Genomic DNA, 255,438 nt, shown 5'->3' with positions numbered 1-255,438 from the left:
TCTGTATCATGTTTCCATGACATTTCTGTAGTACATCCTTTTAGTTAGTTTGTTTGTAGACATGGAATGTCTCTTCCAAGGCCTGTATTTAGCTAAAAACACCACAGGATTTATTTCCACTTACATGTTCCATCCTCCCCTTCCTGCCCCACAGTGACTTTTCCTGGCATTCCACATTAACCATAAAGCAATTATCCTGGTTCTAGGGCAGGATCTGCAGGTTCATTGACAGCTGTCAGGAATGGCCTGTTCTGGGGGATATGGAGATATCTTTAACCCCTCATGGAGAGCTGTTTGATCCTCACGGAGATCTCTTGAATCCCTCATGGAGGTGTTTTTAATCCCTCACAGAGTTATCTTTTATCCCTCATACAGATCTCTTTAATCCCTCATGGAGAGCTGTGTGGTCCTTCATGGAGATCTCCTTAATCCCTCATGGAGGTCTCTTGAATCCCTCATAGAGAACCGCCTGATCCCTCATGGAGAGCTGTGTGATCCCTCATGGAGATATCTTTAATCCCTCACGAAGATCTCTTTAATCCCTCATGGAGAGCTGTTTGATCCTCATGGGGATCTCTTTAACCCCTCACAGAGAGCTGTCTGGTCCCTCATGGAGATCTCCTTAATCCCTCATGGAGATCTCTTTAATCCCTCATGGAGAGCTGTGTGATCCCTCATGGAAATCTCCTTAATCCCTCATGAAGATCTCCTTAATCCTTCACGGAGATCTCCTTAATCCCTCATGAAGATCTCCTTAATCCTTCACGGAGAGCTGTGTGATCCCTCATGGAGAGCTCTTTGATCCTCATGGAGATCTCTTTAATCCCTCACAGAGAGCTGTCTGGTCCCTCACAGAGAGCTCTTTCCTCCTGTCCATTGGCACTGTCTCTCCCCCAATGTCCCCTGGTGGTTCCCCAGCAGCCCCAAGAGCAGGTGCTCACCATCCCTGGTGCTGTTTATTGATTAGTAGATCAATTCCTGGGATGAGCCATGGCTCAGGTGCACTAAAGCACCAGAAGGCTGTTCAGGCAGTGAGCAGAGCTGGAATAACCCAGCTCCTCTGCAGAACTGTGGCACTTGGATCTCTCCCTTCCCTTTTCCCTCGGTTGGGGTTCCTGGCACAAGCTGGGTGTCCCTGTGTGTCAGCCAGGCCAGCCCTCAGTTCCTGGGGGTGATGAAGCCACTGCTGCTCCCTGGGTGCCTGATTTTGGCTTGGGAGCAGATGATCCTGTTAGCCCTGAGCAGCTCCTCAGCCTGGGATGGCTCTGCAGAGCAGAAATCACTCAGTGCTCCTCACTGTGTCCCCAGAAATGGGCTCCATGTGGCCAGGCAGGAGTCACGTTTGGCTAAGATGAGCTGGCAGCTTCCCCGAGATGGAAAGAAAATATTGGAATGTAATAAGGAGCACTATAAAGCCTGGCATTAAATAAATATTAGGCTTTGGCACCAAATGGAAGACGCCAAATTTCCAGCTGCCCAGGAATGTCATCTGAGGTATTTGGCTCACTTCATCTCCACAATTTAAAAATCATTTGGGCTGAAAAAGCCCCAGAGTGCTGTCCATCAAAGTGACTTTGAGGATGGGTTAGGATTGTGCAGAACAATCCTCCAGGGTTGCAGCCCAGCCTGGTTTCTGTTCCCTGCTGTGGGATCCCCTCACCCCAACATCCTGCTCCAAGCACTGCCCTGCCTCTGGGGGCTCTGCAGAACCTGTGACAGAGGGGTGACAGCAGAGCCTGGCCCCCAGCCCTGTGCACAATTCCCATGAAAAGCCTGGTTTGAGGTCACTCCTGGCTGTGGCTGCTTTTTGGCAGGGCCTGTTTGGTGAACTGCCCCGAGTTCTGTGTTTACTGATGGGAACAGGGTGGAGATGCTGCTGTGATTATAAATACATCCCACATCCTTCCAGCCACAGATAAAGCAACTCCCCTGCTCTGAACCAAGAGGCTCCAGGTCAGCTTTGAGAGCACCCAAGCTGTGTGATCCATGGGCTGCAAGATTCCCTGGTGGCAGACAGAACATCCTGGAAAAAACCCCAAAGCCTAAACAAAGCAGCCTCCAGCAAGCTAAATACAGGGATACACAGGAAAAGCTTTTAATCTTGGAGAGACAGTCATAATTGTCTTCCTCCCTCTGAGGAAAAACCAGAATCCCATAAAACATCTTCCTGCCCAAGATGCTGTCTGATAATGGGAGAGGGGAAGTGAGAGAGAAGGGAACACCTTGTGAAGAATGAAATCCTGGGCTGGGATGGAGGACATGAATACAGAGCACACCTCCTGCTCACAGAAAAACAGCCACAATCCCTCCAGGAGGATTGCAGATGAGCAGCATCGATGTTGCATTTAATTTTCTTTCCCCTGTCATGGGCAGTTGTTTTCCTCAGGATCAATAAACACTTTAATGCTGGAAATCCCATCAGGAGAACAATGAACTGCATTAAAAATGTAAATCCCACTGAAATAAATTCACTGAGAAACACCAGGTCAGCTCTACAGAGATCAGAGGGGGAGATCTGGGGCTCGTGTCCATGTGGAAATTGTGCTCAGGTTATCTCTGGGGCATTCAGAAGAGGTTGGGCTCTTTTTCCATATCCTAGGATCATATTTTTCCCTTGTTAAATGCCTCCAGAGCAGCTTCACCAAATCTCTGTGCTTAGGGCTTGCAATGAATATCTGTGTGGTTCTTGCTCTTGAGTGTCAGATCTTGATTTGATCATACAAGATTTCACTTCATTATTTCATTTCATACTCAAGTTAAAATCTGGATTTTGGGGTTTCCTATCTCAGCTTCCTCCAGTTCCTACTAGCTCTTCAAGCTTCCTCCAGTTGGAAATTCCTACCAGCTCTTCCAAGGGTGTTTTGTGCACACAAGTCAAGGTCTCATGCCCAGATCCTGACCTCAGCAGCACCCACACATCCCTAAATGAATTTCTAGCAGCAGCAGCAGCAGCAATGCCTTGTTCTAAGACAAATGCAGGCAGATGTGGCTGAGGCTGAAGGGGAGCATTAAATGTTCCTTTTCCAGCAAGGCTGGGCATGGTGGAGCAGCCAAGCGCCCTGTGAAAGTTGTTCCTGTGAGCTCTGCTCTGGTGTCCAAGAGCTGAATTCCACCCCCCGTACCTCCAGACTGATTTTTCAGCATCATCCTTCCCTCCTGAACAGCTTTATGGTGGAATAATTTCAGCTGTACAAGGAAAAAGAGAAAGCAAAACAAACCTTGAGTCAGACCCTCACCTGAGGCAGCCTTGAGAGGAGCCAGAGCTGCCCCAGCCCTGTGTGTGCTTCTCACCAAGGCAGGAGCTGCTCTCAAGGTGTGAAAGCCTCTCCCAGCACAGAGACAAGCAGCTGCTTTTCTGTCAGCTCCATTACTTCTTCATCCTAAATAGCTGTAGCATGTTCAGGACACTCCTCACACTGCAATCTGAAGGCAGAGCTTGAACCTTTCAAAGCTTCAGGAGGGATTTCAGCTTTCCCTTGGTTTCCTATTTTACCTCTTGTTATGTGTTCCAGCAGGAACAACGCATCGTCCTTCTGCAAGGCCTTTCATTTAATGACTTCAAAATGCTTTGAAACCATTTGACTTTATAATAAGAACTGGGTCAGTTCTGCCTTCCTCATTTTGGAGATGAGGACAAACAGGTAAAGAGGTTAAATGGTTTGCCCTGCAAAAAGGAAATGTATGTGTAGCACACTTTGGAGGAGGGCTTAAAAATTTTGGCTCTGTTGCCTCTGTGCTCATCACAGGAATGAATTTCCTCCTTGTGTGACCATTCTTTCCTCTGTGATTACTGGCAGGGAGGCTGCCAGCCAGAAAATTGCAATTAAAGGGATCCCAAAGAAGAACAACACTGCAAAGCTGAGTCTATCTCTACAACACATGGGAAGAATGATTTAGGGGAGGTTTTGGAAGAGTAAGGGGATCAATGGGGCTTCTTTTGGAAGAGAATGGGTTCACTGATAAACTTCAAAAGGTGTCAGGGCCTCCCAAAGCAGCCTTGTCCCTGCTGCCAACAGCACAGGGCAGAGCTGCAGCAAGACCCCAAACTAGAGGGGATTTACCCCATCAAAAGCTTGTAGGAAACTGCAGAGCCAGTGATAAACCTCATAGGGGTTTCTCCTCCCCATTTCTGCTTTTTTTCATGGCTGTCCTGGGCTGTAAGGTATAGTTTTGGGCTGTGAGTTCTGTCCCCATCTGTCAGGGCTGGGGCAGTTCTTTGCTGTTCCTGGGGCAGTTTTTCCTTTATCTCTCCCCCAGCCAACCCTCCCTCCAGGAGATCTCTGCTGTCCATGGCCACTGAGTGTCCCTGCAGGGCTGATCCAATCCCAGCATCCCATGGGGAGATGCTCCGCCCAGGGGAGGAGCCAAGCATTCCTACCTGGATCCAATCTGAGCCTGGCCCAGCACAGCAGCCTTTGCCCCCTGCATTGCCAGAGGAGCAGCTTTCTGCTGCCCTGCATGGCCAGAGGGAGCCCAGGCCCATCTGCAGCAGCCCTGGAGCTGCAGAGGAAAACTCCCCCCTTGTGCAGGATCCCTGCTGCAGCAGAGCCACAGCTGGCACTGCAGGAGGGCTGAGCCCCCGTGGATGGGGCTGGGACACCCCCTGGCACACAGGGGGCATGGCATATTGTTGTTTTTTATTATTGCATTTTTAATTTTTTTTCCCTAATAAAGAGTGTTATTCCTACTCCCGTATCTTTTCCTGAGAGCCCCTTAATTTCAAAATTATAATAATTCAGAGGGAGAGGATTTACATTTCCCATTTAAGGAGAAGCTCCTGCCTTCCTCAGCAGACACCTGGGTGTTCAAACCAGGACAATGGCTCATCACACCCTGAGTGTGGCACTGATGGGAAGAACATCTCTTTGGGCATCTCTTACTTCAGGGCCTCATGGTCATTGCTGTTTGCCTGGGGCTGTGTCCTGCACACAGGAGGGTGTGCCAGAGGCTCTTTCCATGGGACAGGGAAGTTTGCAGCCATCCCAGCTGAGGGGGAATCCCAGGTGAGAGCTCCCAAATCCCCTGTGTTGGTTTTCCCTCACAAAGGAGTCACAGGCTGGGGAAGCAGGAGCAGCTCTGTGTGTCAGATTCACCCCCAGCTCCTGTGGCTGTGCAGTGACAGCAGGTCAGGTGTAACTCAACAACATTTCAATAAAGCCTCCACAAATCTCTCAGGGAGCCTAAAACAGAGAAAAACAAATGTGGTTTTGCTAAAAGATCTTAGAATTTAAAAAAGTAATCTGCATTTATTTACTTCCTGTCCAAGGCTGCTGCAAACTGAGATGCCCTTGACACCACAGGGCTGAGTCACAGAATACCTGAGGAGTTCCTGAGAAGAAAAGTTACTTATTAAAAATGACCCCATGACAGCTCCTTGATATCTGCCTGTATCTGGCCTTCACCTTGGGCTTGACTTCTGCTTCTGTTTACTTGCTGTTGTGCCTGCATCACATCTGCTCTCAATGATCAGGTCTTGAGTTTCTTGAATTATGAAGGAAATTCCCCAATCCAGTGTCTCCTTTGGGATCACCTCAGTCCCATTCCCAGCAGCATCAAGAGCTTCTGACAGCAGTGCAAACCCTTGGAGGAGAATCCTCTGACAGAAAAGCACTCTCAGGCTGAGGATGGGCAAATCCACACCCCAAATTTTGGGTTGGGTTTGTTCCTGCACGTTTTCTTCTTGCTTATCTGAGCAGTGGGATGATATGGGCTGGGCTGGGTAAAGGAGAGAGGAGAGGAACAAAGGGTTCAGGCACCACTGCTGGTCCTGGGGACCCCAAACCTGGCCCAGGTGGGACCTCCAGTGAGGGGCAGTCCCTGCTGTCCCTGCATCCCCACATCCCTCTGCAAATGAGTTTGTAGAAAAAGTTTAGAAAAGTTTTTTTTATATATGTTTGGTTTTAAGAATTTTTTTTAGTATTTGTTTAGGGACTGGTTAACTGTAAGGTACTAAGTTGGTTTTTTAATATTTAATTTTTACAGATGATTAGCTTTAAATCATTTGCAGTATGGTATAGCAAAAGCTGATAGGCCAAGAAACACTTATAGTGTATTGTAATTAAGAAATAGCTAACTTCTAATTGTAATAATGTAAATTATAACATCTGTAGTATCTCACCCTTCACATGAGACTAAAATAAAATAAAAGTTTTTAAAACATCTCTCAGTTGCCCCATCTCTAAGTCAGAAAAGGACAATCTGACACAGCCCAGAGCCCCTGGTGCTGCTCAAATGCAGCCCCTGCTCCTTGTGGTGGCAAACACCCACCAGATGATGGTCTGTGCTCTCCTGCAGGGCACAAAAACCTCTGCAGAGCCAGCTCAAGGCTCTTATCTGAAATCTAAAGAGCAACACTCACATGAGCAAACCCCAGTTTTATTATCCTAACAATTTTCCTGCCCTCTGGGTGGGTCCTGGCAGAATAAGGAAGAAGATGAGGTCTCCAAAGACATGACAGGTTTTTCTTCCTTTGGAAAAAATCCATCTTTCCCAGCCAGGCACCCAGAGCCAAAAATGGGATTTCTCATCCTAAAATTGAGAATGTCCAATCCCAAAAGTGGGATTTCTCATCCTAAAATTGAGAATGTCCATTCCCAAAAGTGGGATTTCTCACTCATCCTAAAATTGAGACTGTCCAATCCCAAAAGTGGGATTTCTCACCCTAAAATTGAGAATGTCCAATCCCAAAAGTGAGATTTCTCATCCTAAAATTGAGAATGTCCAATCCCAAAAGTGGGATTTCTCATCCAAAATTTGAGAATGTCCAATCCCAAAAGTGGGATTTCTCACCCTAAAATTGAAGTTGTCCAAGGAAGGACATTCCATCCAGGAGGAACAGCAGCATGTTCTTATCTAGACACTGGAAGGGGAATGGTGGCAATTTCATCTGGGACTATTGTGGAACAAATATTTAACAATTGTCACCATTTGCACGTTGTTTATTGCAGGTTGTCCTCCAGCAGGCTGAAGGACAAAAATAAAATAAAAATAAGGATTCTTCCCCTGTGACAGTTTACCTGCTGTCCCTGCTGTGGTGCCAGGACGGGATCAGGGCCTGCCCAGCAGCTCCAGGTGGATTCAGTTCCCAAAATGCCCTAATTCCTAAATGTCCATTTAGGGAGTGGATTCACTCCCTAAATGCCTCCTGGAGCTTTGCCTTGTGCCAGATGATCATTTAAGGGCAACAACAGTGTTCATTTTGAACTACTGCATCTCAAACAGCAGCAAAAAAGAAAATAGATTATATCTTTAAATGCCAACCTGGACAAAATTATTGAATTTTAATTAGGTCAACATGTGTCAACAACACAGAGCTCATTGATTCTTCCACACTTTTCCTGTTCCCAGGCACGAGACAGAGGAGACAGAGGGGATTTTTAGGTGGGATAATTGAGCAGCAATTTAGGCCTGGAAGGTTCAACCCCTTCTCCGGACCAGCCCAGCTCCAGCTGAAATATCATTATTGCTTTTATAGAAATTTGGTAATTAGTCAAGATCTGTCCCTGCACATCACCCGTTAAATATTTTCTCCCTTCTATTTGTGAACAAACAAAAGAATTTTTCCTGGTTCAAAATGTGGAGGGAGAGGAGGAGGAAGCCAGGAAATCTGCAGAGCAGAGAGAGAAGGGGGAAGGCCACCAGCATACAAGTTATTACCAGGGCTCAGGATGTGTTATTTTACTTGCAATAACCAAAGAAACCAGCTAATAAAGGAAAATTATGTTTTAAAGGCAGATGAAAGGTAGTCAAGGAAACACAATATCTTCCCTTCTCTCCTGTCTAGCCTCAGGAAAAACACATCTCTGATCCTGATGCCATCGTGATAAAATCAGAGTTTAGGAATATCTCTGCCTGTGCTGCTGGTAGATTATTAAAAGGATGAGAGCTGTTCCCACTTGTGTGGCAATTTCCATCCCTGCCCACCAGGGCCAGCCTTGTCTCAGGGAATTGGGCGCTCAAGGGTTTCATTTACAGGGCAGAAAATGATCTGAAGGATGAGCTGGGGATAAATTGCCATGTCTGTGCTGCTTTCAGAGGGGAAAACTGCATTAAAACTGGGATGTGGCTGCAGCTGAGAGAGGGGAGGGGTGAGGGCACAAACAGGAGCCTGGTGTGGCCTTTCTGCAGCCTTGGTGCTCCTGCTCCTGGCAGGGATGGGGAATGGACCTGGCACTCCATGTGGGGATGGAATGGGGTGGGGGTACAGCCAGGAGCTGCCAGCAAGGCCCTGCCCTCCCCTCTGTGCACAGGATCTGGGCAGGGATTTAGGATCTAGGGATGGATTTAGGATCTAGGGATGGATTTAGGATCCAGGGATGGATTTTGGATCTAGGGATGGATTTTGGATCTAGGGATGTGTGGCAGCACTCTCTGGCTACAGACAGCAAACCACAACTTTCCCAGGCATTGTCCTGGGGAAGGCTGTGAGATCAGAGAAAAGCATGAGAAATTCTTATCTTGCTGCACCTGGTGTTGGGAACATGTGGAATGTGTAACAGAGATTTGTTTACCAAAGGGTGGTTTCTAAATTGGCCACCAAATTAGTGTTTAGATTCAAGGACCAATTGGGTCTACATGTATTGTGACTGTCTGGAAGCAATGGGTTTCTCAATATATATAGTAAAATAAAATAAAATAAAATAAAGTGATTGATCAGCCTCCTGAAAAGCATGGAGCCAATTATTACCATTATTTCATGGAGCTAATTATTACCTAGGTGGGAGCCTGTGGGGACAGGGATGAATTGAAAATCTAGGGATTAATTTAGCATCTAGGGGTGAATTGAAGATCTAGGGAAGACTTTGGGATCCAGGAGTGCATTGAAGATCTAGGAATGACTTTAGGATCTAGGGGTGAATTGAGGATCTAGGGATGAATTGAGGATCCAGCTCACCTTTGTTCCACCACCCAACATTCCCCCTGTTCCTTCCTGGCTGGATAAGTCTCTGGGTAGGGATTTTTTGTTATCCTTGTGCTTTTCCCTCAGCTTTGCCTTGTTGTGGAAAATGCCCCTTTTTGGTGTCTGACAGTCCCAAAACACCTCGGGGCTGACTTGGAGGAGGAGAGGGCAGTCCCTGGTGTGGGAACTGCCTTGGGGTCACGTTAGAAAGGAAACATTTCCAGGTTTGGGGCTGATAAAGCTCCATTGTGACGCTGCCAGTTTCCTTCCAGGGCTGCCAGCACGGCTCCAGCGCGGCAGGAAACGGGGACGGGGTGGGAACTGCCCAAAACATCCATGGAATATTTGACAGATGAGCTGAGGAGAATCCACAGGGAAGCAGGGAGAGAAGGGCAGGGCTGGGGTAACGGGGCAGGGAATGGGGGCTGAGGTAGCTGTGAAGGAGTTTCTGACTCTTAAATAGGAGCAGAAAGGTGATCACTGCCCTCCCCTGAGGTGGCACTGCTCCTCCATGCCCTGCTGGCTGTGCCTGTCCATGCAGGGAGCCCCAGCCAGGCAACAATGTGCTCTGGCTCCATGATTCCAGCAGGCTGAACCAATGCTTTATTAAGCTATATTATATTACAATAATACTATACTGTACTATAGAGATACTAAAGAAAAACCCATGGCTGTCCCAGACTGTCACGACACAGCTTTGACCTAATTGTCCCATCAATCCAAACAATCATCAGCAGAGTCCAATTAACAAATCCCTCTGGGTAAACAATCCCCATAACACATTCCACATGTGCCAAACAACAGGGGCAGCGAGTAGAGATAAGAATTGTTTTCCTCCTTCTCTCTCTGAGCTTCTCAGTGCCTTCCTCAGGAACAATCCTGGGAGAGAGAATGATGTCTGTCTCTGTTCAGGGAATGTGAATAGCACAGTATGCCCACTCTGCCCTGGCACCACCACCCTGCCCAGCACCCTCTCCTCCCTCAGCCAGAGCCACCGGTGGGGCTGAAGGGCAGCTGAGGAGATCCTGAGGAATGACAACACATTCACATTTCCACTGCTAACACACCCAGGCAGCACCAGAGGCCTCCATGCAGCTTTGGCATTCTTTTCATTACATTTATTAATGATTTTCGCCTGTTTGAAGAGCACCCAGCATTTCCACCCAGACAATGGTGACAATAATGTGGGGGCTGGCAGTGAGACAGCCACAGTGAGTAATTCTCAGGGCAAATTGTTCACCCCAGCTCTCCAGCCAGAGTGGTTCCCAGCCCAGGTGGTTCCCTGCACTTGCAGGATGGTCCCTGTTCCTGTGGTGCCTTGTTGGCACTACCTAAAAACAGAGGCCAGACCAAATTAAGCATTAAAAAAGTGATTATATTTATTGAAGGGCCTTCAGGTACATTTAGGGCAGACAAAGTCCCCCACAGGCTACACCCAAACTGGACCACAGGTCACAGGTTTTCACACTTTTTTTTGGTCCATTTGCACATTGGGATTAATTTTCCAATTCCAGCTTCAGCTAATGAAGTCATTTACCCCAAGTTTGCTCCCCCATAACTCACTTTTGTTTCCATCTCTCAGAGTCTGTGACAGTGAGGTGTCCTTGATTCCCAGGCCTGGAGAGGAATTGTTGTGTCTGACCAAAATATGAAGACAGTAGCCCACACTGTACGTGGAGTTTAGAGTTATACAGTAATGAATTGCAGGATTACAAATATATGGAAGATATAAAAGCTCAAATCCTGAAGCATCAGTGCCAGGGATTGATCACTTCCCTGTAGCTGACACAGAAATTCTCTGCTGGGGAGGACACACATCATTGGCAAACTGCTCTGAGCTCCTCTTTTACTCCTCTGGCTTTTACTCCTCACAGGCTGGAGAGGGGCTGGGAACACAAACCCTGAGAGGAGCCCCTGAGGGAGCTGGGGGTGCTCAGCCTGCAGCAAAGGAGGCTCAGGGGTGCCCCCATCGCTCTGCACAGCTCCTGAAAGGTGCCTGTGCTCAGCTGGGGCTGGGCTCTGTCTGCAGGAACTGACACAGCCAGAGCACACAGCCTCGAGCTGTGCCAAGGGAAATACAGGCTGGGTATCAGGAAAAAGTTTTTTACAGAAAGGTGATAAAGTCGTGGAATGGCTGCCTGGGGAGGTGGTGCAGTCCCCATCCCTGGGTCTGTTTAACAAAGCCTGGATGTGGCACTGGGTGCCAGGGTTTGGGTGAGGTGTTGGAGCTGGACTGAACTCGATGATCTTGAAGGTCTCAACCCTGTGATTCTGTGATTCCTCAGCACCTTCCCTGCTTCCCCCTCACTGATGCTGGGATTGAGGGTCCATCAGGAAGCCCCACAAGTGCCCCAGCCAGCAGGACCAGGTGCATCCCAGCTATCCCAGCCAGCTGGGAGACCGCACAGCCCTGGAGCCTTCTGTGCCCCAGAACTGCCACCCCCAGGGCAGAACCCCTGGAATTGCCCTGGAATTGCTGCAGGGAAGCCGAGGGTTGCAGAGCACCTGGAGCAGCTGCTGAGTAAATGCCAAAGCTCCCAGAGCCAGGTGGGTCCCCAGAGCAGCTGGTCCCACCTGCAGAGCTGAGAGGGGCCCAGCAGGCTGGGGAATCGCTCTCTCAGGGTGAGAAATGGGCACTGCTGGCCTGGCCCCCTGGCACTGCAGGCAAACCATCCCTCCTGAGCAGCACAGGGACAGGGGGAGGGAAAATTGCACTTTAAAAATGAGCTGCTGCAGGCAAGTCCCCAGCATTCTTCTTGGGTTCATTTTTCCAACTTAAACAAACATGTAAAAAATGAGATTAATAGGGGAAATGTTTGGTTTTATTAAAATTCCATGTGCTCAGACGATTAATCAAATCAAGCTTGATCATGAGCCGTGTGACACTGAATAAATGACACAGAAATTTCCCCAGTAATCAGGTGGGCAGGTTACAGTGAGGGTTTTAAATGACATAGGGATTTTAATATATAATTTACATATTAATATATTAAATATTTGACTATATATTAATATACATATTTCATATATATTTATGTATATTAATATGTGTTCATAAGATATCAGTAAATATTTAATTATTTAATTATTTAAATGAAAAGAATTGTCATAATATTATATTATATTATATTATATTATATTATATTATATTATATTATATTATATTATATTATATTATATTATATTATATTATATTATATTCATTTAATTGTACTATTTAATATTATATTTAATATTTACTATTATATAAAATTATATATTTAATATCAATATACAATGGAAAAATATATTGTATAATTAATTTTATTGAATATATTGAATATATGTTAATATTTGCCCCATCCCTGGACGTGCTGCAGAGCAGGGTGGGCTCTGAGCAGCTCAGTCCAGGGAAGGTGCCCTGGCCTTGGCAGAGTTTCCAGGAGGATCTGCTCCGTGCTCTTGCCAGGCACAGGTGAGCCTGACTGGCCTGGAGTTCCCAGCTCCTCCTCTTCTCCCCTCTTTAACCACGGGCTCCTGTTCCCCTTTTCCAGGCAGTGGGAATTCACTGGATTGTCACAAATTCCTGGCTGTGATGGGACCTGGCTCAGCTGCCCCAGCTCCCTCAGGCTCCCTCTCACCAGCCCTGTGGATTTGTGTGTGACCTTCAGCTTCCTTGGATGTTCCGACCTCAGATTTTCCTTCGTGTCCCCAGCCCTGACTGCCTGCAGGGTGTGCCTGGGGCACCGAGTGTCCCTCTGCTGGGATGTGCCACTCCTGGAGCAGCTGATCCTTGGAGACCATCCCAGCCCCTCTTCCCCCCGGGCTTTGTGCCAGCAGAGCCCCAGAGGGGCCAGATCTGCTCTCCTGAAATCCAGGATAAACTGCTCACTGCCCCAAGGATCCCAGCTCCACCATTTCCTGCATTGCAAACCAGAGTGGGAACAGAAAATTGATGTGATAAAAGGTTGGTGAGATGGACATTTCTGATGTGCCACGCAGAAATACTCTGCACTTCATTAAATTATTCCTTCACTTCAAGGAACAACATTTAAACTCAGTAAGATTAGGAATTTAAATGACTTCAAGAGAGCTTCATTTCTCAGAAAGCACATTCAGGCACACGGTGACATTTAATTTCTTAGCAGGCTGCAGAGCGAAGCTACAAAATTGGCCACAATTAACATTTCCTTAAAACCTGGCTCCAGCGTTGCAGGGATTCAAACAATGGAACCTCAGTCAAAGGAATAATTTCCTCACTGACTTTGCCTCTTCATTTCTGCTCACAAAAGTTTTCTGAGCAGCTCCCAAACAGCTGCCAGTTCTGTGCAACACCTCCATTCTTCCCTGGGAGGTACCAGGTATGCATCAGATAAGTTTTATGAGTAATTCTCACTCTTTCCTTGCTCAGTTCTATATTTAGAGTTTCTGCTGCAGTGGCTAATCTTGAGGGGAGGCTTAGGTCACCCATTGCTATTTCCATTCTCTGGCTGAGTGCAAATACACAATTCTGAGCTCAGACTCCACTTCAAACGCCCTCTAATTCCTGCTCATCTCCTCGTCCTCTTCAGCACTGGGCAGAAAGGAATTGAAAAGGAAAGTGTACAAATATTAATTGACCTCAGCACCATTCTGGGCTGCTAGGGCAGATATTTGATGTACTACACTCCCAGTGCTGATTTTAAAACCAGAGGATACAAAAAGCTGAAGTGACATTTAGAGGGAGTGGTTGGAAACTGCCTCTCAACTTAGAACTTAGCTTTGCCTTTGGAGAGCAAGCTTAGATGTCCAGCTTAGATTGAAAATATTTTCTTTTTAGACATCCATATCTGCATGAAACGAATCCTGTTTGAAGTAGAAAAAATCCCCCAAAAATCTCAGACAGCATTTTGTTGAAGGAAGTTTCCTATAAGAAAAAAAAATATAATTTTAGCAGATACATTTCAGCTTCTGGAATCTATTTTTGCATCGCTGCAAATACATCCTAACCCTCTATATTTTGTCTGGGCTCAGCTCTACAATTTTGCTTAGATTTGCTCCCATTCCTTCTCTCTCAGCACAGATCACAGAGCCAGGCACAAAAATCCATTTACATCCCAATGATCCCTGATCCCAGACCCTCTGTGGCTCCTGAGGAGCCCCTCTGCAGGATCAGCCAGATTTTAGGGGGTAAACTCCACCTGAAATGGAGACATTGCAGCTCAGGAGGTTTCCCTGCTGGTATTCAGGGCTCCTCATGGAATGCCAGCTCCATTCCCACTGCCTGGAAATGTCAGGGGCCATGTGTCTCCACAGGGGCTCCCCAAATCCTCACTCCCTGTTCCCAAATCCTCACTCCCCGTTTCCCCAAATCCTTGCTGCCTGCTCCCCAGTTTAGATGCTGAACATTTCAGGCTGCAGCATTTGACTCAAAAGTCAACAAATAACCAGCATTTAGGGTGCTGCTCCACACTGCTTTAGGAGAGAAATTCTCCCTTGAGCTGTGAAAAACAAAGTGTTGGACAATTTCAGCTTGAATTCCACCCCTGAGGGGAGGTTTGGGAAGGAGCTGGGCTGGGCTGGGGCTGCTGAGGGGCTGGGGCCTGCCCTCAGGGGTCAGAGCACACCTTGGAGGGGTCCTGTGGGCCAGAGTGATGCCTTGGGAACTCCTGGAACAGAGGCTGGGCAGAGTTAAAGGAATCAAGTGGGGATTTATTGAAAGGCCTTCACAGGATTCACCTTGGGCAGCACAAGAGCCCAGCCAGGGCTGCACCCAAGCTGGATGAGGATCACGAGTTCTCGCACTTTTATCAGTTTTGGTCCATTTCCATATTGGGGTTAATTGTCCAATTCCAGCTCTGGGTTAAGCAGTCCCATCCTCCCAGTTTGCTCTCCTCAATTCTCTGTTGTTTGCACTTTTTGGGCCTGGAGCTGGTGTGGTGTCCTTGGTTCTGGGGCTGGAAAAGGATTGTTTTGTGTGACTGAGCTGTGAGGAGAACTTGCTGACACTTTATATGAAGCTCAGAATTATGAACTAATGCAGTACAGAGTCTGGAAAACATGAAAACTAAAACTGAAGGCATCAATAGGACATGGGTTTGGAGGCCCATGGGAGGAACCACAGCCATCCTGAGGACCTGAGGGTTCTCCTTCCAAGCCTCCCCTCCAGAACAGCCCCAGGCAGCCGTATGGGGGGTGAGGGACTGGGGGATGTGTGTGACACTGGGGTGGACACAAATCCAGGCTAGGAATCCAAATAACTCCAGTGCTGGTGGTGATCTGTGCCCTGCCATGGGCCGGAGTGGTGCAGAGATGCTGCAATTCCTGCAGGAATAGCTCCCAGAACCTTTGGCTGTTTTCCTGCACTGTCTGTGAGCAGACACAGGGTTCTGGTTGTTTTACTGGGGGCCACATCCTCCCACTGTTCAGATAAAGCATTCAGGCACCTGAGGGAGCTGGGCCTGTGCAAATCATGATGGAATTCCTTGAGGGCCCAGGGCTCTGCTGGCTGAGCCCCTCCTCACTGCCAGCTCAGGGTGCATTCATCCTTTACTGAGGGCTTTACTAACCTGCAGTAGCTGTTTTTGTCTGGGCTCTGACACATTTTTTCTAAAAACTTGCAGGATTTGAGACTCATGAGCAGCTCTGTGCTGGGGCAGTTTGCTCAAGGCCCCTCTGGAGGGTTTGTGCTGAGCTCTTCAGCTGCACTGCCCTTGCTGTCCCCCTGTTTGTCTGTCTGACCTCTTTTTTCTGTGGTTTCCTCCAGTAGATAAAATCAGATTTATGCAAAAACTGTTTAGAAATTGCTCAGCTGTGTCTAAGTAAAAAAAACCTGTGCAGGTGTCCCGGCAAAATAGTGGGTTCAGCTTGAGGGGCTGCCTGGCTGCTCAGTTTGGGCTTTAGGTGGTTTTTTGGGGTTTTGTTTTGTTTTTGTTTTGGTTTTTGGTTTTGATATTTGGTTTTTGGTTTTTTTGTTCACTTGTTTTTGGTGGTTTTAGGGTTTTTGGGTTTTTTTGTTTTTGTTGTTGTTGTGGTTGTTGTTTGTTTGGTGGGGTTTTTTGGGCCTTTTTGGTTTTTTTGCTGTGTTCAAGGAAGTTTCTGGAATCCCTGCTAGAAAAAAAGACATGGAATTGTTAACCAATATCAGAGTCTAGTGCTCTGTAAGTTGAAATGCTCTGAACCATTTTTATTGTGCTTATACGCTGGAAATTGCAGCCCAAACCATGGTGATGAGCTGGAGAATTTTTTTCCAAGAAATCTCCTTTGGTAGAGATGAGGTGAGGTGAGTTCAGCACAGAGCCAGCAGCTCTCAGATTAATGGATTTGTTCAGAGGGTGAGGAGGAGAATTGGTGGCTGTGACTCACTGGCCAGGCCTGTTTGCAGAGAACTTCCAAAGCCAAGATGTGCAAAAGGGAAGGGGGTTGGTGCTTCCAGCTGTGCCCAGTGCAGACAGGTCAGGATCCCACAGGGAGCTCAGCAGGAGCTGAACCTGGCTGCTGCTGCTGCTGCTGCTGCTGCTGCTGCTCCCACACTTCTGCACAACCCAGGGCCTGGCCCATCGTTGTTTCCAAGCTTTTTGGAAAAAGAAAATTGATGGTGAGAAACTGAGCAGCACAGAGCGTGGTGCTGCTTCTCAGGGGTGGATCAGAGCAGAGGGCGAGGAGACAAAACCCCAAATCCTTTATTTCTTCTGCCCTGCCTATCCTTAAACAGCAGAGGCAGGGCAGGTGGGGAAGCTGGGGTGGTTTGGAGGGAGGGAACTGCAGCCCTGCCCTGCAATGTCCATTGCTCTGAAATGCCCATTTGTCACAGACATGTTTCTGAAAAATCCTTTCCTTAGGATTTTTTCTCCTGAGAAGCTGGGAGGCCTCAGGAACAAAATGTAAACAATGGTTATCTGCTGCTGTGGAATGCAACAGGTGCATCTGGGATTGGTCTCATGTGGTTGTTTCTAATTAATGGCCAATCACAGCTGGCTTGGACTCTCTGTCCCAGCCACAAGCCTTTGTTATCATTCCTTCTTTTTCTATCCTTAGTTAGCCTTCTGATGAGAACCTTTTCTTCTATTCTTTTAGTATAGTTTTAATACAATATACATCATAAAATAATAAATCAGCCTTCTGAAACATGGAGTCAGATCCTCATAGCTTCCCTCTTCCTGGGACCCCTGTGAACACCATCACACCCATTGTCCTGCAATGCCCATTGCCCTGAGATGCCCATTACTCTGAATGCCCATTGCCTTGCAATGCTCATTTCCTTGAAATGCCCATTGCCATGAAATCCCATTTCCCTGAAATGCCCATTGCCATGAAATGCCAATTTTCTTGAATGCCCATTGCTCTGAATGCCCATTGTCCTGAATGCCCATTGCCCTGAATGTCCATTTCCCTGCAATGCCCATTTCCCTGCAATGCCCATTGCCTTGCAATGCTCATTTCCCTGCAATGCCATTTCCCTGAATGCCCATTTCCCTGAATGCCCATTGCTCTGAAATGCCCACTGCCCTGCAATGCCCATTTCCTTGAATGCCCATTTCCCTGAATGCCCACTGCTCTGAATGCCCATTTCCCTGAATGCCCACTGCTCTGAATGCCCATTTCCCTGCAATGCCCATTGCAGCTGGCACCAGGGCTGCCCCACTGATGCCAGGGCATGGATGGGTGAGGCCATCCCTGCTGATGCCAGTGCAGTGACTGTCACCCCACCCTGAGCAAAACCACCCAGCCTCTCCCACAGCATCAGGACAGCTTTGTTCCTGTTTTACAGGGAAAATGGAGAGGGAGGGGGAGGCCATGGTGAAAATGGAAAGACCTGCCATGATTCTGAGTTATATTTTAAGCTAATCCACATAAGAGGGAAATATTAAAAAAAAATGGGGACAGTGTTAAAAAATATTCAATCTGTTGCTCTAAATAAAGTGCAGAGTGGACTTTGGATAAACATACCTAACCAGCATGTGATTAATTAAAGAGGAGATTTTCTCACCCAGGTGTTCCTGGAAGAATGCAGCATTGCCATTTAAACCCACCAGTTTCTGCTCTTTGTTAAAATGCTGTAAGTCAGAAATCACCTTGCAGCACTGTGGGTGCTCTTGGCTTGCTTAGTTCAGCACAGAATTTCATGGAGGGACAGGAGGGAGTTCAGCTTTTTATCCTGCAAAATGACCACTGGCACACAAAATTCCAAGAGTTGCTTTCAGCCAGCAGTGGTTTCAGATTTTCAGATCAGAGTTAAGAAATTCTTCCAGCAATCTGGGTGTTTATCAGTCAGTTTGGAAATAAAAGAAAAGTTATTCTGTTTACCAGTCCATGAGTGAGTTTCCCAAAGTCCTTGTGCCCTGTTCTGGGAAATAAAGTGAGATGAGAACTCAAGAATTCCCAGGGCAACAGGCAAGACATGCCTATGGAAAGGAAGGAATTGGAATAAGCTGAGGAAACCTTTGTAAGCTGAGAGTGGATGTGGATAGAACAAAAGTGTTTAGGTGGAAAGAAGGGGTTTGTTAGGAGCACAATGATATGTTTCTCTTTGGGGCTGTTCCCTTTAGGAATTGTAGGGAAAACTGACCTTAGAACTTTGCAGAATAAAGAGCTTTGATTTTCCTTTTTTCCCCTCTCACTGCTTTTGAGCCCTACATTTGTGTTTGCTGCAGGAGGTTCATTGTTGTTCCTTGTTTCCAGGGCTGATTTATAGAATAGGCTGCTCTGGAGGGCAGCCAAGGATGAAGGAAATAGTTAAAAGTGCAATTTGAATGGAGAGGGGAGTTTGGTGGTGTGTGGCAGAGCCTGAGGATTTTAGGTTTTAATGCAGTGCTGTCCACCCAGAGCTTCCCCAGCCCAGCTGTTCACTGCTTGCTCCTCTCCAAAACAATGATAAAAATGGATTTTAAAATTATTATAAAAATCACAGAGCTTCTCAGTGGCCGGGCGATGAGTGAGGGGCTGCCCCAAAACCTGCTCCACAGCCTTGTTCCTCCAGAACAGATCCCTGCAGGGCCAGGACAGGACAGGGGGCACCTGAGCCCCCTTTGCTGCCAGGCTGAGAGAGCTGCCCTGAGGGACCCAGCAGGGCTGGCTCCCTGCAGCACTGACAGCTGCTTTAGAAAACTCCATGGGCCAGCTCGTTTTAGAAAACTTCATGTGTTGCAATCCCCGGATACTGCATTCATGGGCCCTGCTGCTTTTAGAGAACTTCCTGCTCTGGCCCCCAGCGTGGGTTGTGCCCAGTGCAGCTTGCTGGGTGAATCCTGCCAGGTGCATTGTGGCTGCTCAGGCATTCTGTGTTCCAGAAGTTAGCTCAGCTTCTCTCAGAAACTCTCTGGGGCCAGTCTCCAGGCAAGGTTCAGCATTTCAGTCTAATTCAGAACCCTTTTGTCCCTTTTTCCATCCTTCTTTATTTACTCCCCCTTTTTTTATTTTTTTCCTTTTCCTGCCTGTGGAAGTGATTGAATCTGATTTTCAGATTCAGTTGAATCAGTGATTGAACCTGATTTTCAGATTTGTGGCAGGTGGTGGAGAACCAACCAAACTGAAGCCCTGATCATTTCCCTCCTTTGCCACGAGGGCTTTTCAGTGATCACACAAGTGATCAAACTCTTGTCACCTCTTGCTTCCCTGTGTGTGACTCCTTTGCAATCCCTGTGCTGCACTCCACTTTGGCACAAACTGTGTGGCACAGCTCTCCTTTGAGATTTGGAAGCTTTTTGGGGTGTTTGGGGAGGATTGAGCATCCTCATTGCCCTGGAAAGCCACCCAGGTGGGTGGGGAACCTCGCAGGAGGGTTTTCCCAAAGAGGGGCACAGGGGTGGCTCAGGTGGCACCTGGCTGTCCCCAGAGCAAGGCTAGGGATGCCCTGGGTGATGCCAGCCCTGGCAGATCCCTGCAATTCCCATGGGATGACACACTGCTGCTCTCCCAGACACTTTTGGGAACCCCTTGGCCACTTCCATGGGTCAGGGCAGCAGTGGCCACAAATCCCTTCAGCCACATCTGCAGCTGTTCATTGTGCTGAGGGAAAAGTGAGCAAACTCTGCAATGCATTAACCTTTGTCCCAGTGATGGGAATCTCTTGAGCTGTCCCTGATTCCTGGAAAGCAGCTCTGGTACATTACAGAATTAATTCAGCATCTCCTGTTTTCATCACTGAGTGTCTTTTCCTTGTATGATGTTCTGCTTCTTTTCTCCAGTGGATGCATTGCCTGGTTTTTTATTTTCTCAGTACTTAAGAGTGGAAAAAATTGAAGATTTTTCTTCAGAGAAGTTCTGCTAGAGATGCTCTTGAGATCCATCCTGCTCTGTCTCATGCCTGACATGCACCAGGAGTAATTGAGGAAATTTTTCTGCGTCAATGGCAGTAAATAATCAGTGTCTGTTTTCTCCCACAGAAAATGATTCCTGGGCTTGTTTCAGAAACTGAAGTGACTCTTGTTTCCTTGAAAGGAATTATATTAAATGGCTGATATATTTCCACCACTGCTGTTGTCAGAATCACATTCAAGGACAGGATATGGGGATTTAAAAAAATAATTTAATAACACAGAATTGTTTGGCTTTGATCCTCAATAAGGATTGTGTGAACTGCTCTGCTGCACACTCGGTCCCAAATAAGATGGCTCAGGGAAACTCAATGGTCTTCAGCAAATTTACTTCATTTGCAGCCACTCCTGATCCTTCTCCCAGTCATTCCCATTTCCTTTGACTCACAGGCTCATCCTGTGTCAGGATGTTGTGTGGGCTCAGCCTCTGTCCCAGCCCCCCACTGCCCTGGGGATAAATAAAGATTTATTTCTTTGTAAAAATAAATCTTTATTTAAGGGAAATCTCAGCCCCAGACCCAGGGCTGAGAGCTGCCTGGAGCAGCTGGGGACACTGAGGTGCTGCTGGGGCTGGGTGGGACAGGGGGTCCTGCTCTGTCAGGAGCCCTGGCTCTGCACCCCTCATTTCCCAGGTATTTTCTTTCAGCATCTCCAAAGGACAGGGATGAGCAGCCTTTGCAAGCCTGGCTCTGGGGCTGCATCCTTCATTTTCCAGGTATTTTGTTACAACATCTCCAAAATACAGGGGTGCAGTGCTCCATGCCTGGGTCTGGGGCTGCATCCCTCATTTTCCAGGAATTTTGTTACAGCATCCCCAAAGGACAGGGATGCAGCTCCAGAGCCAGGCTTGGAGCACTGCACCCCTCATTTCCCAGACATTCAGTTGTGACATCTCCAAAAGACAGAGGTGCAGCCCTTCCATCTCCCTCTGATGCTGAGAACACCTCATCCCACAGAGGGTAGGAAGAGCACAAAAACTGCTTGGAACAGCATTCCAAAATTCCTGGTGTGACCATTAGGGCAGAGCAGGAAAATCAGATGATTATAAGACAAGCACAGCATTCTGATGTTGGATTAAGCCCTTTTCTGACCCAGGGATGGCGCAACTGAGAGGAGTTTTAAAAAACTTTTATTCCATTTTCAGTCTCATGAGAAGGGTGAGACAGCACAGATGTTATAATTCACACCATCACAATCAGAAGCCAAATATTTCCTAATTACAAAATACTATAAGTGTTTCTTGGCCTATCAGCTTTTTCCGCACCATGCTGTAAATGCCTTAAAACCAAAAATCTAAAATGATCTCTCATGGGTCCCTACAATATACCTTTCATAGTTCTATTTCTCTGAAGTATCCAGTCTTATTTACAAAACCATCCTTTGAAACTGGTTTCCAGCTCCATTTCTCTCTCAGCAATGTCTGTCCTGTTCCATGGCATTTCCAAGTCAGCATTTCTTATCTCAAAGTTTACAGATTCACACCATATGAGCCTTCTGCCAGGCTTTGAGAATCCCCTATAAATTCATTTCCCACATTCTGAAATAGCAAAAGATGGAGTTTCTAAGAAGTTTCTCTCCAGGTAACTGAGGGCTCTCAGGTTGGAAGGGGCTCCTGAAGCTTCACCTGCTCAAAGCAGGACCAACTTCAGCCATGGATTGGGGCACGAAGCCACCACATGTCATGGTCCCCGCTGCTCCCAGCTGCTTGGAGCAGATCCAGCCTGGTGGGAAATTGTAGGTGGATGAGTCGAAGATGAATTGCATTTTCTGTGTCATAAATGCTTCTCCCTCTTGGGTTCTTTGAGGAAATTCCTCCTGTGGACACATTTTAAAGTGACAAAATTAAGGCATCTGCTACTTCTCCACTGTCTGTTATGCCTTTGTATTTTGAAATTCACTTCCTATGGTCAGTCAAAATATCAGATTATTAGATTTTGGTTCAACTTCTTCCTGTCCATGTTCCCCATCAGGCCCCTCAGTGGCTCCCTGCAAAGTGTGAGGCTTTTCCTGCCTCAGGGATAACTCGCCTGGTTTTGGTGCTGCCATCAAAAGTTTGGGCTTTGCTTACAAAATCTGATGTACCGCAATGCTCCTTTTAGGCCAAACCTTAAATATTCCCAGGCTGCATAAAGGAATTTCCTCTGCATGGCAGCTCACCCCTTAAAGGCCTGAAAATTCCCAGTGGGGAGGTGGAGGGTTGGGTATGGGTTCTTCCAACACCGTGATCCTTCCTCAGGGAGCTGCAAGGATCTGTGAAATTCTGCATTTCAGAGGGTGCAAAGTCAAGTTTCTAAGAAGAAAGTGGGAGCCCAACTGAGCTTGAGGTGTGCAGGGACAGCAGGGGTGCCGTGCCCAGACCTGTGTGTGCTCCAGGGCCAGAAGAGAATTTTCAGTGGCTTTGGTTTGATATCTCCAAATCTGAGCTCCCTGGTGCTGCCCAGCAGAGTGTCTTGGTTTGGAAAGCCAGGAGTCTGCTAAGGAAGGCAGGAGCCTCCCCTGACATGGAAAATGTAAACCCTCCCCACCCCTCCCAATTGCTATAAATTTTAAATTAAGGGGCTCTCAGGCAAAAATATGGGAGCAGGAAATAACAGTTCTTTAATAGGGAAGAAAATAAAAGGATAAAATAAACAATGCAGTACACTAGAACAACACTGACAGAGTCAGAACCCAGCCTGACACCCTGTGGGTCAGGGTGTTGGCAGCAGTGCCATTGGAATTGTGGCTCAGCCCTCCTGCAGTGTCAGGGGTGGTTCTGCTGGAGCAGGATCCTGTAGAGAAGGATGGATTCTTCCTCTGAAGATCCAGGGGAAGGAGAGGCAGCTGCTGTTCCTCTGGGGAATCCAGTGGAGAAGCCGTGCTGGTGTCTCAAAACCTCTGGATTATATCTGGGTAGGAATGCTTGGCTCCTCCCTCTGGGCTCACATCTCCCAATGGGATGCTGTAGTTCTTATCAGCCATGCAGGGACATTCAATAGCTGTTATCAGCAATGTCCCCTCCCGAGGGAGGTGTGATTGTGGTCACTCAGAGAGAGAGATAAGGCAAACTGCCCACTTGACAAAGGCAATCTGCCATACAGATGGTAATGGAAAACATCTTGCCTTGCAATCTTCAACCCAGGCTGGTGCTGAGGAGAGCAGCAGGAGCTCAAGGAGGCAGAGCAGAGGAGCAGAGCAGCAGCTCCAGGGCTGGGTGCATCTCTAAATGTTAAGGGAGAGGCTGGGCACACACAAAAGGTCAGCACTGCCCAGGCTGGCAGTGAAACAAAGGCCAACTATTTTTAACTTCAAGTGGGAAGCCTAAAGCCATGAGCTGGCCTGATTGCAGAAGGCCTTGGCTGTGGTGCTAATCAGAGCTGATGCATAATGAGAGCCCTGGCTGCTGACCCAACCCTGAGAGCTGCATCCCAAACCTGCCCTGGCCACCCTTCACACCTGGGGATGCTGCAGGTGGGGCCCAACCTCCTGCAGTCCTGCAAGCGCTGCCCCAAAAATCCCTCCTTGTCTTGGAGAGTTACAGTGAGAGACACTGAGTTTGTGACCCAAAGTGGGGTTAAAGGACACAGATAATTTGCTTTACTTAGCAGTGCCCCACCTGCAGCTGGTCACTGCCAGGGGGTCAAAACCCAAGAGGGATGGCTGGGCAAATGGGACAGGTGCCATAAGATCCACAGGAAAGGGATCTCCTGTTCTTCTTGCAGAATCCAGGGCTCCTTGGATCTGTCCTCTGCAGGGCACTAAGTTTGACTCCAAGGATATTTTCAAAAATCAAAGTAGGTGTTTTCCTTTGCAGACAGATCTGCAGGGACCCTGTAATGGACCTGCCAGCAGGAATATCAGCACTGGCAGGACAGGGTCTGCACCAAGTTCTGGTCTGGGATAATTTCCTAACTTTTCTCGATGCTGCTTTAGAAACTGGGCTGCACTTGCAGGTCTCTGTTCATTTCTTGTTTCTGGTATTAACAAAACCTCCTGAGACTTCTTGGTGAACCCTCAGGGTCTGAACCTACTCTTGGGAGGGTAAGCAGTGCCAAAGCTGCACCACACTTCTGACAGTTCAGCTTTTCTGCTCTTGTGTCAAAAAGAAAAAAGAAAAGGCAAGACTGGAGCAGCCTTATTGCCCCTGATCAGTACTTGCAGCAGGGTTTTTCTCAAACTGATGGGGGAAATATGGAATATTTGCCTGGTTTCTGGGCTGTCTGGCAGTGCTCAGCAAGGTTTCCCACTGCAGCAATAAGAGCCCACAGCTGATTTTCTGTGCAGCTGTGGAATGGGATCACTTCCTGATTTTGTCACTCCAGAGGAATGAGAAGACTTTTCCTGAGAATCAGCTTGTAAAGCTCTGTTTGTTTCCTTGAGATTGCTGAGGGCTGGGGACACAGGGTGGCTCCAGAGATCCTGAGCCCATCCTTCCCCTGGGATTCAGCCTTTCCCTGGAAGTGCCCTGTGTGGGTTGGAGTGCTCTGGGAGGTCCCAGCCTGCAGCAGGGCTGAGCTGGGAAGGGATTGTGGCCAAATCCATCAGTGCCCCCAGAGCAGCCTGGCCTGGCTGTGTCCCCACAGGCCTGCTGGGATGGGAGGTGTCACAGCGAGGGGTGGCAGCACCCAAAGTGACCCCAGGGGACCCCGCAGCTCCCACCCTCAGCTGCTGAGCCAGCCCTGCCTCCTGCCATGCAGGTGGCCCCACAGCCCAGGTGACCCCACAGCTCAGCTCCAGGCCAGCCCATTCCAAGGGGAATTCTGCTGCTGTTCCTGTGGTGACTCTGTTCAGATTGGTCCTGCAGGGAGCCTGCACAGCTGCTGCTGCTGCTGTTTCCAGATGTTGTGACACCCTCAGCCTGTTCCCTTTTCACAAAATGGTTTCCCAAAGCCCTGTGGCAGCTTTGGGGCCGAGCTTAGTGTGAAGCTCAGCCACCCCATCCCTCAGGATCTAAGGAGTGTCCCAAACTCCTGAGCACCTCCAGCAGAGTTCTCTCTCTAATTCTCTGCACTGCCACATGTTTGTGAGGAAATCAGCCTGTTCCCAGGTTGTCAGAGCACACTGAGGGCATGGACACATCTTATTTGCAGGATTTCTCTGGCCCCAGCCATCCCACACACTCTGAGCACTTTGGGATCCCAAACTCCATCCCAATGGAGGTGCTGCCCTCATTTTCCCATCAGGGGCAGAGATGTTCTGTGGTTTGTTGGAGTCATGGAATCACAGAATGTGCTCCCACCAGGATCACCCAGCCCAGCTCCTGGCCCTGCAATGGGGGAAATTAATTTGTAGGGAAATGAATTTGTAGGGGATTCTCCAAGCCTGGCAGAAGGCTCACACAGTGTGCACCTGGACGGAAACTTTGAGATAAGAAATGTTGACTTAGAAATGCCATGGAATAGGACAGATGTTGCTGTGAGAGAAATGGAGCTAGAAACAAGTTTCAAAGTGTCCTGGTTTGGAAAGCCAGGTGTCTGCTGAGGAAGGCAGGAGCCTCCCCTGAAATGGAAAATGGAAAATGTAAACCTCCTCCCTCTGAATTATTATAACTTTGAAATTAAGGGGATCTCAGTCAAAGATATGGGAGTAGGAATAACAGTTCTTTATTGGGAAATTAAAAAATACAAATCACAGAGAATCACAGAATGATGAGGTTGGAAGAGACCTCTGAGATCATCCAGTCCAACCCATGCCCTAACACCTCAACCAGACTCTAGCACCAAGTGCCATGTCCAGTCTTTTTTTAAACACATCCAGAGATGGTGATTCCACCACCTCCCTGGGAAGAGCATTCCAATACTTTATTATTCTTTTGGTGAAAAATTTGTTCCTAATATCCAACCTATAACTTCCTTGACATAGCTTGAGTACTAGCAATAGTACAAACCACAAAAAAATCCAAAAAACCAACCCACAGCCAGAGTCAGAGCAGTCCCTGCCCCCTGTGTGCCAGGGGGTGTCCCAGCCCCATCCATGGGGGCTCAGCCCTCCTGCAGTGCCAGCTGTGGCTCTGCTGCAGCACGGATCCTGCACAAGGGGGGAGTTTTCCTCTGCAGCTCCAGGGCTGCTGCAGATGGGCCTGGGCTCCCTCTGGCCATGCAGGGCAGCAGAAAGCTGCTCCTCTGGCAATGCAGGGGGCAAAGGCTGCTGTGCTGGGCCAGGCTCAGATTGGATCCAGGCAGGAATGCTTGGCTCCTCCCCTGGGCGGAGCATCTCCCCATGGGATGCTGGGATTGGATCAGCCCTGCAGGGACACTCAGTGGCCATGGACAGCAGAGATCTCCTGGAGGGAGGGTTGGCTGGGGGAGAGAGAAAGGAAAAACTGCCCCAGGAACAGCAGGGAACTGCCCCAGCTCTGACAGATGGGGACACAACACACACATTTTACTGTCCACAACACAAACAATGGCCTTACAAATAAGACTGGATACTTCAGAGAAATAGAACTATGAAAGGTGCATTGTAATAGGACCCACGAGGGGTAATTTTAGATTTTTGGCTTTAAGGCATTTACAGCATGGTGTGGCTAAAGCTGATAGGCCAAGGAACAGTTATAGTGATTGTAATTAGCAATTAATTGGCTTCTGATTGTGATGGTGTGAGTTATAACATCTGTATTGTCTCCCCCTTCTCATGAGACTGAAAATGGAGCAGAAATTTTTAAAATGCCTCTCAGCTGCCCCATCCCTGGGTCAGAAAAGGGTTTCATCTGACACTGAACAAACACCCCAAAAATCCCACCCTGTGCATCCCTGTGAGCTCTCAGCTTGGGATGTTCTGGATTTTACTCTTCCAGGTTTCACCCCGGCTCTGCCCTGGTGTGGAGGTTTCCTGTCCTTCAGAAATCCCCACACGTGGGGGTTGCACCTAAACCCTCTCTGTGCTCTTGGGGAAAACCTCCAAACCAGGTCCAAGCTGCATCTCCAGCGTGTCCTGCAGTGTCCCCTCACCCCTGGGCACCCCCAGTGCAATTAACAGCAATTAAGAGCAGCAGGGGGAGGTGCCTGTCTCCATTACTCTCCCAGCCTTGCAGGTTGCAGCTCCAGATCCCAGCAGGGAGGGGATGCCACGGGGAAGGAGCTCTGGTTAAAACAGCCCTGGCTGCTTCCCAGAGAGCTGCAGGATTAATTAGGGCCGTGGACAGCCTAATTCAGCCCTTAATGAGCCCTGGGAGATAACAAAAGCTGGGAAGGAGCAGCCCTGGAGCAGGGCTGGATTAGGAGATGGGGCACCCTACAGCACCTGGGAGGGAATTGTGGAGCAGGAGCCTGTGGAGTCTGGGCTGTGGGGGCAGAGCCCCTCTAAATGCAGATTTCACCTGCTAAAAAACAAGATTTGAGGTGTCTGTAGTGAAAGCTGCAAAGCCAAGTTCTTGGGTTGAGATTGGAAAGAGAAATTAAACCTCTCCAAAGGTGAGATCAGTGTTCATCTTGTTTGGAGGACTCTGGAGCTTAAAGTTCTTCTCTGGGCAGTGATTTTGGGCTGTGATCTGCCCTTGTTCCTCCTTGTTGTGTGGGAGCTGGGCTGACACCCAACACAGGAGCCGCTGAGAGATAAGGTCAAAAAATGCAAGGTAAAAAAAAAAAAAGAGAAAAAATGAAAAAACCTCAGAGCTGATCCTGCAGCCTCCTCCCAGAGAATCCCCTGCACCTTTTTGTCCCTTCAGTGAGCAGAGCCTGGGGCACCTGGAGCCTTTGTGGCCCCTTCCCAGCACAGCCTCCCTCTCTCGGAGATTTGCTAACTGAATATGCTAATATTATTATTATTATTATTATTATTATCATTACTACTACTACTGCTACTACTATATGCTGAGTATTTATTATTATATGTAATAATATATATTATTACTATATGCTAACTGAATGTTTAACTGAATTATTCTGAACTCCAAGGTGAGATTTCCTTTTTGGGGGTGTCCTGGCAAAGCTGGGGTTCCTCAGTCCAGGGGAACATTCCCAGCTGCTCCGGCTGCCTGTGGTGGAAGGAATTCCTGCCCAATTCCTGCCCCATTCTCCCCCTGGAGTGAGGGGCAGGATCTGGCCTTGACTCACAGGCTGCAGCATCAATGGTCTGCTTTGAGCCTGATGGAAATTTGGTTTTCTCCCTGTTATTTTGGGTGAGAGCCGTGGTGTCATGCAGATTTTCCAATCCAAACTCCCCCAAATTCCGCAATTTGGTTTTCTCCCTGTTATTTTGGGTGTGAGCTGTGATGTCATGCAGATGTTCCAATCCTAATTCCCCCGTGGCATTTCTTCTGAGCCAGCAATTTTCAGGAAGCAGCTCCTGCAGTCTCATCTCCCCCATTCCCAGCTCCCAAACCATTCCAAAGAAGTGCAGCAAAAACTGGGAGAGTCCAAATCAGAGCTGAAGGAATGAAGCACCACTGAACTGCGCTCACCCCACACATTTTTCTGCTCCAGCTCTCCCGCATCAGCTCCTGGCTCCCTGTGAGCACTGGGCAAAAGGGGAATCCTGGATGGAGAAGGGAATTCAGACCCTTCTCTGCCTGTGCCTACTCTGATCCTCAGCCCTGGGCTGGCAAGTTGCTGTACAGGTTGTGAAAAATGTGTATTTTATGATTGGCTTTTTGCAAATATTAAAATGAATATTATATGTGTTGTGTTAGAAAGTTATGCTGTATTAATTCTCTTAAGTAGTGTGGTAAATATAGTTTTAGGTTACAAAAATTGTTAAAATAGAAACTATGCTGTGTGAGATACTTTTTTTAAATAAAGGACTTGCAGTGAGATAGCAGCCACAGGACACCTGAATCTTTCAGAGAAAGGGAATTTATTGCTCCATTATCAGAAGAAACGAACTTCTTCCCGCCTCGAAGGTGCTGTCAGGATTCAGAGGAAGAAGCTGACACTGCCCAGACAGAATCCTGTGTTTGAATGGAATTTATGCATCATGAATGAGGTGTATGAATATGCAACAGGCTGTTGTTTTTAAGGGTTAATCCTCTGTTAATGTGGGTCCTTTTTCGGGCTTGTGCTGCCCAGAAAGAGGAACCCAGACGTCCATAACTCTTTGTTTTTACTGTCTCATATTGTCCTAATTCAAATTGTCCAAATTATTATTACTCTAATTGTATTACTATTTCTATAACCATTTTATTACTATTAAACTTTTAAAATTTTAAAAGCAAGTGATTGGCATTTTTAACACAGGTGTTTGTCCTCAACCAGTGACTCTTGGCATGGTCTCCTCCCAGCCAGGAGGGGATGATCCCTCTCTGTGTGATGGGTGTGATGTGTGTGTCCACTGAAAGGAAAATAATGCTGCCCTGTGAATTCCCTCTGGATCCTCTGCATCTCCCTTCCAGCTGAGTGACTTTTGTGGATGCTCTGCTGGGTGGGTTTGATCAGGGCAGCAGGATGGAAACAACTCTCTTCTAAGCTCTGGAAGAGTTTTTTATTCAATTATTTCAAATTAAAAACATGGGAAGGCAAATCCCCCTTCTCCCCCAGCAGCCTCGAGCCCTCAGGTCTGTAAGAAGCACAGAGAAATAATTTTATGTGTGAATTTGGCTCCCTGCTCCCCCCAGACAGGGAAATACCTGCAGAGAGGCTGTGGAGCCAGGAGGGAAAAGGGAAAGAGAGAAGGAAAGGGAGGAAAGGAGAAGGGAAAGGGAAGAGGAAGGAGGAAGGAAAGGAAAGGAAGGGAAGGGGAAGGGAAAGGAAGGAAGGAAGGAAGGAAGGAAAGTGTCCAACAGGAAAGGAAGGAAGGGAAGGAAGGAAGGGAAGGAAGGAAGGAAGGAAGGGAAGGAAGGGAAGGAAGGAAAGGAAGGAAGGGAAGGGGAAGGGAAAGGGAAGGAAGGGAAAAGGAAGGAAGGGAAAGGAAGAAAAAGTTGCAGCTTTGTCATGAGAAAACTGAGTAGAGAGCTGGGTTTGGGTCAGGAATTCCTGATGCCAATGATGTATTAGGGGATATTTTCCTTTTTCCTCCCCTCCTGCTCCTCCACTGCTTTCTCCAGCACCTCTCTGCTCTCACCTTTTGAGAGTACCAAGGCCCTGAAGGGCTGTGGTTTATTGATTTCCCTCTGGGATTCCTTTTCCCTGGGTTTTCTCAAGTGTTTTTCACGTGGAGAACAAACCCTGCCTGGTACTTTCCTCCTCACCAGGGTTTGATGGCATTTCCTGGGACAGAAATGCAGGCAAAAATAATTAGCAAAGCTCCCAGCAATAACAAACTGTGCAAATCTTTGCCCTGCAATTCCACTGTTTGGCATTATCAGGGAGAAGAAATGTGAAAATGGTAACACTCTTTAATTCATTAACGTGCTAATTGATTTCACAAAATTAGTTTGCAGGCACTAAAAGCAGTTTCTCTTATCTGCTTTTCCTGAGCTGCCAGTACAAAGCAGAAGCAGAAGTAGGGAAGACACTTGCACAAATAAATGGAAATAGTGATACAAAAAACGTTGCCTGAAAGCAAAAATCAAATTCTTCCCTGTTCTGCTGAATTTGGCATGCATCAAAAATACAAATTTTCTGCATTTCCAGCACTCTGAGAACAAAAGGGCCAATCTTTTACCCCCCATTAGCAACAAGCACTTAGGGGGCAGGGACAGGGAGCAGCCCAACTGCCTGGATTTATTTTATTGTCAGAAACCCCCTCATGACTGTTTGTCAGAGATCCCAGCTAGGGAGAGAATGGGGACAAAGAAATGAAATGGAGTTGTTGTCCCCTCTTGCAGTGGTGTTGATTTTTGGTGTTGGTTTCCAGCTCAGGCCCTCTCTGGATGCTTCCCTGGGGAATTCTCTCCAGGTGTTTTTTGAGCACAGATGGACAATGGAGAAACCAAACCAGCAATGCAGCAACAAGGGCAATGGTTTCAGAGTTCCCCTGGAATGGTTGGGGTTTGCCATCACTTTCTCAGCAGCTTTGCCTGGATTTCTTAAACCAAAGGCTCTGCTGCTCTTGGGGAGAAGAGACTTCTTCCCCTGCTCTCCCTCTGACCCACAGCCAGAGGGTAAAAATGGTGCTCTTGGAAACAGGAAAATAAAATGCAGATTGCTCATTTTGAAAGAAAACATTTTATTTTTTCTCCCATTTTAAGTGAAGATGGGCTTTAGTAGAAAGGAAGGGAAGGGATTTGTCCTCCCATTGCTGATGGAAGCAGAGGTGGCTGGGCAGGCACTGCCAGGCAATGGATGCTGCCCTCACTGAAATAAATCTCAATTTGCCTTTCATGGCTCTTCTCAGGTATTTTTTGCTGGACATTTTTCAACAATCCAACCAGTCTGGGTCACCTCTGGGTCACCTTTGATTTTGGGAGGTAGTTTGGGCTGCCATGGGGCTGCATTGAGGGTTTCTGAGCACACAGGAAAAGTCAATCCTGGCCCTTGCACCAGGAGGGTTTGCTCCCATGGTTTTCCAGCCTGGGAACAACCTGTCCTGCTGGGAATGTGGAGCTGAACCTTGGGATTGGGGCTACCATGGAGCTTCCGACTGTTTGGGGTTTAGGAGAAGTTCAACCATCTGAAAGTACATCATCTGAGCATTTGGCATGATGAAAATCTGGAGGAGAGAGTATTGAAAATTTACTTTTCATTAACAGGAGCTAATTAAACCGTGCAGCCAGCACTCTCCGTACCCAGAGCAGGCAGCCACGTCTATTTTGAGCTTTCCCTTCTCCTGCCAAGCCCAAGTCTCCAGACCAGCTTTATTTTTCAGTGGGAACTGAGGACTTTGGGACAATGTCAAGCATCACGCTCTGGATCTGCTAATTTGTGGCTGGGTTGTGCAATTCTTGCCCAGCTAATTTTAGCTGTGCCTCGCAGGGTGAGAGTGGGACAGCCTTGGTAAGGAACAGGCCACAGGAGCAGCCCCCAGCTCCGAGATTAATTGTGCAAGAGGCAGCAGAACCCTGGGTAAGGCTCATGTGATGGAGCCTTTCTTTAATTCTGCCTCGTTAATGTGAGCTCTGCTGCACTCCAGCTTTCCTGAGGATATCATTTATAACACACTTGCTGCCCAACAACCTTTTCCTTCTCAGCAGCAGAACCAAACCCCTCCTGTGGTTCCAGCACAAAGTCTGGGAAAAGGGAAAAAGGAAAAGGAAGAAGGAAAAGGGAAAAGGGAAAATGGAAGAGGGCCTTTCTCCTGGCTTGTTGTGCCATCATCTCTTTGCCGTCATCCCCTCGCATCTTTGTTGGATGTGGGCTTTGTTTTCCTTGAATAAATTTATTTTTAGCTCACTGAAGTGCACTTGAGATCCTCTCCTTCCCTGGCAGCCTTGTTCCTCCTGCAGCATTTAGGGGAGGGGGGATTTGAAGCTGCACTGAAACCCTTGTGGTGCCTGGGTTGGAGCTTTCTTTCCTGGCAAAGGCTGAAATCCTGGAAGCCCAGAGTGAAACCCTGAGAAGTGAGGATAAAGGGGGAGTAGCCAACAAAACCAGGATTGAAACTGGGGATCTGTGGGTGTCCAGCAGGAGCAAACCCTGACCCAGCTCCTCAACCAAAGCACCCCCTGCTCCTGCCCCTCTGCTCAGCTGTGGATGGACCCAGGGGTGAGAGCTGCTCCAGGCCCTGCATGCCCAGGGTGCCTTTCCAGGCCTCTCCAGGAGAGAGCCTGGGGAGCCAGCTGTGTGTCCACCCCTGCTCAGTGTCCACCCCTGCTGTGTCCATCCCTGCTGTGTCCATCCCTGCTCTGTGTCCATCCCTGCTCTGTGTCCACCCCTGCTCTGTGTCCACCCCAGCTCTGTGTCTGCCCCTGCTCTGTGTCCACCCCTCCTTTGTGTCCACCCCTGCTCTCTGTCCATCCCTGCTCTGTGTCCATCCCTGTGTGTGTCCATCCCTGCTCTGTGTCCATCCCTGCTCTGTGTCCATCCCTGCTGTGTCCATCCCTGCTGTGTCCATCCCTGCTCTCTGTCCATCCCTTCTCTGTGTCCATCCCTGCTCTCTGTCCATCCCTGCTGTGTCCATCCCTGCTCTCTGTCCATCCCTGCTCTGTGTCCATCCCTGCTCTGTGTCCATCCCTGCTCTCTGTCCATCCCTGCTCTGTGTCCATCCCTGCTCTGTGTCCATCCCTGCTCTCTGTCCATCCCTGCTCTCTGTCCATCCCTTCTCTGTGTCCATCCCTGCTCTGTGTCCATCCCTGCAGGACCATGAGGCCAGAAACGCCTCAGAGGGGCTGTGCTGCCACAAATGCCCAGCTTGGGGTGTGAAGGAGGCACCAAGGGGCTCTGAGCTGTGCTGTGTCCCCAGGTGTCCCTGCCCAGCGCTGGGATCTCTGCCTTTGGTCACAGCTGGTTTGGGAGCCCCCAGGCCTCTGTGTCTGGCCCCAGCCCTGCAGTGATGTCCCTGAGGCCACCCCAGCCCAGCCCTCCCCAGCTCCAGCACTGCAGCCAAACAGAAATGAGGATTTTCCAGAGCAGCTTTAATTCATTACGAGCCACAAGTCAAGAGGAACATTTTTTAAAAAATTCCATATATTTTACCTAGACAAGTGTTCCCATGTCATTCATTCTGCCTTTGCTGCTGAGGCTTTTTCCAGCCCCTCACAGCTGGACAGAGCTGCTGGTGGCTCTGCTGGCAGCTTCTCCATGCTCAGTTCCAGCTGAAGGATCCCTCCACAAGGTTTGGGTAGAAACCCTCCCAGCCATGGTTATTTATTGGAACATCTGTTTGCCCTGGCACAGGGGCAGCCCAGCACAGCATTTCTGTTGGTTTCCAGACTCTTTGCACCCCTGCAGACCCCAGTGAGCAGCCCCTGTGTTCACATGGTGTGGTTTGGTGCAGGGATGGATAATCCTGGCACTGAGGGCAGAGCCCTTTCCCTGTTGCCCTCTTGGAATTTCTCCTGGGAATGGCAGAGGGGTTATAACTGGGTGGGGGATGGAATTCAGACATTCAAACTGGCATTTCTGCAGCAGTTTGGATCAGCCTTTGTTTGTGTTTGTGCAGGAGGAGTGTGGCCTTTACCCCCCTTCACCTGTCACCAATGTGCCTTTTTATGAAAAGCCAGGAGAATCACAGGATAAAGCCCAGTGCTGAGCAGGTTTCCCCCCTCTCATGGCTGTTATCTCTGGATTTTTGGCATTCCCTGAGTGCCAGCCACCCCCTGTAACCCAGTTTCCACCCCTCCCTCCCAGGGACTCTGTGTGGGGAGTGGGATGAGCTCTGGGGTCAATGTGGGCTCTGCTGGAGCAGCCTCTGGGAATGGGCTCTGATTTCTTCTGCAGGAGATGCCAGAGCTCAGCCCCTGCCAACCCAGCCTGGCTTCCCTGGGCTGGGAATCCACAGTCAGCACGTCCCAGATGGAAATCCAAGCACCCATTTCCCTTTGCCAGGGAAGTGTTGTCACCCCCCTGCTCCACAAACCCACCTGGGACCCCCACCCAGCCAGGGATGTGTTTGATGGAGCCCCGTGGAGGCTGAAAGCACTCAGCTGTGAGCAGGCAGCACAATCCAACTCTTTAATGGTGCATCCACACAGGAGGAACGGGGGAACACAAGCCTGGGCCAACATTTCTGCTCCTCTCCATCCTTCTCCTTCTCCCCTAGCTGCCCAGCAGGCTGGGCATGGCACAGCCAGGGAGGGGCTGGGTACAAGCCTGGGGTGCCACAGTCACCAGGGCACAAACCTGGGGTGCCACAGTCACCAGGGCACAAGCCTGGGGTGCCACAGTCACCTGTCCCAGCAGCAGCAGCAGGAGATGCAGCAGGGCTGGGGCTTGGGGAGCTGCTCAGTCCTTGGCAAGGGCAGCCATCCCTGCTGGGCACAGCCAGAGCCCGTGGCCCCCCTGGCTCCCAGCAGTTATGGGTATTTATTGTATGAGCTCCTATTCTCCTTTCCTGGTCCAAAGATTCGGGATTTCCTCTGAATTGCGTGAAACCACCGCAGCAGCAGGGCTGGCCAGGCACTCCTCTCGTGCTGCCCTGGATCTGTGGGGGAGTGAAACTTTGAGGAAAGCAGAGTGATGGTCACATAGTCCCTGAAAAAGCTGTGGGACAAGGCTGGGTTAAGGCAGTGGGGACAGCTCCCCTTGGAGCTGCAGGAGGAGCGTGGCCTTTACCCCCCTTTACCTGTCACCAATGTGCCTTTTAATGAAAAACCAGGAGAAACACAGAGTCAGGACAAAGCCCAGTGCTGAGCAGGGAAAAACCAAAAACCCCTCCCAGTTCCCTGAGCACACAGCCCCACCCTGGTAATGAACCATCTATGGGGATGGGAGGGCTCCTGGGCACTGTCCCAGGCATTGGTGTCACCTGGGTGTCCCCAGAGCCCTCTGCAGTGGCCATGGACACAGCACAGCAGAGCTGGGCTCCAGCCAGGCCAAAAAATAAATCACAAATCAACTAAAATAAATCACAGAACACAAACAGTCTGGTTTAGGACAGATAAGGCAGCAAGTGACAGAGATTTTGACAATTGCACTATCAGTGCAATTTGCTTGTCTTGTCCTTTGCTGATTTAGGGCCGTGTAAAAACCAGGCTCTGTAAAAAGCACCCACTTTCTGTCACCTGAGCTCTGTGCTGTCAGGCTGCTCTTTGTTTGGCACAGAAAAAGCACAGTTTGGCTGCTGAGGAGTTAAACCAGAGCAAATGGCCCTTTGCTCTATCCAACATCCAAACTGAGCACAGAGGACTGTTGTGATGGCTCAAATGTGTGGAAAGCAATTCCACTCCAAGACGGGTTGCCATTCCTCAGACTCAAATCTCCCTGCACAGGAGAGACTGATGAAGGAAAAGCCATCAAATGTCCAGGTCAGCAGCACCAGACTGAAATGAAACCAGGCTGGGCAGTGCAGCTCTGCCCAGACCATTCATCTGGAGGAGCAGCAGTGACAAAGGACTCTGTGACACAGCAGCAGGGACTGACTCCTGTAAATGACTTCTTTGTTCAAACCTGCTGCTCCCCTCACATTTCTGCAGTGCTCAGGGTGCCAACCCAGCCTCTGTCAAACCAGACTTAAAGACTGCTGCTGTCTTTAGGATGAGGCTCCTCTTAAGTCCCAAACCACTTCCACCCAGGGCAGACCACACTGTGGGCAAGGGCCAGCTGCTTTTTGATCTCCTGTGACCTTGCAGAGGTTTGAATGCACATCCACACCCTCTGAGGATTTACTGAATAAAAGCTGAACGGCTTTTGTAAAGGTGAGCTAAGAAGAGAAGCAAATACACCAATAGATCCTGTAATTGCTTCTCCAGATGAAAAACAGAGAAGGAAACTTCTGTTCTGAAGTTAACTCCACTGGCCATGAAGGCAGCCTTGAGTGTCTTGGAGATGATTCTCAGAGGTTATTTATAAGTGAATTTAGTGCCAGGATTTGTGGTGGAAAAGCAGATCCTAGCAAAAATGTTCCAGCTGTGAAAGAGGAACAAGGCCAGAGGGGCTCTAGGTGTGTGTTATGGGTCTGAGTGTGTGCAGAGCTCTGTGGGTGTGAACGGGATCTGCTTGTGAACAGAGCTCTGGGTGTGCAGAGCTTTGTGTGTCCAGAGCTCTGATTGTCCAGGACCTGTGTCCAGTCCTGTGTGTCCAGCTCTGTGTCCATCCTCTCGTGTGTCCCCAACTCTGTGTCCAGCCCTGTGTGTGTCCCCAACTCTGTGTCCAGTCCTGTCTGTGTCCCCAGCCGTGTGTTCCCCCTCCTGTCCCCCAGTGTCATTCCCAGCTCCCCCCCAGCAGTGTCACATCTGACAGGTGCCCCAGACCAGGCACTGATGATTTCCTTATGAGACATGTGTGTTCCTGCAAGTGTGGCACCTTTAACACGCTCTCCTGAATGCAAAATAAATCCTCCCCAGTGCTCCCTGTCTTGTTTTGTTGGTATCAGGAGAAGAAGAAAGTGCTCTGTGTCCTCAGACAACACACAGGCCACCCTGGTTTTGGACAGGGAGGGGCTGGAGGGAAATTTGGGGATGTGCCTTGAGGGGCTTCTGAAACAGGGAAAGCTTCTGAGCCATTTCCAGCCTGGGAAAGGGCTGAGCACAGAGATCTGTCAAACCTCCAAGAGGTGACAAACTCCTGTGGCTCTGACAGGAGAAGGTGCAAATCTTCACCAGGATGAATTTTGCCTGGAGAGAGCTGGAAGAAAAAAGGATGTGAACATTAAAAGCATTTCAGAAATACCTTCTGTCTCTTTCCCGTAGCAAAGGTGGGAGGTGCAGACAAATAAAGACAGTTTCACAATTTGTACCTGCAGCTTAGTGGATTATATTTGTATTTAACAGCTCCTGTCCTTCCTTAGCAGCTGACTGTGGAACCCTTGGTGGACAGGGCTTGGAAACACTCTGAAAATGCCAATTATTCCTATTCCATCTCCCAGCATATGCAATTTCAGTCATTCCTTATAAACCAGCACAGATGGTGCATTACATGCTTTGGGATGCTGCCCTGCTGCTGCACTTAGTGCAGAACCTGGTGCTGCTTCTTAGCTCCAGAGTAATAAGAAAATGGATTGTTTGGGGTGGATTGGGATGTGTAATCCCTGCAGCATCACTCAGGCTGAAAATCTCATCCCTTAAAAAGAAAAAGCTGCTGTGTAACACCACGGACACACACAGGGATAACCCAGAGCTGGCTTTGCCATAGAGCCCTTCCCAAACACTCCTGCCATTCACAAACACATCCCTCACTCCAGGAGGAGCCAGGCCCACCCTGCCCAGGGATGTTCCCAGCTCTACACAAGTTCCTGCACTCCAGGTGAGGCACAGACACACCTGGGCTGTCACCCTGGAACACCCCCAGCCTCCCCACAAGAGAAGGGGGTTGAAATGGGTTTCTTTGGTTTTGCTTTTTGTTTTATGCAAGCAAAGTTCGGAGCAGCTGAATGCTGGCTGGCTGGAAAAGCTGAAACCGAACAGATCTCACGGGAGGCAGAGTTTGGCCATCAGCTACAGGCAGCAGCAGCGTTCCTGGCCATGGAGGGCTGGAAAAGCTGAGGGGGAAGCGATCAGGGCTGGGAAGGGCTGCAGGGCAGGGAAGGGCTCCTCGGGAGCCTCGGCGGTGCTGCTGTCCCAGAGCACACCCAGAGCTGGGTGCCTGCGCTCCTGCTCTGGGCCCATCCATCTCCAGCGGGTCCTGTGCTCTCCCGTCCTTCCCCACAGCTCCTTCTGCAACCCTGGGGAGAGCAGAACGTGGAAGGCTCTGCTGGCCTGCACAGACAGCGGGGTGGCAGCGCAGGAGCTCTCCGAGGGCAGGTTGGAGCCGCAGTTTGGGTGTGCGGGCCCTGCTGTTCCCTGCTCCCCTCAGGGACACCCTGAGGGAAACAGCAGCGCCGGGAGAGGGGGCCCCGGCACAGCCCCAGCGGCCTCTCCACTGCAAGCAAGGCAAGCAAGAGATAAAGCTGGGCTGGGGGCGCTGCTGAAGCAGGAGGCAGATGGGAAGCTGGCATGTTTGAGGCTGCTCCTGAAGCTGCTCAAGGCGCGGCCCCGCAGGAGCCTTGGCACCGCTTTGCCTCTCCTCCCTCATCCTCTCAGAGTTCCTTGGCCTTTGTGGGTTTTACTGCCCTGATTGCTTCCCTCGCCTGTGCGGGATGTGTGACAGAACGCTGACCACTCCTCACCCCGACAGGGAGCCCAGAGCAGAGGGGGACAGGAGGAAAGCGCTCCCTGAAGGAACAATCCTGGCCGGGATTATTTCCATCACCCGGCCCCTGTGCCTGAGGGACATCGAGCACCGCTCCCAACCCCCTTCTCCTGGTCATAATGGCATTTTTAGGCTGTCTAGAAATACACAGCTCACCTGCCTTACCTGGGAAATGCCACTGAGGTTGCAGAGAGCACTTGGCTTTTCAGGGATAAACCCCATTCCTTGTCCCAGGACAGGACCCTCTGCAGCAGGGCCGAGTATGGCCAGGCTCCCTCCCCTCAGAACCCACCCTGCTCTGTTCCACTGGCTCCGAGCTGCTCCTGGGCTGCTCACAGCACACCTGGGATGCTGACAGCGCCCCTGGGATGCTCACAGCACACCTGGCCTGTTTACAGCACCCCTGGGATGCTCACAGCACACCTGGGATGCTCACACCACACCAGCACACCTGGGATGCTCACAGCACACCTGGGCTGCTCACAGCACCCCTGGGATGCTCCCAGCACACCTGGGATGCTCACAGCACACCTGGGATGCTGACAGCACACCTGGCCTATTTACAGCACACCAGGGATGGTCACAGCACACCTGGGATGCTCTCAGCACACCAGGGATGCTGACAGCACTCTTGGGATGCTCTCAGCACACCAGGGATGCTGACAGCACTCTTGGGATGCTCACAGCACACCAGGGATGGTCACAGCACTCCTGGGATGCTGACAGCACACCTAGCTGCTCACAACACCCCTGGGATGGTCACAGCACACCTGGGATGCTCAGAGCTGCTCACAGCACACCTGAAATAGTCACAGCACACCTGGGATGTCTGTCTGTCTGTCCCCTGGGGGCTGGGAGCCGGGCAAAGCAGGGACAGAACGGATTTAACCCCGTGTTTGATCCGAGCTGCACTCGGAGCAGCCCTTGCCGGGGGTTCTGTCCTCACCAATTCCCTCGGTTCACAGGAGGGCACACAGCAAGGGCAGGGGGATTTTGCCAGGACAATGCTACTTTTTGGTGGCACAGACTGTCTCAGTGGCCATGGGAGCTCAGCCCACCCATGCTCAGCCTTGGGAGAAGGGTGACCCCGCTCTGAGGAAAATGATGTAAAATGCCTTCAGATGCCTTTTCACTTCTTTTTATTTAATTCCATAAATATTTTCATAAGGCTCAGTGTCTTTACAACACTTTTTTAAACACTTTTTTTTTGTTTTATACACACAACTTTGACACTTGTTTGACAGGGTCAAACAGTCCAATATAAACAAAATAATAAAACTGGCAAGTGCGGATCAGCTGGGTTACCAAAATCCTTTTTTTCTTTTTTTTTTCTTTTTTTGCTCTTACTGTTAAAACCCCAAAAGCACTAAAATATCAGTATTTGGCTTCAAACTAGAATTTTAAAAACCTTTTTTTTTTTTTTTTAAATTCTCTGCTACAAGTCCCTGTCGTCATAGTGCCTTTAAGCTCCTACAGACTCTTCTTTTCTTCTTAAGGAAAAATAAGCTTGGTGATGCCATGCAGAACTTACAATAGCTACTAAATATACATGTTCCCTGAAATGTAGCTGCAATGAAAAGATGACAGAGCATAAAGAGAACAAAACCAGAAACCCAAAGCACCACAGTGTACTATCAATAACATTGCAATGGACGGCTGGTGCCCATCCAGAAACTGAAACAAATTTCAAATATATTTCTCTATGTAGTATTTTCTATTTACAACTGTTAGATGCACCTAGGTTGGTTCTTGTTTGACTTTTTGGAGAGGGTGGGGAGGCGAAAGTCTTGAATTTAGATCCTCTGTTCTAGTGTCTAGGTTAAGGGTAATGCATGTCATTTACCTAGGGAAGAGGGTTTCTTTTTATTTTTTATATATATATATATATATATAGATTCAGCCAGAGAAATACCGTAAACAGTTAAGTTTGTTACAACTCTCTTGTTTCTGCACATGGAATGGGAAGTGGGTTCCTCCTGTCTGGCATTGGAATGAAAAGTCTGTACCAGATGCTCAGTCAAGTCACCCCCGTCTGCATGGGCGCTGCTCCCAGCGCTGTCACACTCACGCTCCAGCCCTGCTCCCTGCTGGGACAGCCACAGCAGGGGCTCAAGTGGGACCCAGTGCTGGTTCTTCTTTGTGCCAATGCTCCATCTCCTGCAGCACCTTGGCAATTTATGGAGGGGGAGAGCTTTCTTGAAGGCCCGAGAGCCAAGCCCCTCGTCCCTGCGGCCGCTGTGCCAGCGCCAGCGCGAGCGGCGCTGCCCGGGCGGGCTGCCCACTTAACAAAGAAGCTGCGAGTCCAACAAGTGGCCTTGTCAGATCTTGATTTATGATGCAAATAATGGTGTGGCGGTGGTGTTTCTTTTTTCCTAGTGCTGAATATTTAGGAAGCATCTTCTCATAAAAATTATGGATGTCTCATTCTCACTCTCTGAGGCACAAAACAGTAAATGAACAGGCTTAACTAATGTGCTTGTTACTTGGTTGTTTTTTTTTTTCCCTAAGCAATTAAAAAGGCAAAAGGAGTAAGTGAAATTTTCATCAAGTTGACAACATTTTGGAATCTCTCTCTTTCTCTCTCTCTCTCTCTCTGCCTCTCTCCAGCCATTCAGAAATAGTAAAACATTTCAGTTAACTGACGAGAACCCATCTCATGCACTGCTTTAAATACCCACTCTGTTAAAGAAACAAAACAATATTTGCTATGTATCCCACATTAAAATCTAGCCATAAAAATGCAAAGATACAAAAGAGCATAAAAATAATTTCGGATATAAAATGGGGTTGCTTCCTACTTGGGATTCCTGGTGTTTGCTTGCTGCCTGTCACAGAGGGGCCACTTCTCCTCTCCAAAACACTAATCTGGCTTTGCTGGTTATTGATAGTTTCTAGATTATTCAAAAGTATAAGAGAGATTATTTTTGGATTTAAATAAAAATAATGCCGCCTTTGTGACATGCCCTGAAATAAAACAGGCTCCATGGAAACAATGAAATCACACTCTCTGATCTTCCCATTCACTTGGATTTCTTGGGGGCAAAAAAAATAAAGCCAACAACAACAACAAAAAATAACGTATCTCCATGCTCTTTGTCCTGGGGTGCTTATGTGGTGGATCAGATTCCAAAGAAAATGACAAATACCCTGATCAATCACTTCGTCCCACATTTTCAAAGGAGCTTGTAGAACAGCTCTGCAAAGATTTCAAGTTCATCTTCTAAATCTGGTTAAACAGTCTCATTTGCCCTAGGAAAAAAAAAATCCTCCTTCTGACAATGGTCTGTTTTACAAGCTTAACCATAAGCTCCTGCACTTGCAAACAAATGTACTTAAGGCTGAAATTGTAGGAAGGGTCTTTAAAAATAGAGCTGTGAGTCTCCAGAGGGAGAAAAAGAGAGAGAAAGAGACCTGGAGGCTTGGGCTGGTCCATGAGCCCCGGCCCACTGCCAGTGACACCTCCGGGGGACACAGAGGGGCCTGGACTGGACCAGCACCAGCTGGGACTGGGCACAGAAGCACGGCCACGCTGCCCAGTCACACCCACAGCTGCTGCCAGGAGCTCTCAGCTCCTCTGCAGCTCGGGCTCAACCTCAGGTGGGCTCTCCAGGGCTGGGGCGAGGATCCTTCCGCTAAGGGGGCAGAGCTTGGGGGGACCCAGAGTGGGGTGGGCACTGAGAGCGGCCACTTTGGGGCTCCCTTTTGGGGCTCACTTTTGGGGTCACTGCTGCTGCAAATGGCAATTAGTGCTTCGTTAGGTGCTGCTGTGCAGGCTGAGTGTGGCCAAAGGATGGGACCTTAGTTCCTGAAGACAGAAAACTGGCCGCTTGTCGGAGCCTCGGAGCCAATTTTCCTCTCTGCAATGGAGGCATGAAGCCATTGGGTTTTAAGCTTTTATCTTTGCGTGGAAAACAAAGATAGGAGTGGGCTTTTCAAGTGTCTCAGCTTGAAAAGAAAATAAATCAAAGTTAAGCCCACAGAAACAAAGCAAAAAGAAGAAAAGCCCCTGATTCTCTTTTCTCCGTCTTACTCCGAGTGTGAACAAATCACACTGAATTGAGAAAAAGACAAGTGCTTAAAAAAACGCAAAAGATGAACTGAGCAAAACCCATCCCTCACTTCCTATATAGCTGCTTGCCCTTCTGCTGGGTTTCACCTGCCCACGAGAGAACAGTTAAAGCCAGAGAAATACTGCGCAGCGGAGCGGGAGCACAGGGAGCACATCCAGACAGGCACGAGTCAGACGGGGATGCAGGACGGGGACAGCGCCCGGGCTGGGGACCAGGACAGCCAGGGAGGGACAGAGAGGGAGGGACAGGGAGCAGAGACCTCCCAGCACTCCAAAAAACAAACAACACCCCCCCATAAATAAAATCAAAGGAAATATACACCGATGTAGTCCATGAGGAAGTTCCATGACGGAGTCACACAAGCGAGAAAGCATTCTGGGATGCCAATGACGACTCGGATGGGAATGAAGGAAAACAGGAAAAAAAAAACCCAACAAAAAGAGATGTCCAACCAATGGAGTAAAATAAAATAAAACAGGTCACATGGTTAGAAATCATTGGTGCTTCCTAGTATCTAGTAGCAGATTACTTCCCAAAAACAACAAAAAAAGTTTTTGGTCCTTCTATATATATACATATATGTATATATATTATTATTTTTAAAATGTGTGTATACATATATATATGTATATATATTTAGTTGCAACAGTGCTTCTCCGAAAAAAGGTCCATCTATAAATATAATTTTATTTATTTTTATTTTTTAAATTTTAGTTCTTTTAAGTTAAAATTCTCCATCTCTCTAGGTATTATTTTTTGAATGGTGTTAACCTGCTGAAGTTTTGCCAGAATGGTGCCTGGCTGCGTCTGGGTTCGGTGAACTCGAAGACCTGGGACTGGGATATGCCATCTGTCACCATGTATTGTCCCTGATTTAATGGATCCTGGGGTGGTGGGTAGGCTGGAGGAACCGACTTGGAGTAGCTCACACCTGCATCGATGATTGGGGGGAAAAAGAAACAGATCAGTCAAAGAGCAATTGGGTCAATAGTCGTTCTTCGTCATGCTACTGCTCCTTACCACTCCTTATCACTCCTTATCGCTCCTTATCCTTATCCTTAACCAGTCCCGCACGCCAGGACATGCCAGGCCTGGCCAATCTCCAATCTCAGTGCCTGCCTGACCTCTCGGCTCTGAGGCTGCCTCCCTAAGCCAAAGCTCCAAGGCTGGGACAGGATCCATTACTTTTGCTGGGCAGAGCTCTGCCCGCCCTCATGGAAAAGTCCTGTGCGAGGCAGGAGAGCCGGGACAGGCCCTGCCCCGCGAGGCCAACTCATCCTGCTCCCATTTAACAACTCCTGTTCCAAGCTCCTGCTCACCCTCCCTCCCAGCTCTCCCTGGAGAATGGCCTTGCCCCAACATGCCCCACTGACCAGCCCCGAGCACGACCCCGAGCACCACCCCGCTCCGGTTCCCACACAGAACGGAGCAGAGCTGCTGTGGAAGAAGCCCTACCCTGCGGGGATGCACCTACACAGAGGGCAGCTCATTCTTTAGAACACTTTAGGACTTTTCCATAGGGTTTGTTCTCAATTCACCAATCTGGTTTCAGCCCAAAAGCGGCCGCACACAATGCAGAAAAGGCTGAGTCTGCTCAATCCAAACTGGGAGCAATGGATGGACTGGCAAGGCTACGCTTTTAGGGCTGAGGTGTTCAATTCCCACACAGGTGAGGCACAGCTCCTGTGCAGGAACAGAGAGAGGGGATGCTGCCCTTACAGATTTCCCACGGAATGAGGGGGCTTCAGCATCCTGCTGTAGAGGATGGTGAGTAAAGGGTGACTGAAGTGGAACAGAAGGGATGTGTGTCACCACCAAAGCGCAGCCTACGGGGCACAGTGACACAGTCTGGATGTCCTTCCCCACAAAGACAACCCCTCCTTCAGCCTCGGGGCAGCGGGGCCAGCTGGAAACCATGACTCCAGGAAGGAGAGAGGAGCAGGGCTGTGGAGCAGCTTGCTGTAAGCTCTGGCCATCTCTGGATCATGCAGAACTGCTCTTCCTTCTGCAGGAGGGGGCCGTCGCCTCCCCAGGCTTTAACCACAGCAGCGAGGCCACTGTCCCCAAGCAGCTCAGTGTCCTCATCTGGACAGCGGGATGGCATCCCCCACCTACCTCACAGGAGGGTTGTGAAGCTAAATTAATTAATGTTTGTAAAACACTTTGAGATCCTCGGCTGGGAAGGTGCTGGAGAAGGCAAAATACGGTGATTAGCGCCCAGGAACCAGAGCAAGGTGTGCACAGCAATGCGGCTCCTACCACACACAGACACACCAGCGCTGGCCGGGCAGGACGGCGGCACACGACGGGCACTGACACACAGGGAAAGCCTCACGAGGGCACCCACAGAGCTCACCCACCACACAGCTGGGCCAGGTGCTGCTGGGCAGGCAGGGCCTCCTTGGGGTAGGAGCTAAGGCGTGACTTTAGGGAGGAGAATTGATTCGCTTCTCCCTGCTATGGAATTTACCAATGAAGGGTGAAAATGCTCAAAGATGGAGATGTCTTGAGTACATCTAACTGATTTCTCCTTCTTTACTGTATTTTGTGCAGCTCTCTGTCCACTGTAGAGAATAACCAAGATCATTCCTCACAGTGGGCAAAAACTGCTCTGTGATTCACACTCATTACCCTTTAATGAATTCATCACAATTAGCAGTTCAAAATTACTTGGAAAGACCAACCTGGAGATGTTCTGCATCTGTACCTGCATGCTGGAATAGTTACTCATCAAGGACTTCTCTACTCTGTCTCCCCAAGTCTTGTCTGCCAGCTGCAGAGCCAAGGGCAGCCCCAGGGCTGTGCTGGGGTCACACCTGGGCAGGGGCAGCTGCAGGAAACCTGACACAAATTCTGCACCACCCTCCTTGGTACAGAACTCCAAGGAACAGCTTGAATTTCAATCACTGTGCAACTGAAACCCACAAGGGCAGGGCACTGAGCCCCTCTCTGCCCTCCCATCCCATCTCCAGGCTGGCCAGCGAGACCAACTGCAGGGGACAAACTCCAGCCCTGAGCCCATCCAGGAGTGTCAACCTTCTCCTACAGGCCAATTTTCCCAGCAGAGACTGGTGAGGGATTTTAGGATCCGTGGGACTGTTAGGATCTGTTACAGGTCCCTTTCACGGCTAGAGTTGGGAAATAAATCTGCTTTGGCTCTGAGACTGACCACAAATTACCTTAAAGGTAAACAGCCCTCGTGCCACTAAAATTACTCATGTTCTGCAACAGCAGAGCTGTGAATCTAAAGCTGCTACTGGGGGGGAACACAGAAATTGTTTTTAGCTTTGGAAGTCCTTGAAGCCACCTTGCTTTAGTGACATGGTCCCATGGCTTTGGCATCCTGTGGCTGAGCTCTTTACTGCCTCTAAATCAGTTTTGAGGATGGTGAACTAATGTATTTTAATGATGATACAAAATGCTAGGAAGTCTCCTGGATCAGCAAAATGCTGTGCACTTGGAAAGCTGAAGAAGTAGAGAAAGGACAGTCTGGCTGATGTCCACTGACAGCGATGGAGTTACTGCAAGGAATGGAACCCATAGTCTGTCTTCTCCAAAAGGGAAAAGGGCAGACTCCCCTGGCCAGATCACTTCTAAACCCCACTCAGTTCTTTCCCAAAATTCCTGAAAAATGTCTGTCCTTGCTGGAAACACACCCATGCACAGCTTGCCCCCTCCCTCAGGAAAGCAGCTCTTCCCACAGGTGTGTGTCTGTGTGGCCTGTGATCTGGGCTACTGGCATCAACATCTGGGCAACTGGCATCAACATCTGGGCTGGAGGAATGCCAAAAGCTCCTGGCTGGTTCTCCTGGCATAAGCAGCTGAAGGTTTCACATTTCTCTTGTTCCTCCAATGGCCTGAAGGATCAAACGTGTGGATCTCACAGACATGCACCCTTGTTGTGTGTGGGACATGCAAATACAACCGCTGTGCTCTGGTCATTCCAGAATGCATTTCCTTGTGGAATTGTGAGACAGCACTTTGCCATAGCCTCAGGTGCCCCAAGAATGATTTCTCTGTTTTTTTTGGACACACCAGTCTTCTGGAGAACAGAAACTGGGAGGGCAAGATTCACCTAATCTGCACATCTTCCAATCCTGAGAAAGAGCAGTTCTGGAAAAGATCTGGCAGGCAGGTATTGTTCTGTTCTGCCCTGAAGTGGTTTGTTCCCTCATCAGAACTCGGGGCCATCGTGCAAAATTGTCTCTTGAGGGATATTTTTTTAATATGCAAAGCCATAACTCCGCTGCAATTCACCAGAAAGAGATGGGCAAAGCTCTTTTCCAAGGCAATTTTGGGCAGCGTGGCGAGTGGAATTCAAAGCACAAAGGGAAGAATCAATGGGTAAGGAATGATTTCCAGGCACAGCAGCCAAGTGCACCCCACGGGCAGAGCTGGAGCTCCTTCTGCTGGTTTGTGCCTCATTCTGCAGCGCGGCTGCAGCTGCACCGAGGGATCGCTCACAGGGCGGGGCTGCGAGAGCTGCTCACGACGAGAACAAGAAAATTCCCAGATTCATAATTTGGCTAGACAAAACTGGTGAGAGATGCTGCGCTGTCACTTGAAATCATGTCTTTTTATAGCACCAGGCAACGTCACTTGGAGCCTTTTGGATTTCTCAGCTCAGAAGGAAACAATTAAAAAGATTTAAAACTGTCTCGTTTTTCCCTTCTAGGTTGGGGGGATTTTTCTGGGTTTTTTTTTCCAAAGTGTCTCTTCTCTTTGGGGTTCCAACACGATTTGAGCAGCACGTGAAGCATGCTGGTAACCCACAGGCAATCCACAGGGACTCGTGCAGACAGATCATCCAGCAGGACAATGCCCCTCCCCGGGCTCACACGACACAGACACGGAGAACACGCACATCTCCTCCACACAACCATGGAAACTGCCTTACAAGCTGCTTACTCCATCCTCCACCTAGGAGATTTCGGCTTATCCTTTGATCAGCAGCTGTTTGCCAGGCTTTGCCCCCACCCTGCTGTGCAGTCCCTTGGTGCTCATGAGCCAGGGCTGGGGAGGGGACAGTGACATCGCCACCCCTGCTGGCAGTGCTGCCTGAGGACCCTTCCAGCTCCCTCAGAGCTCAACAGCAACTTGCATCTTTCAGGAAATGCTCAAAACCCCCACAGACTCAGTTTCCTCCTGCATACTGTACCCCACACGCGGGGAAGCCATGGACACACCTCCAGCACTAATTGTTCTATGGTTAATTACTCCTGTCACAGCAACGAGTTTAAGTTAAAGGAAAGAGCAGAACTGGCTGGGAGGGTCCAGCCCTTTGCCCTCTTCAGCACATTTCAACAGAGGATCTCAAAGCACTGCCTGGGCCCCGTGCAGGGCTGGCAAAGGACGCTGTGTCTGGGGCTGGCTGTCCCCAAGGTGAGGATGAAGCTGGGAACAGGAACCCTCTGCCTCCCCAGGCACTCCTGACCAGCTGGATTTCCTCCTTTTACACCTCCCTGCTCAATCACACAACTCTCACTTTGCTGTACTTGCCCAGCTCCAGAGGAATTTCAGTGGTGCCTCAGGCACAGCTCCTCACACAGCCAGGATTTCTCTCCAGGCCCTGCTATTCCCAGGGATGGTGAACATGCCTTAGCTCCCTTTGCTAACCATGAACCTCCCTTCTCTGCTCAGGAGGGAGAGGGCTGGCTGCAGTTTGAGAAATGCAGGAGGAAACAGTCATCTCATGTCCTGATGTTCCCCAGACAACCACAACATCTACCTACACACACTGAGCTAACCTGACCTTCTGGAGTCTATTTATCAAGTCTGCTGCTGCAGCCTGATGTCATTAGAGCAGCCATTAAGATAATGATCCCTCGTGTGATAAGAAAAGCTAATCGAGGCAAGATGGAATAAATGATACTGGGGCTTTATCCATCAGAGCTGGGTGAAAAGCAATTCCTGCCATCCTGTGTTTGTACAGCCTGCCTCTCCTCCAGGCTGATCACACAGCTCCCTCCCTGGGTTTCCTGACAGGGAAGGATCAGTTCACACCTGGAATGCTGCTGCAGCTTCTGGGGAGCAGCTCCTTCCTAAAATTCCTCACCAAACACGAGGTGCAGGAGGATCTGGGCTCACAGACTTATTTCAGTGGGAATTTCAACATGTCATTGATGTCACCACCTTGGCTCTTCCCACGAGGGTCATTAACATCTCACCAAAAACTGCCCTGGGGGATTTGCTCAGCAAATGTCACCAGTACCATCCTCAGAGACCCCTGGATAAGGATTTATTCCTCATTTGCCTTAGCTGGTAGATCTGACTGGGTCCTGGGGGAGGCTGAGGATCCCAGCTGGATTCCAGATGCCATCAGTGGGATGATGCTCGTGGACCCACTGGTAGGGTCTGGATTTTACAAGAAATAGGGTAAACTCTGAGATTGTCCTGAATCTGTGGGGAAATACCACTAACAACACGACCAACTCCATTCCTTCACCTCCTGTGCTGCCAAAATAGGGAAGTGCCCCTGATTATCCGAAAATGCAAATGCCCCTCTTTGTTTTCAAGCACTTGGGCTGGGTTGCTCAGGCTCCCGCAATCCCCCGAGGCTGTGCCTACACGTGTGAATCGATGGGAAAGCAAGGCAGGGCCACGTCAATCTCCTCAGCAAGGGAGATGCGATAAAATGGGATTAAACAGCTGAGAGGAGCACGGGAGGGAGCCTGGTCAGCCCTGCCGGGGGAGCAGAGGTGCAGAAATGTGGGAAGTCAGAGAAGCTGTTGCATGTCTGGGTCAGGGTTTTTATGACAGAGTTGGCTGTGAGCTCTAGTGATCAGAAAGGAATAAATTAACAGGAAAATCCAGTGATTCAGAGGTGTTTGGTGACAGGCCAAGGCAGCTCATGCTGGCTGAGGATTTAACCCCTGCTGGGTCTGCAGGGCTCAGTGTTCACGGGCAGGTTTAGGGGCAGCATCTCAAGTGATGCTGACTGAATCTCTGCTTCCCTCATCCCACAGACCTGTCAGGGCTGAAGGCATCTCCTGGGGGAAGGGTGCATAGGGCAGGGAGAGGAGCTGGGTGTACTGTGGGGCTCAAGAGCTCTCCTGAGGTGGGAAACACCCCCAGCTCACATTAAGGTCACTTATTTAAATCTCAGCTGACATTTCCTTTTCCAGAGGTGGGCAATGGTGCTCTAAGAATGGAGTCTCCTTCCCGGAAGGATCTCTAATTCCCTGACACCACTGGCTGGAGGCGGCTAGGAATATGAACCATGATCTCTTCTGTGGACAGGCTGGCCTGAAAGGGTCCAGATGTGGACAGAGGTGAGGATTAGAGAGGGAACTGAGTGTTCCTGCAGGCTGCAAACACCAACCCTTGGAGGGAGGATCACAAGTGGCCAGGGAACAGAGGCCCGTCATGGAGAGAGGCACTCCACGAGCTTCAAATGCTCAGAAATGGAAAAATGACCCTGGATTAACCTTTGTCTACACTAGGAAAGGACTGGAGATCCACAAGGGATCCATTCTGCAGGCAGTGACAAGCACGGTGCTGGCAGATAGGCCAGTGCCACCCTTGTGCTGCCCTGTCCCTTGGTGGGAGCCAGGCTCTGCACAGGACCTGCCAAGGGCTGCAGAGAGGGACTTTGGTGGTTTTTCTAAGATAAAACAAATCAATTTCTCCTCTTACTTCACTATTTCTAGGAGACACCAGACTGAATTCTGTTCCCACACTGCCACTGAAGGGCAGAACCAAGAGGCAAAACCCTGAACAATCAATGCAAAAGGCAAACAGCAGCCACCAGCCCTTTTCCCTGTCACTGAGGTGCAGGGCCAGCACCACCCATCCCCTGGGTGTCTAATGGACTTCTAGAAGGCCAAAAATTGGTTTAATGCTGTCTTAAGGCACCTGGTCTAATATTGATTGTTATGTCCTGCCCAATCCAATAAGGAGTGCAAATCCTGGGATGCTGCCCACCATTAAGTGGGTCTGGCAGGGAGCCTGGCCCTGCACACATTGCTGGGCACACCTGGGAGCCACGAGGGGGCTGCTGCCCCCCACAGCACCCTCGGCTGGGCATCAAACACTTCTGAAAATACTCAGAGAGTGTTCTCACTTAATCACCTGGATAGAGGTCCTGGTAGTTTAAAAAGCAGAGTTTTAAGGTTTCCTCTCAGCTGCTCTCCCCCTCTCCTGCTGCAGCCAGCAGAGGTTTAAATGCCTCCTTCTCAAACACATGCCAGCCATCTCCAGAGCAATACTTCTGGGAGGTGTGGTACAACAGTGCATGAAATAAGCAGCAGTTTATACTATTTGAAAAATGTTTTTCTGCTTCACCTCTAACAAAGTTGATTGCATTTTCCATTTCACCTCCTTCACGGCTTTTCTCTCTTCCTTAAGTGTTCTGTGACAGGGGAATTACCATGGTTTCCCATTTAAGAGGTGCAGGGAACAAGTGAGATAATCTAGGAACAAGTCTGTAATAGTCATCCTGTGGCACAGGAGCTGGGCTGGCAGCACCTCGAGCTGTCAAGCCCTGCTGCAGCCACTGAGACCATCCTGCGTTTAAATAAATAAATACATCTACTGAATTCAGTGACCTATTCCTCCTTCTGAAGGGCTTCCCTGCTTTTCAGGTATATCTGATGCTCCAAAAGCAGCTCCAAGCCCCTTCCCAAGGCCCTGCAGGAGGGCAGAGGCAGCAGCAGCAGCCCCTGGCACAGGCACACCTGCAGCCCCAAGTGCTGCCAAGGTCTTGGCACAATAAAACACTGTCAATATCTGTAAAATGCATAGGGCAAGAATTAAAAAATCAGTCACCAAAAACCAGCTCTCAAGGGTTTCCTCCTACCTCCCTCTTCTGAGCAGTGCCAGCAGCTCCCTGCTGTGGCAGCCTCATGCCTTTTGTTGGGTCGTGGGCACAGGACAAACCCCAGGGTAACAAAACTAAGAGTTCTCAGTGTCAATATTTAATTTAATCAACCTGAGACTGGGCTATGACCACCACAGTGTAGGGCAAAGCTTACAGAGCTACCATTTTAATTACCCTTTATTGTTTTTCAGATTTCACATCCTAAAACCAACCAGGCTGTGCTTAACTCAGGGCTGGGGTGTGACTGAACTTCTGTCTGGCTCGAGGACTTAATCCCATAAAAAGAACTGCCAGTGCCACAGCCTAGGCTCGTTCTTCACTACAGAAATGCTGACTGCTGGTTTAGGAGCTAATGAATTTCATAGTCCGAGAAGCCCAAGATAACAACCCCTCCTTTTTCATCTCAGAGAGAAAGAGAGAGAAAGACAAAGAGAGCAGACAGAGAGCAATTGCTGTGTAAGACACCAGTCCTGTCAGGCAGATTGTATTTGTCAGGATGCAAGTCCAGTGATTTACGTGGGAATACTGGCAGGCATGCTCAGGCACCTCTCCACTGTGTCACTTACTGGCTGAACAGTACAATTATTAATTAATACCGCTATTAATTAATAATAAAATGAACTGAACAGCAGCAATAATTGAACCTGGTTTTGTCATGGCAGTCATGCAAGTCAGGCTCTCTCATGGTGCAGCTCCACGAGCCCTGTGGATGCTCCCGTGCTGAGGGACAGACATGCAGGTGCTGAGGGGCTGTGACAGGGGACACTGTGAGGCACCTGGGCCTGCTCTGGGTGTGCACACTCTGAGCTTAGAACATCTGGCCAGGAGAGTTTTCAGAGAACATCTCAGGAGACAACAGAAGAAGTTAGTAGAGAGGAGAAGACTGATGACAATGGAGAGACACAGCAAAAACCAAGGAGTTCACAGCTGGCCTGGCAAACCACTCCAGGACCAGCAAAGCCAGTAGACAACACACAGGTGAGGCAGAAAGCAAAGAGCTCCTTCAGCTTCTGCAAACCCCCCAAAACATCTGCACAGAGCGGGGACCAACCTGCCTGCACCTGACCTGAGCCAAGCCTTGAGGAGCTCTCTCTAAACCCACTTGTAGGCCTACTTGTGCTATGGTACTTTGGTAACAAATCAATACATCCAAGACTGTGTGAAACTTTGGAGAACTTGAGGAATGAGCTCTCTGACCTTCCCTCTGTGTTGAGTATTTCAAAACCTGTAGCTGCAAGAGTTATTGCAAGAGAGAATTAAGCTGGCTTTGGCCAGCTGAGGCTCTGCCTAACACCAGGCAGGGCACTGCTCAGCTGGCTGCAGCCTGCCTGGCTGGGGAAATGAATCTGACATTCCAGAGGTACAGTGTCTTTACTAAAATCCTTTATTTCCTAGAGTTGATGCTACTGTGCTGTCTTAAAAAAGTTACAGGCAGCCCCAGGAAAGAAGAGTGTCCCTTTCCTTTCCAGCAGCAGGAAAGGGGTACTCCCTCCCCAGTTCCAGCATTTTAGCAATTTTTTTTTCTTTTTTTTTTTTTTTGCTAATGGGAGACTTTGGGAATTAGCAGAACCTCTACACACCTCCGCACTCACTCCCATTTCAGCCTGAGATAAACAACTGAGATAGATTTCTGCCCCCAGGGACAGCTTCTGGACATCAGACTGGAGACACGAGATCAAATTCATCTCTGGTGCAGTTCCACTGGCTTTCAACCACCTCTGACCAGAGATTAATTTGGCCCACAGATACATTAAGGAAGGATACAAAGCACAAACGGTATTTGATATAAAAAGAGAAGGGAGGGGAAGTTGAGGGGATGCTGGATCCCAGCCCAGCAGGATTCAGCCCAGCCCGCTCCACCCTCACATCACCAGGCACAGAGCGTGTTGCCGGTTACCTTTTTGCTTACTGACTTTCTTTACTGTCATTGCCGCTTGCCGCTTTTGATTCTCAGAAATTTCAAAGCCTGCAAAAGGGAACACGGCAAACACAATTCAGAAGGTTGCTCACAAAGCCTCACTTCCTTTTGGGGAGGGGGATGCTCTGCTCTGTTTGCAAACAGGGAATGCTCTGGGCGTTCTACTGAAAAGCAACTCTTGGATGCTCTGCCCTGTTTGCAAACACGGAATGCTCTGGGTGTTCTACCAAAAATCAACTCCCCTTGGCCTCCTTCTAATCTCACTTGTGCAGGGGCTGGATGAAAAGTAAGATTAGAGACATTTTTATTTCTATAGTGTCATAAATATGCCCAGTGCTTTAGAGCTGAACAACAAACTGAGCCTGGACTGACACTGGTCACAGTCAGTTTAGGGGCTGGTGCAAGGGAAGGGCTGTCACTGACTTTGCTGCCTCCCTCTGCATGAAACATCCCTAACCAGAGCAGGAGGATGCAGCCAGGAGACCCTGGAGGTGGATGGCCAAAGACTTCCCTCTCTCACACACCCACGGAGCTCCAGGCTTGAGCTATGGGCAGAATTTGTTTATTGAGGGCCAAAAAGAACAATAACTGAGCTGGAAAGAGACCTATTTATGACTAGGAGAGCAACCAAGGACATTTCAACAAGGTTAAACTGTAATTCTACCACAAAGAAAATATGGGCTCCTCCACACATTGGGGCTGAATTAAACACTACCAACAACCTCCTTTCAGATTCATTTCCACATTCCTCACCTATCTTTTCATCTTCTTTTACCATCTTCCTTTCTTCTCTGAAAGCTCTAAGCCATCGTAACTTCTCCTCCAGTTTCTTGGCAAAGAATAAGTGCATTTCCTCAGTCTCCTTGTTATGCAGTTTGAAGGCATTCTTCATGCTGACATTGAAGTCATCATCTCTCCCATCTTCTATATCCACCACTTCATATTTATCCATGTCTATGCGCCCTTTGTAATACAGGATATCCCTTCGGATCAGATCCTGCACAGGGAAAAGGAGACAGGGATGGTGGTGAGAAATCATGGAGAGCCTGGGCTCAGCAGGGAATTCCTGGGAGAGCTGAGGGACAGACGAAAGTGATGTGAAACCTGGTCAGGTCCTGCAATTCCTGGAAAAGCTGAGGAAAATAAAGAAATTATGGTGAAACCTGGTCAGATCATTCAGTTCCTGGAAAAGCTGAGGGAGAGAAAGAAGGGATGGTGAAACCTGGTCAGGTCCTTCAATTCCTGGAAAAGCTGAGGAAAAGAAAGAAGGGATGGTGAAACCTGGTCAGGTCCTTCCAGCCTCACCTCTGTGAACACGCCTCTTGTTGGCCAAAGAGGACAGACCATAGGCAGAGAGGAACAAAACACCATCCCTGAGCTGCAAAATTCAGTTTGTAGGCACAAAGAAATGCCTCTGAGTAGGTGCCATGTTCCAGCATTTCCACATGGGAGGTTCTGCTCCTCAGGGTAAGCAATGTGAGGCCAGGCCTGGCAGGGCCCAGTAGGCTGCGCACACACCTGGAGCCATCACTGCTCTGGCAGCACAGTCCAGATCTGTTTTCCACACACATTCCCACTCCCATTTGGGACTGTAAAACACTTTGAGATCCTCCTTCTGCTTGGGGCCCATCTCCCATTCACACACAGCTCACTGGTGAGAAACCTCCCTGATTCCCAGCTCAAAGCACTCCCAACCTGCCTCTGGTCTCATCCCACCCTGGATTTAACCTCTTGATCCAGCTTTTCTCTCCTTGGTAGTTATAACCTTTTCAACCAAACCTTTTCATGCTCATCTCCTTTCTCAGTTGGTTATTCCCTGTTTTTCAGCAACAGCTCATTTCTCTGCATTGGGAAGGGAAAAGTAAATTCCCCATTGGCCCCACAGCTCTGTCCCTGTTATCTCAGATAACAGAAGATGATCATCAGAAAACAGAATGTTAATTCTCTAGTCATGGCCACACAAGGCGATTCAATTTATTTAAAACCAAATTCAGCAAAACAATTAAGATTTACTTCCTCTAACCACTCTCAAAAGTATCTCAATATTTAGGTATATTAAATCAATTTAAACTAAACAGCTTTGGATTTTTCAGAGTGCCCTAAAGATAAATGCTATGTCAAAGGATTCATTTGAGAGGAAAAATGAAGGCAATATACAACATTTATTTATTGAAATAATATTTAGCAGTGAGGCTTTTTCAAGATAAGCAGTAGGTATTATTTTATACAAATTAATCTTGGAAAATAAACTCCACATCATAATGATTTAGCAAACTTGCTCATGAATCTGTCAGACAGTATTAACTATCACAAGACTGGCCAGAAGCTCACAGGCTTTAAATCCTGACTCCTTCCTCTGGAATGCTCTGGGCAGCAGGGGAGGAATTCCATTAACAACTATCTTGTACAGAAACCTTCCTCTGGTGTAGACTGAAATAGTGATAGTCCAAAACATAAGAAAAAGCTATTTCAGGCTGAATAGGCAACAGAAAACAATTTCAGTCTTGTCCTAACTTAGGCAATTGTTTCTTTCCCTCGGTGCTGTGGAAAGGCTGCAAGAGGCACATGGAGCTGATCAATCAGTCAATGCCACACATGGTGTCTGGGGCTTGTTCTCACAGAGAACATTTATCTGCACCACTTTCTCAAAAACACCTGACAGCAAAGCTCTCAGCAGCAAGGATGAGCTCCTTCCATCACTGCACAGCAGCTGCTCCCCTTCCCACTGCTGCTGAGAACTCCAGAACCAGCCCCAACAGACCACACTCCTGTGAGGATGGAGCCAGTGCCCCTTTCCAGGCCATCTTCATGATTGTGGAGAGATCTGTTCATATTCAGGAATCAACAGTCACAAGCTCTGAAAATCCCAGGCTCTGTGCACTGCTTGGGCAGGATAATAAACAGGACCAAAGGAACAGAGCCAGCCTGTGAACAAACCTGTGACCAAATCTCTAATCCTACAGATTAATAATTTCTTCATTTCTCTCATTTTTATTCTCTCATTTATCCCTGGATAAATTGGAACTGTTGGAACCCTGGATGCTGAGAATTTTAGAATTTTTGTGCTGTCAGCCCAGAAAGTTTAAAATTCTCAGCATCCAGGGTTCCAACAGTTATCCAGGGAGAAACAAGAGAATTAGAAGGAGAAAAATGAAGAAATTATTAATCTCTAGGATATAGCTTTGTTCACAGGCTGGCTCTGTTCCTTTGGTCCTGTTTATTATCCTGCCAATGGCTCAGCCAGGGTGACCATGGGCTGCTCTGCACTGGCCAGTTCTGAATGTCACACAAGATTATTTCTTGTAGTTAAATCAGGCAAGACCAAGAAAATACAGAAACCCCCAAAAAACCCTCTCAAAACCTTATCAGTGGGGAAAGGCCAAAGAAATGGAGCTGTTTAATGTAGAAAGGCCATAACTAAAGAGGAATGTGCTGTTGGTATTCCAGTATGTGAAAGCTGCTCCTCTTTTAAGGGGGTTGGTGATCAGTTATTCTCCATTTTGATTGTGGCTTGGCTTAATTTACCAAAAGGGAGAACAGGATTAGAAACTTGGGGAAAAAAATGTTTTTATCTACAAGAGCAGTTAAACCCTAGAACAGACAAAACAGGGAAGTCTTGGGACGGCATTCCTGGGGGATTTTCAAAAGAAGGTTAGACAAACATCCATCAGAGATGATGTGAGTGTGTTTAATCCTGCACAGGGAATAGCTGCTCTCCTGGGCTCCTGCAGCTGGATGGAGGGAGAGGAGCAGCCAGATGGGGCAGGGCTGGGAGCAGTGGGATGAGCAGGACCTGGGGCAGAGTGGGGCCAGCAGCAGAGCAGCAGTGGCACAGACCTGCAGCCTCTGCAGAGCACCCAGCCTGCCTGCCTGCCTCGAAAGGAAATTGATGCATCTGGGTCATTTGCACTTATTTGTCTAAATATGATCTTTTTTTACCCTACAGCTTCTACGATTTCCTTTTCTTCCCCTCGCTGAGGTTAATTAAGCTCTTCTGAATAATGCTCTGCAGTCTGTTCACGTAATCTGTACTGAGGATTCACAGGGAGAAGATGAAGCCAAAAAAAGTGGTTTGACAGGAGCACAAAGCAAAGTTCTGACACGTTACATAAGCCCCCCACAGCTCTGCTCTCGGGTGCTGGGTTTTGTGGCCATGCTTGGGGCTGGCCCTGCCTTGGGACCTGCCTGGGCCACCCCCTCTGTCCCCACCCCACCACTGTCCCCTCCTGGAAGGGGGAAGGTGAATTCATGTAACTGTGCTTGGAAGGAAAGAAATCTTTGTGGCCATCATGAGGAAAGCAAGGCTGAGCTTTATTGGGAAATCTGGACACTGGGAGGAGCTCCCACAACCACTTATGCTCCTGTTGGAGTGGATTTAGAACCTGCAGGAAGGATTGAACCTGTAAATCACTGTTCAGTAGCTCTTTGAGTCTTGCTTGTCTTCTGTACTACTTCTGCTCTCCAGTTTTCATCTCTAACTTTTTTCTGCCCCACTAGTGCAGAGCACAGCTCCTTGTGCCTGGCACTGCCTGTGGGAGAGGAAAGCTCAAACCCCCCTGGGACACTCCAGGGAAAAAAAATACAATAATGACAAGGAGGGCAATCTGCAGTCACCAGTGCAAAATGGCATCAGCAAAAGCCATTCAGGGTTGCAGCAGCACAGGGCACCCAAGGAGGAAAGGAGCCCTCCAGAGCCTTTCCCATCCCTGTGGCTTCCTCTGGATGCTCTCCAATGGCTAAATATCTTTTTTGTATTGTTCTGCCCAAAACTGCCCCAGCACTGGAGGTGAGGCCACCTCAGGCCCAGGGCAGAGCAGGACAATGGCCCAGCACAGGGCTGTCCCTCATGGCTCCAATCCTCTCCTTGGCCCAGGACAGGGATTTCCCTCATGGCTCCAATCCTCTCCTTGGCCCAGCACAGGGCTGTCCCTCACAGCTCCAATGCCCTCCCTGGCCCAGGACAGAGATGTCCCTCATGGCTGCAATGCCCTCCCTGGCCCAGCACAGGGCTGTCCCTCACAGCTTCAATGGCCTCCCTGGCCCAGGACAGGGCTGTCCCTCATGGCTCCAATCCTCTCCTTGGCCCAGGATAGGGATGTCCCTCATGGCTCTGGGGCACTGCTGATGTTCTGTAAAGCTGCTGGGGATGGAGGGATGACCCCTCCTGCAGCAAAGGGCACCCAAGGAGGAAATGAGCTCCTGAGGGGACCTGGCCTGGTCCCAGAGCTCCATCCCATGTGTGCAGCATTCCAGGAGTTCCACATTCCCCCATTAACTCCTGAGTGTGGGGTGTACAGGGGTGCATGGGGAGGCCTCAGGCATGGGTTTGGATTTAGGATGGTGCCTTTTCTCAGGAGCTGTAGTTTACCCTGTGCTGGGTCACACTCCACTTCTCATGCACAGAACAAATCATCTGTGAAGCACAAATAGGGAAAGAGCCATTTCCAGCCTGAGTCATCAGATCCCTCTCAGGAGCTGACAGGACAGGAGATGCCAGCCCCAGAATCATCCATTACAAGCTCCTCACTGCATATGTGGGTTATTGGTGCTCCTGTTTATCAAACCCTGCATATTCCAGTGCCAAAGGAGTCTCACAATGACTCGAGGAGGGATTATGTGCTCTGAGGGCATGGATGCAGTCAGGCTCTGGGAGGGCAGCTCCTGGGGTTCCAGTGAAATGACATTCATCCCTCAGCCCTTCCCCATCTCTATCATGGGATAGTGATATTTATTTATTGTACAGATCAATGGGGAGCTCTAAGTAACCAGTGAGACACACTGGAGGGCTCTGGTGGTGGATCTCTAACAGCTCAGAGCTGTGTGGGAACAGCTCAGTATTCCCCATGCCTTGGGATCAGAGCTGCCAGAGCCCAGGGAAGCAGAGGAGGCCTGTGGGCAGCACAGCACAGCCCCTCCAGCCTGAGGGGCACAGGAAGCAGGAGGAACAGGCAGCACGGTGGCTTTTCCAACAGGGATCATCCCTCCATCCCCAGCAGCTTTACACAACATCAGCAGTGCCCTGGAGCCATGAGGGACAGCCCTGTGCTGGGCCAGGGAGAGCATTGAAGCCATGAGGGACAGCTCTGTCCTGGGCCATTGTCCTGCTCTGTCTTGGCCTGGGGTGGCCTCTCCTTCAGTGCTGGGGCAGTTTTGGGCACAACCATATAAAAAAGACATTTAGCCATTGGAGAGCATCCAGAGGAGGCCACAAGGATGGGGAGAGCATCCAGAGGAGGCCACAAGGATGGGGAAGGCTCTGGAGGGGTCTGGAGGAGCAGCTGAGGGCCCTTGGTTTGTTCAGCTGGAGGAGATTGAGGGGAGACCTCAGTGAGGCCTCTGCCATCCTCCCAAGGGGCAGCAGAGGGACAGCTCTGATCTCCTCACTGGTGACCAGTGACCACCCAGGGGATGGCCAGAGCTGTGCCAGGGCAGGGTTAGGCTGGAGATCGGGAAAGGTTCTGTCCCCAGAGCGTGCTGGCACTGCCCAGGGAATGGGCACAGCCCCGAGGCTGCCAGAGCTCCAGGAGGGTTTGGACACCAGCGATGCCCAGGGTGGGGTTGCTGGGGGTCTGGGCAGGGATGAAAAGCAGCAAGCCCTGCAGATCACCTCAGCAGAGATGAGTGTCCCCAGTGCCCAGGGGACAACAGCCAGCCAAGGATGAGGCTGGCACAGCCCCACCCTGGCCAGCCCTGCCCTGGGAGCAGCTGCCATGGAATGGGTGATGACAGCGAACAGTTGGTGCTGGAATTAGGCAAAGACTAAACCAGGGCTCCCAGCACCTGCATCCAAACACCAGCTTATGCTCTGGGAAAGGCAGAGCTTGGGAAGAGGCTGAGTTGCTTTTGCACTGAGTTGTGGGTGGGTCTCAGAGCCCTCTCTGTGATCTCCCACTGCTCTGGGCACTGACTGCAGAGCAAAGGAGCAGAGTTTTCCAGCGTACTCCTGCAATTTGTCCTGATTTTCCTGCTGGCCTGCTCTGTCTCCTCCCTGTGCCCAGGCTGCCGTGGGCAATGAGAGCATGGCACGCTGCCACTCTGCCATGTCCTGGGTAGCTTTAGTCATGAAGGCTTTCAACCTTCTTTGACTTTTAAAAAAAAGATTCTGAGCCTACATTTTTAAAGTCAAATTTACTTTACAGAGACCCTTTGATGAAAGCAGCCTAGCCTGCTCTCCATGAACACCAAGGGGATAATTTTCTGTAGCACTTGTACATTTAATTTAACCCTACAGTGGCTGAGTGCTCAGATGGGACAGTAACAGTGACACATGGTGGAGCTCAGGGCACCACATTGGGCCTTCAGTCCAAATGAGACCCTAAAGCTCAATGAACACTTTGGAGTGTTTTTGTCCTAAATATTCTTGATATCAGGAAATAAATCCAAGCTTTGCTAAGAGTTTGGATGCCAGAGCTTTGCTCTGAGCCCTTGGACACAGTATCTAATGGCATCACCAAAAGCCATCAGGGGTTTCAGCAGCACCCAAGGAGGAAACGAGCTCCTGAGGGGACCTGGCCTGGTCCCAGAGCTCCATCCCATGGGTCCAGCATTCATGAGGGCTCTGATGGTGGATCTCTAACAGCTCAGAGCTCTGTGGGCTGGGTTGAGGGAAATGGGCTCTGCTCAGCCCAGCCAGGAATGAGCTAAAGGATGGATCCTATCAGGGACAGGGGGATATCAGCACCACCTCCCCAAAGCCCCCTCAGCCACTCACCTCCCACCCCAAACCTGCCAGGAGTGTCCCTGGGGAGCTGAGCTGCTCGATCTTGGTAACTCCTCCTGCACAAGGCCAGGGGAGGGAGGTCAGCACATGCCTGCCCAGTTATTCAGCACATCCCTGCCCAATGCTTTAGCACTGCCCAATTCTTCAGCACATCCCTGCTCAGTTCTTCAGCACATCCCTGCCCAGTTCTTCAGCACATCCCTGCCCAGTTCTTCAGCAGTGTCTGGCTCCTGAGCAGGGAGGAGACGTTGGACTCATCCTCAGCAGCTCCATGGAGCTGCACTGTGGGATCCCAGAGTGTCAGTACTCAGCACATCCCTCTGGGTGTCCAGAGTTGCTGGGACCCCTGCCAGGGGGCTCAGAGACCCTGGCACACAGCCCAGAACACCTGTGGGTTTGATTATGACCCCTGGAGCAAGTTACCAGTTTTGTGTGAAGACCTGAAAGCCACAGAAGTTTAAGTAGTGTAATAATAAAATTATCACTGGGTGGAAAAGTAGATTTTGGGGTTTTTAGAATAGGGGTTTTGGGGACAAGATGGAGGGACTTGGGCATGTCCAGCCTTTCTCCTTCTTCTTGGCCTCCATCTTCTGCTGTGATGGTGGCACTTTTGGATTGGTTTAGAGTAGAAGCTCACTGTCTAACATAGGTGATAGGTATTGGGAAGTAATTGTAAACATTGTACATGTGGTTTTTAGTATAAAGCCATAACACTGCCCTGGGGGCCGGCAGAGTGCCTGGAACTGTCCTGCTGGATGGACCTCGGCAGGGCAGGAGAAAAATTTTTATAGATAAGATACAATAAACAACCTTGAGACTGAGAAATGAAGAACTCTGACTCATTCTTCGAATGTGTGGGCCAAAACAGAGACTTTTCACATATCTTGGGGCAGCAATACACTGCAGAACTGCCGAGACCAGAGGGGAGGGCTGGGGCTCAGAGCGTTTGTGGCAGTGCAGTTCTCACTCCACGGATTCAGTGGAGCAGCACTGGCATTCTGGTGCCTTTTCCCACCCTTGTTCAATCCCTCTGGCTGCAGAGCAGCCCAGCAAGGGCCTTTCCAAAGGACTGAAGGCAGGAGGAGATGTATAGGGATGTGCCCCTTGTTGATGGAGTGACCAAATTATCCTTTGTCTACTTAAAAAGGAAAAAAGCCCAGAAATTTCTCTCCTCAGTTGGGTAAAAAGTCACCTCATAGGACCTGGGGTACTTCACCTCAAACTTGAGGAGAGCCAATTGGACAAAAGCCAAAAAGCCCTGCCTGGGCAATTTTCTAGAAAAAGAAGAGAACAAAGGAACTAATGGCTTTTGTGAGGTGTTCTATCAGGAGCAAGAACCTCTTGAGCCTGGCTCAGTTTTTCTCTGTAAAGAGCTTTGTTACTTTGCCTTTTATTAAAACTTTTCTGTTTCCAACAGTACCACAGAAGCCAACCTGCTGGTTTTATGCCATCTGAGCTATCTCAGGTGTGATACAGATCTCCGGGAGCTTATGAGACCTGGCTGGAGGAGACCATGTATCACATCTGGGAAACCCTTGTGCAGCCAGGTCACAGCTCTGCTGCTCCCAGGGGCTTCACATGCTGCTGATGAAAGGCCACAGCAGCAGCAGGGGTAAGTTTTCAGCTCTGCAGGTTTGCCTGTGGGCCAAATTTACACCCACTGCCATTCCAGGAGGGGTAAATGAAGCACAGAGTGTTCTGCAGAACATCCTGCCAATCTGTACGGTCACAGGAGGCTAAAACAAAGACTGGATGTGGCAGTGGTTTAGTGGAGGTGTTAGGGCATGAGTTGGACTAGATGATCTTTAAGGTCTCTTCCAATGCAGTCATTCTGAGAATTCTGTGAATTCTGTGAACCTGATCCCTGCCCAGACAACCACAGAAAGGTGGAGAACTCCAAATTCAGCCCTTTCTGGATTTTAGCACCCCTCCTGCCGGCTCCTCCAGTCCCATTGGATCCTGCTCTTCCCTCTCTGCTCCCCGAGGCAATGGAAGGGCAGCAGGTTCCAGGTCAGCATTGAGCTCCCTGTGACACTGACATTGTGGGACATTGTGTCATGGGCCCCTGTGGCATTGTGACATGAGGCCCTGGGACACTGTGACATGAGCCCCTGTGGCACTGTGACCCAAGGCCATGGGACATTGTGTCATGGACCCCTGTGGCATTGTGACATGAGGCCCTGGGACACTGTGACATGAGCCCCTGTGGCACTGTGACATTGTGGGACATTGTGTCATGAGCCCCTGTGGCACTGTGACATGAGCCCCTGTGACACTGTGACATTGTGGGACATTGTGTCATGAGCCCCTGTGACACTGTGACATTGTGGGACATTGTGTCATGGGCCCCTGTGGCACTGCTCAGGGCACGTCACCTGCCCAGCCCTGCAAGGGCTCACCCGACATTCCAGGCTGTGGGACCACTCACAGCAATGTTTTCTTCCCTGAGTATCCCTGCCTGAAAGCTGCAGTGCTGTTTCATATTTGGTTTTAAATGCTGGACTTGCCTTCCTTGGCTGTCTGCTGGCCAAGGGACTGGTGAAGCATCCAAAGTCCCTTCCATGCCCTGTGGTCCCACAGAAACCTCCTGCCTGCAGGCAGCCCCAGCTGGACAAGAGCACAGGGGTCTGTCAGCAGGGCTGGGGCAACCCTGCTCTCTAAAAACTTCATTTCACACTTTGTGACCAAGCCACTGTGCTGTTCTCTTTGGTTGTCTCCATGCCCACCTCATGGAATCATGGAATGTCCTGGGCTGGAAGGGACCCCCAAGGATCCTCAGAGCCCAGCTCCTGGCCCTGCACAGGACACCCCAGGAATCCCCCAGCCCCAGCAGCAGGCTCTGCCTGTCAGGCCAGCACTGAGTCTCTCCTGAGCTGCTGCAACCCAGCCTGGCCCATTTCCCCACCGCTACTGCTGGGCCCAGGCCTGCCCCAAAACCTGGCATTTTGTGGAGATCTGTGTTACTGGGAGAAAAAGAGAAGAGCTGGGAGGTGCTGATGAAGTCAAAAACCCACTTAAAGTAATAAGAACTGTCCCAGGGCTGCTGTGTGTTTGCAAACAAGGTTTTTGGCTGCTCCCACCGGCCCTCTTTAGCCTGCAATAAAAGCAGGGCCGTTGTTGTGGTGCAAAGATCACGTCAGTGTTTCCAACAGAAGCTACATGGGAGCTAAACCTTCTTCCACTGAAAGCACTCAGAAATGTCTCTTTTATCTTCCCATTTGGAAACCTGGACTGCAATGGAGCCTGACAGGATTGTTTTATTTACTCCATCTCCTGTAGCACCGCTATTTCTGGCTGCCTGTCTGGCTGCTGCTATTAAACTGGTCTCATTTTGCTTCCATCCAACCTGCTCTGCTCAGGCAGCTCAAGGGAAGACAGCAACAGCAATAAACCACAAGCTGGAGCTTGCATTGCCTCCTGATTACAAGAGACACATAAAAAGCACAAATGAAAACTAAATGTGTTTCATGCAGTCACTGATCTTTCTGCACTGTCAGAAAACACTAAAGGGGCCCCATCGAGGACTGCTCAGCTATTGGTGAAAGAAAAGTGGAATTTAGAGCAGTAACTCTGTTAACCCTTCCTACTTCACACTGTCATTCCCAGCCTCATGCCACAGAGCCCTGGAGCCCATTGGGGGAATTCAAATTATTACCCAGAACAGAAAAAAGAAGATCCTCATCTGCTGAGAACCTCAAGCATCCCCAAAGTGATCACAATTAATGCTCTGTGTCACAGGCCTGGATGTTAAGTACCATGATTTGCAAATCCAAAGCATCTCCATGTCAAACTCTCTCAACTTCAGGGTGATAAGGAAAGTGGACCCTATGCCTTTAAGGCAACATCTTTTAGTGTTACCATCATCCAGGATTGCCTTCATTTCTTGGTAATTGCGGCCAGCATCCCAAAATAGGCATTTTTGTCCTGATTATGCACATATGGCAAGGCACACTGAGGCACTGCTTGTTCCTGCCCAGCCTATTCCCTTCTGCCTTCCCAACAGGCAGCTCTGAATTAGGGTCTCCAACCAGCTCCTTGGAAAAGGCACCTCCGTGTCCTCATGCCCACAGCAGTGTCCCAGCCTCAGGAAACATCCATGGCAGAGTTTCACATTGATCCAACAGCTGAAAGTTACCTGGCTTTGCAAGGAAAACCTGGATCCTGAGCTCTCCCAGTGCCTCTGGATCAGGACTGGTGTTTCAGCATCAGTTTGTGGAACCCTGGAACAGCTGACAAGGCCAGCTGATCAATCTCCTCATGATCTGGCACCAGGAGAACATTCAGTGATGATGTTAGGAAGTGACCAGTGGCAAAATCTAAGCCAAAGACACTTATCTGAAAGGCTTGGAAACTATTTTTGTGAAAATGATCCCACACAAGTTGCTCAGCAAGGTGTTTGCCAGCAGGGAGAGGTGCCTGCCACAGTGTCAGCTTCTCCCTGGAAACCTCAGTGCAGCTTTCCTGCTTGGAACAAAGACTTCAGTACACCCACAGTGGTGGAAATAACACCTGCCAAGCACATCTGAGTGCAGCCCTGGGTAATTCTCATTTCCCAAGCCAGGTCTCTGTCTGAAGGTGTGCTGGTCATGGAAATGCATCCAGGAATTCCCAGTCTTGCAGCAGGTGGCAAAAGCAGGCAACAACCAGGTGATAATGTCAGGAATGATCACCCTGAGAGTTATTCCCCCTCACAGAAATGCCCTGGCCAGGTGTCCAACAAAAAAAGCCCTGAAACTGTGAAACATTCTCAGACACTGAGAGAAAGGGGTGGCAAAGCCTCTGGAGAGCAGGACCCGAGCAGAGCAGATGGGATTTGCTGGAAATGTGTTACCTGCAGCTGGACACTGGGAACACCTGCACAACCAACAGTGTTCCTTCCTCAGCCAGGGAACATGGATGGGCCAGCAGGGAGACCCCTCATCCCCCTCTGCATGAACTGCGAGCAGGGACCTGCAGGGTGAGCCCAGGGGGAAAGGTTTGGGGACAATCAGCTCACAGGGAGTGCCAGCAGCAGAACTGTCACAGATTGATATCAACTGTCACAGTTTGATATCAAATTCTGTCCCAGCAGAACTCCTGTATCACCTCCCCACCCACAGGATCCATCTGAATCACCAGGGGATGCAAACACCTTCCCAGGTGAGGAAGGAGAGGAGGATGTGCAGGTAACTGCAGGGAAGATCTGGAGGACAGAGGGATCCTGTCTGAAATCTGTGTTTGCCTCCTAAAGCCACTCAGGATATCTCCCATGCCTTCATCAAACTGAAGCATCTGTGGCATATTTAAATAAAGAATTAGATCCTTATTTCTATTAAAAATCTCTTTGGGCCAACAAAGAGATAAAAATCACCATAATAATTTTTTAAAAGTATTTTCATATAGACTGTGTAATGATGAAGGATGTATCACACCTATTAATTTATTACACCTGAAGAAAACCCACAAATGCAGATTTTCTGAAGATTCACTGAGATGTGCCATCCTAAATGGTTCCAAAGCTGCTCTCAGGGGGGTGTGGATCATATTCCACCCCTCAGTTTTGGAGCAGGGGATAAGGAAGGCTGGCCCCAGATTCCCAAACCTTGAGGTAAATGGTGCCTCCCTGAGGGCCCCAGCCCTGAAGCAGAGCTGATCCTCCCTCTTGGGATCTGTCAGGGGGTCAAGACAGCACAGACTATACACCACTCACATTTATTTTATATGTGGGATATGTGGTCCCAAAATGGAGCTAAAATTCCTCTGAATCCCAGACTTGGACACTCACTCTGAATAAAGGAAGTGTGATCAGGATGGGAGAGCCCAGCTGGAGCCTCATCTCCCCTCCCAGCCCAGGCTGGAAAGCAGCAGCTGCAGATTCATGCTGGGAACAGACACAGAGGGAGAACTGCAGTGGGGTCTGAGCCTGTGCCCAGGGGTCACCAGAGGGGCTGCCCTGTGCCCTGGCACCCCAGACACACAGCCACACACAGCACGAGGCCCTGGTGGGTCCTGACACAGAGCCAGTGGTGCTGCCAGGCAGGGCCAGAGCCCCTCACAACCCACAGGGGTTCCAGGCAGCACCTCCACAGCCCCAAATGCCTTTGCCATGCAGAAGGGAGCAGGACAGTGAACCACTGGCACTGGCTGGACTCTGATGAACCCTGCAGGCCCCCAGCAGCCTGCTGTGAACTGCTGACCACTCTCCACTCGTGCTGGTGACCACAGGAATCCCAGCAGAGTTAAGGGAATGCTCAATACCTCTCTGGAGCAGACCCAGTGCAAGGCAGACTGGATGCTGCCTTCTGAATGGGAAATTGAGGGTTCCAGTCAGAGAGCAGGAGGTCAGCACTAGGAAGGGAAGCAGCTGTGCCCCCCAGGCTCACTGCAGCTCTGCCTGCTGCTCTGGGGCTGTTCCTGCACAGCAATGAGGGCTGGGGGAAACAAGCACAGGCATTCCAGAAGGCAGAACTTCAGTCAGCCATGACTCAGGAGAAGCCAGTGCCACCCACTGCAGTGCCCGGGCTGTGGAGGGGCAGTGATGCTGTGCTGAGTCAGGAGCCACCCACGTGCCCACCCACGGTGCCAGGGCCTCCGGGGGGTGCCAGGCTCAGCCTGCCCTGAGCCCAGGGGCTGGGACAGGAACACAGCCCTGTGCTGGCCCAGGGACACCCCGTGCACAGCTCTGTGTGGCTGCAGGAGTGACAGCACACCCTGACCTGTCACAGCCAGCCCTGAGGAGCTCTGTCCCTTGCTGTCACACACGCGTGGTGGCAGTGAGCTGGGGTCACCTCAGTGGGACACAGAGCTGCTGCTGGACAGTTTTTGTGGATCACAGCTCACCTGCTGCCACTAACACCATAGCACAGCATCCTGCATTGCCCTCACTCCTCCCCCATGGGCTCCTGTAAAAACCCAGCACAGCAGAGACAGGAGGATGAGGCTTCAAAAGCCTCTCCCCAAGCACCAGCACAGACACCCAGCACAGCCTGGCTGCTGCTCATCACCATCTCAATGCAGCAATTGGGCTGTCAGCCCCAGTGCCAGGTTTTGTAGTTCATACAGGAATTGCAGGGCTATCTAATCCCAGATCATACACTGCAGCCAAAACCTAAAACGAGAAGGGAGGCAACGAGCCAAACCAGGGGCACATGAGATAAAGGCATGAAAAGAGCAAGTGGAGGCTGGATTTGCTATGAGCACAAAAATCCCTCTATCACAGAGTGCTCCCCACCCTGAGCATGCAGATTGTCCTTCCTCAGGGCTCTCCACATCCTCCTCTGCACGTGCAGCCAACAGCCCCCGTGCCCTGAAAACCACTCTGCACTGGCAAGCCTGCCCACAGCACGCCCTTAGCTGTGTCCTTACCTTCTTGCAGAGAACCATCTGGTGATCAAAGAGAAAGAAAACTCGCTGCTGGTTCCGTCCATAAGGCTGGTAAATCCAGGACATCTCTCCCGTGTAGATCAGCTCCGAGCTGCGGTCCAAGATATCGTCCCCCTGGAGGGCACAGGGAACCAGCCTGAGTAACTGCACTGACAAGTCTGCCTTTGTACAATGGGCAGAAGCAGCAATTTTGTAAGATTTTGGCCCTTCTGCAGCTCTCAAAGGTACCCCATCTGATTTCAGCCCAGAAACTGGGATTGGGGATAATTCTGAAGGAAGGGGAATAAATGAAGGAGGTGTGGATGCTTGAAACGTGGTCACTACAGCTCCCACTGCAATGGGGAAAGAGCTGCCCCAGACACTGCCCCCACTCCCCTCTCCAGGTCCCCCCAGACCTTGGATCTTGCTGCAGGTGCTGGTGGCATCAGGAAAACAAAGCCTTTTCCTCCTCAAAGCCCACCCCAGAGACACTTTGAATTCAGGGCACCAAATTCCCTGCACGCCCTCCTTTAGAAGAGCATCCCAAGGCACTTCCCCTCCTGAAATCTCCAGCCAGCCACAAAAGCCTGGGACACACTGGGGCAGCAGTTCCCCACCTCTGAGGCTGCCAGAACTCAGCCCTCTGGATTGCTGCCTCTCTTCTCACTCATGCAGGCACTGCCAGTCCCTTCTCCCACAGCTCATTAGAGCTCCCCACCTCCAAAATCCTGTCAGGACCACCCTGGTTCCTGTGGCAGCCCCAGCCCCCCGGCTGGCCAGGCCTCCCTGCTGGCTGCCACAGTGCCCTCACCCTTCCCTGCCTCCGGCTAACGCTTGTTTTCCTCTCCCGAGTTTTTTTTAAGGATTCATGAGCAGATGGTCTTGAAAACACAGTGCTCTCTCTCCCACTCTCTGAGAGAACAAATGCAGTCACCCTCCACTAATTGGAATGAGCTGGACTTTTTAAAAAGTTAATTAAAATCTATTTATTAAAAATGGGTGAATTCACCACCACCTGCCCTGTGGGCATCTCGGCAGAGCACTGTGGAAGGAGGTGGGATGGCTCCAGCTGAAAGGTGAGGCAGCACTCAGGAGCAGCACTCAGGAGCAGCACTCAGGAGCAAGACTGAGAACTCTTTTTTTTTTTCTTTTTGGCTGCGAACTACTGCAGTTCTGGCTTTGATGCCAAGCTGGAACCGATTTCTGGGCCGAGAGCATCCCAAAAATCCCAGCAAACAGCTTGTGGAGGCTCAGCCAGCTACGGGGGGCACCTAGCTAGACACACACTTGTGGTGCTGCTCTCACTTGCAGGTGCCAAGGCAGCCAGGAGTGCCCCCCCTTCCTGGTTCCGTGGTGAGGATTTCAAACTGCTGCTCAGGTAAATGTGTAATTAACCTCTCAGCATTGATTGGGAGCGACCGCCTGTGTCCCCGGGCCCTGTGACAGCAGCAGCTTCATTAAGTCACTGCATCACCAAGCTGCAGCACAGACTCCAAATGGCCTTAGCCAGGGCTTTATGCACCTCCCTGCCTCCCTCCCGTGCCTGTGCTGCCCCAGGGGCCAAGGAGGGATGGACACAGAGGGGCAGTGCCCCCAGGGATGGGCTGTGACCACCCAGAGCCTCAGCAGGGTCACACTTCAGCCTGCTCACAGCCTGGGGACCGAGTGCTGCTGCCACAGCTCAGGGGGACGTGAGCCCCAGAACCCCAGAAACCTCTGCAGGAAACACACCAGCCCCAGAAACTGCGAGATTTCCTGGCTACACATGAGCTTACATGAAGAAGATTCCCACAAGCCTATGGATGGGAGCTTTAGGAGAGGGGGCGAGCTTAGGAGAGGCTGGCTGCTAAAAATAGAAAGTCAGCTTTGTCTTTACTCCTGTGGTAGCATCTGAAGCCTGAGGACACACAGAGGGCTCTGTAAACACTTCTACTTGATTAGCTGAATCCAAACTGTGTAGTCCCTGCAAGCAACATAACCCAAAAACATCCAGATCCGAAATGATGGGATTTGTATTGCATTTCTTATGTGGGGAAAACAATTTCTATATCCAGTCTCTAGGCCAGAAATAGCTGATTTCCCACTTGGGGTGAGCAAATTGGGAAATACAGATTGCACAGAGTTTGGGACTGGCACGTGGCTGTCAGGAGCAGCGTGTCCAAGGTCCTGCCCTGCTCCTCCAGCCTGGGCTGCTGTGCCAATTCCCACAGAGGAGCCTCAGGGCACATCCTCTGAGCCTCCACAGGCTTTTCTTGTCCTGACACAGCTGTAGCTCTCTGAAGAGCACAAATTGTCTCCTCCTGGTCCCCACTGGGGGCCCAGGGGGCAGTTGCAGGGTGGGGACAAAGAGGGACATTGGCTGCCCCAGCACACCTCGATCCCTGCTCCAGACAGACATCCCCAAACGTTTGTCCCAGTCCCACGCCTCCAAATCTCTACAGAACCAGGAAAAAAATGCCTTTTCCTTCTCCATTTTTTTCCAGCTCCCACAGAGGCTGGATCATCTGTATCCTTCTGTAAGTTAAGACAAACCTGCTGAAAAAGGAAAAGGCTGAACTTTGAGTTGCTCTGAACTGACAGCCATTCAGCAGAGCACAGCAGCAGAGTGGCCAAGAGAAGCCCTGACTCCTGACACCTTTTCCAAGCTGACTTTTGTCACAAAAGCCTCCAAAAACCCCTCAGCCCTCCGCAGACACATGCAGGTTTTCAGAGCACATCCTGCAGCACCCAGAGGGCAGCCAAGCCAAGCTGACTCCCAGAGCCAGGCAGGGCCCCTGTGTGCAGCAGTGGGAGCAGGAGGCCCCAGCTCTGGGCTGGCTGAGCCCCTGGAGCCCGCAGTGACACACTGAGTCCCCAGGCCACTCCTGGCTGTGACAGCTCAGGGTCAGCTCTGCTGCTCCTGCTGCCTGGGAAGATGTGGATGCTCCCCAGTGCTGCTGCCCTGGCCATGCCCTGTGATGGGCAGCTGGCAGGAACACAGAGCTCGGAGAGTGCCATGAAATAAATGGGAGCAGCAGGGCAGCAAGGCAGGGCTGGCTCTGAGAGCTGCCCCCCTTCCCAGACACCTCCTTGGGCTCAGGAATGCCCAGAGCCCCCAGAGCTGCCCCTGCCCTGCCCTGCTGGGCACCAGGAGGGATCTGTGCCCTCCCCAGCTCCCAGGGAGCCAGCAGGGCTCTCTCGTGCCTGACACTGCTGTTCTGCAATTAGAGACTGACAGGCTGATTAGCACCCGGGGCTACACTGAGATCACACAAAGGAGCGGCAGTGAAATGTTGTCCTTTTCAACAAGCTCAGTTCTGATACCTTCTGTTGCTGGGGGGAACAAAATAAAAGAAGGAGAAAAAAGAAAGCTCCTTTTCAGTCCCTGCCATGGTGGTTTTTTCCAGGAGGATTTCTCATCAGGCTGCCCTCACTCTGGTGTTCCAGGCAGCTTCTCTTCGTGGCACTCTTGGATTCACTGATGCAGTAGCAGGCTCAGGCCAGTGATTATAGATTACATAATTAAGGGCAGCAAGTCTTAATTTAAAGGACCCGTAAATAACAGGAATGGGAAGAAATTTAAAAGGACAATGCTCATTAAATTTCTCAAATATATATATATTTCTCCCTTCATGGAAATGTAATACTCTTGGAAGCTGCCTTATTGGCAACCCATGAGAATCTCTGGTAGAAACATATAAATATCTACACAAACCAAAGTAATCTGTTTAAATAGCAAGTTCAAACCCATCCAGGCTGATGAGCAAGGCTCTGTCCTCTGCCAAACCTGGTTAACTGTCCCCTGTTGGATCAGGGACCTCCACAGATCTCCTCCCAGGGAATGGGAGCCAATTTTTCTCCCTCCTGTGAGAAAAAACTGGGCTGAAAGGGAGGAAAATGCTGCTGGAGATCTGGAGATGGAGCCTGAACTGCTGCAGTGATTGCTGCTTCATTTTGTTTTGATGCAGTTCAAGAGCTGTGTGAAAAGGCATAAAATTGAGCAATTCCAGGTGTGCTGAGGCACAGACCTGTTTTCCATCCCCACACCATCCATACAGGGCACTCAGGGAGGCTGTGCTGAGCCCTGCCCATGGGAACAGAGCCCAGATCTGCCCAGGAGCAGTGGCACAGGTGGCACAGGTGGCACAGGGGGCACAGGGCTCCATGGGCTCACAGGATCCATTTGGGGAGCAGGAGAGAGGGACCAGGAGCAGAGGGAAAGGCAGGGATGTATCTCTGAGGGGTGTAAATACAGCCCTGGCTTTGTGGAAATCTCTTTAAATCCTGCACTGTGTATGTGTGGTCTTGAATTTGTGGGGTTTTCAGATGAAGGAAGGAATGATGTATTTGATTTTATGGTTTTGAAGGTTAATTTATTATTTTATGATACTATATTATATTAAAGAATACTATACTAAACTATACTAAAGAATAGAGAAAGGATAACTATAGAAGGTTAGAAAGATAAGAATGAAAACTTGTGACTTCCAAAGTCCTGACACAGTTTGACTGTAATTGGTCATTAAGTTAAAACAATTTACATGAAATTAATGAAACAATTACTTGGTTGGATAAACAATCTCCAAACACATTCCACATGTGAGCACAACACAGGAGAAGCAAATGAGATAAGAATTTGGTTTTTTTTTTCTTCTAAGCTTCCCAGGAGCAAATTTTGGTGAAGGGATTTTTCAGAATACATGACAGTGACACGTGGAGCTATTCCCACCAAGCTTTGAGGGCTGGAGCTCCCTCGGAGGGCAGGGACAGGGAAGGGGGAGAGCAGCAAAGGCTGCCCAGGATGCTCTGGCTGCCCCCTTTGAAGGCAGCTCTGTGTGGAGATTTAAATGTCACAGCTCTGATCCGAGGGTGTGTCACCCTGAGCAGGGGGACAATGCTGAGCGGGGAAATGGAGCTGGAACATCAGGGAACACTTCAGACCTGAAAGGGCTCGGTGGGAGGTGGTGGAAGCCCCAATTCTGAGCCATTACCAGCTCAAAGCACCGCGGGACTGGTGTGGGCAGCACCTCTCCGGGTCTGTTTATATGCTGGGAATTCAGGTTACAAAATAAATAAGTGAGTCACACGTGGCAGCAGACCAAGGCAGGCTTCTCAGGCAAGCCCACATTGCCACAAATTACACAGGAACTCATCTCAGAGTGGGATTATTGCTGATTTACAGCAGCCAGGGAGATCAGAATCTTCCCTTACAATTCTGCTCAGTCATTTCTTGTCTAAAGATGCCAAAGCTGCCAATAATTCCTGAAGACTTCAGGCCTGGCTGTCTCCTGTGCCAGGTCACCCTTTCCTGGTCCCACTGGAAATTGAAACAATCACATCCTGCTTGCAGGATTTCTTGGGAAAAAACTCTGGCTTTGCTTAACTCAAGGATATTTGTAATTTTCAAATACTCACCCTGAAATTCACCACCATGGGGCCACACATGTGATAAATTTTTATCCCATGGAGGGATAAAAAGGATTCCTAAAAAATGGGATTCAGTAAAACCCCTCTGCTTAAAGCAGCTTGGACACACCCTTACTTTTCCTATTTGTTTTAGGATTCCCAACATCACCTCTCCCTGCAACAAACTGTGCACACATTTCATATACCAGAACATTTCAGATATTCCCTCACAAAGTATTTTTTATTTGGTTGGGAATTTTTCCTTCTTCTTTAAAGAATCTTTTTCCACCATCTCCTGACAAAACATGGGTAAATTTAGAAATGAAAACTTCAGAGCAGAGAATCAGCATCATCAGTCTCAAGATGCTGAGGAAAAACAGACATTCCTCCAAATGAAATATCTCCACATGCTGCAGCATTCAGCCACTGAAATCAGTTGTGAAGTGCCAACGTGGTGGGAATTTGGGATTAGCTCTATCTTGTGTCCTGCCTGCATTCTGGGTGGAAAAAGTCTGAACTGGTAATTTTTTATGGCTGGTTCCTGTTTTCTTGGGGTCAGTGCTGTTTCCAGGGGGTCTCAGGAAGGTTGGGCTGTGCCTGTGCTCTGGAGCCACTGGGATGGACAGAACAAGTACAGAAAGGTCAGATTAGAGCAGGAGCAGGGCCAGGAAAGCTGGGAATTACACTGGGGATCCCTCTCTGCTCATGGAACTCCTGGACAGGCCTTGTGGCAGCACAGCACTGACAGCAAACACCAAGTGGGAGCTGATCTCCTCCTCAAAGCAGACCTGTCCCTTCCCCAGAGCCTGGAGAGGCTGGGGACACACTCCAGGAGGACCCTGCTGGACCCAAAACCGCACAGGAGCCAAAGCTCTGAGCCCTCAGGGCTGGCTGAGGAGCCAACCCCACTGCTCCATGTCCTGGGGACATCCCTGGAGCAATCCCAATTACATCCCTGCAGCCTCCAAGGGGGGTTTGGGGTCTGCAGCGCCTCAGGAACACCTGCACACATCTCAGCACATCCAAGCACTTCCCAAAGATCCAATCCTTTCATTTCTCCCACTCTCTTCCTGCATTACACTGTGGCTCACTCCTGGGTATTTTGGGTTTCTGTGCATCCTTCTGGCTGTTCCATGGACAGCTGTGCAGTGGGGGCTGGATCTGGTGATTCAGAGCTGCTTTAGAGGAAAGAATCAAGCAGTAAAATCCTCTGCTGGGTCCAACCCTCATCCTCTACTTTCTCATCAAAACTCTGTGACTCTTCTTGATCCAAAATCCAGAATAAAAAGGGCAAGGAAGGTGTTTTTCTTTGACACTTTCCTTGCCCTTTTTATTCTGGATTTTGGCTGTGTTCCCATGGGATTTCTGAGCAGAGTAGCAGCAGGCTGTGCTACGTTATGAGAAGCTGAAGGATGCTGCTGCAATAATGTGCTCAAAATCTGGAATAGCTGAAAAAAGCCTGGAAGAATAATTTGGCAAGTGCCTGAGGATGGGATGGAGATAAAGAATGGGTACTGCTAAGCAGGAATGAATTATCAAGGACAGGGCTAAATAAAAATGAATTATCAACTGAGCTAATGGAAGAGAAAAAGCAACTGCTATTCCATAGATCCTGTGTGGAGGTCACCTTGGCTTCCCTCTCACACATGAATATTCACTGGCTTGGAATGGATCTGTTGAGACAGAATATCCATCCTGAACTAGGTAAAGTGTCTAGGAGAGGTAAAGGGTCTGTGGAGCTAAAGCTGAAGGAGAGGCCGCGTTCCAGAGACAGCGAGGAGACAGAGAAAGAAAAACAGAAAAACCACGAGGTCAATCTGCCCCGACCTAGGAATTCCTCCGATAAAGAAGAATTAGTGCTAAGTGTCATGCAAGATGAATATGTATGAACTTATTGTGAAACTGTATGCATATGCATTTGGAAGGGGGATAAAAGGAGGTCTGAAATCTTCAGGGGTACGCATGCCCTTTTGGGGAGTCTTGCGTCCGGCGCGCGTCGTAATAAAGCATACCGGGCTTTACAACTTTTACAAGTTGTGAGGTTTCTTCTTTTCTCCGCAAAACATTTTGGCGAGCCAAGGCAGGAGTTCTCTGTCCCCGCGGGGGCAGGGGGGATAGACGGACCTCCAAGGCGCGCCCCAGGATTTTTTCCTGGTGGGGCTCCGCTTGTCTCAACTTGCCACCTGCGAGGACAGACAACGACCCGCTGGCCTGCGGAGGAGAATACGGTATGTATGGGGCCCCAGGGGGGAAGAACAAGGAAAGAACAAGGGAATTAACGACCCAGAGACGTCTGGGGATCAGCCGATAGAGCGGCCGATAGAGCGGCCGATAGAGCGGCCATATTAGAGACGGGGTTCGTTCCATCGTCGTCCTGATAGAGCAGGACTGCCAGCGGCTCCGGGGTAAGCTAGCTGCAGCTGATAGAGCGGCTGTATTAGAGACGGGGTTCGTCCCCTCGTCGTCCTGATAGAGCAGGACTGCCAGCGGCTCCGGGTGTAAGCCGGGTGAACCCGTGTATGCGTGTATTAGAATTCAGATTCTGATAGGGCAGAGCTGAATTCGCGTATGTTTCTTCTGTTTGTGCGTGTGTGAGTGGTGTCCGGACACTGTGTTGCTGTATGGTTAATGTGTGTGGCCAGTGCACTGTGTTTGTGATCGTGCAGGTGATATGTGTATGGTGTATAAAAGAGAGTAAATCTACAGTGCCCTACAGTGCGGGGATGGGTCAGTACTCCCCGTGTTTGAAGCAGCCGAGTGAGGCCAGAGGCGCCGGCTGCAGCAGGCTGCGGGGGCAAGGAGAGAAGTGCCTGCGGAGAAGTGAGTGGAGGAATGTCAGTGATGGTATTTATCGTGTTTGAATGTAGTGATTTGTGTAGATTTGGTACATTTTAACCGTGAGTATGAGCTCAGAGAGTTCCTTTGCCTTGGATGTTTGGACTTGATCTCTAGACTGTGTGCTGTTATTTTGATTGTGTCCAAAAAAAATTGATTTGAGTAAATGCCGAATTATGGTGTGCTGTGTTGTGTTGAGAAAAGTGAGCACTTTGAGAAATATGCCCTTTCCCAGTGATTTTGTGTGGTGATTTTCTTCCGCTGCATTGTGGTAATTTGATTCTCAGACTGTATAGTGGTGTTTGTAGAGATTTTAAGATTTTGTTGCAACAAGAGTAGTATTTTACATAGGAGAGCTATAGTACGGTGATTTATGTTTAACTTCGATAAAGTGAGTTAAAGGAATTCCAAGAATTCTCCCCCTCACAGCAATTCAAGCCATGGCTCTAGTGAATTTGAGATAAGGGGGAGGGGGGGGAGTGAGTGCGTGTGTCTGTGTCTGCAGGTATATCAGAGTTTTGGCTGTGACTAGCACAGCCCTTTTGCAAAGCAGCAAAACAAGTGTAAGTAGACACAGTGCCTTAATTAGATTGTGCAAGAAGAGAACTAGAAAAGACTGATATTTTGTAAAACAGAGTTTATATAGAAGAGGTGAATGAGATGAATTAGTTAATGAGACTTATGAGATTTATGAGACTTCAGTTGGTACTGCAGTAAGTCTTTACTGGAAACAATCTGCTGTAGGGATTTAAAGTTCTCTGTAACAAACAGAATAGCCTCCCTTTGTGAGCAATTTCGGGGAGCCTTTGGTACATCAAGAGGCTAGCAGGCTGTGTGAGGTGACAGTGGCTGCGCCCTGGGCACAGGGACAGCTCTGGCTGCCCTGTCTCCCCAGGGAACACGGGAATGGCCTGTGGGCAAAAGCTGGATGTGCAGGTATTATTGCAGTGCGGTGTTTATGAGAAACACTGGTATTGCTGTTTTGCTGTTCCAATAAGTGTCAGGGTACACGCCCCGAGTGTAAATTAAAAGTTTCTGGTCAAGCGGATTCAGAACCTAAGGTCTTAGAGCTTGTGTGTAGGAATCACATCTGATACCTGCCACCTGGAGCTGTGTGTATAGGAGGAAAACTGAGAAACTACTGTGAAGGTCTGTAAAAAGGTTTGAATGGAAGCGGGATAGGGCAAGAAGAAATAAATAATAAGAACTGACCAGAGCAAACAGGTTCCTAAATTAGCCCCTTTTGGGAGGGGCTCATTGGGAGGAGGTTGCCAGTAAGAGCAGCTCAGATAATAAAAAGATTTATAGTGCTTCATTGCTGTTAGTACTGTTTTATAATAGGAAGATAAATGGGATAGTTTTTGTATGCTGAAATGTCTTTTGTTTTAAGAAATCACCCAGAATGACAAAGAGACTGTGAGATCAGACTGCTCTCTGGTCTTGGCCCCTGAAAAGGAAAACAAGGCAAAGAGAAAGCAAATCAAACATGTTGTTCAGCATGCAGCATAAGATAGCAACGTATGAAATCAGGCAAGGGTTATCACGCTGAAATGCGAAGCAATCACAGTTCGCAAAATGAGTACATATGATTTGTAAAGGCTTCCTCCCAAGGTAAGGGAGGAGGGGTAAAAGTAACCTTCCCAAAAGGGAAGAATTTTTGTCAGCACAAGGGTCATGTGTTCAGTTTTAAATAAAGCTTTAGTACCTGTGGAGAATGTTTATGTTGTAGTGTGGGGAATGAACAACTGGCCAGTCTGAAAAGGCATACTTTTGCAAACCTTTAAAGTAACATGTGTACTATGTGTACCTAAAAGCTTTTGTACAATTCGCTCAATTTGCTAAACATTCTCAAATGAGAAAAGTTACTCTGGAGGCAAATAATATAAAGATGTTAGGCTTAATATTAACAGACACTGAAATTAAGAAAGACATTAGTAAGGAGATATTAGAATAAGTAAATAAGTGTTTTCAAGGGTATGGGCCTCTGCTGCACCAGGGAGAGTGAAAGATGCTCCCCCATGGGATGCTCCCCCATCAAGCTTAATGAAAGAACACAACCAGTGAGAACTGAGTAGTACCCTCAAAAGGAAGGTAAGGAAGGAATCAGTCCAATAACTGGTAGTACTGGATTAAGGGCTGTCAATAAGATAACACAGAATTTGTACCCTGTGGTAGCAAATCCATAGACCTTACTAACTTGTTTAACACCTGAGCTAACCTGGTTCACTGTTTTAGGTCTAAGAGATGCCTTCTTTTGCCTCCCTATCCATGAAGCCAGCCAGAACATTTTTGCATTCAAACACAAGCTCACACAGTCCATGTGCCTGAAGGCTTCAAAATTCTCCACTCCGATTGGAGAACAGCTTGCAAGGACCCAGAGTCCCAGGAAGCTCCACAAGAGGAAAGGAGGCTGTTGCAGTACATAGATGGTCTTCTAGTAGCCACTCGGACGAGGGAAGCAAGAGAAGCCTGGACGGTAAGCCTTTTGAATTTCCTAGGACTCCAAGGACGCAGAGTCTCAAAGAAAAAGGCACAGGTAGTGAAACAGAAGGTAATCTACCTGGAGTAAGAAGTGAGTGCTGAGCAGCAGACTTTAAGGCAGGGAAGCCCTATGCCAAACCCTGAACCCCAGACAACGAAAGAACTCCAAACCTTCTTAGGCATGGCAGTGTAGTGCCAGCTGTGGGTTCATAATTGTGGACTGTTCTCCAGACCCCTCTATGCTCTTATTGCCAATGGGAACTGAGATCTCCAGTGGACAAGAGACACCACACGGCCTTTCGCCAGCTAGAGAGTCCCCTCATGTCGGCTCCAGCTTTGAAACTTCCAGATGTAAGTAAAGCATTCTTTCTATTTTTCCATGCAAGGAATTGCTCTGGGAATATTGGCTCAGGACTTGGGTCCATACCGGAGGGCAGTTGCTTACCTCTCTAAGCAACTAGATGCAACAGCCAAAGGATAGCCAGGTTGCCTCAGAGCTGTAGCAGCAGTTGTGCTGAACATTCAAGAGGCACACAAGTTTATCCTGGGACAAAAATGACTGTGCTAGTGTCCCACACAGTGTCTGTAGTACTGGAAGTAAAGGGTGGCCACTGGCTTTTCACCAGAGAGGTTTCTGAAATACCAGGCCATCATGGTAGAGCAAGATGATGGAGAGATAGTGGTGACTAATATTGTCAACCCAGCTTCTTTTCTCAGTGGAATCAAGGAGAAGCAGTACACCATGATTGCCTAGAGACCACTGAAGCTACCTACCCCAGCCGCCCAGACTTAAAGGACACTCCTCCGGACGATGCAGAGACCTGGGTCACTGACAAGAAAGCGACATTGCAAAGTTCACAGTGACTACCTGCAGAGAGGTAATAGAGTCTGGACCCTTACCAACAGGTACCTCTGCACAGGATGCTGAGATAAATGCATGGACCCATGCCTTAGAAACAGCAAAAGGCATTCAGAGTTGTGCATGCACATGGAGCCATCTGGAAGGAGAGGGGACTGCTGACCTCACAGGGAAAGAAGAGACAATCCAGCTGCTGGAAGCAGTTCGGCTACCTGAAAAGGCATATTAAGGCACACCAGAGAGTGAGCTTAAAATTGGGGGAAAGAAATGAGCTGGCGGATGGAGAGGCAAAGAAAGCAGCAAAGGGTGAGGTACAGATTTTCCTCGAAGGTAAGCCATAATACAATAATACTAATCAAAAGAGACGTACAACTGCAAGGGGTGGGCTACCATTGAAAGAGAGCTAGTAATCCCCTCCCATTTTCGTGGTTACTAGTGAAGGAAGGGCACTAGAAAACACACTAGGGCCTAATTACTTAAAGCCTTTTATAGAGTGTGGCTCCTTTCTCAAAATGACCGAGGCTGCGAGTGATACAGAGTGCACTGGAATGAAGTGTTGACTTTGAAGTAGTAATTCCCACAGGCTTTCTAGAACACACATCTGATTGAAAGGACTGTTGTATCATTGTCAGGAATCTATATGCCACTATCACTCAGGTGAGCTGATAATGTGATCCTTGCCTCCAGACTAACCTCAAAATACCCCCGGGCCAAAACTTGGTCAGACTGGGAGAGGCCATGGGCCTGTATAGCAGTGGCAAATCAACTTTTCAGAACTCCCAAGGAAAGGGGGGTATCAGTATTTACTGGTATTAATAGATACATTTTCAGGGTGGCCAGAAACATTCCCCACCAGAACTGTCAAAGCTCAAGAGGTGACCAGATCATTTTTACAAGAGATAATACCACGCTTCAGAGTTCCAGCCACAATATCCTCAGATAAAGAATCACCTTTCATTTCCAAAATAGTGCAACAGATTAGTAGCCATCTGGGCATAGATTAAGAACTTCACACCCCATACTGCCCCCAATCAAGCGGCCAGGGGGAGAGAATGAATCATTTGATTAAGCAGCAAATCGTAAGACTGGGGCAAGAAGCTCTTCCACTAGCACTATTGCAAATTCAAACTAAACCTTTTGAGCTAAAGGAATGCTGAATCCTTTTGGAATGCCTTATAGAAGACAATAGAATACAAGGGGAATGTCCAGAATGTCCACTTACATGGTGGCATTAAGCAAACAGCTCAGAGTAATTGAGAAACTTGTGGCTGGAACTCGGAGCAGGGAGTTGGATAGCCTGGGGTTGATGTATATGTTAAGTCTCTTACAGAGAAGACTTCGGAACCACAGTGGGAGAGACCACTGCAAGTACCTCTCACCACCTTCACTGCAATCAAAATCAAGGAGCAGAATGCTGGATCCATCACTCTCGGGTGAAGAAGGCCCAGAAGCCCCTTCAGGAGTGACACCAGGAGACAATGAACTGAGACTAAAACTTATTCGGGCAAAATGAGTATATTGCGGTCGGGAGTAGCTCATACTTTAGTGTACAGAATTGTTTTGTATGGAATTATAACTGAAGTTTTAGAACTAGAGAGTACCTCTACCCAAAGCAATGCTGAATGGCCTTGGTCCCTGGCATTTAATCAGTATACTGGATCCATAGGAAAACCTTTTGAGATAAAGAAGGTTTATATTAAACATATCTACTGTAGTAATCCACGAGAATCAAGTATGTGAGCAGTAAAAATAGCAAGAACAGGAGCTGTAAACACTTCAAGGAATCTGAAGAGAAGAAATCAAAGTAAAGTGCTTAGTCATCAATAGGATGGCTTATGAGAGACCAGATGTAATTAGTGTCTGAACCTCCCCTGGTGTATATGAGCACCAGGAAGTCTGTGATGACCTAAGTGAATCAGACTGTTGGTGTAATTTCACCCTGACACAGCCTGTAGAAGTGACCTGCCTTTGAGCTCAAGTTACTGTCAGATTTTCATTTGAATTCAAAGTGGACACTGCACTTTTTACCACAGCGGGGCCTTATAAGGTGATTTTCCTTATTTATAGCTATCCCTTTTCCTACTGAGATTTGGATCAGTGATTGTCCCAGTCTGAGGTGGTTGGATTCTGCTTAAAAGAGGTAGAGAGAGAGAGACCCCCTCAGAGCTCAGCAGCAGGCTGTAGGATTTTGAGCATCACTTTTGTGCTGAGTGTTTCAAATAGCAGAAACCTGATCCCAGTTTCTTCTGAGGCACTGCAATGAATTTAGGCTTTTCTCTCAAGATTTCCCCTCCATTATCTTCTGCCCTGAACACAGTCCACAGCTTGATCTTAGCTAAGGGCAAGGTGGGTGACCAGGAGAGACATTCCTGCTTGCCACACATCTGGGAAATCAGGTGCTTTGGAGGGAGAGAGAGAAGTTAAGATTCCCTGAAGTCTCTACATTTCAGAACAAACATCTGTCTCAAGTATGACCTAAACCTCTGTCAGATACACTTGTGAAGTGTGTCTGAATTTGTAGTAGGAGCCCAGCACATCCCTCTGGCAGGGAGGGATGATCATGGACAGAAAGCAGTTCCTGTTCCCCATAACAAACATCTAACTGGCATATTAGGGACAAGATTAGGAGTTTTAAATAGAATTGATTCAGAAATACTGATGAATAAACTGGCTGCTGCAGCAGGTAGCCTAACAAAATTGAAGCAGCCTTTATAGTAATCTCTACTGGCATTAGGAACTAGCCAGTGACAGATTTCAAAAGTACTGTCAAAGTAAAGAAGAATGAACAGGCCGGGGACCAAGACCACAAATTGATAGTAGAAGCACTTAGTATAGTTCAAGATAATGTGTCTTTAGCTTTCAGTTGTATACAAGCACAGTTATGGATACAAGCAACAGCAGCTCTGATCATATAGGAAAGGGGTGAAGGTAATTTTCCAGCTCAAATTCAGAAAATTGAATGAGATAATGCAATTGATTTTGAAAAGAAGTTTTAATCCTGGTAGATTATGGTGAATTTCACCTATGATCCTATTTCTAATGTGGCCACTGCCTTTGTGCTTACCATATGTAATGCCACTGTTTATGTTATCCATCCCATCATTGCCCTAAGATTAAACCATGAAGAAACAACACTCTATCCTTCAGAACATAGAGTGTGGGCACAAAAAGATGAATGAAAAGTGGCAGGTAGTAAACTTAGAATCCTGCATTACTAGAGAACAAATGAGATTCATTTGTGAAAGCAATACTGCTAATGCCCAGGATGTGTTTGGACACTGAACAGAGTATTTGTCACTTTGAAATTCATCCAGTCACTGACCAGAAAACTGTGCTCGTATATACTGGAAAAGGGTGCATGTTTGAGAACTGTTTGTGCTGCTGTACAAATTAATAGCAATGATGTTATTCTGTCTAGTAGAAACCATTCTAATCTCTGTATTTGTATTTGTAATTTTGTTAAGATTATTGGGTGTGATTTTTCGTATTTGGTACCAGTAACATCCCACCAGCTGATTACAGCCAATTACACAATGTATCACAGACTACCACCTACCCCTATCGGGGTGAACCTTACATTGGTAAAACAATTAATTAAGCACCAAGACCTATTAGAAGTCTTGAAAGAAATCCGAGAAAGTGGAAAGAAAACCTTAATTACTGTCCAACATGGTACAAAAGAAATAACCAGAGTTCTACAAAGAATAAAATACGGATAATCACTGGTGAGATGTGATCTTTGGGTGATCACCAACTGCAAATGGAATCTTTGATAAGTTGTGCCACCCTATTCTAGTTTTACTAATATTAGTTAGGATAAGCTTAGGATTATCTATTACATTGTTAATTTGGAACTGGAGAATGCTACAACGAATAGCTGTACTAACCTCTTTGTCAAATGTACATGGTAAAGCGCTAAAAGACACTTATTGTCGTGGAAATTTTCCTTAAGTAAAAGAATTTACTTATTTCCTAGGAAAGGGGGGAATGAGACAGAATATCCATCCTGAACTAGGTAAAGTGTCTAGGAGAGGTAAAGGGTCTGTGGAGCTAAAGCTGAAGGAGAGGCCGCGTTCCAGAGACAGCGAGGAGACAGAGAAAGAAAAACAGAAAAACCACGAGGTCAATCTGCCCCCGACCTAGGAATTCCTCCGATAAAGAAGAATTAGTGCTAAGTGTCATGCAAGATGAATATGTATGAACTTATTGTGAAACTGTATGCATATGCATTTGGAAGGGGGATAAAAGGAGGTCTGAAATCTTCAGGGGTACGCATGCCCTTTTGGGGAGTCTTGCGTCCGGCGCGCGTCGTAATAAAGCATACCGGGCTTTACAACTTTTACAAGTTGTGAGGTTTCTTCTTTTCTCCGCAAAACACTGTCCTTAATGGAGATTTATTTACAGTGAGGGGCTGGGAGCTGCTCACAAATGACCCCCATTAGCTCATCCCATGGCACACTCCAGGGCTGAGCACGGAGCTGATGGTGCTGTGCCTCCTGCAGAGCACTTTCCTCATTCTGGAAATGAGTCTGCCAGGCAGTGAGAGATGTTCCTGAGCAGTAAAACAATCAGACACATTGTCTGTGCTCTCTGCTCTCCCAGCCAGCCACAATCCCAGCTCTGATTGCTGCATTTATGTGTTTTATTGTGTGTTTTATCACCAGATCCAGGGTGATAAACCTCCATCCTCCATCACAGCAATGAAACTAGCCCAGCCAAGGAGGACACAGGTGATGCACCTGTATTTCTCTCCCTCTCCTCCCAGCCTTCGCAGATCTTTGCCAGAAATAAATTAATTAAAGGATGAATGCCTCTTTCCCACACACTCATTTCCACAGCATGATCCCCATGACTGGAATGTGGAGTTATTTCAGACTTCACAAGTGAGGAAGCAGAAAGGCTGCTCCATCACTCTGATTATCTCCTTGCTGAACACATGGGCTGATGACAACAGCGAGAGGATTTACAAAAACGTTTGTCCTCAATCTGCTGCAAAACCCTATTTATGGATTACTTCCATACAATGATTTTTAAAAATCAGGGACGAAAAGAAAGGGAGAACATAATTTTAGTATGGCTTTTCTTCCAAACACATGGCACAAATGTAGAGACTGAAGGCCTGTTGGTGAGGAATCCTTCTGCTGACTCTGCCTTCCCTGTGCCTCTCAGCTCCTTAATTACACCATCACTACACACAGGGCTGCTTCAGAAATATCTTTAAGTGGGATGTCATTTATAAAATGCAAATAACATCTCTAACTGCAGTTTAACAGTTTGGCTTCCAGTCATAAAGCAATCACCAGAAGGATTTTCTTCATTTTCTTAACCTCTTGCAATTTCCAGAGCTTTTTGCTACGTCTTTCCCTCCCTCCTCCCCAGTGACCCAGCACAGAGGCAGAATGCACAGGGGGTTTGCTCCAAGTCTCACCTACTACCAGCACTGCAACCACAAAAGTCACTCCAGGTTGCTAGTGATGAAATTGGAACTGGATTTTCTTTAGGGCACCGTTAATGTTTAAGCACCACCCCGAAGTCGCGACTGTGCCTTCTCCATGCCAGGCTTCATCCCAACCCATGGGAAATGAACTTTAGGGTTTTAGATAACCCTAGAACAGCCTGGAGGTTGCCAGGCTGGCAGGGCAGGGTTACTGTACCTCCCAGTCCAGGACAGAGGCCTGCCACTGAGCGATCTTGTCGATGTTCTCCAGCCTCCGCTTGCGCTCGTTGATCTGCAGGGTGACGTTCCTCATGACGGCGAGGGCAGCGGCCACGTACCTGTAGTCACTGCACACACAGGGAAAGGCCATCAAAGGCACAGCAGGACATGCCCACGAGTCTGTCACAACCTCACCAGCCCACAGGGACACGGGCACGGGTGACCCCTCAGTGCTACAATGGGATTTTTCCAACAGGATTGTCACGACAGAGCAGCTCGATGGAAACTGGAGCTGGGAGCCCAGTCTGGCCTCAACCACCCCAGCCCTTTGGGTGAGCCCTCTGCAGCCTCAAGGAGCCCAGTGAAGAGCATTCTAAAGACAGGCTGAACACTTTTACAGCCTCTGTCTTTGGGCATGGATTTTTCTGGTTTAAAATGAACATTTAGACAAAGGCCAGAGCACCTTCCAAGCCCCTCCCAGAGCAGTCACCCCATGGAATTCACTCTCACTGCAGATTTCAGGTGAGCAAATCAAGCAACCCTTATATTTTTTTTAGCCTGCACAGCCCTGTGAGTGCAGTAACACAGAGTGAGAACAGGCTCCTGCCAGGGCCGCTGAGGATGATGATCAGTCTTTTCAAAAAGTGATGCTGAAATCAATGCCATTGATTCCTGCCCTGTGCCTGCTCTTCTATTCCAAGGAGCTGCAACGTTCATTTCCACTGGGGAGACAGGCAAGGCCAGCTGCCACAACACCACCACAATGTATTATTAACTTAAGGGCTGCTATTGATTGCTGACTAATGAGAAAAACTGCCATCTTGGGCAGCTGCAAGGGGAATGGCTTTATTGATTATTGCTAAGGATTGTGCTGGTGACAGCTAAAAGAGGGGTGAATACTGGGAATTAGATCCCCCCTCCATGTGTTCCCAACAGGATAAATACTAAGAAACAAGCACACTATGATATACAAAAAGTATTATTTGCTCAAGGATAAATAAAATATTGTTTATCCTTGCTCAGGTGAAATCTTGAGCTGAGTTTTCATTTCTTCTTTAATTCTAATGTCAAAATTCTAGGTGTGGTTAAAAGCAATCTCACAAATTCCAGGACAGCAGGACTGGGCCTTCAGCAAAATAAAGGAAAATAGAGGATGGGCTGCCTGATAAATCCTATCCATCACAGAGAGGTCTGGGTGAGGACGGACCTTAAAGCCCTTTCAGCTGCACCCCCTGCCATGGGCAGGGACACTTTCCACTGTCCCAGGTGCTCCAAGCCCCATCCAACCCAGCCTTGGGCACTGCCAGGGATGGAAGGGATCGTGCTACACAATGAAGAACTTCTTGTGCCTCCCTTTGTGTGAGCATCTGTGTGAAGGCAGTGCTGGTTGTGCGAGGCAGGAAAGGAGCTGTGCCAGGGGGGCATCAGGGTGGCCTGGAGAACATCCATGAGCTCTTTAGGGAATCAGGGATAATCTGGGGAGGCAGGGAGAGGTGCAGGGTTTACAGACAGTCACCAATGATCTCCCAGCAGTGATGCTCATGCCCAGAAGGGAGGGCACTCCCTGGCAGAGTCTCCTCATGTAAAATGAGCTGAGTGAACGCATGTTCCTACATTCCCAACTCCAGCTCCCTTCTGCTCTGGGAATGCTCAAAATTCCAGCAAGCTGCACTTAGGACCTTCCTATATTTAATTAATATTAAGCTGGAGTGGATCTTTAAGAGGTGAACAGATGTGGCTTTGTGAAAAATTCAAAGGAACCAGGCTGCAGACAGGAGGGAGGCTCTGAGCTCAGCCCATCCTGCCTCTATGCAGAGTGGGACGGTGCCAGCTGCTCATCTTGGGAATGCTAATTCCCTAATTCCAGGGAGAAAACCCCAGCAATGTTTTCCTGTCATGCTGTAATGAAGAAAAGGCTCAGGACTGAACTTTTTGGGCTCCCAGCCCATGTCTGTGGCAGAGCTGGCAAAAACTTAGAAGAAAAAGACAACAGGAGCAGAGCATTTGGCCATGAGGCAATAATAGGATCCCATTAACCATGAGATGAAGGCAAATAAATGGTTTGTCAATTCTGTTGGGGCTGCAGTGGCCACTTCCCAGTGCTCCATCAGAATCCAAGCCTAGATCCTTGCCAAGCATCACGTGCTATCTCTGGGGAGCCTGCTCTGGATGCTGGATTCAGCACTGTCCTGACCTGCTGCAGGGAAAATCCACAGCTCTGCAGGTGTGGTGGCAGTGAAAAGGAAGGCAAAAAAGAAAAGAGGACATGTTCCTCTGTTAGATGAAGCTCACATCCCTGCTTTCCCTGGGATCCTGTGTTTTCCCATGTTCTGCCTCACTCCAGGGCTGGGATGTGGCACCACTGTGCAGCCACAGGTTTCTCCCCTGTGCTGTCAGAGCTTCAGGGGTTACTCCTCCCAATGCAAGGTGAGCAAACCTCCCCCTGCCCTCCCTTCCCAGAGCACAGAGGAACAGAGACATGGAGTGTCCATGGCAATCCAGTGGCACAGAGCCACCCAAGTGCTGCTCCCAGGGCTCCTCAGAACACGACTCTGTGATTCCTTAACAACATGGTGAGTTTAGAACACCCCTAAGGGAACAGGAATGTGCTCCCAAAATAACCCAACCCTGGTGTTATCACACTGCCCACATCCCCTTTGCTGTGGCTCCCAAATAACTCACAGAGGGTCATTTGAAACACCCTGCTGGTGGGAAGCCACATCTGAGCTCCCAGCCAGGGCTGTGGGTCCTCCTGTGGCTGCTGAAGGGGAAACCCAAAACCTGTGGGATCCCAGAGCTGCCTTCTGATACCCCGAGGTTCCCATGAGTCCATTCCAAGTTTGATTTGGTCTTTGGAAAAGCAGGAATTGGATCTGAAGCCAAAGGCTTGTGCAAATTGGTGATTTGGGGCTACCCTGAGTCCCTCAGACTTGTGGGTCAGGTCAAAGCAGATCAATGCATCTCTGCTCCCATCACACTTCTGCTCTGGGCCTGGGAAAAACAAGCCATCAAACACTTGCAGAAGTTTCTGAAACATCTCTGCTCTTTTCTATTCTCACTTGCTTTTAAATGGGTTTTGGAAAAAGTAAGAAAATTGGCAGGGCAGGAACAAATCTGCTCTCACAGGGCCTGATTTTTCTTTCACCTTATTTTCACAGCAGTAAATCCCAAGTGGTATCACAGGCACTGCTCCTGATTCACACTGTCAGGCAGCCAGGCTGATTGTCCTCAGCAGCAGCAAAAGAGATGCTGGAAATTTTGGGAAGCAATCAAACTGCAGGTGCTCCTCTGAACCCAAACTCCACAGCAAAACCATGGATGGGACTGGGCTGAGAAGCTGAGCAGGTTTGGAGCTCTCCCCACATGAGGCTCCAGCTGCAGACCCTGGCCCTGTGCTCACTGTGTGCCCAGGGTCTCCCTGGGAGCAGGGAAGGAGCCTCTCAGACCACTGAATGCTAATTAGGTAATTTTTCCAGTGTAACTGGTAGCATCAGAAAGTACATCCAAGGGTAATTAGTTCACATGTCTGATTAGAACAGAGCTGAGTGTGTCTCCATCGAGAATTGCTGCTTGGAGAAGACTGAACTGTCTGCTAACCCTTTGTCCCGCTCCTGTTTATCTAGGATGTCACAGGGACAAGAGCTGGACAGAAAACCCAAGCTCTGTTGGGAAGGAGCACTGGACAGAAACCCCAACCCCTCTGTAGGGAAGCAGCACTGGACAGAAAACCCCAAGCACTGGAGAGAAAACCCCAACTCCTGTGTAGGGAAGGAGCCCTGGGCAGAAAACCCAAGCTCTGTTGGGAAAGAGCACTGGGCATAAAACCCCAAGCCCTGTGTAGGAAAGGAGCACTAGACAGAAAACTCCAACCCTTGGGTGGCAAGAAGCCTTGGACAGAAACCCCAAGCCCTGTGTAGGAAAGGAGCCCTAGACAGAAAATGCCAACCCTTGGGTGAGAATGAGCACTAGACAAAAACCCCAACCCTTGGGTGGTAAGGAGCACTGGAGAGAAAACCCCAAGCCCTGTGTAGGGAAGGAGCACCGGACAGAAAATCCCAAACTCTCTTGGGAAGGAGCACTGGGAAGAAACCTTCAACCCCTTTGTAGGGAAGGAGCACTGGAGAGAAAAACCAAAGTCCTGTTAGGAAAGAAACCCTAAGTTCTGTGTAGGGAAGGAGCCCTGGACAGAAAACTCCAACCTGTGGGTGGGAAGGAGCCCTGGACAGATAACCCCAGCCCTGCAGGGAAGGAGCCCTGGACAGATAACCCCACTCCTGCAGGGAAAGAGCCCTGGATAGAAACCCCAAGACCTGTAGGGAAGCAGCACTGGACAGAAAATCCCAACCTTTGCCTGAGAAGGAGCACTGACTGGACAGAAAACCCCAAGCCCTGCAGGAAAGCAGCTCTGGACAAAAACCCCAACCCTGCAGGGAAGGAGCCCTGGGCAGAAACCCCAAGCCCTGTGTAGGAAAGGGGCCCTGGACAGATCCCCCAGCCCTGGACAGATCCCCAGCCCTGGACAGCTCCCCCAGCCCTCCCTGCAGGGCACAGCCCTGTCCCCGTGCCCGCAGGGTACCTGTGCTCCTGGGCCGTGTACTTGAGCAGCTCTGCCAGCTGCAGGGGGTACTTGCAGATCTTCTGCACGGGGGTGAGCAGGAAGCCGTCGATGGCGATGTCGATCATCTGCTGCAGCAGGCGGCACGCCTCGAAGAAGTGCTGGTACCTGCTGTCCTTCATCAGCTTGGAGAGCTCCATGCACGCGTCCAGGTGGTTGTTACAGTACTCAGAGTAGATCCAGAAGCCGTCTTGCTGTGAGGGCAGGAGGAGGAGGACGGGTCAGGCAGAGACCTGGCTGATCCATGCTCCACCAGGGCTGGGAAGGGCAGGGTTCTGTGGGACCTGTGGGGCTGGTGGGCCCACAGGGAAAGGAACCACAACTCTCCCCTGGAGGGAGAACCCTTCAGGCCACTAGGGTGAGAAAAAGGACATGCAGATTCAACGTATCCCACTGGCCCTGGTGTTCTGCCCTGCCCCTCAAGATCCCCATATAAACCCCTGCTTTCCCTGCCTCAGTGGCTCCTTCGTCACTGAACCTTTCAGGAAGAAGCTCAATGAAGCTCTCCTTGGAACCCCACACAAAGACCCCATCTCTCCTTCTGTGTCTCCTGCATCCCAGAAGAGCTGAAATCACCCAGCATGAGCACAGATGTGCCTGTGCCCCCCAGGTGTCTTTTTCCAGACCCTTCTTCAGGGAGGTCACAGCACTCTGAACAACACCCACCACAACAGGGATACTGGGAGAAACTCCTCATGGGAGGTGGGGAGGCCACGGGATGGAATTCCCAGAGAAGCTGTGGCTGCCCCATCCCTGGAAGTGTTCAAGGATGAGCTTGGAGCATTGTGGTCTGTAAAGGTGTCCTGCCCACAGCAGGGTCTGGAACAAAATGATCTTCCCAAGCCAAACCAGTCTGGATTTCCAAGAAAGCACAGTCCAAGCAGGAGGAAAGACAGATCCTACAGTGCTCCTCCTGTTTGGAAGAGGTGCTGGCAAAGGAGGGACTGCACAGAGGGCCCTGCACTCTGACACAAACCTGAGGTTTCTGCAGGTACAGGTGTGTTCATTGAGCCCTGCACAGAGCTGTGTTTGCTCTCAGCTTCAAATCCTGCAGGGAGGGTTGAAAGGCACAACCCAGTAGAGCTCTGGCTTTTGGTAAGACAAGAGGACAACCTTGTTATTTCTAGAGCTCTTTCCCTGAGCCTGAAGCACCTGACAAGTGTTTGGGGGCTGCGGATGTTTGAAATTCCCTTTATCAATGGGGAACTCAAGGCACTGTGTGGATTTCCCCAGGAACAGCGCCCCAGAAAACACTAAAAACAAACAAAAAACCCACTGACACATGTGATCCTCCACCTTTTGGACTGGTCTTACAAGTTTTCTGATGTCTATTTTGTTGGAATGTCCTTTTTCTGCCTTCACTGACCACAGACTGTCACCTTTAACTTGGGCTTGATTCATCTGGGCCATGCAGACAAGGCAATGAAAGGGCAGAGAAGATTTCCCTGGGCAGGAGATGGGCACAGCCCAGCCCCACAAATTAACTCTGAGACAGCCCAGGTCACAGGCAGGTGTTGCAAACCAGCCAGTTCCACCCAGCTGTGGTCAATGCCTTCTGAAAAAAGGACAGATTCTGTTTAGCCAAGACATGCCTGCCCAGCAATTGCTTCTCAATCCCTGAGGGTCCAAACAAGCTGCTTCTCTGGGAACAGGGATCCAGTGTCCTTCCCATCCCCAAAGCTGACCCACGCATGCACTGACAGCTCTCTCTTCCTGAAGAAAATGAGGAACAAGATGCTTTGGAGATCTCTAAACAGGATCTAAACATCCTCACCCCTCAGTTTCCCAAATGGTTAAGCAGGGACAATTTATCAGGAGTTTATCAGCCAGCTCTCAGCCCCTGTCTGGTGACAGGCAAGTGTCAGATCTTCCTCCAAATCTCAGCAGCAATTCCTGCTATTGTCACTATCAATGAATTGACAGCACAGCCTCAAGTCATGACATCTGAGTTACTGATTCTCAGCAAGATTTCCTACATCTTCCCAGCACAGAGGTGGAATGTGATGCTGCTTTCTGCAGGCTCTGATAAGAACCAGCCATGTTAACACCTCATGCACCTTCTCAGAGGAAACCCCAATGAGAGACCCAGGGATGTTTAAAAGATGCTGTGAAACTCTTTGGGGATGTCTTGCTGAAGTTTCAGGAATGTTTGTCAGGAGTTTCCCTGATAAGCAGTGAACTGCTGCCCTGACACAGCACAGGAGCTGCTCCCCTCTCCCTCCAGGAAAACCTCCAGCTCCAGGGCTGGCATTTGTTTGACATTTCCTGCCATATTTACAACATTGGCCAATTTATCAGCTCCTGCAGGAGGTGGTTTACGGAACAGTATGATGGGCCAGGCACAATCCTCCAGTATCTTCCAATCCATGTGACTCAGGTGTACTGGGGGTTATCCAACTGCATATCCAAGCTCTCCCTCCTCTGTATCTCCCACAGTACATGGAGCAGCCCCTGATCTGTTACCAGAAGAGGTTCCTGCCTTTGGGGTTTTCCCTCCCAGCCATCCTGGAGGGACAGTGGCAGTGCACTCACGTGTTCCAGGAAGCAGGGCCCAATCTCACTGAGATGGGGGTCCTCGTTGTTGTACTGCTTCTCCAGGTCCCGCACGAAGCCCATCTGAAATCTGTAGATGTCCTCAATGTTCCCAAAGATGATTTTCAGCTGCTCGTCACTGAACATGTCCCTCCTCTTCCGGCACTGCTTTAGGTAACCCTGGGAGAGTGAGAAAGGAGGATTTGCAGAGAGCAGCCACAGCCAGGGCACAGCCCCAAGGAGGGGAGCGCAGTGCTCCTGCAAACCCCACTGCCCCCAACACCTCCTGCTGTTACAGACTGCAATGCAAGATGTTTTCCACTACCATGGCACATTACCTTTGTCAAGTGGGCAGTTTGCCTTATCTCTCTCTCTGAGTGACCACATTCACACCTCCCTCGGGAGGGGGCATTGCTGATAACAGCTATTGAATGTCCCTGCATGGCTGATAAGAACTACAGCATCCCATTGGGAGATGTGAGCCCAGAGGGAGGAGCCAAGCATTCCTACCCAGATATAATCCAGAGGTTTGAGACACCAGCATGGCTTCTGCACTGGATTCCCCAGAGGAACAGCAGCTGCCTCTTCTTCCCCTGGATCTTCAGAGGAAGAATCCATCCTTCTCTACAGGATCCTGCTCCAGCAGAGCCACCCCTGACACTGCAGGAGGGCTGAGCCACAATTCCAATGGGACTGCTGCCAACACCCTGACCCACAGGGTGTCAGGCTGGGTTCTGACTCTGTCAGTGTTGTTCTAGTGTACTGCATTGTTTATTTTATCATTTTATTTTCTTTCCTTCCCTATTAAAGAACTGTTATTTCCTGCTCCTATACTGTTTGCCTGAGAGCCTCTTAATTTAAAATTTATAGCAATTTTAAATTGCTATAAATTTAAAATTTATAGGGGTGGGGAGGGTTTACATTCTCCATTTCAGGGGAGGCTCCTGCCTTCCTTAGCAGACTCCTGGCTTTCCAAACCAAGACACCTACCCAGGTCTCCTACAAGCACTGCTGCCTCCCCATCATTCCAGTGGCTCAGCCTCCACAGAAAGCTGTGAGGGGCTGTTTGAGCCTGCTCTGATTTCTCCTTTCAGCCCAGTAATCAGGACAAGGAAGCAGTTTAGTTCCATCAGCAAGTTCTGTTTAGTATCTTTATCAACCACCTGGATGGCTGATGGAGTGCACCCCCAACAAGTTTGCAGCTGATATGCTGGAGGGTGGGAAGGTTCTGAGCAAATCCCCTCATCCTCCCACACTTCACCTGTCAGGATGATCATCACTGAATCACAGAATTTTTAATGTTGGAAAAGACCTTTAGGATTATCAAGTCCAACCAGAATGATTTAGACTAGAAACTTTGCAAGGCCAAATCTCAGATGTTGCAACTGGCCTGGTCTATTTAGCAGCATCCTGACTAGAAAGAAACAACACAGGGGTCATCAGGAGATGACTGTGCTTACTTTGCTTGCCTTTATTACATAGGAAGGGGGAAAAATGAAGGGAAGAAAGCGCCAGCAGCTCCAGTGGAATGGCTAAATTTGGGAACTCGGGATGCTTAGTCACACTGCCAGCTGGTGACATGCAGCTGCTGGGCCACAATGAACACTGGAACCCTGCAATGAACTGTCCTTCAGCCTCACCATGTGGTTCCTGGCAGGGACAACTTCAAACATGAATGAGAAATGCAACTCTGGCCGACCTGGCCTGGACCCAACCTCTGCCATGTGCAGCTCAGCTTCAGCTGCAGTCACCCTGAATTTCCTGGCTTTTCAGCTGAGAAGTTTGGGTTATGGAACACCTTCTACACTTCCTGATCTAGGTCTCTCTTCCCCCAGGAGCTCCTTGATGACTCATTTCCCTGGGTTTCCCCTCTGATTTTCCAAGGCCACAAGGAATGGGAGCACGCTTCCCACGCTGTGGGATGGTCACAGGGCAAACCAAAATCCAGACTGGGGAGAAATGACACAGAGCATCTCTCCAGGCAGATTTTTCTGTTTAACTGATGATCTCAGAACAGCCTGGGAAAAAACCCAAGGAAAAAGCCAGGAAAAATCCCTCCCTGTGCCCATGGGGCAGTGTCCCCTCCCTGTGCTCCGTGACATCCCTCCCCTCCTGAACACAGGAATGTCTCCCAGCCTCGGGGCTGCCATTGGCTGCAATTCCCATCCTCACTATTCCCACCCTCCCTGTGCTGCTTCATCATTTCTCTGGAATCACGTGTCTGGAGGAGCTGAAGCAGCACATTTCTGTGCAGGCACCTCTGAAAGCACAGGGAGAATAAAGGAATGTGAGGAGTTCCCAAGCCTCATCCTTTCTGTGTGTTTGAAGGTGGTTTCCAGCACCAGACAGGAAAAGGAGACTGAGGATTCATCCATAACACGCAGCAGAGGAGGCTGCTGCAGAGTTTTTCCAGTAAATTTATTTCTGTTACATAAAACAATGTCATCTTCCTTCTGCTCATCCCGTCAGGTTTGCTCAGAGAAGGGAGAGCTGACTGATGAGCAGATGTTGGAGAGTGTTTTGCTCAATGATACCTAAAAATAGGTGCCAAACTGTCTGGCTTTAAAGTACTTTTCCATGTAATCCCTGAAGTATAGGCCAAAGTTGGGCAGGACTTGCAGGAGGTTAAGTGCTAAGTTTTCTTCACCCCACAGTGGGCTTAGAGACAGCCAGGAGAGGTGGTCAGTCCGTCCCGCGTCCCTCCCCACATCCGTCCACTCCATTCCATCACATCTCAATCCATCCATCCATCATCCATCCACACATCCATCCATCATCCATCCAACCAACACCCTCCAATCCATCCATCATCCATCCAACCAACCATCATCCATCCATCATCCATCCAACCACCTCCATCCTTCCATCCATCCATCCATCCATCATCCATCCATCCAAACTCCATCCATCCATCCATCCATCCATCCATCATCCATCCAACCATCCACCCATTCCATCCATATCTCATCCATATATCTCATCCATCATCACACTCCCTCCATCCATCCATCCATCCATCCATCCATCCATCCATCCCTCCTGGTGCTGGCCAGCTCCTGAGCTCCCTGCCTGGCCAGACTCGTGCCGTGGGTGTTGGAGTAGTCACAGGGTGTGCAGTGACACAGGAGCAGGGACTGGAAATGCATCCTGAAGCAGAGGGGAGCAATGGGAGGGCTCTTCATCATAACCCCCCAGGAACGACCTCACATCCTCAGGTGCCTCCCTGGGGTCAGGATTTGTTATTTGTTATTCACTGCAGCTAAAAACAATAACCACACACAGCTAAACTCAGCACTAAACCAGGCTCAGCCCAGCCAGAGCTGCTCTGCCATCACCTCTCACACCTCATCCTTCATCCTACACCTAAAACACCCTAAAACAAAGAGCCCTGGGAAGAGGGGAATGTGCCACTGTCGGAGCAGCTCACAGGGGCTGTCTGCTGCCTGCTCGTGCTATGGCACAAACAGCAGCCCTGCCCATCCCACCAGGGCATGGGGCTCCAGTCCAGCCCAGCTCTCCCAGTCAGTCCAGCCCATCTCTCCCATTCCAGCCCTGCTCCCACCCCGCTGTTCCAGCCCTAGCTGACAGAGCTCAGGGAGCCTTGCCCAGCAGAGGGATTGCTGGGATTAGACTGAGCATAATGAGCCTCTCCAGCAAGGCACAGCCCATCGTTGCACAGATGAGAATGCCCATTTCAGCCTCCTCCCTGCTTAGCTGAATCATTTCCTGGTGCTCTACCTGCAGGTAAGATTTATCCCCTCAATCCCAGTCTGCATCACACAGAGCAAGGATCTCTGGATCTCTCCTGTCTGGGACACATCATTAGGGGCAGTAAATCAGTGCTCCCCCACTGCAGCTGAACCTGTCTGCACCTCCTGAGAATCCCAATTGGCAGAAACATGGTGACATGGCTGGAGATGCAAGTCAAGGTTTATTTTTGTTTCTTTTGTTTTTGTTTCCAACAAAAAGTGCAAATGCAGGAAAAGAAACAAAATGTGGAGAAGTGTCTGCAGTCTTCCCTTCTCCAATGCAAAGCTCTCTGACTGAAATAGCACATTGAAATTAAGCTCATTTGTTCCCAAATTGAAATCCCAAGGCTCTTCCATATTTGAAAAGTGTCATAGATGCTTTTTGGATGGCTGCTCTGCCTTGCTGGGAGAAAAGCAGCAAGGATGAAGGGAGGAAGACATTCCTCTAAGCACCATCCCCAGGGGGCTTCACCACATTGACTGGGCACAGGCTCACTAAATCCTAAACATTGCGAGGGATGAGCCGAAAGCCATCCCCAGACTTTGATTTCAGGGCTCACAAACTTCTGCCTCTCAGTGATAAGGACATCTCCACACACAGTGCCCAACTCTGACACAGCCGCGTGTTCCCCTTCCCAAACACCCAGCACCACAGGCTCTGCACCTTGGGCTCAGCTCAGGGCACTAATCCTGAACCTAAGGGGTTGTAGGGGTTAATTCTAACCTAATGAACAAGAACCAGGTTGGGGATTTGTGGGGACAGTCACTAAAGTCCATTGCTTGCTGGTTCCCTTCTTCATTTCCCATGGTGGGAACGTTTTGCCCTCAGTCTCGCCATGAAAAAGGCAAATGGGGGCCATCCTGAGCCAGGGGAAATTGTGAACCCGACATGAAAGGCACAGATGACATGGGTAACTGATTGGTTTAATTACAACCTAATTTCCTCAATCACAAGTTCAAAAGTAGATGGCACTGAGTTTTAATTAAGAGGGCTGCTTGAAGGATCTCAACCTCATCATGTTTTAGTCAAAGAGCTATGGAATAAAGGTCAGGAAATTGCACTTTTGGTTAATACAAACTAAAGGAATTATCAGATCCAGCAGGAAATTCTCAGAACTATCAATACATATTGACAGATGCTGCTCCTCCATTAGACACAGTCCTCAGACACTTCAGCTTGTTCCCAAATCACCCAGGGACAAACCCAGGCTCAACCCTTGCAAGCCCCTCACCATGGGCAGGTGTGCCCCAGCTCCAGGTACCTCACAGATGTCCCTGAGGGGTTTGACATGATGGGGACAGACCCAGGCCAGCCCCATGTCCTGTTCCCAGCCCAGGTACCTCACAGATGTCCCTGAGGTGTTTGATGTAGTAGGAACAGCCCCAGGCCAGCCCCCAGAGGTTCCCCAGCCCCAGATACCTCACAGATGTCCTTGAGGTGTTTGATGTAGTGGCGCTCGGTGCTCATGATCTCGTTGATGACGTTGGCTCTCATCTGGTCGCGGTTCTGCACGGTCCTGCCCAGGCACAGGCAGTCGGCGCTGGGGTCCAGGTGCCCGTTCTGCACCTCGCTGGTTCCCTCCTCCACGCCATCCTCCTGGTTCACCCATAGCTGGGGACAGAGGCAGGCACAGGGATCACTGCCAGCAACAATAATTCCAGGGCTGCAGGGCTCTGGGAGATGTTGGATCCACCCATGGAGGGTGCACAGAGCTCCCAGCCCACCCTGCCCAGTTCCATACTGGTGCAACCAGCCCCAAACACTCCCCACACACTCCCCATCTCCTGGGGATGGCAGTGCTGGCTGCTCTGACCCCAAATGTGAAAGCCCCCTGTGACAGGGTGAATGAGTGAATGAGTGAATGCTCCAAGAGCTCGCAATTGAGAGTAAGACAGGGCAGCCTGAGGAAACTGCAGTGCTGGTGGCAAGCACACTGTCCCAGCTCCTGCCACCCCCAGCTGAACACAGGATCCTCTGGGAGCAGGGCTAAGCCCTTCCCAGGGGACTGATTCCAGGTGATGTGTCCATATGGATTCCATACGGAGATATCTGGCTGCTCCAGAGATCTGAAGTGCACATCAGCTCTGGGCTGTGCTTCTGGAGCTCTGTGACCTCCCAGGCTCTGAGGGAGCCCTGATTCCATTTCTCAGCAGCTTTCCTCATCAGCTCACAGGGACAGCCTTCCTGGCTCAGGCACATCTCAGCAGCGCAGCACTGGGATCCCCAAAGCATGGCACCCCAAAGCAGAATGGACACCCCTGAGCAAGGGTCCTAAACCTGGGGGCTGAGGGCAGCTTGGGACAGGTGCACTGGGCACTGAAAATTAGAAAAAGCAGTGAAAAATGATCTGTGTGTTCTCAGCACACTGAAGCTGCCTTCCAATATCAAATAAAAAGCATCCATAGAAATTGCAAATTCCACCTCTCCCCTGTGTGTCTGAACCAGCCTGTGCTCTGCACACACCATACGGATCAAGGGCTCCTTCTGTTACCTTTTCCCACAAAAGCTGCTTCAAATAACTCTGATTGACTCCAATTGGGCTCAGGGTAGTTTGTAAACAAACATTAAATAAAACTTCGAGCTGACAGAAATACCTCTGTCTTTCACAGACCACCTCAGCTGTGATGGAAATGAGGCAATTTCTCTCCTCAGTGTTTGAAGTCCCCAAATCCTGGGGACTTTCAAACTAAAAATACATTTTCCTCTGAGCAGTGGAACTGTCCACACACAGAGTACAAGCAAACCAGGCAGCATCATTAACCTGATCTTCAGGCTTCCTTTCAATGTTAATAGTGTTTCCCGCTTCCCCATTATTCAGTTTAAACTGGGCTTTGCACAGATTGTAAAGGGCAGTGTTCCTGTAAATGAGGAAAGTAAAAACCTCCAAACCTGCCCCTGCTCCTTCCCTGCATTCCCAACCAGCAGCTGTTCTGCTAAACCACCTCTTGCAGCTCCCACGTTCTGCCCTCCCACAGGGAGTTGTAAAGGCCAAGAAAGAAAAAAAACAAACACCAAAAAACCCAAACCCATCTCTTTTTTAGCAGGATGTTAATGATGCTGTAAATCTGGGGGATCAGAAAGGGGTTTTGTAGGATTTCTGTCAGCACTGGGAGGCCTGGCTGAGCCCTGGGTCACTGTGAGGGAGCTGATGATCCAATCCCACCAAATACAGTGGAATCCAGCATGCTGAAACAAATGGCTCTTTTTCAGAAAAACAAAAAATTTCTAGCCCAAAATCTGGCTAGAAAAGTGTCTCTTTCAGCAAGCCCACCCTCCTCTGGAAGAGGTTTGGGGTCCACTGAGGCAGAGCAACACCCCATGAACATAAGCAGTGGTTTCTGCTGGAAAAGAAATAAAAATTAAATAAAAATTAAATAAATTAAACAAGTGTTGATGCTGAGCAATGTCCCTGTTAGGGTAAGGACCTAAGGGGCAATTACTGATAGCAGTGCCACCAATTTCAGTGCTGGGAAAACCTGGGGGCACTCTGAGAAGGGAAAATGGGTGCTGGGAAGGCCAGAATGGCACAGGGAGTCGTGCAAGGGACATGTCCTGGTGGCAGCTCCATTGGCATTCCAACAAACAGATGTGAAAATCCAGCAGGAGCAGTGTGGGGATTAAACCCTGTTGGTTGAAGTTTAAAATACCTTCCCACCCTGCTTTTCCCCTCCTACAGAAAGGGATTTTGCAGCCTTCCCAAACCCAACAGGAACAGCCTGTTACCAAGTTTGATGACATTCCTGCCAGTTTGGCAGCAGAGCACATTTTTAAAGCTCTGCCTCCTGGAGTCAGGTGATCCTGAGAAAAAATTTGATTTTCACTTAAAAAAAAAGCCAGAAAGATCTAATCATTACAAGGCATGTGTGTGTAAGCCTGAGTCATGAATCCTAAAGGCTTTGAAACTCCAAGGCAGATAGCAAACTTACAAACTTCCAGGATTCCTCAAATTCAGGCTGCCTTTTGTGCACAGCAGGAACACTCCCTCCTTCCTCATCTGCAAATCTCAGGAGTCCTGCTTTCTTCTTTAATGAAATTTTTGCTCCTTCCTGCTAGAATCCATGTTCCCAAAAGGAAAAAAAAAATTACATTTCTACTCTAGATGACTTCTGCCTTAGATTAAAAACAAATGCAACAATTTTATCAGCTCCAGAGGAAGCTGAAGGTGCTTCCACCCTGCACCCTCCAGCCCCTGCTGCTGGAAGGATGAATCCCACAGTGCTGTTCAAACACTCCTGTTTCCATCTAAACCTCGGAAGTTCTCTGAAATTCCAGCAAGGATCCTTCTTCCAGGGCATCATTTGAAGTTGGGACCATGAGTAATAAAAGCTGAGGTGCAGTGGCAGCTGTGGCACTGACCTTGGGCCAGTCCCTGCAGCTGGAGGAGGTTTCCTCACCCAAACCCAGGGTTAACCATGGAAAATGAAAATATTCCAGGGATAATCATGGAAAATGAAAATATTCCAGGGATAGTCATGGAAAATGAAAATATTCCAGGGATAATCACGGAAAATGAAAATATTCCAGGGGTAATCATGGAAAAGCTGATGGAGCTGTTGAAATATGGGCTGAAATGCATGCCCAGACTCTTGTTCCCACCCAGGAGCTGGGTGAGAGTGGTGAGCCAGCCCTGGGTGTTTGCACCTGCAGCTCTCAGCCCTGGGGGGAGCTGGGCCGTGCTGGGCCAAGGGGAGGTGGCACTCCAAGGGTTAACTGTGCCCCTGGTCCCAGTGCCACCAGCCCAGGCTGGATCCCTGGGCCTCAGTGATGGAGTACAGGTGACAGTGAGGGGGCACAGCCACACTGGGGAGATGCTGGCCTTGCCCCAAAACTTCTGCAATGTCACATTGAGTGATTTGGATAAAGCTGCAAATGCTCCTGTTTTAACCCAGCACCTCTGACAGGGTCATCCCTCTGTTCCACACACCTGGGGCTCCCAAAAATGCCTGAATTTCCCTCCCTCCTGTGGGGAACAGCTGAGATCACACTCCTGGAAAAAGGTCTGTGTGCTCCCCATCTCTCCAAAGGGACACAAAGGCACAGCTGTCCCTCCCTCTCAGTGCAAGTATCTCTATTCTTAGAAAAGAAACTTAAGAACTCTTGTTTTTCCCAGTTTCATCCCACCTCAGGATGGGTGGCTGCCATCCCTATGGGGATTTCCAGGGATAAATAATAAATAATAAACAGTAATAAAATAAATACAAACAATAATAAATCCAGGGTCTCTTCAACACCTCTGCAATGGAAAACATCAGGGGCTGTAAAATAAAACAGCACTGGGAGGGCTTCCCCCCCCAGGCCATGAAAAACACCCAGCAACCAAACCACCAAGCCCTGAGAGCCATTCTGAGCACTTTGTATCAAGAATTAATCAAAAGAAATCAGTAAAAACTACAGGAAAAAAAATCAAGTTGCATAATGCTGGTCCTACGTGATGTTCCCATTGAGAGGCCCCTCCATGTGGAGAGGAACAGACTTATCATGAGGCTCCAAGTCCTGTTCCAAAATTCAACCCTAATTGGGAAGTCATGACCAGCTCTTGTGTAATGCAAGAACTTGCAGAGGCAGATAAAAGTAAAATAATCACAGAAAAAAGGCCCTTTTCCCTCAGGAGCACTTCTGGGAGCCAGGGAGAGCTGGTGGCTGCATTGTGCTTATTCATGTTCCCCATGAGTGACATCCTTTGGAAAGGAAAAAAGGGAGAGCCAGGGAGCCCCAGGCCAGGCAGGCTCACCCCAGGGCCCACAAGGAGAAGATTCCTGGAAAATCTGTTCAGGCACGTGGAGGGCAAGGAGAGCCTTCCATGGGGAGAGCCACCAGAGCTTCCCTGAGGGCAGAGCGTGCCTGACACATCCAGTGACCTGGGACAGGGTGTGACAGAGCCCAGAGCCCTGCCAGGGCCTGCAGGGGCTCCAGGAGAGCTGCAGAGGGACTGGGGACAAGGATGGAGGGACAGGACACAGGGAATGGCTCCCAGTGCCTCAGGGCAGGGCTGGATGGGATATTGGGAATTGGGAATTGTTCCCTGTGAGGGTGGGCAGGCCCTGGCACAGGGTGCCCAGAGCAGCTGTGGCTGCCCCTGGATCCCTGGCAGTGCCCAAGGCCAGGCTGGACACTGGGACACCCTGGGACAGTGGGAGGTGTCCCTGCCATGGCAGGGGTGGCACTGGATGGGCTTTAAGGTCCCCCCCCAACCCAAACCAGTCTGTGATTCTATGATATAAAATTTCTGTAAATACAATTTATCAGCCTGCAGCTTTACCCAAATGGCACTGGGCCAGCAGCACTGCCCTCAATCATTGCAGATTTACCCTGCTCAGTGCAGGCACTGGATGGAGAGGACTTTTCCCTTCAACAGGCACCAAGGCCTGATCACCTCATAATGATCAGAAAGCACAACAAAGCAAACATGTTAGCAGCCAGCTGGATGATTAACCTGCTGCCACTGGATATTCACAAGGACACAACCAGAGATAATGTGCCATGCTGGATTCTCACTCCCAATTAGCTAATGTGGCAGATTAATGACACACACACATCCTTCAGAGAGCTGCTGCCATCCCAGGGAATCTGGATTGTACAGGACAGGGGTTACAGTGCCAGAGGCTCCAATAACCTGAGAAATCCATGGAAGCACAGAGCCTCAGGACTCTCATCCAGCCTCCACCCTGCCCTGCAGCAGAGCAGCTCCATTCCCACAGGATCTGCTCCTTGTCCTGCCTCCCTGCCTGCTTCCAGGGCTGTGTCCTTGTCTGCAGTCTCGTGCAGTGTCACACTCTGTGCAGTGTCACACCCCCGTGCAGTGTCACACCCTGTGCAGTGTCACACCCTGTGCAGTGTCACACCCTGTGCAGTGTCACACCCCTGTGCAGTGTCACACCCCTGTGCAGTGTCACACCCCTGTGCAGTGTCACACCCTGTGCAGTGTCACACCCCTGTGCAGTGTCACATCCTCACCCTGTGCAGTGTCACACCCCCATGCAGTGTCACATCTCTGTGCAGTGTCACACACCTGTGCAGTGTCACACCCTGTGCAGTGTCACATCCCCACCCTGTGCAGTGTCACACCCTGTGCAGTGTCACACCCTGTGCAGTGTCACATCCTCACCCTGTACACTGTCACACATCTGTGCAGTGTCACACACCTGTGCAGTGTCACATCCCTGTGCAGTGTCACATCCCCACCCTGTGCGGTGTCACACCCTATGCAGTGTCACACCCTGTGCAGTGTCACACCCTGTACACTGTCACACATCTGTGCACTGTCACACCCCTGTGCAGTGTCACACCCCTGTGCAGTGTCACACCCTGATCCCTGTCCATCCCCAGCCCTGTCCATCCCCAGCCCTGTCCTGTTGTACTGCACTAAATAGTTTATTTAGTTGTCTCCCGGGCTGGGAATGTGGATGCAGTTTGCTGGGAAGCCCAGAGCATCTCCTGCATCCTCTTCCAGGACAGGGAGCAGCACATTTGGCAGCAGAAGAAAGGCAGCTGAAGCAAGGTGCTTTCACCTCCCGTGGCCCCACCACTCTTTTCTTCCCCAGCCTGAATTTCTCCCTCAGTAATCTGCCCCCAGCCTCGGTGCCCTCCACACCTTCCAGCCCACAGGCTCTCTTCTCTTTCCTCCCTCCAACTGCCCCCAGCTTTAGCAAAGCCTCTTCAGCTCTTCTCCTCCCTAAAACTCTCATTCCCAGCCTCAGAAATTCCATTTACCCAGTTGAGAAACACCCTTTAGTCATTTCGGGAAAGGAGAAAGCAGGGGATCCTGTAGGGACAGCTTCAGGCTCTGTATCCCTAAAGGGGAACAAGAACAGCTCCAGAGAATAGGCCCTGTCCTCTCTCCCTAAAATCCAAATTCACATTCCCAGGGGCTGCAGCTCCAGCAGGGACCAAAAGCTGCTTGGACACTGCAGCAAACTGCATGTGCTCCATCAGAACCCCAGGAATCAGGGCTCAGCCCCCCATTTCCCACAGCCCAAGCCATGTTGGCACACAGGAGGGAAGAGCAGCAGCTCAGAGCTCCCTCAGAGCCCTGCCAGGCTGAGGAAGGGCAGGCCCAGGGAAGGGGCTCTGCAGGTTTGTGCCTGGAGGGGCTGTGCAGATTCCTGCCTGCTTTGCCTGACTCAGAGAAAGGCCTCAAACCTCTGGTTTAGCCCTCCAAACTCTGGTTTAGCCCCTCCAAACTCTGGTTTAGCCCCTCCAAACCAGCCTGTCCAGGGAAGGGCACAGTGTGTGACCCTCTGGGGCCCTGTGTGGGCTGCAGGTGGCACAGGGAGCCCTGGGGTGCTCCTAAGCTTTTAGGAACCCCAAACTCTGCAGCTCAGCCTGTCCCCAGCAGTGCTGCCTGTGTGGGCCCTGCCTCCAGCAGAGCTATATGTGAGCTGGATTTGCCACAGGAGAATCTAATCTCCTTCAGAAGGCTCTGACTGCAGCTCCATCCTCTTTCTTTGGGAAATGTGATGGCCCTGGCTCTGAGGGAATGCTAATGCAAGGGCTGCAGAGGGGGAAAGCAGGTGAGTGATGAGCTCAACAAGATACAATCAGATTTTACAGGCAAAAAGAAGCAGATGGGGCAGCAAAATGGAGAATTACACCTGCAACACAGAGCTAAACCCCCCTGCCCAGTAAAGGCACGAGCTGCCAGGCACTGGGACCAGGCTCTGGGCTCAGAGTCTCCTTCTCCACAGTGCTTTAAAAGCTCACTCCAATTTATCCAGCACTTCTCCTTTAGCAGCAGAAAATAAAGTGGGTCAAAGGCAGCTTTTCAGCAGGAAAATCAATCTAAAATTACAACACTTGGGGGAACCAAGGCAGGGGTGAGAGAGAACATGGAGCACTGCCACCCCTGCACTTCTCCACCCCTGCACCTTCTCCTGGAAGAGGAGACCATGAGGGTTTTATAGCCCCTCCTTGCTCCTTGGCAGGGCCATTTCTTCCCCTCTTCAGTCACCAGGCACCACAAGAAGCTGCAGTAAAAGCTCCTCAGCCCCAGTTTTGCTCTTTACCTTGGCTTAGCAACATAAGGAAAGGAGACTCAGCATTGCTGAAGTGAGAAGAAATATATTCTGCAAGCTCAGTCTGGTATCCAAAGAGACCAAGGAGAGCTCTACACAGGAATAAATCCCCCTCTCTGCCCAGGACAGGGGCACTCTGCCATGTCTCTGAGGAGAGATTCCACTGCACAGCATCCATAAGCTTTACTCTTTTTATTTCTCTTGCAGTGGAAATATGTCAGAGCCCAAACATTAAGCCATTTGATTTCTTGTGTTTGGAGTGTCTCACCTGGGCTATTTTGGAGCCTTGATGAGAGGCTCTGCAATCAAAACTTTGCTGTGCTTTCTGAAGGAGACCTCAAGGTACAACAGTGGGTCCATGGGCAGCCCTGGACTGTAATTCTGTGCTGTAAATCCCTCCCAACACTGAGCCTGCTTTTCTGAGCCAGTGTCAATGTGCTGGTTATGCAAAAACTCATCTGGAGCCCATGATGTACAGACAGCCCAAGGCTCTGCCATCCACAGAGGGGGGAAAAGTGGCATTTCCACCACCAGAATGTGAAATCTTGTTTGAAACTCCTGCTGTTTTTTCTCAGCTGTACCTCCCAACCTGTCAGAGCACTGGGAGCTGACAGGATGTTCAAAGGCACAGTGCAGCCACCACAGCTGTGCCCTGTGGGTGTCCAGTGTGCTCAGAACAGGCACTAAAATACACCAGACACCTTCACCTGTCTAAACCCAGCTTGTTGCTGGGTCTTAAATTTAGTTCTGGAGTTCTCATCCACCTTTCTGACTTAGGGGTGTTCATGACCTTCTCCCTGGGTGCAGCAGCTCCCTGCAGAAACCATTCACCATTCCCTGCTGGCTCCAAATTTTCCTTCTCCTGTGCTGTGCTTTCTCTTCTCCCAGATAAACATTGCTTTATCCATCCAATTTCTCCTTGAAAGTTCCTGAGCTCCCAACCCTCTGTGGTTTCCTCTCCCCACCTTCCTTCTATCCAAGCCCCAAGGTACTAAGAGGATTAGTGCAGGTGTGAGCAGGGAGACAACAATTGCTGTGTGTGCAGGGAATTCAGGAGCCTTTTTGTTTGCCACCCCTGGCTGTCATGTAAAGGAGGCCAAGGGAATCAGCAGGTTCCTGTTTTCCTCTCCACTTGCAAATGTGAAGTTCCCTGCTATGAGATTTCGTGAGTGCCAAATGCTTTGCCAAAGGTTTTCAGATGATCTGGCTGGAGAGCCAGAAGCGTCAGACAGCTCATTGCAAACTGGGTTCCCAGCCCAGTTTTGTCCTCAGAAGTGATTCAAAGGACTTTGAGAGGAGCCCAACTGTGCAGTGATCTTCTCCTGCACTCCTGTTAGTACTTACAAGAGGCCTGAAGTCTGAAATATCCTGAAATTAATCCTATTTGGCTTTATACCTGTCTGCTCTGTCTGACATCCCTCACTTGAATACTATTCATATTCTATGCAACATATTGCTCCCTTTTCCTTCTGTGCTTGCAGAAGAGAAATACAGATAGAAAGAAAAGCAATTATTTTGCAAGTAAAACTAGAACCACCCAGGCTAAATCAGGCCGTTTTCTGGCATCATCTTAAAAAAGCAGGGCTCAAAGTACAACAGAGAAAAACGCAGCCTGCTCATGATGTGAGTGATCATCTGCTCTTCTCGCAGTTCTTTCATTCCTTATTCAGCTGCTTTGGAAACCTGAGGGGCAAATCTTTCTCCCCAGCCTCCCTTCAAGACCTGCAGACAAAATGACCAGAACTGTTGTTTTTAAATATTAATTTTCACTAAGGCAGCAGAGCCAGGCACTGCTCCCCTCTGGGAGGGGAAAGGGCAGGTGTCCGATCCCTGCTGCCCTCAACAAGTGATTCCCAGATGGAAGAGCCAAGCCAGCCTCCTGCAGAGCTGATGGAATACTGGACAGAACAGGCAAGAATCCTGCCTGGTCAGGCTGTTCTGACCCTCAGCACCAAGGATGAGCATCCAGGATTTGTTCCAGACATTTGTCTGAGATTCACTGATTCCTCTCCCCTTTGTTCCCCAGTTTCTAAAACCACCTTCCCAGCCTTTGCAAAGTGTAGGGAGAGATGGGGAGTTCAGCCAAGACCATGATCCATGGGCTGGGGCCCTAAAGACACTGGTTCATTTGTTTTTCTGGTGTGTTTTTAAAAAAACAGAACAGTGTTTTCCAGACTATTCTTAAACCTCCTGCAGACTGTTTGTTTGTGACACCAGACCAAAGGGCTGTTAAATCTTTTCCCCAGAATCACAAAGAAATCAGCACTGGTCTGTGCACTGAGAGGTTAAACTGGCCCAGAATATTTCAGTGTTTAAATTAAGCAAACAAAATGAGATTGTTCTGTTCAGCCTTTCCAGCTGCAGCACAGTGTCAGTGACACAGGTGAGAGTGTTTCTGCAAGAAGGTTTTCACCTCAATCACACATGACACAAATCCATTTTCCAGACTTGTTGCCACCATTGGCTCCAGGGTCAGACTTAAAATACCAAACACAATTTGTTATCCCAAAATCCCAAACACAATTTGTATACCCAAAATACCAAACACAATTTGTTATCCTGGGCCATAGTAACAGCATGGACTTTTTTGGGCAGCCCAGCTCCAGTTCCAGTCATGGATCTCTCCCTCTTGGCACTGGCCATCAGAGGGGAAACAATTGTGTGCTGGAAAGGCAGCAGCAAGCAGAAACCTTCTTTGCTGCCCATGTTTTGGACAGAAAGCAGGCAAAGAAGTGAGAATCAGCATCAGTGAGAACAAACACAGTAAAAACTGAGTGAGAGGAATCCCTGAGCATGGGCAGGGGTTCCTTAGGGAGTAAAAAGCAGAAAATCACTCACCCTCACGAAGCTGGCGGGAAACCATCCCTCCTCATCGTCGATCTGACCCCACCACCAGTCCTTGTTGGAAGCATCCAGGACCTTGATGACGTCTCCTGCTTTAAACGCCAACTCCCGGTTGGCCATGGTGACGTGATCCCATACTGCCTCAGCACTGACAATGGAACCACCACTGATCAGCTTGGGGAGAGAAAGGCACAGTCAGGGAATGGCTGCAGCCCCAGCCCCTCACATGCACAGCAGCACAGCAGCACAGCTCGCAGCCAAACCACATCTCCATGGCAGCCCCACCCTGCCCTGCCCTGCCCTCATCCTGCTGCCAGCCATGCCAGGCAAGCTCCAGGTGCTGTGTCCGTGTCCCCCAGGCCTGGCACCTCCCCTCCCACTCCATACAGGCACATCTGCCAGGGACAATTCCACTGACACAATGTGCAATGCCCAAAAACAAGCAATGGTGTCCTGCAGAGGAATTTTCACTTTGGTTGAAATGTCAGAGGCTTTCCATGCAGATCCAACCAAAGTTAGTGCACGTATTTAGAAGGGTTTGTTCAAAGTTAGTGCACATATTTAGAAGGGTTTTTTGAAAGTTAGTGCACATATTTAGAAAGGTTTTTTTGAAACTGGAGGCTGCCTGTTTTAGTGCTGGTGATGTACTGACACCCCTCACTTGTGACACACTGCTGACCTGCCCAGCCCCGCCTGCAGCACAGCCCAGGGCAATCCTGCTGCTCCAGGCTGTGGGGAGAGGCTGCATGGAGCAGGTTGTGGGCCCTGGACACTGGATGAGGCCAGCCTGGTGTGTGACAGGACCTCAGGAGCATCTCTGTGGAGCTCATGGAGCCTCAGAGGTGCACCAGCACAGTCCAGGTCCCCTCTGTGACAGCCATGGAACTCCTGCTCTGTGCTGGCAGGAGGGAACATCCCAGCACTGGTGCCTTCCACACCACCATCCACAGCCAGGACACCCCTGCCCCTCTGAGTGACAGCTGTGTGCTTTTAACAGAGCAATAAATTGTGTTTATGTGTTACCCACTGCAGGCACTCTGTGCTGAGCACCGAGGCTGCCCCAGCAAACACAGATTTTCCCCATGTGCTAATCAGAGCCATCCTGGTCTCATTAGTCTGCCACTGAGACACCCTGACCATGGACTTGGGCTGCCTCCAAGTCCCAGTTTGAGCTCACAGGGGCAAAGCTCAACCCTGTGGCCATTCCAGACCTTGCTGTGGTGAGGCTCTGAGAGCCCCCTCAGCTGGGGGAGGAACACAGGCACACAGACAATAACCCCTCACTGTGGGTGTGCAAGTGGAGAAGCTCCTAATGCAAGTCTGGCATCCCCAAACCCCTGATAATCACTGCCTGCACAGTGAGAACCTCAAGGAAACCTTTCAGCACAGCTCCAGGTCCTCAGCATCAACACAGAACACTGAAGCCATCCAGACAATCCAGTCAACAGATTAAAGGGCCTCATTTACCATTTGCCTTGGGCTGGCTCTCCTTTACAACTCTGATCTCCTTGGCTTTGGGACAGCTGGAGCTGCAGTCCCAGCCCTGCAGTTGTGGAGTCAGCCACACAAAGCAGCCAGACCTACAAGGCTTAACCTGGCAGTGCCTTTCATCCTCCAAACCCACACAGATCCACTCAGAGGGCAGCAAAGCAAAGCTGTGCTCCTCCCACCTCCACTTTGACAAATTGTCCCTTCTAATTCAAAATCAGCTGCAGAAGAAACCTTTGTCCCCTTTGTGTGTCATACAGGGGATTGGCCACACCAGCCTCACAAGGTCCTGGACCAGGCACAGAAGAAGCCCTGAGGGGATGGCTGAACTCCTGGCTGAGGGCACCTCCTGCTTCACTGAGGCGCCATCCCACATCTGGGCTTTTGAGACACAGCTGGAGGCAGCTGGGCACCACAGGGTCCCTCCAAACCAGCAGCAGCTGCAGTCAGATGGTGATGGACCCCCAGATCACCCCAGAGCTGGCTCAGCAAAGCAGGAGAGCCACATCTGGAGAAGTTACAGTCACAGAGACTGACTGTGACCCCAGTGCAACAGCTGGATGCTCAGAGGTGTTTCAGTGCCTCCTCCCAACCCATTGCTCTGCTCCCAGTCAGGGGTCCTGGATGGTCTCATAAATAAGGATCAGTTTAAGGCACAGAGACCCCCAGGACAGATCTGGAGGGGATGAGAATTCAGGGCTGAAGAAACCCCACGATACATTTGAGACCAGGTACCATTTATCTGTTCTTGTGCCAGGACTGAGCTCTTCTCCTTCCCCAGGGCTTCCCCTCTGCCATATTTATGGACACTGTCCAGGTCTGGTTTCCCAGGTAAGGCCCTTCCAGCCCCCAGCTTTTCCTTTCCCCAGGCACTTCACCAGCCCTTTCAGGCTTCCACATTCCCTGCCTGCATTTTTCTGGAACACAGATGACCAGAATTGCAAATACTATTCCCAAAGGGACCTTACCAGAGATTTGTGGAATAGCATGAAATATTTATTGCAGTGTCACAGAGATCTCCCAGTAATGCCTCACATGTCCCCCTTTCCCCACAGCCACCTCCCACCCGTGGCTCACAGGGATCCTGCACTCAGCTCCTCTCAGTAAATCCTGTAGAGTACATTCTCTTTGGCTGGAAAATCAGTTTTCTTGTCAAAAAATGAACGGGGTTGGCCTGACACTTGTTCCTTTTGTTAATGCCATTGGGTATTTCGGTCCCTTCTGCACTGATGAGGAACCAGGAACAGAGCTATTACGCAGGAGCCGTGTTCCTGCTGCTTCTGCTCCAGCTGACAGAGACTCTGCTGTCACTTCACACACAGCCAGTTCTGGGCACAAACTGCCACAGAAACGTCACTGAGCCCAAACTTCAGAGGCACTGTGCTTCAAACCCTCCCAGCCTACTTTGCAAAAATCCATTGCCGAGCCCGAGGCACAAATCCCAGCTCTGAGGAGACACACAGGGACAGGGGTCACACCTCAGCCCTTTTGTGCTGTGAACACACAGGCCTGGAAGGTGCTTTCAGGGGATGTCAGGAGCTGGGGGGGCTTTGCAAGGTGTTCTTGATCTCAAGGAGAAAGGCTCCAAGTCCCTGGTTCTCACTGATCAGTGCCAGCAGGGCCCTGCCCAGCCCTGGCCCTTGCTCTCAGCTCAGGGAAGGGATCCACATCCCAGGAATCCTGCAAGCAAGCCTTGCCCTTTTGGAACACAAATCCAGCTCAGCCTGTACCAAAAGGACAGCGAGAACTGGAGCTCCAGCCATGCCACGTGCTGAGCCCATTGAGAGAATGTCAGGGCCTCAAATTAAAAGATCCAGTTTAATTTATCTTGCAAGACATCTTGCTGCATCCATGGAGCCATCCAGCTCTCTCAGGGCAGGGTTATGGAGACAGAACCTGACATCTGCAGCAGCAGGAGATGGCAAACTGGAGAAAGGTCAGCATGAAATATTATTTTCTCAGAGAATTCAACACAGGAGCTCTTCACTGCACAAAGTTCACGTCTCTTGGCTTCAAGGCTGAGCTTAGTGCTGTGGTCAGAGATATTCAGCCAAAGAAATCCTTGGAAAGAACTTCTCTGCCATAAAGTCAGGTTCTCCCACACTGCAGCTGAGGGAGACATCTGGACTCCCTGATAGCCAGTGAAGAGAAAGAAACACATCTGGAGTGTGATTCATCCTGGCTATTTCAGCAACCTACCTTCCAGCCAGGTGAATCATGCCCTAGAATTCACTCTGTGTTTAACTGGCTGAGGCAGAAGTTTGCATTTCCCACATCTTAATCTTCATCCCATCTACGATTTGGCCATTGCCAAAACCAAAGAATGGAATTAAAGAATAATGATCACTATAGGAACAGTGAAATATTAAAGCACACTGTCCCAGACAGAACAAATTTCTGAAGGGTGAAGGTTGATGGAAATAGTTATGTTCTCTGAGGAATTCACAAAATCTTAGCCTTGTAAATTTACAAAAATTGGAACTTAGATATTTGGGAAAGTGTCCTACCGACAGGAAAAGAGAAGCAGTGAGAAGAAATGCAGCAGGTGACAAGGACATTCAGTGTGACATCCCCTGAACACTGCCTGTCTGCCAGGTGGAAGTTCTACTTCCTCTTAAAATCAATTATTCTTGTCAGTTGCTTGTTCAAAGTAAAGAGCCCAAAGAGAAAATTCCTCAATGCTTTCACCTCATAACACGAGTGCAGCAATGCCCAGGAGCATTTGGGATCTACAGAGCTGAGAACAATGATTGCTGCTGTGCAGGAGCCTGCAGAGCACTTTGTGGGGTGCAGGAAAACCTTCTCAGTGGGCAGGAGAGAAGATGAACTCCTGGGATGTTGTGTGGGGTGGGCACCAGGCACTGCCCAACAAACACAGGGCACAGAGAGGAGGAGCCACTTCCACAGCACAATGGATTTAATGAGGAAAAGAAAAAGGGCAAAAAGACCAGGCTCTGTCTGACTCCATGCACAGCTGAGAACAGGGGGGATGATCCCTGAACCAGCTCAGGACCAGCTCAGCCTTCCCAGGATTTCCCCCAGAGGTTTCCACAGCAAACCTGCAAGAACTCAGTGACAAACCCTCCCTCTAGAGATGCTCCTTCACTGCCAGCACCCCAGCACAACAGGTGAGAGCTTTACAACAGCAAAGCCCGAGGAAATGAAGGAAACCATTGCTGCTCAAGGGCTGGGAGAGTTTTGCTTTCTCTTCCTGTCTGGTGGCATTTCCAGGATGGAACGTGACCACTGGAAATCCAGAATTACATTAGAGGTGCTGCCAAAATAAAGTGACAACAACAACAAAGAGTAAAAAGGGTTTCAGGGGGCTCTGCAAGGCCCCAGCTCTGCCAGCTCGTGCCAGGGATGCTGAACTCTGTCCTCACCAGGGCTGGGAGAGCTCAGAAAGGTCCATCTGGCCCAAGATCCCCACTGCCTCACTCTCCCCTTGCACTTTGCAATGCCAAAGGGCTTTAAGGTGTCATTAATGCCACACAGGAGCTTCCAAGGAATAAAAAGGAGGTGCTCAAAAGTGGAAGTTTGACTCCAGATTTTACAGCTTTCTCTTCTGGCCATGCCTTTGTGGCACCTTTATCAAGATCAGATAAATGCCCCCATCAAAGTAAGCAGGAAAATGAAGAATAAAAGGAGTAACAGGAGCAGGTCCCTGTTACGGGAGCTGGTGGGATCTGTCTGACCCTGCTACTGGAGCAAATCCACACGAGCCAAAGGAGAGGAAGGGAAGGGGAATGCCTCTGCCAGCTGTATCCACAGCACATCCTGATGAAAAAGCCCAGGAACACCACCTAGGAGGGCTTCCCAAAGCACATTTACAGAACCAGGCCACTGCAGGGTTTAAATCCCGAGCCATGACCCAGCTGTGCCCCTGCAGAGGGACTCTGCACATGACAGAACCAACAGGAAGATTATTCTGGGGAATGGGTGAGCCTCTGCCTCCAATCTGGAGCATTTCCCTGGCTCTGCTCACTTCCCAAGCCAGGATGCACAAATGGACAAGAACATCTGCTCCACCTCAGCCCCTGCCAGCAGTGAGGCAGTCGAGGATTAAACATCTTTGAGTGAAATCAGCCACTACTGCAACGTTTTGCTAAATATTCCCAACACACCAACACTTGCTGGCTTCTTATGGGCCAGCCTGAAGAAGAAATCAGGGGCTTAGTGGTCCATGGAGACTGAAATGTGCACAAAAGGGCCATTCAAACCACTCTCACCTGTCCATTCTTCTTTCAGGGATAAATAACCACTGCAAGCCCACAAGATTCCAAGATCCTTTTCAGCAGAGAGCTTCTCAAGAATCCAAAATGCACTTTATGAAGAGCCACATTCACAAAAAAACCCTAAATAAATCTATCATCATTCACCATCTCCTCAGAAAACTTCAAGAACCTCAAAGTTTCCAGCACCATGGTCTCTGGGAATATGAACAGTCTTTAAGGCAGGCAAGTGTTTCTCTATTAGATCATTTATTACTGCATCAGTAGAGTTGTAACAGTAAAAAATGAGAGCTCTGAGTAGTTCCCTTTCAAATCTGTGTTACATAAACTGTGTCCTCCTCCACGGGAGCAGGATGCAGGAATAGGAGCAGGCTGTGAGGGGAGGAGGGAGAAATGTGGTGAGTGGATGCCATTTGCTCAGATTGTTCTTGCACAGAGCTGCCCTTTGTTCAGACAACATCAAAGCCCTGTAAAACCACAATAGCATTTCCCACACTGTGCTCACCGGCCCTTCCACAATGGAGGCAGCCAAAACAGCTTCAAAGAAGGATACACAGAGGGTGTTCAGAGGAACCACTGCTGGGGGGAAGGACAGGGCCCAGCAGGGCTGCACAGAGCCCAAACAAGGGAGAGCAGGGTGATCCCGGAGGGGAGGCGCTCACACTGCTCAGGGGCACCAACACAGCATTCTGCAGGGGCTGGGACATCCCAGAGCCCCCCAGCCCTGCTGGCACCCACTGCCATCCACTCCCAGCACAGCCGTGCCCACGGAGTGAGGAGGGGAGCAGGGCATGCCCGGGGCCAGCCCCACACCGGGGGCTGCTGCTCCTCCCTGCCAGGCCAGGGCTGCCCAGCGGATGGAGCAGAGCACAGGAGAACAGCCCCCAGCCCATCCCGCTGCACTCTGCTCTTGCATAATCTCCCCAGAGTCCCTTTGATGGTGTGTTTATTTTTAAACCTCTCGTCAGGAATTATACAAAGTGAATAATGCCCAATCTCGGTGAATGGCCCCACGGCTCATTCACAAACACAGGGGAGGGCAGCTCCACTTGATTTGCTCATTCTCTCAAGAGGTGCAATCACCCAAAGGTTAAGCACAAGTCAAAGAATTTCCCTTTCTGCTTTCAAGCCCCTTGATGAATTTAACTAATGACTGGATTTCAGCTGAAAGAGGCTGATTGGAGTGAGAGTCTCCCATATCCCACATTCTGGGAAGGCTGCCACACTCGGTTGGAAGCTTTATCTATCTTTCATTTATCTCTATGTTATGTGGAGAGTCAGTACAGACAGAAAGGCTCCTAAGGACTGGCTTGTTCTGTTATTCATTGATTTCCATTTTCTTGAGAAGATCTCACCTGGCAGATAGGAAATCACCTGGCCTCAGCTAGGCTGCAGCAGCAGAGCCCAGGGGATGACATTAGTCTCATTTTCCACCTTATTGTGATTATTGCCCATGTCATTCCTATTAATAACAGCAGCCACAAGGCAGGGCCATGGATGGAGAGCTGAGTAAAAGCCTGGCAGCAGTGAGGAGGAGAATGGAAGGTGGTGAGGAGGCAGAGGGGCCCCACGGAAGCACAGCCCACGCAGGTGTGAGGTGTTGGGACAGAGCATATGTCACCCTAATTGTTCCCCAAGCCCTCCTGTGCATGGGGCACATCAACCTCCCCTTGCCGCACGACATATCTCTCCTGTAGAGTAATTACAAATAACCACTTGCCATCATCTTTTAACTCAGATAAATGATGAGATTGGGGCTGGAAGTCCAAGTTTGAACTGCTCCAGGGCAAGCAGCACCTTGAGCAAGCAGAGCCAGGGCAGCTGCCAGGGCTGTGGGCAGGGGCTGTCAGCACAGATCCCTCACTGCAGCCCTCAGCAGCAAACAATAAACACCCTCCAAGAGCCAAACCTACGATACTCCCACAGATCCCAGCCTCCTGCCCCCAGAAGGGACTCCTGACATTCCCAAGCCAAGGCCACAACAGCCTCAAAGACCTGGAGATGTTCTGAAATCCCTCCTGAGCAGGGGGCTGGAGCTCTGATTTACACCCAGCCCAGCCTCAGTGGATGCAGCCTGGGTGGGGAGCAGCCAGGATTCCCAAGGTGTGCTCCCAGCTCCACAAAGCCCTGTTGGAACCCAGGACATCCCTCTGGACATGCCCTCTGCTCAAGCCCCTGGTTGGGGGCTCAGAGACCTTGGCACAGAGTCAAAAACACTTGTGCCTTTGATTTTGGCCCATGCAGAAAATTATCAATTTTGTGTGAAGATTTACAAGCCATGAGAGTTTAAGTAGAATGATAGTTAGCTTGTCACAAGGTAGAAAAGTAGAATTTTGGGGTTTTTAGAAGCCAAGGTGGAGGGATTTGGGTGTGCCTGATCCTTCTTTCGTCTTCTTAGCCTCCCTCTTCTGGGTGAAGGTGGCACTTTTGGAATGGTTTAGAGTAGAGATGGACTGTCTAACATAGGTGATAGGTATTGGAAAATTATTGTAAATAAAGTACATGGAGTTTTTAGTATAAAAAGATAACACCACCTCTGGGGCAGTCAGTATGCCACAGACAGACCTCAGAGGGTCAGAGAAAGAATGTTACAGATAACAGAGAATAAACAACAGCCAAAGAATCCTGACTCCTTCTTCAATCTCAGGGCTGGGAAAAAGAGACTTTCCAACACTTGGGGTCATCTCAAGCACAGAGACCCCAGGACCAGCCCAGCAAGGACTGGGCCCAGTAACACTGGGGCACCATGAACAACCAGGAGGGACCTGGCACTCTCTCTGTCACCCAAAGGGCACAGTAAGGCAGATAAGCAAACAGAATGTTATTAAAGAAATATATTACTAAATAGCTCTAAATTCAGCTCTGGGAAGGACAAGAGAAGGACAAGATGCTGCTGGGGAATGCTGAGCCCAGGGCTGAGGGACACAGCGTGGACAAATAGCACAGACACCATCCTGAGCACCCCTATGCCCGTGGTGCAGCCAATCCACAGACTCAAAACCCCTCCAGGGATGACCAAGACTTGACTGGAAGTGTCAGGAATGCCAAACTCAGGCTCATTTTACCCCGAAAACCTGTCCTTATTTGAACTGGAAAGCAAACAACTTCCCTGCCACGGAGCACACTGTGGGAAAACTGAGTTCATCTGACTAAATGGTGTTTGCAAGGAGAGGAGATAAAATTGTCATTGCTCTGAGGAAACCAAGAGTAACCCTCCTTTGAAAGGATATTTAAGTTAAAATGAACATCACCTGTTACTCTGGACATGGAATTTTCCAAAGCAGAAAGGAATTAAGGAGAAAATCACACCAATGACTCCCAGGGGATTGAATTATTTAACACAGCTCCCTACAAAGGGAACAACACATGGATCTGCTCATCCCAGACGTGGGATCTGTGTGCCAGCTCCCAGGCAAAGCTGGTGACACACAGCTAAGCCAGGAGGGACGGCACAGACACACCAGGGGCCCCCAGAGCAGCCACTGCCCTCACCCAGAGCCAGCAGCTCCCAGGGAAATACAGGGGCAGGAGCAGAACTCACTAAACTCTGTGGGGATACTCTGTCCTCTAAAAGCTGACACAGCTGGCCAGGTTTGAAAATCATGGGAGGAGATGAATTCAAATACAAGACTAGGAATACAAACCAGGAACACCTCTCCTGGATGGCCAGGGACAGGGAAGCAGCAGCAAGAGCCCCTTTGTGACTGAGTCACTGCCATGTGCTCTAAAACCCCATTTGATAACGAAGCAGAGGCCTGGATTGTGTCATGTTGGACCACAATGTATGAAACACATCCCCAGGAATCCTCAATAATGCATATATTGGTATTGCAGTAAGAGGCCAACATGATAATATTAAAAAAAGGATATTTTTAGTACTGAGAACTTGGAACTTAAAAAGTAGTGGCTGTTATTAGTGCAAATCAATGCCCAGGCTGGATTAAAGTCCAGATGAATGTATTACACTGATTAAATTCACCACCTGGGCTCCTTATTTGCTGTTCTCATCTCCTGGCTTCTCAGGGTAAGTCCCTGCAGCTCCCATCTAACAAAGTCCAGGGGGGGATTGTTGGCAGAGGAGGGCAATGACATCTACAAACGTTTTACAGACCCTGAGCTCACAGAAATTTAATTAAAGGAAGCACAAAAGGAGCAATGGCTGGAGAAGCAACACTGGCCCCAGGAATCAGCACTTTTGGGTGACTGCAGGGGCAGTGAGAGCCTTTGCTCCCAGGGGGAAGCAGAGCCCATCCAGCAAACCAGAGCCACCCAGTGAAAAATCCCATTGATTCCACTTCCAGCAGCAAAAGGAAAAACCAGGATGAGCACCCAGAAGGAGAAATGGCCAGATAAAGCTTTTTGCCACCAAAATGATGATATTCATGACAATTATTCAAAAAAACCCCACAAATCATCCTCAGATTTCCAGGATTCCAGCACCAAAAAGCAGCCATGGGTATCCTGAGGAAGCACAGGGATGAGCAGCAAGGGCACAGCAAACCCAGCCAGGCACAGCTCAGGTCCTCACACCAACCACATCTCACAGATCATCTCACCCTCCATCCCCAGCTCTGGGAGGGCAAACAGGCAGGACTTGAGCAAAGCAGCTTCTCCCTTGAGCCTCTTGTTGAGCCAAAGCCTGTGGCCTCCTCTGGCTCTCCCAGGACACTCTGGCCCATGTCCTGCCTCACCCAGAGCTGGAGAGCCCTGAGCTCTCCCAGAGCAAACCCTGCCCTCCAGCTGGGGCAATGGAGAGCTCAGGGGTGGCACTGCAAGGCCATTGAGAACATGGAGCCAAATTTTCATTTCTCACCTCGTCCTGGGGACCTCACACACCACAGTAATGACTGGGTGCTCGTTAGAGGCACGGGATTGTCCTGCAGATTGCCATGGGATCATCTGAGCCTCTTACAGGGGCACCTGGGGCAATGGAGAGCACAGGGGTGGCACTGCAGGGCTGTGTCACACTCCACCTTTGTCCTGGCTTCCAACAGTGACACTCCAGCTGGGATCTGATATCATGTTTTGATTCCCATCATTTTTGCCTCCTAAAAGCTGAGGGGACAGTGCTGGCTGGGAAGGCTGCCATTACAGGAAGGGAATTATCACTGTGATATTTTATGAAAAATCCTTTTGCCAGGATTTCTTTTCCTGGGAAGCTGGGAAGCTTCAGCTTCTCCCTGTTTTCTTGTTTTGGAATGTGATTTGGAGAAGTGTTTATCTAATGTGTGAGTTGTTTTAATTTAATTACTATCTCAGTCCAGCTGTGTCGGGACTCTGGTCAGTCATGGGTTTTTTATTATTTTTTTCTTTTATAGCCTTCTAATGGAATTTTTTTCTTTAGTATAGTTTTAGTATATTATTTTTTTTAATATAATATGATATGATATGATATGATATGATATGATATGATATGATATGATATATCAGCCTTCTGAGAACATGGAGTCAATTTTTCATTTCTCACCTCATCCTGGGGATCTCACAACACCACAGTAATGACTGGGTGCTCGTTAGAGGCAAGGGATGGTCCTGCAGATTGCCATGGGATCCTCTGAGCCTCTTACAGGGACTGGCCAGATCAGCACAGGGATGGAAATGCAGCCTTCCACCTCTAAGCTGCTTTGCTCAGCTCAGCCTGGCCATGAATGAAGTCATGGCTGATGGCTTCTCACTTTTCATGGACAACAGCCAAGCTGTCCCTTCAACAGGAGTAACTCAAGGCTGGCTACAACCTCGTACCTCAGCTGGGCTTGGATGGCACTGCCACAGGATAGAAAGGTCAGATCAGGGGTTTTTCCAAGCCATCACCACATTCTGACCCAGGAGTTCCCCCCCAGCCCCCTGGGCTGCTCAGGAGCCAGCAGCAATGCAGGCACAGTGAGAACAGCCACGAGCATCCCCATCTTCCTGCTCCCATCGCCCAGCCCCACAGCTGCTGCACAGCCCCACACCCTGAGATCAGTGTGGGATGGGCAGGGACTCCACCAGGACACATCAGTGTCACCTCATCCTGTAGGGGGACACACTATGGGTAAATGAAGGTGGTATAGAACGTAATCTTATCCCCAATGAGTTGCAGCTGGAGCAATTACTAAAGATTAGGAGCAGGCCTGATGTTAACAGGCCACACCTGTAGCTGATAAGAACAGTGGTATAAAAGAGTGGATTGGTGGCATCTGGAGTCAGATGGCTGCTGCAGGGACTAGGAAGAGTCCGTGCTTAGAGGAGCTGCCTACCAGAAATGTCAAGGAGGTACAAAGCTCTGGTGATATGGGACCCTTGCACTATAATGATAATAGAACTCTTGATATACAAGACAACACCATCCATTGTGTAATTGTCCCTTTCCCCTCTCTCCAGGTCATGCTGCACAGGACATGAGCAAGTGCTGTCCCTTCCCTGTCCCACTTCACCTCATCAGGGGCCACATTTGCTGCCTGCTGCACCTGGATGGTGCTGGAGAGATCAGCTCTGCACCAAGATAATTCTATTCAAAGTCTAGAGGGCAGAGCTGTCACAGATGAAGTATGTCTGTGTATTATCTGTTGGCAAACACGGGATGTAATGGCAGCCACTCAACTTAATGGCTCAAATTCCAGCTCCTCCAAAGGAGCCCATCGCCCTGCATGTAATCACAGAATGTATTTAAAAGTATAATTTCCATCCGAAAGGACCAGAGCTGGAGCAATATGAGTCATGCAGCTCCCTGTGCATTGGGAAACATGTCAGGAAGCCTGGGAATCTGTGAGCCCATTGCCATCTGTGTAGAAGCTGGGCCGTGGACACTATTCCTCAAACCATTCCTGTGGCATCCCTGGGAGCCTGGAGGCTGCTGGGCCCCCACAGTTGGGCCTTTGCCTCTGCACCCAAGGGAGCAGAAACACCCTGAATCACAGCGATACAAATACTAAAGAGAAAGGCAATGGAATTAAAAGGCATCTCTCCCCATGTACCTATTCCAGCACTCCAGAGCTCCACAGTTACAGCTGCAAACTCAGCTCCATTTCTGCCATAACAAAATCATCTCCACAGCATAATTAGCGTGCTCGTGTTAAAATGGTACAAATGCAGGGGAAGAGGCATCCAAATATGATTTGTTTTTCAAGACAACATGATGTTTTCCCTGGCTAATAGATTGGATTCATTAAGGAATAACAAGAGCCAAGCACCACTTGCAGCAAACCTTGCTGCTTTTAGCAGTGAATTATCCATCCCCAGATTGGTTTGCACACTATGCTTCTTTACCTGCTATGACTTGACAACCTTTTTTAGTCTAACCTGCCTACACATGGCTTACAAAATATCTCTTCTGTAACTACTGCTTAAAATCCTGCTTATTCCTAATTTCCTTAATGGCTCAATTAAGTCCCCAGCACTGTTCTGCTCTGGGACTGGATGACTTCCACATTCACAAGCAATTTTCAAGGTACTTGGACAGTTTGTGTGAGCAGGTATTTGCACTAGGATTTGCAACACTCTCTCGGGGCAAACATCTGAGTTGTCTGAAGGGGTTTTGAATGAATAATTTCCTGCGTTATCCACCTTCCTCTAGAAATAACGCTCCATCTGTTCATGGAACAGTTCCCTTCTCTTACCCAGGCAGGAGGAAGGTCACGCAAGGGAAAGAAAAATTTGCACATCCCCAACGCCCTCCAACAAAACACAAGGCACGTACCTGGCCAAGGTCATTAAGCAGTCAGGGGAAGAAATACAGCTGTCAGGTTAAGGGGAGTGAGTAATCACCCAGTGCATCATTGCTGCGACAAGCACCCCGGGACACGGGCTGGAGTCACAACATGTCCTGTGCAATTAATCACTAATCACAACCTGCTACAGAGAAGGCAAATGGCAACTCCAGAGGTGAACCAAAATGTTACCTTCAAAACACCTAAGCTTAAAAAACCCCAAATCTGAAAAAACTCAACTGTCCAAGCTGAGGGAAAGGCAAATGGAGTGTGTATAAAATGCCTGGCAGCCCCTGGGCGGGAAGCAGCTCCTCTGGGCTGTGATTCACCCCAGAAGCACTGGCAGCAGCAGAGCCCATGTGAAGCTCATCCCTGGCTGTGCTGTTGTGGAAGATCTGCCCTTTCCCTGGCCTGTCCCACTGCCTGCTCTACAGAACCTGCAGTGGTTTCCATGAGAACAGCAGGGCTCTGCTCATCCTCCCTGGCTCCCTGTGCACAGCTCTGCCTGCCCTGGGCTCTCTCCTCCTGCATGTCTGGGATAAGCACTGGCAGTAAATTGGTCACTCACAGCAGCTGGATAGCCCTGGACCCAGGAGAACTCACAGTCACAGAGTTACCAAATCATTAAGGCTGGAAAACAGCTCTGAGGTCATCAAACCCAACCTTTGACCGGATGCCACCACACCATGGAGTGCCAGGAAGGAATGGGTAAATGCAAGTGCTGCTCTGGCTTCAGCTCAGAAATGATCCAGGAGCCTCAGGGACCCTAACCCTACTCCTGCCCCTTAGTCACACCTCCAAAGCCTCTGGTGGAAAGGAACCTCCAGGAGCAGCTCTTGGATGGAAGTGATGCATTCCTGGGCTGGGTATCTGATCCATCCCCCACAATGCCCAAATTGCCATGGTTCTTGCTGTTCCCTGCTTGGACAGGGCAGGGAGAGGCTGGGATTTCCCTCCTGCACCCAGCTGAGCACAGCCAGCCCAGTGTGAGGCTTTGTCCTTACTGAGGAGTGACACCAAAGTCCATGGGAGCTCCTGGGAGCCCATGTCCATCAAACACCTTGGGCTCTTCCCTCAAGGAACACCCAACCCTGGTGGCTGATGGACAATTCCAGTGCTGCTCTCCATTTCTAGAGCAAAACTGGAGTAAAGCATGAATGGCAGTCCAGGAGGTTGGCACACACAGGTACAGAGAGATTTGAGAGCACACAGAGCTTGGGTCTGCATTGAAACGTGCCCAAATGGAGCTGTCAAGGCTGAGGCCAAGGAATTCCCATCCAAGGATCCACTCAGGCTCAGCCTCAGCTATTCCATATATTATCTGCCTGGCAAGCAGTCTACACTCAATTATATCCAGTCTATAATTATTATTCCTTTCAGACTCAGGTTTTCCCAATGCAGAACATGGAAAGGATGCCTTAAAGGATTGGTACTTCTAGGACAGGAATACCCAGGGAAGAGACCAAATAACAAAGGTGGGAGATTCTGACCTAATGGGAAATCTCCAGCTCTTCTCAGTGTGATTTTTTTTTTTTCAGTTAAAAGCAGAAGCTGAGTGTGTGAGCTTCCCTCAGATGTTCCATGGGGTGTCCAGGTCATACCAACCACACTAAGGATGGGACAAGCATGGCAAAGGGATCCACCCAGGGAATTCACAGGGATTTGCAATGCAGTACCACAGGAGATTACATTCACTGATAGTGAAATATGCCCAGATCCCTGAAATAAAACTTTAGCTAGAGTTATTTTGACTAATTGCTGAAAATTAGAGCATGTACCCTCACTGCTCTGCAGCCCATTTCACTCCTCTCTCTATCACTGGAGCAATTTCCAAATATTCCCAAGGCTATGCCAAGTCCTGCCCGCTCTCAAATGTGCCATCATTAAGAACTGATTTTGCTCTTTGAAGGCATCCAAGATGTTCTCTCCAGGAAAGTGCTTGCTAAGTACCCTCCTGAAGACATCTGTAAGGAATTTTTACTACTGGCCTAGATATTTATTTCACCTGGAAGAATTAAGTGGCTCTAAGGAGCTTTTAGTTGAAGTAAATCCTCATTTAAACAAGCCCCAGGAAAGTGGACAGAGAGTTCCAATTGCCTCATTTGCTTTTGTTTTATGACCCACTCAGAAGAAAAGAAACAGGGAAGATGGAATGTGATCAGTGCCTCCCAGGTTTCTGTTGCTATTCCACACCTCACTCCTCAGTGCTCTTCTCTCCTCCAGCACTGCCATGGAAACAAGAAATTCTCCTACTCTCACAAATTTGCACAATCATTTTTGTGGTCAGTGCTGCTCAAGAAAGGAGCTGCCTTCCTGGAACTGCACAGCTGGGGCAGCCAGGGTGTGCATCCGAAGGAAGAACTTTGGAAAAGAGAAACTGGAGACGTGGCCAGTGGCAATAGGGGTGGGATGGGCAACGGGGCCAGTGCCTGCATGGTCAGGCCTGATGGACAAACCCCTTCTCCTTCCTGTTTCATCTGTAATAGCTGGAGTCAGGCAGAACCTGGGCATCCCAAAAGCATGGAGAGGTTCTTCCTTGGGTTTATGCTGGGTTGGTTCCCTGGCTCACATCCTGTGTTTCCTGGAGCTGGCACAGGTGGGAGAGGCTGTCCCACGTCTGCTGTCACCCCACAGGAGATGGCATGGTTTCCACACCAACATGATGGAAAAAAGGATAATTTCCCCTCCAGTTCAGCTGCAGTCTTTGATAACCTGGATCACAGCCTGAGTCTGCTGTCACACAGGTTTAGGATCCTGTGATGCAGCACAAAGCAATAAAAAACAAGTGCAGAAACCAAAGCCAACATTTGCTGTGGTCTTTGATAGCTTTCCATGTCCATGGCAGTGTGGAAGAGGTGATGCTCTCCCTGACATTCTCTGCTGATATCAAACAGACAAACCTTGGGAATGCATCTGAGAGCTGAGAAACAGCTGATAAACAGGAAGGAAACTCATTCCAACCCCAAATTCAATGGGAGAGATGCTCCCAGGGCCAGGAATCACAGGAGCAGCAGTGGCAGGGAGTCAGAGAGGAGCTGGGAATGCACTGAAATGAGAGCAAGATCCATGGGAGGCTGCAACATTCCCTCCTCCATGGCTTGTTCTGCACCAAGCAACTCATTCCAGACAGATATCGACAGCGTGGGAGGCATTCAGAGAAAAAGCAACAAATTTTATCAGAGGTTCTGCAAGGATTAATACCCAGGAAAAGATTAAACCCGTTAAAAGCTCAGCTAAACTCCCATTTCAGAGCCTGCTAACACAGCTTCAATGGTTCCAGAGAGGTATTAGTTATGTATAATGGGGAGAGCTGGGAGTCTGAAATGGAGAAAGGCTCCATTTTAACCATCTGAAAGGAAAACACCAACAAAGGATTTCAAACAGAGGATCAGCAAGGTGAGAAATGTAAAATCAATTAAAGAATTTTCCCAAGGCAGTCCAGGAAGGCTGGAGGGAGCAGAGCCAGGGGAGAGCCCCTCTCTGCACCAGGAACCAGAACTCTCCAAACCATGAGAGCTCTGGATCCACCTACCCCAGCGGCCCCAGCCTCCCTCCTGGAAGGAACACAGTGCTGCCAAAAACGTGAGGCAATTCCTTCAAATCCATCCTTCTTTGGCTGTCTGGGTGTTCAACCTCACCTTTTTCCACCCTTCTTGGAATTCATTTGTCCCAAAAAGTACCCAAGTACTTGGACACATCCTCTCTGTCTCCTTAAAAAGGCAAAAATAATCCCATCCCTGTTATTTATTACACTCCTTGGAAATGTAGCTCCTCAAATCACCAGCCAGTAAATCCAGAGGACATTTGTCAATGTTTCAAAGCACTTTAGTGCCCAAAATAGCCTTAATTAAGTAAGACTAGATATAAATACCAGAGGATATTGCAATAAAGGTGTCTACATTATCACCAGTGCCAGCTTAGAGCACTATTGCACTGGACAAAGCCCCTGGGGTCACTCAGAGGAAGAACTGGGAATAATTTTTGCACTTAGAGCTGGAGGAATTGAAATCCAGATTAGGTGCTGAATCTGCTGAATGAAGGCTTTGGCACAGGTGTGCTCAGGGAGCAGCAGCTGGATTCAGCATTCCTGTTTCACAAGGGAATGGAAAGAGAAAATAAAAGCACCTGCTTCTCTGTGAGCTCTGGACACTGGAAACACATTTTCCAGGAGCTCCTGAGTCCATCCAAAGCTGCTGTCTCAGGTGTGCACAGGCTGGGGGCACCTGTGGCTACCCAAGGGGACCTGTGCACGCTGTCCCCTGGCACAGGACCTCAGGACACGCTTCCCTGGGGGGCACAGGTCTGGCACAAGGAAAGGCACAAGCTTGCTGTGCCCAGAGACCAGGAGAGGATGAAATCTCATGGGAGAACCTCCATCAGTCCTTTTCCTGTTAGTTCTGCTGCACACGTGGGGAAACGAGGATTCCTCGGAGCTGCTGGGGATGGCAGCACTGTCCCCACTCAGACCCTGGTCTCCAGCCAGGGACATGCACCAGAGCAGCCAAACCCATAACCAATCAGCCAAAACCAAAGCTGTTCCTGCTGATGGCACCCCAAATTCTCCTGCAGCAGCCCCAGTGTAACACCCACTCCATCCTGGAGCCACAGCCCCAGGGAAAACCCCTCAGTTCCCCACCTGCCAATGTCTGACCCCCCAAGTGCCAACAGCTGAGACTCCAGGACCTCCTGGTGCTGAAGGCAGCAGAGAGTTTGGAAATCTCATTAAGAGCCCTGAAGCACAGTCATTATTTCCCAGGGCTCCTTTTGGCTGCAGGTAATTGCTGCAGGCACACAGGACCGAGGCAGGCAGCTGGGGATCACAACTCTCACCAAGGTTTGTCAGGTCGTGGCCATCACCACGCAGGAACTGGTGAGCCACAGCTCCGGCTCATTAAAACTGCAGGAGCAGAGCATTCAGCAGGTCTGAGCACAATTACCCAAGGGAGAATTTTGCCAGGACGCTGTGACTTAGCCCAGTGCTTTGTGCACAAAGTGCTGAAGGGGTTTAATTGTCACCGCTGATGGGAGCCCAGGTTGTGACTCATCCCCAGCACACAGGGGCTGCTTTCCCACTCCTGATTCACTTCCAAGGCCACCACTCCACCACCAGGACCATGGGGCAATGTCCTCTGCATTTCAGGACACCAGCCTGGATCCATGGTTTCCCCTTGGGCCCATCTCTAACAGCTACCAGGGCAACTGGAGCCAGAGCCAGCAGAGGGGGCTGGAATTTGGGAGGAGTCCTCAGGAACTGGAGGTTTTTTTCCTGACATAAAATAATGTAGTCTTTAAATGTGCATCTTCTGATTCTTTCAAGCATTTAACTTCTAAAATTGACTTGGGCTTTATTTAATCTTTTAAACACCAAAAAAAACCCCGAGTTAAAATGTCATAACAAGAGAAAAAAAAAAGGAACAAAAAAGCGTAACTGCTTGAGTTATGCTCTTAGACATTTGTCAGGATAATTTTATTCCTTCCAAAACACAAACCCTTTCCAAATGGTGAGCAAGGTTTCAGTCTGAAAGCTGCAAGGTCAGAGTAACACAGGTTTGTGTTATGTGAATGAGCTCCATCCCCACACACACCTTTGGAGTGGCCATTCCCAACTCTTCCCCCCAGATCAATCCTGTCAAATTAATTCATCAGCAAGGACAGATTTTTTTTCCCTGGCTACTGTGCGTTAATTAGTGCAAGGGTTGCCATGGCAACCCAGCAACACTCGTTAGCACCACAGAGCTCCCCATGCTGGAGTGAACGTGGGCAAGAGAGCAGCAACAGCCAGAGCTGGGGACGTGCTGCAGCCAGATTGGCTCTGATGGAGGCTCTGACGTCCCTCTGCTCAGTGTAAGTTGGGAAACTTCTAAAAACGCGGATATTGCAAGGATCTGTGGTGGTGGGACAGGGAAGAATGGCTTTAAGCAGAAGGAAATTTGATTTAAAGGGAATATTGAGAAGAAATTCTTCCCTGTGAGTGGTGAGGCACAGGGTGCCCAGAGCAGCTGTGGCTGCCCCTGGATCCCTGGCAGTGCCCAAGGCCAGGCTGGACAGGGCTTGGGGCAGCCTGGGATGGTGGGAGGTGTCTCTGCCATGGCAAAGGGTGGCACTGGATGGATTTTAAGGTCCCTTCCAATCCAAATCCTTCTGGGACTCTGTGACATCAGGACCAGTTACTCTGAGGGTCAGAGCTTGTGGAGCACAAGCTCCATTCTCCTGATGTTTTAACAAACACAATTTAGGACCCTGGCAGGAATCAAAGTGAAGCAAAACAGGTTAAGCTGAGAGTGTATGAAAAAAGCTCAGGCATGTGCCCAGCCCCAGGCACTCACTGCAAATAGTTATCAATAATTATCAATAAACCTTGTCCAGCTGAAAGCCTGTGGCACAAACTGCTGTCAGCAGCAGGCTGAGCCATGGCAGTGAGCAGGCTGCTCTGGAGGGTCCCAAACACCCCCTGCCTGGAGGGATCCCCACTCCCAAGCCTCCATTCCCATGGACCAGACACTCCTCCTAAGAGCCTGGGTGTTGCTGGGATCATCCACAGCTGCTGGTTCCTTGCCCTGAAGCAGTTCTGCTCAGCAGCTCTGTCCTCAGAGCACTCACAGGGCAGCTCCTGCTCCACCAGCACCCAGGCAAGGCTCTCTGTGCTCACCTGCAGACACAGCCTTCATTGCCTTGTGGAATTCCACTCCTGTGCAATGCTGCCCATCAGTCTGCCCAGTCCTGTCCCCATGACATTTTCTGAAAAATCCCTTTGCCAGGATTTTTTCTCCTGAGAAGCCTCAGAAGAGAAATGTAAATGATATTATCTGATCACCTCTCTCTGTGTTTTGCAGCTTTGGAATGTGGCAGGTGCATCTTTGATTGGTTCCATGTGAATTGTTTTTACTTAATGACCAATCCCAGTCCAGCTGTGTTGGACTCTCTGGTCGGTCATGGGTTTTTATTATTCATTCTTGTTTTAGCCTTCTGATGGATCTTTTCTCTTTCTTTAGTATAGTTTTAGAATATGATATTATTGATATAATATAATATAATATAATATAATATAATATAATATAATATAATATAATATAATATAATATAATATAATATAATAATCAGCCTTCTGAGAATTCGGAGTTAGATTCTCATTTCTCACCTCATCCTGGGGACCTTCACAACACAGTCCCACTGAGGCTGCCCCACTGTTTGCCACAGGGCATTCATCTCTCCTGGAAATCTGTTTCCTAATCCATCCTTGAATCACACTTTGCTCTTTCCTGTCCGTGTCAGCTCCCTGCCAGCCTTTGATGCCCTGGAGGGGCCAGGCTGTGTCCTGGGCATGGCTGGAGCTGCAGCAGCCTCCCCCTGCTGCCCTGCACTGCCAGGGACCACATCAGCCCTGCTGCCTGCCCAGCTGGAACCCTGGGAATGTTCCTCATCCTCCTCTGCAGGAACGTTTAAGGCTTCAACCACCTCTCTAAATAGTCCACTTTCACCATCTGGGTAAAATTAAACCCAAATCTCAGCACAGTAATGAGGAAGGTATTTCAGAAGCAGAACAAGATCCCAGCTTCCTCCGGCCAACAAGACCTGAAATAAAGCAGGATTTGCCTGCACTTTGCTGAGCCAGCTCCTGAGGAAGGCAAGGCCAGGTGCTCACCAGGTCAAGGCACATTCTCCTCTCCTCCACTTACTGGGAGAGAAAGAATTTTGGCTTTTCCATCATGTGAAATAGCAGAGCCCACCCTGCTGAGGGCAACCACCTCCCCTGCACCTACAAACACCTCACAAGGAAGGAGGAGCCAGATGTGACATTTTTAACCCTTTTCCCTTTCTTTCTCTGAATAAGGATGCACATGGCTTGTGTCAAATCCTGAAGAAGGACCAGGGAACCAGCCCTGAGCATGTCCCTGCAGAAGTGTGGTGGCTTCCCACATAATCCCCCCTCCAAACACCTCCTCCCACTCCAGGACTGCTTCCCACTCTGCAGATCCTCCTCTCTCACAGCACAGCACAGCTGTGGAGTGAGAACCAACCCACACACCTCTGGATTCTAAGGGAAAGAAAGGGAGGTTCAGGTTCACCAGAGCAAGTCATGTGGGCAAGCTCAGCTTCTCCAGGAGTATCCCCATTAAGAAAATTGAATTTCATCAAGCCATTAAAGCAATCAAGCTGAAAAAGATCCCCATTGCCAAGTCTCTCCAGCCCTTCACATCATTTTCTAGCAATCCACCCGCAGGAGTTTTTCTCATCTTGAATAAATAGTCATTTTTGCACCTAAGGGAAGATGAAAACATTTTCTATACTTTAAACCTTCTCTGGCATCTCCATCAAGCTCAAATCCCTCCTCAAAATACCCTCCAAACTCTGGGGAAAAACATTTGTGCCTTGTGCTAAAAGCTCCAGAAAGTTTCCTTCACAGGCTGATGTTTGTGCAGTGACTCGCTCTCCTCTTACATAAACCAAGGGCCCAAAAAAGACACAAACAGTGAGGAACAGAAATGCTAAACCAAGGCTGGTCTCCAAAGCCCAACTGAATGGGAAACTTACAACAAGAGAGACTCAGCTTCTGGAAAAACAACTTTGTGACAGCACAGAGCATCTGCCATGCCCCTGTGCCTGCTGCTCCACCTCAGGTCAGAGGGACTCAGAGCTTTCATGTCACACAGTCCAAGTGCACAGAGCCCTCCTCAAACCAAGGGCGCTAATTGTATTAATGAAGGCTTAAGGTCAGTACATCCCCATCAAGCCCAAATTGCTGTTGCCTGAATTAACAGTTCTCCCTCCGTCCAGTTTCAGGCAGATGGGAATCCAGAAAGCACCAGTGGAGCTGGGAAATCAGTGTCAATATGTTACATCCAGTAGATTTAATTTTTGGGTTTTAGGAGAGTGAATGAGATCAGGGTTGGATCTTCTTGTGCCAGGATAGGATTGGGTTACCTACTCCTGCAGGATTCCTGGTAAAGGGAAGAATAACAAGGGAGATCAAGAATTAAGGGGAATGAAGAAAGTAGACAAGTCATCCAAATTTGCAACAAGATATGACTATACTTGGATAATTCCCAGGCATTTTGTGAGTATCCAAGCCAAAAAAAAATTCCAGGAAATATAATAAACATGCACAGAGCCCCAAGGGCCAGAGCCATGCACTACCAGCCCTGTACATGCAGAGGTGCAGGTACAGCCCACACACAATGCCATGATCTGATTCCAGCTGCTTCAGGCCATAATTCCTTCTACAAAGTGAGACTTATGGACTTTCTATGTCTTTATCACAGAGAGAACCCAAAAACTCCTGTGAACTGCTCAGTGGGTGTGGGTGTGCAGTTCTGCCTGCCAGAGCCAACCCTGCATTAACCCAGGGCAATAACATCCTGTTCTGCCCTCTCCCCTGCCACCTTGGAGCCCGAGCTGTGTCTCGCCCCCAGAGCTCTCAGCCCAGATGGAGCTGCTGTGAGTGAGGCCAGGAGCTGCCCAGGAAGGGCTGGGGCCAGGCAGGCAGAGGTTAAAGCAGAGGAACACCATGTGAGGAGCTGCAGGCGCCGTCAGTGGCCTCAGCAGCGCTCAGATCCAGTGACCTGACACAGCACAGCTGCTCTGGGTCCCCAGCACAGATCTGAGGATCTGAGAGAATCCCTTCCCTCCTGGAACCCACTGGAGTGCTGCTGTGCCCAGGCTCCTGCAGCTCTGGAACACCTGGAAATGTGGGAAGCTCTAGGCCTGCCAGTCTCCAGGAGTGATTCTTGCTCTGGTGTCTAACCTGGGAACGCTGAATGCCACCAAAACTGAGCTCAAAGAGATAAGGGACATGCTTGGGGAGAGAGCACCGAGAAGCAGCACAGCAAAACCAGCCACATGCCCACAGCCCTTCCCTGCAGCTCCTCAGCTCTGCCTCAACCATTACTGCTGCTCCAGTGCCTCTCAGAGCTACCAAACGTGTCTGTCAGCCTCCACTGCAAACCTCCTGGGTAAGAGATGGAGCACCCCCTGATCCTTCCCTCCAGGAGTTAATGCCTTTCATTTGGCCAGATTGGATGCTCTGCCCCCCTCCAAGCCCCCCGTGTTGGGCAGGCAACGTGTGAGCCCCCCAAGCTGGGGCTGCAGCTCCGTGTGTGCTGCCAGCTCAGCTCTCCCCTCATCTCCCCTCACTGCTCTTCCTAGGTGCTCTCTCCAGCAGCTTTCATCTGAGCATTGTCCTGCACTGGGAGCTGCAGCGCTCTTGTGTCAGAGCTTTCCTGGCAAGGCAGATTTATCCTGATGCATGCAAATGATGCCAGCATGCAGGAACTTGCTTCGGACAGAACCGGGAGTTTGCAGTGCGAGGCTGCTCTGGAAATGTCACTGTGCAGGATCCGAAGGGGCCTCCACCACCTCCTCATTGCCAAGGCCATCAAGGTGTGTGCAATGCTTCCTCCACCTGGGTGAAAACACTCACAGAGTCATCCATCCATCCATCCATGGATCCATCTGTCCATCCATTCATCCATCCATCCATCCATCCATCCATCCATCCATCCATCCATCCATCCATCCATCCATCCATCCATCCATCCATCCATCCATTCCTCACCCATCCATCTGTCCGTCCATCCATCTGTCCGTCCATCCATCTGTCCATCCATCCATCCATCCATCCATCCATCCATCCATCCATCCATCATCCATCCCTCCATCCATCATCCATCCATCCCTCCCTCCATCCATCCATCCATCCATCCATCCATCCATCCATCCATCCATCCATCCATCCATCCATCCCTCCATCCATTCCTCATCCATCCATCCCTCTCTCATATTTTCCAGGCTCACAGAGAACATCCCAGCCATGAGGCAGCAGCACTGTGCCTGTGTCTGGCCTCCCTCAGGGCTGCAAAGCATCACTGGGCATTACTTAGCTACAATTCCAACCCCAAATCCACCAAATTTCTCCAAAAGAAGAGACATACAGCACACAGTACTGTACAGAAGACAAGTACAGTACACAGCTCAGCAGGTCACAGATACACGAGCTGCTACCCACCCTGCATTTTCAGCTTCTGAGCACTTCACAACATCTCATCCTAAATTCCTTGCTTCAACCAGCACAAAAAGTCCTCCAGCACCTCAAATGTTTAACAGAAATTAAGCTCCACACAACACAACGTTCTCCCATACCCTCCTAAACTTGTTTTTTTCCCCACTGCAAACCCAGTGCAGCAGGGCTGTCAAGCACAGAGTGAGCCTAAGAATTCTAAAGAAAAATACAGAAACTGAAAAAAACTTAAAGAAAAATGAAACTGAGAACTGGGTTCCCCCAGCTGGACAACAAGGAAAGCACCTGGTGTCCATGGGAAAGCTGTCATGGCCTTGCAATTCCCTCCCTGCAGTGCCCCAGGCAGTACCAGGAGTTTTTAAATCACTGTTACCTCAACCATCCTCTTTTTATTTGGGCCTTGCAGAAGGGAGATTTCTCTCTGTTATTTTTAAACTGGAGCCCTTACAGATGCCAACCTTTGCAGCCCAGCTGGCAGCTGGGATGGTGCCCATGGGAAGGCACCAGAGCCATGCCTGGAGCCCTGGGCATGCTCAGCCTCCTGTGGCACAGCTCTGGATGAAAAGGAGCTTTCCTTGCTTTCCTCCACTCCCCATGCTCAGTGCTGGAAAGAATTCCAGACTCAGGGACCCAAGGGACATTCTGCAGAGAAAACCGTGGGCAGCTGATACATCAGGGTAATTCTGGAACTGAAAGCTGGAGGGACTTTCCTTTATTTTGGCTTTTTTGAGTGTTTTTTTAATGTCCTGAGTGAAATTCTGTTTTTTTCAGAGGTGCCTCTGGAAAATTATCAACAGAGATTTGCTCTGAGCTTTTGAGCTCCTGTCTGCAGTAGTCTGCAAACACTGATGGAAGATTTTTTGTGTCTGTGTGTGCGCCTTGGTTCTGAAGGACCATGAGTGGGATGAAGGTCCCACAACAGCAATTCCTCACTCAGCTTCCATTCACTGCTTGAGAGTTTGGCACAGAATCCACTGAGGGTCCGAAGAAAGGGTGCACACACCTCCAAAAGCTCTGTGCCATCCAGACCTGCCCTCTCAGAGCTGTGCTGCTGACACAGGAAGGACGTTGCCTCTCCCTGCAGCAGCCACAGACATCAGCCACAAGCCTGGAGAGGGGAGCAGAGCAGCCTCACAAATTATCAAACTCAGAGGAAACCGTGCTCAAATCCAGCTGGGAGACAGAAGGCCAAGGAGGCGTGCAGGTGGAAGGTAAACCAGCCAAAATGTTGGTGTTGTGGTGAGCTCCAGCCAGGCTGAAAGGGCACATCCTCCACCAGGGAGGAACAGCAGCCTGGCCAGGGCTCCCTGCAACCTTGGATTGACCTTTCCCATTTCCCATCACACAGGATCTCAGAGTGTGCAGCATTCCACACAGTGGAAGAACATTTCACCCCAGAGCAGCTCCCCATGCTCAGCCCCCTCTCCCCCACACAACCTGGCCAGCAGGTTTTCCTTGGCAGGTCAGGTTTGAATGGACACCATTCAATCAATCCCTGCTTCCAAACAACGCTCAGCTCCCTGGGCCAAGCTGGGAGCGCCACCCCAGAGCACGTGGATGATCCCACAGCCCCCATGAGTTAACAATTGAAAAGGAAGACCCTGGGGTGTGCAGCAGCACCAGCACCCGTCCCTCCCCAGGCTGGCAGAGCCACTCCTCCCAGGAAAGCCTCTCTGCCCCCACAGGCTTCAGCCCAGGCACTCCTTTGATGCTTCCTCCCAAACCCTGACACCAGGATTGTGGACGTCAGGAGAAGATGGGATCTTAACTGAGAGACAAGGTGAGCACTTTCTGCATTTCCATTGCATTTTCCATTGCATTTCCTACCTGTGTCCTTCTGTGGGCAGCCCTGTGGCATTCCTGGAACAGCTTTGGGATAACACAGCCAGACCTGAGGGAAATCACTCTCCCTTCTCACATCTTCCTCCTGATTTCTGTGTTCTAAACACACACCAGCCCTGAGCAGCCACTACTAGAGGGTGAAGGCTGCTCACTCTCTGCCTCTGCAAGGGACCAGCCTCAGGGATGGGGGGTTTGGAGTGATGCCTCAGGTTTAGCTTTTCTATTTTTCACATTCTGTGCTGTTTTGGTGTGTGGGTCTGGGCTTCATATGAGGGGATGGTGAGCTCTGTGCACAGAGCAGGGAGACAAAACAATTCCTGCTCCAGCTGGGACCAAGGACAAATGATCCAAATCTCAGCCCAAGAGCACAAACAAGAGAAAAACAAGAAGGATGGGACTTGATAACCTAAAGCTGGAATTGGACAATGAACTCCAACATGCAAATGGAGCAGAACTGATAAAGTGAGAGATCCCCTGACTGGTTGGGATTTTGTGACCATTTTGGGTTGTGCTGCCCAAGCTGGATCTATTGAAGCCTCTTAATAAATCCCTGCTTTATTCTTTAGCTCTGTCCAGCCTCGGCTCTAGGTCAAACTTTGCAAGGTATCAGGAGGAAAAAAGTCTTGGAGCAAAATATTCTCAGCTCAGACTCCTCATAAGGCAACACTGGAAAAGGGGAGGTGCTATGGGATCCCTAAAAAACCTCACATCTGCATGAACAGCAACAAATTATTCATCAATGAGAGGAAGGGTGAAGACCCAAAACTCCTGTGGCAATGTCCTGCAGCCTCTGAGAGCTCATGTGAGCTTCCTGCAGGAGAAATTCAGCCACATGCTTGTGCCACCTCAGGGAATTTGGGGTGTGAAGGAAATACAGGAATATTTATTCTGCCTGCTCTTCCCAAAGGCCACAGACAGCTACATAGAAGGGATGCTGCTCACCCTGTAAACACACAGAGATTTGGGAGCAGAATTCCAGGAAACACTGCAGGGCACAGAGCATCCCACCTGCAGAGAGCACAGCACCAACATCCTCTGCCTGCTGCAGCAAGCTGGGCAAAGTTCACTAAGGAATGAAGAAAAAAGGAGATAAAAGACAAGCCTGGCATCCCAGAGGAGGAAACAGCCCAGTGTCACGGAATTCTGATGTTTAAACCATTAGGGGCTTTGGATTTTCAGACACAGAGTAAAATTCCAGCTACAGAAAACCATCCCTGCTGCTGCATTTTGGGACTTCTCTCTAGGTCTGGTACAAATTCTGCCACCCCCCAGACATCAGGAAACATCAGCTGTAAACAGCTGCCAGGTCTCCTCTTTATCCACAGAGGTTTGTATTCCCTCACACTCCCAAATAACAATATATTTTGTTACACTGGCCAAAAATAACCTTGAAAATATGCAAAGAGTTATGATTTCTGACCTTCAAAATATTGTACTTGTGACATTTCACTTTGTTATTCCAGCCATGGACAAATGGTTCTGCTAAAATATCTGTCACAAAGCAGTCCCCTATGCCCAGACCACAATAATCTTTTTAGCAACTAAAAAGGTTCTGCTAAACCATTATGAACTTAACTCCAGGCAGGAAAGAAATGGAAGAGCTGGAGCACCAAGGCAGCAGCTATTCTTGTTAAATTGGTCTCAATTTTTCAAGGATCCTGTTGAACATTATAGAGGTCACAGCCTGCACCACTGTGAAAACCTAAGAAGTCTCTAAAACCCACCGAGTTTAATAAGGAATGCCATATTCCCAAATTGCCTCAAATGTTTTACAGGGTATTATGACTTCCAGTTTTATAGGTCCAAAACACTAACCAGATAAAAAGTCTATTTCCTCCAGATTTTCAAGGTTCCGTTTTTAAAAGGCCAGAGGCACAAACTGTTCCTGTGAGCCAGGGAAGCCTCAGCCATCAGCTTCCATCACAGACCCAGCTGTCCTTCCCAGCTCCCAGGGCTTGTCCTCCCAGTGCCCAGGAGCTGGTTACCATGCTAACCTGGTGCCATTTACATTTCCCAGTGCCCAGGACTTGGTTCCCAAGCTAATCTGGTTCCATTTGCTTTTCCCAGTGCCCAGGAGTTGGTTCCCATGTTAATAACCTGGTGCCATTTTCCCCAGTGCCCAGGAGTTGGTTCCCATGCTAACCTGGTGCCATTTTTCCCAGTGCCCAGGACTTGGTTCCCATGCTAACCTGATGCTCAGGAGTTGGTTCCCAAGCTAATCTGGTTCCATTTGCTTTTCCCAGTGCACAGGAGTTGGTTCCCATGCTAACCTGGTGCCATTTACATTTCCCAGTGCCCAGGAGTTGGTTCCCATGTTAACCTGGTTCCCATTTACCTTTCCCAATGCCCAGGAGTTGGTTCCCATGCTAACCTGGTTCCATTTTCCCAGTGCACAGGAGCTGGTTCCCATGCTAACCTGGTGCCATTTAGTTTTCCCAGCTTTCCTCCTCACAGAATCATGGAATGGTGTGGCAGCACCCAGCTGGTCTGTCTGTGTCACCAAAGGAAGGAGGATTGCATGGTTTGGCTTGGAAGGGACTTTAATTTTCATCTTCCTCAAGCCATGGGCAGGGACACTTTAAACCATCCCAAGGTGGTCCAACCTGGCCTTGGACACCTGCAGGGATCCAGGGGCAGCCACAGCTTTTCTGGGCAACAATGTTCCCAATGCCTGAAGCTCTTTTTGTATTTTTGAGATAAAACTTCTCCTACAAATCTGAAATCACCTATCATGGGACCCTTCAAGCTGAAGAGCATCAGATGATGGACCTCAGGATCCCAGGGAATCATGGTGCCACTTTCCTGAGCTGTAGAGTTTCCCTAAACCTCCTCCATGGAGGTTCCTATTTCCCATGAATGGACTAAGGTGATTTATTGTTTTCTCCCTCCTGCTGCCCTCATGGCCACGCTGCTCTTCCCTGGCAGCCTGAAGCCCTGCCCAAGGCTGTGCCACCAATCTGCTGGTGACACCACAGGCAATCCCTGGGCTGAAGGCAGCTCCACTGACAAGGATCCTTGACCAGGATCTGCACACAGGGAGGGACAGGAGCTGTGGCAGGGATGGTGCTGCTGGTCCTGTCCAGCTGGACTGAAGCTGGGACATTCCCTGGGGTCAAACAGGGCCTTTCCAGGCACCACCAGTGCATTTACACTTTTCATCTACTCAATGCCCAAGCTGTAAAATTTAATCTTTCTTCCCGTGCTGCCCTTCCCTCCCAGATTAATTTCATTAATAGCTCTTTTTATGGACACTATAAAGCACCATTCCACATTTGGGCACTGTTCAAGAGGACAAATTTCTACAGGGACCTTCTGGGGTCTGAGGGTGACTCTCCAAGCACATTCCTAGTTTTCCTCACTGGATCACAGTCTCTTTGTCCCCTTTAAAGGAAGTTTGACCTGTGACACACCCAGTCAGGTATTGAAATATTGCAGCTTCTTTCTCCAGGGTGCGGATATTGAATATTACCACCCCCAAAATGCACACAAGAATGCTCAGGAACCGTGACCTTCAGGTCAGCTCAAATCAATGCTGGAAAACCTCTGTAAATGCTGTTTCTTTGGGATTTCTACTTGACTTTCGCCCCTCAGGTTTCCCAAATAAAACCCAATGTCTCATTTCCCATTGACTGACAGCTCTGCGGTTCAGCAAATTAACAAACCCATGCACGACTGTGCCTTGATTACTCCCTCTCTTTTTTTTATGAAAGAAAATGTCAAATCCTTTCATTTGACTCTCTGAGGAGCCTTGAGCAGTTGAGGAGCAGTTTCTCACCTCGGAAAGGAGCTCACAGGGGCTGCTCCACACAGCCCCAGATGCCACAGCTGATCCCAGCAGAGCTCAATCCAAATCCTGCCAGGCTGACTCCCAGCAGGGAGGCCAAATCTCTGCTGCCTGGCACTGAAATTCTTATCAGATATGGAGACTTTAGGCCGGATTTTCATCTTGATGCTGAGATGCTGAACTGCAAGCAGCAGCTCTGGGTAAGCTGAGCTCTCCAGACACCCATCCAGCTCAGGGGCCATCACTGCCATCGTGCCCCCTCAGATTAAGGTGTCACCACAGGCCAGCCCTAAGCACCTGCCTCCCACCAGTGTTACATCCCGTCACATTTTTCACTCTCAGATGTAGCCTGCTCCACCCTGTCCCAGTGCTGGTGCTCCCAGCAGCCGTGTGGCTCCAGCTCAACATATTAATGAACTTTTGATGGAGCACTCAGCTCCTGCCAAGTCCCAGGGGATGTTTTGCAGGGAGCAAGTGAGCCCACGCTGGGGGCTGGGGGCAGCCCAGCCCTGGTGCTCAGCCTGCCAAGAAAGCAGAGCCAGCAGCACAGTCCTGGAATATCACTGCCTCCATCCATCCCTCACCACAGAGAAACAGCCTCTGTGATCCTTGCAGAGGATGAAATGCTGCTCTCCTCACTTTCAGGGCTGTTTGGAGCGCTGCAGGTTTGCTCCAACCACAGCCATGCTCGCTGCTAAATGCTGAGTGTCTCGCTCCCTCCTCCTCTCCCTCGGAATTTTTCCTCCCCTGTTCCAGCCAATCGTGCAGGGGAAAATTCCAGCCTGAGCTTCATTAGTGTAAGATATAAAAATAGAAGTGCATTATCTTCTGTAGTTCTCTCAGTTGATTCAGCAGCAGCATGAAGGTAAAATAATTAAATGTTTGTCTGGTGATAAAAACAAGCCCAACAGGAGGGACTGGGCTGGGTTTTTCTGGAAGCTGAGCGTGGAGATCTGGGGGCTCTTGTGCTCCACAGACTTTGCCCTCCCCACTCTCCATAGCTACCAAAAGGATGATGATGCCTCCCTCCCTCCTTCCCTCCTCCTCAGCTCCAAAATAAACACAGGATGGAGGCTTCAGGAGAAGCTGGCAAATGCCTCTGCTGCAAAGCACAGACCTCCTGCAAGAACTTTTGCTGCCATCTCCCCAGCCCCTGCCTGGCAATTCCCTCAGAACCTCCAGAAGCTCTCCCAGAGCCAGGAGAGCTGCAGGAGTGAGGGGGGTGTCTGTGTGGACCAAGGTCAACACAGGAGATGTTCAAAAAACATTAGTGAGTTGACTTGATCCTTCATCAAAATACTTTCTGCTCTTCCTTCCTAACACTTCACTGCCCACGACGTGGCAGGCTGAGCCGATGTGACAAACTGTCGAAACACATTTTTTTGAACAGAAAAAAAAATTAAACCTAGACTTTAAAGGTAAAACTGGCCCCTTTGAGTCCCTCTATCATATGTGACATTCCTGCTGGAAAAAAAGGGCTCTGAGAGCAACTTGCTGGGAAAAGGCTCCAATGAGCTGGTAAGAGCTCCAGTCCGCAGGGAGCTCCTGGGCCTCACCTTGTCTTTTAAGCTCCCATTAGTTAATAAAAGCAAGCAGAGAGGTAAAAAAGCACCTGAGCATTTGTCAATCCCCAGACACAAACCTACAATAAGATGCTGTTCATTGATTCCATAAAGTAATCAGCAAAAATTCCCTAAATCATTCTGCTGGCACCAGCAAAAATACCTGCTACCAAAGGGAAAGGACCATCATTTCTCTGTCTCCAAATTGCCCCTCTGTGCTTTATTCCTGCTGTTGTGTTGGTAATGACCTATTTACCACCAGGCTGTGGAGGGTGGCAAATCCCACCCACCTCCGAGTTCCCTGCTGGAGCTGAGATTGCTATTGATGAGCTCTGTGCTTTGATGGGAAGGAAATGAGTTGAGTTTAAGGGCTGCTGGCACTCTCTCTGGAGAAATGCCAGGGAATTTTTAGACAGTCTTCAACCCAACAATGAAATGCCATGGATGTGAGTCAGAGTGGATGTGAGCATCTCCCTGGGAATCTGGGAGCAGCCAGCTCTGTCTGGATGTGCAGCATCCCTGCCCAAAGGAGCCACCTGAGAGCCCAGGTGCCCAAACCCTCTGATTTGGGTCTCTGGAGCTCCACACTCCCTGCATGCCCAGAGGGTCACCTTTACTGCCCTGGGATCCCCCAGCACCTGGGCAGGTCATTTCTGATGTGTGGGGCTGCAAATCAAATTTGCAATCAATGCAAATCAGCACAAATCAATGTTGTGCTCACACTTTGTGTGTTTGCAACATGTAACAGCCTATAGAATTTTTATATTCTTAGCTTATAAATATATCAGGTAGTAAAAATTGCCTTTTCTTGGGGTGGATGGGTAGTGAGTGTGTGTAGAAAGCAACTTACAAATGCCTGGCCATATTCATTAATACAGACTCTAAAGAAACTAAACCTTTATGTTTGTCTCCACAAACTGGTTACATATTTACTTTTATTTCAAAAGGATTCTCCTGGAAGTGGAGTGGTTTAAATTATTTGTATCTTATGTCAATGCAGGACAGTGTGGGTCTGTTAATTTTAATTTTTAATTTAAAAAAAATTAAAACCCGATAGCTGAAAAAATCTTGTGACTTCCAAACACATTGGAAAGCTATGAAATTTAGCTAACCAAGAATCTGGTTCATGATTTTAAAGGTCTTGGGCTCATGGCCAAACTCCCAGAATGTCCCCTGTGTGCTCCACTTTTAGGTCCATCAGGATGAGCAAGATCCCTGGAGTTCCAGCTCACAGATTTAAAATGGCTGGAGCTACTGCAGGGAGAGAAAATGGGGGGAAAAATCTGTTCTGCATTTATGCACCAACACCAGGTGGGGAGAGGCTCTGGATAAGTAGCACAGGATGCAGCAGAATTATCTACAAATTAAGGCCTATTTTATGTTAGAAGAAGCACCCAGTGCTCTTGGTAATAAATACATGAGGCATTTTAAAAATCAGACCTTGAAGCTGCTGGACACAGATAAGGCTCTGTGGCCTTGTCTCTGCAGCACCCCAGCTCCCCCAGCACTGCCTGTGCTTCCTAAGGTCATCCATAAATCCAGAGCCCTTCTGGCCACACCACAACACCAGCAAGGCTTGGGGCAGGCTGCTGAACTGCCAAGATAAATCCTGCTCCTGCAGCCAACCCACCTCCATCCATCTTCTCAAAAGCAATAATCCAAACACTCATTTGCAGGATCTCACTTACTTGTGTCTCCTTGTCTAGGACCAGTGCCAAACCCAAAACTTATGTGCACCTCCTGGCACCTCTGACCATGGTCTGCACCAAACCACCACCAAAGCAAACCCTGAGCTTCCAGTCCAGCAGGTCCCCAAACACTGCTGGGACATGGGACACTGCAGCCAGGATGGATGGAGGGAGGGAGGGATGGATGGAGGGATGGATGATGGATGGATGGATGGATGGATGATGGATGGATGGATGGATGGACGGATGGATGATGGATGGATGATGGATGGATGGATGATGGATAGATGGATGATGGATGGATGGATGATGGATAGATGGAGATGATGGATGATGGATGGATGGATGGATGGATGATACATGGATGGATGATGGATGGATGGATGATGGATGGATGAATGGATGGATGGATGATGGATGGATGGATGGATGGATGGACGGATGGACGGATGGATGGATGGATGGATGGATGGATGGATGGATGGATGGATGGATGGATGGATGGATGGATGGATGGATGGATGGATGGATGGATGATGATGGATGGATGGATGATGGATGGATGGATGGATGGATGGATGGATGGATGGATGGATGGATGGATGGATGGATGGATGGATGGATGGATGGATGGATGGATGGATGGATGGATGGATGGATGGATGATGGATGGATGGATGGATGGATGGATGGATGGATGGATGGATGGATGGATGGATGGATGGATGATGGATCCATGGATCCATGGATGGCTCCACTGCCCAGCTTTCCAGCACAGCCAAACTGGCAAATCCTCCCATCCATTAAAGGCTTGGATCCAGTCCAGGTAATAACAATAAAACACTGCCTTCCCCTGCCTGAGATCACCCAGGGCCCATTTCCAGAACCCTTCTACTCCTGGGGAAATTTGCTGCCCCTCTTCACAATTACCATCAGAATAAACTCTATTTTGAGCACATCCTGCTGGTGCTGCCCCTCCATGAAGCTGTGCTGCCAGAGATGTCTGCAGGAAAAGCTGTGCCTCTCGGAATTCAAGGGGCTCTGGGCTCCAAAAACCAGATTTGAATCCTCTGTTCTGCTCACAGGCCAAAGGAAGAGTGTCTCTCTGAGAACCTGTTCTGATATTTTCTCTAATCCCATGAGAACTGCCCCACGTGAAGATACTTCAGTTATTTTCCAGAAGTACAAATCCATGGCCTAGTGGAGTACATTTTCTGCATGTTCTAATTTGTCCTGACCTCCAGCCCCAGATTTCCCTTTATAACACACTCCTCTATTCTTAGTTTTACCTCCTGCCTTGTATCCTTCCCCTCTTCCAGCTGCACTCTCTCAATTTGGAAAAGCCTGAATATTCTCTTTCCCTGCCTCTTTCCCAGACTGAGGATGGTTCCTTTGCATGCAATCTCATCAGATTCATCCCTCAGACTCATCCTAACCTGCTGCAAACTCTGTTCCCATTTCTCTCTGCTGCTCCAAGCCAGTATTCTAAACACAAACACATTTAAGACCCTGCAGTGAGAGTGACACGGTGAGGGGGACACACTTGGAAGCCAGGAGGGAGGTGAAGGTGAATTCCCTACCTGGAGCCCACTGGGTTTGGGCCATTCTGAGGGGAATGTGAGTGTCTGGCTGTCAGGAAGCTCAGCTGCTCCCTGGATTGCTGTCTCAGAGCCTCACCTGGCTGTGAGGCTGCTGTGGGATCTCTGAGGGGCCTGGCTGCCTCCTGGGTGTTGAAGTGAGGGAGCGACCACCTTTGTTGATTTTTCGCATCTGACTCCGTTTATTCACTCAATCAATCACTTTTTTATAACCGTGTTAATTAAGTTCATGCATATTGCAAAATCTGAGCTCCTGACAGGCTGTAGAGAAAACTTCAGCTCCTCCTTTTGTTTACAATACCTGAAGTTAGTTTACTGAAACCAAGATCAGTGTCCACACCATAATATTAAAGGTTCTCAAAACCTTCCTATCTATTCCCAGACTGGCCGTCTGTTCCCAGTAGTAGCCAAGGACAGAACGGTCTGAGAATCTTGTTGTTTATATAAAAGGTGGCTGAGAACCTTAATTATTTACAGGATCAAGCCTGGGAAAGGCTGCTTTTACAGCAGGCTTCTGTATTTCCCTCAGCTGAGTACCTTCATGGCCTCTTTCTTTAAGCCATGCTTAAACCAGGCTCTCCACACCTGGGGAGCTCTGTCCTTGCCCCACCGCCTGACTCCATCTCCAGGTGGGACAAAGGGACACTCCAAAGGCCATGGCAGCACAGCCTCCCTCCCTCCAGGAGCACAGGGATCCTTCTGCAGCCCCAGCTCTGCCCACACCCATCTCTGGGCAGCCTCCACAAGGCCCTTGCCAAAACTGGATTAAAGCAAGGCACCCTCAGCAGCCCCCAATGCTGAGGATGGACCAGAAACAAGGTAAAACCTCCCTCACAAATGGCACCAAATCCAGGAGAAATGTCATGTTGGCCTTTCAGGAGACTGCTGGGAATGACATGGATGACATCTGTGAAAGTCAGGACTTAATTCTGCTGGATTACCAGAAGCCTTGAGCACTGATGGACTTTCACCAGTCTCTTAAGCTGGGAAAATCCATTCAGTGAAAGGAACTTCCAGATGATGAGGCAGCTGCCATGCCTGTGCTACACCACCTCATCCCATGGATTTAAAGGAGCTGATCAGAGAGAAGAGCACAGCATGGCCCCAGCTCCACCACTCACACAGAATTCCTGCCCAGGGAAACTCCCTGTGAAGGAAAACAGCCTGGCATGACCCCTCAGCCATGCCTGGGAGATCTGGGGTGATCCTACAGAAACCCCGGGGCTTCCACATTCCAACAACCCCATTCCCAGCACCGAAACCACTCCAGGCTGTTCCTCAAGACACAACAAGAGACAAATTCAGAGCAGAAAGCCCCAGGACAGCCCCCACTGCCCACCTGCCACACATGAGGGGGACATCTTTCCCTGGCCATTGCCAGGAAGGAGGAACTCAAACTGTGGGAGGAAGCTGAAAATAAAACAATCCAGAAAGCTGCAAACATCTGGAAGGCCAATGCTTTGCTCTACAATTCTGCATTGATTTCTTGCCTCAAATAGATTTCTAGATGGATTGCAATTAAAATGAGTTACACAATGCTGGAAAAACATCACTCATTTCCGATTCTGATTTTATTTTTGCATCTTTGCTTTCTAGATCCTTTTGCGTTTCAACAGCCACTCCTTGGATCTTAACTTTTTTTTTTTTTCTTTCCACTCTTCTTCTGGCCAAATTGCTCTGCATCCATTTTTACCTTTTATTCCAGCAAGGACGCTGCTGGTGGTGGCTCACACAGCCCTGGAACAATTCCCTGGGCAGTGGTAAAAATCCCCACTGTGAGCCCCGACTGCAGCTGCTGAGCAAACCCACAGAAACCTCTGAGCATTTATCAGAGGCAATTCTTCTGTGAGCTGCCCTGAGCCCTCAGGATCCCCTTGTCACATGCCTCCAGGACATCAATTTCCATCTATTGTCCTGATTCCTGCTCAGAAGCCACAGGGAGGGAGGAAAACGGTGAGGAAGGCTGGGCTGCAGGAAAAGAGATTTACTTTGCTGAAATCCTTGTAAAGGCAGCTCAGCTCCCCTGAAAAGGACAGAGCCACCACTATCCCTGCTCCAGCCCTGTGCTGGCCATTCCTGCACGGGGATGGACGAGGTGCAGAGCCCCTTTCTGGTTTTCTCTAATTTTCTCTTATTTTCAAACAAGATGACAGAATGTGGGATTTCCATCCAGGCAGCAGCAGCAGCAATGTCAGACACCAAGCCCAGCTCTCCTGAGTTTCACAGAGTAGCTGGGACAGATTAACTGGAGACCAATGAGAGAGAGCAGGTTTAGAGGGGATATTGAGGAAAAATCCTACATCCTTCCCTGTGAGGGTGGGCAGGCCCTGGCACAGGGTGCCCAGGGAAGCTGTGGCTGCCCCTGGATCCCTGGAACTGCTCCCTGGATGGGACTAGGAACAACCTGGGATAGCAGGAGGTGTCCCTGCCCATGGCAGGGGTGGAATGAGATGAGCTTTAAAGTCCTTCCAACCCAAACAATTCCATAATTCCACTATTGCATCACTATGAGCACGGCAGTCCCTTTGCACTTTGCCAACACAACCTCAGTCTGGAGCTGCTGTGAATAATACAGAGAGCTGCTGGTATTCCCAAGCCTTTGATCTTCATTTGACTTTTGAGGGTTTTCAGGCACCATTTTCATTTAAAAATAGAAGAAGTACTCAAGTATTTATACAGCACAAAGGCTTTAAAGGCTTTAAAACTTCAGAAAAGATTTTTAAGATGCCAGGATGAAGAATGTCAAGTATTATTATTGTTTGAATTTCAACCTGAGTTGGAAAAACCCTGCAAAGGTAAAACTGTCTGCAGGAGAAACAGAGAGGCAAAAAGGGCAGCAAAACCCACTGCAGCGATGGGGAGATGTTTCCAGCTGTGGGAGACCTGTTCAAAGAGGAGCAGAAATCTTCCCTGACCAGCTGAGAAAATCACTACAGACATGTCCTGCCTGTCCTGACAGAACAGGAGGGAACGTGCCCCAGGGAACAATCCTCCTTTTGGGGAGAGGATGGCCAAACACAGAAGCTCAAAAAGGAAAGATTTGGGAATTAAGATGTGAGCTCATGCCACTCAGTCAGAGACAGCACATCCAGAGCATGGCTGGGCTGCCTTGGGTGCCTTTTGTGCCATTCCTTTGTGCCCCATGAGCCCCTCCTGGCTCTTTTTGCAGGCTTTGGGGTGGGAATTGTGGATACCCTGGGTGGTTCTGCCCCAGAGCTTAGGCCACAAGACGCTCAACAGCTACTCCAAAGCTCCTGGTTTTACTGAGGTATTTTTACTTAATGCAGATTAATTTCTCGACAGCACAGAAATACCACAAAAGGCTTAGAGAAACAAAAAAGCCTCATTTAGATGAATTAATAACAGAGAGCAAGTGTATTATTATTGAAGGCTCTAAAGAGGTGCAGAGCTCTTCTCTAGCTGCAAAAACAGAAGGCTGAGCTCTGACGCTGCATATGCAAAATATCTGAGGCCAAATGAATCTTTGGTGGAGCCCTGCTGACATCACTGTTGGGATCTCGGGTGGAATTCAAGATGCTGCTTTAAATGAAAGCAGGGAGCTCCTGGGTGGGAGCTCTGCTCTGCCAGGGGCCCCCGCAAAGCCCAGAGGGTGAGAGGCATTTTTCATCCATCTGCTCCAATCCCACCTGCCTCCAACACAGCGCTTCTCATCCTCACTTGCCAAACCCTAGAACAGGAAAGGGCAATTTCCTTCTGTACATTTTACAGAAAGAGAAACAAAGCTGTAGAAAGATGAAACGGCCCCTGCAGCATCACCCTGGCAGCAAGAGGTGGGGAATGGGGGGCAGTTCCCCTAGACCCCAGCCCTTGGAGGGCCCCATCATTCCTAGGTGCTCCAAACACTGGGCAGACACAGCTCAAACCAGGCTTTTCAATAAATAATGGAGAGCCCTGATGGATGGTGAACAGAAAAGCCCATCCCCTCTGCTGAGCTCATTAGAATTTCTAGTTGTAACAGAGATTTCTGGATTTAAAAAGATAGATTTAAATTCTCTTGTCTCCAAACACCAGAAACTCGAGAGCTAATGGAGGTGAAGACAGAGTGCTCTGGATAAACACGTTATCCTGTCACCACCAATTGTTGTGTCTCTCTCAGTGTGCTCTGCAGCTCAGACACTGTCCCAGGCAGGGCACGGAGCTGCCTGCACTCCTGCTCTCAGCCAGCGGGGCAATTTCAGCCTCCTTGGGAAGGCTTTGATATTGGAAAACCACAACTGAGCTTTCTCTGTGCTTGAAAGGCACCCACGGGCTCAGCCACTGCGAAAGCATTTGCACTGCCCTCAGAGATCAAAGCTGCTCAAAACCTTTCGCTTTTATCGGGCAAATTAAAAACAAACAAGGCCTTTCCTTCCTTTGCTTTCACTCTGCTAACGCCCATTCCCCTCCTAGGCTTTCCAGGCGTCCTGCAGGACACAGGGATTCCATGAGCAGCCTGGAATTAAGGCTGGCATTGGAGATGGAGGAGCAGAGCTGCAGCACCATGGAGAGCTGAGAGCACCCGCCCGCCGTGCAGGGCTCCGTGCCTCCTGCTCCCATCCCTGCCCCGCCAACGCTCACAAGAGTGCTCAGGATTCAAACCCCTGGCATCCCTGCTGTCTGACTCCCTTGGATTTTTGTTTGTGCTCCTCTGCGTGTCCATAATTCCTGCTGCTCCCCCCTCCCCGCCCGGCCAGCACGGAGCAAACTGCGCATCCCTGTGATCCCTGATGCTCCAGCACAGATCCCAATGGGACCAGACAAGCACTCATCCAGCTGCAGGAGCCCTAAAACGGTGATGAAGCCCTTCTGAATGCTGTGTGGGCAGGGCACGCACGGCGAGGAGAGGGGGAGAGCCGAGGAGCAGCAGCCCGGGGCTAAAAGTGGCTCTTGACTTCACTCTCCCATTTGGGAGTAGGTGGAGGAGGTGGGTGGCCGTGAGCAGAGGGGAGGCGGAGGGGGCAGCAGCTATTTCCAGCTGCACTCATGTGCCATTTCTCTCAGTGCTGCGATTTGAGAGAAAACAGCAGGAGGTGGGGAGTGGGGGGAACCAAAAAGGAAAATCACAGACTCTGTGCAGGAGAACATGTTAAGGAACAAGAGAGAAGTCGTTACCAACAGCACAGCCCTGAGATTCTACCAGTACTGGGGGGTTTAAAAATATAACAAAACCCAAGGCTGCCGGGACTGCTTCCCTGCACTGCACACAAGAGGATATGATGGAAATGAGGCCACCGACTGAGGGGCCCAGGCCAATGCGTGGCCCCAAAATGATGGTGAAAGCTGCTGCTTGCAGAAAGCCTCGCTCCTAATACACTGCGAGGTTTTCTTGGCTCCCAGAGATTATGTAATATGTTCTTGCCTGCTGCTGCTGCTGCTGCTGCTGACTCATATTTTCCAAAATATATCTGGGAAGGAAAACATATGCACATGTGTTTTAATGCATAGGTTTCCCTGGCCATGTCCAGAGTGACCCACAGGGAGGTGCAGCACTGCCTGCACACGTATGTACACATGTGTGTGCCCTGACATGTGTGGGGAGGAGGGACAGGGACAGCCTGGCAGCTGCTGGAAATCAGAGATTAAAGCAGCACTGCTTTCTGGGGCAAAGCACACAACTCTACCACAGTGCAGGAGGGAGCAGGGGACAGGGAAGCCAGGGAGGGAGACAGCAAAGGGAGAAGCACGGAGCACACGCTGCCAACAACCTCCAGCCAAACCTGGGCTCTGGGGACCAGACACAGGCTCGTACTGAGCTTCAAATCAGCTGGGAAAATGGGCTTTGTGGCAGCTGGGGCCACGGTGACAATCTGCAAATGGCACTGGGCTGACAGGGACATCGGGGCTGGCCTCAGCACATGGCTCAGCAGCACCCAGCCCTGCAGAGGGGTGCTGGGGGCAGCAGGACCAGTGCTCCCTGAATTCCATAAATCTACAGTCTGCCTCCTGTTAATGCCTGGGAACACACTTCCCAGGCTCTGGGTGTGCACTGAAGAAGCCAGGCTTCTCCTGGCTGAACATTTCTAGTTCTAAGGCAGCCCGTTAGTCTTAAGCAAATTTGTTCCCAGCCTGCAGGTTTGGGAGGTTTAGCTCCTCTGCTCCATGCCTGGGTGCACTTCTAATTCCTTAGGAAAGACTTTTTGACAATTCTGCAAAACTCTCAGTATCCAGGAGCTTGGATCGATCTGCTGCTGGGCATTGGAACAGAAATCCATCTCCCCTGGACCAGAGGAGACTGAAAATCTATGCAGATGTCAGCCCCTGATCACCACATCTCGGCAGAAGCCTCGCACCGATGACAGCCTGGTTTCATGCACTGCCTGCTCCTCCTGCCTGTGTGCTCGGGCAAAATCAGGGGACAATTCCCCACACAGGGACAGGTGACAGTCCCCTCGTCCCCTTCTCACCTTACACACACCTCTAGAGAGTGAACAGGCCCTCTGCTTCAGCCCTGCACCATCCTCATGCCCATACAAGGCTCTGTTGATATTCCCTGCCTTACGCAGCCAGCACCAGAGTTAAGACAATTCTATTTTAACACCTGAAATTTCATCAGAGCCAACTGCTCTTTCTTGTTCTACAGCAACTTTAAAATGTTTCATCTGCATTCAAAACTGCTTCTATAATTGCTACTTTTTAACTTAATTCTCCTAGAACTTCACAAAAGAGCAAACATCCAGCGTGCCTAAAAGACTTTGGAATAAACCTTAAAAACAAACATTAAAGATTGATCACGCTTTCTCAAGATTATACTAAAACTGACTGAAGCTCAACTAGATAAGGAAAGAGAGTTGCATTAAATTAATCAGCACCTTATCAAGCCAGGAAGAAAGAACTGTAGATAACAAGCCTTCCCTAAATTTGGTATCAGAACAGAAACTTCAGTGCACGACGTACTGAGAGAACCTTGTCAGATTTACTGAGCACAATACAGGGGAGTGGAGCAGCAGAAATAGCAGGGGAATGAGGTCCACAGAAATGCTTTGAAAAAAACCTGTTTTCTGGTAATGCCAGCAAGAGCTGATGCTTTTGTCAAACTGAACAATTTAATTTGACAAAACTTTTCCCCAGATATGCCCAGCAAATTAACCCGCTCCTATTGGGGTGGAAGACGGGTCCTTAGGGGTTTGTCCTGTTCGTGTAGCTGAGGCCAGACTGCATTTGCCCGATGACAAGGGAACGGTTCCTACACAATTCTGTCCCTTCTGCTTTCCAAGCCCTCGGAGCTGGGCTGATTCCTCTTCCAGCATCTCCCGATGTGAGCTGCAGCCACTCTCACAGCTCTGAGCTCCCGTGCAGGGGCTCAGAACCCCCAAAACTGGCACCAGCAGCAGCTTAACCCTTTGGAAACTTTGGGACAAACATCCCGAGTCCTGGGGGTGAACAAACCCAGCCAGCAGCACCCAGGGATTTTGCGGGATGCCTGGTTGCGGCACAGGGCAGCGCATCCCTGAAAACCAGACACTGTCCTCAGCATTCCAGGCGGGACAGGAGGGGAGCAGGGCTGGGGACAGAGCCCTGGCAGGGAGCAGGACAGCCGGGCTCGCTGCTTGCCCAAGCAGGAGCAGCGGGAAGGACATTCCAGCCTGAGCCCCCGGCACAGCGCAGAGCCCCGGGCGCGCCGGGCAGCGACAGCCTCGCTCCAGAAGGACAGGAGGACACCGGGGCACACACGGCTCATGTCACCACTGTGACCAGCCTAGAAATCCACTCGGGGCTTTAGCCAGGGACAAGCAATTGGGGCTTTATCCAGGGACAAAAAGGGGAAACAAAGAGCCGGGCTGCTTTAAGCGGGGTGAGCCTGCTCTGCCTCCCTGGCACCCAGGGCGCGCTGCCGGCTGTCCCCAGCAGCCACAGGGGTCAGTGCCGGCCCTGCCCATCCCGGACCGGTCCTGCAGCAGGGCAAGGGGCAGGGAACAGCTCATCCCGGGAGAACAGGGATTCATCCAGCCCTGGGAACAGCTCATCCCCGGAGACTGAGCCCAGCCCGGCGAGCAGGGCGGGCTCAGCGCGATGCAGCCGAAAATAGCCCCACGCCGGCTGCCAGCAGCCCATACGTTGTGTTATATATGTCTCAGCTGATGCAAAGGAAGGGGCAGGCGCTGAGCCACATGGCCCTTCACATGGGCACGGCCACACTCGGCTGCTCCCGGCTCCCAAATCCCCCAAACGCAGCCTCAGCCACAGTGCCCAGCACCAGCCTGGCCCCGGCGCTGCCCCACGGCAAGGGCTGCAGGAAAATGCACAAACCAGACCCCAAACACGGTGGCAAACAGCCTCCCCCACTGGCGAGCCCCGCATCCTGCTCCAGATCCCAGCCCCACTAACCCCATCCCAAAATGCGCCACTCTGCAACCACCCCGTGCCTCAGTTTCCCCAGCTCTGTGAGAGCACAAGGGGCAGCTGCCCAAGCAGCACACTCCTATGAAATTATATCCCCGTGGAGATCCAGACCTAATTCTTTAAATCCTGGCATGCACGCACTCCCTTCATCCCCCAAAATTCTCTTTCATTCGGGTGGTGAAGCTTTCAGGCTGCCCAGCACAGCTCTGGGCGCTCCCTGCCCACCATCAAGGTGGTGTTTCTGACAATGCCAGAGTAATTCCCAGGAAAAGCAGGAATAAGGAGCAGATGCCACATGGCCCTTTGCTGGTTAGAGCCACCCCAGCCGTCTGTCGTGCTCGCAGATTAAGACTCATTTCCACCCAGGAAAGAAATTCAACCACAACTAATAAAATAAAGACAATAAATCACAGTTCCTCCAGCAGCTCTTCCTCCAGGAGCATCTATTTTTAGTGGGAAGCATCAATCACCACAGCTCCTGCTGTCTACAAGAGCTCCAACGGGCAGAGCTGGGCCAACACGGGCACACACATGTTCCTGAACAGCCAGAAAGGGCACACACAGGACAAGATCATGGCTACACCTCGGTGCTGTGTGATATTCCTCTATCCCAGATGGAAAAGAGAAGCCACAAGGCAACAAAGAACAAAGGAACGCGCCCAAGGCCACACAGTAAATCCGTGGCAAAGCCAGGAGCTGGCAGAACTATCCTCTGCCAGCCCTGGAACCCCTGCACAAGCACCCTCCTCAAACAGGACAATTCTTACACAATTATTAACATTTGGGAGCTCTCCTCAAGCTTCCCAACTTCTCCTCATTGGAGCCTCCGCAGCTCCGAGACAAATCCTTGAGTTTTACCCAAATATCCCTCCCAAGGTTTCACTGGGAGAGACACACTGAGCACACTGTCACACCCAGCTGAGAAAATGCACAGAGGAATTGGGACACACAGGGAGAGATCACCATTCCAACACGGAGCACACGGACACACATGCAGGCAGGCACGGCACACAGACAAACCCAGCTGAACACACAAACCAAGCACCACAACAAAATGAAGTGACAACACAGACAGGGGTTTCTAGTCACAAATTGAAACTAAAGCAACCAAAAAAAGAAAAAAAAAAAAAACCCAACAAAACAACTAAAAAAAAAACCCAACCAAAAAACTTACATGGATTTTTGGCAATTTTCCTTCAGACATTATACACAGCAGCTGGGCTGTGTACTGAATACCTGATCCAAAAAGAAATATAACCACATTATGCAAACAGATGGGGGCAGGAGTCAGGTGAACATGCAGCTCTTAATAACAGTCATCTACGGGCTGAGAAAGCACCTCTGCATTCCCACTGAAGGGCTGGCATCGGGGCAGATCTTCACTCCCTCCCCAGCAAACGCCAGGGCTGTGCTGCTGCCATCCCGGGGGAAAAGCCAAATGGCAGGACAGGGCAGAGCCACCGCGTCACCGAGCTCGGAGCTGTCCCATCCCCTCCAACTTGTCATGTGAGGTTTTAAACAGAGGTGGGAAATAGCCAGGGTGGGGGAGGAAGCCTTTCGAAACCCGAAGGGAAAGCACTTTATCTGCCTTAAAGACAGAGCATTAGGAGCGCCGTGCAGGCAGGACAAGCCGGGATCATCCCGACGCTTAAGCTCTCAGGGAAGCACCCGGAGAGGGGCACATCCCCCTTTCCCTGCCGAGGAGGTGCCTGAATCTTTAAGACGGCGGATTGCTGCTCGGGAGAAATGGACTTTTTATGGACTGTGGGAAACGGGGTTGCTATGATACAGGCAGAGGCATTTTCATGAATCCTGTGGCAAATAACATTGAATCCTGCTTAAGCAGACAACAGCAAGGCAGGTCTCCCATCACCCAGCCTCAGCAAACACAGCAGAAGCACGGAAAGAGATTATATGCATCACAAATATGCTTTCTGCAGACAAATTTGTATTTTTTTCCTTTGGGGCCATATTTTTCAGAGGGTCAGCACTTTGATTCCTTTAAAGGAATGATCCTTCTGCCTCATCCCTGGGTCTGAGCATCCCCACAAAAGTGAAGAAACCCAGGGGAGTCACGGGGCTGAAGCACCCCCAGGGACCTGAGCGTGACCCCAATGGTCCCAGGACATGGAAAACTCCAATCCCAGGGAATTTCACAGCAGGCAAATGCCACCCAGAGCAGTGCAGGCACAGTCCCTTGGGGGCACAGGGATCTAGTGGGGACTGGCAGCGCTGTCACCCCAGAAAGCTCCCGGTGCTCACCGTGGGCTGAGCCGCTGTGCCCAGCCTGGCAGAACAGAGGGATTCCTGCACGCCTGGAAATGCCAAACTGCAGCTGCCAAAATACAGAACTGGGGCTGGGGCAGGGCTGGACAGGTGGACACTGAGGCCTGATATGGGAGACAGAGACCAAGCTAAACAAGCAGCCAGCCCAGCCCTCGCTCATTCTTTCACCTCTCGCTTCCTCTCCTTTCCCCCAAAATTCCATCAGGAAGCCCGAGATAACGAGAACACTGCTGCTACAATAACAAAGTTTGCTGCTGCCAACTTTCCTATTGCTCTACATTAACTTTCCTTCTTTAACTCCACCAGCCTTCAGGAGGAATAAAAGGCAAAAAGTTGTACTAAAATCACAGGAATTCTCCCAAGCAAGCAGGTTCCGCGACGGGAAGAACTCGGCTCCCGGCGCTCCCTCCCAGCAGCTGAGCGTGCACAACCCCTCATCCTCCCCATGCAGCCCCAGCACAGCCCCAGCACAGCCCCCAGGGATGGAACCACAGGGGGGAATGCAGAAGGACCATGGGGCATGGCAGGAACATCCAGCACCCAACACACACCATTCCCAAATATCTCCCCAGGAGTCCGAGCTCTGGATCAAGGAATGCGCCCAGGAAACCGCAGCAGGCGCCGGGCATTCCTCGTAGAAATCATATTGAAAGGTAAACCTTAGTGCCAGAGAAAATAAATATTCAGGCACAGCCACGGCCCACTGTAACTCGCTGGTCAGTTTTGGGGTTGGGTTTTTGCTCATTTTTCCAGCCTTTCTCCTCCAAATCCCTTTGTCGCTCAAGGCTGTTCCCCTGAAAGGATGATTTTGGCTGCTGTTTGATCAATTCCCTCTCCATGGTGATCTCAGCTCATTTATTACCTTTCCAGGAGATTCTGCAACCTATAAAACTAATGACACAGAATGGCCAACAGGCAAATAGACCAAATTTGAGCTGTTTAACAACCCAAACCATCGTCAGCATCAATTTTATTCAATCGGTTTTTTTTAGGGAAGAAGATTGACTCAGTCTGCTGTGAAGGGAAGCAGGTACCTCCTGCAGATAGCTACAAGTGCAGAGGGTGAACGGAGCCAGCAGGCACCAGAGCATCCTCCTGGGCTTGGATCCCTGGCTCTCCCTTTCCTCCTCACTAAAACAGTGGCTCCTGCCCCACAACACTTTTGGGGATGATTGTTCCCACTCTGGCATTCAGGGAAATTTTTTTTTCTCTTTTATTTAGAGCTAAAAGCACTTTGAAAGTGCCAAATTTGCAGGATTTAACTCCATTTCCAGTCATGCCACCATGGAAAAGCCATCGGCTCCCGAGCCCTGCTCGGCATTTAACTCCCAGCACACAAACCTCCATTGGGAAATAACTCCATGTCTCCATCTGTAACCTCCAGCTTTGTCTTTATCTATCAGTTACATGATTATTTTTTTTCCAGAGGACATAAAATAAATAATAGACAGCTGGAATAAGCGTGAACTAATTAAATTATCAAGGCAATAAAATTCCAGTGACCATCAGCAAAGATAAAAACATTTTCAAACTGATATTTTTGTTTGTTTTAAGAAATTCTGATTTTTCTGGAGGGTGAAATAATATATTTAAAAAATCCTGAAGACCTCTAACAGAAGCACAGAACAGAGATACATTTTCCAGAGGAAAAGGCATTACTCTTTCCAGACATTCCCTTCGTATTCTCTCCAAACTTCTCGTGCTGCCACTGGAGCCCCCAGCCAGCCTGCTCCCAAGCTGTAAACATTGCAATTTCGGGCTAGAAACACCTCTAACTGCTGGACACCTTTCCAGCAAGCCCATAATGCACAACTTAGCACTTCATTTTCCAGAAAATCAATGTAAATAAAGTCACGCGAAGCAACCCATCTCAAAAGCTCGTTATCCTTGAGGTGGGCAAAGATTTTTCTTAGATACATTCCCCAAAATTTTATAAATACACACACACACGAAAAAAAGAAAAGCAAGCCAAAATCAGATCTCTAGAAAATCAAAGCAAAACCCAACCCCTCCGTATCTGTTGCTTTAGCAAAGAAAAACAAAGCTTGTATTTCCCTTTTTCCCTTTGATCTTTCCTTCCCAATTTGCAGAGACAGAAACCACGTACAACCAGAATAAAAACCCAGCAGGCTATGTTTTGGTGCCTCTCACATCTCTAAAGAAAGGAGCTGGGTTACATCAGTGTGGACATAGAATTTGGAGGCTTTGGGGCTGAATCTTCAGAAATCAAATCAGATCATCAAAGCAACACAGATAAATACAGTAAGTAGAATTATTCTTTTTTTTTTTTTTTGTGGCTGAATGTTATTTTAGCAAAGATTTAATCCTTTAATAGGATTTCTCAAACACCACCCTCCCCCCCAAAAAATGCCCACAGCTCGATTCCGTTGCACACAGCAGCACCTCTCACCTGGCACCTACACGGTTACTCTCACAGACATTGCACATTAACTGCTTGCTAGAAATCGCACACAAAATGACTTATTATCAACTTGAGCCTCTATTTCAAAGGAAAGCAAAACAACACAGCCAGTGCTCACCACAGACAGACCATTTCCACTCTGCTGCTGCCTAAAGAAGCACAGCTCTGTCTCGCTAGCACAGAACCACGGAGCACTGGACCGCTATTATTATTATTATTTATCACATTTAAAACCCCGGCAAAAGCAGCTACACTTACAGGCATACTTAAAAGACAAGACATGACAAAAGATTTAGGGAGAGATAATAATACCAACGTCATACATATCACAGCGAGGCCATGTTGAAGCTCAACGCGTTTCCCCCCTCAGTAAGAAATCTCTCTCTCTCTTTCTCTCTCTCTCTCGCCTTTCTCTCTCTCTCTCTCCCGCTCGTGCTCTCTTGTTGAATTGCTAGTGGTAGTAGTAGCCCCCAACAGCTCAGGAGAAAAAATCCATTTAACGAGTGCCCAGGAAGAACATGAGTATGACATTCACAAGCAATAGCACCACAATCACTGCAAAAACGACCACCGTTTGAACATCCAAGGTCATGGTGCAATGCAGAACACTGTAGTGTTCGAGGTGTGGGGCTGGCAGATTTGGAGAAGTCAACCTCTGCTCTGTAAGACTGTCCATACATCCACCATGCTAGAATAGAGGAGAAAACTGTTCCTGGTTTTGGGTTGGTTCGTAATGCTTTGTGCTCTGCCTTTAGTTTCTCCCCTATCTGCTGTCTCTAGCTCATTCTGAGCCCGCTAAGTGAAGCATCATCACAACCAGTGAGCACTCGGGATGCAAAATCCTTCCTTTAGGAAAAGAGCGAGCGCTGTCTGCAAGCTTCTCTCTCTGTCTCGTCCCCCCTCTCTCTCCGGGTCTCTCTCTCGCTGGCTGGCTCGCTTTTTAATTCGTCAAGCCAGTGCAGATACGGAGCCCGTGTGAGTGTGACAGCTCTGCAAGCTGCTGCGGCTGCATCCCTCGGAGCGAGGCGGACCCTGGCGCATACTAATCAGCTCCAGTGACCAGGCAGCGACGGCATCCTGGCTGTCACTCAAACGCAGAAGGAAGCGCTGGCTCCATAAATACGCGAGGCTTCCGCCCGCCGTGACAGCGAGCGCCACGCAGCCGCGGCTCTGCCCCGCGCTCCCGGCGCGCCGCTCCCGGATGCTCCGGCCCGGCGGCTCCGAGGCGGCTCCGAGGCGGCTCCGAGGCGGCTCCGAGGCGGCTCCGAGGCGGCTCCCAGCGCTCCGAGCCGCGCACATCCCGCTCCGCACCGCCCCGGGATGCGGCTGCCCTGGAAGCGCCCTGGAAAACGCAGCCCCGGGCTCGCTCGGAACGGGGAGGGGAGCGGGAGCAAAGCGGCCAAAATAACAAAAAGGCAACTCGTGGTAACCTGGGAATTCGCTGTCAGCCTGAAATGTGGGAGTGGGGCAGGGGGAATCACGGTTTAGCTCTGTGCAGTCGTTCTCCCATCACGAATCCTATAATATCTCCCCTCAGCACTGTGCTGGCTGTCTCCAGCTAAGAGTTAAACTGAATTCTGACTCTACAGACAGAGATCTATAAAAGGGGGGTAGGACAGATGGAGGACCTTTATTCCTTCTGCAGCAGCCAGAAATGCTCGTTCCTACATTAAAATCACACACACACTCAGGGTTTATGGTCCAGGTGCCAGGTGCTGTATCCCAAACCCCAATCTCAGCTCCCAGAACCAGCAGGTACCCCAGAGAGGCATCACAACGCACACAGACCAGATACACTCAGCTGGAAAAAGCAAATGATTTTCCAGACAAAGACAAATATAGAAATGCTGCCAATGCATATGCATAATGCACTAAAATGTGCATCCGGGGGCTGAGCACGGCACCTTCCAGGAAAGCTGCGCCTCCGAACGCTCCCACACAGACACGAGGCCAACAGGCACCACACAGCACCTGGTCTGTTCCCCTGCAGCAAACGGGGAGAGCTGGGCAGCATTTCATGTCTAAACCTGGCCAACTTCATGCTTTAACCCCACCACCAAGGGCAGCCTGTCCTGCAGTGTCCTCCCTGGGGAAGGGCAGGGCCAGGGGGTGATGCTCCTGCCCCATCCTCCAAAAATTTGAGAGATCCCAGGGGAATGCCCCATGGCCTCTCCCTTTATTCAAATAAAGCCAGAGTGGACACCTCTGTCTCCTTTTTGGACATAAACTGGTGTTTGTGGATTAATTTTCGTAACAACACCAACACCAAACCCAGCTGTTCAATGCAAAGCTTGCCTCATTTTCTTTCTTTGCCAAGAGGGCTCCCTCAAAACCAGGAGGGTCCTGTATCCACCCCAAACACCAACAAAGGACAGACTGAGTCTTCACGGGGCTTCCCTTGATGGCCTCCACTCTGGTTTGTGCCAGACCAGCACTCAGCCAGCACCATCCTGCCCATTTCTTACCAGCTCTGGAGCACAGGCAGGCTGTGATGTGTTTGCAGATGCAGAGGCTGGGCTGTGTTGAGCAGCATTAGAAACAAGAACAGTTCAGGTTCCTTATGTGCTTTATTTTGGGTGATAAGTGCCAGCCAGAGGCTCCCTCCTGCTCCGTCCAGGCAGGGACTTTCTCATTCAGGAGGGCAGTGAAAAGCCCTTTTTCACCTGTAAAATCACAGGAGGCTCCTTTAAAGCTGCCCCAGGCTGTCCTGTTAGCACACAGGCCAGGCTGGATCCAGGTGATGGGTCTGCCTCACCTCCAGCTTCCAAACCTGCATTTTCTATCAAGGATCCATTTTTAGGATAGCCAGTCTGTCTGATGTAATTTTAGACTAATCAGAATAGCAAACATAGAATGATTTGGGCTGGAAGGGACCTCGGAGATTGTTTTGTTCCAACACGTAATAGATGTGGAATATTTATTATTATTGCTACCATCCTTTCCCAAAACAACACAGGCAATTTTCCAAACCATAAACCTGAACTTACAAAAACAGCCAGGAAATTCCAGTTTCAATCTCAGAAGCAGCAACGACTTCCCCACAACATACAACCAGCCTGAATTCAGAGGGGTTTTACGGCCACTTTATCTTTTCCTCTAAACTGCAGTGAGCGCAGAGGGAGCCTGGGTGTGGAGCCCAGAGGAAATGTGAGAAGCAGCCCGGTGAGGATGTTCTGCTGGTTCCCACTTCCCCAGGGCCTGGGGACCCTCAGCAGGCACAGCCCATCCCTGGCTCTGCCTCCTGGGAATGCCAGCGAGGTTTCAAGGGAGAAGCCCTGCAGGGAGCCAGGGGAGCCAGAGCAGGGCAGGGGGAGCAGCAGAGGCTGGGAACCCTCCAGAACAAAGGTGCACACCTCACACATGCTCACTGAGCACTTCCGGAGCCCAACGGGAGGGATTCACTGCCAGCACCGAGCCTGGCAGCGCTGGGCTGGCATTCTGCGAGAGCTGAGCCACTCAGAGCGCGGGGGAGGGCACGGATTACAACAGAGCCATAGAACCACAGAGCCAGCCCCGCCTGGGCTGCCGGCCCCAAACCCCACCACGGGAGCCTGTGGGGACCCCACTGCTGTGCTGCCTGCCCTGGGGAGCCCGGGGATGCTGCAGCCCAGGGATGCTGCACCCGGGGGATGCAGCACCCGAGAGGCTCAGCCACAGCACCCCCTTCCCCAGGTCCAACACCCCCTAAAAGACCAGGCAGGAAAGCCCCGGGTGCCTCCCCTCACCCAGGGGCAGTTTGGAGCTCCAAAGGAGGGTCTGTGTGTGTAACAGCAGCACAAACAGATTTACTGCAGAGAAGCTTCTATTTAAATGATATTCGCAGAATTCCCAACAGTACTTGCTGCTTTATATAATTTCCCATGCCTTCTGCGTGCACTAAATGTTAATTTTACTACGAAAATGGATGATACCTTCTCTTAGAAGCCTTCCTGATAAAGCACACCTACACAGCAGGGGTTTATATAAAACCACGGTGAAGTTGAACTTCATAGAATTCTTTCTGGGAAGTTTGGTCTAAGGTTCTGTATAGAGCGAAAGGAGGAAGATTTGTATCAGTTACATAAACCACACATCCCTCAGCGCACAGAACACGCTGCAGGAGCTTTGGGAACACGGTTTGTGATGCAGGACCAGCCAGGGCTTGTGCTGGACCAGAAGGGAGGGCGGAATTTCAGCACCTCTGCGAGGGACAGCAGCGGGGAAGGAGCCGGGGCTCCGCTCACATCGCACCCATCCCGCTTTGTACCCGCACCCATCTGATGGACACGGGTACAGGGCAGGCAGTTCTGGACACCCCAGTAACAAACAGGGGGCCCTACACTGGCATTAATTACAATACAGAAATTCTGCAAGCCAAGGAAGCGGATGATGCCAAATCCTCCCGTGCGGAACGCGCCGGGCTCAGCCTTGTGACCACGTCTCCCTCCAATGGATGTCTCCAGTAATCAGCACATCCCTCTCCTTGCAGCTCGGCAAACACAGCAGCCAGGGTCTGGGGCTGCAATGCTGATAGATCCTGCACTCCCCGAGCAAGGACAGCCCCCAGGTCCCCACACCATGAGGGGACACTGCAGGGGCTGGGGCTGTGCACGGTGTCAGCTCCAATTCCCTGTCCTGATGTCAATCCCTGTGCAGAGTAACAGCCTTCACTGTGGGACAGGCAGAGTGGAGTAACTTATTTTAGATGCCTCACCTTGGAACAGGAAACTCAGGCTAAAGATTGTGTCACAATTACAAAGGAAGATCATGTTTTCATTATGTTGTGTTTGCTACTGTTAAAACTAACTGAAGCCTGACATGAAGAAACGTAAAACCACACACACAAAATAAATCAGATAGACTCCTCAGAGGCAGTCTGGAGAGTTAGATGCTCCTGCGGCAGGGGCTTGTACCCTGCTGGGTTTCCTTTAGACTGGCTAGGGCTCTAGTCCATCATGAACAATTCCAGTTGACTGTGAGGAGCAGAGTCCTGTCCCAACACACCAGCTCCACCTTCTATTAACTGGGAAAATGAGCCACTAAACTCTTAAGCTTAATTAACCAGAGAATTCTGGCCATGCCACTGTAGAAGTGGTGTGGCAGGGCCCTGGGATGGGACAGGAGGAGCCCAAATCTGCTGCCCTCTGCCCAAAGGAGCTGGGTCTCAGTGAACTGGGGGAAATTTCACACAAAGCAGTGTGGCTCATGATTCTGAGCAGGAATAAAACTGGTCTGGATGGATGAAATCCATGGCCAAGGGGAAACCACTGCTGGTGGCTGTCAGCCCCAAACTGCTTCAGCTCCTTTGTACTCCCACCTGGAGCACAAGCCCCACCCCAGAGCTTTGGGGCACCATGAGGGAAGTTTAAACTTCCCAGCTGAATTAATCCTGCCCCCAAGAAGGAAGAGGCAGCCGTGGTACCCAGGGGTGTGGAGCACCTTCTCCTCCATTCCCAGGGATGTGGGAGCACCTGCTCCTCCATTCCCAGGGATGTGGAGCACCTGCTCCTCCATTCCCAGGGATGTGGAGCATGTTCTCCTCCATTCCCAGGGATGTGGAGCATGTTCTCCTCCATTCCCAGGGATGTGGAGCATGTTCTCCTCCATTCCCAGGGATGTGGGGCACCTTCTCCTCCATTCCCAGGGATGTGGAGCACCTGCTCCTCCATTCCCAGGGGTGTGTGAGCACCTCCTCCTCCATTCCCAGGGATGATACCCAGGGATGATTCCCAGGGATGGTACCCAGGGATGTGTGAGCACTTCCTCCTCCATTCCCAGGGATGTGGAGCACCTGCTCCTCCATTCCCAGGAATGTGGAGCATCTGCTCCTCCATTCCCAGGGATGTGGAGCACCTGCTCCTCCATTCCCCGTGTCCCACATGGGTGCTCCCAAACGCTGCTGTAACACTGGACACCAGGGGGTGACTCACAGACTCCAGTAGAGATTATAAGAAAACCATTAAATTTATTTTTTTTTCCTAAATCTAGGCAGGAATTAAGCTCAGGGTTTCAGAGATTAAAGGCCAGTGAGATTAGGATTTGCTGTTTCCAAAAAGGAGGATTTCCTTAAGCTGGGAGTTGCCTCTTTTTCCTTTCTCTTCCCAGAATGCCTGACAGAGCCCTCTTTCCATGCTGGGCCAGATGGGAGGCACCAGCCTGAGAGCTGCAGAGCTGCAGCAAAGGCAGATTTTTTTCCTCAGGAATCTCCATAATCTTTTATGTGTATGAAATAGCTTCATGGGAAGCTTTAAAAATCCCCAAACGCCTAAAAGTCCTTACCCAAACTGCAATATGGAGGAATACTTGTAGAGACTTGGACTTGGGCCTGATTTTGGCTGTGAAAAATCAACTTTCCAGTCACCCACAGTTCCTTGCCTGCCCACTCCATCCCTCAAATGGAAAGTTTCCTCACTGTCCACATGAACTTGGCACTTTTTTCCAGTAATTCCCTCTTCCTAAAGGACTGCAGAAGTTGAGAGACAGCAAAGCAGCAAAGTGGGAGAGAAAGTGGATGTGAGAGAGAGCAGGGAAGGACCACATGAAGCAAGATGCCTGGAGTGCTGGAAAGAGAAGAAATTCAGTTCCTAAGCCCACTTCTGCAATGTTTAGATCACACAGGGCACTGCTGGAGGTTGAACTCAGCTGCACCTGCATGACCACCTGGCCAAGAGCTGCACAAAAAGCTTCCCAAAAAGCTCAGAGGCCATGGGGAAGGACCTGAGCATCTCCAAGCCACTGCTCCAAGCATTCAGTGAAAAAACCCACAGAAATTGCACCCAAAGATGGGCAGCAGCTGAGCCACAGCAGCAGGGGCCCCATGGAATCAGTGCCACAGCTGGGACACTACCCAGACCATGCTGAAATGGCACAGAGAGCCTGTCAGGGGGGGCTGAGTCCATTGTGCTCCTCTGGATTGCACTGAGAACAACAGATCTTCTATTTTTAAGTTGACTTGAACTTAAAGCATTAAGACAGGCTAAAATCTCCTGCCCCTGGCAATGGTGGTGGAGTGCTTTCTGCTCTCTTTGCATCTACTGCACACTCCAGCCTGCACTCCAGAAGCATCTTCAGATTCCCAGTGGTGAAAAAGAAAATAAAACCCCCTCAAATCCTGCAGAAATCGGATGTGGTAACACCAATTACCCTGGTCACAGAGAAAGACTTCAGGGGCTGAGCAAGTTCTGTTTAAAAGGACCCATCCAATTCTGATGCTCAACCTTATGTAAGCTCTCCTTGTCTGAAAAAAACCTCAGCCTCTGGCCTAAAGGAACACAGAGACCTTTATTCCTTAATTTCATTTCTCAACTTTTGGGCTCACTGTTGAGCCTGGAAAAAGGTGAAGAAAGCAAAGCCCAAAGTGCAGAAAAATGCAAGCCAGGTCCCTTCCTTGGGGGAAGACAAGTGCTCCCTGCAGGCACTCTGACATTAAACTGCAGAATCTTCACATCAGCACATGTCTGGGCAAAGTGCTGTGTGAAAAATAAATTATTACATGCTAGAAACTAAATTCTGAATTCTGAATTCAGGGTCAGTATCACCCAGAGAAATTCAGCTGCAGAGGCACAGGGAAACTCTTTGGCATGAAAATCAAAGGGTGCATTTCAGCACCTGCAAGGGAATGAGGAGGAAAAGCAGTCGGCCAGAGCTCCCTGCAGCCTCCTCACCCCCCTCCTGTGACACTTGGCTCTGGCTTCCCTGGGCTTCTCCTCGTCAAGACACTGAGAAAAGGAAAAACCATCTCATTAAGAAGCTGACCCATGGGTCTCATGTTCTTCACACAAATTAACCCAGAGAATTGGATGTGGTTCATAGAAATCCTTTTCTCCCCCTCTCTCTGCCTCCCAAAAAAAGGAGAGGGAACAGCCTATTGAATCTGGCACTCTTTTAATGAAGAAAACACTGCAAGCCAACCTAATGAAGTAGGAATTCCAGATGGATGGCAGTAGGTGTATGAATAGAACATAGTGCACTCATTTTTATCAGCAATATCAGCATTAAAAAAGAACTTTAGAGCCTTTCTCTACTTTTTTTTCCTTTCTCCCAGCAAGGCAGGTGAATGCCACGAGGCTCCATTCCCTCTCCCAGCTCAGTGGGATTCCTTGCAGTGACTGAGCACAGGCTGCTGCCTTCCAGGAACGGGCAGCACTGCCCTCCTGCAGTTTGTGACAATGTGTGACAGCCCAGGGGACAGTGGCTGTGCCAGAGGGACCCTGCCTGTGAGGGATCACAGGGACAATGCCCCTGTGTGGGACACGGGAAGGCACCTGGTGCTATGCTGGCACAAGCAGCACATTGGGCAGTTCTGTGCTGGGGATCAGCAGCACTAAGGGGAAAATCCAGGGGGATGGAGCTGAGGTTTGTTGTCTGCCTGGAACAGGGCCCTGCAGGAGTGGTGAGAGCCTCAGGTGCTGCTCAAACAACCTGGCAGAGCAGGTGTGGTGCCATTCACTGCGTGCCCAGCGTTATCCTGGGTCACACCCAAGGAATTCTGCAGCGTGGCAGAACGGGGAGGAAGGGGCTGGGATCCCCTCTGAACACACTTCTGTACAAGAGCACAACTCCTTGGCTTCACTGGGAGTCACCTGAGCTCCAAACAAGGAATCCTTTACTTCTCATCCACACTAAGCTGGAGATGGCCCAGCCTGAGCCTGCACTCCTGCCTTTCCCAGACACAGCACTCGGTCAGTCCCTACCAACACCTCTCCTCTCCCTGCCCATATTACATAATAAGCATCTTTATTTTTTTTTTCATAAGTTGTCTTTTCATAACAATAGAAACTATTGGAGCCCGAGATAACTTGATGAATTTTTCCTATTATCTAAGAGCTTAGTCACTCAGGGAATTAGTCATGTTCAAAATAACAGCCAGGCTCAAAGAGATTCAGAGCAACCATTCCAGAGCAGAAGCAGCTAATGTCATAAATACATTAAGATGTCAGCTTGAAGCATTTCAGAGATTTTTCAAGAAGTGTTCAAAAAAGAAAAACTCTTTGATGAGATACAAGGAAATCAGGTTCTCAGCAGTTAAAAACCGTTGTGCTTTGCAAAGGCTGCGGTGCTCAAACACAAACCCTGAGCAGGAGGGACAGATGGACATGGTGACCACATGGGGTGTGTGGCTTCCCAGCAAGCACAGCCTGCTCAGAGCTCCACAAAATCCTGCTTCCTATGCCTATGGCACCCTCCCAGGGTTTTCCAGACATCCCTGATGTATGTCAAGAGACACAGGAGTTACTGTGTGTCCCTTATCCAGCAGGTGGGAACCCCATGGAAACGGAGCCAGGCCTCCTCCCAGCCCCTCCTGGGACTGACACAAGGACAATCATCAGCACGGAGCAAGGATTTATCGAACATTTTTATTTACCACAGCATCAGCTCCTTCTTAACCTGGATATTTGGGAGAGCAGCACCAGCAGGAGGCTGGAACTGAAAGGTTAAAGCAGCCCCGAAGTGAGAGAGAAATGGAAAAGTAAACAGCAACTATGTAAGGAAAAATCCCACAAAGAAATGCATTGGGGGGATGGACCTGGGGCTTTGGGGGCTCCATGGCCCTGCAGCACCCACAGAATTCTCCACTGCATGCAGAGCTCAGGCAAGCCAAGCAGCAACCTCCAGTGACAGGAGACCGGAATGAACAGGAACAAACTTCCAAATGTCCCACTCTGCTGGAAAATCCCTTTCTGCTGAGGCCACAGGGCATGGAGAGCAGGCAGCATCCTCTGCAGGACACCCACAGCACTCAGGAGCTTCCTGGGACTGCTCCAGCAGCAGCCAGCCCTCCCTGCTCCCTTTGATCTCTGCAGGAAAACTGCTCTGGGCCTCTTCAGTCCCATTCTTCCCTAAGGCCTGGATATCACAAGCTCCTCTTTCCACCCTGCCCTGGCCTGGCAGCTCTCCACCAGCTGCTTTTGCTTATCCAAACTTTCAAAACTGAAAGTCAAACCCAAACTGCTTTTTTCTACTTCTCTTTTCCAGACTTCACATTGAGATTTTTAGGATTGTGGAGTGCAAAGAGTACTTTGGGTTTCCAATACCCTGTGATTTTCAGACTGATAAGTGAGGAAAAATGCTGCTGACCTGCCCCACTCAGAGGCATCTCCACCACTTGCAGCTTTTGGCCCTTTGATTCACTGAATTAATTTTCACCATATTTTAGGCTGTGATGATTTACAAGAGTTTACTTTTTTCTTATGAAAGAAATAGAAAATATTGACAGCAGCTTGATTTTAAGTATTTCAACAACAGGCAGTGTAAAACTATCACTATTTATGGCTGTGAAAGAAAAAAGCTGGGACTGCACCTATTGCAGGTGATGGCTGCACTCACCTGGACTGTCACAGACACAACATTAAACCCAAAAGGAGACCCTTTGTGAGGAAATACCATGGAATATTCACACTTGTGTTACTTGCAATACAGTCAAAGACTTGGGAAAAAACTCTGCCCTTGTCAGATAAAAAACTATTCCAGAAGAGGCTGAATTTTGTCCTGATTTAATCCAACTCATTTGATTACCATGCTGGATCAATACCCTCTGAAGAATGCCAGACCAAATAATCATTGCACTCACACACTGCTCAGATGTGCAGATTGATTCTCATCACTACCAATGACAATTAGTTGCATTTTTCTAGATTAGGAACAGATACTAGAGAGTTTAGCAACGTGGTACCAGTGAAGCATGGAAAACACCCCCGTGGGATGCCAGCATAATTGGCAAAAGATTAATTGTTTAAAAAATGGGAAGCAGCACATGCAAAGGAGGGAAAAAAGAAGCTCCAACAGCTTAATATTATGGAATAATAGCATGGGTTTAGGGGCTGATTTGGAAAAAAAACACCTGCCACAAGAACAAAAGGTACTATCACTTGTAAAGCATTAGTGACATGCTTCTTAAAGATGAGTAACTCTGAGTCTTGAACCCAAGCTGAGAACAATAGAAAACAGCATTTTGAATAAATCAGTGCTGTGCAGAATTTGGGAGAAACTAGGCTAAAATCCAGATTTTGACCAATGTGCCTGAGCAGAACGAAGTCCAGGGCTGCTGCCAGAATAAATGTGTATTGCTGGTCTTCAGCAGCACAGTGAAAATAATACTGGAGTAAAAAAGACAGCTGGAAAACCATAACAGAGACTCAGCGCCCATGGAAATGGGTCCAGTGATGCTCAGGATGAAAGGCTGAGGTTGTGCACTGCATGGGAGGCTGTGTGAACAGAGCAGCCAACCTTCACTCAGGAGCAGAGCTGGCTGATAGTTCCACAGTGCATTTTAGCCAGCAGACTGAGGTGATAATATTCCCACTCAATTACTGAAATGCAGCTACCCCTGGTGTGGAGTAACTCACTTGTTTAGCACAGTCCACCAAATGATCAACATCTGAAGTACTAAAATTTCAAATAACTTACCAGTGGGGACAGCAAGGAAAATGTGCATTGGAGGGAATACTGCTATCCACACTAGCACTTGGCCAGGACATCTGGACTGACACACCTTGTCTTGCTAAAGGAGCAGAACTTGTAGGGACCAAGTGTTGGCAGGACCTTGGCTTTAGGTGCTCCCAGCATCCCTGTGCCCCAAGGGCAGGAGCCCCTGACCCCTCGGGCCACCCATGCCCAGGGACACAGACTCCTCACCACCAGGGACTGCAAACACCTCCACTGGATTTATCTTATTTGGTTCAGTTTCACTTTGCTGCTTTGAAATAATTTTTTTCTTTTCAGATATCTGGAGATATGTGGAGTATCTCCAAACACTGCTGAGGCTGCTGAACTGCTGTATCAAATACAGAAACCACAGCTCTCTCTTTTATTTCTCCCTTGTTAGAAGGAGCAATATTGGGGAATTCCTGCTACAAAATCAACTAATGGAGTTTTACTTCCCCCAAAAAATATCTTCTATTACACCCTACAGTAACCACTGTAATTTCTCTCGAGAAGAAAGCAAAGATTAGACTAATGAGAACAGAATAACACAGCCGGCAGCACGGAAGGGATCTGGGAAGATGAGAGGGCAAGAAGGCGTCGAGTCCTGTGCTGGGGCAATTAGGAAAGCACTTTGTCCTGCAGCATGCCAGCCCCTCCCCAGCGGGGCTCAGCAGCCACCGGGGAGAAGGGGGAAAGGGAGGCGAGAGCCCCATCCGGCTTCACTTTTATCCCCGACACGGGGCGGGACAAGGAGGACAGAGGAAAGACTCCCATCCCTCCGGATGCTGAGAGGGTGGAAGGCGGCAGCAAACCCCCCGAGGTGCTGCTGGGTGCCAGACAAGCCTTAACCAGGACCCCAAACAAGCGCGTTGCGCTGCAGGCTGCTGCCCACACCGCACAGGGCACTGCCAGCACCGGCGGAGCCCTGCGGGAGCACAAACCCCCGGGCCGTGTGTGTGTGTGAGGAGCGGGGAGGGCATGGAGGGAACGGGCAGCGATTCCTCCCCAAGGCTCCCCGCAGGCAGCAGCATCTGCCCGTGCCCCCGGAGCCGGAACGCGGGGGCTGAGCCGGGTGACGCCAGCTCGGCCTAAGCCCTGAGCCCTGAGCCCTGTGCCCGAGCCGGGAGCAGCCCCAGGGATGGGGGAGCCGGAGCAGCCCTCAGGGATGGCCGAGCGGGAGCAGCCCTCAGGGATGGGGGAGCCGGAGCAGCCCTCAGGGATGGCCGAGCGGGAGCAGCCCTCAGGGATGGCCGAGCGGGAGCAGCCCTCAGGGATGGGGGAGCCGGAGCAGCCCTCAGGGATGGCCGGAGCTGGGAGCAGCCCTCAGGGATGGGGGAGCGGGAGCAGCCCTCAGGGATGGGGGAGCCGGGAGCAGCCCCAGGGATGGCCGAGGCGGGAGCAGCACCGAGAGAGCCGAGAAGGGCAAATCCAGCAGCACCTGCAAAGCGCAGCCCCGCACGGAGCCGTGCGGGAAATGCCAGTGCAAGGCGGGCTGGGGCGGGAGGAGCATCTCCGAACACCCGCATCGCTTCCCGGGGAAGTTTCTCACTGGGCTGGGGGAACTTCCCCGCTTTCCCCCGGCCACGCAGCCCTCGGAGCCGGCTGGGCTCGGCTCGGCTCGGCTCGCAGGGCGGCAGGAGCTGCCTTGGCGGCTGTGCCGAGCCGGAGGAGTGTCTGTGTCTGCCAGGCTGCTGCAGGCGCGCCCAGGCTCGGCACGCCGGGCTCCCCCCGCACCGCAACTCATCATCGGGCGGAGGGGCACGGTGACAGGTCCCGGCTGCCCCGGGCACAGCCAGCCCTGTGCCGGCACTCCTCTCCTCCAGTGCTCTCCCACCGCACACCCCACACGCCGGGGAACCGGGCAAACCCTCGGCTCCCCCCCCGAACCCACCGGCTCGCCCTACGGAACCCCCTCCCACGCCCCGAGGCATGCCCACCCTCCTTCCTTCCTTTCAATTCCTTCTTTTGCTCAGCAGTTTGGGAATGCAGAGTCTATAAAATGGCTACAGAGTGATCAATGGTTTCAAGGACAGGGAGTAAAGGAGGAGTCAGGAGATAGGACGGAGGTTCATTTCCCTGTCAAAGTACTGCAATAAGAGGAAAAGAGAAAGACATAGCTACCTGAACTCACCATTCCTGTTCCATCCCTTAGCCACTGCATCTTGCTTCTGATGATGTCCTTATTATCAGGGAGGGGAAGGAAAAAAAATCCCTACTGCCTGGCGAGAGCTGGCAGGAAAAAAAAGAAGCCCCCCACCCCCACCCTAGCCTGGAGCTTTCAGTCAGCCATCCCTCAGCCCGGCAATCCCGTGCCTGTCAGGAGCACGTTATTAGCAGCCTCCTCACTACCTGGGATTTGTGCTTATTTATTTCAGTCACGGACCGAGGGATTTGAGGGGAGGGGGATGTCCTTTTTCTTTTTCTTTTTTTTTTTTCCCTGCCGTGCTTTGAAACTCTGCAGGAGGGGAGGGGAGGGGAGTGGAAGGGAGGGGAGGGAGGGGGGAGCGATGCGAACTTGGGGAGGGTCCCCGCGGGCACCCCGCGCCCTCCTGCCGGGGCCGGTCACCCTCGCCCCCAGCGCTGCAGGACGCCGGCTCTGCAGAGCCAGCACATGCTCCACGCTCAGCAAGGGCTGGGGATTTTGCTGACGTTCAAAGGGCAGCAGGTTCTCATTCTGCTCTGCACATGAACAAGGATGAGTCCCCTTCCCACTGACAGCAAAGCTCCCGGCCCAGCCCAGCGCTGCACCTGCCCGGGGTGATCCTCCCTCAGCACCGGCGCCCTGCTCCCCTCTCCGTCTGTTCATCCCCTGCCTGCTGCCCCGGATTTCCCCCACTTTCTGGCCACAGCTGCACACTTAAGAAAGCAAACACACTCGCTAAGCGTTGCTCATCGATCCGGCCACCCACCACGTCGAGGGAGAGGAGCTGGCGGTGTCTGGCGCTGGTTAGAAGAGGCGGCGGCAGCATATGGGATGTGTAGAGCCAACTGGGAACGGGACTGAATCCTGGCGGATCCTCCAGCCGGGACACGCACGTCGACATGGTCCTGCCCATGCTGGGACAGCACACGGGGCTCCAGCACCTGGCCAAGGCCGCTCACGGCGCCGGTGGCGCAGCCCCCGCCGCCATCCCGGGGCTCGGTGCCCACAGGAAGGGGCAGCCCGCAGAAGGACTGACACACCCCTGAGGACAGGAAAATGCCCCACCAATATTCCCAAAATCCCCTCTTTGGCAGCTGAGTCCGCAGGGACAGGAGAGGGCAGGTAGGAACCCTGGAGACAACGTGGGGAATGGCCGGCAGCGTGCTCTGGGCACAGGCAGGACACTGGGGACACTGGACAGCCTGGATCCACGCACAGGATATGCTGTAAAATCTGTGCAGGAGCTCCAATCTCCTCACTTACAGCTGCAGAGGATTTAGGGTTGTGTTTGCAAGGGTTTTTTCTCCACGCCTCAAGGGCAGAAGGGCATTTGGATCTCCCGCTCCTGGCCTCTGGAGGAGTCAACATTTTTCCTGCAGCTGGAGATTTTGAGTCAGGGAACAACACGCAGCTCCTCGTGACTGCCACTTTCTGCTGGTCCTGTGCCACTCAGCAGGATCAGGGCTTAGGTGTCTTCACTTATTTATTGAAATGGGACAGACCAGAAGTGCAGGCAGGACTGAAGGATGCTGCCCAGCATCTCTGCACTGCTGAGGCCCCACACAGCCTGCTCCAGTTCCATCAAGCCATATCCCATCACCTCTTGCACAGGCACTGACAGCCATCATTATTCCCAGAGATAGCTGACAAAAGAAGGAGTCAGGAGGCAAATGCTTATAGATGTCCAAACTTTGGAATTCTGCCTAAGTTTCCAGTGACAGAAACACCAGGCAAGTTATTTACATCCACAGGAGGGCTCTGGTTGGAAAATCCCACCTCTGACAGCCACTCTGGAGTGTGTTGTCAATCCTCTCCTCTCTGGGGAGGGCCCCATCTCCTGCAGCAGGTGATGGCCACGGCTTTGTGCAGCCCTGGAATCCAGATCTCACAGGTACCTCACCTGTTCAGGGTGTCAGACACAGCCAGCACAGCCTCACCAACTGATTCAAAACCTGCAGGGCCTGGGAGGGCTGGGACAGCAGAACTGACTGACAGACTGACAGACAGACAGACACATCCTGAGTGGACACTGCTTCCCTCAGAAACTTGCACTGAAAACAGAGCAATGATCAGGTTATCTCTAAGTGAAGGGGAAATATTTTTTCTACCAGGAAATGTTAAATGAGATCTGCACTGTCACTACACACAGAGAGAATACAACAGTGACCATCTTAAGCACAAGATCAGCTTTAAACCATGCACTGCATCATCCCAGTAACTCCACTGACTTAGGCCAAAGTTGCACCCTGGCAGTGCCAAGGGAAGGGGATTTGTGTGGCACATCCCACCCTGCTGCTCTGCCTGGGAGTGTGGATCTGGAGGAAGAGAAAGACAATTTCTGTGGAGGACTGTTACACACTAACAGAATGATCCCAGTTTCTCTCCTCCTGCCAGCTGTTGACCAGGCCTGTCAATAGGGCTCATATTCCACTGTTTCACTGCCTATGCCTTGTTTACACCAAGCTGATTTGAGAAGCAAACCAAGAGTTGCCAGGTTAGTTCTTGCTCCCTGCAAAGGTGCTCAAAGGCAAGAATGCCCCAAGATCAGCCAAATCTCTGAATGGGCAGCAGGCTGCACACAATCCCACCCTGCCCAGAGCGCTGGGGCAGCCGTTCTCTCTGGCACAGGGAACCTCAGAGAGAACCCAGCTGCATTTCCCTGCCAAGAAAATGCACCTCTGCTGCCTCATTGTCAATGCAAAGTGCTCTGCAGGCAGCCAGCGGGCAGGGGACCAAGCCCAGAGTCCCTGCCAGAGCAGGGGGAGCAGGGAAAGCCACCTGTGAGCTTCTTCTGGGTCCTGTGCAGGGCCAGGAGCTGGGCTCTGATGATCCCTGTGGGCTCCTTCCAGCCCAGGATATTCAGTGACTCTCTGTTTTTCCACTTCCCCACACTGGAATAAAGCATCTTCCAGGGAAGGGCACTAGGTGCTGGCTCCTGTGCCAGGTGTGCCAGGGGATGCTGCAGCCCAGCACACCCCAGACATGGAATATTAGCAGGCACACCCTGAGCTGGGTGTGAGTCACAGAGCACTGTGGGACTGTGCCACGGGCACTGCTCTGCTAGGAAAACCCACAATGCCCAGAGGGAAACAGAGGCAGCTTCCAGTGTGTGCTGCTTGGGCACTGCAGGCCCCTGCCCTGGCATTTAGCCTGCAAACAAATGGGATTTCTACCACCTGTGTGAGCACATCCCACTGGGGAGGCAGGACCAGGCTTTGCTCAGGTGGTTTGTCTGGGGGATCACTCCAGAGGAAACCCCCAGGAAGAGCTCCAGGATTGCTCATCAATAACACAATGTCCCAGTCAGTCTCAGCAGAGCTGTGGTCTGGTCACAGCCTCCAAAATTTTCTCTCTCTCTCTCCAGAATAAGGACCAAAATCAGCCGGTGTGCCCCAGTCCAGTCTGGAGTCTCCTTGGGACTGCCAATGACACCAATAATGGGCAGGAACCTCCCAGGGGAGCAGAGGAGGGAAGGCAGGGAAGGAAGGGACAGTGAATACTTCTGCAGTAGGAGGAACAGCCTAAATTATCAGATTAATGCCACTTTTCCACGTGGAATTTATTTTCTCCTCATTCCCTGCAGCTGGAGAGCTACTCAAAAGCCAAGCTGAGTATGAGCAGGAGGACACAGTATCACATCACAGTGAAACAGCAAAATAACCTCCATCCTTGTGCCTCATCCAGCACATCTGGAGCCATGAATTTACCAACATTCCCACTGCAATCCAGTCTCCAATCCTATCCTCCCAGAAGCCACCCTGCTCTCCCACCATTAGTTACAGTATTGCAGGGCAGCTCTGGGAGCAGAGCCCTGGTTTGAGACACCCAGAACACAGCCCTGGGACCCCAAACATGAAGGTTCCTTTTCCTGCAGCCTGTGAGAGCAGCACTGCAGGAATTCACCTGCCTCTCCTCTTTTCTTCCTGCTATTGTGTTACCACATCACCACTGAAATCTCCTTCAGATCTTCAAGGCCTCCCTTCCTTAATCCCACCAGAAGAGTTTTGCTCTAAACCACTCCCTGCATGTGGGAACTTTTCCCAAAATGTTTTTTCCTCCATCCTTCTGTTGTTTTCATGAGGGGATTTCCCTTCTTTTGCGTTTCACCCTCTGCCTTCTCCCCCCAGCCACAATGCTGAATGGGACAACATCCCTCAGCCAGCAGCTCCCCACTGAAATTTCAGCTGGAATTTCCTCTCTGAGGCAGCAGAGGATGGCAGTGCCCTTTGGAGAGCCCTGCCACACGCTGGTATTTCACTGCTGCAGAAGGCAGATGTTCTTCATTCCATATCAGAGAGCACAAATATGTTCCTGCAGTCATTGTCTCTATTGAACTGCAAAGAACAGGCACCAAATCCTACAGGTTAATTAATGAGAAAGGAGGGGAATTTGTCTAACCTCTACTAGGAATTATCCAGCCTGGCTTTATAAACCAATCAGCCACGCTGCAGAGCTATGAAACACGTACCTTCCTGCAGGAAAAAAAGCCCAAACCCCATGGAATACTCTCATAATGGCCCAGTGCCTCCCTGATTAGCACAGCAATAACACAGTGCTTCGGGCTCTTGCAAAGTATTATTATTATTTATGGTACATTACAAGGGAGTTTGTTTGTTCTTTAATAGGAGATGACATATTCAGAAGCCCAGATCCGAGTGTCCTCCTGAACTAACTCTGACACAAAGATAGTTTCAGTCATAAATTATAGAATCATAGAACCACAGGACTGGAACAAGTGCCTGGAATGCTTTGCTCTGATGGATGTGATTGGGATCTGGCTGTTTACCACAGCAAGGAGAGACAGCATTACCTGAGAGAGAAGCAGGGGCTTCCCCTGCCTGCCAGGGGGACACAGTGGCCACTGGCAGGGACAGACAGGGCAGCCCAAAGCTGTTTCCCCCTGCTCCAAACCCCTTCTCCAGTCTGATCAGCTGCATGCACACTCTGTATGCTGGTACAAACTCCAGTTATTTCTAATTTAATGATGTGCGTTGGGCATTATTAATTAATTGCAGCATTTATATTTAGCAGTCACAGTGCAAACAGCCCCCATCTGACTGCAGGCAGAGGTGTGTGGCACACACAGCCTGCTCCATGGGGAAGGAGGGAGGGCATGGATTTGGCATGGATTGGGCATGGATTGGGCATGGCCACGTTCCCACAGACTCCCCTCCAAGGGCTTCTTGTGGGATTTTACCAACAAAATGCCAGCTTCAGTTTTGGAGAGGATCAAAACAAACTGGAACTTTTACAAAAGCCCTAGTGGGAAACCACAGTTTGGAATCCTGTTTGTAAAAAGCACATTTTTTATTAAGTAACATCTTCAGTTCACTGCCCACAGTCTGCCAGACACACAGAGGTTCCTCCCAGCCCTCTCCAGTCCATTCAGCCCTTGGGAAGGCAGGAAAACAAGCAAATCCTGGATCTGCCTCCTTCCAAAACATCTCCTTCAACATGGGCTGCATGTTGTTTACTATTCCTTCTCCTGTCACCCCCGCCTGACTGACAAGACTCCTCATGCCTCAACCCATTTGATTTGCTAATATCTCTCAACTTTTTCCATTTGCAAACCTCCCACCTCTGCTTTAATGAACCCAAGGAGTCTGTTGCCAAGGAACGCTCTCTGCTGCCATGCCCTCTGCTTTGGAGGTGAAAATTAACAGCCTGCAGACAAATTAAACTCCTTGGGTGATGAGGAAAGCACCCCAGTTCAGATCCCCAAGCCCAGTAAAGTCTCTCCAATGCATCCAAGTCTTCTTTATATCCATCTGTCACTAGCACTGCCCTAGTTCTGCTTATTTAGGGAAAATCCTATGGAGATTAAAAAAAGGAATAAAACTAAATTTGAAACTGAAAGGGCTTTACAAGCAGCACAATGCTTATATATAAATTCATTTCATTTGTCTACTAAGAGATCTGCAGCCAAAAAATATATATATTTTTTAAAGAAAACTAGAGCTTAGCATTGCTGTTGTGAGAAGATTGACGGGGAAACAATAAATGCTGCCCTGGGTCATGCATTTTGAGGTCACAAGGGACTGGCAAATCCATAAACCCTGAGGCTGTGCTCCTCCCTAGTGCCTGGAGGGACAGTCCATGCAGGAGCTCAGAGTGGAGCTTCCAGGGCCCTCAGCATGGCCCTGTCTCATGGCCTGGGGGCTCTCAGAGCCCTGCCCTCCTCCAAAACCAACAGCCAGACTCACACCAACAGCCAGACCCACACCAAGCTCCTGCCTGTCCCAAACCAACAGCCAGACTCACACTGAGCTCCTGCCTGTCCCAGACCAACAGCCAGACCCACAACCCAAACTCCTGCCTGTCCCAAACCAACAGCCAGACCCACAAGCCAAACTCCTGCCTGTCCCAAACCAACAGCCAGACCCAAAACCCAAACTCCTGCCTGTCCCAAACCAACAGCCAGACCCACACCAAGCTCCTGCCTGTCCCAAACCAACAGCCAGACCCAAAACCCAAACTCCTGCCTGTCCCAAACCAACAGCCAGACCCAAAACCCAAACCCCTGCCTGTCCGAGACCAACAGCCAGACTCACACTGAGCTCCTGCCTGTCCCAAACCAACAGCCAGAATCCCATTGAGTTCCTGCCTGTCCCAGACACACCAAACTCCTGCCTGTCCCAAACCAACAGCCAGACCCACACCAAGCTCCTGCCTGTCCCAAACCAACAGCCAGACCCACACCAAGCTTCTGCCTGTCCCAGACTAACAGCCAGACCCACACCAAGCTCCTGCCTGTCCCAAACCAACAGCCAGACCCACACCAAGCTCCTGCCTGTCCCAAACCAACAGCCAGACCCACAACCCAAACTCCTGCCTGTCCCAAACCAACAGCCAGACTCACACTGAGCTCCTGCCTGTCCCAAACCAACAGCCAGACCCACAACCCAAGCTCCTGCCTGTCCCAAACCAACAGCCAGACTCACATCAAGCTCCTGCCTGTCCCAAACCAACAGCCAGACCCAAAACCCAAACTCCTGCCTGTCCCAAACCAACAGCCAGACCCACACCAAGCTCCTGCCTGTCCCAAACCAACAGCCAGACTCACACTGAGCTCCTGCCCTCCTCCAAAACCAACAGCCAGACCCACACCAAGCTCCTGCCTGTCCCAAACCAACAGCCAGACCCAAAACCCAAGCTCCTGCCTGTCCCAGACCAACAGCCAGACTCACATCAAGCTCCTGCCTGTCCCAAACCAACAGCCAGACCCACACCAAGCTCCTGCCTGTCCCAGACCCACACTGAGCTCCTGCCTGTCCCCTCTCCCCACCCACAGCCCATGGGGATCTCACTGGAGCTCAGTGCTTTGGAGGAGGCAGCCCAGCCTGGTCCTACACCCACACAGGCACACAAAGCCCTGGACAGAACTGGTTTTCCTGCCATGGAAAGCACAGCAGTGAACTGGCACAGCCTGATCCAGGCATGGCACAGCTCCCACTCAAACCCATAGGATTCCTGCCTCCAAACCAACTCTACAGCTTGGTTCTCCAGCTGCAAAGCACAAGGCAAGGAGGTTGGTCCCCCAGGAGCTCTCCTCTCCAGCAGGCAGGTGAGGGTTTAACAAGCAGCTGGTATTTGTGGCCACAGTTGATTGGAATGCACGGAGCCATCGGAGAAGCCTCTCACATTCACTCAGCCCTCCTCCTGCTCTGTTATTTAATTCAAGCTGTGACCCCTGGCCCTGGATGCTGAGCTGCAGCAGCTCAGCTCCCAGCCCTGTTTTCATGGCCTCAGTCAGCCTGAGCTACCAGGACGTGTTGGGAGCCCCAGGGGTGAAGGGAGCAGCACACAGCAGAGCAGGGAGGGCTCCTGGAGCAGCCCAACCTCAGCTCTCCAAGTGGGGGCTGTCCAGTGATGGACACCCAGGACAATGAGGAGTGTTTTGAGCAGGATGAGGTACATTCAGTCCCTACATGTCCATTTTTCCAGCGTGCCTGGGTCAGGTCAATCTCAAGCTTTCTAGTGCCCTCCTGCACATTTATCTCCCTGCTCCCCTGTGCCAGCCCTCAGCTGTGCCAGCCAGGGCACATCTGGGCAAGACAAACAGGAGGGGAAAGGAGCAGCTGAGACCAGCCCCTGCCTCACCAGGAGAACTTCTTGAGCTGGGGCATCATCTGCATGGATGCTCCATCAGCCTAAGGAAACTTCTTTGCTGAGCCTCTCCATTAACTGGAACTATTCACTTTTAAGGCCAGGAACATTTCCCAAAGAAATGCTCTCTTTCAATACTTCAGGCTGCTAAAGCATCGAGAGGCTTGCCTTCTGAGAGAGCCTTGCCTTGAGTCACCCTCTGGAATCAAAAGCAAAGCAAAACAAAGAGATTTTCTCTTCCCCACTCACCATGTGAGGGATGTGAGTTCCCCTGATGCACTGCATACCCAGGGCTGTGGCTCTCCAAACCACTCAATGTGCTGCTTTCACTCCCAGCTACTTTTCCAGACCCCTCCAAATCCCACCACAGTCCCCTCCTCAGATTTCCACAGGTCCTCCCCACTGGGCTCAATCTGCAAAGGAAAGTTTCAGTCTTGCCTCACGTTTAAAAGAGGATAAAATTCACTTTCTGACACTGCCTTCTTAAAGCTCCCATCCCTACTCCCTCCCCTCAGCCCACAGCTCCTTGCTGGTGTCCTTTGAAATTGGTACAACTCCTTTGCCTACAACAATTACTGCCTGGATGCATTCATTGCAAAGGAAACCAGCTGCCTCTTGGGCCTGTTGGATTCCTGCAGAGGTGTCATGGTTTGACATCTTGTATTTCCCAAAAAAACTCACTTCCTTTTCAAACCAGGACAAGAGGGAACAGGCCATGGGCTCCAGGAGTCAGGAGATCCCAGCAGAAGGAATCAGGAAATTCCAGCAGAGGGAACAGGCCATGGACTCCAGGAGACTGGAGATTCCAGCAGGGGGAACAGGCCATGGGCTCCAGGAACCTGGAGATTCCAGCAGAGGGAACAGGCCATGGGCTCCAGGAATCAGGAGATTCCAGCAGGGGGAACAGGCCATGGGCTCCAGGAGTGTGGAGATTCCAGCAGGGGGAACAGGCCATGGGCTCCAGGAATCAGGAGATTCCAGCAGGGGGAACAGGCCATGGGCTCCAGGAACCTGGAGATTCCAGCAGGGGGAACAGGCCATGGGCTCCAGGAGTGTGGAGATTCCAGCAGAGGGAACAGGCCATGGGCTCCAGAAGATTCCAGCAGAGGGAACAGGCCATGGGCTCCAGGAATCTGGAGATTCCAGCAGGGGGAACAGGCCATGGGCTCCAGGATTGTGGAGATTCCAGCAGAGGGAACAGGCCATGGGCTCCAGGAAATTGGAGATTCCAGCAGGGGGAACAGGCCATGGGCTCCAGGAAACTGGAGATTCCAGCAGGGGGAACAGGCCATGGGCTCCAGGAGGCTGAGGCCTGCTGGGTGAGGGGAAGGGCTTTGGTGTGCTTGGTGTGCTGTGGCTAACTCGAGCAGACAGGCACACCCAGCAGCAGCCAAAGGTGTCCCCAGGAAGCCATCCCACAGCAGGGATGCCATCCCACAGCAGGGATGCTCGACACAAAGTACAGGGTGTAAAACACGGGCAGGGATCACCCAACAGGTTCCAGAGCGTTTCAATGTCAGGCTGTGCACCAGCTGAGGTCTCCAGATGTAAGAAAGGCATTTTGTGCTGTTCCTTTGAGCCAGTGAAGGCTTCCTAAAGATAAGGAAAACCCTATATATCTCTCGAGGAGGACACCAAGGCTATCCCTATGACAACATGATGGAAGAGAGAAAGTTCAAAGATACAGACTCTAGCTGGCTCACAGATGACATGGCTCCTTGTTTACCTATTGAGAACTTTGTTTCTTTCTTATAACCAATGGGCAGTGAATGTGTCTGTCAAGTAAATGTAAATCTCTTGAAAAACTATAAAGGCAACATGTTGCTATAATAAATCTGTCTTTTGCACCTTTTGATGGAGTCCTGGTGCACTGTGTCACACTCTATAGTGACATCCAGGAGCAGTCAGATCTCAGGAGCAGTTCTAAAACCACCCCGGAGACATGAAGGGGTTAAACCCAGCGTTGGGACTGCCTGGCAAGCCTTGGTGAATTCCTTCATTAAACACATCCCCAGCGCAAACGAAGCCATAAATACGTGGCATTCTCTCCCTCTAGTGGCTGGCGGCTTGGAAATGAAGGGGCTGGAAGCTGCCCCTGCAATCTGCGGGAGCCAAGGGGGCTGTCCCGGGCTGCCTGTCCCCCAGGGCCAGCCCAGAAAAGGGGTCACACCCTCTGCCATGGTCACCCCCAGCACTGCGAGGGGCTGCAGCTCCCCCTGCTTTCAGCAGGCACCTGTGGGTGACTGCCCCAGCCACTGCCCTGCCTGTCTGCATTCCCTGCAGCGTCCCCTCCTCACCAGGCTGCTCCTTGTTCATGCCCCACTGCCAGAACACACAAGAGCTACTCGGAATTACTGTCACCGTGTCACTGTGTCACCCCACAGCAGCCAGGCTGCCAGCTCTGCTCACTCCTTACAACACTCTGAGCTTGTAGGAAAGCATGAGACACAAAAAGGCACCCAGAGAGACACAGAGACATCAGTGAGACAAAGCAGGGAGTAACTCAGTATGACACACAAGGAACAGCTCCCCAATAAACTGCTTCTGAAGGATTTTAAACAAACACCAAACTGCACCACACCTGAGGTTCCCAGATTTGGTGATGTGGTTACTCCAATTATGGGAGAGCTGGGGCTTGTTCCCACATAAGCCTTCCTCTAAGGACAGCTAGCAGGGTCCAGGACCTTAATTTACAATAATGAGTGTTGGTTTTTAGGAGGACAACATCCTTGCAAGGAAGAAAACAACACCAAAACCAGTTCAACATGGCTCCTTTCCACTAACTGCAACACAGCTCTACCATTTCATGTATTTTAGCTAAAAATCCCAAGGCTCTCTGTTAATAATGCACCATTACATCATCACAGAATTTGTGTGTGGGTATGAATGTGGATGAATATCCTCAACAACAGCAGAAACCTTCTCACAAAAGGCCAGGAAGAAGGGAAGAAAGAGGAGATGGATGCTATCCAAGTGAGGTGGTGGGTTTGATTCAAAGATAACATTTGCAAATATTCTCTGCAGCTTTTCCAGGCTGGCATGGCAGACAGAAACACACCTGAGTGTTTTCAACAGCCTCAGGAAAAGAGGGGGAGTTTGAAGTGGGAAGGCCTCAAGCTTGACACAAACAGGAAAAAAAATCCAGAAGGAAAATACATCCAGAATGAAAAAAAACATCTAGAAGGAAAATCTGTTCTGATCTCACGTGGGAAAGGTTACCAGAGCTTCCCACAGCCCCTGTGGTTCTCTGGCCATGGTTTCAGGCACTGCTCTCCCACTACCCCAGGGGGACGTGCTGGGACAAGCCTGGCAGGGGCCTCTCTGAAATCACATCCCCAGTTTGACCACAGGCGCTCCAGTGTGACTTTTGAAGTGGATGCAAACCAGGATACATCCACCCAAGCAGTGCCTGCATGAACCAGAGAGGCAGGCAGGCATTCAAAGCCACAATTACACCCAAATCCCATTAAACCACATTTAATCCAAATCCCATTAAACTGTGTCGGCCTTTCCTGCCTCTCCTTCCCTGCTACTCATCATCCATGAGTCAGGATGCCTCTGGTTTCTGCCTTCCAAAACTGTCCTTCACCATTTGGTGCTTGGATTGGCAGTGGAGCTTGTAATTAGGTCCCAAATGTGGCACCACATCAGTGCTGACTACAAGGGATTACACAGAGGTAAAGACTTTAAGAGCTCGTGTGATGTGAAGTCTGAACACCATCCATCGCCTTCTGGAGTGCTAAATATACCCATATTTTACTATTTACTTGTCTGCTTAGCTATCTCAGGAGCAGTCTGTAGCAGTCCCTAAAGAAGGCACTTTTCTATCTATATATAACGTGCTTAGCAATTTTTGCCACTGAAGTTGCACAGATATATTCCACACGGAGCTTTTCATCCTTAGAAACTTCATCATGGGAAAAATCCACGCTGCACTAATCTTGCCAGGTTCTTAGAAAGGATGCTGGCAGGCAGGATGAGTGTCCTACCACCCCCAAGCCTGCAATTCCTGTCAACTGCCAGATTGAACCACCTTAAGAATATGGCATGAGAAATAACGGATGGAAATTTCCCTGCCTTCCACCTACAAGAACTGATTTTGTGGTTTACCCCCAATTTGCACAAAATACCTTTAAATAATATAAATATAATATAATTACATAAATATATAATACATATTACATATAATAAATATCTATAATATATATAATAAATATATATCATAATATAATATAATATAATATAATATAATATAATATAATATAATATAATATAATATAATATATATAATATAATATAATATAACATATATAATATAATATATATATATTATATATAAAATAAATATATAATAATATAATTATAATGTAATAACAAAATATCTCCTCTTTCTTCCCTTCTTCCTGGCCTTTTCTAAGAAGGTTTCTGCCTGTTGTTGAGGATATTCATCCACGTTCATCCCCACACACAAATTCTGTGGTGATGTAATGGTGCATTATTGACAGAAAGCCTTGGGATTTTTAGCTAAAATACATGAAATGGTAGAGGGATGCACAGTCCCTCAACAAAGAAATCAAGAATTTTTTGCATAAGCCAGGTAAGGCTGCAAATCAGGTGTTGAGATTTTCCCCCAAAGCTCAAGCTGCTGGAAACACAAGCAGCTCACGTGGCAAAAGACAATCCCTGAGACTCCTTCAAGTCTCAGCTGTGAAAAACCAAGCCAGAATCCAAGAGGTGCTGAGATAAATGATGGCAGGGTGGCCCTTGCCTGCTTGCACTCTGCCAGATGGGCCCTGTAATGGCATTTGAAATCCATGAAAAGCACAACACGAGCTGTGCCCGAGGCTGGAAATGCAGCCAGCAAATTCCCCTGCCTGGTGCTGATCCAAGCACTCCACTGCCATCTCCCACCTGCATCTGCTGGGGTGGGGTTATTTTGGAAAGGAGTGGGTTTGAAATGTACAGAATTGTTGCTAAAACACCATTTTTCTTAACTAAGCTGTGTTGTAAGGAGATAAAAATAACCTGTTGGGGAGAGCAGACTATCTGTGGAGGCATCCCAAAAATATCCTGTGTGAAGGGAAAGGTGTGAATGCATGTTCTCAAAAAGGAATGTGTGGCTTATGCTTTACTCTGCTTCCACTACACAGCCATATGTTGGCTGCTGGGTTCTATTAATAACCTCAGTTATTTATATTAATATCCCACTTGGTGTCTGGCTGAGCACAACTCTGGGTTCAGCAATCCTTGTGTTGGTACCTCCAATTTATAGGAATGCTCAGGTGTCAGCTCTGCCAGAAAGGGAATTTGATGGACTGTCCTGCATTAAGAACACACTGATCCTGATGCCTCAGGTTTACCTTTTCTATTTTTCACATTCTGTGCTGCTTTAGTGTGTGGGTCTGGGCTTCATATGAGGGGATGGTGAGCTCTGTGCACAGAGCAGGGAGACAAAACAATTCCTTCTCCAGCTGGGACCAAGGACAAATGACCCAAATCTCAGCCCAAGAGCACAAACACCGTGGGCTGGAGAGAGGAAAACAGGGATGGGACTGGATGGGCTAAAGCTGGAATGGGACAATGAACTGCAAGGTGCAAATGGAGCAGAACTGATCAAAGTGAGAGACCCCATGAGCAGTCAGGGATTTTTGTGACCATTTTGGTTCATCTTGGGTGCAGCCCTGGCTGGGCTCTTGTGCTGCCCAAGGTGCATCCATTGAGGAGATCCTTTTAATACATCCCTACTTTATTCTTTATCTCTGCCCAGCCTCTGTCCTAGATCAGCTTCCACAAGGCATCAATCCCAAGAAGTTCATGGAGAGGAAGGAGGGAGGGGCTTCCTCTGTGCCTCTAAATGACTCTAATCCCTCACTAATACATGGGCATTTTTGTCATAAAGGCAGAGAAAACTCATACAGAACCTTCAGCTGGCCCTGTACACCTCACATTCAGAACAGCAAGCTGGATTTGATGTTTAGGCTCAACCCTTGTGGCCTGCCAGTTGTTGTTCCATTCACAGCCACATTCTGTCATTCCTTACTGGATGCCCAGCCTCTGTTTCCCGGTGATACATAAACTTCCCAGAATATTTTGGACTTCATGGCTACAAAAGAAACCAAATGCATGGAGAGGGAAAATGGTTCACTATGAGCTCTCCCCCCAGAAGGAGTTTTTTCCTTTTTCTGTTCTCCCCTTCACTTTTCTTGTATTTTAGTGTTATTTTTAACACCATTAACAGCTCTGTTCCCCCACCCCTGATGGGGCCAACCCCTGGGACACCCCAGGAGCTCTCTGCCCCATTAACTCTGAGCCCACACAAACCAGCCCAGGCACAGGGGCTGAGCTTTAGTGCTCTTCAAGCATTCACTTCTTTGTAATAATTTTACTGTTCAATCCTGTAAGAGATTTTGCACTCCAGTCATTTTCCACTCATTTGCAGGAATTACAATATCCCCTTTCTCTTTCAGTGAAACAGAGCTGGCTGTTGAGGGCTGCCATTCATGGCAGCCCACAGAAAACCCTACAATAGATTAAGCCCCAAAGTAAAGAGCACTCAAACATCCATTGTGCCCCAGCCAGCACAGAGCTGATCACTAAATTGTGGCTTTTGCACAAAACACTCACATACATTAAAGCTGCCTTTGTTTGTGGAGGGTTTATTTTGTTTATTTTTTTAAATGAGCTTTCTAAAGAAAATTTTTACCTGAAAGCAAAGTGTGGAGACTTGATTACAGTTCAGAGCCTTAAAACTTTTTGATTTTTCTATTTGAGCTTTCACTCTCAAAAAGAAGGGAGAAACTTCCAGATAGCAGAGTGAAAACAAAAATTTGTTGTAAATCTGGCTTTCTGACTAGAAACTACAATGGAAAAATCTCCAAACAGCCCTTAAGGAAACCATTCAGCAAAAGCCTGGATGACCACTGGTCTGTTCCTGCAGGGTTAATGATGAATAAAGAGAAGAAAATGGGCAGATGTCTTGTTGGACACTGTGGTGCCACTGCCTCCAGCAGGAGTTTCACATTTGGATTTACTGCAAAGCCCCCAAATGCTGCATTGCTTGTTGCAGACATCTTTTCATGAAAAATCCTTTCCTTAGGATTTTTCCTCCTGAGAAGCTGAGAGGCCTCAGGAACAAAATGTAAACAATGGTTATCTGCTGCTGTGGAATGCAACAGGTGCATCTGTGATTGGCCCATGTTAGATGTTTGTAATTAATGGCCAATCACAGTCAGCTGGATTGGACTCTCTATCCGAGCCACAAACCTTTGTTATCATTCCTTTCTATCCTTAGCCAGCCTTCTGATGAGAACCTTTTCTTCTCTTCTTTTAGTATAGTTTTAATGTAATATATATCATAAAATAATAAATCAGCCTTCTGAAACATGGAGTCAGACCTTTGCCTCTTCCCTCATTCCAAGAAACCCTGTGAACACTGTCACAATTGCTCACCCAGTGGCTCTTGGTTCAGCAGTCCAGGATGGGCAGTGGTGCCAGCAGGGACATTCCCCAGGGAACAGCTCCAGCAGGACTCCCAAATGCCTGGCAGTGCCAGTGCCAGTGCCAGTGCCAGAGGTTGGTGGGTCTGACCCACCAAGGTGCCTGCACAGCTCCCTGAGGATCAGCTCTGGGACTGGAGCTGCTCTGAGCACACTGGCAGGAACAACAGGGCCATTTATCCTGGAGAAAATTCCCATTTCTTTTTTTGCCCACCTGCTTTATCTGTTCCCTGAAGGAGTTTAGTGCTTTCTGGAGTTCAGGAGGATTACTGAACCCTGCAAACCCAGGCTATGTGAAGCTTGCTGGGAAAGCACCTCTGCTATATTCATATAGTCCACTGAAACACAGGCTGGCAGCACATTAAATTGCTTCTCCCACTGAGTCTGCTAATTGTCTGTGCTTTTAAAAGTTACCAGTGAATTCAGAGTTGGCTAGAGATGCTCATTTAATCAGCCCCAGCCTCCAAAGCACATACTGGATAAGCAGCCCCAGCAGAAACCTCCCTGCACTCTGCACTGATCAGGGCTGTGAGGGACCAACCCCCATGAGCAGCAAAGCCCAGCCAGGCCATCAGAACCCCTGGCACTGCCCTCAGAACCCCAGCCACCCCTCCTGAGGGCAAACCCATCCTCAGGGACCCAGCCCAGCCCCTGCAGTGCTGCTGGACAGACAGATGTGCCCTCAGAACCCCAGCCACCCCTCCTGAGGGCAAACCCCTCCTCAGGGACCGGGCACAGCCCCTGCAGTGCTGCTGGACAGGCAGATGTGCCCTCAGAGCTCTCCAGCCCCACCTGGCACAGATTTTGGCACTGGGGCATCTGCTCAGGAGGCACCACCACTGCCATCGCAGAGAGGCTGCCATCTGTACCCCTGTGCCACCCCCACTGAGGCTCCCCACAATAAACCACTGCTTCCTCATCCTTGTAGAAGCATTTTTCCTTAGCACGCCCCATTCCCCCTGCCCAGCCCAGTGACAGCAGCTGGGAGCTGCTGCTCCTGTTGTGTTGGGCACAGTGGGAAGAGCTGGCTGTGAATCCTCACCCAGAGCCTCTGCTCTGTCTCCAAGAGCTCAGCATTTAGTGTCAACCCGCAATGTTCAACTTCCAGGCTGAAAACACATCCCACAATCCAAACTCTGAACCCCAAAGCATCTCTGGGCTCTCTGTGCCTCTCCCACTCTGATCTGTTCTTCTGGAGCTGCTCTGCCAGAGCTGAGGGATGCCTTTAACAAGGCACATCCTAACAAAGCAACAAATCCTTCTCCTTCCACAAGGCTTTTGCTCCTATTCCCAGATGTGCATTCATGTGCATCTCCTGCCTGCTTTGGAAATCCCAGCTGGAACTGCATGCCAGAACAGTTAGAAGATTCATAAACTGATATGGTGGGAGGGAAAAAAGCTTTATTTGTCCATGAAAGCTGCTTGAATGTCTCTGAGACAATGAAACAGCAGGACAAATACCTCAAATGCAAGCATTTCTCCAGTTTCAAAAAACTGGAGTCTTCAAACAACAGGTTGGACTGGATGACCTTAAAGGTCTTTCCAAGCTCTGCAGTTCTATAATTTTGTGATTCTACTGATTCTATCCACACCCTGTGCCCCCTCCACATTCCATCAAACTAAGGCACTGATACCTCCTTGCACAGAAAGGAAAGCAGGTAAACAAAGGAATTTATGCAGCATTTCCCCTGCCAGTCACGTCTTTCATCTGCCCACCCTGAGCCAAGTTCAACACCTTCTTTTTTAATAGCAAATAATTAATCCAACCATACTGAGTAGAAATTAAAATGACACATAAAACATGAAAGCCATAAAATGCTTTCCAAATATCCTTTTGCCCTCTCATTTTGCATTTCATTTAGAGGCTGGTGTATTGACTGAGCCCATCTCTCTGTGCTCGCTACTGAAATCACACTGGCAGCTCCTCACAGCAAGCACGGGGCATTTTTCAGCAGCCATTTAGCCAGCTGGCTCTGCTATTCACAGCAGTATGACCAATCCACTAAAGCAGACTTCAAAGTATTCAACACTTAAAATCAAACAGAGGCTTTAGGAGTGTTGGGTTTGGGGCCTGGGTGGTAAATGTAACACAAAAGCTGACAATTCACTTCAATTACTGCTATGTGATGCTAAATTGCCAACATCAAGAGAAGCAGTGCCAGCACAAGTGCAAGGAAATAATTAGCATTTAATATTTCATCAAAACGTTGAATTTTTAAACATTGGAGTTGTCAGGGATTTTTTTTCATTATTATTATTATTAGTTTTAATTATTTAGCTGGTTTTACAGGGTCCTTGAGAATGGATGCCAATGCCTCAGGTGGCTCTGATGCCAACTGCTCACCAAGGGATGCCACACACGGTGCTTTACAAGGTGCCAGCTCTCAGGGAGCTGTTTAATTAAACCTCTGCTCCTGACTGCCACTCATGGGGAGAAGCACCTTCCCTTGGGAGCTCACACACCCCTGGGAGAAGCCCAAGCCCAGCCTTTCTTCAGGCAGCAAGGCTGGCTCTGTCCCACACCTGCCGTGGGTTTGGTGCTCTCTGCACACAGGTGGGGGTTCCCTGAATATTCCCTGGGCATTCCAGCACTGCTGCCAGCACAGCCACATCCTGATGGAGCCCACAGACATGGCCAGGCTGTGCTGCTGCTGCAGTCCCAGCAGTCCCTGTGCACCCCCAGTCACAGCCCATCAGCTCTGGGGAAGGGAAGTCTCACATCAGCCCCCACTTTCCTTCCCTCACCCCAGGACAACACATCCCCCCTTCCACATGGAGTTCTTTCCACCTCCCAAGAGCCAGAGGGATGCAGAGGCACATACTGCTCACTGCCCTCTCTCCCCAGCAACATCACAGCTCTGGGAGCACAGAGAGAAAAACAAGGATGGGACTTCATGGGCTGGAGCTGTAATTGGACAGCAGAGTTCACCCTGACCTGGCTCTGCCTGACAAAAAGGCTTTTTATAACTGTGACGTGCACATGCAGCAGGAGCACACACACCTGCCAGGGGCAGTGAGCAGGGACAGGACCATCCCTTCCCTGCAATCAGAGCCTGGGTGGCACTCAGGGAACAAACCCCAACCTCTGCAAGCCATTTCCACCCTCCCTTCCCTGTCTCTGATCTGCCCTTTAGCATCCCAACACAATGGCACAGGAGCAATAAGACAAGACAAGCTGGCAAATCCTGCATAAATACCCTGCCAGAACTCTGACTTTCAGCACCAAGCCCTGACTAAAAGCATCTCAGGACCTGCTTGTGTGCAGCAGAACAAAGCCAGCGTGTTCCATGACTCTCTGTACCTGGCTGGGGCTGGCATGAGAAGTGCCTCCCAAACAGCATTGCCAGGATTAAACACAGCGCTCAATAATTTTAATCCTTCTCCTGCTGCCACTTCCACAAGCACAGATTTCAATGGCTCCTCACACCAAGAGCTTGTGAGGGTTTTCAGAGCCCACTGCACCGAGCAGCCAGCAGTTCACCTGGAAACCAGGACATGCAATCGGATTCTTGTTTTCCCAGCTTCTAAGAAATAGATGGAGGAGCTAATATTAGCTCTTCCAGGAATAGTTAGGTGGCTAAAAAGAGAACAAAGGTGATAAAACAGCCTGTCTGTGCAGCTGCAGGTTTTATTCCTCCAGCCTGTCTGTTGTTGGCTTCAAGAGCGTTTGGCTGGCCCTTGCTGGAGGGCCTGGGCAGAGCCCTTGGGTCAGCCTGTGGCACCCACAGCAGTGATGCACATCAACCAAAGCTGATACACTGCTGCCTTTGGGCCTTCTCCAATTTAGATGAGGAAGGAAGAACCTTTGGCCAGCTCCAGTGGCTCTTCCTAGCTCACCTCCTTCCTGACCACACAGCACTGCAGGCCCAGGTGAGGGCAATGGGGTGGAACTCTCTGTGTTCCCTCACGGCAAACCCCCAGAGGGTTCAGGACCTGAACGTGCATTTGCAGATTTTCTGCTGCCCAAGGAGACAAAGGTGGGTTTGAGCCAGCAGCCCCCAGAGCTGCAGTGGGACCCTGAGCTCCAGGGTCATCTCTGGGCTACCAGGCGGGTTTGGCTCCTGCCATCCCCTTCTCCTCATTTCTGCTCCCACCACACAGTCCTGAACATGGGACCCCTGGGATGAAATTACTGCTACCCTTTCTGTACAGCCATTTCTTCAATTTTTAAACTATAAATCACCTGATGGTTCAGTGTTCACTCTTGGTTCAACTTGGCCAGGAGAGGGAAAGACCCAAACTCCACAACAAATGGAAATGAAGTGGGTCAACTCCTGCTATGCAAAAGCCCTGCTACAACTAGGTTAGAACATCAAAAACCACGAGTTAAATTTCCTCCTGGATACTTCATTTTCAAGAAGCTGGATAACAGTAGGGAACTGCATAATTGCATAATTTGGTTCCATTTTCATGACTGCATTCTGCCTTTTTGGGCTGCCACCAGGCCTGGCTTTAATGCTTTGCAAATTACACAGAAATAGTCATAAAGTGTACTGAACTGCTAAAGGACTTTATTTCCCTTTTTCTCAGAAACAAAAGTTGGACTTGATGAACCTGGAGGCCTTTTCTAACCTGAATGATTCCATGAAAGGCTTGACACATTGTGGCCCTATTAAGCCCATCTTGAATGTGCCTGCTTGGATGACTGTAATTACAGGAATTTAGGAGGGTGCTTTGTTTCACCAGCTAAAAAAAACAGGGAGCTAGAGGAAATGGAAAATGAAAGACCACTAGACACAAAGAAGTTTTCCAGGAACCACATGAGGGAGTGTGAGGAACTGCTGTTTGTGGAAAGGGATGATGTTAACAATGACAAAAACAGTCATTAACCAAAGGACATCCAACAGGGGCACAAGGAAGATTTGGGGATCCCATTAGATGGGAGATGTGCTCTTGGCTTGGCACCCAGGCAGGATCTGTGCCCTTGTCTGCAGAGCCCTGCTCTATACCATACCCATGGCCATACCCTATATCCATGGCCATATCCTGTATCCATGGCCATATCCTGTATCCATGGCCATATTCCATATCCATGGCCATATCCTATATCCATGGCCATATTCCATATCCATGGCCATACCCTATATCCATGGCCATACCCTATATCCATGGCCATATCCTGTATCCATGGCCATATTCCATATCCATGGCCATATCCTATATCCATGGCCATATTCCATATCCATGGCCATACCCTATATCCATGGCCATATCCTATATCCATGGCCATATTTCATATCCATGGCCCTGCTCCATCCTATACCCATGGCCATATCCTGTATCCATGGCTATATTCTATATCCATGGTGATAACCTATATCCATGGCCATAACCTATATCCATGTTCATACCCTATATCCTTAGCCTATATCCTTAACCTATATCCTATAGCCATATTCTGTATCCATGGCCATACCCTATATCCATGGCCCTACACCATCCTATATCCATGGCCCTGCTGTGTCCTATATCCATAGTCATAGCCTATATCCATGGCTATATCCTATATCCATGGCAATATCCTATATCCCTGGCCATATCCTGTATCCATGGCCACAGCCTATATCCATGACTATATCCTATATCCATGGCCATACCCTATATCCTTAGCCTATATCTTTAACCTATATCCTATAGCCATATTCTGTATCCATGGCCATGCTCTATCCTATATCCTATATCCTATAGCCATATCCTATATCCACGGCCCTGCTCTATCCCATATCCATGGCCATATCCTATTTTCATGGCCATACCCTATATCCATGGCCACACCCTATATCCTATAGCCATATCCTATATCCATGCACAGGAAGTCAGGAGAGGAAGTTCTATCACACTGTGAGCAAGGTGGGCTCACTCCACAGCACATCCTCAATTTCTCAAAGGGAGACCTCAGTGCTGTGTCCCTCATACCCACCAAGGAAGGCAACACCCCAGAACAAAATGTGGATATCACCCCCAAAACCCCCCCAGGAAGCACAGCAGCAGCTCCCAGTGCTTCAGGGTTTGTTTATGGAGAGTAACAGCACACCAGCTCTGGGATGCTGCCCTGAGCTCATCCCCAGGAACAGCAGAGGCTGCACAGGCAGTGCTGGCATTTGGGGAAAGGCAGCACAAGCCTGGTTTCACTCATTTCTGTATCCCTGCAAACTGCACCATTCTGAAGTGGAAGGATTTGAATTTTCCCAGATGGGCCCCAAAATTCAAAATCCACCCCCTGGCCCAATTCCTGCATAACCCTCCCATGCAGACAGGGAGCATCTGCCTGCACAGGTCTGGGAGCTAATCACTATTACACAAGAAAGGAGCTTTTTGGGTGGATTTTTCCCTTGCTGATTTGGACAGCTGAGAGCAATAACAGCTTGTCACTGCTGCATTCTGCCTGCAATGGGAGCAGGCCTGGGAATCCCACAAGAGATGCGTGGATGTGATCCTGTGATGAGTGTCTGATTTGGATCAGCAATCAGCGAGGTACCTCGGTGCCCTGGTGCACATCACTCCTCCCAACAACTCTCTGCATCTATCAGCAGCATCTGCTGCTAATAAATAAGGAGAAGCCAAGCTATCAGCTCGCTGCTATTTTTGGATGAGAAGCTTGTTTTGAAAGCAGAGGAAATTTCCAGCCTTCACAAAGGCCTTTCACCTTCTTTATGTGGGAAACTACCTGCTGCACATTCCCACCAGGCATGCACTCACATACAGAGTCTTTAAATTACCTGAAATGCTATTAGCTTCATTTCCAAATCAGAAGCTGCCAGAGAGAGAAAAGAGGTTCTAAATTAACATTAGCCACAAGTGGGACATAAACCCCACTCAGTGCTGCCAAGCTGGTGAGAGACAGATGAGCCATCAGCTGCTGGTGCAGAAGGGCACTGAGCAGGGAAGGAAAATCCCTTTTCCTGTGCCACTGGAGCTGGGGGAGTGAAGCCACACACTCTGGGATGTGGGCAACAAGAGTCTGCCCAGCCCTGCCCTGCCAGTCCTGTGGAAACCCTGAGCTCAGATAACAAGCAGCACTGAGGGACAAAAAATCTGATATCTGCTGTCTTTATGGACAGATTTGCAAGAAAACAGGCAGCTCTCTTACCCCCTGCAAGGTGCTCCACTGCCCAATGCTAAACCAGCATTCTGCCACACTCCTCAGGGTTAAAAAATAATAGTGGCACACTCCTTGGGGTTAAAAAATAATAGTGGCTGCAGACTGGAGCTGAAGGCAGGCAGAGGGATCTCTCCTGTGATGAACACAGCACCTTGCCTTGTGGTACATCTAGTCCTGACACTTTTGTCTGACTAATCCATAAAAGATATCAAGGGCCTCGAGCAAACCCACAGATCTTCAGTAATTCTCTGCCTCGCAATCAAAATCTCAGTCTGGTTATTTGAGTCTTTCACCAGCACAGGGTGTTCCCAGCAGAGCTCTGCTAGCACCTGACTCTGCCTGGGGGTCTCAGGGTATGACAGGTTTTGAAGCCTGGCTCAAGTCATGGATCCCCTAAAACTCCTGTATTTCCCAAGTGCTAATTTTTCATTCCTTTCTCTCAAGTGCCACCAGCCTGCATGAACCAGATGTGAACAAACCCGAGGCAGGGAAGCACAGGACTGAGACACGTGAGCCAAACCAGCACAACAACTCCAGCCCAAAGGCCACTGTGGAGAAAGAACCCCAAACTAACAGATTCTTTTTATTTCCACTCCAAACAAAGATGCAATTTTCCCCCTCAGTGTTATAATTTGGGGTAGGTGATGAGGGCTGACTCAGGACTTGTGAATGCTCCAGGCTGGCAGTGCTGCAGGGATGGGGAAACCACCATGAAATGTCCTTTTCCTCAACTCTGCAGAGTATTCCTGCAACCAGAGAACTGCAGAGCAGTAAAGGACCACCCCACAGGGGTCTCCAGTGACATTTTGCTGCTCCCCCTCACCCAAACTCCCCCACCCACCCCAGTGTCCCCCTTTCCCTCCCTCCTGCTGCCTTTGCCGCAGGGAGCACAATCCGGAGCCGTGAATATCCACCCTGAATATTCACCCTGAATATTCACCCTATTGCAAAGCCGTGCAGGCTGTGATTAGGGACTGAAGCCTGCGTCACTGGATCTGCACATCAAAGCCCTGGCAGCCACAGCATCCGCGGGGATGGGGAGGGAAGGAGCACAGCAGAGGTGACACCGGCTCTGCTTTGGCGTAGGGGGAGCTCCCCACTGAGAATTTTGTCAGACTGTATTTAAAGATCTGGGATGCTGCAGTTCCTCCAAGCTTCCAGAATTCCTGCTCAGCACAAAACTGGCTCCAGCAGCCCTCCTCCCTCTCCCTGCTCAGTATCCAAAGTGTCAGCCTGAGACGGATGTCAGGCTGAAATCTGCTGGCAGAAGTGGCTGTTTTTGCAGTTTTGTTTTTCCACTTAAGTCTGTGTTATCCACAGCAACGTGAATATTCCGATAGCTCAGATAACAGGAAGGGATGCCTCCAGTCTGTGCCGAAAGGGGACTGTCAGAAAAGAGAAGCCCAGCTCTTTCAAATGCCCTGAGATGATCAGATCTTCTCTGGTTTTCCTCAACAGCCAAGTGCCTTTTCCCCTGGCCCTGCTTCCCACTCCTTTGATATGATCACCAAAATAAATAAATAACTTGGTCTTTGGTTACTAATTTCACCAGCAGACACTCTCTGAACAACCCTTGCAGTCACTTCATGCAGAAAAGGTGCTGGAGTTGTCCCTTCCCTGATCCAGCTCCCATTGCCAGAGGTGTGCAGCTGTTAGTTTCATTTTCTCCAGATCTTTCCAGCTGCTGGGCTGCTCCACAATGGCCATGGCTGAGCAGGCAGCTCAATTCCAGGTGCCTCACCTCATGCTATCCAGCCAAATTAGCTTGTAGAGCCCTAACAAATTTCCACGGAGAGGAGCACAGGGCAACGGATCACTCCAAGATGAATTTAAGCTGCCCATTATTTAGACTCAGTTCTCTTGGTTATTGTTCAGAGACCCCTCCAAGGCAGCACTGAGAGCACAGTTCATCAACCACAGCCTGAAATGATTCACCTGAGGCACCAGTTCCTGGAGCCTGGCACATTTCCAGGGCTTGAGGGCTGCCCAGCAAAGCTCAGCTTCAGGAGAGAGAGGGAGAGAATGCTGGGATGACAGAGAAGGGTAAATTTTAGGCTGTGACCTCTCTTTGAGCCAATATCCTAATTGCCAAGTGTGTTATCTCCTCATTCTCGGCTCGGTTATCCAGGAGTGCCCTGAATCCCTGGGTGAAGAACCCCCTATCCAGGTGTCCATGAGGAGCCCATCTTCCTTCTGTGCAAATACTCAGGTGCTGCAACTCCATGCTGAACAAGCCATCCCACCTTCCTCAGAGCCCTGCAGGACCATCTCACCACCCATCCTGCTGGATTTGGTGCCATGTGGAGCTGCAGAGGTGATGGGGCTGCCCTGCCCTGCCTGAGCTGCCAGGAGCACAATTCCAGCCCCCAAATTCCACTGAAAGCCTTCCCAGGGTGTGCTGACCATAGATTCCTTATATAAGCAAGCAGCACAGTGTGAGCTGCACTCAGCAGTTGATGCTGCCTAAACCAAGGGCCAGATTTCCCTTTGGGAGAATCCTCCTGCTCCAGGGACTGAGATTTGTTCTTTAATGAACACACAACTCCAGGTATTCATGTGGACACAGAATCAGGGATCAGAGGAGGTGTGTGCACATACTTTAATCAGCACTTCAGTCTGTTTTCTAATATTTTGTAGATTTTTCCAATCCTTTTCACAGCTCCAACAAAGAATAACCCATTAGCTGAACTCAAAAATAAATCCCAACAGCTTCAAGCTATAAATAACCAAGTCAGACATGCAGGATTCTGTAAACTCCTATTTTCACCCTCCAAGAAAACAGGAAAGGCAAGGAGAAAGGGTGGAGTTAGAGCCTTTTTTTTTAACAGCATATTGCTGTAACAACAGATAAGAGATCTACACAAATCCTGTGCAGGGTCAGGATCCCAAACCCCACACTGGGAAAGCCTGGAATGGTGTCTGACACAGGAAGGTTGGAACTCCAGGCTGGCAGCAGGAAAGCCACAGCACACAGATTTCCTCAAGCATCTTTTCCAGACCTGGAAGGAGCTGGGGAAATGCAGAGTGCTGTGAGTGGAGCAATGGCAGAGAGGGGAATAAAGAGAAGAAATTCAAGAAAATCCAGCACTGCAACACTGCCATGATCACCTGGCTCCCCACTTTGCCAAGCCTGCAGAAATAGGGGATTATTTCCCCACCTGAACAATTCCCTCATTCCCACCACACTGGCACAGCCCAGGAGCCAGTGACTGAAGCCACACCACTCCAGCCCCTCAGGAAGAGGCCATGGAGTCCCTGGAGGATGTTTGGGGACCCTCCTCACAGGAAAACATCTCCATGAATGTCTTAGGTTGGAAATGGAGGTGTGTATCCTGCTCCTATCTGATGGGGCAGTTATCTTCTGTTCATTGGGCAGTTTGCTTTCTCTCTCCCCCAGCCAACCCTCCCTCCAGGAGATCTCTGCTGTCCATGGCCACTGAGTGTCCCTGCAGGGCTGATCCAATCCCAGCATCCCATGGGGAGATGCTCCGCCCAGGGGAGGAGCCAAGCATTCCTCCCTGGATCCAATCTGAGCCTGGCCCAGCACAGCAGCCTTTGCCCCCTGCACTGCCAGAGGAGCAGCTTTCTGCTGCCCTGCATGGCCAGAGGGAGCCCAGGCCCATCTGCAGCAGCCCTGGAGCTGCAGAGGAAAACTCCCCCCTTGTGCAGGATCCTGCTGCAGCAGAGCCACAGCTGGCACTGCAGGAGGGCTGAGCCCCCATGGATGGGGCTGGGACACCCCCTGGCACACAGGGGGCAGGGACTGCTCTCACTCTGGCAGTGGGGTCTTGTATTACTGATTTTTATTTTCTTCCCTAATAAAGAATATATCTTTATATCTTTGCCTGAGAGCCCCTTAATTTCAAAATTATAATAATTTGTAGGGAGAGGATTTACATTTTCCATTTCAGGGGAGGCTCCTGCCTTCCTGAGCAGACACCTGGCTTTTCAAACCAAGACAATGGACCCATCTGGAGGGCTGGAATTTGCTCACCCTCAGCTCCATGAGGCTGCAGGGGATGCTCACACCTCTCCTCACCCAAGGGCTGCAGAATTCCTGGCCTGGCCCTTTGCAGGTCTCCATGATCAGTACATTGTAGGATATCTTAAACACCTCAGCATCTTCCTCCCAATCCACTCATCTCCCTGTTTCTTAATTACAGCTTGCAAACCTAATTTTAAAAATTATGGTTCTCATCATATTCAGGCATAACAGTTTTTGTTTACAAATGGAGCAAAGAAATGGTATAAATTATGCTCAAGAAAACCCTTTGGCATTTTAACAGGCATTGGAAAGAACCAATTTCAGAACAGTGTCTCATAATGGGTGTCTCCATGGATACCTCTTTGTCAGCACCTCATTAGATAAGAGCTGAGATACCTAAGAGTTCTTCTCCTGCATTTCAGAAGGTACCTCAAAAACACTAATTATGCAAATCTCCATCCTCCTAACTGATGGATACTTGGAAGTTCAGCTGACAGAGTGGATCAGCTGAGCCCTGGCAGGAAAGGAAACACATTTCATTTAGACTCTTCTTCTTTATGATTGCTGAGGCTTCAACAATTACTGGGGCCACAAAACTGTGTCCCCCACACTTCTCCTTTTCCTCTTCAAAGCAAGAAAAAAGAAAGGAGGAGACAAATGGAGATTCCAGGAGCAGCAAGAGGAACACCTGTGGTGTTTGAAGCAGGACAGGCTGTGTGGCAGACCCAGCAGGACTCCATGATTTTTGACTGAGCAGTGACTGCACCCACATTGAGTAAATCAAATATTTCTGCTTCATGTGTCAGCAAACACCAGTGGATTTAATTATACCAAAATTGGCTCCCTTGTGACCCATCTTTGTTATTAGTCCTTTACCTGAGGCTGTGTGAGCAGAAATATTTTGAGTTTTTCTAATGACAGTTCCTTGTGTTTCCATGCTAGCATGCCCAAGAATCCCCCAGAACTGTGAAAAGCACTTTATTTATTTATTTATTTATCCCTGAATTTATTTATTTATTTAACCCTTTATTAATTTATCCCTGAACTGCAGCCACCTCAGCAGTGCAAGGTGGCAGCTCTGGGCATGAGACAAGGGAAGTTTTCCAATCAGTGACCAGAAGGCAAAAGAAAAAAACTTCCTACAGCTTGTTTTAGCTTGTTTTTCATCCCTGAGACCTTCAGCACAGTCCCCCCAGCCCAGGCAGTGCCTTTGGGACGCTGCCATGCAGACACAGGGGTGGCTCTTCACAAGCACAGAAAACACAGAAGCTTTCGTGCTCTGAATGTGCTGAAAACTGATTTTTTTTTTTTTTTGGTCAGACCTTGAGGCTGGAGCCACAGAGTCAGGGACCCTAAAGTAAACACTGATGTCCTGCAGCTTGGGGAATGCTCAGAGGAGGTGCAGGCACTGCTCAAACACAGGAAGGAAACACTGCAATTTGCAGAGAGCACTTGGGAGTCTCCAACACTGCTCATTCCTTATAGGGCAGACTTATGAAAACCTTCAATTTTGAGCATTTTTTCTCCTAGAAAAAATAATTTTTTTTCTCAGAGACCACAGCCTTGGTGTGCATGAGAAAGGGGATGCATCCACTCCTGAAAATCTTGTGCAGGTAAGGAAGATTCTCTCAGAGATTGTGGGCTCCCAGCTGTGCTCCCCTCTGCCAAGAGCAGCAAAGCAGGGCTCCCAGCTCAGCCCAGCACTGGGCTGTGGCTCCCCGAAGGTTCAGTGGCACAATCACACTGTGGGAGCTGTTTGCAGCTGAGCAGCTCCCTCTCAGCAGGTGTGAGGGAGCTGAGTGGCTGGGGTTAACCAGAGCCAGGTTCTCCAGATTGAATGTGACCTCACAAATGCCAAGGCTTGAATAAAAAGGCTCATAACCTCCAGAGAGGGCAGGAGTGGAGAGCAGGTAATTCATTTCCTCCAATTCATTTCCACCATGACCTGGAGGAAATCATCAGGCTTTTCTGAGTTTCATTTGCCTCTTGAGCCTCCCAGGAAGGATGGCTCAGAGTCACTGGGGTGAAAGCTCTGTGAGAGCAGCCGTGCCAGGCCCCCTCTGTGGCTCCTTCTGGGAGGTGACATCCCTTCTGTCACAGCACTGCTTCTTATTCTCCATGAATTTCCTCAATGACTGCAGCTTTCAGAATCCATTTCTTAAGACAAAGACCTGCTTGAATATTAATGCTATCAAAAAATAATGGCAGTTGAAAGGATGTCCTTGATCATGTCTAGACAGGACCAGCTATAATGGATTTCTAGGATCAGGGTAGTAGATATAAATAGTTTAATATTACTCAAAGACCTGCAATGTCTCTATGCATTATCCAGAGAGGTGTGATCCTATAGCCCTTCATGAATATCTGCTGTCTAATGAAGAGTGAAGGAATTGTTCCCTGTGAAGGTGGGGAGGTGCTGGGATAGAAGTCCCAGAGCAGCTCTGGCTGCCCCTGGATCCCTGAAGTGTCCCAGGCCAGGTTGGACATTGAAGCTTGGAGCACCTGGGACAGTGGGAGGTGTCCCTGCCCAGGGCACAGAGTGGAATCTTTCCAACCCAAACCATGCTGGGATTCTATGGAAATATCTGGGAGAAAATGCTCAGGGGGTGCTGGGAGTTGCTCAGAGTCCACTCCTGCTCTGGTAAAGGCAGTGACAAACACCATCAGAGCCAACAACACAACTGAAGCTCAGTAAACTTTAAAGATGAGGAAATGGCATCCAAAGAATGGAGGCAAAGAGCACTTCCATCCTCTGAGTCTGAGAGGAACCTCAGTGCTCACTCAAGTCAAATCAGTGGCCAAGCAAACCAGATGTGAGGTCACACCTGGGTCTGATGCCCATGGCTGTGCTTCAGAACCCTCACAGGTGAATTCCTGACTCTGAACTCCAAAGAATTCTTCTTCCTATCATGTGACAGCCCAGCCAAGGCGTGAGCTGAGCTCCTCCAGCATCTCCCCAGTGCCAGTGCAGGTTGCTGTGCCCAGAGCCCCTGGGAATGTCCACTGTATGTCCATGGGCAGCACAGAGCCAAAGGGATTCAGCTCCAGCTGCATCCAAACTTTGTGTGATTGCTGTTCCTTGTGCTCTCTCCCAGGCAGATTTGATTGAGGGACTCACACAGTGTGACTGCAATGTTGTCCCTGCAGGCCACCCCTCCTTGCCTTGGGAAGGGAGAATGTGACCCCCATGAATGAGCCCCAAACTCTCCTCACCAGTGCTCAGAGTGATCCCTGCATCAAGTTCAGAGTGCTAACCCTCCAAATTCCTCTTTCACTGACAAAAAGCCTCCATCACAAACTGGCAGATCTTTCTGGGAAGCTTTAGCTGGCTTTGAGCCATGAGCCAAAGCAGCACTTGCTCCCTACCAAGGCTTGGGCATCCCAAATGTTCACTGGGCAGCAGCAAAACCAGGGAATGTCACCCAGACCTGGCTGCAACAAAACCAGGGAATCTCACCCAGATCTGGCTGCACAAAACCAGGGAATCTCACCCAGATCTGCCTGCACAAAACCAGGGAATCTCACCTAGACCTGTCTGCACAAAACCAGAAAATCCCATCCAGATCTGGCTGCACAAAACCAGGGAATGTCACCCAGATGTGGCTGCAACAAAACCAGGGAACCTCACCCAGACCTGGCTGATGAACAACAAAACCTCTCAGGAGTCCAGGATCCCTTCCTGTGCCTCAGGAGCCCCCATTCCCACCACCCATGTCCACAGATTTCTCTCCCCAGAGCAGCACAGAAATGCCCATCTGGACCCAGAACTGGCCAGTAAAAGCAGCAGTGTTGGTTCAAGAAGCATTCCCACTTAGCCAGCATTCAGCAGCATGAAGACCACAGCTGGCAAGAAAGAGGAAAAAATGAGAAAGGAAGGAAAAAAAATGAAAGCACAGGAGCAGGTTCATCGATGAGTTAAGGCTGTTTTAGGTATAAGCCTGGGGGAATTAGTTTAACACTCCATTTCAGCTTCTTTTTCCCATTTTCTTTTGCACCAACTTGCATCTCTCTCCTGTCAGACTTTGATGGCTTTATGTAACTGTTTAAAAATTGAACAAGCTTCTTAACTTAGGTTTAGAAGAACACACTTTTCTGCTTCTCTGTCTCGAATGCACATTAAGAATAAAGATTTCTGGAGAAAACAAGACCTTTTCCATGCTCTGACATCAGCCACTGGAGTACACAAAGCCAAGTCCTTGAGGAGTGGATATTTTGTACATTCTGTTCCAGCACAAGCCTGTGCATCTGCAGCCCCAGTGGGTTTTAAAACTGGAGAGGAAAACTCATGCCAGAGAAAATGCACAGGTTCCCCATCCCAGCAGCACCCTGCAGTGGGGGAGAATCCTAGAAAGCAGGAAGGAGGGAATAAACCCAAAACCTTGGCAGGGAAGCACATCAGCCACAGGCCTGAGTGGCACAAGGGCTTTGCCCCTTTGAGAAACTGATGCTATTGTGAGAATCATTTTTCTTTTTTTATTAACCTTAATACAAGCTGAAAATATTTCTGCTCTGTGTGACTGATGTAAAAAGCTTGAGAAGAACCTCCCTCAAGGCCCAAAAAGCAGAGGTAAATAGCCCCCACCCTTTTCTGTGTGTTTGCAGTTCCTAATTACACCCATCTCTAAGCCAGAACTGTATTTGTTGATGCTTCAGCTTGGCAATGCTGATGGAAGAGGCTTTGAGGAAACCCAGTAAAAATATTCAACGTCAAAATTTGTAATTAAAACTCTTTTTTTCTCATGTTTTGTCTGTTAGAAAGTGTTTGTGTTTGCAGTGTGGGCTCTTGAGGGCAAATGCTGCTACTTGCTGTTTGCACAAGCTCAAAATAACTGAGTGGTGCCACGAGCTCTGCCCAAGCCAACGCTCAGCATGGACACCTCTCCATGGGCTGCAGCAAAACCACAGGGCCAGGCCTGCAAAAGGCACCAGCATGGAACCAGCCCAGCTCCAGCTATGGGGACAATGGCAAAGTGCTCCTGGTTCAGGGGATCTCAGCGTGGGTCAGGCTGGAAGGGACCAGAGAGAGCTCTGATCCCACTCCCTGCTCCAGCAGGGCCATCCCAAACTCCAGCAGGGCCATCCCAGAGCACAGCACTGCACTGGAATATCCCCAGGGAGGGAAACTCCAGCAGGGCCATCCCAAACTCCAGCAGGGCCATCCCAAACTCCAGCAGGGCCATCCCAAACTCCAGCAGGGCCATCCCAAACTCCAGCAGGGCCATCCCAGAGCCTCTGGAATATCCCCATCAGGGCCATCCCAGAGCACAGCACTGCACTGGAACATCCCCAGGGAGGGAAACTCTCTGTGCAATCAGGGCTCTGCACAGGGAAGAATTTCTTCCTCATGTCCAGGTGGAACTCACTGCGATCAGTCCCTGTCTGTTCCTCTGGTGCCATTGCTGGGCCCTGCTCTGAGCCCTCCCTGCACACAGGGACAGACTGACAAAATCCCCTTCTGCTGCCTCTTCCTGAGGCCAGTTCTGCTCCTGGCCATCCTCTGCTCCCAGAGCATCCTGCAGCAGCCTCTTCCTGCTCCTGGAGCATCCCTGGGCTGGGTGGTCCCAGCCAGCAGGGCCAGAGTTCACCTCCCAGCAGTGCTGGGCTTCCCTCAAGTCACCCAAAATTCCCCAGGGACACGGCTGCCTTGAGCAGCACAGCCCCAAGGGCACAAACCAAACCCAAAACCATCTTATACCCAGCAACTGTCAGTGTGAGAGCCTGGGATGGGTGGAGGCCGTGCTGTGCTGCCCCTGCCAGGGATGGCAAAGTTGGGAGTTTTCCTGTGTCCCACAGTGAGTCAGCAAAATGACATTAAAAACCAGCCCCATTTGCTGTGACTGTTTGCTGTTTGTGGGGCTCCAACCCAGCCCTGCCCACACCCAGCCTGCTGCAGGGAGGGCTGGCAAACACCAGAAATGAGCAGCTGAAGAGTCACAGAGTCTGTCAGACACCAGCACTGTGCTGCTTCCCCTCTGCTGCTTTCCTGCCACCTCCCACACCAAGCTCCCACAGAACCCTCAAGGATGCTCGGCCCTGACAGGACCCTGCTCCCCTGGGCTCACCCCTGACAGGACCAGGCTTCCCTGAGCTCATTCCTGACAGGACCCTGCTTCCCTGGGTTCATCCCTGACAGGACCCCAGTTCCTCTGGGTTTATCCCTACCAGGACCCTGCTCCCCTGGGCTCACCCCTGACAGGATCCTGCTCCTCTAAGCTCAACCTTGAAAGGACCCTGCTTCCCTGGGCTCAACCCTGATAAGATCCTGCTCCCCTGGGCTCATCCCTGACAGGACCCCAGTTCCTCTGGGTTCATCCCTACCAGGACCCTGCTTCTCTGGGCTCATTCCTGACAGGACCTGGCTTTCCTGGGCTCATCCCTGACAGGACCTGGCTTTCCTGAGCTCACCCCTGACAGGACCCTGCTTCCCTGTGCTCATCCCTGCCAGGACCAGGCTTCCCTGGGCTCATTATTAACAAGACCCTGCTCCCCAAGGCTGATCCCTGCCAGGACCCTGCTCCCCACCTTGGCACAGGCAGCTGCAGACTGGAGCAAAACGTTCCCCATTCCAGATCAGAGTTGGAAACTGCAAAATGCTGCCCCCAGCTCCCACTCCTTACCCATCCCACACATCCCCTGAGGGATCAGCACCCCTGGCAGAGCTGCCCACACCTGCAGGACACTCCAGAGCCATGTGGGGCAGCTCCTGTGGCACCCCAGCACTCCCTGGGCACCCCATGAGCAGCAGCCTCCAGCAGCTCTGCTCAGTGCTCCGTGCCAAGGCAGAGTTACCCAACTTCTGACCTACTTCTGCCTTGTGCTTCTCCCCTCCCCGCTCCTGCCCTCAGTCCCCAATTAAATCTGTGTGAGATTTCCTCAATTATCCCCTTCCTGCTAATAGATGTGGAAAGAGGATGCCATAACAATGTATTCCCCTGGCACTGGTTCAAAATACATCTCTGAATTAATGTTGAGGAGTGCAGGATGCAGGAGCACTTTAATTAAACAGAAATGTATAGGAACAGCAGCTAGGTTGAAGAAAGCTGATCTTTTGCTGCCACCACAACACTTCATCTGAGCCAAGCAGTGAGAATCCTCGTGCTCCTCTTTAATTGACAGGCCAATAAATCAGCACTAATCTCCCCTCTCTGTGTAGCTGTGCATGCTGATGTTCAGCTATTTTGGAATTCACTGGCACAACCTAAGCAGCAACATGCACAGGAATCCTGCATGGAAAACACTCCAGGCAAACCTTGAAACCTGTAACAAAACTTGGAGGGGGACCTGAGCAATAAAAACCTGTGTTTGGGAATGGTGGCAGGAGTGAAGCTGCACATACACCTTTGGAAAGAGAAAGGGCAGGAACAGAGAATCCCAGCTGAAGCCATTCAGATGTTCTGATAGGCATTTGCAGTTCTGCATGAATACAGAGATAATTTGAACACCATTTCTAATTGAGACAAAAACTGTGTGTGAAGAATAGGGAATGAGCCTGGGAATCACTCTGCCCATTACAGAAGGCATCAAGCCTCTGCTCAACTTTATAGCCCCCTGCTGCCTCATCCCACAAAAGTATTGGGAGATAAGAAATTGCAAGTCTTCATAAAAAGGAGGCTTTAATCCAATGGAAGCTACATCTGCACACCTCCAGCTGCATTTTCCATAGCCAAGCTCCTGCTTTATCTCCTCTCCTGGCCCAAAACCATCTCCTAACAGCTTGATAACAAACTGCAATTAACCACATCACTGCAAAGGGAGCTGGGGGTACAGAAGGAAAACACAAGGTTATTTTAAGCCTGGTGGAGAGGAACTTGCAGCACTGTAAAGGAAGCCAGACCCCAGCCCTGCTGCAAACACCCAGAAAACTCCCAGGCAGCAAATCCCTGTACACAGCAAACAGCCACGGGGGTGATCTCGGAATTATTTAGGGCACTGCAGTGCTGGAAGAGGCTGAAATGAGAGGAGATGAAGACTCAAGCCCAGGCAGCATCTCTGCATGAGATGTGATGTGAAGCAGCCCCCAGAGCTCTCTCAGAATCCCAGGGGAACACAGCAGGGATCAGGTTTTCCCCATGCTGCAGATGCTGAGCAGAGGAAGGAAAGGGAACATTTTTAAACTTTCTTTCAGTATTTCTTCATGCTGTGCCTGGGACCTGGATGTTAAAATTACCAACACCTCTGGGACCAGAGTGCCATCTCTCAAACCCTCAGTCCCCTTCATCTGTAAGAAGGGAATAACTCCCATCCCACTGGCATTACAAGCAGCAACACTCTGGAAAACACACTTTGCTCTAAACATGAGAGACTCTAAACAAAAAGCTGCAGCTTCCCCTCTTGCCTCCCTCCCTGTTTGCTCTGTGTACACCAAAGGCCTTCATTTCCACCTTACTGCACATGTACTGAAGCTATTTTTGGCCAAGAGTGACGTGGCTTTGTTTGCATAACTGGGTTCCCACCTCATGATCTGCCGCTCTAATAGTTTGCAAAATAATAGCTGGAAAATGTCTGACTCCAAATAAGTGCCTGCAAAGTTCAGTTTGCCTTTATCTTAAGTCCAAAATAAAGGAAAAGAAACAAAAAACAAAAAAAAAACACCAAAACACAAAACAGGAAACAAGCCTTCCTGCAGCATCACTTATAAAATGCTTCAGCAAGATGTAATACAAATTATTTAGTGATGACCAGCTGGGATGTGGGGATTTAATTCTGCTCCTGATTTGGATGAGGGTATGAAACCAGAAAAGACAAGCCCAAAGTCACACAGGAAGAAAACCATTTTACACAGTGGGGCCTTAACAATTCACGTCAACCCAAAATATCATCTGCAGGAAATGCAAACTTATCACTGATGGCTAAAAACAAAAGCACAGCTGAAAATAGCAGCATTTCAGATGAGGCAAGTACGTTGGTTGGACTATTCTCAACTGTCAGAACTGAGCTGCAATCACACATCTCTCTTGAGGAATATTTGGTATTTGTCCAGTATTAAAAATAAAATGTGAGATATCTTAGAAAAGAAAGAGATGGCTCCAATAAAGAATGGATGGAAATAAATCCTGCATACAGAAGGATCCAACTGCTGGTTCTTCTTGTCCAAGTCCCAACTCCTGGCAAAAGAGGGACAAAATCCATTTCTACAAGAACTTTGTCACTGCAAAACACTATGAAGTGGGGATGAACACTGTCCAGAATCAACTGAGCCAGGAGAATTGGCCATTTTTGTTTTAGCACAGGATGTTTTGGATGTACCAGGTTCTTCCTTCACTCCCAGAATGGTGCTGCCCAAGCAAGAACTCAACATTTGGGCAGGGTTATTGCTCAGGGACTTCACTGTCCTCCCCTCATCCCTCAGCCACCCCTCCATCCAACATGAACGGGGCTTGAAGCATTTCCATCCCACTTCCCAAACTCTCTGGCTCCAGGGAAGGTGTGGAGTCCCAAGTGTGGTTATTAATTGTTGTGGTGTTGTGAAGGTCTCAGGATGAGGTGATAGCTGAGAACTGACTCTAAGTTCTTAGAAGGCTGATTATATTATATTATATTATATTATATTATATTATATTATATTATATTATATTATATTATATTATATTATATTATATTATATTATATTATATTATATTATATTATATTATATTATATTATATTATATTATATTATATTACAATTATATACTAAAATTACACTAAAGAAAGAGAAAGGAGACATCAGAAGGCTTGAAAAGAATGATTAATAAAAAACTCCTGACTGACCAGTCTTGACACAGCTGGACTGGGATTGGTCATTAAGTAAAAACAATTCACATGGTGGGTAAACAATTTTTCAAATCACATTCTAGAGTAGCAAAACATGGAGAAGCTGAAGCTTCCCAGCTTCTCAGGAGAAACAATCCTGGCAAAGGGATTTTTCAGACAATATGTCAGTGACACCCAAGGTCATGGCTCATGAGGGGAGTCACAGGAGCAGCTGAGCCCCTGCAGAGCCCAGCCACAGTGAAGGGCAGGGACAGAGGCTGTGGTGGGGAACAGCTCTCCCTCCTCATTTCCAGGCAGGAATTTCTCACCTGCACAAATCCCTGAGCTGCCAGGGATGGGAGGAGAGTCCAGAAACATCTTTCTTAGCGTGCTCTGGAAGGAGAGCATTGTGCTGTGCTGTATTCCAGCAGGAATCACAGGGCAAGCGCCAGGCAAACACCTGACAGCACACAGTGCAGCTGCTCTGATGGCAACAAAACGCCAAACAAATGTTCCCAGAGCTCTGCTTTGGTGTCTCAGCCTTCCATGGGGTCAGTGTGGGGTGGAAGCCCCCAGTGCTGAGCCCAGGGCTGTCCTGGGGGATCCCCAGAGCTGCTGGAGCCAGCAGTGGCACACACAGCTCCTGCTCCCAAGGCAAAGGCAATCCCAGCACAGCTCTGCCAGCACTGCCTGTGCCACTGATGCCTCAGGTTTGAGCTTTTCTATTGTTCACATTCTGTGCTGCTTTAGTGTGTGGGTCTGGGCTTCACATTAGGGGATGGAGAACTCTGTGCACAGAGCAGGGAGACAAAACAATTCCTGCTCTAACTAGAGACCCAAGGACAGCCAATCCAAATCTCACGCCCAAAACCACAAACAACAGTAGACCAAAGAAAGAAAAACCAGAAAGATAAAACTTCATGAGCTAGAGCTGTAATTACACAATTACCTCCAATATGCTCATTGACCAAAACTCATCCAAGTGACAGACCCCGTGAGTGGTTGTCCATTTTGTGACCATTTTGGTTCACCTTGGGTGTAGCCCTGGCTGGGCTCTTGTGCTGCCCAAAGTAAATCTATTGAAGCCTCCTAATAAATCCCTATTCTATTCTTTAACTCTGTCTAATCTCTGTTCTAGGTCAGCCTTCACAAGGCATCACCAGTCCAGAGCACCCAGCATGGCCAGGGCATCCCATCACAGCCACCAGAAGGCTCCAAACACTTCATTTACCTTTGTCTCCGTTTTCCTGCTTGCTGGAGGATTTCTCCTGCCTGCAGCCTGTTCAGGTGCCTGGCAGACACCTGCAGTAGGACAGGCCTGGCCCTGCCTGCACTGTGCTGCTCACTGCTCAACTCAGTGCCCTCCCAGCACCATGGTGACACTGGTTTGACACAGCCACTGCCACACCTGAGCAGCTCAGACCCACCCAGTACCCCCACAGCACAGCAAGTCCCCTCGAAAAGACAGACAAATCCCTTCCTGACTGCAGTGGGATTCTCCAGGCAAGGTTAAACCCACCTCAAAATTTGTGTCAAGAGGCAGAGCTAAGGAGCAGCCACCATACACAGCACTGGAGTTACTCCTGCTTGTAGTGAAGTCCTTGCACAAGGAGGGGTGGAAAGGGACTCATCCCTCCTGGAGCTGCTTCCTGGGCATCCCACTCCAGCTGCAGCTTGCAGCAGTTGTTCTGCTTCCCTGTCTCCCCCCCAGATGACACAGAGCACCCCTGGGGACAGCCCTGCAGGGGACACCAGCACAAGGAGTGCCAGCAAGGTGGGACAAAGACAGCACTGGCTGAGCTCAGAGATTTGCAGCAAAAACAGCTTCACCTGGGAAGCAGCCCGTGCCCGAGCAGCTCCCCACACTCAGAGGTTAAACCCATTGCTGAGGGCAAGAGTGCTCCAAGGCCAGTGATAAAAGCCCCCAAAAGTCCCCACTGGCCACAACCTCTGTGCTGTGACCCTGCTGCTGCTGCTTCCCAGAGCTGCAATCCCTGCAGCCTTCCCTCCCCAGAGGATGCTCCCTGCAGGAGCTGCTGCACAGCCTGGCTTGGTCCTGGGTGGGAAATGGGATTTCCCACTGGGAACAGCAGCACTGGCTGGGAAATGGGATTTCCCACTGGGAACAGCAGCACTGGGTGGCAAACAGGATTTTTTCCCAGATTTCCCACTGGGAACAGCAGCAGTGCAGCCAGCTGGTATCCCCTGTCCTTTCCAGTGCAATCCCCGAACCTAGCACAGCAGAGCTGCCATGAAATATCTGTTCTTGTCCAGAAAAGACTGATCTCTCAGGGTTTTTGGACAACCCTAGATATTACAGACGGAAAGAGATTTATTAGGGGAATTATTCTGTGGATTCTGTGCAGTCCATGAGGAGATGAAGCTTTCCCTGCCCCACTGAGGAGCTCACTGCAGGCCAGGTGACTGCACTGATACAATACCCAAGTCCCCTCTGCAGCCTCTCATCCTGCTCATTTCATACTGCTCCAAGTACAAGCACAGTGTTGGGTCAATATCCCAGTTCAAATCACGTGTGAAACCCTCCATAAATCTGCAGGACAAAACCAGGGACAAAATTAGACCCTTTATTCCTACCTTTGGTACTAGGGACAGCTTGTTACCAAATCCACTTCAGCTTCTTGAATGCCAAGGGCAGAGCAAAAGTCAGAGCAGCTGCAGTTTCCCTGTGAGCCCAAATTTTCAGGTGCCAGCACCTCAGCAGTGTGTGCAGGTGCTCTGGATTTGGGGTTTATGAACACAGCCCCTCCAAAGTGCACGAGCAGCTGGGGTGAACAGCAAAGGGGACAGTCCCAGATGTTCCTTACAGGTCATCAACAGAGCCAAACCAGTGCTCTGGACACTGTGGGATCACAGAGCTGCTCCCAGGAGCAGGATGGTGCTCCTGCCTCTCCAGGATCCCAAGGGAATTGCCCTGGGCCATGCCAGGCTGTGAAGCACCCAGAGCTCACCCCAGAGTCCAGGGAGCCACACACAACCACTCCCACCATCCCCTGGTGACCTTCTGGGTGTACCCACCCACCCGTGGCTTCAGCAGCACTTCTGGATGCATCTCAAACCTGAAGCAGAAACTACAGAAGACATTTTGGAGCTCTGACCTGTGCTTTTGCCCGTCCTTCCCAAATTTAGCTCCTTTTCAGCTACACACAGGTGCCACCCGGGTGGCTTGGAATCAGGAGCACAGCCAGGGCTTAGGAAGCACTACAAAAGCATTTGTTCCAATATTTACTCAGGGATTTTTCATGCTACACCTACCACAGCCTTCAGTTTATTGGGAACACAGTGCACAGGGGAAGGGCAAACCACAGAGTCTATACTGCTGCCAAGCAAAATGTCATTAAGGTTTTAGCAATGCAACACAAATTGAGTTTACATTAAAGCTTCTTTTGTATAAACCGTATCCCAGAGTGAAACACGGTGACAGAGCTGAGTAATGAGTTGGAGCAGAGCAATCAAGGTGGAACTACAGAGCAATAGGAAAAAGGAGCCATTCCAAAGTGCTATTTAAAGTTAGGCTGAGAGCTCCATTTGAAGTATAGAAGTGATTATGTACAGTCACCACTGCACACAGTTAATGCCATGTAGGATGCAGTACCTACCACCTGCAGCTGCACAGAGACACCCTGAGGTTCAATGGCACTATAAAAACCATCAGCAAGGAAGCTGAGATTCTTCTTAATATAGACCTATACATAACTGCTGAAGGGCTGAGCAGTCTGGAACTTCAAATCTCTCTTGTGCTACCCAGCACATAACCCCACAACTCAAAGGTGACCATTTGCCATTTCAAACCTCTCCTTCCTGCAGGACTCAGAGTCCCTGAAGCCCTGATTGTGCCCAGGAGTGCTGGGGAACACCTGGGCTATGGCACTGCTGGAGCAACACCCAAGGCACCAGGGGTTATCCAGCCCTGCTCTGCACAAAACCACAGCACTGCTGAATGATCTTCTAAATACCCAGCAGGCCTGCCTATTATTAGTATAGAGATAATACTAATATTATACTATATTATAGTATTTTATATATATATATATAAATACATCTATTATATTATAGTGCATATTATAATATAGTGTATATTATATTATATTATATTATATTATATTATAATATATTATATTATATTATATTATATTATATTATTATAGTATTATATATATATAGTATTATATATATTATAATATTATACTATATATATTAGTATGTCAGAGAAGCTGCTCTCATGCAAAGTTTCCAGTCTAGCTAATTAACAGTGGCTTCCTCCATCAGATAAATTCGGGCTTTAGTCCCTTGTACACAAGTGTGGTGGTGTTCACAGGGGTCCCAGGACGAGGGAAGAGATGAGAATCTTGACTCCATGTTTCAGAAGGCTGGTTTATTGTTATATTATATTATATTATTTATTAAAATTATATACTAAAATTATACTAAAATAATTGAGAGAAAAGGATTTCATCAGAAGGCTAGAAAAGAAAGGAATGGAATGATAATAAAATCTTGTGACTGCTCACAGCCTCGACACAGGTGGCTGTCATTGGTCATCAAGTAAAAACAATTCCACATGCTGGGTAATAATCCTCCAAACCACATTCCAAAGCAGCAAAACATGGAGAAGCTGAAGCTTCTCAGGAGAAAAGATCGTGGCAAAAGGATTTTTCAGAAAATATGTGTGTGACACACAAGTACACAGGGCATGAAGGGAGGGAAGGAGCAGAGGACGGAATGGCTGCAGTCATCTTTAAAGGCTGAAAATTAAAGACAGAATGAACACACATGGAGAGGAGGCTGGCAGAGCATGGTAAGGCTGGGAACAGCTCTCATTTCTAGTTGCAGGCCTGCTGCTGTGTGCTTTGCATCCCTGGGGAGGAGCCCAGGGCAGGCCCGCTCAGGCGAGAGCACGCGGATGGGCTCGGGGCTGAGCTGCAGCTCACACTCAGCTCTGCCTGCCCGGCCCAGCTGCCACACCCAGCACATCACACACAGCTCAGGTGCTGAAAAGGCTGCACTGCTGCAGCCAGGGGTGCAGGGACCCTGCCTGGGCACTCCTCATGCACACACATGGGGCTGGATCACAGCACTGCAATACTCTGCAGCTCAATCCCTGTTTCCCCCTCAAATGAGCAAGGCAATTTCGATTTATTTGAGTTTTTCAGAACTTGCAAAAAACACTTATAAATGGCTAAATATATTAAAAAAATAAAAAGCAAAACTCCATAAAGACTTCAGAGCACTGCTAAGTAGAGCAGCTGAATAGGTTTATCAAGATATAAAGCAGCCCTCCCCAAAATATATGGCTCAGACATACCCTGCCAGCAGAAATACTCAATGTTTAAGATGAGGGAAGAGAGATTCAATGAGGATTTGTATCCCTGGCAGCCCTCCATACGTGCACATAAACCTCTTGTAGCACCACACTGATATTTAAACTAATTAGCACCAGGAAAGCCTCAGGACTGTGCTTTTCTCCCAGGGACACAGGGGCTCCAAAATCGGGCTGTGATCACATCCCACTCACAGCCCAGGATGCTGCAGCCCAGGAGCCCCAGCACAGCCCCCTTCCTGCCCAAGTACACAGGAACACAGGGCAGGACACTTGGCAAAGGGAAAAAAATCCCCCCTCTGCCCAAAGTGCCCACTCAGCACTATGTGAGAGGATAAAAATAGCAGGCAGGAGAGCTGGCCCTGAATATCAAGCAGCATTCCTACCCAAATCAACTTCCCCTTCATTCTGTTCTCCTGCAGGCTGCACGTTGCCTGAATTTCCTATTCCTCATAAACACAGCCATGGGGATTTAGCTCTGGGGAGCTGCAGACTGGCACATCCACCATCATTGCTCTGGCAACCCCCCAGCAGGCTCTGGAAAGAGCTCCTGACTTCCAGAGGAGAAGGGACAGGCTGGGGGGTGGGTTTTGTGAATATTCAACACCTCTGCACAGCAGGCCTGCCTATTATTAGTGTAGGGGATGTCAAAGAAGCTCCTCTCATGCAAAGTTTCCAGTCTAGCTAATTAACAGTGGCATCCTCCAGAATATAAATTTGGGCTTTAGTCCCTTGTACACAAGTACACAGGGCAGGAAGGGAGGGATTGAGCAGAGGACAGGAATGGCTGCAGTCATCTTTAAAGGCTGCAAATTAAAACTCTCAGGTAAGAGAGAGAATTAATACATATTGAGAGGAGGCTTCCTGTTTCAGGAAGGGCTGAATCTCCCTTCTTTTAAAAAAAGACTGGATGTGGCACTCAGTGCCATGGTTTAGTTGAGGTGGTGTTTAGGGCATGGGTTGGACTCCATGATCTTAAAGGATTTTCCAACCTGGTGGTTCTGTGATTCCTCCTGGAGCACATCCCCAGAGCACTGTCTGGAAAAAGGCGGGATGATTCTGACTGGGGGCTAACAAGAAGCAAAGATTCCCTCACAAGGGGCAGCAGAGGCCAGAGATTTGGGTCAGGGTGGGACTGTCACCCTCTGCCTCTGCCATGCAGACCATCACACATCTCCCAGCCCTGCTCTGGGGCTGCAGAAGGGAACTCACTGCTGCCCTTGCTCCAAGGATCAGCCCCATCCCAGGTGGCAGAACCTGCCTGAGGGTAAATCAGAGGCAGGAGAGATGCTCAGGTCCTGCCAGGGCAGCCTTTCAGGGCACTCTGATCTCTGCTGCAGCAAAGCCTGCACTTCAGGGCACCTTCAGTCTCCTGCAAGTTGGTCCTGACTGTGCCAAACAAAGGCTCGAAGGGACCTAAGTGCTAAACCAAAATGCTCTGCACATAAACTGCTTCAACACAGAGTTCTCTCCAGGCTGAAGAGTGTACTCTGGGAAAAAAATAAAGACTGAAAATTGTTAAAAGTCTGACCTTATTTATTTTTACTTGCTTCTTAAATTAGGAGAGAAATAAAAAAAATATTGTATGACTCCATATGTACCACGCTCCAGTGGTTCACTTTCTTATTCCCACCTCCAAAGTGGAACAATAACCTTATATACTCCATAAAAAACTTCTCCAGCTTGTGCTCAGATTTCAGACACTCTTGGAAGGACAAATCCCTGCTTTCTGCACTGCTCTGCCACCTCACTGGGGTCAGCTGTCAATGACAGCACCTCCCCAGAGACACCCAGGCCCACAAATCTCACCCCAAATTTATATATTTGCCAGAGCAGAACAACTTTCTGGCCAAGAGGTGATGTGCAGCCCTGCATATCTTCACTGAGCTTGGGGCAGAGGTGACAGCTGAGTTTTCCAGCACTGCTGTTGTGAGCCACATTTCTGTATCCTGCTCCTGCAGCACTTGCACAGCACCTCTGATTTATAAACCAAAGTTTTCAGAGCTTCCTGCTTGCCATGATTTAAAAACAAGCTGGACAGACCTCTCCAAAGCCAATTCTCTGCCTCAGGGGGGCACATGGCATGGCCATGTCTGAGCCAAACAGCACCCACAGATCTCTGAGCCATGAGCTGCTCACTTCCCTTTCCAGCTCCACATCCCTCCCACCATCACCACAGGAGAAGCAGTTTCTTTGCCAACCTTTCCCAAACTTCAGCAGGGTGTTTGTTTGCTGAGGTTTCAGTTTTCCACAGCTTCTCTAAGGGCCTCTGATGCAATCTGAAACAGGCCTGGCTTTAGGATGCTCAAGGCACAGATAGTTCAGGAGCAATTTTGTGTCAAAACAGCACCTTGGCTTCCAGGAGGGCCTCCAGGACAGCTATGAAAGCTGCAAGGCTCCTCTTAAAGGATTAATAAAGTGATTAACTAAGGTGTAATGAAGTGATTAATTAAGGACCAAATCCATCCATGCACTGGTCAGTACCAGACCCTGAACAGGGACACAGCTCGTGGGTAACACACCTGAGACACTCCAAGGCAGGGCTTGCACACTGCACAACAGGATATTGCACTGCTCTGCAGCCACCTGCCTTTATCCTGGCCCCAAGGACAAACAGCTTTATTGGACAGGGATCATTTCATCTTCCAGGAAAACTTTGTTCAAAGCTTTAGATGTTCAGCTTGTCTGAAAGCAGAACAGCTTTCCTGAGTTGAAAGGAGCAGTTCATGTCTCAGCAGCGAGGCAGGACCCAAAGGGAAGGAAGAGAAAAAGAAGAGCTGAACTCCTTGTCTGTCTCTCCTCTGCCTTTGTACCTCAGCCCACAAACACTCAGCAAAGAAAACAGAAGTGATGCAAGATGGAATTCCAGAAAGTCACAAGTGACAAAAAATCCAGCAGTGCATCCCTGCACGTGTTCCCTGGAAAGCAACACCCAACACAAGGAGGGTGGAGAAGTCAGCATCACTCACTGCCAGCTTCCTGTGATGGAAAAGCACACACAGAGGCCAAGGACCTCTGGCAATCACATTTCAGGAAGGCAGCTCATCAAATATCAAAGGGGAAAGGAATACAAGAAAGGTCTGGTAAGGAAGGACAGCAGTAGGGAGGGAAAGAGCCACAGAGACACAAGAGAAGGTCAGTTCCCCTTTCCACTCCAGCAGGGAAATTCCTGGCTCCCAGACCATCCTTTGTTCCTGTGCCCTAGAGGAACAACAAGGGCTGAACCTCTTCTGCCATAGTCAGTAGGAAACTCTGCCTGCATCACAGGGCAGGCTGGGAAATCTGCTGGGTTTGGGATGATCTGGATCTGTTGGGTACCAGTGAAACCAGACTCATGAGCACTGCAAATCCAAAACAAGACCATGAAATAACCAAAGCCTCCAGACTTCAAACACAGGGCACAGCAAAACAAAAAAAAAAAAAAAAAAAAAAACAACAACCCCCTGCCCAAGCAAATTATACCATTTTTGCCATCTTTTCTGAATTTTTCCCAGAGAAAAACATGAACGTCCCCGGGCCCACAACAGCTTTTACTTCCCCCACCAGAAGCATCATTCACAAAAAAAGAACCAAATGGATTGATTGTGCCTATATTTGCAAAACACTTTGGGAAAGAAGCAGTGACATGAATTTGTCACCGAGATGGTGCTGGGAGCAGCACCAAACCCAAAGGACACAGGGCTAAAAAAGGAAGGAGAAAAAATAAACCCATCAAAACCAGGGAGCACATCTGAAGGCGATGGGAAACGTCACAGTTCCCTCCACCTGCAAGGAGCACTCAGCCACAGGCACAGGAGGCCCAGTGACAGCCCAACAGCCTGTGCCACACATTGAAGGGACACTGATTTGGGGAAAAGACAACGCACCTGAGCTTTTACTGCCACAAAACAACACCAAACCAAACCCATCCCCATCTGTGGCTGAAGGACCCAGGCATTGAGGAAGCTGTTAGTCAGGCACATTGTTGTAAACACACAGCCCAAAGCAGGCAAATGCCAGCCCTGAAGCAGGCAGGGGCACGCTGCACACAGCTCCTTACCCGACTGATCTGCAGCTTCTCAGCTCCAGGCTTGAAGAGGTTCCATCGACGGCCGCCGTTCCTGCAGTTCCCGCGCACCTTCAGGGTCTTTGAAGCCTGCTCGTTCTCAGCTGCCAGGAGAAAATCCACAGGAACAAAAAAATAAAAAAGGAATGACAAAAGATAAATGCTGTGCTTTAGCTCAGGCTGGGGGCGGAGGCTGTTCTTTTAAATGAAAGAAACAAAATTGTTTGCAAGAGACTCATTCAACCTCTTCTTTAGAAAAAGAGAGCACAGAGTATATTTAGGTGCTTTATTCAGTGCTCTTGGGATGCAAGGGAAATAGTGCAGCTTGGATACTACAAAAAGGCAGAGCCGGGAGCCACATCCCAACGTGGGGTCAGCCCAGCTGGGTTGGAGCCAGGATGCTCTGCCAGGAGCTGCAGGAGCAGGAGACCCTCAGCAGCCTGTCCCAGTGTGCCCAGCAGCTCCCTGGGTCCCCAGCAGCAGCACCTGCAGCAATCCCAGCTGCACTCTCACCGTGCTCCATAGCTGAGTGCACCTTGGACCTTTCCAGGCCTTGGAAAATAAACAGCTCCTCCAATTTACACACAAACCAGAAATGGGTAAAGCCATAAAAGCTGGTTTTTTAAGGAAACTGGGCTGGTTCTCACCCCCAGCATTTCAGAGCAAGCCCTCAGAGATGCAGTTCTGCTCTAGCTTTTATATTTTTCAGATTGTCACACCAGACCCCAGCCTGGCCTTGCAGATGGCACTACCCAGGCACACAGCAGCTTGTGAAAAAGAGGCAAATGAGCTCTACTTTTCCAATCAACCAAAATGTTCAGCTCCACATCCTATCTCTTTCTTTTTGGGGTGAAGCTGCCATTATGTATGAGACCAGCGTTTTCTCTCCCACATTTGGCAAGCTTGAATTTTAATCCCTTCTTCCATCAGGGTCTTCACATCCCCTGGCCTAGAGGGAAGGAAACAGAGCTGAGCATGACTGGTGTCCCCAGAGCAGCTGCTAGCACAGGTAAATGTGATCCAGGCAGTGCTCATATATAGTACATGCATCCCCACAGGTGTTGCCAGCACCTGGAGCTCCTCATTCCAGCCATGGAGCAAGGATCTACAGAAAACAGCCATAGATCTCTGGGGTCATGAGCAGCTCATTTCCCTTTCCTGCTCCACATCCTTCCCAGCTATCACCAGAGAAGAAGCAGTTCTGGAATTCTTCCCTGAAAGATGCACAATGCTCAATTTCTATCTCCTGACGTACCTCTCACCTGGCAGAGGTTTCAGACTGTGTCAGTCCTGAGGGGTTTGAGACCAGAATAAATGGTTCCAGGCTTTGGGAGAGAGGAGACCCCCAAACCAAACAGGTTGGAGCTCAGCAGGGCTGGGACGCTGCTGCAGGCTGCCTGGGCAGCCATCCTGGTTTTCCTCCAGCATTGTTGGGAGAGAGATTGCACTGAGACCTATTTCCTCAATGCTGATGCAGGCAGCCTGCTGCTATTTTTAGCAGCCCACGTTTCACTTTGGAGACTCTTGGAGAGCCAGGCTGCAGCACGGTGCCGGCTCCAGCAGGAGGGGGCGATGGATGGAGCAGCGTGCAAACAGGAAATGTTCACTCTGAGGGGCTGTGTGACCCCCCTGGGCTGGAACCACTGCACCCCAGCAGCAGAGCCATCAATTAACAGCACAGGCAGCTAATTGGCCTTGTCCTCCCCAGCTCTTCTGAACCCTGACGTGCTGCCACCATCCATCAGCTGCCTGCATCCCCGGAGTGCTCCTGAGCGATGCCAGCACAGCCTGGCAGCGCTTCCCTGCTCACCCATCACTAAATCACAGGATCCTTCATGCCAGCAGTGGCCCTTCAGGAAATCATTTCCTTTCTCTCATTATCAATCTTTTTAATTAGGAGGTTCAGAAGATGATGTCATCTATTCAGCCATCAGCCAATTTACCTGCCAGCATGAGACACTGCCAGCAAATACATTCCAGGGTGCTCTCTCTGGTGTCACTGAGCAGGACAAATGCAGAGAGGTCATCCCAGCCTTTGGCTCAGGAGACTCTCTCCTTCATCATGAAAAGTACCCAAGCACAGGAGGAAAAAACCCTTCACTTCTTGTGTTTCCAAACAAACATCAGATTTGAGTTCTGATCTCAGTATCCATCATCACTCACCACCTCCAAACAGTGAGTACTCACTGAGTACTCACACAGAGGATTCTTAGAGGACAGAAATTCAAGAGAAAACCACCAAATATAATCTCACATAGCAGCTGCTGAACAGCTTTTACACCTCACGTGCCTACTCCTGTTCATCCTCTCATAACCAGATTATAGGGACTGTGTTCAGAGACATCAGAGAGAGAAAACAGCCTTATTTCATAAACACACTGAACACAAGCAGATCCTATTAGCCAGCAAGAAACTCCTCAGCATGTGGCTCTCAGAGCTCCCTCACCTGGTGTCAGGGATTGTAACCAGCACGGATGCAAACCACATTCCTGACTTTTCCACCCCTGCCAGCCAAGGGCTGCATGGGTGACACCCAAAAAAGCAAAGGTGGCAGAGAAGAGGCATACACCATGTCTCTGGTGCATGGGTGACAACAAAAAGCAAAGCTGGGAGAGGAGAGGCACTCACCACATCTGTGGAGTATGGGTGACACCCAAAAAAGCAAAACTGGCAGAGAAGAGGGACTCACCACTGCTCTGCAGCATGGGTGCCACCAAAAGCAAAGGTGGCAGAGAAGGGGCACTCTTTTTAGAAGGGGAATGTTCTTTTTAAAAACATCACAGCAGGAGAGGGAGAGGGAGAGGGAGAGGGAGAGGAGAGATGCACTCACCACGCCTGCGGAGCAGGTGCTGCATGCGCCCTCCCAGCTGGTCCAGCCCCATGGGGGTGCTCTGTGACAGCGGCTCCGAGCGGCAGCGCTCCACCAGCGCCTTGAAGGGCTCTGCCTGCGGGGACGGCTGAGCAGGGGGAGATGTCGGCTGTGAGAGAAGGGGCACAGGAGGTTTTACCAACAGCACCCACATTTCGGGCAAAGCAAGCACAGGACATACAATAATACACAGAATTACCACGGCACTGCTAGCTGCAGTCTGCACCCGGGGCATTTCTGACTGCAAGGTCAGGACCTGCTGGCCCTGGTGTGCAGCCCCCAGTGTGTGGGAACCCAGGACATCCCTCTGCTGTCCAGGATGACCCGGACCCTGCCAGGGGGCTCAGAGGCCCTGGTACAGAGCCCAAAACACCTGTGGGTTTGATTATGACCCGTGGAGCAAATTACCAACCTTAGATGAAGATCAGCAAAGCCACAACAGTTTAGGTAGAATAATAGTGAAGTTATCACGGGGTGGAAAAGGAGATTTTGGGGTTTTTGGTATGGGGGTTCAGAGGGCAAGATGGAGGGATCTGGGCGTGTCCAGCCTTTCTCCTTTTTCTTCTTGCCCTCCATCTTCTGCTGTGATGGTGGCACTTTTGGATTGGTTTAGAGTAGAAGCTCACTGTCTAACATAGGTGATGGGTATTGGAAAGTAATTGTAAACATTGTACACGTGGTTTTTAGTATAAAGCCATAACACTGCCCTGGGGGCAGGCAGAGTGCCTGGAACTGTCCTGCTGGATGGACCTCGGCAGGGCAGGAGAAAATGTATTATAGGTAAGATACAATAAACAGCCTTGAGACCAGAAATGAAGAGCCCTGACTCATTCTTCAACCGCTGGGCTGGGAAAAGACTTTGGAACTTTTCTTGGGGTCACTCTGAGCAGCTAAAGAAGCCCCAACACCAGTGCAGGGGGCTCAGACCTTGTACAGCTTTGAGCCCAACACTTCCAGCAGCACTGAGTGTCCCAGAACTTCTGGGAGTGACCCTGATGGAGACCCCCTGGCTGCTCTGCATTTTGGGATGAGGCTGCTCTCCCATTCCCAAACCCCAGCAGGAGCAGACACAGGGAGGAATCAGCTGGTGCTGAGGAACCCATACCAGCAAGGGCTGGCTGCTTCCAAGGAACAGCAAAGAGCAGCCAAACGGGCTGGCAGCTCACTGATGGTAACAGCTAACCACACATGTCCTTGCATCTACAGCCTACAAAATATTTACTTAAATAAAATAGTTGCAATTGACTGAAGCACCCATAAAATGGTCAAATATGTCAGTTGTATCTTCATGCTTGGTAACACTAATGCAAAGAGTTGGCATTTACAGCTAAGTGGGCAAAAATGTTGGTGTTCTCCTCACTCCAACTTTTATTATTCTATTCCAGGAGGAAAAGTTCCTGAAAATGACAACTGTACCATGACATTTTGCAGAATGGAATGTTCTTTTTAAAAACATCACAATTCAAACTCCTACTTTTCATTTTATTCTCTGTGACATGTGACACCGTGGAAGTCTTGCCTGTATAATCTTAGAGTCAGGAAATCAGAAGAAAAATCATTTGACAAAGGTCAAGGGGAGCAAACAGGAGGTGTTCCTCTCTAAGAGGTTTCTAGGCTCAATCACAAACACATCTGTCACACTTGCAGGAGCCTGCTAATAACTGGGGGCCTGGGATGGTTTGGTGGATCCATCCTCAAGCCTCCAGCAGCTCATTTTCCCTGATGTGCTGTTATTTTCATTTACAGATGAAGAACAAAGCAGACAGGCTGTAATTACCCCAGAAGAAAGCTGTGGATGAGTTAAGGCTCCATCTCCCAGCACCAGCATCATCTCCAGTGAGCCAGTACAGCTCTCTTGGCTGGAAAGCAGCTGGGAGGGGGTAAAAGCCAAAGAAAACCTTCCATCCAGGGAATTTAAAACACAGAGTCCCTTTAGCATAAGGCCAGCAAGGCCCAGAGGTGCCCCTTCCCATCCCTACTCTGATTTCACTTTTGAAGCTGGGAATGGGATAAAGGAAAGACACAGCATGTGTTTAAAAGAAAACATGTGGAAATTTGAATTATCCATGTGTTCCACGGCTGGTTCTGTATACATGCAAAGCCTATCAGCTTTGCAAACTCAACCTGCCTTTCCCTGACAATGTTAAAAATATGTTTCCCAAAAAATCCTACCCCACTATAGATAGCACTAAATATAGGCTTTAATTCAAGATTTTGCTAGCACCTCCTGCTTATTATGAATACAAGAATCTGCACAGCTTGAAGATAGGCTTTAGAGGTTTTGTCTCTTCTAAAAATAAAATGATTGTCAGACACAACCATATTAAAAGCCATAAATACCCAAAATCTTCATTCTGCAAGTAAATTGCACTTCACTGCAGACAGGGATACAGCACTCTTTTGGCAACAGCAGGATTTAGAAAGTGAAGTACTAATTCTTAATTTGGAAGAACTATAAAGTCTTTTGTTACAGCAGGCTGAGACACAACCCAGAAGCTGAATAACCAGGAGATGAAGAAAGCTCTGAAGATCAACTCTCCCAGACACTATTTCCTGGTCAGTGCCATTCAGCAGTGGGAGGAAAGGGATAAATCCACTCAGCAATCCCATCTCTGCAGCTGCTCCCACAATAAACCAATCTCAAGCTAAAAGTCACTATGGGCATCACCTGCAATTTCTCCACAAACACAGATAAAAAGGAACTTTGCTGGATCTTCCTCTTGTGAAAAGGCACTTGGAGCTGCACTAAAGCCAAACCCCAAAGCTGTGGGAGGATCTGAGCTCTGCCCCAGCTATCAGGCAGCAGATCTGCAAGCCCATCCCCTGGCATGTGCACACTCAGGCAAATCAGCAATGCTGCACTTCCAGTCGGACCCACCGCAGCGAGAGGCTCCTGCTTTCCCACACACAGCACCTAGGGAACCCCAAAAACCTCCTAAGGCCCTGACAGCACCCACATCCATGGGGCCACTTGGAGCAGCACACCCTGCACCAGGGACAGCCTCTGTGGCACTGGGACAGTTTGGATCTGAGGCCAGGACTCGGAGGAACAACCTCAACACCTGCTCTGGGGAACATCTGCAGTGACGCAGGAGTTTGAACACACAGCCCTTTACAGAGCCCTGAAATCAAACCCAACATCCTCATCCTATGGGACACACAGCTTTTGCAAGGCTGACAAGCCTGCAGAAATCTCATCTGCGCACTTCTGGCAATCCTAATTCCCTCAGAGAACAGCCTCACAAACACAACTGGGGGCTGGTGCAGAACAGCCAGAAACAAGCTGCAGCCTGCAAACCCTTTGGAGATAAAATTCTGAACCCCAAGGAAGAGATTTGGCTTTTGATCCATCAGAATAACCTCTTATTTCCCAAGCAAGCCAGCAGAGGGCACAGAAAGACTGCAGTGAAAGCCTCTGCTGTCACTGCGAGGGTGACACCAGCCCAGAGATGCTCCTGGTCACGGCTCTGGGACAAGCAGGGATCTCTGCCAGAAATAAACCTGACGTTGATTTCTGGGTCCCAAAAACCCCAAACTAATACCCGAAATATGAATTCAGATGCCTACTTTGCAACCTCTCCTCATGGCACCCCAAAGGAGGTATCAAATCACCCACAAACCCCGTCCATGGACACACCAGCCAGCCTGGAACCCTGATGGAAGGCTGGAATTGCAAAATACATGGATGGTATCAAAGCTGCTTTCCATCTGAATACCACCTCAAGCTACTGGAAATGCTCAAAGACAACTCCTGGGGCTATGCCTGACTTCCTGCAGCAGCACTTTCCCTGTTGGGATGCTGTGGTGGTGTTGGAGGAGGATAATTCACTTCAGCGGAGTCATGGAAAATGAAACTCTGTCCAAAACCTACTGAAACCTCCATGTCATGCTTTACTCCATGTCTCATGCCTCAGAACAAGGATGGCACTGTGACTCCAGAGCTGCAGCAGTGTGAATGGAGTAATGCATTTCCCACTGACCATTTGATTTGACCTTTACTGGTCCTCCAGTTCTTCAAAACATTTTATCTCCACTGTTTCACAAGTTCCCAGAACACATGAGAATTTGGGATGGGGTCTGAAAGCAACTATCAGGGATGTGCTTTTCTACTTTTCTGCATCTGCTTTTACTAAATGCTGCTGCAATGCTATTTCCTTTAAAGCACCAGGATCAAGCCCTACCAAACTACTTGCCCATATCATCACTCAGCTCCTGCCTAAAGACATTAGAATTTTAAAAGGCAAGAGCAGGAAAGCAAAAATCAGGTGCATTAATTGCAGATACAACTAAACAGATTTACTTATTGACAGAAGCAATGTACAGATCATCCCCTAAATCCCATCCAGCATCCCTTGTGCTACACCAGCCTCAGTTTCTCACACCATCTCCCCACAGGAGCCTCCATGGGAACAGGCACTTTTATGCTTTTCTTGGGGTAATGTTTAAGTTGTTTGGGAAATGCTGTCTGCCCCACTCTGCTCACACACTGTAAAACTGCTGGGAACTTGTTCAGAGCAACTGGGCTGGCCAAGCCACCCCGTCCTGGCAGAACCTTCTCCTGCCTGTGGTTGAGCATTTCCCTTGAAATACAAATCCTACAGTTAATCAGAGCAGCCTGGAGTGCAGGCAGCAGGGCCAGTGGCTGTCCTGAGAAACAGGTGCCAGCAAAGGGATGGACTGAGCCCTAAAACAATAAGAGGCTGCAGTGTGCTGCTGCTGTCACGCTCGGGCTGAAGTTACTGCTCTCCCATGTTTATTTTTGGTAAAGTGTTTCCGAGTGCCGCTCCCTGATGGGAGATAGGCCAGCAAATCCCTGGGGTATCTCAGGTCAGTTGTTACTGGAGCTGCTGGCAGACTCTCCAGGGCTGCTCCTGCCCAGGAGATCCCTCCTGCAGCCTCCCTGTGCTCTGGGTTTGGTGCCACCTCTCCATCCCTGTGCACTGCCGGACCTGCCGCAGAGCTCCTGGGGTGCAGGAGGTGTCCAGAACCCAGGGGGGGCTGTGTGCTTTCCCAGCCCCTGCCCAGGAGGCAGCCAGCCCTCCCTGCCACAGGAAGCCTCAGCAGCACGGAGGCCGTGCGCTATCGCCACGCTCCACAGGAACTCAGGGGAGGTTTCCTGCCCAGTTATCTCAAGCACCATATTTAAATTTCTTGGTCATGTTAGTAAGCTGCAACAGCTGAGCTGGGACTTAGGGCATCTCCTGTTCACACAGCTGAGCTGGGAGAGCGCTGGGATTGTGCCCTGGGAGCTCTGGGACCAGACAGGCAGGCCCTGCCCTCCCAGCAGGGATGTGGCTGCTCCAGGAGAAGAGAGCAGGTATTTCCCTCTGCTCCACTCCATCCTTTCATGCCTCTCTCATCTTGCTCCTGCCCAGAATACTTTCAGCTTGGTCCCTGTGAAGGGATATCAAACCACAGTTCTTCTAAGCTCCTCCTAAAAATGTTTCTTCCAGAAACCCCAAGAAGTGACCAACCACCACTCACTCCTCTGGAGTGCCCGGGATTACACAGAGAGCTTCTGTAACTCTTTGTATTACACAGAAACAGCAGAAAAACAAAACCAGGAATAACTAACAATACTGCTGCCTGTTTTAGCTGCGAGTCAGAAGTCCAGATTTTTCCCCCAGCATTTCTAATCTGCTGCCAATTTTCAAACACTTCCCCTCTTGGCTCGGAAGTTACTGCAACCCCTTTTCCAACAGGCAACAGTGTCACCACCCCTGGAATATCTCTTGTCTCTCCAAACCCAATAGGAAAAGAGAAAGTTTCTTCACAAACCAACCTTATTTTTCTACCTGGCACCTTGAAAAAATAAAAAGTCCTCATTCCAGCCTCAGCTAACCAGCAGGTACCCAAAAGAACCCTAAAGCTGAGCTTCACACTGGCTCCACAGGACTTCTGAAGTCTCATAGCAATAATCTGGACAAGACAGATTTGTAACACCCAGAACCTAATCAAAAATGCAATGTCCACTTACATGTTCTGAGGATTTTAAGGGTTTTGAAAGACTTGCTTGTACCAGATAGGAACATCCTGCCATGACTGGAGCCACTAGCATTGCCCCCTCTCATTCATCACCCACCCCACCACTCCTACAACTCTTTCAGGAATCACAGAGGTCAAAGTGCAATTGCTGAATTCTGTTTGCCCACAGCACACTTAAAAACTCTCAGTTTGCTAAAACCCCTCTTCTTAGGAGCTTCTACTTCCAATGAACCTAAATGCAGAGAGGAAAAAAACTAAAGCTAGTGTCTAGGAATACATAAACTGCTATAACCTCTTCAAGAGACACTGAAACACAAAAAGGGTCTCAGAAGAAGCAGCTCTGGAGGTTTAAGAGCTCAGACTCAGACTGATCTAAGAGCTGTGTCTGCTGCCACTATTCACAGAACAACCTCCATAGCTGCAAATCCCAATGAGGGATGTACAAAAATACTTTCCAGTGCAAACCAGCTTTTTGAGATGTTCAACAGCGTAGTCTTATTGCAAACCTTACAAAGCTGCTCCTACCTTTCCATTTTTGAGGCGTCCAGAAGCAACAATCCTCGAGACGTGCACCTGGAAGGGCCTGCACTCTGTGCTGCAGTCAAATTCTTCCACTCTGTCCATGACCTCCACAGAGTTTTGTTCCACAAATGAAGCGGTTCCCCGCTTTTTAATGCGGCCACCAGGCTGTTCCAAACCCTGCCTTTTCACTGTGGAACACTTCAAAAAAGTCACTACAGAAAAGTCCACGTCGGCAACTGCGGAACAGCCCATGTCCGCAGCATCCAGAATATTCTCGGGAATGTCGTGAGAAGGTGGCAGGTCCCTGTCTCTTGTGACCTGACTCTTCTCCAGAGTGCTGACAGTGTCTTGCTTCTCTTCAGTCACAGCTGCCTGGGGCAGGTGGATCAGAGCCTCAGGTGCTGCAGAGAAGTCACTATTGGCAGCTGAGGAATGGTCCAAGTCTGCAGCACCCAGCTCATTCACAGGAAGATCAGGAGAAGGTGGCACATCCCTGCCCACAGCCTGTGATGTCTCTGGAGTACTGCCCAGGTCCTGAATCCCCAGCTCACCTCCCAGCAAGTCTTGCAAAGGCAGCTCAGGGTTTCTCAAGTCCTGATTATCCAGTTCTGTCCTTGAAATTTCCTGAGCCGCAGCTGGAGATGGATCCATGTCTTTAGCAATCACTGGGGCACAAGCCACGTCCTCAGTATCAAGTTTAGCCAGTGATGTCTGTGCAAGGTGGGCCTGAGCCTCAGTCACTGCAGGAAAGGCACCATCAGCAGCTGGAGAGCAGCCCAGGCCTGCAGCATCCAGATTACTGACAGGAAGATCAGGAGAAGGTGCCAGGTCCCTGCCCACGACCCTCTCCAGGGTACTGCCCGTGTCTTGAAACTCCAGCTCACTTCCAGACAAGTTTTGCAAAGGCAGCTCAGGATTTCTCAAGTCCTGATTATCCAGTTCTGTCTCTGAAAACTCCTGAGCTACTGTTGGAGATGAAGCCATGTCTTTAGCAACCACTGGGGCACAAGCCACATCTCCAGAATCCAGTTTAGTTGGTGATGCCTGTGGAAGGTGAGTCTGCATTTCAGTTTCTGCAGAAAAGTCCCCACTGGCAGCTGGAGAACAGGCCAGGTCCACAGTATCTGGACTATTCACAGAAAGATCATGAGAAGGTGGCAGGTCCCTGGCCATGACCTGGGTCTTCTCTGGATTAGTGCCTAAGCCCTCCATTGGTTCAGCCAGAGTCATCTGTGCAAGTTCAACCAGATCCTCAGAGGGATCTTTGCTGTTCAGCTCAGTGAAAGAGCCATGTGCAAGCTCTGCCAGATGGGACATGGATGGCTCTGGCCCAAAGGGAGAAGGTGAGGTTTCATTAAGCCTGTCATTGCCACTGTCCAGGCCAGAGGAACCAAGGCCTTTCAGCCCATCTGTGGTTTTGCAGTGCTGCAGGGGCTCCTTCCCCCCCAGACTCTCAAAGCTCAGGTTCTCCCAGGTGCCCGAATCCGGGGACTGCAGGCAGGCTCCCACTGTGCAGAAGGCCTTGGCGCTCTCGTTCTCGATAACCAGGCCCTCTCTGGGGGAGGCCACGTCCTGCCTGCGGCCCCGGAAACTGCGCTGAGGCCTCCTCTCATCGGGGGAGAACGCCCTGGAGGAGCCTCGCAGCCGCCGGGCCGCCTCGGCCACGCTGCTCAGGAACCTCACGACACCCCCAAAGTGAGTGGCTTTGGCAGCACCGTTTGATTTTTTTCGCTGGCTGAGATTTTCCTCACATCTTGTATCAAAGTCAAAGTAAGAAGCGGAATGATCAGTTGTATTTTCCAAGTTCTGGAAATTGGTTTCAGCCCTTTGATCTGGGAGCTTTGAATTATCTTTGCTAGCTAATGAAATTCCTTTCAGATAGCTCCAGACATCAGAGCTCCTTCCTCTCCTGCTCTCCTGTGGGAGCACAGCACACCTCTTTTGATTGTCCCCTTCTGTAATTGCAGGACTCTTAACGTGTTCAAAATTCAAAGACTCGCTCTTCCTGGCCGCTATTCTGTGGCAGTTACCATCATTATCCTCACCATGTAATCTGCCACTGATATCCCTGAGACATTTACTTTCAGTGGCATCGAGTTCAGGAATGCTGATGTTCAGCTCTATGTCCTCAAAAGAAGAGTCCAAATCCTCGATGAACCCCGCGTAGGAGTGGCGGGAGGGCCGCCGGCCATCGCCCAGCTTCCTCACCCTGTAGACAGCCCTCTGCCCGCTGCCATGAGGGTCCTCCTCAGGGTCACACACGTCCTGCGCTCTGGATGCTCTCAAATCCACGTTCTTGGGTGTCCTGGAGGATCTTCCCTTTTTTGACGAGCGTACCCTGTCCATGAAAGATGGCTTTTTTAATTCTGGTGCCTCAGAGGCAACTCCCAGCAGAATCATGGACTGGGGCCTGTCTTTATTTGTAGAGAGTCCTTTCCTTCGTCTGACAAAATTCCAGATCCGGCTGCCCTTGGTTGTCTTCTTATACCTGTGTGTTTCCTCCTGCTCACCGGGGACTGCGTCGCCAGAGGCGCAGTGCTCAGCACCACAGGCCTCCAAGGCATCAGTGCTCCCTCCCTCCATGTTTCCTTGGGAAATCCTGTTGGCACATCCATTGGGAATGCTCACAGAAGCAGTACGCTGGAGGCCCTCGAGAACTTCCATCGCCCTCGCTCACAGGCTGGGTCCAGGAGTCACGGATGCATGGTCCTCAGATTGCTTTCTTCACAAGACTTTAAGGGAAAAGAACAAAGGAATGCAATTAGAGCAGAAAACTTTTAGAAGACACATTTCATAAAGCATCACAAGTCAACCCTTATCCCAGCGGTGGTGGTGGTGGTTTTGCCCATTGATTCCAGGGAGGCTAAAATTTTGCTTCCAAACCATATAAATTTTAAAGCTACTTAAATCTCCTTTAAATGACTGAACACTCAGTGACCACAAATAAACTTCCTGCACTAATAAAGTTACCACAAAGTATGCTCAGAATCCCATGAATCACATCTTCACTTTGCAAGTCTCAGAGACTCAAAATGCATCAGAGTTCATGGCAGAGAGAAGAAATTCCAATCAGTGCCCCTGCATATGTCACTGTCATCTCCACCATCCCCATCCACCAGGAACTGGCACCATGCTCCCAACAGCTCAGTCTCTCCAGGCAGCCATTCAAAGAAAAGTCAGGATGAGCCTTTTCCTGGAAGCAATGCAACTCTAAAATACTGAAACATCAGAAAACTCGTGGAATATCCAAGCCAGGTTTTTCATACAGTAGTGATGGCACCAGCATGGGAATCCCTCCTGGCACTGCTCTGCTCAATGAAAGCTGCTTGGTCACCAATCAACATTACAAAAAATGTGTTCCCCTCAAGTGAGTTCCAGTGGACAGGATTAAAATCCAGTTCCCCCATTCACAGCAGCAATGGAAATCCCTCTGAAGCAGCTGTGGGAATACAGCTGAACTCCTGCTCAGCTCCTAAAGCTTCCCTTCCCCTGGAACACATCTACCCTGTCTCAATACTACAGCTTCCTGGGGCTGGATCTGCTGGTCCTGGGTTTGCTGTCTAGAAAACAGAACTACATGCCAGGCACTCAACTGGGTTAAATTCCCTCAATTTCCAATCCTACTCTTAGAAGGAAGAAGAAAGAAATAGTGAGCCCCCAAGACATAGGTTTGACAATGGAGAAACTCTCTCCCAGGCAGCAGGAGAGCCACACTAGCACTGTGAACAGGCCCCATATCTACTTAAAACATTTAAACTTGCTATTTATGGTAAAACTAAGGTTATTAATGCAGCAGCTACTGTCCGGGGCATCTCATGACCCTTGAATTCAGTCAAGTCTGTTTCTACCTTGCCACCATGTCTGCCTCCAACAAGGGACAACCCATGAAACCCCCAGGGATGGCAGAGGCACCACAGAAGCAGAGCACAGCCAAGAGAAACAACCAGCATCCCTCTTTTTTATGGACAACAGTCATCTGGCTTTCCATGAGCCCTGCCACAGGGCTTGTGCCAAGCATTTTTGGCACCAGCTGTGCTTAGGGTAGCAGAAATGAGTGCTTGCTGCTGTGGTGGGCTGCCAGATGTCCACTCACTGTGCTGCCCACCCGAGGCAAGGGGGAAAATAAGAGGAAAAAGCTGATGGGCTGCTATAAAAATACAAGTGACCCCTTTCCAATCCTTGGCAATACGATTTATCACCAACCGATCTGGATAACGAGAAACAAACATAAAACTAACACAATGTCTTACCCCCACCCACCATGGCTCAAGTTCCCCATTTCTGAGGGGATCTACGTCCCCCCAAGGGGTGCAGAATGATTGGGAACTGGGACAGGTATGATTGGGACATGATAGTTGTCCTTCCTTCCTTCTCACACCTAGCCCAGGCTCCCGTGGGGCCTTCACAGGCCACAGCTCCTGTCAGGAGAACTGCGCCCTTGTGGGGCCTCCACTCGTTACAATTTCTGCCACAAATCAGCTCCACAGGATACAATTCCTACCAGAAACATCCCCCTCCTCCTGTGTGGAGCCTCCAGAGGTCCCGTTCCTGCCATGTGGAGCCATCACAGGTCCCGCTCCCGTCAGGAGAAGCTGCTCCTGTGTGGGGCCTGCACAGGCCACAACTGCTGCCAGGGATCAACCCCTGCTCAGCACCTCATCCTCACCAGCCTCAGTACTCACAGAGCTGCTTCTCACCTTTTTGTATCCCCCCTTCACTCCTCCTGGCCATTTTTGCCCTTTATTAAAGGGCAAAAAAGCACCTCACTATGTGAGGCACTGCTGGCTCTGCCCTGGGCTGTGGGGGAGACACTGGTGGCACTGCCTGTGCCCAACACACCCCACCAGTGACACAGCCTAAATCTGCACTACCAAACACACCCCACAGTGACACAGCCTAAATGGGTACTGCCAGATACACCCCCATGGTGACACAGCCTAAATGGGCACTGCCAAACACACCCCACAGTGACACAGCCTAAATGGGCACTGCCAGATACACCCCCACAGTGACACAGCCTAAATGGGCACTGCCAGATACACCCCACAGTGACACAGCCAAACACACCCCACAGTGACACAGCCTAAATCTGCACTACCAAACACACCCCACAGTGACACAGACTAAATCTGCACTACCAAATACACCCCACAGTGACACAGCCTAAATGGGCACTGCCAAATACACCCCACAGTGACACAGCCTAAATGGGCACTGCCAGATACACCCCACAGTGACACAGCCTAAATCTGCACTACCAAACACACCCCACAGTGACACAGCCTAAATGGGCACTGCCAAATACACCCCACACTGACACAGCCTAAATGGGCACTGCCAAACACACCCCACACTGACACACCCCAAATGGGCACTGCCAAACACACCCCACACTGACACAGCCTAAATGGGCACTGCCAGATACACCCCACAGCTGCACAGCATCACTGGATACAGCCAAGTATGCCCTACAACTTCACACACTCTAAATGTACACTGCCAAATACACCCCGCAGTTGCACAACCTAAATGTACCCTACCAAATACAACCCACTCAGTTACACATCCTGAAGGAGTACAGCCAAATACACCCCACAATTACACATCCTAAATGTGCCCTACCAAATACACCCCAGTGACACATCCTAAATGTGCTTTGCCAAATACACCCCACAGTGACACAGCCTAAATCTACTCTGCCAAACTCACCCCACACTGACACAGCATCACTGCACAATGCCAAACTCACCTCACAGTGATATAGCCTAAATGGGCACTGCCAAACTCACCCCACAGCTACATTTCCTGATTGAATACAGCCAAGTTCACCCCACAATTTCACAACCTGATAGTATAGAGTCAGATACACCACACACTCCCACAACCTAAATGTGCACTGCCAAATACATCCCAGACCTATACAACATCACTGGATATAGCCAAAAACACTCCACAGTTACACATCCTGATGGAATACTGCCAAATACACCCCACACTGACACAGCATAAATGGGCACTGCCAAACACACCCCACACTGATACAGCCTAAATGTACCCTACCAAATATACCCCACTGAGTTACACATCCTGAAGAAATACAGCCAGATACACCCCACGGTGACACAGTCTAAATGAGCACTACCAAATACATCCCACAGCTGCACAGCATCGCTGGATACAGCCAAACACACTTCACAATTGCACACCCTGGATGCCCTGTGGGGTCTATCCCATTGCCAGACAGACCCCACAGCTCCCCAGCCCAACCACACACACCCCATGCAGTCCCCCAGCTCAGTGGGTGCCTCCAGTCACACCTGAGAGTTGCCCAGTCCAAGCCCAGTCCAAGCTGATGCTCTGTTCTAGCTGTCTCTTTATTCAGCCTTCTGTACCCACCACCATGGAGGTTTTAAGAGAGAACCTCCTTCCCCAGACACTTCTGGGCCTCAGCACCACCTGCCTCCATTTAAACCCTGCAGCAGAATTTCATGCTGGAGCTGTGCTGCCATGGGTCCCTGCAGAGACCACAGAAGCTTTTGTTCCCAAAAAACCAAGGGTTGAGCAGGACAGTTCCTCCATCTGGTGCCTGAGGAGGAGACCAGCTCCTCATTTCTCAGGCTGTCACTTTGGGATGTGAGTTATTCCCAGACATTCCTGCTGCAACTTAAAGACTAACACATTGGAATGGGTTGGAAGGAGTGGTGGGGGAAAAAAAAAAGAGCACTTCAGTCGTTTCAAGTCGTGCAGCCAACTGGCAGCAAAAGACAGAAATCACAAATGGCCCTGGTTTTTTGTTTGTTTTCTCTTTCCAGTTTTATGTTTTATTGTTTTTGGCTGGGTGGATCCTGCATGAGGAAAGAAGATTCAAAGGGAAGAGGCTTGCCTGTGAAGTCTTTGGAGGGATGCTAGCACAGAGGAGACAGGCTGTTCCTCATGTGGAGGCAAAAGAGAGCCCGTAACAAGGCACAGATCCTGCACAGCCCTCCCCAGAGAAGCAACAGAATCCACAATCACAGGGCACATGGGTGGCTTTAAAATTAAATAAGGAGGGTTTGTATTATTTTTTTAAGCAGCTTTAAAGCAGATGTAAATTAGAGCTGCCACCATGAAGCCAGACCCAAGCACTCAAAGCAGAGAGGAGAACCACTCTGTGACCAGTGTTTGGTTCCTCCTCTCCACCTCCCCTTCCACCACAGCCTCACCTGAACCTCGCCTCATCTTCAAAACCACCTTGTGGGTGTTTGAATTCCCCCCATTCACACCTGCAGGACTGCACACACTGAAACTGATGCCTTGAGAGGCTCCTGGAGCAGAGGCTGGACAGAGTTAAAGGAATAAAGTGGGGATTTATTAAAAGGCCTTCACAGGATTCACCTTGGGCAGCACAAGAGCCCAGCCAGGGCTACACCCAAGCTGGATGAGGATCACGAGTTCTCACACTTTTATCAGTTTTGGTCCATTTCCATATTGCAGTTAATTGTCCAATTCCAGCTCTGGGTTAAGCAGTCCTATCCTCCCAGTTTGCTCTCCTCAATTCTCTGTTGTTTCCACTTTTTGGGCCTGAAGCTGCAGTGGTGTCCTTGGTTCTGGGGCTGGAAAAGGATTGTTTTGTGTGACTGAGCTGTGAGGAGAAGATGCTAACACTTTATATGGAGTTCAGAGTTATGAACTAATGCAGTACAGAGTCTGGAAAACATGAAAACTAAAACTAAAGGCATCAAAACCAGAGGCTGACCTTGGCAGGAGCCAACCCCCAGCACTGCCCCTGAGCCAGCTCCAGCCCCAGGACTGGCACTGCCCCACCCAGAGCAAACCTCCCACCCCCAAGGCAAATTTCAGCCACCTTCCTGCAGTGTTCCCTGAGCAGGAGCCCAAATCTGCTCTGCTGCAGTGCCTGCAGGAGCTGCTGAACACAGCACCCACTGCTCTGCAAACACCTGCAGCAGCTGCCTGGGGCAACCTGTGCTTGCCCCAGCCAAGCAGGGCAAAGGTGGCTTTACCAACCAACCAAACCACAGGGCCTTGGGGGCATTTAGGCCCATCATGACAAAATACAATTTGAATACGGAGGAAAGCAGCCCTGAGAGTGTCTGATGAACCACTGCTCACCTTTCTGGGGTGCAGGGGAAAGAGGTTTTGAAGAAACGCTGTGGGAACAGCTATTAGTCAGAAAACAACACCACTTGTCAACCACATGTTTATTTTTGCCCTCCTTGAGCTGCAGTTGCAGATGTCAAGTCGTAGCGAGTCACCACCCAGCAGCTGAGCTGGGACTACCATCACTTAAAGCAGGGTTTTAACCACAGAAAACACAATTACCTTCCACCTCTTCCACTGCCCACAGATTGCCTGAGCCTAAGGAGGGTGGCTGAGCCAGGTCTGGAGACAAAAGGCTCACATGTTTGCTCTCCAAAACACACGGAATCTCACCTGGATGGGAAGATAGTTATACAAAACTCCAGCTATCAAGCAAACACTGCCAAGAGCTCCAATGCACAGGGGCTGTGTGGGTCCCTGCCTTGCCCTGCTCTTCCCAAAGCAGCCCTTCATTCTGAAAATTCACTTTCCTTTTCCAGGTCACTGAGGGGGATGAATAAACTGAGATTAATAAAATCCCCAGCCAAGGGCACCAGGTGTGTTACACAAACATCTGTATCTGCAGCCATGACTCCCCCTCCAAATTCTTTCCATATTTTTTGTGTTATCCCAATCTCTAAGAAAGAAATAGGTGTCTGTATCTCACTCGTGGTTGCACAACATTCCCTTGGCAACAGGCTCTTCCTGCACAATACAGGTGGGAGTAAGAGCAATTTTGCTCCTTTTCAGTGTGATTTAGCAGACAGCCAGCAGAAAAAACAGAACAGGCCCAGGGAACACCCACTAAAGTTGACAGTTCTCACAGACTTAAAGGACATTGAATCAGGCCCAAGCAATCAGGGCTGTCACAAGCCACCCCTCAGGGAGTGACACTTCCCATGGGCAATCTCCTGCTGCTGATAACACAAGTTATCCACAAACAGAGCAAAACCAGGCTGTTTAACCAGGCTAAACCACAACACCAGGTCCAAAGGCAGCAGCGTAGCAAGACCTACTAGAAAGGAAGCATCAGTGAGGAAATTCGGATTAGTCTGATCCAGGCTGAGTTTTCTCAAGAGATCCTAATGATGGAAACTGCTCATTTAACAGCACACAGTTCAGGCTGTTTGCCAGGCAGGCACCACACAATCCCTGAAATCTTCTTCAGAATTCTGCAGGTTTTGGGCAACAAGCAGAAGTAACTTGTAAGAAATATATACTTAGTGCTCTGAAGGACTAGAAGGGCACTGGAACAGGATGCCCAGAGAAGTTGTGGCTGCCCCTGGATCCCTGGCAGTCCAAGGCCAAGCTGGACTGGGCTTGGAGCAGCCTGGGATAGAGGAAGGTGTCCCTGCCCATGGCACAGGTGGAACAAGATGGTTTCAAAGGTTCCTTCCAACCCAAACCATTCTGTGCTTCCAGGATCCCTTGGTGCTGTGGGATATTCCAGGTTCCAGGCAAATGGTAAATCCCTTCTATCAAGTGACCTGAAAGAACTATTTTGTCTGGGGCCCTGAGAAACAACAAACCTTTGAAGGGAACAAAGAGGAAATTGGTGATAGGGTTGCCCTTGGGGCAGCCTAGACAGGATCACATGCCAGACACTGTGCTCTCCTCCACAAAGCACCTGGAGAGACCCAAGGTCATCCTGGAGATTTTAGAGGCAGAGAGGGTCTGAGGCTCAGTGTCCCCCATGTACAAAGGAGAAGCTGGGGGGGTCAAACCATGCCAGAACAGTTGGTAGAAATGCCCAGCTCCTCCTGGCACTGTGACAACCTGCGCTGTGCTGGATGTTCAAGGACAGGATCTGCACTCACTGTGGAGCAGGGACTCCAGACACCCCTCCAAGGCTCTCCATCCCTCTCCCCTCACCCCTCAGCAGTGCTAAATTCATTTCCAAGCCCAGTGTGCCCCCCCAGGAGCACAGGGCTGGAGCGACAGCCTCGGCGGGCGCTGCCAGAGCTGGAATGCACTGAGGGCCCCCGGGGACACGATCTTCCACTCGGCTCTTCCTCTGCAGGATCCAAAATAACAAACAAGAAGGAGCCTTTGGCCATTGTTTCTCGGGGAAGGGGGGTGACAGGGAGAGGGCACGCGGCGCAGCCTGCCAGAGGCATGGCTGAGCTAAGGAAGTCCTGCCCGGGCTTCGCTGTATCCGCTCCTCTCCAGGAGGGGCGGGGGGAGGCAGGAAGGAGAGAAAATAGAGAACAAATGATCATATAACCCTTGAGAGAAACCTGTCTGCTCTCCGAGAGCGTATTTAGCCCAAGCATGCAGCGCCTCTTGCTATACAAAAGAAAAAGAGGAAAGAAAACCCCGCCAGTCCTTCCGTTACCATGTTCTACCACTGAAAAAAAATGGGAGGAAACAGATGTTAAGCTCTCCAGCGTCAGGAAATTATCTCTTTCATGGGGGTACAGTTACTTCAATGTATTTAGGTCAAACAAATAGGGAGAGAATGGTGACTTCTCCCCCTTTCTGTTTATGTCTCCGCAGACATTTCAGACTTGCTGGGTGCCGCATCCACGGACCAAGGGCAGAGCTGTGTTTGCCCACAGAGCACACCCTGAGGATGCAGCCTGATGAGCAAGTCCCTGCCCACCTGGCAGATCCCCACCCCATAAACCAATGCAGCCCCTACAAAAACTCAGCATCCTCTGTTTCTGGGTCAAGGAGGACGGTTTGCTGCTGGGCCCCAGCCAGGCATGGCAGCACTGCAGCTTGATTGTTCATTTATTTCAATCGAGGTGGAAGGAGAGACCTGGGTGAAACATCTGCAAAAGGGATCTCCAGCCCATCAGCGAGCGCAGTTACGACTTTCCGGCACCGGGGTCCCCAAGGAGCGCGGGGCCCGTGCCCATAGGAAGGAACCAGAGAATTGAACCAGCATTTCACATGCTCTGCAAAATCCCTTCCACAGGAAGCTAAACCCCTCCATTAGGAGCAGGAGACAGACAGAGTAACAGTCTGAATCCCTTCCCAGTCAGGGAATGGACAGACATTATCAAAACACTGAGTTTTAGAATCACAGAATCATTAAGGTTGGATAAAACCTCTAAGATCAATTCCAAACATCAATCCAGCACCACCACCACCACCCTGACCACTAAACCATGTCCTCAAGAGTCACATCCACCCACTCTTTTAATATTTTCAGAAACCTGGTGGACTTCACCACTTGCCAGTAGCAGAAGGGACCCTGCAGCAATGATCTGCTCCATCACTGAGGGCAGACTAGCAGACAAGATAACCCCAGGCAAACAGGACACGCTCCCAGTGGCTGCAGCATCTGCCCCACTTGGTTTGCACTGGTTTAAGCCAAAGCTTTTACAGTCCTGGATCTGCATTTGTGCTCCTGCTAATTCAATGTCCACCAGGCAGACGGATGGATGCACAGACTGAGAGCTCCAGCCCTGTATTTATAAGGACGGAACTCAAAACTTCAGGCTGAGTAAATCAGTTCACTCATGTATAATTTAAACATTACTTCCTTCCCATTTCAGGGAGCTTTAGAGTTTGTGAGATGGCCAAACACAATGAAATTAGAGCAGGAGACTCATTTTGCCTGCAGCCAAGGGAGAGAAGAGAGCTGCTCCAGTGCATCTGTCAGACAAACTGGGCCGGCGCTGGTGCTGCCAGGCAGGGAGCAGCTCACTGCAAACACCACAGCCCCACTCTGGAGATGGGCTGGCACTGCAGGGAGCTGCCAGGCAGCTCAACAGGGCACCAGCCCTGGGCTCTGCAGCACACAGAGCTCTAAAACCTTACACCAAGCCAGGATCAGCTTCACACACACTGGGAAGGAGAGAGCCAGCACCCAGCTCCTTGTGCAAAGCTGAGCAGAAGCTCCAGATAAGAACACAGAGATATAAAATCCCTGGAATACAACTGGAATGAAATAATGAACATAATAGATCAGTTCTTGCTGAAGGTGGATTTCAGACCAAGCTTCTCACAAAGCCCACACACCTCTGGCACTGCACCTGTGCTAAATGTTCCTCCAGATCCACACTGCTGATCCAGGAACTGCAGGTGCAGATTGACCCTCTGCCCACTGAGCCACAGCAGCAGCACCCTACACATCTCCCCTCTTTTGCAATTCTAAATTCTTCTGCTCTACAGAAAATAAACCCGAGGTGAGTCCTGAAGGGATCCAAAAGGATCCTTCTGGTTCTGGCAGCCAGGATGGACAGGGACCCCCAGGAAAAGGAGGGAGCCTGAAGGAGGAGTCATCTGCCAGCACAAGGTTGTTTTGATGCACAATAGCTGTTTCCCCAACCTCTCCAGCTATTTGGCACCAACTGTCACCATTCTAATACCAAAATATCTGCCATTACATGTAGATTATTTAAGCTGTTCAGCAGTCAGTTGAAAGTAGTTAATTATATGTGAGAACACTTAATTACTATCCAGTAGCAGCTGTAGGTACTTTAATACCATAGTGATGAGCCAAAACACAATGGAACAGGCAGATTCAGGGGTCTACACCCATCCACACCCCATTAATGTCGGCTGAACAACACTGAACCACTGGCTGCCAACCTTTGGGAAGCAACAACTTCGTGGTGCTTGTGACATTGCTCTGCATTCCCAATTAAGTCAGTTTGGTAGAGATGCCTCAGGAACTTCACAGCTGGGACATCTCTTTAAAATCCTTGCCTTCTCCACAAATCCCTAAGTAAGAAAGCATGGTCTGAACATCAGAGCAGAAATCAGTAGCCAGCGTTTAATTGTTTATATCTTGAGACAAAGATAGTGTCTAAATAATTGTCTATTGTATCCCAGAGACAGCACAGGAAAGCTCTTCCCCTAGCTGGGAGCCTGCAGGTCACACATGCTTCTGCCATAACATTTGCTATAAATAATCCTCGCTGAGCCCAGCTAGGTACAGACCAAGGCAGCACTGTGCTCCTATCGCTTTCAGCCATTACCCCTCCCCAGAGAGTGCATATCCTACCCTATTGTTCCTGCTCCAATGTTTGAAAGAATTATTTTTTCCTTGCTCCTTTTGTTTGGGGAGTTTATTTATATTTCCTCTTTGACATGGAATTACTACGAGAAGAAAGGAGTGCCACCTTCCACGGTGCCAGCGCTGAGATGAGCAGCAGAGGGTCACGTTTGGAGGACACTGCCATAGCTACAGACCTCCCAGTCTGGCATTCTGTGCTGATGTAGGTTCAGCACATTCAGATCAGGATTAGAAACAAAGAGCTGGATGCCAGCGCCAGCCCCAAATTCACAAGCAGAGACTCGGAGCACAGGCAGCAACCCGTTCTGCTCCAACATTTTCAGGGATTATTTCAGCAGGTTACTCAGCAGCTCCCTGATGTGGCCCTGGTGATGTCAAAGAACACCTTACCTCTACTTCATTGTCTCATTTCCAGCCCTATTTCTACCTCCAAACAGATCCCAAGTGAGCTGTTCCTCTCAGGCAGCTGCATGGGTGGAATTTACCCTTGTCCTCCTTTCCCCTTTTCCTCAGAGCAGTTGAACACAACCATACAAACACAGGGCTTGGCTCTCAGCTCCCCAGGCACCTCATTGTGGAAAACCCACCTCATCCAGCACAGCTTTTTGAGCACAAGGTGAGATATCTCCCTGCCCTGCTTTGAAATTGGTGACAAGTCTCACTTTAGAGCCCCAGGTATCAAGTGTACAAGTGTCTTTGTCCTCAGCAGCAAACAATTCCTTGAAGAGTCTTCTGCACTGTTTTTCCATAAAATAATCCAGTTTCTGGCTGTTGGAAAGGTGTGATGGCCCAAACAGGCCAGTGACACCTGCTGTGCCTCTGTCCATCACAGCACTCCAGGATATCCAGCTCAGGAAGGCCAGTGGCCTTGCACTAAATTGCCTTTAGGCACATGAAAAACTGCTCTGGTATTTCTGGAAAATCACAGTGACATGCCTGGCCTGCTCTCAGGCTGGGGCTTTTCACCCCAGAAAGGCACATTTAGGGGTCACACAGAGAACTTTTGGTAGTTTGACACCTGCCTGCACTTTACTTTTCCCTCACAAGGTTGGTGCAGAACACTCCAATGTCACAAGGTGCCTCCTAGACAGGCTGACACCTTTCTGCTGCTCTCTCCCTCAACAGCAACAACCAAAACTCACCCTTATCTGCATCCAGAGCCCCTGCACAGCAGGCAGCAGCACCCACTGAGCCCAGGCTGGCACACAGTGATGCCCTGCAGGAACTGCGGGTGGCTGGGTGGGGCATGCCTTGGTGGGGATGCTGCTGTCACTGAGTTATCCTGCATTTGTGCAGCTGTTCCTCATCTCCTAACCCAAGGCTTCAAATCCACAGCTGACCAAGGCCAGCCTGCCAGGATGATCCCACAGGGACACTAAAGCAGCTGAGGGGAGGGATGGGAGCACAGCCCCTGTGTGCCCAGCGTGGCTGTGCCCTGCCAAAGGCCGGCAGCTCCCACTGCTCCAGCCAGCCACGCAGGGAGCCAGCACTGCACCCAATTAGCATCACTGCTGATGAGCTTCTCCCCTCCTGCCCCTGCCCCAGGGATGGGGCTGAGCAGGCACAGGTGGCCACAGAACTGTGTCTCCTCTGCCTGCCCACCCTGCTCTCCCCAAGGGCGCTCATCCCTTTTTACCAGGGATCAAAACTCAGCACAGAAGGAGCAGCTAAAGGTTCCCTTTGTCCCAGTTTATGGACCAAACCCTGAATCTTTTTACAAGGAGCTGGAGGTTGGGTTCTGAGTATTAGGCACCTTTCTATTTCACCCTTTTCTGTAGTCTGTAGTATATTCTATAGTCTCTCCAATGAGTCCTTTTCAACAGGAAACAAATTTATTGCCATGTGTGGCAAAGGTCTGTACAAAAGCCACAAGCAGGGGAGGACAGGACTAGTCACCCTGAAAGTGCCCATCCTTTCTGAGGTGCACATCCAAGGAGGAGCCCAGCACACCTGCAGCTTCAGCCAGGCTTTCAAACACAAATAGTCTGGAACACGTGCAGGCAATATCTAGTTTCTGCAGGAAATTGCACAGCGTGGATATCCAAACATTGCCACCAAGCAAAAACAACATCTTGGTTTGCCAGCTCATGTCACACAAACCTAAATTCCTTATAGGAGACACTGTTCAGCCAATGCTGAGCAGCAGTGATTTACTTCCAGAGCTCTGGAAAGCCCTGGGGCTCCACAGCAGCCAGGCATGAGGCTGCAAATCCTTAGCAAAGACAAGGATATGAGTTCTGCAAGGATGTGCAGTGAGCCAGGGCACCCCAGCCTGTGTCTCAGTGCTGGTTTCAAGCCCTGCTCAGCTGCTGCAGGAACTCCCACGCAGGCTCCACGTGCCTGCACAGGCAGGGCAGCACCAGCCCCAGCTCCCTGCAGCTCCCCAGCCCTGCCAGCATCCCCAGAAGCTGCTCAGCTCCCTGCATGCCCCTCCAGAGCTGTGCCTTCCTTGTGGCTGCAGCACCAGGGCAGAAGCCCCTTGGCTTCCAGGCCGTGCGCTGGATCTTTGCTACGTGCTGACACATTTCCTTCCTGTAGTAAAATCACCTCCCATCCATAGGCTACAGCACTGCCTGGAAAGCCAAAGCTTCAAGGAGCCAATCCTTCCTGCCCATCCCCCTGGAGAAGCAGCAGAAGTGCGTTCTGAGCTGTGGTCATACCCAACCCCTTGGCACATGGGCTGCAAAACGCCTCAGGACATCAGGGTGAAGGCAGCAAATATTCTGACAGGTGACTGGTCCCAGGGACAGCACCTTCCCAAAACCACTGTGATTCACAGCTCACGTCAGCAGTGTGGAAAAAGTGACCCTTTCCTCCTTCAGAGGAAACAACAGACATGCTTCAACAAAAAAAAAAAAAATAAAGAATAAGGGCTTGTCCAGCAGAAAACTTGAGCAAAACTCAATACATTTTGAAGCAGAGGGATCTTCCATTGACTTTAATCCCTCTTTTTCTTGTCTGTCCTTAATTCCCTCTCCCTCCTCCCCACAGGAGCAGGCAAAGTAGTGCCAGCCCAGCAGTGGCACTTGCAGAACAGCTGCTGTTTCACAACTACCTGCAGCAAGAAAATCAAGAAACCTGACAGAGCGTGCCAGAAATAATCTCCCTGAAAGACAGAGCAGCTGGGAAGGGCTGCAAGAGCCAGCCCTGGCACAGGGCAGGTGGGTGCTCCAATCCTGCCCGTGGACACGGGGCAGGCAGTGACCCTCTGCCCCACAGCCCCCAGGGGTGACAGGACAGGTCCAGCAGTCCCAAGGAAAATCAGTGAAACCCACTGAAATCTCTGTGACTCTCACATCCAAGGCATTGCCCTTGTTTCATTTGTTCCAGCCCTGGCAGAAGCCTGTGCTGAACTCCCCTCCCAGGCTGCCCCTCCACTGGGGGTACGAGCAGAGAAGAAGCAAAGGAAGAGAGAAATTAATCCAGCCCCTCATCTGGGAGCTGGGTTATTTGGTGATTTTGAGGGTTGTCTTGTGTAGGGTCAGGAGTGATCCTTGTGGGTCCCTTCCAACTCAGGAACACAAAGTTCTGACCCCAATGCAGCTCCACAGCCACTGGACCAAACCAACTGTTATTTATCCAGCTTAAAATGAGCTGTCCCCACACCTCCACAATTAGAAATCCCAATTTAAGCCATGTGAGGTTGAACCCCAACCCTCTACCACCAGCAAAAGAGCAGATTAACAGCAGGCTCTGAAGGCTGCTTGGCTGGACTCTGCAGAAGATCCTGTCCCAGATTTTTGCTTCTCTAGAAACCCTCCTGCACGCTCAGGAAATGCTCCCAGACACCCCTAATGCAGCCCCTGCCAGTGATGCCTTGTGGAGGCTGATCTAGAGCAGAGAATGGACAGAGCTAGAGAATGAAGTAGGGATTTATTTAAAGGATCTCCTCAATGGATGCACCTTGGGCAGCACAAGAGCCGAGCCAGGGCTGCACCCAAGATGAACCAAAATGGTCACAAAATGGTCATGGGCTCTCTCACTTTGATCAGTTCTGCTCCATTTCCATATTGGAGTTCATTGTCCCATTCCAGCTTTAGCCCAGGCAGTCCCACCCTGCTTGTTTTTCTCTCTCCAGCCCACGGTGTTTGTGCTCCTGGGCTGAGATTTGGATCATTTGTCCTTGGTCCCAGCTGGAGCAGGAATTGTTTTGTCTCCCTGCTCTGTGCACAGAGCTCACCATCCCCTCATATGAAGCCCAAACCCACACACTAAAGCAGCACAGAATGTGAAAAATAGAAAAGCTCAAACCTGAGGCATCACCAGAGGGCAAGTTGTACCTTTAACACCAAAATCAGATTTCCCACTGACACATGCCAATATGTATTTAGGTGCCTACACTGAACTCAAATTAGGGATCTCAGTATTCCTCCTTGCCATGTGTTATCCTCATTCAGCAGAGGGGACAGAAAGAACCAGGGAAGGTCCTCAAATACCACCTAAATCCACATCTCCTTCCTGCTTCCAGCCAAAGCTGCCCCTCCTTTTGTGTGTTTGAGAGAGGATGGGCAATGCTTGGGACCTTCTGAGCAGTGCCTCAAGGAGCATCCAGCAATCAATCCATGTTCCATGGAGTTGTCCTGCAGCACTCTGCAGCAAAGCTCTTCCCCAAAAAAATAAAATTCTTCTTTTTTGACTGTCTTAATTAACACAAGCTGTAGCTGTAAATAAAGGTGAGACTCTCCAGGAATCAAAGCAAGGTGCCTGGAAAGATTACAGAGCAATTATCACACACAACATTCCAGCCTGAAATCACAGGAATGGACTCCCTGTATTTCTTACAGATCTTTTTGGTGGCATTGCCCTCATCCTTTATGGTTGCAGAAACCACTGATCAGAGAGGAGCTTTGAGGAGTACAAACATGCCAGCCTGGATCATAAAACTTCCAAATAATCTGCTGCTTCCTCCTGTGCTCTGGACAAGGGCAAACCCTTCAGAGCAAAAAGGCATGAACTTCATTAAGGAGCAATTATGGAATAATCTGTGTCTTGGAGAAAACTGCTTCTAGCTGTGTCAAACACAAGCTGGGTTATGTAATTTATTTACTTCCATTTTATACAAATATTTCTACCTAATGCAACTCATTATCTTTACAGAAGTTTATTTAAATAGTTGGCTTTAATTATTATGTCAAGAAGTCACAGAGACCAGAGAGAGGCCACAGAGGAGTTCCTGCCCTTGGAGAATTTCTCCAAGGCATGCTGCTGCATCCCAGAGCAAGAAAATATCAACTCCTAAAGGGTCAGAAGCGAAGATTTGGCTCTTGCTGCAGCAGACCCCTTCTGCAGGATCCCTGCTTGCAAGCACCAACTCATTTACACAGTTCCCAGCACCAGACCTGGCCAGAGGCTCCTGGACAGCCCAGCTGAAGAGCTCAGCTCTGGCAGAATCCTCGTGGCTCAATGTCTGCATTCACAAGGGGTCTTGTGGCCCCCATTTCCCTCACCCTGCACACCTGAGGGGCTGGCACAGCCCTGCCCCCCTGTAGCACCTCACCCCATGACTAACTGCCTTTTTTCCTGTTTTTCCCTCCTCCAGCAGCCTCTCTCTCTCAGGAACAGGAGTGCAGCCTGCTCAGCCCCGATTGTTCAGTGGCAGCCAGAGCCCTCCCAGCTCTGTTTGCCACTGGGAAACCCAGAATTATTCCTTTATCTTGGGTCAGCACGGCTGATCCAGCACTGCCTGGCACAGGCCCATGCTGCAGCCCTCCAAACCTTCCAGAGGAAGGTGTTCCTGCCCAGCCAGGGCCTGGAACAAGATGTTCTTTAAGGTCCCTTCCAACCCAAACCATTCAAGGATTCTGTATTTCTGGTGGCTCTGCTTTATATTCAGTTTGTTCACCCAAAACAAATTAAAAGCCAAGAAGAAGGGGGTTTAAGATCCACCCCCATTCCCACTGGAGTATTTAAGTTCTTAGAAATCTGCCTTTGCAGGAATGGAAACAAAATGGTGTCACAAGAGGAACCATCAGCTGAAGGCACAGGGCTGAGACCTGGGATGGTCCCACAGCTCCAGTCCAGATCCAAACACAGCCTCACATTGTCTCAGCTCTCACTTTAACACAAGCCTTGTCTCCAAGGTCTTTGTCCTTCATTAACCACCTCCAAGAGCAACTGAAGAGATAATTCATAGGAAATATCACCCAGAATGAACCAGATCCATCTGGCTGTGGAGAGACCCTACACAGACTATACTCTGACATTCCTTAGATCATTTAACTAAATCTAACTCTGAAATTTCCCTGAAGGACTGAGGAAAAGTCACCCTGGGAACTGCTGCTCAAAGCTCCCAGCTCAGAGCAGCAGAGCCCCTGGGAGAAACCAGGTCCCTGTAAAAGGTTCTTATCACTTCTCTAAAACTGGAGCAGCAATAACAGGAAGAAATTGTTTTGGCAGGACTTACACCACATAAAGTCAACTCATCAGCCAGTGGTGTGTGAAATCTCCCTGGAAAACACAGAGGGAGAGAAAGAGCACAGGGTGCAGAGAGCATCCCCCAGGCTCAGCTGGGCTCCCAGACACCCTCCCCAGCAACACTGACCCTGCTGCCACCACCCTCACCATGGGGTTGTGCTCACCCTGATGCCACCACCTACACCATGGGGCACCACCATGTGCCACACCCCACTATGGGACATCCTCACCATGCTGCCATCACCCACCTATGGGAAACATCCTCACCATGGGCCACTACCCTCTAGCCATACCTCACCTCACCATGGGCAACCACACTGACCCCTGCTGCCATCACCCTCACCATGGGGCAACACTGACCCTGCTGCCATCACCCACACCATGGGGTCACCCACACTCTGCTGCCATCACCCACACCATGGTGCCATGCTCACCCTGCTGCCATCACCCTCACCATGGTGCCATGCTCACCCTGCTGCCATCACCCTCACCATGGTGCCATGCTCACCCTGCTGCCATCACCCACACCATGGTGCCATGCTCACCCTGCTGCCATCACCCAGCCCATGCAGCACAGGGCACTCTGTGGAATGCCAGGCCACCCCCCTGAGCCCTGCTGCTTGTCCCAGCTTTCCCGTTATCCCTCAGTGGATGCTCCCAGCGTGACAGCAGAGGGACATGGCGTGTGCTGCTCTCCTGCTCTCACAGCTGCCAGAGCCTTTCCAGCTCCAGTACCCAGGCTGCAAACCCAGTTTAGGACGTGCTCTGCACCAGGAACGCTGTCCAGCTCCCTACAGTGCAAGGGAGGGATGGGAAGGTGGTAACAGCCCCTGGGGCTTCACCCTTCCAGTGCAAACCCAACCCCTCTCGCTGCCCAAAGACCCAGTGAACGCTCTCCTCCTCCTCCCACTCTCAGCTGCAGAGCCAAGCTCAGGACCCTGGTGCCACCCCTGCCCCAGCCTGGCCAAAGGAGGCCACAGGGTGCTGTGGTGGAGCCCAGATGCCAGGCCAAAGCTCCTCTCTGGAGTTCTGCAGCCACCACGGGCCAGCAGGACGTGTGACCTCCCCCTGCAGTGACACAGCTCCCGTGCTGGGGACGGGCACTCACACAGTGCTGTTGTTCCCTCACACAATAGGCACTCCTCCCAGCCACGAGTGACACGGGGCAGCTTTCAACTGATTCATGGCTCTCTCAAACAAGCCCTGAGTGTGCACACAATGCCAGCCCAGTGGCAGCAGGACAGCATCAGCTGGTGCCCTGTGCCAGCGTGAGAGCAGCAGCAGCAGCAGATGAGCTATGGGCACCGCCAGTGTGGCTTGTGCAGGGAGGGACACAGGACAGACAGCTGCTGCCAGGCTCCCCGTCCCTCTGCCAGGCACGTGGCAGCACGGGCACGGCACTGAGGCTGCTTGGGTCCCTTTGTGTGCCAGCCCAGCCACCCTGCTCCACAAAGCCAGCACAGCCTCCCCTGCACAGCCTGCAGGGCCCTGCTGGGGCAGGAGAACATCAGGAAAAAGCCCTGGGAACCTCCAAGCTGAATTCTGCCCTGGCGTGCAGCAATGTCATGCATCAGTTTCTCTGGGTCTGGATTGAAGGCACTTGAGCAGGTAGCTCATGCTCAGACTCAGGTGTTTATTATTCCTTATCAGTAAAACAGTCCCACTACTGTCAGTTCAGCAGCTTTTCATTAGAAGACACAAAATAGCTAACTATCTCTTGTTCCAAGGTCTTTTAAGACTAAACTATCCAATTAAGAACTGACACCTGGATTATTTCCCCTTTTAACCCAATAACTGATCCCTGGAAGTCCACAATGGGACTTTTCCACCCAATTACAAAATGCCACCCAAACCCATTAAAAAGGAGGAAGAAGAAGCATGAAGAAGAAACCCAGGACAACACCCTGTGCCCTCTATCTTGCTTCTATTCACAACACACTAAAAATCCCAAATTTCTCACTAAGTGATGCACCTGCACTGCTCTCTATAATCTATTTCACACTTTTGTGGATTCTAGTCTGTCTTGAAGTCTGGAACACTTTCTCCATGAATGAAGGTCAGAGTCAGTGCTCCCCTGGGGGTCAGGGCACCCCACAGCAGACACAGAAATATTCCCTGTGTGCCCTGGGTTCGCACAGCCACATGTGCAGCTTTGCTCTTTACACCCACCCTGGCTTGGTGCCTTCCCCCTTTGGGATGGCAGCCAAAAGGGAATGAAAAACCCGAGGAGGGTGAGCAGCCAACAACAAAGCTTTGGGATCCTCCTGCTCCTGCCGGCAGCCAAAACATCCCAGGCAGCCTGAGAGGAGCTGTGGCTCACACGGGTGAGTGAGGAGCAGCCTGTGCAGAGCCCAGCCTGGGAAAGGCAGCAATCAAAGCCAACCATCTAAGCCACAGGATTAGTGCAGGGGGAAAGGCAAAGTGAAAGCAAACACAGGCAGAGCAGCTCACTCCAACACCCCATAAGAACTGAGGCACAGCCAGGTGAACAGGCCCTGGTCATGCCACGAGGCTGTGGCAGGTGAAAACAGAGCTGCCACGTGCTCTGCCTGCCTGCACACACCCCGAGAGCCAGGCCACGTGTGCTGCCATCTCCAGCAGTGCTCAGTGGGTTCTGTACCCCCCAAACCCTGATTTTACACCCCTCAGGGTGCACCTGCTCCACCCCCCCTGGCTACCCCAAGGTGCCCACCACACACCAGCCACAGACAGGAGCGGGCTGAGCAGCAAAACACTGCCAACTGCAACAAAGGACTGTGCCCTGCTCAATCCTCACTCCAAGTTCCCCTTAACCCCGAGGTTTCCCATGGAAAACCAGAGGGGCGGGTTTGGTCAGAAACGCAGGGATCTGGGCTAAGCACGAACCCTGCACAAACCCAGCTTGGAGCTTTGTGCTCCTCCTGCAGCCCTGGCTATCCCACCACATCCTTTCAGCACAGTGAGACACTGGAGGATGTGAGCAAGCCCGAATCCTGCCCTTGCCCCAAACAATAGGCGCTGCAATAATGGTGCAACCAGAATTTCCTGTGCGGCGGCGCGCGCCAGCTCCGGGGAGAAAACACCCTGGGAAAGCTCTGCCACGGGAACACAGCACCAGGGCAGCTCCTCCGGGCTCCTGCCCCTGCTGGGATGCTCCTCTGGCAACAGGGAAAGCACCACAACTGAGCCCAGGCTGGGGAGAAGGGAAAAAACCACACCGGTGGCTTGGAACAGGAGCCGTCCAGGCTGGGGATAATCCATTACTGCAGCAGCCTCTTGCAACATCTGGACCTGGCTTTTCTCTCACAGATGTTTCATATCCTGCAGTGCCTGGGAAAGCAGCACAGAGCAGGCTGGGGCTTGGGAGGCTCATGGAAATCTCTCCATCTCTCCTGGAAAGGTGGCACAGGTGCAGCAAGGACAGAGCTGCTGATGGCATTGGGCACCAGAGGCTGCAACTGCAGCCAAAATGCTCCAGTGGTGGAGCTTCTGTCTGGAACAGGGATGAGCACAGCCCCAAACCCTGAGAAAAGCCAAGGACAAGCTCCTATAGCAAAGCAGGAATGGAGGATGATCCCAGGCTGGAGCAGGGGAGGAGTGCAAGGAGTGCCCTGAGAAGGAAGGAGGGGCAGAGCCGAGGTGTGATGGATGAATCGGTCACAGCCACCACTCTCCATCACCCTGCACCACCAAGGGAGAGAAAGGGAAGAAACTGGGAGAGAAGTCAAGCCTGGGAAGAAGGGAGGAGTAGCAGGAAGGCATTTATAAAATTTGGTTTTATTTCTGCACACCTTCCCCATCAGCCCAGGAAGCCCATCACTCTGGATGTGCAGAGAGGTCAGCATTTACTGCAGGAGGAAAAAGCTCAGGAAATAGATGACAGCACCTGAGCCTGGCTTAGCAGGATCCTGAACCACTGGGGATGCTCAAGTACCTCCATGAGACCTCCTGGAATGAACACAAGTGCCCAAATCCACTCCTTTCCTGCTGGATTTAGGACACAAACTGTAAGCCAGCAGCTGGCACATCAAAAAGGGAACCAGGGAAACAGAAACAAGGTTTTCACCCCATTTCTTCCATCAGCTCCCCTAATTTGCCTCTGCCTTGTTCTCCCCAGAGCTGAAGAGAGGATGAGGATCCCAATCACACAGCAGCTCCCACCAGCCCAGGCTGTGGGCACCAGGGCAGGGCTGACCCCTGGAGCCCTTAAAATCCCCCTGCACCTGCAGCAGGTAAATGCTGAAGGGCAGAGAAAGCCAAGCCTTGATGCCAGGATTAAGGAGGGCTCTGGGTTTGGGATGGGGACAGAAGAGGTGAGGACAGGGCTGGTGAGGCCCCAAATCCAACACACATCCCCTGCAAAAAACCAACCCCAGAGCCCAGCACAGCTCCTGGTGTGCCCCAGAGAAGGACTGGCAGGACTGGGCAGGATGAGCAGCTCAGCACCACCTTCCAACAGAGGCAACACAGAGCTGTGCGCTCCAACCCTCCTTCCAGAGAGGAACAGCAGAGAAACCTCATGCAACAACACCAGAACTCAACCTACACTAAAAAACAATTACTGGGAGATAACTGGAAAAACATTTTTAAAAGTTTCCTCAGAGAAAAAAAAAAAACCCAAGGCTACTCCACAGTTTCTTATTTTACCAACAACTGGGAGCCAGCAGGCTGCAGTGGGACTGGGAGCTGGCCTGCAGTGGGACTGGGAGCTGGCCTCCCTGCACTCAGCCCTAAATGACCCAAAATTCATTTCTTAGTGTTTATTTGCACAAGAATTTCCCCCAAAACTCCGCGGTTCCCAGACAAGCATCGCTGCCTAATCCTCCAGCCGGGCTCACCCTGCCCATCTCCCCGCCACCAAAATCCTTTGTGATGCTTGCAAAATGCCCCCTTCTGGCAAATTCCAACTCAGGTTTTCAGGTCAGACCGTGCAGATGAAGAAAACTCCAATAAATCTGTCATTTAACGGAAAATTAATACAGTGTCCTAATGTCAGCACCAAGCCAGGAATAACCTCCTTCCCACAGCTATTGCGGGCTGGGTGCAAGAAGGCCAAATGCAACAAACTTTTCATAAAAAACACCCCACAAAAAGCCAAGTTGGTGATGTTCATGCCCTGAAACAAGGCTGGCAGGGGGCCACAGGCAGCACACGTGGTGACATCCCTGGCTCACGGTGCCAGCAGGAACCTGGCCCATGGAGGGGCGGGGATGAAGCAGCTCCCACCCATCCTGAGGCAGAGGAATTTTATTAAATCAGCTCATATTCAAAAATTGGGGAAGTCTTTGGGATCACCAGACACAAATACAGGAGCAGGAACACAGGCAGAAGTAACTGCTCCAAGTGTCACTGGGCTCCAGTAACTAACTGTGGGGTTTTCAGCTCCCCAGCTCAGATCTGGGATGTCCCAGACCATTGCTGAGGCTTACTAAAGTAAATCGAAAAGCAAACCCATTCTTGAACTTCACCTGGAAGTTCCAGAGGAGCCTGCAAGCTGGAGAGAACAAAACCCCACTGAGCAGGATGGCTGCGAGCAACCAGCACTCAGGAAAAGGAGCAGTAACAGCAGGCAGGAACCTCTGGAGCTTGAGAACCAGGATGGGAAGAAATAACCTTTAAAACAGGCGTGGGATGAACCAAAAATGGAACAAAGGACCAGAAATCAACTTGTTGCACCTGTGGCTTTCAGTTCAAGCATAGTTTCCAGACTCATCTTTCCAAAGCAGACCTTTCTGCAGCACTTCCAGCTGAATTTATCAGGAGGCTCCCCCAAGGAGGGGATGCATTTTCCCCTCTCCTTGTGATGATGCACCTGCCTCCTCCTCCTCCCCATCAGCAGCTTCTTCCCTTGGACCAGCCCTTTGCACCTGTGCCAGTGATGGCACCACCCAGAGCTCCTGGAGTCCCACCTGGACAAGCTCCTGAGCTCTGGGACAGCTCCTAGGGCAAGAGGAAAGCAAGGCAGTGAGGTCACTGTCACCTCTGAAAGCCAGAGCCCTCCCTGAGGCCACAGTGGGCACCTCAGTGTCACACAGGGGGACTCAGGGGACTCTGAGTCTGTAACTTCCCTGGACACCAAGGAGGAGTGGCAGCACAGTGTTCCCTCTCCACCCAACACTAACACCCGGTCAGCCTTCCTTGCAATGCACAGAAATCAGATTAATTCCAGGAAAACGAGGTGGCACAGCAGAAATTCAGCACTCCCAGTCCCTGTCTGGTCAATGAGGCACCAAAAGCCACTGGAATGAGCCGCCCTGCCAGCACTGGAGCAGGGCACCCAAACCCTCTGGGCAGGAACTCCAGCAAAGCATCCACCTGCTCCAGCACTTACTGTAACAGACCTAAATTTGGCAATTTTACTTTCCACAAAGCCAATCAGAGACGATACCGGGCAGGGAGTGAGCAGCATTCCATAAATACTTGATTTGAACAGTTCCAGCAGTTTGGACCCGGCAGAGCCAGGGTTTAATCGGCTATGAGGATCCAGCCCGGGGGCTCGGGGCTGTCCCGGCACCGCAGCCCGGTCCTGCTGCCGGCATCTGTCGTCACTCGGGAAGGATTCGTGCTTTGTTTTATAACAAAACCCGAGGGAGGAGCAGGGAGGTGATATCAGCCATTAATCCCCGCGTTTTGAAATCCCTCATCTCATAAATGTTCAGGTGTGAAACCAACGCACCAAGGTGGAGGTGGGAACAGGGACCCTCCGGCCAGGCTCTGTGAACACCTCAGTGAGAGTTTCTCGCCGTCAGCTTCCCCAAAACCACTAAAACCGCGAACTGAACGCTCCCAAGCGCAGAACTCCCACCAGAGCCCACAGAAATGTTTCCCTGGACTCAAACGCGCCCTGAATCACAGTGGGCGAGCAGTGACCCCGTTCCCCGGGAGCTCCCCGGTGTAAACCCGGCTCGAACCGCTCAATTCCCACACACGCGGCGGAAAATAAACCCAGAGCCGGGCCACGGCAGGAACTGCCCCGCTCAGCTTCGGGCTGGTGCTTCCTCAGCAGCTCCAACACAGCCAAAAACCCCAACAAAGAAAAGATTCCCACGTGATGTTCTATCAAAAAGGGAGGTTTTGCGAAACTAATCCGAACTTCGCGGCTTTGGGACCGCTCTGGGGGACAGGAGGGTTTGTCCTGCAGGTACCTGCGCGGGGGTGACACGGATTTATGGGGTCAGAGAAGTGATGCGAGGCTTCACTCTCATTGAAGCCGCGGCTCCGGGGGCAGCCCCAGCCCGGGCCGGGGCTCGGAGGTCCCGGTGCCGGTCCCGGTGCCAGCCCCGCTCTTACCTCGCTCACCGCATGGCCTCGGCGCCGCACGCTCACGCGGTCCCGGTGATCACGGTAAAACTCTGCGCTGGCGTCGGAAAGTTGAAATGTTTTTTTTTAAACAAAAATCTTGAAAAAAAGTTTTAAACCACCAAAAAGAATAACAAAATAAAAATTTTAAAAGCGCCCAAAGGTGCGAGCTCCTGAGAGGGAGTTGAAAAGCAAGAGCAGAGAGCAGCCCCGCTCCGGGAGCCGCTCCCGCCGCCCTCCCGGCTGCGCCGGGCGCTCCCCGCCGGCCCCGGCCCGGGAGCCCCGGCAGGGCCGGCGGAGCGCTCAGGGGGCGGCGGCGCGGCCCCCCCCGAGCCGGGCTCGGGCCGTCCCCGGCGCCCGCCCGCGGGCAGCGGGGTTCGGGGGGCGGCCGCCGGGGCCCGGCACGGGCCGCGCTGCTCCGCGCATCCCCCGCAGCCCCGTCCCGTCGGGGCCCGCCCGGCGCCGCCGCCGCCGCTGCGCGCACACGGCACCGACGGCGAGCGACGCGAGGCGAGGCGAAGCGGCCGCTCCGTGCGGTGCCGGCCGCGCTGCGAGCCGCGGGGATCGCTGCGGGATCGCTGCGGGATCGCCGAGCGCCCGCCCGCCGGGCCCAACCCCTCCGCCCGCCCGGCGCCGCCCCGGCCCGGCCGCGCTGTCCCGCCGGAGCTGCTCGGGGCTGGGGGCGATGCCCGCACGCAGCTCTCGGGGGTCGCTGTCCCCGCTGTGTCCCCGCTGTGTCCCTGTCGTGTCCCCGCCCCGCTCCGGCGAGCAGAACAATCGGAGGAAGCGCGGCCGCGGCCCCGGCCCGGCCCACGCAGCCCCGGCACCCCCGGCCCCGCAGGCCGAGCCCCAGGCCGGGCTCTGAGGGGCCGCGCTCTGTCCCCCACAAGGGCCCAGGGCCTGGAGCCAGAGCATCCCCAATGTCCCTTCCACAGTGACAACAGGACACCTTGCCTCGCCTCGGGCACACTCAGAGCACCCAACACCAGCTCTTCCATCACTACTGAGCCACCCTCATGGCAGGAATTAAATTTACCTTGATTTTATCCAGGGTTCTGGTTCCCAAATGGAGTTACTCTAACTCCATTATCTTCTTTCAAGCTTCTCTGTTCCCTGTCTCAGGGAGGGAGATTCCTTCTTTCCCCTGCTTCTACACCTGGGCAAAAGGAGAGAACACCTTCTACCCCACCACAAACCCACCTGGGCAAACCCAGCTCGTTTGGGCCTGACCAGGTGCTTCAAATCACTGCTTGGAACCAGAAACACCTGGAGAACATCACCAGCCCGTTCCTCACAGAACCATGCAGTCATGAAGGCTGGAAAAGCCCTGATCATCCAGTGCAACACTGTCAAGGCCACCACTCACCCGTGTCCCCAAATGCCACATCCACACAATTTTTGAACACTAAAAGCTTAAAATGAGGGTTTTCCTACCCTAACCATGCATCCTCCTCTCCATAAATCCCTGCAAACCCAGGCGTCCTCTCCACCCATGTTCCCACATGGATAAATAAGAGATCACACAAATAAAAGAATTGCTTTGAAGAAACTGCCTTTATAATATTAAAAATAGTACAGGGAAATGAAATAATTATTTGGACAAGGCTTAGTGGATTTAATTGCTGCTTTTCCATCACGTGTAATTGGTGTTTTAAGTGATGCTAAGAGTGTTTCCCAGGGAGAGGCAGGTGTGTGCCACAGAACGAGGCTGTTGTTAATAGGATAACCACAATTAAGTGTAATTGGGAGCATCATATCAATCACTCCTTGCAGCAGCACGCATGCAGTTTTCCGCCTGCTTTTGCCATGGTTTCAATGATGCATCAAAGCCAAAGAAAATACTTGAAATTCACAAGGGGCAGCAAGAAACTCCTTAACTTTCTATGCCATTGGCCCATTGATGGGGAGTTAATCTGAGGGGCAAAATTCCATCCCAGTTCCTGCCAGGACCCAACATCTGATGGAGCAGCGCCGTGGCAGGGCAGCGTTTGAGGCTGAGCTGTGTCCCAAGGAGAGGGGACTGACACAGGGGTCACATCCAGCCCCCTGGCCATGCCACAAACACCTGGCACCACGGGGAGCACCCACAGAGCTGCTGTCCTGGGCATCAGACACCTGGGGCTGGGGAAACGGGGGCTCTGCTCCAAACTGCGTTTAATATTCCCACTTGGAATGTCATTAAGTGCTGTCATCTCCTGTTTTCCTCCTCAGGGGAAGCAGCTAAAAGCTCCCTTTTCCAGGAAAGCTGAGAATCCAAGGGGTCACACAGCTGCCTAAGCCAGGCTTGAAGAAAACCTTAAAAAAATGTTGGTTTTTTTTAATTAAGAAAAAGAAAAATCGCAATTAGCACAAAATCCAGGGGCAGCAACACTGATGTGCCCAAATGGATGAGGGTAACACCTCACAACCCCCAGCCCTTTTTTCCCCCTAAACCCAGCTTTGATGATGTATCAAAGGTGAAATTTTAAACATGACCCAGCCATTGGGGTGGCCTCCCCAGCCACTGTCCTGCCTCCCTCCTCATCTCTCCCCCAGCAAACATTTTGCTTCCAGAGCCATCCAAGGACATAACCCCCCCAGGGCCATCCAAACACGGCTCCTGAAATATCTCTGAAGTGCAAAAAACACAAAACAAGAGTGATAAGGAATTAGCAGCCTCTTGGATAACCCAAACAACGTTTCTGCAGTGATGGAGGAGTCAGAAAATGTGATTAAATGTGATTAAGTCACCCCCAGCATTCCCTGCTGGTGCCTGGCAGGAGCTCAGCCCTGCAGAGCTGCAGCTGCCTTGGCCAGGAGACCTCAGCCTTCTGCAGGGGTTCAGATTCACACCTGGGTGGGGTCAGGAGTGGGTCACAAATACCCAGGCTGATAAAAATGGGTCTTGATAAGCTTGTCCTGGTGGGTACCACAGTGTCACCACATCCCATAAGCTGCAGTCCCTGCCACTCTCACCTCACTCTCACAGTGATGCGTGCCCTGAAATCCATGAAAACACAAGCTCAGGGACTCCTTAATCCTCATTTTTAATTCAGACCAGGTGCTGCAGCTCCTTTCCCTGCCCAGAAGGGCTCAGCACTTCCATACTCCCAATATATTGCTGAGCTTTCACCCTTATCAGGTCCCAGCAGTTCCTTGTCTCCTTTCCTTTTCTATTACATTCAGTTCAAATGTTTCAGCTGATGAGGACACCTGGACCCAGCACCAGCCTGGTGCCCACCTGGGAGCTCAGATTTGATGCCCAGCACCACCCACCTCAGCTGGGCATCAAATCCGAGCTCCCAGGTGGGCACAGGCTGAGTTTTCCCTGAGATGCCGTGCCCTGATCCAGGCAGGGAATGCCAGGAACTCCCTCCAGCTCCCACCCCTGGAATCAAACCCAAACACACCTCCTAAAACCAGGCAATTTCCCACCCTGCTGTGCTTCTGTGCTCCCCCTGGCTCTCAGGATGGGCAAATGTCTGTACCTGGGCAGGGGATGTTTTAAACATGCCCTTAAATTCAGGT

The 255,438-nt window shown here is 49.9% G+C and overlaps 2 protein-coding genes across 21 annotated transcripts; both read right to left on the bottom strand.

The window, feature by feature from the left end:
• Positions 1–33,517: 33,517 nt before the first annotated feature.
• ARHGEF9 (Cdc42 guanine nucleotide exchange factor 9) lies at positions 33,518–251,999 on the bottom strand. Of its 20 annotated transcripts, none has more exons than XM_064713010.1 (13): positions 225,198–226,753; positions 218,649–218,796; positions 215,813–215,922; positions 108,520–108,699; positions 98,090–98,281; positions 92,921–93,100; positions 90,350–90,582; positions 85,772–85,901; positions 68,561–68,692; positions 54,250–54,493; positions 53,476–53,544; positions 43,532–43,691; positions 33,518–35,046 (listed from the first exon to the last, which is right to left on the bottom strand). In XM_064713010.1, exons 1-13 carry the CDS (start codon positions 226,509–226,511, stop codon positions 34,944–34,946), a joined length of 3,195 nt encoding a protein of 1,064 aa, XP_064569080.1. In that variant the 5' UTR covers positions 226,512–226,753; the 3' UTR covers positions 33,518–34,943. The 20 variants fall into 20 exon arrangements, with proteins under 20 accessions (XP_064569080.1, XP_064569092.1, XP_064569093.1 ...); XM_064713022.1 differs by lacking the exons at positions 215,813–215,922; positions 218,649–218,796; positions 225,198–226,753 and adding exons at positions 132,220–132,332; positions 152,936–152,997; positions 153,101–153,195; XM_064713011.1 differs by lacking the exon at positions 33,518–35,046 and adding an exon at positions 39,813–41,124 and having other exon boundaries at positions 225,198–226,736.
• LOC135447865 (uncharacterized) lies at positions 156,966–157,145 on the bottom strand. Its single transcript, XM_064713031.1, has one exon. The coding sequence runs from the start codon at positions 157,143–157,145 to the stop codon at positions 156,966–156,968; it is 180 nt and encodes a 59-aa protein (XP_064569101.1).
• Positions 252,000–255,438: the final 3,439 nt, after the last annotated feature.

The sequence above is a fragment of the Zonotrichia leucophrys genome, chromosome 4A (genome assembly GCF_028769735.1).
Source record: "Zonotrichia leucophrys gambelii isolate GWCS_2022_RI chromosome 4A, RI_Zleu_2.0, whole genome shotgun sequence".
Lineage (NCBI taxonomy): Eukaryota > Metazoa > Chordata > Aves > Passeriformes > Passerellidae > Zonotrichia > Zonotrichia leucophrys.
This window is presented reverse-complemented; position numbering and strand designations above follow the sequence as displayed.

Bases quoted from the DNA above. Each gene is read 5' to 3' on its own strand.
- LOC135447865 (XM_064713031.1), bottom strand. From the start codon at position 157,145: ATGGACAGTCTTACAGAGCAGAGGTTGACTTCTCCAAATCTGCCAGCC.
- ARHGEF9 (XM_064713012.1), bottom strand. From the start codon at position 227,858: ATGGAAGTTCTCGAGGGCCTCCAGCGTACTGCTTCTGTGAGCATTCCC. The intron at 215,923-218,648 runs GTGAGTGCATCT...TTCTCCTGGCAG, and splicing joins GCACCTGCTCCGCAGGCGTG to CTGAGAACGAGCAGGCTTCA. The intron at 98,282-108,519 runs GTGAGTGATTTT...CTCTGTCCCCAG, and splicing joins TTCCCGCCAGCTTCGTGAGG to CTATGGGTGAACCAGGAGGA.